This window comes from Xyrauchen texanus, chromosome 20 (assembly GCF_025860055.1).
Source record: "Xyrauchen texanus isolate HMW12.3.18 chromosome 20, RBS_HiC_50CHRs, whole genome shotgun sequence".
NCBI classification, from domain to species: domain Eukaryota; kingdom Metazoa; phylum Chordata; class Actinopteri; order Cypriniformes; family Catostomidae; genus Xyrauchen; species Xyrauchen texanus.
The window spans coordinates 5097470-5385827 of NC_068295.1; the positions used below are offsets into that span (position 1 = coordinate 5097470).

General features: G+C 38.0%; 9 protein-coding genes across 16 annotated transcripts; 2 read left to right on the forward strand and 7 right to left on the reverse strand.

The window, feature by feature from the left end:
- Window positions 1-1739: 1739 nt before the first annotated feature.
- On the reverse strand, window positions 1740-52860 carry LOC127660528 (collagen alpha-6(VI) chain). Of its 4 annotated transcripts, none has more exons than XM_052150830.1 (42): window positions 52838-52860; window positions 50127-50221; window positions 49410-50018; window positions 48092-48664; window positions 45823-46392; window positions 43999-44616; window positions 39638-40207; window positions 38068-38619; window positions 36712-37287; window positions 35976-36563; window positions 34969-35312; window positions 34590-34668; window positions 32948-33084; window positions 31457-31549; window positions 31027-31080; window positions 25696-25767; window positions 24114-24140; window positions 23034-23078; window positions 22880-22933; window positions 22645-22707; window positions 22245-22310; window positions 21524-21577; window positions 21272-21307; window positions 19337-19402; window positions 19138-19200; window positions 18922-18984; window positions 17997-18059; window positions 17538-17588; window positions 17304-17339; window positions 17130-17192; window positions 16861-16923; window positions 16693-16728; window positions 16554-16590; window positions 16135-16146; window positions 15406-15902; window positions 13331-13406; window positions 9839-10498; window positions 8919-9006; window positions 5785-5948; window positions 4579-4749; window positions 3025-3066; window positions 1740-2479 (listed from the first exon to the last, which is right to left on the reverse strand). In XM_052150830.1, the coding sequence occupies exons 2-42, from the start codon at window positions 50200-50202 to the stop codon at window positions 2304-2306; spliced, it is 8283 nt and encodes a 2760-aa protein (XP_052006790.1). In that variant the 5' UTR covers window positions 50203-50221; window positions 52838-52860; the 3' UTR covers window positions 1740-2303. The 4 variants fall into 4 exon arrangements, with proteins under 4 accessions (XP_052006790.1, XP_052006789.1, XP_052006791.1 ...); XM_052150829.1 differs by having other exon boundaries at window positions 5752-5948; XM_052150831.1 differs by lacking the exon at window positions 4579-4749.
- Window positions 52861-65188: 12328 nt separating this feature from the next.
- LOC127660538 (zinc finger protein 253-like) lies at window positions 65189-68974 on the reverse strand. Of its 3 annotated transcripts, none has more exons than XM_052150855.1 (2): window positions 68909-68974; window positions 65189-68233 (listed from the first exon to the last, which is right to left on the reverse strand). In XM_052150855.1, the coding sequence occupies exon 2, from the start codon at window positions 68160-68162 to the stop codon at window positions 67488-67490; it is 675 nt and encodes a 224-aa protein (XP_052006815.1). In that variant the 5' UTR covers window positions 68163-68233; window positions 68909-68974; the 3' UTR covers window positions 65189-67487. The 3 variants fall into 3 exon arrangements, with proteins under 3 accessions (XP_052006815.1, XP_052006814.1, XP_052006813.1); XM_052150854.1 differs by having other exon boundaries at window positions 65189-68325; XM_052150853.1 differs by having other exon boundaries at window positions 65189-68325; window positions 68839-68958.
- Window positions 68975-74415: 5441 nt separating this feature from the next.
- LOC127660537 (low density lipoprotein receptor adapter protein 1-B-like) lies at window positions 74416-126927 on the reverse strand. 2 transcript variants are annotated; one of them, XM_052150852.1, is made up of 10 exons: window positions 126677-126927; window positions 101709-101851; window positions 99769-99881; window positions 94444-94558; window positions 94152-94224; window positions 91227-91322; window positions 88489-88604; window positions 86150-86184; window positions 83170-83201; window positions 74416-75717 (listed from the first exon to the last, which is right to left on the reverse strand). In XM_052150852.1, exons 1-10 carry the CDS (start codon window positions 126759-126761, stop codon window positions 75671-75673), a joined length of 855 nt encoding a protein of 284 aa, XP_052006812.1. In that variant the 5' UTR covers window positions 126762-126927; the 3' UTR covers window positions 74416-75670. The 2 variants fall into 2 exon arrangements, with proteins under 2 accessions (XP_052006812.1, XP_052006811.1); XM_052150851.1 differs by lacking the exon at window positions 83170-83201.
- Window positions 126928-131818: 4891 nt separating this feature from the next.
- Window positions 131819-149278, reverse strand: LOC127660530 (macoilin-2-like). Its single transcript, XM_052150840.1, is given in 12 exon segments — window positions 131819-133743; window positions 133914-134010; window positions 134012-134089; window positions 134208-134328; window positions 135472-135654; window positions 135744-135902; window positions 136235-136805; window positions 136925-137103; window positions 138103-138226; window positions 138905-139031; window positions 139517-139658; window positions 149020-149278. Coding segments are annotated over 12 exon segments (2064 nt in total). The 5' UTR covers window positions 149100-149278; the 3' UTR covers window positions 131819-133540.
- A 5128-nt stretch (window positions 149279-154406) lies between these two features.
- rhd (Rh blood group, D antigen) lies at window positions 154407-166169 on the forward strand. Its single transcript, XM_052150845.1, has 10 exons — window positions 154407-154579; window positions 155034-155226; window positions 155658-155808; window positions 157008-157155; window positions 158869-159041; window positions 159435-159572; window positions 163051-163175; window positions 163357-163436; window positions 165600-165673; window positions 165973-166169. Exons 1-10 carry the CDS (start codon window positions 154417-154419, stop codon window positions 165997-165999), a joined length of 1272 nt encoding a protein of 423 aa, XP_052006805.1. The 5' UTR covers window positions 154407-154416; the 3' UTR covers window positions 166000-166169.
- Window positions 166170-166424: 255 nt separating this feature from the next.
- On the reverse strand, window positions 166425-175573 carry LOC127660543 (transmembrane protein 50A). The gene is made up of 7 exons (XM_052150861.1): window positions 175487-175573; window positions 171973-172088; window positions 171762-171874; window positions 171598-171665; window positions 169080-169172; window positions 168900-168966; window positions 166425-167458 (listed from the first exon to the last, which is right to left on the reverse strand). The coding sequence occupies exons 2-7, from the start codon at window positions 172072-172074 to the stop codon at window positions 167413-167415; spliced, it is 489 nt and encodes a 162-aa protein (XP_052006821.1). The 5' UTR covers window positions 172075-172088; window positions 175487-175573; the 3' UTR covers window positions 166425-167412.
- Window positions 175574-177770: 2197 nt separating this feature from the next.
- On the reverse strand, window positions 177771-180480 carry LOC127660544 (microsomal glutathione S-transferase 3-like). The gene is made up of 4 exons (XM_052150862.1): window positions 180228-180480; window positions 179790-179912; window positions 179391-179463; window positions 177771-178097 (listed from the first exon to the last, which is right to left on the reverse strand). The coding sequence occupies exons 1-4, from the start codon at window positions 180351-180353 to the stop codon at window positions 177997-177999; spliced, it is 423 nt and encodes a 140-aa protein (XP_052006822.1). The 5' UTR covers window positions 180354-180480; the 3' UTR covers window positions 177771-177996.
- Window positions 180481-181084: 604 nt separating this feature from the next.
- rsrp1 (arginine/serine-rich protein 1) lies at window positions 181085-187009 on the forward strand. 2 transcript variants are annotated; one of them, XM_052150850.1, is made up of 5 exons: window positions 181087-181302; window positions 182554-183156; window positions 184355-184530; window positions 186453-186533; window positions 186633-187009. In XM_052150850.1, exons 2-5 carry the CDS (start codon window positions 182562-182564, stop codon window positions 186771-186773), a joined length of 993 nt encoding a protein of 330 aa, XP_052006810.1. In that variant the 5' UTR covers window positions 181087-181302; window positions 182554-182561; the 3' UTR covers window positions 186774-187009. The 2 variants fall into 2 exon arrangements, 1 of the variants encoding a protein (XP_052006810.1); XR_007972656.1 differs by lacking the exons at window positions 186453-186533; window positions 186633-187009 and adding an exon at window positions 185146-185737 and having other exon boundaries at window positions 181085-181302; window positions 184355-184857.
- A 12408-nt stretch (window positions 187010-199417) lies between these two features.
- Window positions 199418-209291, reverse strand: syf2 (SYF2 pre-mRNA-splicing factor). Its single transcript, XM_052150858.1, has 7 exons — window positions 209238-209291; window positions 208756-208854; window positions 207808-207933; window positions 206858-206975; window positions 204349-204439; window positions 202471-202569; window positions 199418-200153 (listed from the first exon to the last, which is right to left on the reverse strand). Exons 1-7 carry the CDS (start codon window positions 209253-209255, stop codon window positions 199988-199990), a joined length of 717 nt encoding a protein of 238 aa, XP_052006818.1. The 5' UTR covers window positions 209256-209291; the 3' UTR covers window positions 199418-199987.
- Between the last annotated feature and the right edge of the window lie 79067 nt (window positions 209292-288358).

Consider the following 288358-nt stretch of genomic DNA (forward strand, 5'->3'; position numbering starts at 1 on the left):
CTTCTCCTGTCTAAGTGGGCGGTTCTTGGCCAATTGAAGCTGCTATAGATCCCACCGTTAAAAAATCGATGTTACAGCAAGGCACATGGAAGTGAATGCTGCCAAATTTGGAGGGTTTAAAGTCAGAAATGTGATGCTTATAATTTTATAAAGCACTTACATTTATTCATAAAGCTCTTGTATTATTTGAGCTGTAAAGTTGATTAAATCAATCACTTTTATGGTCATTTTAGAGTTGACGGCATTGTGTCGTTATGGCAATAAAATGTTAACGTTTTATTTAACTTAACACAGAAAAGTAAGCAATTTTATCATGCTAAAATCATGGTAACATGCATATTGCATATTGTCTTGTGGCTACACTTTTAAAACAGTGAGTATTTTAATGTTTACGGATCGGCCACATTCACGTCCATCGTAAGTGCCTCACTGTAACCCAGATTTGTGCTTATTGAGGGAAAAAATTTATAATATTGAATTTTTGTGGTAATCAACATTATGCCACAATTGCTGTCAAATGAGTTTAACTTGTACTGAACCTGAAGTATTCCTTTAAATGCCTTTACGATGAATCTTAGCCTCCAACGTTCTGGAAGTATAAAAATGTCCTTCTCAGTTGCACAGTGACTGCTCCAATGACCACTAGACCACATTATGACCACTCAGTGCTGTCAATCATGACAACTGGGACCAAAGTCTTGGCTACAATGTGTATAGTACAGTCTGACAAGCAACAATTGTAAAGGACAGTAAAAATTATACAGTGAATACCTGACTTTACTCCCCAACACTGCTAGTTACTTAAATGCTGTTATTGTAGTTTTGATTGGTTGTGCATATTTACTCTCATATAATGTCTATTCTTCAATAAAACTCATAGGGCTGTACAATTTAAACATTCCAATAGTGTTTGTGTAAGTTCTACATAGATTGTCTTAGCGATATGTTGTAAATGTCGCTGGTGAAGGGATTTAATTGTTTTAAAGGTTAAGAATTGTGTGGTTTTCTGAAGTGACATCCACACTAATCCTTTTGAAAGTTTCCAGACGTCATCATTTTCCAAGGTATGCGTTTATGGAGAGTTCTGGTGGGAATGTGAGACGTAACATAGTGAAATTAATGCTTTTCGATCGAAAATGTGATCGCTTGAATGTGAATGTGGCTGAAAAGTTGGAACACTTACTGAATTCTCTGGCTTGACACTCAAATATACAACTTTTATTCTGATATTTCTTTGCAGGACATCCACTTTGCTTTCTCATGGATGTCCATGTCGTCTCTGGGGGAGACTAACCGCCTCTCTAAACAAGGGCTGAACAAGCAATAACACAATGGGTCACGTGACCGGCCTTCATGCATTGCACTTAATTGATGGGACTGTCAATGGCGGTCAATAACTTCAAAATTATGGGAATTAAAGGTCTAAAATCACTGTAACTATGTTCTCAATATACTGTGTCTATTTTCCACACTCTCATGGAACCATTCATTGTCATTAAATCTGATTCATGGAACTGAAAAGTCTTTTGTGCTTTGTTGCACACTTTTAAAAAGTGAATTGTGAAATATCTGCGCTAGCAGTGTCAGCAAACAGAATAGCAAAATTAATCACGTGGGTGTTTAAAATAAAGCTGCTTTCAAACAGGTTTTCTGAACACTCCCTCTCTGTCATCGTGTGGGAAAAGAAATAGTCCAGGAGAATAGGAATACAGTAGAACGAGTCATACGCTAACATAGTCTTCTTTTCATAGTTTGTTTATTCCTTTTAGAGGTTGTCTTGAAGAAAAGGGGTATTAACAATAATAATCCAAGTATTAAAAACGTGATTACAACTAAAATTACATTCAAATTAAAGCTGAAGTGTGTCATTTCTGCACCGCTGAATGGAATTGCAAAAATAAACTTTGCTTTCAAACTTCTTTTGTTCGAATATGCCCCCATCTTCTGTTGATCAAAGAAACAGATAGTCACGCCCCTAACACACACCATTCGTTGAGTCGATGTTGTTGTGTCAGGCTGGACAGGCCACTGAAATATTTATAGTGCCATAGTTTACAGTTTGAGAACAAATAACCTACAAATGGTTTCTTATTGTTGTCTCTGCATAATAAGCCAAGATATGAGACAGCATTTTAACAGTCAAACTTTACACAGTTCAGCTTTAACTGTACAAATTAATTTGGCAAAAATCTCAAGAATGACCAACTGCTCTCTATGGCTGCTATTGGACAGTACAATCTTGAATTAGGAAATTTCCAAGCATAGGTAAGCAGATTCATTGGAGCTTCTTTGGATATCACATGTTAGGAGGAGCTGTTCAGACAGTGAAGCTCGCAGTCGTCTTGAGTGTTGAAACGGTTGTTGTTCCCTCCACAGCCTCCATACCAGAACTGCACACATTGATCACTGTACATGCTGAAATACCATTTTACTGAAAAGTTAGTGCAGGTTCCTGCATCATAGTCAAGCTGGCAAACATCTATGAAGAAAAAAAAGAAAATAGGGTAGCACTGATATCACACAGACTCAGCAACAGTATTTATCCATAGACTCATTGACTGTTATCCTATAGCCCTATTGGTTACATATGAAAAGTCTAAACAAGACAAACTCACAGCTGCACCACTTTAGAGAATTTAGGTCTGTCCAGATGCTACATAAACTGGAATAATGCTGTGGTGTAAATTATTAAATGTCAAGTAATTGTCATATGTTTTTTTTAGTCCCCATTGTAAATTGAGCTAATATTGTGGCCGTGTTTGCATTTAGTTTAAGTGGGTGATAAAACAACACCAACAATGCAAGTAAATAAATAGTGTTATGAGTGCAATAAATTCCCTCCAGAAGTAAATTCCCCCTCAAAATGGATGTAGAGGTGTGTATGTTTGCTTTGCTATATAATTTGGGGACACATTTGTAAGTAAAACATTTGCTAAATCTGACAAAATGTGGTTTTGTGTGTGTGTGTGTGTGTGTGTGTGTGTGTGTGTGTGATTCTATTGGTGTGTCTACTGTATGTTTTACCCTCATCTATTGTGGGGTCATCCCATAGAAGATTTTCAGATTCTGTGGGTGAAATTTGTCAAATGTCAATCTGTACAGGTAAACATAAAAATCCAATATTTATATATCAAATATTTATTATACATATAAAAATCATAAATCACAAATATTTTATTTGTATTTTATTTTTATATAAAAAATATTCAATATATATATATTTCTACACTGGCGGCCAAAAGTTTGGAATACTGAACAGATTTTGCTATTTCAGAATGAAATTGGTACTTTAATTCACCAAAGTGGCATTGAACTGATCACAAAGTATAGTCAGGACATTACTGATGTCAAAAACAGCACCATCACTACTTGATAAAAAGTAATTTTTGATCAAATCTAGACAGACCCCATTTCCAGCAGCCATCAATCCATCACCTTATACTTGAGTAATCTTGATAAATTACCAATCTGGTACTAGAACATCATTAGCCATTATATCAAACACAGTTGAAATGTATTGGTTCGTTATATGAAGCTTAACATTGTCTTTGTGTTTGTTTTTGAGTTGCTACAGTATGCAATAGACTGGCATGTCTTAAGATCAATATTAGGTAAAAAAATTTCAAAAAAAGAAACTCGTCAGTCAATCATTATTTTGAGGAATGAAGGCTATACAATGCTTGAAATTGCCAAAAAAACTGCAGATTTCATCCAAAGGTGTACACTACAGTCTTCAAAGACAAAGGACAACATGCTCTAACAAGGACAGAAAGAGATGTGGAAGACCAGATGTACAACTAAACAAGAGGATAAGTACATCAGAGTCTCTAGTTTGAGAAATAGACACCTCACATGTCCTCCGCTGACAGCTTCATTGAATTCTACCCGCTCAACACCAGTTTCATGTTCAACAGTAAAGAGAAGACTCAGGAGGACTTATGGGAAGAATTGCAAAGAAAAAGACACTTTTGAAACAGAAAAACAAAATAAAAGGTTTGAGTGGGCAAAGAAACACAGACATTGGACAGCAGATAATTGGAAAAGAGTGTTATGGAGCTTTTGTGGGATCAGCTAGACTGTAAGCTGCATGAGAAGTGCCCGACAAGACAGTCACATATGGCAAGTGCTACAGGAAGTGTGGGGTGAAAGGTCACCTGAGTATCTGGACAAACTGACAGCTAGAATGTCAAAGATCTGCAAAGCTGTCATTGCTGCACGTGGAGGATTTTTTTATGTGAAATTTTAAAAGTAATTTAAGAAGTACTTAACATTTTTTTCAAATTATAATCACATTATTAATGTCCTGAATATATCAGTTTAATGCCACTTTGGTGAATAAAAGAAAATAAATTAATTCCACAAAATCTGTACATTATTCCAAACTTTTAGCCGCCAGTGTATATATATATATATATATATATATGTGTGTGTATAACTGAAATTGCCGATTATACATACTATATAATTATAATAATAAGTCATTATTTAATTAATAAAAAACAACAACAACAAAAAACAACATGAATTATCAACAAACTACAGTATGTCCAAAATATCAGGAAGTTGCTGTAAATTTACCTGTCAACCCACACTCATAGAAACACTCTGCCTCTGTCAAGAATCGGTTTTCATTTCCACCACAACCACCGTACCAGAAGTGCATGCATTTTTTAGTTTGCCGGCTGTAGAACCATCTGGGCTCATATGTTCCACACATGAGACCAGGATCACTCTCAAGAAGACATCGTGCTGGAGGGAAATACAGTACAATCCTCTCAATGCCTTGAGCAATGTTTGCATTGAACACTAAACTATATCAGAGAAACTGCATAAGACAACATTTATTTTGCATTTTTAATATGAGAGAGGATGCATGCTCAGTACTGTGCCACTAGCATATGGAACATTGGTCCTGTGTACACCTGGTATTACCATTCATCTCGGTTGGTCCAATCACAAGTGGTCAGGCATATCACCACCTGTGTATGTGATCACTTGTGATCGGATTTTGTTAATGGAAGGGTCTCTGAATTCATATACTGTATACATCACTTACTACATCAGTGTATCACTGCATGATTATAATATAATCATGCAGTGATTACAGTGTACTAAAAGATTACAGTGTAATAAGAGCACTGTAAGTCACTTTGGATAAAAGCGTCTGCTAAATGCATAAATGTAAAGGATTATAAATAAAAAAAATTAAATAAAAAAAGGATGTTAAGAGTCTATAAACAAGTTGTTCTACTTAAATTTTAATTGAACTACAAATGTGATGCTTTGAGCAGAATGCTCATTGCTATTTTATTTAGTACCTGTATTAAATTAATTTAAGATGTGCATGCTTCAGCTTTTATCCAAAGCTAATCATCTGTGTGTAAATTGTATGTTTGGGCTTTTCCAAATTTTTCAACAGGACAGTCATTTATTTTTTAAGCCAGCAAATGTATAACCCTTGTTTTAGCTCAATTGTGGATTGACAGGTGGGCAGGGGGTCCTACAGTGTTGTCAGGACACATTAGCGTTGTCGTTTACACTACAAATACAGTTCAGTCATGTGCTTTCCATTTCTGAATATGGTTTTTGAGTTATCGGATCACAAAATGTTTTGGACCCCATTTATACCTGTATTTAGGATTGTCCGCTAGTAATTGGACCACCTAAAAGGGATTTTAATACCAGGTGTATATGGGAGAGATCAAAGAGCTATGCAGATAGTAAGGAAATTAGAGCAGTTAAATGAGAGACCTGATTGGCCAGGAAGCTGGAATCTGGCTTCACCTTGTTTAGTCTTGGGAGGCTCAGAGTTTTCTTCTATGTGTGCTTCTGTAAGACGGTCAGTGTTCTCATTTTGTTCTGTATATGGTTCTGTGTTTTGCACATCAGAAATATCTTCATATTCCTCCAGAGGTCCATCTGTTGGGGGGACGGTGGGCACGACAGAGCTAAAACACATAGGATTAATTTAATTAAAAAGCACAGACTGTGTACTGTTCAGCTAATTATTGTCCAATATTCCAGCATCTTTTAACATTTCATGCTACAAACAAAACAAAACCATCAACGCAGTTCGCTTCATTAGCCATGTTTTATAGCATAGTTGAAAAGTATTAGAGCAAAAGTCGCTGAAATTATATTGTGATTTGCGTTACAAGAACCACCTTTGTGTATACTGTACAGAAGCTGCAAGCTGCAAAAGATACCAGCTTTTAATAAGTCAATGTAAAGACAATTCTAGGTGGGATTCAATCCTACAACAAAATAACTCACAAACTCACAACTTTACTTGGCACAGTTCTAGGGGTTGGCTTAAGGACCGGATATACCGTTTTTCTTGGTGTGTCTCTACAGTCAGACCTTAGTTTCAGTAGTCATGTCAAAGCAATAACTAAATCAGCATACTATCATCTGAAAAATATTGCAAGAATTAGATGCTTTGTTTCCAGTCAAGACCTAGAGAAACTTGTGCATGCTTTCATCACCAGCAGGGTGGATTATTGTAATGGACTCCTCACTGGCCTTCCCAAAAAGACCATAAGACAGTTGCAGCTCATACAGAACGCTGCTGCCAGGATTCTGAGCAGAACCAGAAAATATGAACATATCACACCAGTCCTCAGGTCTTTACACTGGCTCCCAGTTACATTTAGGATTGATTTTAAAGTATTATTACTGGTATATAAATCACTCAATGGGCTAGGACCTCAATATATTGCAGATATGCTCACTGAATATAAACCCAACAGATCACTCAGATCATTAGGATCACATCAGCTAGAAATACCAAGGGTTCACTCTAAGCAAGGAGAGTCTGCTTTTAGCTATTATGCCAGCCGCAGCTGGAACCAGCTTCCAGAAGAGATCAGATGTGCTCCTACAGTAGTCACATTCAAATCCAGACTCAAAACACATCTGTTTAGCTGTGCATTTACTGAATGAGCACTGTGCCACTGTGTGTCCGACTGTTGTACTGTATTTTATTTTATTTTATATTCTAAACTGTTTCAATTATTCTTATTTTTTTATTCTTATTTTAATCTCTTCTATGTAAAGCACTTTGAATTACCATTGTGTATGAAATGTGCTATATAAATAAACTTGCCTTGCCTTGCCTTGCCTTACACACCCGGTCCCTTATCAGGCTAATTAAGCCTCCGAGAGGGATAAAGGCCGATTGCGGGCGGTGACGCGGGAGAGAGAGATCATTTACGGACATGTCCGTCATGTGTGTGTGTTTGTGTCTTTTGTTTAAGTTTATAATTAAAATATTATTTACATTGCCAAGCCGGTTCTCGCCTCCTCCTTTCCATCTAAATTGCTTTACAGGGTTGTTCACAGCAAAGTCACTTTGATCAGTCTGTGCTGTTTTTCATTTGTTTTTTTTATGTAAACAAGCACTAGATGGACATCTTTGACAGTTGCGCCGCACCTCTGGTTGTTTTTTCCAGTTGTAACTCTAGTTACAAACAGTATTAAGATGTGACTGTATAATGTAAATGAGCAGAAGGTAATTATTTTTTATGAGCAGTAAGACAGCCAATGAAAATATGTTGTACTTGGGAGAACTGACCAATGATATTTGAGAATGGTGTTTAGCGCATTTTCAATTCCTTAATTGAGTTTTTCCTTCTTTTTCACTCGCCGGAACAGAAGAAGAGCAGACGTGTTTCATTACACTCTGAAGAAATTATAAATGTTATTAGTCAAATAGCAATATTTGATTAATATTGAAGTGATATTTTTTTAACATGTGAAATGGAAGATTTAGTGTAAAAAGGGATTTTATTTAGTTGCTTAGATATGACGCGGCTGCTGAGAAGAAGCCTCGTTCACGCATAGCGTGTTACTAACGCATTAAACAGTTGTTGTATGAAGAACGAAAGAGTTTGTAATGAGATTGTAACTTTTATGAGACGTTTGAGCGAAAGACCAACTGAAATCTGACTTCGGAGTTAAAAGGGATTCAAATATTCAAGTTCATCAGCGGCCTTGGTGAGTTGAAACTGTTATTTCATGTACTAATATGTTGTATAAATGTTCATATAACTGAAATATAAAATGAAAGAGTTGCATTTAATTTTGATTAATGGTGAATGTACGATATGAGGCCACAGGTGATGAACACATGCTTCGATGTTCGTATGTAAAATACAACAGCCATTTTGATATCGTTGTGAACTGCGGTAATAGATGTATATATATATATATATATCACACAAAAAAAACATTACTAATGATGTCTCTGTGACCTTGTATTCAAGGTCAGGATGTGTGTGTGTGTGTGTGTGTGTGTGTGTGTGTGTTTCTTTCTGTTTATTTTTTGGATTTGGTTTCATTGCCTCCTGCCTGATGAATGCTGTGTGCTGATGAGCCAATGTTGCATTGAAGTGAAGTTCACCGAAGTTAAGTACTTGGACTTCTAGAATTGTCCAAAATGGGAATCATATGTGAAATTATTTAAATTAATTTGTGGTTTTTTATTTGTATTGTTGGTCATTGAATTTGTTTTATTATTCTATTTGTTTCCATGTTATGCATTCCAGTAATGTGGTATAAATAAGGTTAAATATATATATATATATATTCAGCTGAACCTAATACAGTGTTTGAGTGAGTCATTATTGTTGTGAGCTCCTTATTCTCAGTAGGCAAATCTGATCTTCTGATAGCACTGGTCCATACTCAGACCGATTGTGTATGCAGTAAATTGTGTAAAGGGTTACACAGTGTTTCCTGCATTTTTTTAAATCAACTTCGCCAAAACACTTGAGACACATCCCAAAAAATGTTTTTGCACAAGAATGGTTCGGTCTGAAAGGCCCCTAAGGAAACAAATTAACAAATTCAATATCGTCTCAACATTGTTTCAGCTTTTGTGATTTTATGTTAAAAGCTTGTGGCTGAATTACATTTACCTGACGGTGGATTGTGCAAAATCAACAGGCCTTGGAACAAAACCGGCACACTCAGGAGGTGGTGACGTTGACTGTGGAAAGATATCTCCTGTAAAAAAAAAACAGGATGCTATTAAAGTGAGGTCAAATGATGTAATGATAAAATACAACACAGGAAAAGTATATTTAGAGAATGCAACTTAAGTGCAGTCTACAGCATCTATGGCATTTTTTCCATAACTACAGAAAATAATTCCTAATCATTCCTCAGATAGATACAAACAGTGCTTTACAGGAAGAACTAACCACTGGATTTGCTATGATCTCAGTCTTAAAGGGGTCGTGACATGACTAAATTATTTTAATATTTTCCTTGATGTTCACTTACAATATTAGTAAAGTTTTTGCACAAGAGTCATATTTGTAAAGCATGATAATTCTCCACACTCATTCTGAACATCTGTCAGAAACAAACGCCCACTGTTATGATTACTTGCTGTGGAAGTGATAAGGTAAAGTAGGCATTGATGTGTTGTGGTGGAGGCGGTCTACCTCATTGTGACATCACAATGTGGAGGAAGTAGAAAATGTGTCATTTTGGCAACTTGGTTTCAATAAATGCTCTTTTTGAAGTGAGGAGGAAGTTTTGAGTTCTGAAACTTACAGTATGTGTATATGTCAAAAGATTTAAGAAACTGTTATTCTTCATGTCTTTCACACAACCTTTTCCTGTAAAAGCCACATTATTCATCTTAATTTCTTTTTTATTTCTTTTTTTTTTTGTGTATAATTTATTCTGGGGCTGTTTAATTGCCTCAAAGACTTCCATAGTAAATGAATTACTATACACACTGTTTGTGTTTATTTTTTCAAACAGAGGGATGAGTCAACAGTATTTTCTGTGGTAATTGGAATTACAAAGCGACATTAATATTTCTTACTGTTGAGCATATGCAGGAAGGCGTCAATGAAACGCTTGCCGTATTCTCGATCTCTCTGTTTTGTGGAACCCACAAAAACCAGGCGCTGCTCCAGAGGAGAGTTGGTGAGCACCTCCAACTGGGTCCAGTTGAATTTCTGTCCCGCCATGACGATAAACATAATGACATTCTGGCACTTACACAGTTTAGACACATAATCAAGTTGAACTTTGTTCAAGTGCTCAGAGTCTTTGCCAAAAACAGCTAAAAGCATTTGTTTCTTGCGCGGTGTCTGTGCGTTAATGATAAAATTAGTAACCATCCACTCCAAAGCAAACTCAGGATGGGATGTCCCGCCCACTTGCTGCACCGTGTTATCGATATGCCTCTTCATCACATTACGATCCTTAAATTTAGTGAAGCTAAACTCCTCGTTGATGTAAGAGGTGAAGTAAGTGGAACTCTGCTGGTAGACGGCCACCCTGGTTTTGCCGTCCGCTCTGACAGGGTCATTGCTCACATCGATCTCATCCAACAGAGAAATCACAAGCTCCTTCACTCCTAAATACTGTTGAGTGTTCAGATTATCAGACCCATCAAGTAGGACAGACAGGTCCAAATCCATTTGCAGGGGTTCTGGCTGCAGGATCACACCACACGTTGGGTCTGGGTTACAACGATCTGGAGAAGGAAATAAATGCTGTTGGCTTAAAATGAAGGACAATGGTAGTCAGTTCCAGTAGTCAGCGGCTTGAAAAGGCAGAATTTTAAGGCAACATACTGTAGGTATGCTTCCAAAATTAAGGTAGGAACATTAATTATGCTGTATTTAAGTATTCCTCGTTTTGGCCAAATTCTAAGGCAGCATCATAGAATAAAGGGTTCCCACCCTTTTTGACCAATTAATTTCTATGGCCTTACCAAGACATTTGTGGGCGTTTGTGATTATTCCAATTTTAAAAAATATAGTGCATTCAGAAAGTATTCAGACCCCTTCATTTATTTCACATTTGGTTGTTGCAGCCTTAAGCTACAATGCTTCAAATATTTTATTTTCCACATCAGTCTACACTCCATACCCCATAATGACAAAGCAAAAAACAGATTTTTGATAACTTTGCAAATTTAATAAAAAGAAACAACTGAAATATTACATTTACATAAGTATTCAGACCCTTTACAATGACACTTGAAATTTAGCTCAGGTGCATCGCATTTCTCTGGATCATCTTTGAGATGTTTCCACACTTAGACTGGAGTCCACCTGTGGCAAATTCAATTGATTGTACATGATTTGGAAAGGCACACACCTGTCTTTATAAGGTCTCACAGGTGAAAATGCATATCAGAGCACAAACCAAGCCATGAGGTCAAAGGAACTGCCTGCAGAGTTTAGAGATAGGATTGTGTCATGGCACAGATCTGGGGAAGTCTACAAAAAATGGCTGGATTGAAGGTTCCCAAGAGCACAGTGGCCTCATAATTCTTAAATGGAAGAAGTTTGGAACAACCAGGACTCTTCCTAGACCTGGACACCTGGCAAAACTAAGCAATCGGTGGAGAAGGGCCTTTGTAAAAGAGGTGACCAAGAACCTGATGGTCACTCTGGTTGAGCTCCAGAGATCATGTGTGAAGATGGGAGAAACTTACAGATGGACAACCATCACTGAAACACTCCATTGATCAGGGCTTTATGGCAGAGTGGCCAGACGGAAACCTCTCCTAAGTGCAAGACACATAAAGAAGTACCTAAAGGACTCTCAGACTGCGAGAAATAAGATTCTCTGCTCTGATGAAATGAAGATTGAACTATTTGGCCTAAATTCTAAGCATCATGTCTGAGGAAACCAGGCACCTTTCATCACCTGTGCAATACCATCCCCACGGTCAAGCATGGTGGTAGCATCATGCTGTGGGTATGTTTTTAGCAGCAGGGACTAGAAGACTGGTCAGGATTGAAGGAAAGCTGAATGCAGCAAAATACAGAAGAAACTCCTTCATGAAAACCTGGTCCAGAGTGCTCAGGAACTGGGCCGAAGATTCACATTCCAACCGGACAATGACCCTAAGCACACAGCCGAGACAATGCAAGAGTGGCGTAGGGACAACTCTGTGAATGTCCTTGAGTGGCCCAGCCAGAGCCTGGACTTGAACCCTATTGAACATCTCTGGAGAGACCTGAAAATGACTGTCCATCGACGGTCCCCATCCAACCTGACAGAGCTTGAGAGGATCTGCAGAGAAGAATGGTAGAAAATCCCCAAATCCGGGTGTGCAAAGCTTGTCGCATCATACCCAAAAAGATTTGAGAATGTAATCACTGCCAAAGGTGCTTCAACTAAATACTGAGTTAAGGGTCTGAATACTTAAGTCAGTGTGATATTTCAGTTTTCTCTTTTTAATACATTTGCAAAGTTATCAAAAATCAGTTTTTTGCTTTGTCATTATGGTTTATGGAGTGTAGATTGGTGTGAAAATTAAATAAATTAAAGCATTATAGCCTGCAACATAACAAAATGTGAAAAAAATGAAGGGGTCTGAATACTTTTTGAATGCACTGTAGTTTTGATTGATACTGATAAGATAACAAATCATTTAGGATGATTTGGGAAGCGTTTTGACTCATTAATTGAACAGAAGAACAAATCACTGATAAGATGGGCATTACAATGACTTGCAAGAAAGTTTTATTCTACATGAGATCAATATTTAGCACTTGAAATATTGTATATAAATAAAGCCTAGAAAAAAATCTCAAAATAATTCATACATTACTGATAATGACTTAAAGACTTGTTTTTCTCAAAAAATTTTCACTAAGTGAGTTTATGGAAGAATTTTATTTAAAGCTTATGTACCAATATAGTAACTAGGCCATGTTGCGATTCCTTTCAGTCTATCAGTCTCCAAATTTAAGACCTCTTCAAATTATAATGAATACTTTTTTGTGGCATTTAAGATATTTTAGACTTCTACCAGCCTTAAATTGTGCAAAACTGAATTTTAGACATTTTCAGACTTTATTAAGGACCTGCGGGAACCCTGATGGTTATCACTTGTAAATCATTGCAATTTTGGGAGTAAATCCTGTATTCTGTAGACACTTGGAATGACAATTTAGGGGATACACTCCCGCATTTAAATGCGGTTGTCACTCCCGAAACTTTGTAATGTGTACGTGGCCTATTTACCTAAAATGTGTGCGCTATGTATACTTTTGCACATTAGAGCATTGTGTCATTCTCCTGCATCACCTGTATAGAAATCAGTTATTAAGTTTGTTTATGTGGAAAGTAAAATTGTTGAGTTGTAGAGTGTTCCAAATAAGTTGCTTATGAGATCCATGCCGGTTAGGATGCTGCCTATGAAGAAAGGAGGCAACGAGGCAGCTCACTATGTTTTGAAAGAAAAACATTGTCACTTTCATTCTTTCAGGATTCTGGTTGCTAAAGGTTTGGATGCTGTCTTGTTTAAAGAATCATATTTACTGTATGTGTCTGCAATGGAGCTTACCAAAACAAATGACACACTGTTTAATGCGTTCGACTCCTCTGCCATCAACAATGATGTAGCTTCCTGTATCATCGACCTGAGACAAATGGTAAGGTTAGAGGTGAATTAATATTCAGGTTGTATCGGTCAGTTGGTCAGAAACTAACTAGACAATAATCTGACGTGGTGTGAGCTGCAAGGCATCTGTTACGTGACTGGTATTGGGTCTTTAAATAACTTGTAAAGTGCGAGGAAGGGCAGCCGGTGCCCTTGCAGTTTCTGGTGCCCCCCCTAGTGTAAGATGATGTCCCCCAAGGAAATGGTGCCCTACGCAGAATCCGTAATATGCATATAGTTAGGAGCGGTACTGATTGAGCACATAAGAGAAGCTCGTTCGCAAGAACTTGCAACATTTTTAGTTAGGGCTGTCAATTGAATACAAATCAAATTAATTATATGATATGCCAATTAATTCATTGAATTACTCGCAATAATTGCATATATAAATGTTTGCTAAGAAAGCCCCTAAATAACAATAATGAAATATAATAAATTATTAAATAATTATAAATATTTATTTAAATCATTTTAAATGTAACATATATTGTGAAAAAATATTCTGAAAATTAAAATGCATTACATTTTTATTGCAGACAAAATATAAAAGTAAAAAGTAGTTTTAGAAGGCAATATATTGTTTATTTCCATATTACTGGACAAAAGCCTATCATTGACCTTCAGTCCACAGAAATCCATTTTGCAATTGAATTTGTCGATCCGTCCGAAATAGATTTATTATACAGATTTTTCTAAGGATCAGACGGACACTTTGGTTGCACTGTATCATAAACACAGCATTTTTAGGTCGCTGTGTCAAGTTAAACGTAGTAAGAAACGTACACATCTCGAGATCCCTGCAGTTGGAATTGTGCTCCATCCAGCTGTGTTTGAATGTAAGAACGATTTCTCATCTTTGTGTCAAGCAAGCCTAAGTTTGGATTTTTGTCCGTACAGCAGGAGTTTAGCTTACTGCCCCCTGCTGAAAACAGATGGAACTTCACACTCAAATTGCTCCGATGTTTGGAATATTCCATATATAGGAATAGTTTGGTATAATCATTATTCTGTATAATTCCTTATTTGTGTTCTGCACATGCAACGGTAGCCACTGGTACATGGGTAACACTTTACAATGTGGGTGCATTAATAAGCATTAGTTCATGGTTAACTAATGCAGAGATAATACTGAGATAATGTATGACTCATGATAAACTAAACCATTCATTAATGATTGCCATCATCAGCAACTAATAAAGAGTCTTTCTGATTAATATATTAAGTCACATATGAATTGCTATTAATTAAATGTGTCATTGTGGATTAATTTCCAAGCAATTTATTATATTAACTAATAGTGTTAATGAATGTGTTAATTACCAAATGAGCCGAAGCCATGTATTTCAACTTCCACCCAATATGGGTGCACTAATATGCATAATACATGCTTGCATTATTAATGCAAATTCAAGTGTTAATTCAGCTCATTTTGATAATTAACACTTTAATTAACACTATTAGTTCATATGATAAGTTGTTAGGGAATTAATTCACGATGACACATTTAATTAATAGCAATTCATATATGACTTAATATATTAATCAGACAGACTATTTATTAGTTGCTGATATGGCAATCATTAATGAATGGTTTAGTTTATCATGAGTCATACATTAACTCAGTATTATCTCTGCATTAGTTAACCATGAATTAATGCATATTAGTGCACCCGTATTGTAAAGTGTTACCGGTACATGATAGTTGTGCAGTGTGTAAAACCTCACTCTCCTGGCCTTGAGACGCACTATTGACCAAGTCTAGGGCCATGGCTTTATTGCCTCCTTTATAGCGCCCATGCAGGTGATCGCCGGTTCAAATCCCACTCGGGCTCGGAGTTTGAAACAACATGAGGGTGTGAACAACATGAGAATTTTCATTTTTGGGTAAACTAATCCTTTGATGTATTTTTGTCATCATAGTTCTGAACATCATCACTAAATATATTAGCATTTTCATATTCAATGGTTTTCTCATCTACCTGCATTGCTCTGCGAATTTCATCAGCAGGATTTAAAGCGATCACTCCGAGGCCGATATCTGCCGCCTTGAACTCCAACATGGCCGTATTGATGCCTGATGTACCCCTCGATGGTCCATTTGTAAAGAACACAGCAACCATCCTCATAAGCCTACCCTCTCGTACCCGTTTGAAGACGTTCCGTGCCACAAATCTCATGGCTTGTCCAATGTCCCTGGTCTTTGTGGTTCTCTCCAGAGGAATCCTTTTCACGGCTTCCAGCAGGGGCTTCTTCTGATGGTAGTCTGAGAAGCGGATGAGGTACCTGGACTCATTGTTGTAGGAGATCACAGACACCCGAGCTCCCGAAGGACAGTTTGTCTCAGCAATAGAAATGTTCTCCAATAGAGAGAGAACAGCAGAACGCATCCGCTCGAACACCTGAGAAGTTACGCCAGCAGACATGTCCAGGGCTACCACCAGCTCTGTGGGGTAAACTGGACACTGGGCACTGCTACCTAAAAGTTTTGTGGAACCAGCATAAGAAATAAAGGAATAGTTCATATGGATTTTGAATGACATGAGGGTGAGTAAATGATGACAGAATTATAATTTTTAGGTGAACACTGGACAACATAGTAATTTGTAATGAATAAATGTGTTACTTAAAAATTATAATATAATTATATAACAACGTTAAAAAATATTTTGGCATAGAAATATAGTTACAGTATGAGGCCTGTATCATACCTGCACAGCAAGCTGTTGAGACATAAAATAAAAGAGAGCATTCAGATACATGAAAAGGACATGGAAAAGAGAAGAAAAGAGAATTAAAACACTGTAGTAAGATAAACCCAGTGATTCAAAATTACTAACTGTTGCATTAATAAAGTGTCTAACTTTTGGTGTTAAAATACTTTCTCCTGTCCCAGATAAATACACAAAGACAACAATAACTAAAATATGAATCTGTTAAATTTGTCAAAAATTGTAAACACTTTGTCTCTGTGGAGCTGTAAAAATGGTCTCTGTTTGTTATGTGTTCCAGCACAACAAAACAACACTGAGTCAATCAATGGTATAAGTTGGGGGGTATTTGGAAAGCCGGTAATTTAGTAGTGCAAGTGGTGCCAAAATGATTAAGCTTTAAGAGTTTTTAAACTCACCACAGTTTTTTCGGATGTACTGGATCAGGTCGCATTCCTAAATGTCCACAGGCATAAAAAAAAAGTTACATTTTAAGAACCAAGGAGCAATTCAATGCTGTATGATTAATTATAAGTCATTACAGTAATGTGAACCTACAGCTATTGGACTGGTTCCAGGAGGTCCTTTATTGCCCTAAAAAAAAACCTCTAAAGATGAATAGTTGTAACTTATATCATTAGTGGCAAAGAAAAGATTGCAATATTAACAGTATGAACAGTGGATAGTGTGGTCTGATGATTTAAATGCATTAACAGAATGACTGACCCTGTGTCCATCCATCCCTCTTTCTCCTGGGACACCTGGATAGCCTGAACCACCCGTATTTCCCTGATCACACAATACATGAATATACTTACATACATACGCTCACTGTAATATATATATATATATATATATATATATATATATTATATATATATATATATTATATATTATAAATTATAATATAAGTTAAGTCATAGAATTAAAATGCCATGGTAATTACAATAAAAGGGTAATAAATGAGCATAAAAAGTATATGAAATGAAACGTACTGGTCTTCCTTGATAACCTTTATATCCTTTACTTCCACTTGATCCTTTGACACCATCCTCACCCTAAAGTTATAATTAATATAATTCTTAATAATTATTGAAATATTATTATTGTTATTATTATTTTTTAAAAAGTGATCAAATGCAACAGATATTTAACTATCTGTAACACACCTGTAAACCAGGAAAGCCAATGTATCCAAGGTTTCCCTAAAAACACATTTATTTTTCTTTTAATTGAATAGCCATAAAAATACAGAGTTCAAATAGAAAACAAGTGAAATAGAAATATTATAAGCATACATTTTAAACCAGAGTTTCACAGATGCAAATTCTTGTAGAATTAATAAACAAACAATTATTTAAAAAAAAAAAAATCTGATTTTCCAGTGAATAAATGACAGGTACCTTATATCCTTTGGAACCAACAGGGCCAAATCCATCTCTTCCATCTTGTCCCTGTTTAAAGGCATACATTGAATTGAAAAGCTACACATAGATGCTCTAACAGTTCTGAATATCTAAATAATTATCAGTAACAATTTTATCATAAACTAGCAATTAGAAAATAAAAAAATCAGGACCTTGACAACTTTGATTCAACAAGTATAATAATCAACATGAGATTCAAAGGACTTAATCAAATCCTGTAAACAACATGTAAAGGATGTTTCCATTATTTTAGTTAACTTAAAAAAATATATATATATATATATATATATATATATATATATATATATATATATATATATTATTATTATTATTATTATTATTTGTTTTTCTCCAACAGAAAATTCAAAGTGATTTGATAAAATACTTAATAATACTTAATAATAAAATATATATTTTTTTTATGTGCAGACTGACCGGGGGCCCTTTGATTCCCTCTGGCCCCAGCACTCCTTTGATCCCGATGTCACCTGGTAGACCCTAAACATGTGTAAGAGTGTGAAAGGAATAGTTATCCAAAAATTATATTTCTCTCATCATATACTCACCCTCATGCCATCCCAGATGTGTATGACTTTCTTTCTTCTGCAGAACACAATCAAAGATTTTTAAAAGAATATCTCAGCTTTGTAGGTCCATACAGTGAAAGTGAATGGTGACCAGAACTCAGAAGCTCAAAAAAAGCACACAAAAGCATCATAAATGTAATCCATAAGACTCCATCGACTAATCAATGTCGTCTGATGCAATAATTGATTTTGGGTGAGAACAGACCAAAATATGACCCTTTTTTTTTACAATAAATCATGACATAATAGTCTCCTTGGCGATCATGATTTCAAGCTCAACTACACTTCCTTGTGCCGTCTAGTGCTCTGCCCATGCGATAAGCACTTGGAAGTGTAATTAAGAACCAAGTGGATCATTTCAGAAGACATGGATTAAACCACTGTAGTCTTGTGGATTACTTTTATGCTGCCTTTATGTGCTTTTTGGAGCTTCAAAGTTTTGGCCACCATTCACTTGCATTGTATATTATTGCTGAGCTGAGATATTCTTCTTAAAATATTTCTGTTCTGCAGAAGAAAAAAAAATACACATCTGGGATGGCATGAGGGTGAGTAAATGATGAGAGAATTTGTATTTTTGGGTGACATATCACTTTAATGCATTGTAATGAGACAGATTCGTTGTTGTTGGTTGTCAAGTTGTGTACACTCCCTAATCTCTTTATTAAATCTTATTCTTAATTTGATTTTATTATATTAAAGGAATTCAGGTCCGTTTGTAATATCCATGAGGATTTCAAAAAAGCATGAATGCATCATTCAGTCTTTCACACCCTTGGTCCTCTGGGTCCCGAACTGCCTTTTGACCCTTTAACCCCAGATAGGCCAAATGGACCCTATGAAAACACAAATTATATTAACAAATTATACATACAGTACATTTTTCAAACTATATCCATTTTTAACTCTAGGCTCAATCAATGAAAATGCAACAAGTTTAGACAAGGTATATTAACATTAGGATAAGAAGGCATGCAAGAGTGACACACCTGAATTCCAGGTACACCTGGATCACCTTGTTCGCCTTTGCGCCCTTTTTGGCCAGGTGCTCCCTTATCACGGAAAACACATAAATAACAAGTTATAGAATGTTATAGCAATACCTAAAGAATCGCACACTAACATATGAGAGGACATCTGTTATTGTGTGTTTATTTTTAAAAGAGATTGAAAGTTTCCAGTTCTCACCACTTGTCCAGGGTAACCAGGAGTGCCTGGCTGTCCAGCATCTCCTTTACTATCTGAATCCCCACCCTATAAAAACATGTACACACACACACACATACTGTATACGTTGACCACACATCACCATCAGCAGAATAGAATGGAATTCAGTAGAATAAAAGTCTGTTAGGATGGAATAGAATAGAATAGGTTTAAATACAATAGAGTAGGTTACAGTAGGTTAGAACTGAATAGAGAATATTCGAATAGAATAGGTTAGAAGAGAGTCAGAATAGGTTAGAGTCTGTTAAAATAAAAAGGATTAGAATAGAATAAGTTAAAAAAACAATAGACTAGGTTAGAAAATAATAAGTTAAAACTGAATAGAGTAGTTTAGAGTTTGTTAAACCGAACTGAATTTATAAGAATAGATTAAAATAGAATTGAATAAATTAAAATAGAACAGAGTTAATTAGAATAGAAAAGGTTCAAATAGAATAGAGTAGATTAGAATAGGTTAAAATATAATAGAGTAAGTCTGAGTAGGTTAGAGTAGATTAGAGCAGAATAAGAAAGAATAGAGTATGTTAGAACAGAATAGAGTCAATCAGAACAGAGCAGATTAGAATAGAAAAGGTTCAAATAGAATAGAGTAGGTTATAATTTTATTGGGTCCGTTAGAACAGTGTAAATTAGATTAGAATAAAAAATAAGAGATTAGGTTATAGAATAGAGTAGGTTAGAGTAAAGTAGAGTAGGATAGAGTAAAGTAGAGTATGTTAGAGTAGTTATAATAGAATAACGTTAAGACTAGAAAATAAAGAGAATAGGTTATATAATATAGTCGTTTTGAATATAATAAATTCGATTAAAATAGAGTAGGTCAGATTAGTCTAGAATATAACAAAGTTCAAATAAAATAGAGTAGGATAGAATACAATAGAATAAATTAGAACTAAGTAGATTAGAATAGAATAGGTTAATAAAGAATAGAGTAGGTTACAATAGAGTAGGTTAGAGTTTATTAAATATAATATAGTTTATTAAAATAGGTTAACAGAAAATATGAAGTTAAAATAGAATAGAGTTAGAGTGGCAGGGCAGAGGGTGGGGCCGGGTCGTGATCCTACACACCCGGTCCCGTATTAGGCTAATTATGCCTCAGTGAGGGATAAAGGTCGGCTGCAGGGGATCGGGTGTGTAGGATCACGACCTGGCCCCACCCTCTGCCCTGCCACAGTTAGTTAGCTAGAAAAGTGTAGATTAGAATAGAATATATAATAAGAGAATAGCTTATAGAATAGAGTATAGGTTAGAATAGGTTAGAGAAGTTAGAATAGAATGTTAAGTAAGAGAATAGGTTATAGAAAAGAATTGTTCAGAATAGAGAAGATTATAAGAGAGTAGGTTAGATTATATTAGAATAAAGTTAAAATAAAATAGAGTAGGTTAGAAAACAATAGAATAACTAAGTAGATTAGAATAGAATAGGTTAAAAAAAGAATAGAGTAGGTTAGAGTTTATTAAATAGAATATAGTTTATTAAAATAGGTTAACATAGAAAATATGAAGTTAAAATAGAATAGAGTTAGTTAGCTAGAAAAGTGTAGATTAGAATAGAATATATAATAAGAGAATAGCTTATAGAATAGAGTAGGTTAGAATAGAATAGGTTAGAGAAGTTAGAATAGAATGTTAAGTAAGAGAATAGGTTATAGAAAAGAATTGTTCAGAATAGAGAAGATTATAAGAGAGTAGGTTAGATTATATTAGAATAGAATAAAGTTAAAATAGAACAGAGTAGAATATAATACAATAGGTTCAAATAGAATGCAATATAGTAGGTTAGAGTAGGTTAGAATAGAATAGAATCAGTTAGAAGATTAAAATAGAACAGAGAAGGTTTGAGTAGATTAGAGTGAAATAGAATAGAATATCAACATTTATGTGCTACATTACCGGGAATCCTGGTGGGCCTTTTCTTCCAGAAACACCCTACAAAACAACAATGAGAAAGTATTTGAATTATAACATTTCTATACAAATAAAGCTGTAATTTGAAAATGAAATAAAAATCCTCCCTATGCATGTTTGCCAGAAAACATTTCTTATAATAGAATGTGTAGCAGAGTGATTATCAAAAAATGGCACCAGAAATGAGCTGCACTTCATTTAAAAGCGAGAAGATGAAAGTACAAGAGTATCACTCACAGGATCACCGGCGTCTCCGGGTTTTCCCTGGGGTCCAACAGGCCCCTGGTCACCCTGGCAACACAACACAATCATAACACAATGATGCCGTATTTCCATTTCCAACCAGTTCTGATTATTTACCAATATCTGGCACAGATTGGATCCTGGTGCATGCTCGTAAACAGCTTAAAACTTTAGAGATCATGTTTTGTTTTTTGTTTTCATCTGAAAAACGAGGTTTATCTTTTATCTGGACTACTTTTGTGGTTCCTCATGGTGGTGTTGTGCCCTTATAGGTGCTTAACAGACATGTTCACTGTGAAAAATCCTTGTATGGAAAAGAGTGTAAAGATTCTTCAAATAGTCTCTTTTGTGTCATAATAATAATGACAGGGTTAATCCTTTAAATAAACATAAACAGACAGGACAAGGAAATATCTGAGCATTAGGACTAGCAGTGTAAATGTTGCCCCTTTAAACAATATACAGATGTGAACTGAACTAAATATATAACATGAATGCGATATAAATCCTAGCTTACACAAGTTTGTACCACTCCAGTTTGTACAAAAATGCAACGTTGCATGAGAGGACTTTTCAGTAATATGTTTTCATAATCATATATGAAGAAAACTGCTCTACAGTATCAGTCTTTTCTTCTCACACCGAAACATTCGGACACTTTCATACAAACAAATCATGGTAACATTTTCCAGAAGGAATGAAGAAGGCCCCTCACCGGGAATCCAGCATATCCCCCTTCACCCTTTGGACCAGGAATTCTGTTGTCTCTTCCTGGTGACCCCTGTCATGTAAACAGAGACACACGCAGATCAAGAGTCACAAATGTTTGTTTTCGGTTGTTTGAAAGTTCGAAAACAACTTCTATAAGCTGCTGTTTCTTGAACTATGGGCATGTTTATGTCCCTGGGGTTGACTTATTACAACGAACATTTTTTAATGATTTTCTTAATATGAAGGTCACATTAAAATTCGGGAAATAAAAAAACAAAACTGACAAAAATCTTCTGAGTTGCATGCATATCCACTGTTGGACATTGAACCGAAAAATAAACTAGTCAGATGTGAAAAGTGTGTTTTATTAGAGACTATTTGAGTAACACATGGGAAAGACTCACAGGATCTCCTCTCACACCGCTGTGTCCCTTAGGTCCGGTATTCCCCTTCAAACCTTTTAAACCCTGGAACATAAAAACTCGAGCTACTGTAGTGAGAAAGCCACCTAATCATATCTGGAATGTTTTCATATTGTCTTTCTGATCATATTAATAGTATTAAGTGAGGTGGAAGTGAACAGCTGCATGTGATAAAATAAAACAGATGGATGTGGAGTGTGATGATATGCGTATTTACAGCGCCACCCAGGTCTCCTTTAGGTCCTGGAAGCCCATGAAGGCCAGCATCACCCTACACAGTGAGTAAAGGCTTTCAATCATTTCTAGACATTGTAAAATACTGTTTATGGGCAGTAAGGGTTGAGGAATTAATAATGGAATAAAGATGTGACCTGTTCTCCATTAACACCGTCCACCCCGTTCTCCCCATCTTCTCCCTGTCAGTCAGAGTTCAAAAGGAAAAACACACTTTATTACATGTTTGGGACACAAATCAACACTCCCTAAATGAAATCCCCCAAATATCTTCTGCAGCAAAAAGCAGACCAAAAACTCAAATAAAAAAATTGTAAATCAACCAAAGACCAAAATCATATTCTTCACAATTACCGGTATATTTGACTTGTTTGCCAGTTAAAATTTCTAAGCATCAGTACAACAAGATACATTTAATACATATTTTTTTATTTATTTACACTATTTTATGCATTAAAAAAAATTCAAAAATTGTCAGTGCCAAATGAGTACACAAAATGGCTCGTTTAATACAGTTTTTACATGACAAATGATTTTATTAGCAGAACAATTTGAGCCAAAAGCTGAATAAAAAAAAAAGAAAATTAATTTCAGAATTTCTTTGAATTTGGTAAGTCCACCTTTTGTTTTAATGACAGTTCTCGAGCTGGCATGGACTCCACACGTTTGTGCAAATTTCCAAAGAGCACGAATTTTCCAAAGAGCATCTTGTGTGCTTCAATGGATGAAAGTAAATCTGACCTTTTGTACAAAGGAGTTAACATGGTCAGTGTCACACATTTCTTCTCATTTTACATCATAACATTTCTTCATTTTAAATGGTTAATTCTCTTAATTTCAAGAACGTAATTCGATTTTGAATTACGGATTTTCAATGTGGTCTCAAATGTTTGACCCCCACTTTAAGATAGATTCAAGATAGATTCTCAGAAAACAATTATTCTTTATATGTTTTACAATTTTGCGTCTCAGATAAATGTATGTTGTAAGGATGCTTTGAAATATTGAACTAAAAAGGAATAGGATAAAAATACTCATTATTTTTTATTTATTTTTGTATTAACTGTGTAAAATTGTACTTATGGTGAAAGAAAAATTGCTGAAGAAACAAAAAAGATTTACTTACACCTTCTTTAAGTGCACTTTTTTATCCAAAAAAATAACCATTTAAGTGTGTGCAATAATGGACCGAACAGCCAGAAAACAGCATAACTCACTTTGTTTCCAGTGTAGCCTCGCAGACCCTATTGAACAAAGAATTAAACATATTTCCTTTATTCAGCACAGTAAATATATTTACATTGACTTTATATCAATATATCCCAGCATTTCAGATAAGAAAAGGCTCCACATCCAATAAACCTTAGCCACACTTAAAAATGCATGAATGTCATTGCATTAAATGTCAATTGGTATTACTAGTTAGCTGCGATATAATGTATGGCATATGGCGTCTTTTTCATTGTGAAACTGTGTTTTCTTAATGGCATGAATCGCACTGAAGGCCTAGACTTTAAATGCACAGCCCACAGCTGGAGTATATATATATATATATATTTGGGCTGTCAATCGATTAAAATTTGCAATCAAATTAATTACATGGTGTCCCGATTAATTAATCGTGATTATTAGCATTTAATCGCATATACAAATATTTGCTGAGAAAGCCCTCATATAACAATAATTCAATATATAATGATTAAATAATTATACATAGTTATCTTTAAATATTATATATATATATATATATATATATATATATATATATATATATATATATATATATATATATATATATATATAATAAAACATATTCAGATAATTAAAATGCATTACATTCTTAAGACAGAAGATCATTGATAAGACAAAAAGCGCATTTGGAATACAATGTATTGTTTACTACCATATAATTGATCATAAGTCAATCACTGACACACAGTTCACAGCAATCCATTTCACAAGTGAATCTGTCAATCAGTTGGAGATTTATTATGAGGGCTTGTTTAAGAGCCCGTCAATGTACAGCTGCGTCAGACATGCTTGTGTGCGTTGCGTCATAAACATAAATGTTTTAGGACACTGTGTCAAGTTAAATATAGTTTAATACTTAGAACACATCTTGAGATCTCTTAGTTCGGATTTGCGCTCCATCAAGTGTTTTGAACGCAAGAACGTAACGCATGTTTGTGTTATCTGTCTGCTGAAGTGTTGTTTTCTTCACTGTATAAACTGCACGTTACCACACAGCTGAAGTTTCACTTACTGCCCTCTGGAGTAAACAGGTGGTACTTCAAGCTTTGTTATTATGGTCCGGGGGCATTGCGATTAATTGTATGAATTTTTTAAAGCGTTATTTTTTATCAAATTAATCGCTTTGAATTAATGCGTTAAATCGACAGCCCTAATATATATATATATATATATATGGATATCCATCCTTCATCTAGATAGATAGATAGATAGATAGATAGATAGATAGATAGATAGATAGATGACAGACAGACAGACAGACAGACAGACAGACAGATAGACAGACAGACAGACAGACAGACAGATAGATAGATGACATACAGACAGACAGACAGACAGACATATCATACATCTATCTATCTATCCATCTACCTACAGTACATAACTTTCTACCTAAAAAATAAATAAATCCTTAGTATCAATATAATTACAGTATTGTTTACAAGTGGAGTACCAAGACATTCTAAATTGCTTCTGAAGATAAATGCAGAACATTGAACTGATAGAAACAGGAGATGCGTCACATATAATAACTGCATTTAGCTTTACCTTGATTCCTCGGTTTCCGTGGCAACCATTATGTCCCTGCGTTCCATTCAACCCTGGAGGTCCTCGCTCACCCTGACGGAAACAAAATTATTTATCCATGTGTGGCAAGGCGGGTTAGAACCCACCCTATTATTACGTGTGATTATTAAATGACTGATGGGTGTGACAGCCAATGGGCTGCTGTCCCTGACCTATTTAAGGCGGAGTTCGGGCCACCTGGGTATGCGTCATCGTCAGATTCGCTTTTGCGTGTGCGCGCGCGCAGCTCTGTGGGAGGTGTGTACCTAGATGTTTGGCTAATGTTACTGCTAGTACACACACATACACTATTAAAGTGGTGGTGTATTTGTTGTAGCCAGGTTCTGACCAGGATTGGTGCGACTTTGCTTTTGGGGTGCAGGCTGTCTTTTCTCCGTTCGTGTACGTTCCGATGGAACACCGGTACATTGGCGGTTTTGCTTATGAACGTGAGCTGTGAGTAACCGAATAATCTGTGGCTCTAGCGATCTTCTACCGTGCGTTAATCTGCTCTGGAGTGGTTCGTCACTGTGGACTGCGGGGCAAATGCTTCCTAGACAACCTTTTTAGACTGCATTGTCTGTTCTGCTGCTTTCTATACTACAGTGTGATTATTTGTTTTGTAAACAGCTTTACGCTAATACTGGTGGTCTTGGTGAAGGGTGGCTAGTCTCAGGGCCGTCACTAAGCGTGAGACTTTCCAATGTTGCACCTTAGCCCCACCTTTTGCGATATCGCCACCAACTGTTTGGTTGTTAATTTGTTGTTTTCTTTGGTCTGTGCTTTTCCTAGTTGAATTTTCTAATTACTTTTTGTTTTGTGATTTAATTTGTTTGAAGCATAATTAATTGTCATTTCTATTTTGTATTGTTTGACTTATGATGTTTGTGGGTTATTGTTATTTTTTTTTTTCTTTATAGCAGTTGGCTGCTTCATTGTTTGTTCAGGCCTTACTGGCTATTTAGTGTAAACCTTTCTGGGTTACACCCGTCTGTCGAACTGGTGGCCAGTAATTTGCCAGTTGTTGACCACCTTCAGCGTTGGAATCTGCTTTCCTATAACTGAGTGTCTGTTAATTGTGAAATAAATTGTTTTTGTTTTTTTCAGGAACTGGAGGCCCCCAGTGTAGTGAAGCTAGCTGTCCTTGTCCTTTTTGTGGTGTTTCCTTCACAGAGTGTTTTGCCGTTGGCACTTGCCTTTCTCTCACTTGGCGTGTGTGAGTGTTGGTGTGGTCTTAGGATACTCACTGTGCAGCTAGCCACCCTACTGGTAAGCCTCAGCCTGAAAGTTTTTCCTCTTTATTTTCCATTTTTCTGGTCTGGCGCCCACTGAAGTAGTGAACTCTTACCTGTTTTTATACATTTTAAATTTATTATTGTTGTGAAAATAAAAATAGTTTTGTATTCATATCCACGTCTCTTGTCCTCTGTTTTAGCGAACCTGTGTGTCTTATGAAATTTCCCCGTTCATAGAAACGGGGTGGCGTAGTCTGCTCTTTATCTTGCTTCATTTCGTACATTTAGTGTAATTTTTGTCCAACCACTGCCCCGCCACACATGGTATGTACAATGTACATCCTCTATAAAACATCCAGTCCTCTATATCAGCAGTGACACTATGGATGAGGTCATCAGGCAAAATTGTATATGTGATGCAGAACATTAATATTAGCTATGCATCTGTCATTTTTTTTATCTGAGCTTCTTTAAAGATTTCATTTCATTTATTTATTGTTCAGCCTTGGCTGAAAATTGGTTTTTGGTCTCGCCATACAATCAAAACAATTAACAATACACCGTATACAATCACAAAACGATACACAATATACACATTAAAATATTCACATCTCTTTCCTCTTATTCAAAAGACTTATTGCATTTGGTACAAAAGATTGTTTATATATCACTTTAATCGCTTTTGGTGTTCTATAGCGACTGACGTGATGGCAGTAATTCAAAGACATGATTCAATGGGTGTGTTGTATCTCTTGCTATAATCAAAGCTTTCCTCTGAACAGCAATTTGATATAACTGTGCGACTGATTTTTGTTTAGATCCTACAATTTTTCCTGCAACTCTTGTAATTCTCTCTAACTTTACTTTATTAACAGATGTAACTCGTCCAAACCACACAGTTATATTATACCCTAAAACACTCTCAATTAAACTTATATAAACTCTTTGCAGAACATCCTGACTTACAGAAAATTCTCTCAACTTCCTTAACAGGTATAACCTCTGATTTGCTTTCTTACAAATAAGGTTAATATTATCAGAGAAATTCAATTTACAGTCAATCATGGTTCCCAAATACTTAAAAGTCTTCACAATTTCAACTGTTTGATTACATAACATTAACTCTGTTAGAGGCTCTGAATGATTTAAAATCAACTCTTTTGTTTTACTTACATTTATCAATAAGGAACTTGCCTCACACCATTCTTCTAGTTCCAAAACCTTCTTCTCATACTCATAATGTGCACAATCTTTCCATAAAAGTGCGACAAGTGCCATATCATCTGCATATTTGTATAATTTATAATTCTCATGCTGCACTCTTATACTACTTGTATAAACAGAAAACAAAATAGGTGACAGGACGCATCCTTGTGGTGCCCCCGTATTTAAAAACATAGTATCTGATTTAAACCTCCCAACACAAACTCGCTGAGGTCTATTTGTTAAAGTTCTTTATCCAGTGCACTATTCCTCCATTTACACCTAGAACCAGGAGACGTTCCAGGAGCAAATGTATCTGCATGGTATTAAAAGCAGAGGTATAGTCGATAAAAAGAACACGCACATAAGCCTTTGCTTGTTGTAGATGACTAGCAATTGTATCGACCATGGTAAGCATGGCATCCTCTGTCCCTCTTTTTGATTTGTATGCAAATTGCAGTACATCTAATTGCTCTAATATGTATGGTTTAAGGTGGTAGCTAACTACTCTTTCCATGCTTTTAGCGAGTATTGATGTCAAAGCCACAGGACGAAAGTCCTCTAAATTTTTTGCTGTCACTTTTTTCGGAAGAGGTCGTATAAATGATAAATTCCAAGTATTGGGAACGATCTGTAAGTCTAATAAAAACTGAAATAATTTTGTTAAAGGGTCAGTTAATTCATTTACGCATATCTTTAAAACTTTCCCTCTAAGGCCATCTGGACCTGGTGCTTTATGGGGCTTAATGCATTTAAGGGACCTTCTGGTTTGATCACCGGTCAACCAGATCGGTGGCCCCACTGGAATCCTATCACTTATTTCTTCAATCTTATTGTAATTGTCAGCTACGTCATATCTTCCATAAAACAAATTCAAATCATTTACCCATTTAAAACCATCTGTCCCTATAGGAATATCATTATTTACATCTCTTGTGCCACGCCCCATCATCTTATTCAAGCCTTGCCAAGCACTCCTTGCATCTTGATTCGCTAACTTATCCTCTACCTTGCATTTAAAGTCAATTTTTGCTTTTTGTATCATAGCTCTCAATTCCTTCCTTTTCATTTTAAAACCCTCATAATTATTTTCACTGAAATGCCCAATTCTTTTCATTAATGAGTTTCTTTAAATCTTTAGAGAGCCATGGTTTATTATTTGAGAAGACTTTAACCACTTTAGTATCAATAACTGTTTCTTCACAGAATTGAATATAGGAGGTAATACTGTCAGTAAGTTCGTGAGGGTCTCTGCATGAATCAAAAAAGACATCCCAGTTTGTAGTACAAAAACAATCCTTTAACATATCTTCTTTGTCCTTACTCCAAACCTGAATTCTCTTTTCCACTGGTTTGTCCCTTCTAACACATTGTCTATATGTTGGCAGTAAATGGATAACATTGTGATCCGATCTACCAATTGGTGCTCGACATACTGCCTTGTATGCGTCGGAAATGTTACCATAACACAAATCCAATGTGCGTGAGAAACGTGTTGGACAATCAATATATTGCTGCAAGTGTGGAAGAGTCTCTGTTAATGAAAGTGTATTAAAATCCCCTAGTATGAAGACTGGTTGATCTGCCGACTTTGTTAGGATCCTAGTAAAGCACTCTGCAATATGCTCCGCTGCCTCGTTATTATTAGGTCCTGGTACATACACTAGGAGTATGGTTATTCGACCAAATTCCCGCGGCAGATAAAAAGGTCTAAAAGATACAACCAAAGTCTCATAGTCCGGTGTACAAGTCTGTTCAATTATGGTAGACTGCGATGACCAATTCTTATCAACATACATACAGAGTCCCCCACCAACCGACTTCCGTGATTTTACCTTGTCTCTGTCAGCTCGTATTGTGGTAAATCCCTCGATATCCACACTATGATCTTCATTTAGCCATGTTTCAGTAAAACAGATGAGATTACTGCTCCTAAATTCCTCCTCTTGTTTCACTTCGAGTGCAACCTCATCCATCTTATTATTAAGAGATCTTACGTTAGACAGCGTGATCACTGGAAGGGGATGACGGCTTCCTCGCCTCCGCAATCGATTTCGAATTCCTCCTCTCGACCCTCGTTTCATAGTTCTTGATCTCCTTCTTTTGTGCAGACATATACTTGATGGAATCGTCACATCGACAGCATAGCTATTATATCGTAAAGATAGCAAGAAGTCTCTTGAATAAATCCGGCTCGACACCATAGAAGCCAATTGATCTTCAAAGGCTTTGCCCGCCAACACCAATCCAACCAGCGCCGAGACCACGCTGATCATGAACACATTCATACTGTTTGCAATTTAAAAGAGCAAAAATAAAACGAATAAAACAAAAAAAAAAAAAAAAAAAACAAAATAACAACTTAGATACACAAACAAGACGCCAAGAGACAATAGCGAGACACAGGGTCAGCAGCAGGCCGCGCCCCGGAAAAAAAAAAAAAAAAGATGCTACTCTTGTTTAGATTCCAGCTCTGCACACTCTTTATCATCTCAACTAACTTCATGAAGTGCATCCTGAGATGCTTTTTAAACAGTACTGAAGGAGTTCACATGCATGCTGAACACGTCTGTCCTACACAATTCGACTCTAGCTCATCCATTTCAAAACATTTTTGCAAAGAAATTCATAGAAAAGAAACATTTTAGTTTGTAAATAAATTCATACTGTTGGCACAATTTACTGTATATTTATCAACAAAACTCATTTTACACATTTAAGCATAATCCTTCAAAAAGGTCAAAAGATTAAAGAAACCGGTTCAGTCGGGTGTATCCAAACCTTTGTAAACAATCTTGTGAAATATTAATTATGTGACTTGCCATTACCATCATGTGAAATGAGCAGCAGTGTGTCAAACATTACATTCACTCACCACACTTCCCTCATCTCCAGGAAATCCAGGATGGCCCTTCTGACCTGTGGAGCCCTAAACAATAAATACAAAACAGGGATGCTTACACATTCTCAAAATTGTTTATGAGCCCCTGAATCAATACTGCCTCATTTAACATTTCTAAGTCATAAACGTTTGTTCTACTTCATCACTCCTTACACTGGTTGTAAAGAGACTGGCTACACACTGTAGACACTGCAAAGTGTTGGGAATGACACCCAAATTTAAATGCAGAAATGAATTACGTTGTAGAACGGGCTTGTCTCTCTACAAATAATCAAACTCAAAAATAAATGAATTATGCATTCAAATGAGGAGTGACAACAGTATTCTGCTGTGGTGTGTTCTTGGTCTTTGTGTAAAGCCATGACATTTACTTTCAACACTATCAGTACTGCAGGTGTCTGACCTTTTGACCCGGTTGTCCAGGGGGTCCTCGTGGTCCAGGAAGACCAGTGCATGAACAAGGAACTTCACAGCATTTTTGCAGAGCCACTGTTTGCTGATGGGACAGAGAGAGGTGCATAATGTGTGAAACTGGAAAACCAATGTTTCTACCATCCACTAACAGAGATACATTGGCATTAAAATTTTACAGATCTTTGATGGAGAGATTATGTTGATGACATAAAAGGGCTTGCGTCCATTAAAAATCGGAGGTTCTTTTGCAGCGAATTCAACTGTGTCTTGGTAGAAGCCAGCCTAAATATGGTAAGCAAATATCCACATGGATAGATTGGGAGACACCCAAACCCTCAAAAACCAAGAAGAAGGTGCAACCCAGTTTCAGACCACATTAAATATGGGTCCAATTGCAATGAGAATAAAAGTGGTTTGTGCCAACCACAATGTGTTTTGTGCTGTGAGTTATTGGCTGCCAAGAGTATGAAACCAAGAAAGAAAATTTAGAGGCATTTAACAGTAAATCATATTGGATATGGGATACTTCATATGCCATTGCCTGAACCTTGGAGTTAGGATAGACCTCACCGAATTGACCTGCTGGTTGAACAGCGATGCACCTAACTGATGTCTGTCTGCATCATCTCGGTCTAATGATGGACTTCACTCTTGAAATGGAATACATAGATTATCATTTAATTGCCAACAAAACCCTTCATCAGCCAACTCACAATGACTACTTGCATCAATGTGAACTTCTGCAGTTAATCCAGGATGAACTTCAAAGACATTAGTCATTAATTTTACAGCTCATACAAAGTCTTTGTATAAACACTGACCCTTAACACTTACTTTGTTTACTCATTTTAAACCATGACAAGTAATATTGGCATTATATTCATGATGTTAGTCAGAGGGGAACTGGATTCCACAGTGAGTCTGATTTCTCACAAGGTTATTTTTCTCCATTAACCCATTAACCAACATCTAATGGAGTTTTTGGTTGCTTACCACAGTCACCTTCGGCTTGCTCACTGGGGTTATAAATACAATTACATATTTAATCAAACACAATGATGACTCTTAAGACTTTCTAGATACTACAGTTTAATTTTCTGTAAAAGTATGATTTTTCTGTAACACTGCTATGAAACGATCTCTGATGTGACTGGTGGAATACAAATAAAAATGACTTGACTTGATACTGTTGATGGTAATACAGTTCATGGTAATATTAAAGAAATGTAAATGTTTGATTTTTGTACGTTAAACAATTTTGGCACAGTATCGGGTCACGACTTGATGTATAATCTGGGTTTTGAAGTATAACTTCAAACACTGTCATACAAATATCATGATTATACAAACCATTAAATTAAAATCCAAAGTGGTAAAAGAACCAAAATGGTAGAGTGAAAATAAAAAAGGTAAAAATAATTTTCCAGATTTTGGAGAGATGAGACAAAACAGCTCTTTTAAAAAATGTTTTAATACTTACAATCTGTTTCATAAGCATGTCGCCGATATTCAGCATGTTGATGGACAGTGGCTGCATATAGTCGAAACCTCTGCCAAATTCCAGTTGTTTAACATCCATTATTCCCTCCAAAGACACAATCAACAGTGCGCTGACCCCTAGTTGACACATCAGAAATCCCACATAGCTTTAGTACAGAGTGTCTATAGAGTGATGATCAGTCTTTACACTTGACTTGATTCCTACTTCACTTTGATTTCATTTCACATTCACTTAACTTCAGTTTCATTTCACTTTACTCTTTACTATTTTTTTTTATTTTTTTTATTTAACCTTTATTTAACCAGAAGAGCTCTCTGAGATTAAAAATCTGTTTCACAGGAGTGTCCTGGCCAAAATGTGCAGCAGTACAATCAGTTCCATTACAGATAAACATCACACAGACAGACTAAAAACACTTAAAAGCAATTGCATAATGTTAGATCAGCTTCTATTCGCCGGATAACTGATTTAAAACGGTCTAGAGTCAGCAGATTTTCTAATTTTAATTTAGATTGGAAAAGATTCCAATCAAACGGCGCTGCGTACATAAAAGACTTCTTACCTAACTCAGTTCGAGTAAAAGGAACAGAAAGAGTATAGAAGTTTTGCGAACGAAGAGAATAATTCTTGATAATTTTCTGCTGCATAAAACAACAGAGATAGGAAGACAACAACCCCAAGATAGCTTTGTAAATAATTAAGTACCAGTGCATTTTTCTTCTGGTAGACAGAGAAGGCCAACCTACTCTATGGTACAAGGTGCAATGATGGGTGCAATGATTTCATTTCAATTTTTTACATTTCTGTTGTAATTTCACTCTACTCTGACTTCACTGTAGTTTCATTTAACGTTGACCACTTGTGAGTGGTGGTGGCGTAGTGGGCTAAAGCACATAACTAGTAAACAGAAGGTCTCTGGTTCGATCGATCCCCACGGCCACCACCATTGTGTCACTGAGCAAGGCAGTTTAACTCCAGGTTGCTCTGGGGGGATTGTCCCTGTAATAAGTGCACTGTAAGTCGCTTTGGATAAAAGCATCTGCCAAATACATAAATGTAAATGTAAATGTTGTATAATTTCACTTTACTTTGACTTCAGCTTCATTTCACTTTATGCCGTAATCGCTTCAGTTTTTTTTCACTCTAATTCAACTTCAGTTCAGTTTAATTTCACTGAAGCACAACTATACTTCACTTCCATTTCACTTCGACTTCACTTCAGTTTCATTTCACTCTACTTTGACTTCAGTTCAGTTTCATTTCACTGAAGTACGACAATCACTTTTATTTTACTATGACTTAACTGTTATCAGGCCAAAAGACTCACCACAACATTTGGTGAAAATATTCAAATTAGTTATTTATACTAATCTAATAGGGTAAAATACACAATCATGTTAGGAAGCAATCCACATTGACAATGAAATAAGAAGTCATAAGTCATTACTTAAAAAACATGCAAAAACGAAAAAAAAAAAAAAAAAGAAACTACTGACTTTACATGCTGTATCCATTCTGGTCTGTTAATGTGTTTGAACAAATCACATAAAATAAGTTATTTATATACATCAGAAATGACCCATAGTTTTATGGTTTGAAAATGAAATTAGAAGACACTCACCACTTTGCTTAAGCCTATCTGAACTCGAGATTAAATGCTCAATGCGATCATCCAACCCATCAGTGAAGAGAATAAACACCTACACACAAACAGATCATTAACCATCAGATGATTTAGAACCATTCTGTTTGAATGCCTTCCATTCATATTCTGATTGGGTAACTTATGTATTGTTTATTAGAATTCTGGTTGTCCTAATGACCAAATTACATAAACTGTAGGTGTCCATTCTAATGTTGAATATTATGTTTGGGAAAAATGTCAAAGCTTAAAAATATATAGCTATATTACATATATGCATAATACATAGTAAACTATATATATATATATTATATGGTAATTTCTAATCCCTTTAGTTATGGAGCAAAAGCATTCAAACCTTCACTTTGGCATTGGAAGGTTTAAACTTTTCCCGGAAGGAATCTAACAGAAATGCATTGAAGGCCAGGGGCAACGCAGGTCGCAATGACATCACTTTCCTGAGCACATCCTCTTTGTACTTATCAAAATCTAAATCAGCCTGAACACTCCCATCCTGTCCAGAAACTAGCCTGTAGCCAATCCTAGTTTCAATTTTGTCCACACTGATGCAGCATAGATTCCCCAACATGTTGATCCGCTGAATAGCTGCAGTAACCAATGGTTCCACCTGAGGTCTCAACAGAGGTTGTGCACTTGTTTGTCTGGACACGTCAAACCCAATACCTATGTCAATACTGCAATCTATTCAAACAGGGTATGGACAAAATATTAATATACAATATACAGTTCATGCATATTATTAGCAAAAACTAATAATACATGTTAGTTTCATATAACAGTGATGATTAACAATTCAGATACATGTTATGGATATTATTGTGATGTTTACTTCTTAAAAGTAAAAATACAAACATCGTACCAATATACAACAAACATTTGTAATCAGTATATATTCATCTGTCTGATTTCAGAAAGCTGTAAAAGAATGGAAAAAGTCGATTTTGTAGCCTCAGTAAAATGGATGGTGATGGATGAGGACTGAGGAGGAAGTTTCGAGTTTTTAAACTAACAAAAAGATCAAACGATTCAAAAGATCAAGGAAATGTAGATTTGTTTTTAACTTATGTCCACTTTAAAGTGTGAAATTTCCTTTCCATCTCACTGTTGACTATACATTTGTCACTGCACAGATAAAGCATAATGTATTAGTGTGGCGAGGAGGAGGGCGGGGTGGGGACGTGACGTGACTATGCACTGCTGTCTCCCATTCGGGCTAATCATCCGAGGAGAGGGGTAAATGCAGACGGACACGGCAGTTCCTCTCCTCAGATAGGGGCCGGGGCCCCACCCTCCTCCTCATCACAATTAATAATTAGAAAGAAAAAGGAAAAAAAATGTACTTACCACTTGGATCTATTGATGAGTCAGAGGTGCAGAGAAGGCTTATCACTTTCTTTATGGTTGTCTTTAGTTTAAGGCTTTCGAAAGTCTCTATGAAGAACCGATCAGGAGATCCAGCGATTTCAAGCAGCTCAGATTTCCTTATTTCACTGCCAACTCCAATAACAGTTATTTCAATATTCTTGGCTCGGAGATCAGCCAGCGCATTCATGTCCTTCTCATCATTGGCTTCTCCATCTGTAATCAGCAAAAGATTCTGCGAGACTCTCTCAGCTATTCTGGATCCACGCTCTGGTGTAAAGTAATTGTTAATAGATTTCAAAGCTGCCCAAGTATTTGTGCCCTGTTTTCGTTGTGTAATGTTCAGAATAGCGTTGTCCACTTCTGCTAAACTTCTGTATGTGTCCAGGTTAAAGTGGTCCATGAAGATATCACTGAACTGGGCGACACCCACCCGCCATTTGTCTGGAGCAATATCAAGCTTATTCACGATGCCAGACACTGTTTTTCTGACAATTTCCCAACTTGGTTTCTTGATGGAGTCTGATCCATCAATTAAAAAAACAAGATCTGCCACCTCTTTCTCACAAACTAGAAAGTAAGAAACAAAAAATAAGACATTAGGGCTTGACAAACTACATTCCCTGCTGAAAAAAACAGCCTAAACCCACCAAAGGTAATTTGCTGGTCTGCAAGTCAGACCAGCTGGAAGTGCCAAAAAAAAAGAAATTCTATTCACCTGGTTTGGTTAGATTACAGAGCTCTCTCGTGATCGTTTTTTGAAGTCCATTTAGGTCATTGTAGTTGTCAGCATACAATACCCTTCCTTTGCTTCCCGCCATCCGTCTTAGCTCGACTTCCTGAGCTCCTGCTGTACCAATAGCAAAAAAGTTGATTTCTGAATTTGCCAGCGTTTCAGGCCATTTTGCAAGACCAGCAGGATCTTCAACCAGACCATCTGTAATCAAAAACAGCACTTGAGGAATGTTCCTTGCCCGTCGCCCTCCATGCACATCGCTAAAGTAAGAGAGTGCATATCGCAGGGCCTGGGCCGTGTTTCTGGATCCCCCTGAACACTTGAGGTTTGAGATAGCCTTTTGAACGGCAGTCTTACTGTAGTACTGGTTTAGGAGGAACTCATATTGAGGGATATTGGAGTAGACGATGGTGCCAAAACGCACCCGTCTTTGCCCGACCTCAGATTTGCTCACCAAATTTATCATTAAGCTTTTCATTTCTTGGAAACCATCTTTATTGGATCTACCAGAGGCATCCACAAGAAAGATTACATCCATCAGCTCAGGTCTCTTGCATTCTGGAAAGATAAATAGTCATAATGCGAGGAGTCATTTAGAATACTGTAATTACTTCGACCATAGGAGATCAGCATAAACACATATTTGCAAGCATTTATCCCATTATGTTTACAAACTTTTGTTGTTCAAGTGTTGGAGATACGCAGTCATTGGCTATTAGCTTTATGGCCAGCTATTAGCCTCATATCTGTATGAGATTAGTTATCCAATAAAAATGCTCTCTAGAAAGAGTCTAGAAAATTATCTTAATTGTAAAATGCCATTTGTTTTCATTTTGTCTTATTAAAAGATTAAGATCATTCAGATTAAAAGGTAATAACCTTAAACTAAAAATTGTAAAATAAGATAAATATATAATTACTAGCATGATGCTGTTGCAATATGTATGTTGCTTTAAGGCCAAGACTTTGCTTTGTGTGCGTAGGACACACTGAGCACTTTTTAGGAACACCTTGGTCCTAATAAAGAGCCCAATGTGGTATACTGCTGTTGTAGCCCATCTGCCTCGAGGTTCAACGTGTTGTGCATTCTGAGATGCTATTGTGCTCACTGCAATTGTACAGAGTGGTTATCTGAGTTACTATAGCCTTTCTGTCAGCTCGAATCAGTCTGGCCATTTTCTGTGGACCTCTCTCATCAACAAGGTGTTTTTGTCCACAGAGCTGCCGCATTAATAAGTAAATGTAAAGGGGTACCTAATAAAGTGCTCAGTGAGTGTACATATTTTCTAATGTAGAAGGGATACAATGTGATGTCCTATAAAAATGTTGTTTACTTACCAGTGTTGCAGATCTTGAGAAGGACCTCACTGCCTAAACTATGCAGGGAATCAATGTTTTCATCAACAAACATCCTTTCATGGGATCCAGCAATGTCAAGCAGTTGAGATCTGTCTGAATACGCCATACCAATGGAGAAAATGTTGATGGAATTCTCTCTCAGTTTTTGAGCAGGGAATTGTACATCATCCTTACTCTCTCCATTTGTAAGTACAATCAAAAATTTTAAAGCTTTGGAGCGTCCTCCCTTGTTCACATTGAAAGACTGCAATACTTCTGTGAGAGCTCTTCCAGTGTATGTTTTCCCATATATCTGTCTGATATTTCTAATTTCCTGTAGTAATCTCTTTTTATCATCAAATGCATTTAAGGAAAACTCCTCATTTGAATTGACGCTGTACTGAACAACGCCAACACGCTCCTTGTCTGGACCAATTGCTAAATTTTCCACCATAAACTCCAACAATTCCTTAATCTTGTTAAAGTCCTCAGCATTAACAGCTTCTGAGCCATCGATCAGGAAGACAACATCCGCCAAAAGACCATCACAAGCTAAAAATGAGAAGAAATTATTTATGTGGTTATAAAGTGAACATTTCGTGTGTGAGAAACAATAGGTAAGCATTTGTTCAAGGCATAGATATTCATGTTAGTAATTAACAGCATGTCACACTAATGATATGTGGGAGTCTCATGGGGGAATTCACCAAGATTGAATTGTGCCTGGCCATTGCATTGTTTATTTGAATGTACTCTGTGTTGTGCACCTAATTCAGTAAAGTAATGATAGAATTAGAAAAATAGCACTGACATTTATGAATGAGGAACATTATATAACAAGCCAATTTGACATAGAAAGGAGGCATGATTGCTCTGAAATTAATGACAAATAATACATTTAAATGTCTTGCACATTGTTAAACCAGCGCATATACAGTATAGTGGTGCCTGGTAAAATTGGATTACGGGTGGTTTGTGAATAAGGATTTGACGCTACAATACAGCATGTAGAAGTGCTGCAAACGTTTAGTGAACCTATTTTTTTAAATGTGTTGTAAGCAATTATTTCGTGGAAAGGTATGCCTATTGTTTACTACTCCCTGAAAGATATTAATGAAATAAGTGTCCTGAGATATCTCACCAGTCTCTTTGACCGCTCTATACTCTGTAAACAGAAAACAAAATGTGTCGCTTTCTGCCTGTCAATCATGTTGCGCGTATTGTGGTTGCAGCAAATTATTTAGGAATAATGCCATTTTTATGCCATTTTGCTCATAACAGTTGTCGGTTGAGGTCGCAATTTTGCTGCTGTTGTTTTTGACAACCGTTTCTGCTTGTGACAGCAGAAATAAAGCTCATTTGTTATCTTTGAAGTGTGGCATTTTGGATAAAGGGGCGTGGCTAATCCAACGGCTCAGCTTCTGGAAACTCTAGAATGGCTAAAATATCTTACAACACCTTTAACTTCAGTTGTCCAACAAAAGTAAAGCTAGTTTTTCTAGAAGGAAACCTAATTAAGCTTTGGCTTGGAACCAGAATTTGGCCATGAATACAATCAAATATTTCTCACCTTCAAAGGAACATATTTCCTGAAGGATTTCTTCCTTGATGTTCTTCAAGAAATCATAGTTTTGGACAAAAAATGTTCTTTTTTTGCTCCCCGATATCAATTCCAGCTCCGGCTTTGATGCATTTTTCACACCAATAGAATAAATAGTGACATTCTGTTTCCTCAGCTCCTCAGCAGGTACATCAACTGAAGTGCTTCCAGCTTCTGACTTGCCATCTGTGATTACAATCAGCAGCTCACGAACTTTCTTCCCACGTGTGTTTGCAGCTTCTTTGAACAATGGAATCATTTTGTACAACCCTAGATCGGTCCTTGTGCCACCACCGTACATAATCAGGTCCGCCACAGCCGTTTTAACATCATGTTTTGTGCTGTAAGTGTTTAATTTGAAAACTATAGCTGCCTGGCTTGCAAACTTCACCACACCAATGCGCACATTGTTCGGCCCAATCTCAAACACTTCAAGGAACTCTGAAATGAACTTCTTCATATCATCAAAGTCATCATAGGATATACTTCCAGATTCATCAAGCAAGAAGTAGATGTCAGCTTCTTCCAGTAGCCTGCATCCTACAAGAGTGAAAAAGTTTAAAATGAAGAAAATTGGTTTAGTATTGAGATACGACATTGGTTTTTTGAAATGCACTTTAACAGGATGAGATTTCATCAAGAGATTACGGGGCCCTACATATGTAATTTAAATATATAATGGTTTATATGCTATAATATATTTCATTTATTTTCTGTATATATGTAAATTATGCATGTAATTGTTATAGTTAATGCTATTATTTTTATTGTTGATGGTGTAGTAGTGGTTGTAGTTGATATTTATATTATTACAGAACAATTTATCCTCCCTCCTTATAAAATCCAATTCCAAAAACATTCAATTTATACACTTATAATTTATATACTTTATTAACTGTCTGGGTCTGGCGACTGTTCAAGTGCTCTCGGTTGGCACGTCTTATCGGCATAGACACTACCTGTGCGATTTTTGGTTTGCCTGGCCCCTCCCTTTGCCGAAACTGCCGGCGGCCCCTTCTCTTATTATTATTAATATTATTCTATCTTATTCTCTTATTAACGTGACTGTGTCGGAGTGCTATCTGGGTTGGATGTGATGTCTCTGGCTGGGGAGCTAAATGGTGCACACCACGGTTCCAGCCAAAGATTATAATCGAAAAAGATCAACCAAACAATGATTTCTGGTCATCTGCCAGGTCACAACCAGACCAGGTGAGCTTGATTTGGAGGTGGCTGTCGTGGTGCCCCAGTATCTTTATGGCGGAAGACATAGAATTGGGTTTTGCAGGTAGCGGGGTAGGAGGGGCGGGGGGGATTAGAGTTGGGGTTGGTGTTTGTGTCGGGCGGGTCTGTTGGATGTGCTCGCCGGCGGTGGTGGAGCGGCTCCCAGACCTAGAGAGTTTCGTATATCTGCAATAATTTTATTGACTAGTCTAAAATTTCATAAAGCTGAGATTATATTATTATTACCAATACTACTTCTGCTATTAGTGTTTTTATTATTATTATAATTCAGTGGTGGACGAAGTACACATACCATGTACTTGAGTTAAAGTAAATATACTCAAGGTAAAATATTACTCAAGTAAAAGTAGAAGTGCTGCCTTTAAACATTCACTTGAGTAAAAGTACAAAAGTATTTGCCTTCAAATGTACTTAAGTATCCAAGTACTATGATTTTTTTATGGCCATAATGTCCTATTATAATTTGTCACAAGACTCTTGCTTAACTCAGTCTACATGAAGACTAATGTCAATCTTGGCACACCAGTCTATTAATAAAATGACATGAATTAGTTAGATGTGTATATATATATATTTGAATTGAATACATTTTTTGTGTGTTTAATTTTGGAGGGAAGGGGACTGTTCCCATAAGGTATAATACATTTACAGTATATACTGTATATATTTTTCTTGAGTGTCTATGGTCATAATTATTAACATCCTAATGTTATGATACATTCACATAAACCTGCACAACACCATTAAATATATATATATATATATATATATATATATATATATATATATATATATATATATATATATATATATATATATATATATACACAGACACACACATACATAGAATATATATATATATATATATATATATATATATACATATGTATATATATATATATATATATATATATATATATATTCTATGTTATGGGAGCAGCCAATTTCCCTCCAAAATTAAATACAAAAACGTATTAATGCAGTGTTTCTGCTACTCCCCAGAAAAAAAATGCTATTATATGCAAGTCATTTTAGTGTCAACATAATAAGCAATGTACATTATGCGTCAATATTTACCGATAATTGCTGCAATAATAGCTGCTGCTCTCTGCCCCGCTTAAAATCATTGGCAACGCAATTTGTTTGGAACTATTGAGAGCTACACGAATCACGTGACCGCGCGGCAGCGAGATCACTGTCGCAACCGTCTATGTTCGCAACTCTCATATTTAACGGCTCTGGGGTGCGTTTCCCGTACAACGACGTAACTTGCTGCTCCACTACCGTAGTACGATGCACTGTTGAAGAAATCAACTTGCTAGTCACGACTTTTTCCCGAAACCGTATTGTCTCAAATTGGTTGTTCAACCACGTTGGTTAATGATGTCACACATGTGGTGGAGTAAAAACTACTTTTAATGAATCTGTTTGCGATCGAATTAATGCTAGATGTTTTGCTATAAATTACGGACATGTCATCTGAGGACTATCTCATATTTTTCTCAGTTATTTGCTTTATTTCCAGATTCAATCATAGGCTCGTTCTTACGCACTAGAGCACGTTCACACATGCTTTAAATCTATTGACAAACTAAAAGACATAAAGGACATTTGTATGTCTTCTAAATAAAAGATACTGATTGTACTGAATGTCATCTTGCTTATTTGGCTCAAGATAATAATTTATTAAGCCCACATGTTATAATAACAAGAAACTCTGCTTCTAACCACAGGTCGAGAGCTGTCGTTCCAACCACACAACTCTGCGATGCTGTTTGCGAATGTTCGTTGGAACGATGGTTTCGGGAAACACCGACTCGTTGAACTATGATGATAACGACGGAACTTGCGACCATAGTTGGCTAACGATGCTTTTGGGAAACGCACCCCTGGTTCGCGCTTAGTAGATGCCGCCAAGGCAAGTTCAAAACAAAGCGCGCGTGCTGTACTGTGATTGGTGGCTCGTTTGACCAGTTACATTTTTATCCACTCAAAAATAAAAAGGAACGACTGATTTTGAAAATGTAGTAGAGTAAAAAGTACGATATTTGACTTTGAAATGTAGTGGAGTTAAAGTAAAAGTCTCCCCAAATTTAAATACATCAGTAAAGTACAGATACGCAAAAAAGCTACTTAAGTACAGTAACGAATTACATTTACTTCGTTACTGTCCACCACTGTTATAATTATTATTACTAGTATTATACCACTACTATTATTGTTATTATTATTATAACTGATTGTTCCATATCTATCTATCACTCATCTAGTTTAAATCTATATCTTTCTTTTTCTCTCTCTCCACAACATCACCAGAAGAAAATTAATTACAATGATTACTATTATATGACATTAAATTAACCGAGTCCTTAAACTTATCACAGTACCTGTAGACACTACTATATCTATATACTTATAATTGTGTTTGTTTGTTATATGTGTGTGTGTGTGTGTGTGTGTGTGTGTGTGTGTGTGTCAGCTGCTATGTCTTGTTAATTTGTGTTTTGTTCAATAAAAATTGTATTTCAAAACCAGTGCTATGTAATCCACGATAGATTGCAAATTACTTCTCTAAAAATTGTTATGAGATTGCACTACTCATTATGTCATGGAAAGAGAATTCACATTGCTAATTACTTTATGTTTAACCCTTGTGCCGTGTTTGTTTTGTGCTAACACATTTTGTGTTACAAACATGACCAGCCCACTAAGATTGTTTCTAAATCTCTCATATTTCATATATTATCACAAGATATTGCGATTTAACTTTTTTGGTTATTATGACCTTCTTATTTGAGCATATAAAAAATATAATATATATATATATTGATAGAAGTATTCATTAAGCTCATACCGGGCTACCGGGGGCACTCCCTGCAGAAAACAAAAAATATATAATAATTATAGCACTATATGGTAGCTGCCCACCCTATGCCCCTGTTTAGAAATGTATAACCCAACTGTAATGTCATTGAAAGTCAGTAGCTACCTACAGTACCTAGGCCTACTTACTTTGTAATTACATAACATCCCGAACACTGTTCAAAAGATCCTAACTTTAGGGTGAGTAAAACCATATTACAAACCTTGTTTAACTGCACCGAATCCACTTCGAATCATAGTTCTGTATGCAATATCATTGCACATTTTTTTGGTTAAAATCTTTGCAAGTGAATTGAGTTTATCAAAGCGTTCCACATTGAACACAAACTTATTGTGTGGGTAGGATGCAATCTCTCTCAAATCATTCAATTTGGTGTCTGCTATACCAATCGCGTATACAGTGACGCCAGATCGCCGCAATGTTGCTGCCGCACTTGCTGCATCGTCTGTGGACTTTCCATCAGTGATAACAACAGCTATCTGCTGAACATGTTCATCTCTTCTGCTGCCTCTTGCTTTGGTGAAAACCTGCTCTTTGGCAAACCTGAGAGCAGCTCCGGTGTTTGTTGTACCACGTCCATATGACATACTGCTGATGTAGCGCAGGATATCGGTCTTATCATTGAAGGTGTTCAAGTAAACATCAGCTCGAGGGATGTTGCTGTAGAGAATAACAGCTACCTGTATTTTTCCCTTGCCCATGTCAAGACCGCTGATGGTGTTCTCAAGGAAGTTGCGCACAAGTTGGAAGTTTTTGGATCCGATGCTGCCGGACTGATCAACGATGAACACAATATCAGCCACCGCGTCCAACATGCACTCTGTCAAAAAGATATAAGCACCTTTGTAAGTTTTTGTCTTTCATGCCAATAATAGACAATCATGTTTATTGTCTTGTTCTTTCAGTTGGTCTCATAAGAGGACTATACAAAAACAGGGTCTTTAAAGCTGAAGTGTGTGATTTCTGCACTTCTAACATCACCAATTGCAAAAAAATGTGGAGGGAATTCGCTAAGAATAAGTTGCGCCCGGTAAAAGCACCGGATAATTGCGTGCGCTGTAGGCAATGATTTAGCACACGATTCACTAAAGTAGGCAGATCAGGCAACGGCGCAAACGTGCCCTCTAAATCACTGATTAATGCGTTTTATATTGGAGGATACAGCAGATTACTGGGGTGGCTGTTGCTCCGTTGGTAGAGCGGGTTGGCCACTAATCGTAGGATTGGTGGTTTGAATCCCGGCCCACACGACTCCACATGCCGAAGTGTCCTTGGGCAAGACACTGAACCCCAAGTTGCTCCCAATGGCAGGTTAGCGCCTTACATAGCAGCTCTGCCGCCATTGGTGTATGAATGTGTATGAATGGGTGAATGTGTCACAGTGTAAAGCGCTTTGAATACTGTTAAGGTTACAAAGGCGCTATATAAGTGCAGACCATTTACCTGTGATCTGACACACTCTGCTGGGACTGTGCATCACCTCACAACTGTGAATTAGATACCTGAATCATCTCTTTAAAATTCTCCAAAGATTGACCTACGAATAGCTCACTTATATAAGTAAGAGTAGTCTCTGCTTATTAAGCTGAGATACAATAAAAACAATCCCACTTCAGCTTTAAGGCTGTTTTTACTCTTTGCTTGAGTGCATCATCCAAACCAGAGATTGAATCCACTCTACACCCCCTGCCTCTGCAGATTTCTTTTCATGATTAAATAGCACTGAACTGCAGTAGGCTTGAATAATCAGTATGAGTACTAACAGCTCTTTAGCACTAGGTCAAATTTCAGGAGAAGGCAAAGTTTTGGAAAGCTACTATCTCACCAACAAAATAAACCAAACTCAGATGTCTCAAGTCTGCACCAAATGATCTAGTGTTGTAGTGTAATTATTTTATGTACATAATAATGTCATAATGCTGCTCTTGCTATAGATTATTTTGTCAAGCCAATTTAATTTACTATTTACAATCTACCAAGGACTTACTGTATAAATTCTTGAAAGTTACCTTGATTATGCACTTACCTGTTGTGACTGTAAGGTCTTTCGTTGCTTCAATGGCAGCCTTGATTTTCTGTTGCACTTGCACCGCGTTACCAACTAACTTGTAGCTGTGTGTTTGACTAGAGATGTAATCCATCTCGTCTGCTTCAGCTTTTCCCAAGGCAACCGAAAAGACTGTCACAGGATCATTTTTGATTTTACGGGCTGCTTGGACAACACCATCTGCAGATTCTCCTGCTGCGATGACTAACAGGATCTGCTTAAAGCCTTCGGAGATACGACTTCCCGCATTAGTGTTGAAGAAATTAGTGTGAGCATATTCAATTGCATTGCCAATTCTACGCTGCCCCGTAGGCCTCAACTGGAGGTTGCGAATGGATGTCAGAATCTCAGTCTTGTTCTTATTGGTATTGAAGAGGAATTCCTCCTTGACATTTTCGCTGAACTGAGCCAGGCCAACACGAATGGCATTATTTCCCACCTTCAGCTGGTTGACCAATTTATAGAGAAAATTCTTTAGTGTTTGTGTCTCTGGTCTAGATGCTGAACTATCAACCAGTATGAAGAGATCAGCAAATTTGGGAACAAAAGCTGAAGAGAAAGGAAACAAGATTTATTTTATCTAATCAAAACAAATTATATTATATGACTGTTTCTATGCTACAGTGGATTTGAGTTTGGCATAGGATCAAAGTATGATACGATTAGGGCTGTCAATCGATTACAATTTTTCATCGAATTAATAACATGATGTGCCTATTAATTAACTGAATCAATATTATATAACATTATATCAGTATTTATGCTGAAAGGCCCTGAAATAAAGGTTTTTAGAATATAATTATAAATATTAGATATAATAAATATTATAGTTCAAACACATTACATCATATGCATATATTCCAGTAGGTATAGCTGCAGGCCAGAGACCTCCAAATGGGGCTGAATCCACAAAAGAGGGTGGGGTTAGTCCAGAAGGGGTGGGGTTAGTCCAAAAGGGGTTGCGCCAACTACAAAAGGGGCGGTCACTTCCACTCACAGTTAAGGTAGGGGAAAGGGTTAGGTTAGTGGCTCCAAATAGCTTTACTGCTGGTTTGGATCTCCCGCCATATAAAAAAAGTGTCTTTAAAAGTCAAAATATTGTTTGTTTTATTCCCATATCATTGAACATAACCCTATTATTGGCCAACATCCCTCTGCTCTATTTGTAATTGTTGGTATATGTACTCATGGGTCTGTCAGGAACTTTGAGCATCTCACATGTTATTCCCATGCACTGTGTATTTAGGATGATGTGCCAAGTTAAATGTAGTTTTAAACTTTGAAAAACACTCTCGAGTTCCCTGTTCGGTCCGGCTGTCTTTAAGAGCTAAAGCGCATCTGTGGCAGACTGAGCTTTGAATTGCTCTGATAGTATAATGAAATTTACATAAAGATCAGTGGCATAATTAATTGTGTTAATTTAAAGGCATTAATTTTCATATAATTACCTGCACTAAATCCCTGGATAAGATTCGTAGATTCAACATTTGAGTTGTTCATGTACAGTAAAGTTATTTCTGGTTGTTGTGATTTTGCCAAGACAGACATGTTTCTGCATAAGCATAATTTATTGGTCCTGGAAATGAAAATGTAAGCATAGTTCTAGCAAGAAGCTCTTGGGATTCATTCTACCAGGCATCTCATCCAATCACAACACAGCCTCCGCTTTATAAGGCCTCTCAGGTTTTTCTCATATTTGCTTACTTCCATTGTTTTCACCCCCTCCACCCCATCATCACCAGTTTTGGTCCAAGAATCACTGCTATAAACCATTCGACAGGGCTTACGCCAAAGATATAAGCATTCCTATGTTCTTATTAATCTCAATAATCCTTTTTTTTATATAGTCTTTTCTGATAGAACAAAATTTCTGTCAAAAAAATAAAATTTATTCCTAACCTATCCCTAACCCCATCCCTAACCATGAACTACCATGAAATGTGAGAAAATTGATTCTAGGTTGATAATAATGTTGAACAATCCCCTTACCCCAGCTCAAAACCTGACCCTAATGCAAATCACTTTTCTATCCCAAAAATCTGATAGGTTGATTGGAATGTTGTTCCAGGACCAAAAAGGATGTTGATCCAGGAACATGTCCTACTTGGTCATCATTTGTGAAATCACCATCACAATTTGTATTCAGGGTTGTTATACTGTACTCAACAATCTGTGTAGCACAGAAAATACAAATCAGAGTTCAGACAAAAGTGGATACACCAACATAGAACCAAATCAAATCAATTACCTAGTAATTGGTCATCCATGGTAAAGCATACTTTGTTGCGTAGACTCTCTTCTAAACCTCGTAGTTCTTGATAACTCTTAATACTAAATAAGAACTCCTCATGTGGGATGTTAGCAATGGTGCGCAATTTTTCAAGGTTGCCCTTCCCGACCCTAATGGTAAAGATTTTAACTCCCTGGTTTCGTAGTTTCTGTGCAGGTTCCTCAACATCATCATTTGATTCCCCATCTGTGATGATGATGGCAATATGAGGGACAGTCGTCCTGGCCAGTCTGAAGTATTTTTCACGTATGAAAGTCAGAGCCTGACCAGTTCTGGTTCCTCCATGACGGTAGATGAGATTATCCAACTTCTGGTGCAGGTCTTGCTTATCTGAATATTCACCAAGCAGGAACTCTTGGTATGGTTTGTCACTGAACTGGGCAAGTCCAACTCTCACCTTGCCCGTTTTAAGGTTCAATCTGTCAACAAATGCACGAAGGAACTTCCTCATTTCTTCAAAGTCTTTGTCTCCAATGCTACTAGATGAGTCGACAAGGAGCACAATGTCTGCCTGAGCAGTCTCGTAGCAGCCTAAGACATATGTATTAGTTTTGTGACAAATAGTTACATTTTTAATGACATAGTATTTTTTTTTTTTGGTGAACTATCCATTTAAGAAAATTAAGAATGAAGACCTTTGCTCTCTAATGGGGCTTTTCCACTGCACGGTACAACTCGACTCAACTCGACTCTGCTTGCTTTTTTGGGGTTTTCCACTGTGGATAGTACCTGGTACCTAACTTTTTTGAGTATCACCTCGGTCGAGGTTCCAAGCGAGCCGAGCCGATACAAAATGTGACGTCAAAATCGTGCAGATCACTGATTGGTCATGGAGAATCGTCACTATCAGCGTCACTGGATTTCCAACATGTGACATCAACCCGCTAGTTTTAAAGTTAGCAACAGCGATTACAGTATCATTTGTTCACGCGACTTTCGAATTGTGAAAAAAAGAAATGGCTGTGCACAAAACCATAAAGTCTCTCAGGAAGTGTCTCAGCTGTTGGCCGCACACGGCTAGATAAGATGATGTCACGGCAGTAGAGGCGGCGCAACTATGACGATCAGCCTATAATCCCACCCGCTTTGAGGGGCACTAAACTGCAGTGGAAATGCAAGCTCAGAAAATTAAGGCGAGTCCGTAACGTGTAGTGGAAAAGTGCCATATGCAGGGTTTCTGAGATAATATATATAATTTCTAGCAAAATTGTGCACCAGACAAGCATTGTACTGCTAAATTTCATGACTGACACCTTTTCAATGTATTATATGCTACCTTTTGTTGCCAAGCTGACCACTTTTTGTGCATCCTCTACAATGGTGCATATTTCATGGATAATACTCTGAGAGATTCCCTGCAGAGCTGCGAAGTCTTCTACGCTGTAGACATGCTGATCATACGGCTCGCTTGCAATCTGTCTCAGTAAGGTCTCATCTGCGTCTTTGATTCCTATGGCGTACATTTTGATTCCCCTTTGCTTCAGCTCCTGAGCATGTGCCTCAACTTCATCTTCAGAGTTACCATCTGTGATAACAATGGCAATCTGTGGAATACTGTGCTGAGCTCGACTTCCTGCCTCCTCAACAAAGTGTTGTTTCAGCAAGAACTCCAAACCCTCGCCTGTGTATGTCCCGCCAGTTTTATAATTCAGCTTCTGGATGTTGTTGAGAATGTCCTCTTTGTTCTGATATCTTTTGAGGAAAAACTCAGTACGAGGTGTGTCAGTGTACTGCACCAGACCGATCTGGACTTTATCAGGAGCAACTTCAAAGTTCTGTACTAGCGAGGAGAGGAATTTTTTGATTTGCTGGAAGTTTTTCAAGCCAATGCTTTCAGAGCCGTCCACCAGGAATACAATGTCAGCCATTGCCTCCTGTGTGCAGACTGAAAAATAAGAAAATCAATACTTTTAGTAGACAATATTACCAACTGAATGTAAATGTACTGAATAATATCATCTGTCCGATGTGTGCAAGTAAATGTGGCCCCTACCAAATTTTTGGCAATCGGTGACAAGAAAACATAATGAAAGAAAAAGAAAACCAAGTAAACCCCATTCCTTCTCCATCCTTGGAGCTCTTTGTGCTCTGAAAGAAGTAAACAAAAAGGTTAAAGAAAGACATTTTATATATATTAAGTAGTAAATCTGAAAGTCAAAGAAGACGTTTTGTAAATAATAATATAAAAGATCTTTATACACTAAAAGAGTGTAATTTTTTTCATTTTGTCAGGCTGTGAAATGAGATCCGCTGATTTTGTGTATGTTACTGGGTCTATAAACATGATAAAAATAAGTATCATGTAAATTATTTGTTTATTTTTGGTCACATTAATTAAAATGTCTGAAAAAATTCAACTTTTCTCAGAGCTAACTTTTCGGAGCCATTTTTGAAATTAAAGAAATATTCCGGGTTTAATACCAGTTAAGCTCAATAGACAGCATTTGTGACATATCGTTGATTACATCAAAAAATAATTTTCTTTAAAAAAAATAAAATAAAAAAAAAAACATTTAAAAAATGTTTTAGAGGGTTTAAATGCAGAAATGTGAAGCACTGTCATTTATAAAAGCACTTGCATTAATTCTTCTGTTACAATTTGTGCATTTTGTGAGCTGTAAAGCTGATAGTATCAGCGTTTTTACAGTAATTTTAGGGTTTAAGTGTTTGTTGACTACATCATCATGGCAACAAAGTTGTAAACTTGGCTTTAACTGTACACAGAATGGTTAATAAGTGATTTTATAACACTAAAATCATATAAAACCACATACTGTTTACATTCTGTGACTATACTTTTGAAATAGTGAGTATTTAAACGTTTATAGATTGGCCCCATTCACTTCCATTGCCACACTGTAACCAAGATTTTTTGTTTTTTAGAAAAATAAGGGTAAGTCAAAATAAATGTTTGTGGTAATTAATATTATGCCACAAATGCTGTCAATTGAGCTGAACTTGTACTGAACCCGGATTATTTCTTTAATCTCATTTTTATTGTATAGTGGTTCCCTCATGTTCTCACAGATGTCTTAGCAGAGTAACCACAGGTGTAGCTCATCATATTAGGCCTAACTATGGACATGTTCCACTATTGTTGACATAGCAGAAAGTGTCATAATACATCATTTTAAACAGCATATCTATTGTTTTATCATGCTGAGCAAACTTATTTTTTTAAATGTTTGGCTTGAAAAGTGTGCTTGTGCTGTCTTTGAAATTAAAGCCACTTGGATATATATATATATATATATATATAATGCAAAGACATTCATAAATGTTTACGTTTGGCTAAGGTTGTTTGGTTGGCTGTAAATAGACGGATAACTGCATGAACTTCTGGAATAAATGTATATATAAATATATAAAGTCAATGTATATAAAATGTGATGTCCCTGTATATGAGGGCAGTTAAACCATATTAGCTTATGTGCAAAGCTGTGCTGAATAAAGGATATATTTTTATGTTTTGGTTCATTAGGGTTAGTAAGGCTACACTGGAAACACATTGAGTAACAAGATATATGATGCTGTTTACTGGCCGTTCGGCCAATTATTGCACACACATAAACAGTTTCTGTTTGGACAAAAAAGTGCACCTGAAGAAGGCATAAGATTTATAATTCAGTAATTACGTTATAACTGTGTGACTACAGTGTCCAAATACTTTCTGGACCAATGTATGTATTGTATGTACGTAATGTCTTTCAGGCAAACATAACAAGGTTGAACTAAAACATCTCCATGTGGTATGTTTATATGAGAGTGTATGGGGTTTCTCCTGTTAAGGGCTGATGTCTGTGGACTTCCTTAAGTGTTGGAATTCATCTTAAATCTGACTACAGTTAAGGAAAATATTAGTTTGGGATGAATCTGCAGCCCAGCAGATACTGACCAGATTGGCATCCAGCAGAGCATGGATATATATATATATACTCAAAATTCACATTCATCTCAAGCCAATAACAATAATTGAAAAAAGCAGGCACCTTGGGAGGTTCAGCTCAAATGGGCTTTAAAATTGTGTGCACCAACATGTTTTTAATTTGGTCGGGCCGCAGATCTGAAGTAGCTAATGCACATGAGAGGTTGAAGATCTGAACCCGCAAAAATGGGTTTTAAAATATTAATGACCCTGAAAAAACAATCCGAATAAGTGATGAATGAACTGATGCATAAGATATCAACCATAACATATATTTTCCACTCTATAACAGACACTCAAAAACATATTTTAGCCTATATTTAAGATGTATCCATTTCAATTTAATAACACATTTCCATAAAAATGTAATTGAATAGTCTTGAAGAAAATGCAATTAATACAACGTGCATTTTTTAAAGATTTTTACATTTTATTTTGTTAAAGATTATGCAATTCAATTAGATGGAAATTTGTTATTAAATTGAAATGGATACATCTTAGAAATAGGCTAAAATATGTTTTTGAGTGTAGAATGATGCACTATATTTGCACTTTTCTTTACCAAACAAACATTAAAATAAAATCGTAGGTTATCATTTCTGTAAGCATCCTTAACAACAATTTAAGTCATCTCTACAATCTTGTTTTTTTTATTGGAATTTAGGAGCACTCTGAATCATAGTAATGATCCAGATGGTCTCTTCGAAAAGATTGTGCATGTAGATAGAGGAGATCTGCTCTCAGTATTAGAAATGAACAGAGAAAGGAGGTAAACTTACACACAGCACAGAAGCGACGAGTCCAGCCGGATGATTGAAAAATACAAATCTGAAGCTGTTTAATGAGACTTATGAAGCCACTCCTCAATAGCAGGATCCTCAAGACGTTCATTGTAAAAACTTCCATATTAGGAAAAGAAGACTCCTAAGACTTACACATATACATATACATATACATATACATAAACATACACACACGCATGACAGATTTATCATATGTTTGCCTTCCCCATTGAAAGCTCAAATACAATGTTCATGTTCCACTTGTGCATTATTGCAAATGTTTAAAGCTTTGTGTCTCCAGTTGCTTTTTTCAAGCTATTATTTCACCAATTATATTTTACATTAATGTCAATACATTTAAAATAATGAAATAGGAACCAGTTCACTTAAAAATATATATTATTAGTGGTGCTTGCAAAGCATCACTATTGTAATCTCACATACTTATTATTTTTATTTTTATTTTTATATCTCCGTACAAAAGTTCGGCACCTAACTCGTCCCGCACCGTTTGGCATAGACCCACGAATGAGGTATCAAATCGAACGGCCTATTGAGGACACGTGTGCTATCGGGGGTACGGTATTTGCCCCAGGGGCAAAAAAGCGGCCGCAAAATCCCATAGACTTAACATTGCGAGAAACTTTGACGCATCACAGCTCCGAGCGAGGATTTCGCAGAAACGTGTGATTTGCTACATTTGAAGAGGCTGGCAGGCTCTGTATGGGGTAATATGGGGTAAAAGTTGCAACCTTGGGGGGCAGGAGCAGCCCAAAGTTGCCCCCATTGACTTACAATGGTGTAGGACGGACCATGAAATAGGGATTTTGTATTGAACATAGCTCTGGATCACAGTGTCGTAGAGACAAGGGGGTGGGCTCATTTTACTCAGACGACCAATCAGTCTCTCGGGATCATTGTGAAGCTATCAAGCCACGCCCTAACAACAATTTAAAGCACCTTAGCAACAAGTCCCATAGACTTCTAATGAAAGACATCAAAGGGATATCTCCGGATAGAAGCGTCATAGAAACACAAGGGTGGTCTCGTTTGAGTCGGGGCAGCAAACAGCCAATCATGAATCACCTCAACACTTCCTAGCCCCTCCCTAGCAACCATTGTCGAGCACCTTAGCAACCAAAATCCATAGAGGCATATCTTCGATTCTGAATGTCACAGAGGCATGGGAGTTGGTTTATATCACTCATACTGACAAGCAGCCTTTGAAGTTTCACGATTGGCAGCTGCCAAGCCACTCCCTAGCAACTAAACAGAGTACCCTAGCAACCGTTTAGCTACAACTATATCTCTGCACCAGAAAATCAGAGAGACTTCTGGGTTGATTTATTCCAATCAGGATGGCAAGGACACTTCATAAGTATCACTACGGTATACTTATAGGAGAAGCGATCTATCTACAGGAGTCTGCAGTTGTATGTAAGTGTGTTTATTTCATTGTTTTTAACGTTGTTATAGTGGTATTCATTGCTAGATCAGGTGCTGTTTGTTTACTGTCTTTAACGCTGGTCAGCTTAGGCGTGTGTTTGGTGTGTGTCGCTGCTATATTTGTGTTGACTTGTCCCATAGTATTCAGCTGATAGAATTGCTAAACTTGTTTAAACTTGTCACGTAGGATTCGTTGCTAGATTTGCTTAGACTTCGGGTTGGTTATCCTGTGTGTGTGTGTAAAACTTTTGTCGTTTTAGTGTCTGCAAACAGTGCTTCACTGGTTTCAGAGTATTATTTATTGCTAAGTGCAGCATAATTTATTTGCGCTGTACAGAAGTTGCGTTTGTTCCCGCGCAACCCTGAGTTTCGGTTTCGGGAGACCACGTGACTAGCTTTGTTGTGATAAGTAGCATTAAGGCGTGGCTGCTTTTTTCCACTGAGCGGCTCGTAAAAGTTGTTATTTATTGGACTTAATGCTGGCGCTTGAGCGGCAGCGAAGTGGTGGCCCTCGTGTGAAGCCCTCCTTGGGTAAAGACCAGCGAGTCTACCTGTGCGAGTCCACCGAGCAAGGACACCGACAAGGCTCCACTCACCAAAGCACTTAAGTATTTTTCTATTCTATCTCTTTTATTATTTTACTTATACATACATACTAACATGTCTAGTTCACTAATAACACATGCCTTCAAGCACATCCCTGTTATCTGTTGTAGACCGTTCACAAGATACAGATGCAAGACAAAGCGCAACCCACACAACCCACGGCCGCTTTGCACTTCAACACCTGCTCCACTCTCGTTCTCAGTGGGACTCTGGAACTGCCAGTCTGCTGTGAACAAAGCTGCCTTCATTCCGGCTTTCGCCACGCAGTCCACCCTCAGCATCCTGGCACTGACAGACATGGATACGTCCTGAGGATACAGCAACACCTGCTGCTCTCTCTAACAACTTCTCCTTCTCCCACACCCCTCGACATACTGGTAGGGGTGGGGGAACAGGTTTGCTCATTCATAATAACTGGACTTTTTCACCACATGCTTCACTATGTAACAATACATCTTTTGAATTCCATGCCATTACTACAATGCAACCCACAAAAATACATGTTGTTGTCATCTATCGCCCCCCAGGTCAGCTGACAAGCTTTCTTGAGGAATTGGATGTCCTGCTGTCCTCCTTGCCAGAGGATGGCAGGCCACTTGTGGTTCTTGGTGATTTCAACATACACCAGGAGAAACCCCAGGCCATTGAACTGAATACTCTTCTGGCCTCATTTGACTTGGAAAAACTACACACCACAGCAACTCACAGGTCGGGCAACCAGCTGGACCTCATTTTTACACGTAACTGTACCACCTCTAATATTCTTGTTACACCTTTACATGTTTCTGATCACTACTTTGTTCAATTCAACATGATTCTCCCATCCATTGTAAAACCGACCCCACCTTTGGTTTCCTTTCAGCCGTAACCTCCGTTCCCTCTCACCCTCTCGCCTTTCCACTGATGTCTCTGTCTCTCTTCCCACAATAAATGTATTTTCCATGCTTGATGTGAACACTGCCACAGACACACTTAGCTCTACTTTAACAACCTGTCTAGACAACATCTGTCCTCTCTCCTCTAGACCAGCACGGACTACACCACCCAGCCCCTGGCTGTCTGACATCCTTCGTGAACATCGGACTGTTCTCAGGGCAGCTGAGAGGAGATGGCTGAAATCTAAAGATCCAGCTGATCTAGGTAAATATCAGCTTCTGCTCGCAACATTTTCAAATAACGTTAAAACTGCAAAAACTTCATATTACCAGACCAAAATCAACAGCACCACAGACACTTCGTAGCTTGTTTAGAACATTTAACACACTTCTCTGCCCTCCCCTCCACCACCTGACACATCACTGACAGCAGATATATTCGCCACATTTTTTACTGATAAGGTTACAGCCATCAGCAATACATTCACAGCACCACATCCTGTCAAACACCTGGCTCCTGTATGCAACCCTTCTTTCCCTATGTTCTCTCCTTTAACTGACACTGAGGTCTCTAAACTCCTCCTCTCCAACCACCCCACAACCTGTTCCCTTGACCCCATTCCATCACACCTTCTCCAGGCCATCTCTCCGTCCATCCTACCGGCACTTACACACATAATTAACACATCCCTTCTTGCAGGCACTTTTCCCACTACATTTAAGCAGGCTCGAGTAACCCCACTGCTGAAAAAACCTGCACTTAACCCCACACAGATAGAACACTACAGACCAGTCTCTCTCATCCCATTCATGGCAAAAACACTTGAAAGGGCAGTTTTCAATCAGATCTCCGCCTATCTCTCACAGAACAAGCTGCTGGATGACAATCAGTCGGGCTTCAAAAGTGGACACTCCACTGAGACTGCCCTGCTGTCTGTCATCGAAGTCGCTGAGACTGGCGAGAGCTGAATCGAGATCATCCGTTCTGATTTTGCTGGACCTTTCTGCTGCCTTTGACACAGTCAACCATCAGATCCTACTCTCCACCCTCTCTAAACTGGGTATCACTGGAACTGTGCTTGACTGGTTCAACTCTTATCTCTCAGAAAGGTCCTTTTGAGGTAGCATGGAGGGAAGTATCCAAGCCACACCAGTTACTTACTGGGGTACCTCAGGGATCAGTGCTTGGGCCACTTCTCTTCTCCATATACACAACATCACTGGGACCCATCATCCAGTCACATGGTTTCTCTTACCACTGCTACGCTGATGACATGCAACTCTACTTGTCTTTCCAGCCCAGCGACACCACAGTGACCGTTCGAATCGCTGCCTGTCTGGCAGACATCTCGGCCTGGATGAAGGAACACCACCTTCAACTCAACCCTGCCAAGACAGAACTCCTTGTCTTTCCAGCCAACCCTGCTGTTGAACACAACATCACCGTGCAGCTGGGTCCAACTACAGTTTCGCCTTCCAAAACGGTCAGAAATCTAGGGGTAACCATTGATGATGAGCTAAATTTCACAGACCACATTTCAAAAACTGCAAGATCTTGTAGATTTACACTCTACAATATCAGGAAGATAAGACCCTTCCTCTCTGTACATGCCACACAACTGCTCGTTCAGTCCCTTGTCATAACTAGACTGGACTACTGTAACGCTCTCATTGCAGGCCTTCCTTCATGTGCTATTAGACCTCTCCAAATGATCCAGAATGCAGCAGCACGTCGGTCTTTAATGAACCTAAGAGAGCACACGTTACACCACTCTTTGTCTCTCTCCACTGGCTGCCGGTTCATGCCCGTTTTAAATTCAAGGCCCTGATGCTGGCATATAAAACAGTCACTGGGTCTGCTCCAGCATACCTTAAAACATTTATGCAGAGCTACGTTCCCACCAGAAGCCTGCGGTCGGCTAAGGAACGTCGCCTTGTCGTACCAAAACAAAGAGGCACCAAAACACTTTCCCGCACTTTCAGTTTCATCATACCACGGTGGTGGAATGACCTTCCCAACTCAATCCGGAAGCTAACTCACTCTCTATCTTCAAAAAGCGGCTAAAAACACATCTTTTCCAAAAGCACTTAACCGGTAAAAAAAAAAAAATATATATATATATATATATATATATATATATATATTTACATTTCTTGTTGCACTTAAATCTGTTTTGTATACCATTATGATGATAGTGAAACTTTGTAATATGGCACTTTTTGTACCACTGTCTCCCTAAGATGATTCGCTGATGTTCTTCCTCTTTTGTAAGTCGCTTTGGATAAAAGCGTCTGCCAAATGAATAAATGTAAATGTAAATGTAACTGCCTATCAACCACATGGGGTTACCCTAGCAACAGAGTAACAAATCACATATCTCTGCATCGGAAAAACGTAGAGACTTCCGGGTTGACTTATTTCGCTCGGGATGGAAAGGAGCCGCGTATTGTATTACCTTGGTAACTGCATAGCAACCACACAGCCTTACCCTAGCAACCGAGTAACAAATCACATATTTCTGCACCAGAAAATCGTACAGAATTCCGGGTTGATTTATTTACGACCGTGATTTTTGTTCTTTTCGAGTTACAGCATGCTGTTTGACGAGTTTCGCCACGGCAAGCACCACTCACATTTTCTTCAGGAAATGTACCCATCTAGTTGTTATTTGTTATTACTTTTAGTTTTCTGGAGCCTTTTTTTTTTTTTTAAGTTGTTATTCACTGAAAAACGATTACATGATGTTGAGTTACAACACAAGAATGGGAACCAATGCCGTCAATGATGGTACACATGGCACATCTGGAGTGGTGGTGGTGTAGTGGGCTAAAGCGCTGAACTGGTAATCAGAAGGTTGCTGGTTCGATACCCACAGCCACCACCATTGTGTCCTTGAGCAAGGCACTTAACTCCAGGTTGCTCCGGGGGGATTGTCCCTGTAATAAATGCACTGTAAGTCGCTTTGGATAAAAGAGTCAGCCAAATGCATACATGTAATGTAAATGTAATCTATAGGTGTCATATTTGAATCTGAATGCAACTGAAATTGAATTGAATCTGAAAGTGCAAATGGTCAGTTAATATATCAGTCTATACCTCTGACAAAGTTTATGTATGGAGTCAGATGACTTGGAATATAGCACATGAGTTGTATATAATACATTTATTATGCATTTATTGTGTTTTTTTTCCAGCTTAGACGTCAGACTTTGAGATCGGACTGAATTTTCATTTTTGGGTGAACTATCCTTAAAGCTATAAATAACGCAGATAAAACTATCACAAGTTCGTGGGATGCCTGTGTATGTGGACTCGGTTCCAGACAGCACCTGTAACTGTGGACATTTCCTACAGTCTGCCTGTGGTCCATCAGCAAGCCCACAAGACAGCCTTCTGGCTTCAGATCTCCAATGCTTTTCTAAACAAACTTTTGAAAATGGTCTTGTTTAATGCAGTCTGTATACACAGATCCTGAACAATGCAACATAGTCACATTCCTAGATTGTAATATATGCAAGGAAGATTATAAACAATGATAAGTCTGAAGCATGCATTGGAGCATCATTGTTTATATCTACAGCTTTATTCATCTGTTTTAGTTGACTCAGGTTCAGATGTTTTGACTTGGAAAACAGTGTTTTAGAATGGTCAGTCAGTTCACCATTATCAAAAGTTATTCAGCAAATGCCTTAAGTTACGCAATGTATTTAAGACGCCTAATAAGCCAACAACATGAAAGGTCATGTTAATGCCTTAAACTGCTTTCCTTTATCAGCTCTGCATGTACGCACCTTTATCAACATTCTTACCTGCTTATCCAAAATCTGGCAAAACACAGCACGGTGAAGAAATCAGGGTTGCACTTTATTTGACAGTATACTTTCAGTGTACTTACAGTGCACAAGAAAGTACTGAGTAATATTAGGTAGCTACATGAACTTAATATGGGTTAAGGTTAGGATTAGTACATAGTAATGACTATAGTTGTAGTAGGGTTGGGAAGTCCTATCGGTTCGTTCTGATGGTTCATATACTGTAAATGATTCACCAATTAGCTTATGTAGCATTGAGAAGTCTAATTTATTTGAGAGAATCATTTATTTTACTTAAACACATTTCTTCCTTTAAAAGCTTTATTGGAGTTATGTACTTTTTATTAGTCACTTGTAGTGTAGCTACTTTTTAAAAAGGGCAGACTACTTATGAGTCGTTTGTAGCTTGGGAAGTTTCAATGTAGCTTCCCCAACAATAGTCAAGACATGCACCTCTGTTTTGTGATTTTCAAGCTCAACAATTCGGAAGAGTTGTTAGTGTCCATAGGAGTGTGGCGTCACTACAACTAGTTGTTCAGTTTGGTGCACAATACCTGAATCTAATGAAAATCACACAGAAAGCACATAACTGTTAAGCAGAAGGTTGCTGGTTCGATCCCCACAGCCACCACCATTGGTGGATTTATCCAAAGCGACTTATAGTGCACTTATTACAGGGACAATCCCCCCAGAGCAACCTGGAGTTAAGTGTCTTGCTCAAGGACACAATGGTGGTGGCTGTGGGGATCGAACCGACAACCTTCTGCTTAACAGTTTAGTGCTTTAGCCCACTACGCCACAACCACTCCATAGTATAAAGACTGTGGCCTCTCTGACCTGCTACAGAGCTGACGCTTGTGACACTTTTTAGAGTTTTAGGTGAGCTGTCTTTACATGCGGTTTTTCAGAGGAACCACTGAAGTTCAGTTCAATGTCATGATAGTCACTATCAGCTTCAGTGTGTGAACTGCACACTATCAGAGAGATCGAGTTAACCACAGCTTAGTGTTGAGAAGTCAGCACTTGGATAAATTGGTGTCAAATATAGATTTTAATGAAGGCTACAGATTCAATTATACTTAAAATATGTTAAGTCTCATTTTCTTTAGGCCTTCTATATTAGGACAGGTACAGTATTAGCCACAGTAGAGTTTTAAACTCCAGGAAGTTTGCATTGGATTTATAGTTATATTGGGCACTTGCACACTAGAGGTTTTGGTGTGGACCTCAGTAAGTTTGACGTTGGGCATTTGAGTTCAGTTAATGTGTGAAAGCTTTTGCTGAACTTCTGTGCTTACCAGTGAAGCAAACTTCATTCAGCTTGAAAAGATGGTCTAGTGTGCACTGCAAATTACATTTACAAATTTGGAAGACACTTTTATCCAAAGCAATTTACAGTGCACTTTTAACAGGGACAAGTTTAGCAACCTGGAGTTAAGTGTCTTGCTCAAGGACACAATGGTGGTGGCTGTGGGGATTGATCTGGTAACTTTTGTTTACCAGTTCTGTGCTTTAGCCCACTACACCACCACCACTCCTTACTGCACTGCACTGGCAATATAAATATTAAAATATACATGTATTACAACTTTCAAAAGTTGTCATATGTTCTCAAATCACCCATGCAATTTTTCATCAATTTTATTTTTATTTTTTAAAAAGTCTTCATTACTTTGTCCACAACATAACCCACACGTAAATGTGCTATGCACACGGTTAATGTCAGACTTTGTTGATCAGGAAACATATGATTTCATGTTTTCTTGTTTCACACATGCATATCATGGCAAATTGATCAGACAACCTTTTAAGGAGATGGAGGAGTAGTGATTGGCCCGTTTTGGTGTCATATAGAGAAGGAGAGAGAAGAGGAGAGAGTCACAGTGAGCTGAGACATTTAGAGGCCAGTGGACAGACATTTGGACTGCTGTGATACTGATGCTCCTCTGTTCTGCTAGGCCATTCACCGCAGTGCTGTATATGAAACATGAACAAGAGACACATGACAGATAATATGCTGGATAAATGTTTAATGCTTTAATGGCATATTAAAGGCTGAGAATCTGTAACTCCCCTGCTTAAAAAACAGCTTCGACCATTGATTTTTTTGTTTAAGATTGTACATATTTGTATAGGGGCCCTTATTTTACAGACTACAAGAGTCTAACGTGTGAAGCTAAATCCCCTTTTGTGATGTGCTGTATTCACTGTATCCCTGCCAGCATAAAGGTCTTCATGGTCTACAGGGAATGGTGAGTACTATATTAACATTCAAGTCAAGTCATTTTTATTTGTATTGTGCCTTTCACAACACTCAAAGCAGTGTTAAAGTAAATCATGCATTAACAGAAAATTAAACTGTAATATCTATAATCTCTTAGAGTCATCATTGTGTAATTTGAAGAAACACGATTGTGAACTGTGTTTAAAAATAAGTAATTAAATAATAATTGTATTTATAACCCCAGTGAGCAAGCCGAAGGCTGACTGTGGCAAAGAACACAAAACTCCATTAGATGTTGGTTAATGGAGAAAAATAACCTTGTGAGAAACCAGACTCACTGTGGGGGCCAGTTACTCTCTGGCTAACATCATGAATATAATGTCAATATTATTTATTTATAGTGCAATCATGGTTTAAAATGAGTAAACCAAGTAAGTGTTAAGGGTCAGTGTTTATACAAAGACTGAGCTGTAAGATTAATGACTAATGTCTTTGAAGTTCATCCTGGATTAACTGCAGAAGTTCACATTGATGCAATCGTCATTGTGAGTTGGCTGATGAAGGCTTTAGTTGGCAATTAAATGATAATCTTTGTATTGCATTTCAAAAGTGTAGTCCATCATTAGTCCGAGATGATGCAGACAGACATCAGTTAGGTGCATCGCAGTTCAACTGGCCGGTAATTTCAGTGTGGTCTATCCTAAATCCAAGGTTCAGGCAATGTCATATGAAGTATCCCATGTCTTATGGTTGCAGTTGGCATCAGTTTATCTTCTGAAGTCCATCATAATAGACTGAAGTGAAGTATGGCTGGCACCAGCTGCTATTAGTCATCATACAGCAATACGTAGCAGTGGAGTCCAACACAAAGCAGGAATGGAGCTGGATCCAGCCAGTTCTGGTGACCTAAGTATAGGGGTCCCGAGGTTGACACAGGGATACCAATACAATAATATTAGCATAGATGCCATTCAATTTATTGCAGCATTATAGATCATGATCAATATGTCTGGTTTCTGGTTCTGGCAGACCGAACTATAGCAGACTACTTCATAAGTAGTCTGCCCAATAAAGTTGAAGGATAAAGTAGGTGCATGCCTGGCTAAATAGGTGCATCTTTAGTCTAGATTTAAACTGAGGGAGTGTGTCTGCATCTCGAACAGTGCTAGGGAGACTATTCCATAGTTTAGGAGCCAATTATAAAAATGATCTACCTTCTTTTGTGGAATTTGATATTCTAGGAACTATTAACAGGCCAGAGTTTTGCGATTGTAATGAATGTGATGGACATAGCGTGGTAGAAGGTCACTTAAGTACTGCAGAGCTAGACCACTCAAAGCTTTGTATGCACCAGCTACATTAAGTACTGCAGTGCATCTCCTTATCATGGACTGCACCAGATTTGCCAGTTCTTGCTGTGAGATGTTACCCCACTCTTCCACCAGTCACAGATTTTTTTGGGTATATATGTTTTGGTGTTTTTCAGAGTCAATAGAAAGGTCTCTTTAGTGTCCTAAGTTTTTATAACTGTGACCTTAATTCCCCACCGTCTGTAAGCTGTTAGTGTCTTAACAACTGATCCACAGGTGCATGTTCATTAATTGTTTAAAGTTCATTTAACAAGAATGGAAAACATTGTTTAAACGCTTTACAATAAAGATCTGCAAAGTTATTTGGATTTTTAATAAATTATCTTTGAAGTACAGTGTTCTGAAAAAGGGACGTTTCTTTTTTGATCAGCAACAACATTAAAACCACCAGCCAAATATTGTGAAGGTCCCTCTCGTGCCACCAAAAACAGCGGCAACCCACGACAGAATAACAATCTTGAGATGCTATTTTTCTCACCGAAATTGTACAGAGCGGTTATCTGAGTTACCGTAGACTTTGTCAGTTCGAACCAGTCTGGCCATTCTCTGTTGACCTCTCTCATCAACAAGGCGTTTCCATCCACACATCTGCTGCTCACTGGAAGTTTTTTTTTTTTTTTGGCACCATTCAGAGTAAATTCTAGAGATGGTTATTTGTGAAAATCCCAGGAGATCAGCAGTTACAGAAATACACAAACCAGCCCACCTGGCACCAACAATCATGCAACACTCAAAATCACTAAGATCACATTTTTGCCCAATTCTGATGGTTGATGTGAACATTAATTTTTTACAGGACTGGCTGATTAGATAATCACATGGATAATTGTTGGTGCCAGATGGGCTGGTTTGAGTACAAACTAATTTATGAGGTCTTTTTGTTCATACAGTATATGTCAATGGGGTCAAAACTTTCAAACTTTTTAAACACCTCATGTATTCTTAGAAAGTCACAGGAGTTTAGGACAGCATAAGGGTCAGTAAATGATAAGACAATTTGTAGTTTTGGGTCAACTATCCCTATAGCCTCAGGAGCCAATATTTCACTACACACACACACACACACACACAAAAAGACTTAGCAATTTAAAGTTTTAATATAAAATATCTGAATTATTGTTTGTTTGGAAATGGTTGTATGGGTAGTATTACATAGTGCACGTCTTTGTAAATCTTTAGTTTCTCAATGTTTGGTCTGTCTTTGTTAGTTCAGAGCACAAGATGGCAGCAGCTGCAGTCCATCATGAGAACATAAAGATGATCTCTCTTCAGCAGCACAATGAGGAGGAGCACATCACACTGTGTGGATCATGAACTCACACTGTAAAATGCTTTGTTTAACAAATCAATGTGGTCTCATGAGAATTTGAATGTATTCGAATGTAAAGTTTGGTTCTAGCAAACGTAAATCCTTTTACATTTGCATAGACACCGAAACGTATAATATTGTCAGCATCTAAATGTTATACTTTTACATATTAATGCCTATAGAAATGTACAAATGTTTATGTATACTGTTTGAATTTATTAATATTGAATTCAAAGAATGAATCAGTTAATTTATGGTAAATGGTCTGCACTTATATAGCGCTTTTTTAACCTTAGAGGTTACCAAAGCGCTTTACAATGTGTCCCATTCACACTCACACTCTACTCATACACCAATTATGGCAGAGCTGCCATGCCAGGCACTAGCCTGCCATTGGGAGCAACTTGGGGTTCAGTGTCTTGCCAAATGAGGAGAGTTGTGTGGGACGGGAATCGAACCACCAACCCTGCGATTGGTAGCCAACCTGCTCTACTACCTGAGCCACAGCCGCCAATTTTATAATTTATAATCAATAAGATTAGTTAAATGCCATCATATTTATTAAATGCTGATTTTCATTCAGTTTTGTGTGATTTCTGCTGCCCTATAAAACGCTTTAAAGGATTATATAACTTTAACCAAGACTGCACTTTAAAATGTTAAAATGAATAACATATCTGAAATCGTTTTATCATTTACTAGGCATTTTATTTTACTTTTGTTAGCCATGGGACACAAAATGAGTTTTCACAATATGCCAAAAAGGAAAATAAACCACAAAAAGCACCATAAAACAATAATCAAATGAATCCATAAATTTGTTAGCTATTATCCAATATTAAATATTGTTAGCTTACATATTGTCAATCTCGTTCAACAAGAAAATGGGCCAGATGAATTATGAACAAAAGTGAGTTATGAGCACACATTACAATGACATACATGTGTTATTGAAAATTATAATAATTTTTAGGCTAGTATTGTTGTCCTTTTTTGAATAGCTTGATACAAAGTCGTGCTCAGCAGTTCACAGTATCATAGATATGCTTTGTTGTTTAAAGTCTCTTAGACTTGTTCTGGTTGTGAATGAATGCTTTCGGTTCAGTGCAATTACTTAAAAGATTGTCATTTGGTGCATCTGCAGGTGCAAAGGCGTAACTTCAAGATATTGGGAGTGAACGAATCAATGAACGAATCTGAACGGTGAACAGAATCAAAAGAATCAAGTCACTGATATGAATCAAAATCACCACCACTAGTCTCAAATTAAAGCCTTTTATTCAACTATCTCCGTCTCCATACACCAGTGTTTTGTATTCTAAATTAAAAAAATTGCCACTTCAAGGACAATTACGAGTTTAACGGCAGTGATGTCGCATGCGCAGTGGCTCCAGAGACTATTTAGCAGAGACGGGCCACTTCTATTTAAATGAATGGGAGGAATTGGAATGCCAGAAGTTGTAGCACCCATTGGTCAACGGTCAATGTAGAAATGCAGTTCCACCTTACAGGTAAAAGAGCCAATCAGCTTTTAGGTACAGACATCACCTGTCAATCAATTCAACAATGTACATGCACATTACATTTATGCATTTGGCAGACGCTTTTATCCAAAGCGACTTATAGTGCCCTTATTACAGGGACAATCCCCCCGGAGCAACCTGGAGTTAAGTGTCTTACTCAAGGATACAATAGTGGTGGCTGTGGGGATCGAACCAGCAACCTTCTGATTACCAGTTATGTGCTTTAGCCCACTACGCCACCACCACATTAGCAATACAAGCTGGGAAAAAGCACACAAAAAAAATCGTGATCATAATGATCGTAATCTTGACCAAAAAAAGAGATTTCGGTCTTTCCCTGTTCAAGGTGCTATAAATACTTGTTTTGAGCAGCCTGTTACAACAATATTGACTCAACCAATGGTGTGAGTTGGGGGTAGGATTTAATTATTTGCTTGTTTGTTAGATAATTTTCAGAATGGGGCTTATTTTTTGTTAGACAAGGTATGTTACCGCATTGTGTTTTGATTTTTAATACTACATTTGTTTCATTAACTATTTTACCTTTGCACATGATTTATTTCATGACTTTATCTTGAGATATGAGATTAGCATTTAACGTGACCAGTGCTTTGTACAGGAAACAGAATATGAATCAAATCTGCATGCAAATCAGATCTATTGTGGGTTTTTTTGGTTTACAATTTCTCAACATGTATTAGGAACACATAGTCACATCAACATTGATAGAGATGGGTCAAGATGACATTATTTTTAATATGAACATTGTGACTGAACAGTTTCAATTGTGTAAGAGAAGAGATTCTTTGCGTTTCTGTTCAGAAAAAAATAATCATCTGTTTTGATTTTCATATCTTTAATGGTAGAAATTCAATAACACATGTCAAATTCATTTTTACTAGCAAAAACGAATCTATCACCTATCAGTTGGAAAAAACTTGAACTTTTATGGCAAGCCAATTTAGCATTTAATGCACCTAGCAATACTCTTTATATTTGTAGTTGTACTAATAATATTTTAATTGGAGCACTCTACAACATAAGTTGTGCCTAATGTGAAATACCTAATAAAAAAAAATGTAATACATGATTAAATATTATATTATGAATCATGAAAAAATCTTTGCAAATATGTGAAAGCGTAGTCGTTGGTTTTTTTTCTTTTGTTGTTGGAGCAAACGTGTGGAAAGGGTCCACTGAAATTCTTAATTTGTAATTAAAAATGGGAGTCAATGAAAACATATGACAAGTGAATATAAGTCATATATGACTAGTTAAAATGCAATTATGACAAGTAACACTGGGAACATTATAAGATAATTTGGCCTTCCTTAAACTTCCATTGAACTACTAAATCTGAATCCCACAACTGCCAAATGGATCCACTTATGCAATCTCTCTCTCTCATTATTTACAGAGATTTCGCTGTCAAAGGTACTGTTTTGCATATGGTAAAACGTTGTTAAATTTGGTGCATCACATCAACCATTGCATGCCTGCAGTTTATTATGCAAAAACAGCGTGTACTGATGAGGATAACATTTTCCGCACTGTGAACAGGAGTAAGGTCTCTCTCCAGTGTGAATCAGTGTGTGTTTCTGCAGCGCATGAAGGCGTTTAAAGATGTGTCCACACATGGAGCAAGAGAACCGTCTGCTTTCTGCAGAGTGACATTCGTTTTTGTGCCGTCTAAGAGTGCCCAGACTGTAGAACGTCTTCTCACAGAGCACACAAGGAAGTGGTCTCTCGCCACTGTGTTTCCATATATGACTTTGGAGGGCAGCGGAGCAATCAAACTTCATCCCACACTGATCGCAAACGAAGCGCTTAGGTCTCGGCTGTTTCTTACCCGTGTGGATTTGCATGTGCAATTTAAGCCAGTCTGAACGCCGGAACGCTTTTCCACACAGTTCACAGCTGTACGGAGTCTCTCCTGTGTGTATTCGCATGTGAGACACCAGGTTCCCTTTGCGGCAGTACTTCACGCCACAGAGTTCACAGCTGAATTTTTTACCATGAGTCTCACGGCTGTTCGAGGGGGGAGAGACAGATGGTTCGGTGTTTGTATCAGTATTTAAAAGGGTTTTGTCAGACACCTGAATACTTTTCTTTTTGTAATTCAGCCTACGGCAAAATCGCCCAACTGATCTCCCCATTTGGTTTAGCACCAAAATTTCTACACCCTGGTACACTTTGGTGGGTCTTGGCCTCTTCTTGGTCTTGGACCCTGGAACACCAACAAAAGAGTCACGTTCAAAACCGGGCTGCTTCTTTTTAATCACATGCTTCATATTGTTAGTCAGGATGCTAAGCCATCAGCTAGAGAGAAAAATAAGAGATGTCAGCAGCATTCAGATATACTCCTCAATTTGTGTACTTCATACCAATTCACATAAACTATCCAATTTGGTTTATAGTCAAATAAGCATATCTTGAAGAACATGCTCTCAAGGGTATACTGATAAATAAATATATTTATTGCTTTCATTTGGCCCAATCCAAGATTATGATCATTGTGGCTTTTCTGTTTTTTTTAGGATGTGGTTCAATAAACATGCCCCTCTGGAGTAATTAAGTCAATTCTACTTAGAACTGGGCATTGTAGTCACTAAATATTTGCTTGGATTTGATTGACATGACATCCAATAGTGCATATTACTAAATTATATTCCATATTATTAAGCTTACTTAATAATATCAAACATGTATGTTTTATGATTTCAAATGAACTGAGAGGCTACAAGATTATATATATATATATAAACTTAAAAGTTCAAAACCATGTCTTTACCCAATATTATTATTAAAACTATTACAAATAAATTAACTTACTCAAAGATTGGAAAAAAGTTGCAAACTCGATCCGAAACTAAGTAGCCAACTTTAATTTTAAAACACTTACTTTGATATTTAAAAAGCGCATTTCTATGTCAGAAACGTGTCTCATGCTTTCTTCTACTGCTTTGAGTGGCAGCATGACTAAAGATTGACTGTGCTGCTCCCTTCTGTCTCGGAGAGGAACAGCAGAATCGTTTTATGGTCGTTAAAGGGATAGTTCACCCAAACATTTTAATTCTATAATTTATTCACCCACATACCATCCGTGATTAGTATGACTGTCTTCTGCAGAACAAAAAATCAGAGTTTTAATGTAATATCTCAGCTCTGTAGGTTCTTACAATGCAAGTGAATTTGACCAAAACTTTGAAGCTCAGAAAAAGCACAAAGGCAGCATAAAAGTAATCCAGAAATCTCTAGTGATTTAATCCATGTCTTCTGAAATTATCCAATTGATTTTGGGTGAGAACTGACCAGAATATAACATAACATATAACAGAATAAATTCAGAAGTGTGTAGTATTTTTCTTCTGTCAATGGCCGAAACCAGCAACACTTCCTACATTTATGAGGTGGCCGGCTTCACTCTGCTTTGGAACAGAGATGGTCACATGAGCGACAGCAGTAATAAAATACTTTTGTGTAATGCATAGGATTTTGATGCCGATAAAGAAGCCTGCTAGTGTAGCAGTGATCATGTGACTTCCCTCTCTCTCCACCTCAGCTCCACAAAAATCATACTTTGGGAGTTAGAGAAATACTGGACATGAATTGCAAAGTACAATCCAAGCCAATATTAGCTGATGGTACCGTTTGCAACAATGGCTGGATAGATGCGTGAGAAGCTACATCTATGGCAAGTGCTACAGGAAGTGTGGGGAGAGTTTTTGGACAAACTGACAGCTAGACTGCCAAACTTCCAAACTTTTGGCCAACATTTTATTCAAATATTATATTTTGTGTGTGTGTGTGTGTGTAAAACACACAAAAAATGTAATCTTTAATCTACATGTCTCTTTATGTACTGTATTGTTATAAAATAGCACCATAATTAGCTTAAACAAATGCTGGAGGAATATTGCAATGTGTTCTTTTATGAGACCCTCATAAAAAAAAAAACTGTAGTAACTTACTAACAAATAATTGAATGTTCAAGGAAAAATAAATATAATCACTTTAAACAAACAAAAAAAAAAAAAATCAATTCTTTATCTTTTATTAGCAAATTGGACAAATGTGGCTAACTACTGAAACTGTTGTAGCTGCAAATATAAAGGGAGGAGTTGTGAAAGATTCAGTGCTGGTTGGGGTAAAGATCTGAGAAATACTGATCACGCAAAATTACTACACAAACTATTAGCAGACAACACCTCTATTTACATCTTAGCATTTTACAAGCACGAACACACAAATAGATACTTTTTACACCAGTGGAGTGAAACACACATGGTGATATTACAATCAAAACACACAAAATGTTTACTTCACAGTGAGTCACACAGCAGTGTGAATAAAAAACTCCCACCTTTTTATCTTCAAAATATAGCCAAGATATGAAACGCTTCATATAAGATTTCAAACACTGATAACAAATATATATATATAACAGGGAAAATACATACAGTATTAGAGCACTGGGCACCAGTGGGGAATATCAGGGACTCCGGCAAAGCGTCGATGGGTGAGGTTGTTCTGGTTTTACCACTCACTGAGGGAGAGCAACGGACATCTGGGACGTGATTTTTAATTCCTATAAACACACAAACACACACACACACACACACACACACACACACACACACACACACACACATATATATATATATATATATAACATATACATATATATATATATATAACATATACATATATATATATATATATATATGTATGTATGTATGTATGTATAAGTTAATGTTCACATCAACCATCAGAATGGGGAAAATATGATTTGGACCATGGCATGATCGTAAACTTTCAGATTTCACTCATCAGTGATTGAGTAGTTTAGTGGCAAAGAAGTTCAACACAGAGGTCATTTCACTGCGTGTTGAGAGTAAAAGTTTGGTTTGACTCGTTTTGTGTAATATGTGTCCAAAGACGAGATCCATGCAATCCATTTGTCATTGAATAATGTCATTTTTAACATCCAGTCAGTTGTTAATAAAAAAAAAACAAAAAGAAAAATGTAATTCCAATCACACACAGCAGGGAAGCGGTAAAGACAATGTGCGACTTTATTCTTGTTAATATGCACTCAACCAAAATATTTTTTTTAAAGAGACAGTGCCGTTTTGGCACTTTTCTACATATCAATGAATACTTGTACTGTAAATAGTAAAAAAATATGCAGGTAAAAAATAACATGCAACAAAACATGCATAACCAATATAATATATACAATTCCAAGACTTCATATTTATTGATGTAATACGTGGAATTTGTACATTTTTAAAAAGCTAAATTGTGACCAAAATGATGAAAAACAAACTATAAATATTTTTATAGTAATCATTTTCGTAGTGTACCATGTAAGAAGGTCTGCTTGTTTAATAAACAGCAATTGCTGAGGGAGAATTTATATTATATGTAAGCAAATAGGATAAAGTGATATATCAAAGACTATTTAGCAGAGACAGGCCACTTCTATTAAAAATAATGGGATAAATTGAAATGCCTTACGGTAAACAGATGTAGAAAGGAAGTCCCGCCTTACAGGTAAAAGAGCCAATCACCTTTTAAATTCAGACACTGCCTGTCAATCAACTTGAGAAAAAGCATGCGCATTAGCCATACAGGCCAGGAAAATGGCTTTTTCTTTTTTTTAAGTTAAAGAAGCGCAATTTATGATACCAGTGTTGTCAGATTTTACTGTTTATATTTGATCATAATCTTGACCAACCATTTTATAGATTTCGGTCTTTCCCCATTCAAGCAGATAGGAGCTGCACTATCATGACTATCATTTCCAAAGATGGCCGCCAATGGACTGGCTTGCTAAAAAGACTTATTCGTATAAGATCGAATTGCAAGCTTGTGAATTAGTAATTAGAATTAGAAAAGACTCATAAATACCCAGCCCTAAGTATTTTTTGAAAAATATGCTTATTTTAAAATTACACACAAATGATAAAGCCTCTAGTCATATTAGGGATGGGCGATACCACTTGTTTTCTTTTCGATCCGATACAAAGTACTTTTAGGCCAGTATCGCCTACACCGATACCACTAATAAATGTAATTTTTACAAATTCTTTGGATAAAATTAGTAACGTTAATTATTACTTGTTTTATATATTTATAGGCCTAAGCAGAAAATTATTAGGCTGCTTTGTTTACCTTTTAAAGCTACATATTAAACCACAAAATTAACCATAGATATTATTATATGTTTACTATTACTAAAACCAAGATACCATATGGATACTATGTAGTGAATGCTGTAGTAAAACCATGGTTAATTGAATCAAAACCTTGGTTACTGCCGATTGTAGAGGAAAAGATTGATCTTGGGATTTGAAGAATCGATATTTCGGATCGTTCTGTGAAGATTGCGTTAAAACCAATAAATCAATATTTTCACCAAGCCCTAACAACAACATATCCAAAATAGGGATGCAAATCACCATAAATGGACATTTATGGACTGCTTTTATGGTTCTTTTACAGTATTTTCTATCCTTCACTGTAGGAAAAAAGAGCAGCGAAAAAATTCTGTGTTCCAGAGAAATATTTTGCAACAACATGAGTAAAAAAATTATTTATTTTTTAATGTGGGAGAAGATTGGCAGAAAATGTTGGCATAAGAAACATCTTGTTTTATGCTCATTTAAGTTCAATGTATGAGACAATAAAACAGTAACAATACAACACATAAAAGACAGACTTCAAACCTGCACTTAAAGAGGTTGAGATTTCTCAAAGGTTGTTTCTGCAGCTTCTTCTTCACCCAAAACTGTCACCTCCAAATCCGACATCATCAGTGCACTGAATGACACTCCCTCTTCCCATTTTGTCGAGGCAACAGTCTCCGAGACGACCTTCTCTGGGGGCAAGTTTTGACATTTCGAGTCATGGACTGGGATATGTTTATGCAAGTCCTCCCTAATGTCCCCCTTCCGATTGCCCTCAGAGTCTGTAAAGGGAACAGTAATAGAACTACAAACATCGAAGTTCAAAGACAGGTAAAATAAAGTTCTCTATCCCAGCTTAGACCTGGAATCAGGGAAGGAAGGATCTCCTGTTCCGGTTCCAACTGGTTCAGCAGGCATTAGGACAGAGGGGTTGACACAACTGGGGTCACACGTTGAATGACCTTTGACCGAGGTGGCGTCAAATCCTTTGATCCTCTTAGACACAACCTAAAAACACACTTTTTTTTCCCAATGGCGTCTCATAGGTCTCCTCCAGACATGAATTGTCCCACGGTTTCATACTACATTCCCGATTAGTAATACGAACTTCAATGTTACATGGGCTGCTTTGATTGTACATCTGCTCACAGATCATTTGCGAGTAGGTGCGGAAGTGCTCCTTTTCATCCCTCATTGTTATTTTTGTAGTACACTGTTGTTGTTGTTGTTTTTTACAGAATTAGGAACGGGAGAGGAAGGAGTGTTCTGTCAGTTTTATCCTGGAAGGAGAGAGAAATTAAAGCAAAGTGCATGAACTTGAGAACAAACGGTCATGTTTGTCAATTTACTACTTTTACAGACTCATGAATTTACTTCACGAGCACCATTTTATTTCATGCATTGACCCATTTTCTATTGAAACCGGAAGGGGTAATCTAGGCCATATTTAAAGGGATAGTTCACCAAAAATGAAATTTCTCTCATCATATACTCGCCCTCACTCCATCCCAGATGTGTATGACTTATTTTCTTATGCTGAACACATTTTAGAGGAATATTTCAGCTCTGTAGATCCATAAAACGCAAGTGAAAGGTGGCAAGAACTTTGAAGCTCCAAAAAGCACATAAAGGCAGCACAAATCCAGATGACTCCAATGGTTTAATCCATATCTTCAGAAGTGATATGATAGGTGATAATCAGATCAATATACAAGTCCGTTTTTACTGTATAAATCTCCACTTTTCACATTCTTCATTCATATCGCCACCTACTGATGGGCAAAATCAGGGCAAAATACATGGTCAAAAAGGAATTAAATATTGATCAGTTTCTCACCCACACCTATCATATCACTTTAGAAGTTATGGATTTAACCCCTGGAGTCATTTGGATTACTTTATGTTGCTTTTTTGACCACCATTCACTTGATCTGTATGGATCTAAAAATCTTTTGTGTATGTGTTCAGCAGAAGACAGTATTACACAACTGGGATGGCATGAGCGTGAGTAAATGATGAGAGAATTTCAATTTTTGGGTGAACTATTGAAGTATGTATAATGGGTAAGTAGTATGGAATGTATTTAGACATACTTAAAACATATATACATATATATATATATATATCGATCAGTGGCTGCACCGCATTGGTTTCACCACTAGAGGGCGGGAAAGTCAAAGTTGCACTCGAAAAGAAATCAACACAGCAATTTGTTTTTACAGAGCTTTAATTTAAAATAATACAATGAACACAAAATGAGTAAGACAAGCAGAGAAAAAAGTTAAGGTCCATTGACATATGATGTCTAATAAGGACTAGAATAAAAAAAAGCTAAATACAGGAGCAGACAAACTTCACTGTAAACCACAAAAGAACTGCTTGCATTACTTTGGCCAGCAATTAAATCACAGTCAAAAGTAGAACAGCAGTGTTCAATATCAGTCAATCAGTGTTTCAGTTGATGAGAAAGTTACACATTGTTGTACTTATAGTTATATTTTTGGAATTTATGCAATATAAGAAAGTTCCGTTTACAAAAGTACTGGTATTTCCATAAAAATATACAATGGAAAAAGCATAGTTAAACAATGTTTTATGGATACTACCATTAAGGTTATATGACTGTTTTAATGAAGTATCACAGTACCATGATATTACAATCATTAAACCATAGTACTACCACTGTACTAAAAAATAATTTTTGTATAATTGTGCCCCTGAAATGAAATGAGTGCAAAAAAAAAAAAAAAAAAATTAATAGCAAAATTGTTTTTTTAATATACAAAATTGTCTCGTAAATATTCAGCCATTCGTTTGATCTTTTCTATCATGGTATGTCATCATGTTTCTTGAACTCATTCAATCTGTGTTTTTACTCCCTCTTTTTTTCATGCTTTTAAGAGCGGACAACTGATTTATACAAAAACTTTCCCATCTCAGCATCTAAAGGAAACACAAACCCACTCCTAAAATCTTTAGTGTAAATTGACCGAAGATGTGCTAATCTCAAGAATTATATTATGACATTCCACTGCATTGAATCGTAAAGCCAGCACTACAATGCACTCAAAATAAAAATAATAAATGTAATAATATTATAAGGTTATTGTCATATACATACATAAATACATTTTGTATTCATAGATATACATGTAAAACAGAAAACGTAAATTTCAACATATTAAAAATGTGTTGAAACATCTTTTCTGTATTGCTTTAGACTGTCTCTTGTAGAAGTCATCACGTCAGGTTTGCTAAACCTCTTAATTTAATGCTGGATGCAGTTCCAGCTACAGCCACCAGATTCCGCTATTGAGACAAACGGCGATTCCCTCAGCTCATTCCACTCTCGCCCCTCCCCCTCTTAACCGCCTCTCAGAATCCGAACGCGTCCTCACCGTCCACAGCCTCAGCTTCGGCTTTGTCCCAGTTGTTAGGCGACAAGCACTCTTCGGCATTGTAGTCCTGAGGATTTACCCCAATGTCCAACACCTGGGGGTTAGTGCGAGACTGAGCGAGTCTTTGGGAGAAACAAAGAGAAATGTGTGTTCATGTACATGTCTAACTGAAAGATGCTGAAACCTCCAAGCAAACTTCAAAACATAAAATGATGAGTTCAGATCGCGTGCTACGAGCTGTCGAGACTAGGGATTAGGGAATACATATGCACAACACCACAAACAACACATTAAATATACATGGCTCAAGAGTACTTCATTACATTTTAAAGATCTTGATAAAATAGCGTTGCAACACTGGTTATAATCTTGAATGTCATAAAGAACATGACTATTTGAATAGATAGGACAACAAATGCTTAAAGATGCACTCAGTATTTTTTTTCTTATTTAACAAGTTTTACTTCTAAAAACATACATATCAAGAGCACTGACATAAGATGAAGACTCCAGTCATATCAGTAACCTTATAAAAGCTGTTTTATTCTACATGAAGAGGGTCCTCTCATGGGGGCTGCCATGTAAGAATCACATGACCATGCAAATCCTATTTGCTTAATCTTAGTAACCATCCTGTTATTGGACACTTTCACTCATGGATTAAATTAATCATGGCTAACTGTGTATAGTGAACTTCTATATGTCCTTCTGTAACTAAAACTATTGCGTTTGAATGATGCTGCGTCCACCCCCCAAGGTGTCAATGTAAGTTCAAATTAACTGAGTGCACCTTTAGTGGCATACTTCACCCAAAAATGAACATTTTGTCATCATTTATTCACCCTCATATCAATCTTCTGTGAAAGACAAAGTAGATGAATAATGACCAATGTTTTGGTCTGTTCTTAACATATAACTATCATACAGTTTTGAAATGACTCTAAAAACAGACATGACTCACACTTTTATGTTGTTTTTTGTCTTTTTTGGAGCTTGACAGATGGGTCATTGACAAATAAGTTTGTCCGACGTGATAAAAGTGTAGTTTACAACACATGACAAGTTGATCTTTGTGTCCATGTTGGTCTAACAGTTATTTAAAAATATTTATAGCAGTTTCTACAAAAAATGTAATATATATATATATATATATATATACACACATATATACATATACACACATATACACAGTGCATAAGTATTCACAGCACTTCACTTTTTTCACATTTGTTATGTTACAGCCTTATTCCAAAATTGATTAAATTCATTTTTTTCCCTCACAACTCTACAAACAATGACAGAAGTTTGTTTGAAATCTTTGCAAATTTTTTAAAAATAAAAAAAAATCTCATGTACATAAATATTCACAGCCTATGCCATGACATTCAAAATTGAGCTCAGGTGCATCCTGTTTCCACTGATCATCCTTGAGATGTTTCTACAACTTGATTGGAGTCCACCTGTGGTAAATTCAGTTGATTGGACATGAATTAGAAAGGCACACACCTGTCTATATAAGGTCCCACAGTTAACAGTGCATGTCAGAGCAAACCAAGCCATGAAGTCCAAGGAATTGTCTGTAGACCTCCGAGACAGGATTGTATCAAGAAACAGGTCTGGGGAAGGGTACGGAAACATTTATGCAGCATTGAAGGTCGCAATGAGCACAGTGGCCTCCATCATCCATAAATGGAAGTTTGGAACCACCAGGACTCTTCCTAGAGCTGGCCGCCCGGCAAAACTGAGCAATCGGGGGAAAAGGGCCTTAGTCAGGGAGGTGACCAAGAACCCGATGGTCACTCTGACAGAGCTCCAGTGTTTCTCTGTGGAGAGAGGAGAAACTTCCAGAAGAACCATCTCTGCAGCGCTCCACCAATCAGGCCTGTATGGTAGAGTGGCCAGACGGAAGCCACTCCTCAGTAAAAGGCACATGACAGCCTGCCTGGAGTTTGCCAAAAGGCACTTAGACCTCTCAGACCATGAGAAACAAAAGATTGAACTCTTTGGCCTGAATGGCAAGGGTCAAGTCTGGAGGAAACCAGGCACCGCTCATCACCTGGCCAATACCTTCCCTACAGTGAAGCACTGTGGTGGCATGATGCTGTGGGGATGTTTTTCATTGGAAGGAAATGGGAGACTAGTCGGGATCGAGAGAAAGATTAATGCAGCAATGTACAGAGACATACTTGATGAAACCTGCTCTTGAGCGCTCTGGACCTCCGACTGGGGCAAAGGTTCATCTTCCAACAGCACAACGACCCTAAGCACACAGCCAAGATAACAAAGGTGTGGCTACAGGACAACTCTGTGAATGTCCTTGAGTGGCCCAGCCAGAGCCCAAACTTTAACTCGATTGAACATCTCTGGAGAAATCTGAAAATGGCAGTGCACCGACGCTACCCATCCAACCTGATGGAGCTTGAGAGGTCCTGCAAAGAAGAATGGGAGAAACTGCCCAAAAATAGGTGTGTCAAGCTTGTAGCATCATACACAAAAATACTTGAGGCTGTAATTGGTGCCAAAGGTGCTTCAACAAAGTATTGAACAAAGGCTGTGAATACTTATGTACATGTAATTTATTTATAAATTTGAAAAGATTTCAAACAAACTTCTTTCACTTTGTCATTATGAGGTATTGTTTGTCGAATTTTGAGGAAAATAATTAACAAAATGTGGAAAAAGTAAAGCACTGTGAATACTTGATCACTATATGTATATATATATGTATATACATATATATATATACATATATATATATATATATATATATATATATATATATATATATATATATATATATATATATATATATATATATATATATATATATACACACACACATACACATACACATACACACACTCACCTAAAGGATTATTAGGAACACCTGTTCAATTTCTCATTAATGCAATTATATAATCAACCAATCACATGGCAGTTGCTTCAATGCATTTAGGGGTGTGGTCCTGGTCAAGACAATCTCCTGAACTCCAAACTGAATGTCAGAATGGGAAAGAAAGGTGATTTAAGCAATTTTGAGCGTGCCATGGTTGTTGGTGCCAGACGGGCCGGTCTGAGTATTTCACAATCTGCTCAGTTACTGGGATTTTCACACACAACCATTTCTAGGGTTTACAAAGAATGGTGTGAAAAGGGAAAAACATCCAGTATGCGGCAGTCCTGTGGGCTGAAAATGCCTTGTTGATGCTAGAGGTCAGAGGAGAATGGGCCGACTGATTCAAGCTGATAGAAGAGCAACTTTGCCTGAAATAACCACTCGTTACAACCGAGGTATGCAGCAAAGCATTTGTGAAGCCACAACACGCACAACCTTGAGGCGGATGGGCTACAACAGCAGAAGACCCCACCGGGTACCACTCATCTCCACTACAAATAGGAAAAAGAGGCTACAATTTGCAAGAGCTCACCAAAATTGGACAGTTGAAGACTGGAAAAATGTTGCCTGGTCTGAGGAGTCTCGATTTCTGTGGAGACATTCAGATGGTAGAGTCAGAATTTGGCGTAAACAGAATGAGAACATGGATCCATCATGCCTTGTTACCACTGTGCAGGCTGGTGGTGGTGGTGTAATGGTGTGGGGATGTATTCTTGGCACACTTTAGGCCCCTTAGTGCCAATTGGGCATCGTTTAAATGCCACGGCCTACCTGAGCATTGTTTCTGACCATGTCCATCCCTTTACGGCCACCATGTACCCATCCTCTGATGGCTACTTCCAGCAGGATAATGCACCATGTCACAAAGCTCGAATCATTTCAAATTGGTTTCTTGAACATGACAATGAGTTCACTGTACTAAAATGGCCCCCACAGTCACCAGATCTCAACCCAATAGAGCATCTTTGGGATGTGGTGGAACGGGAGCTTCGTGCCCTGGATGTGCATCCCACAAATCTCCATCAACTGCAAGATGCTATCCTATCAATATGGGCCAACATTTCTAAAGAATGCTTTCAGCACCTTGTTGAATCAATGCCACGTAGAATTAAGGCAGTTCTGAAGGCGAAAGGGGGTCAAACACAGTATTAGTATGGTGTTCCTAATAATCCTTTAGGTGAGTGTATACATACATACATACATACATACATACATACATACATACATACATACATGCACAGGGTTGGGGAGTAATGAAATACATGTAACTGGATTACGTATTTAAAATATAAGTAACTGTATTCCACTACAGTTACAATTTAAATCATTGGTCATTAGAAAACATTAAAAAAAGTATTTTGATTACTGAATAGATTACTTTGCATTTTATTGTCATTTGTTTCATTTAATATTTAGTCCTTTCAGATGGAAAACATTTATACATATAATGATGTGATCCAAAGTGCATTTGAACAACGGTGAAACACTTTCTTATGATGTGTTACATTCATACGAGCAGACAGAGAAGTACGTTTGAAGTTTGGAGCAGAAGAAATAGAAATAAACCTTGTGTAAATTGTCAGCTTTATGCCAAGCTAAAATGCTATTTCTAGCCATTTTATATGCACATGTTACCAGACACAATCATATTTATTATCAAGAAAATTCAAGTTGGAGCAGAATCTTTTCTTTTCTAATAAGACAGTTGATATTAGGGCAAAACCTTATTCTTGATAATAATTTTTGTATTGTTTTCCTGAAAAAAAAATATCTAAAAATCCTTTAAACAAGATCAAGATATTGATCTTGTTTTAGAAACTACACTTCATAACATATTTGGGTTTTTCAGAGAATGTATTTTTAACATGTGTATTTTGTCTTACTGTACTAGCAGAGATTTTATAGTCAAAACAAGTGAACTGTTTTTACCAGTGCTGAAGAAGTAATCCAAAGTATTTATAATGTTAATGACCTTGAGTAATCTAATGGAATACGTTACAAATTACATTTGACAGCATGTAATCTGTAGTGGAATACATTTCAAAAGTAACCCTCCCAACCCTGTGTAAATATACACACACACACACACACAGGCCACTTTATTAGGTACACCTGTACATCTACTTATTCATGCAATTATTTAATCAGCCAATCAACTGGTAGCGGTGCATAAAATCATGCAGATATGGGTCAGGAGCTTCAGTTACATTAACATTTATGCATTTGGCAGACACTTTTATCCAAAGCGACTTACAGTGCACTTATTACAGGAACAATCCCCCAGAGCAACCTGGAGTTAAGTGCCTAGCTCAAGGACACAATGGTGGTGGCTGTGGGGATCGAACCAATGACCTTCTGATTAACAGTTGTGTGCATTAGCCCACTGCACCACCACCACTCCCAGTTAATGTTCACTTCAACCATCAAAATGGGGAAAAAAATGTGATCTCAGTGATTTGGACCATGGCATGATTGTTGGTGCCAGACGGGCTGGTTTGAGTATTTCTGGGATTTTCACACACAACTGTCTCTAGAATTTACTCAGAATGGTGCCAAAAACAAAAAACATCCTTGTTACTGACAGAGCTCAGAGGAGAATGGTCAGACTGGTCCAAGCTGAATGGAAGGTGACAGTAACCCAAATAAGCACACGCTACAACAGTGCTATGCAGAAAAGCATTTCTGAAAGTACAACACATCGAGCATTGAGGCTGATACCCTCCGGATAACACTACTGTCAGCTTAGAACAGGAAACTGAGGCTGCAGTGGGCACAGGATCACCAAAACTGGACAGTAGACAACTGGAAAAACATGGCCTGGTCTGACAAATCTGGATTTCTGATGAGGTACACAAATGGTTGACCCACTGCAGCCTCAGTTTTCTGTTCTTGGCAGACAGAAGTGGAACCCAACGTGGTCTTCTGCTGTTGTTGCCCATCCGCCTCATGGTTCGGCATTTTGTGCATTCTGAGATGATATTCTGCTCACTACAATTGCACAGAGTGGTTATCCGAGTTACCATAGCTTTCTGTCAGTTCTAATCAGTCTGGCCATTCTCCGTTGACCTCTCTCATCAACAAGGCATTACCAACCACAGATCTGCCGCTCACTGGATATTTTTTGTTTTTGGGACCAAAGTAAATTCTAGAAACCAGCCTGCCTGGCACCAACACTGAGATTACGGTTTTCCACATTCTGATGGTTGATGTGAACATTAACTGAAACTCCTGACCCGTATCCGCATGAACCTCTCCACCATTAGCGGTTGCGTGGTGAGCGTACTGGAGCACTATGGCTGCTGACGCATCATCCAAGTGGATGCTGCACTCTGATGAGGAGAGTCCCCTTGTTAACTGTGTAAAGCGCTTTGAGTTTAGTGTCAGAAAAGCGCTATACAAATGTAATGTTCATTCATTCAAACATATGTTTCAAGCTAAACCATTTATTTTTAATTACACATATTATAAATTTTTTGAGTCAAGAATATCAATACATTTTCTCAGGATTACTCCATATGACCTGCACAAAATGTGCCTTTTCAAAAAAGTCAAAATGTTGCTATTTGATTTGATTATAATACTATAGGACAAAATATGTTTTTAAAAGTTAAACATGTTGGTTACAACCAGTGCTGGGTATACTCCAATTACAAAGTAATTATTTACTGTAATCTAATTACTTTTAGGTCAAAAGTAGTGTAATGCATAACATTCTAAATACTTATCGGATTACAGTTTCTGACTTTCCATTATATACAGTAATTAGTTAAGTACATTATAGTGTTATGCTTATTTCTAACATATTATTTATGTAGATTACATGAATTATGGCCCGTAACGAGTCATTGTGAAGGTGCTATGACTTGTGTGTAACAATGTACAAGAAATATAGACATTTAGAATTTGTTGAGTGGAAGTGCTTTAGAATGTAACTTGAAAGTAATGTGATTACTTTTTCAATGACGTAATTAGTAAAGTAATCTGGTTATAATTTTAGAGAATTAAAAAGTAGTTTATAGTGGATTACTATTTTTAAGCAACTTACCCAACACAGGTTACAACACAATATGTTGATTTGGTGGATAAAGGTTAATATTAATCATATTTTAAAACAAAATAGTTTCACAGCTTATTTTTAAGAAAAAAATACAAGATTATTCTGCAATACTCACAGCAACATTTAGTTTTTGAGAATTTACACTTTTAATTAAACTGTTTGTATTTTTACTGTGAGAAGATAACAGCATGCATGTTTGGAATGACATGATGGTGAGTAAATAATGACATTATTTTTATTTTTGGCTGCACCATTCCTGTAAATATGGCATCTAGTCTGAATAAGGTCCACAGTAATACATTTCGCTACAAGACAGTTGTTGGAAACTGACAAGCTGATGACAAGACAAAGAAAAATGTGAAGATGAAACCAATTGATGTTTCTACGTCTCTTGGCAAAGAACCCTGCCACCAAAAACACAAGTCCAGCCAGTACTGGATAAAATCCACTAAAATGGTCACAGAAATGGACAGGGTTCTGAACCATAGTGAGGTAAACACAGAACAGATGGGAGAACTGGACTAATATGCTGTCGTAGACGATCGTGATGCTCTGCAAGAGTGAATTATGATGGATGAAGACTACAGAGATCACTACGGCCCAGGTGAACATCATCTTTACCTGAGTTGGATTCAAAACTATCCAGACTGCGGCTGAAGGGGGAGTGAACAACATTAGTGTGAGAAAACAGAGGAAGCAAAGAGACAACTGACTTCATGTGAACTGCAGTTTGCATGTCTGATACTTCTGCATAGTGCTTCCTTGTTATTTTTAAATGTACTCCAAAACCATTAACCATTTTCCTTAGTCCTAAAGGAGTTTACAGAACGGCCAATAGTTAAGTCAAAGGTTAATGATGGTCTAATGTTGATGAAATTAAGTCAGCGTCTGGAGTTGTTGCTAACTGAACAGGCCAATAGAAGTTGACCTTGTGACTGTAAAGATAAATGGCAAAGTCTGTGGGTTGTTTTAGACTCTTTAGACACTAAGGCAAGCATCATTATTATTATTATTATTATTATTATTGCTCAAACCTAGGGTTAGGAATTTGAATAAACCCCCAAACCAAGTATTAAATTTGAGCGATTTTATCACAATAGAATAATGTAGAACAGACATTTTATAAAAGTAAAATCATGTTAACATGGATAAAGTTGACATCTTCTGAATATACTTCTCAAACAGAGTGTATTTTAATGTTTATAGACTGGCCCCATTCACTTCCATTGTAAGGGCCTTACTGTAACCGTGATTTTTGTTTTTTAGATAAAAGAGAGATGAGTCAAACTTATTTTGTCATAACTACATTGAAAGAAAATGTCCTGGTCTTGTTTTACTCCAATTTAAAAAGAAGCAAATAAGAAATTGTATTTTGCAAATGTAAAATAAAGCCAATTTTAAGAGCAATTAAGATTTTTTACATTGTGACATTATTTTCATGACTGTTACGCACATTTTATCCCCCAATTTTCATTACCAAGATGCGGAAAATAAACCATGGTCATTTTTTTTAAATGTAATTATATTTAATTTAAATAAAATGTATACATCATACTAGTAATGCCTTTTTATTTTTGCTGCTTTTAATGAAAAATATTTCTACAAAACCATTATTTACGTAATACAATTATAAAGATAAAAGAAAAATAAATGCCGCACACTACCGTGTTTTTTTTTACCAACGTTTTTGTTTTTCTGTTTTTGTACCTGACATTGTTTAATTGGTAATTAGTCACGTCATTGTCAACAGCTATTTTGATTGTAAATGATGTATTTTATTATATATATTTATTTTTGGTGTTTTGCAAGCTTTGGTGAAGCGCAGCAATTTTTTATTTATTTATTTATGTGTCTTTATAATATTTTTTGTCTTACGCATCTGCCTAAACTTTTCAGGTGTGTGAAGTTCATTTGATTTTTCGTTTATGTAATACAATAAAAAACACCCTTGTCGAATTAAGAATAATAGTAAAAGTATTTTAATTCAAATTAAATATTGTGTTATGATAATAAAAATTGTGGGGTAAACTGTGCTTAAGTGTCCTGAAAATAATGTCACAATGCAAAAAAAAATAATAAATCTCAATGGTCCTAAATGTGGTCATAATTTTCTTAATAGAAAAATTAATTCTATTTTTTTTTTATTTTTTATTTTTATTGATTAGGGGTTAAATATGACCGAGCCATTTTATTGACAGGTTTCGTGAGAATCAATAAACTAGAAAATCATAAGCGGTTTTTCGATCCATGCATTTTTATGCAAATTTTGGAATATTGCAAAGAAAATGCTGAATGGAAACAAAATAAAATCTCCAAAATGTGAATAAAAACCTACACGCTTATTTGAGGCGGATAAAAAATAAAATAAAAAATCAGATAAGACATAAGCATAAACTACGATGGAAACACATTCTCCGAATACAAGTCATGTGACCTGGTCTCAACAGGCCATGTCATTACATAATTCATCAATTTTAATTGCACAGCATGTTCAATTTTGTTTAGGTTATTCTGAAAAGCCCGTCATCAAAATGATTGTCTAATATTTCCTACCAGAACTGTCTGTGTTTTGTCTGTGCGCTCTAAATCCCAAGTAATTCATTACATTTAATAAAAATAACTTCTATTTCAATTTGTGCCAATTTCCCCAGAAGTGACGTTGTTGTTGTCTTAAACACATGGGATGGAAATGCTCTCAATTAACATTGCTAATTGTTTTTGCAATGTTACTTTTTTGTGCATAAATTAAATTCAAAACTTGGATGGAAACATAACTATAGAGACTTGGGTGTGAGCTCATTTGACTTGGCCAGTAAGCAACCACCCCCTAGAAACAACCCAGAACAGCCTAGAAACCAATTATGAGCACAAAATCTCTCAACCTACAGCTGGAGAATAATGTCAAACCATCATCCAATAGTAGAACAGCTTCAGTTTTTAGCAGATATGTTTGAATGGTATTTAAAGAATATGAAAGAATAAAGAATTATTAAACAGCTGTTTGTTTGGATTGCAGTCAAATTGACTGTTAATCGGTGTCATTATGATGCAATAATAGTCACTTTAAACATGACCTTATTTGATTGAGCATTCCGACCAGGTTGATATAGCAACAATGGCTTAACTAGACTGTTTTCTGAACCTGTCAATACGTAATTCAGGCTTTGCAAAGAATCGAATGGCATTTAAGTTTAAATAATAAACAATTATATCCAATTTATTTAAGAGCAAAACTTTGAGTGCCATTGAAACAAATGTCAACAAGTGAAAGTCTATTAAGGAAAAAGAGTCTGTGAATTTGACAAATTGTTACATACAACTCTGCACCTCTGAGCTCACTCAAAATGTCCTTTTCCTTTCTATGAAACACAAAATGTGAGCGGAGTGTAAAAATAGTCTGCATTACATAAGACCAACCAAAGACTTTATTCTCAGAGCTGAATATATGCCCATCACAAATACCGCTGTGGCCACATATTGAAGTGCCAAGAATTGTCGTACACTATATTTTAAACAGAGTAGTATGCTCTAGTATAGTTCACTGCACAGGGTACTATGGTGTAAAAGCATGGTTGTTTTTCCCAAAAATAATTTTACTAACCTTGAGAAAGCTTCGTCCAGACGATCTTCAAGTTCCTTCAAAAAAACAAACCACAGAGATTACGTTAAAACAGCCTGCAGACACTGTGGGGGGATTTCAATATGAGCACTGTTTATTTGCATTGTTTTAGCGCCCGATTCACTGAAGGAATAACGGAAATCAGATAAAGCAGCAAGCACGCCACGAAATCTGTGCTGAATCGAATTCGCTCAGCGCACTTTCCTAACTTGCGAGTACTGGGTGGTTCGGCCGCGAAACGCACCGAATGATCCGCGATAAGCAACAGTGTGCCGCTGCGATATGCAGAACAGACCACAAAACACTGCCGCGATATGCAAAAAAGAACAGCGAACACCCTTGCAGGGGTTACGGCATTGCGTTGTCATGACAACGAAGTTTTAATATTAAATATAACTTTACACTGATAAGATTAGTAAGCGATTTTATCACACTAAAATCATGTTAACACATATAATGTTTAAGAATTGTGGCTAAACTTCTGAGAGTATTTTCCATTCCAATATTCCTTTGCATTTTAACCTTGTGCGACCCCATGTCCACATGTGTAGACATTGTATTTTGGCTTCACTATACACAACGCATAATTGAAATGAATTTAAACCGACTGGTCTCAGTTCAGGAGACTCTGACGTGCTGTCAGTAAAGGGTAAAACCTTCGACTCAAGTGTCATGTGACAAAACATGGCACTGATCCCAGAGGAGTTTGTGTTTGGTTGAGACATCAACAAAACTACATCTGGTAAGAAACCTCATTAAGGTTTTACAATGGAATCTGTTTAAGTCAAAAGATTAGAGTCTCTAGTTTGACATTTTTTAAATTTGAGCGATTTATCGTGAAACAGCACACTGTTAAACACAAAGACCACATTCGTGGACTGTATGCTTCAGTTAAAATATCCTATATTCACTGTGCATTATCACATTGAGTATCAATGGATGCATCCAAAAACTGTAAAATGTTGCTTCCAGAGACTTTATAAGGAGTTAGGATGAAAATAAGGTGCATTTCGAACTGTTCCGAGACCAGTGCAGACAGACAGCACACTGAAGGTTAAGTCATTCACTAATAGGGAGCATCCTATAGCTTTCTATAGAAGTGCATTCATTCCATACTTTCTATTTAAAGTTCAGTTTCAGATTGCAGATGATGTTTGTACCACTCAACATGTTTGGCAGACATGGGACAATGTTAATCAGTACTTAGATTCAGAATTCATAATGTATCGTTTTATTTTAACATGGTTGGCAGTGATTGGATAATGCTGGCCATTGCTTTGAATCAGAATTATATATGCTAATTTCTGATGTAATGTCTGTAACATCCCATTAATAATCAACACTCTTGGAAACTAAACGATTGTTCCCGTTGCCCCCCGCAGCGTTGGTCTGGTTTCACACTCACTTGATTCTATCGAACCCCGGTCCATTTGCATTCATCTTACATCATCACAAACACGCATGGTGAACGCAACTCTTACTTTTTGTTATTTTGGTGCCATTATGCACAGCAGAGTGAACGACAACTGCGTATATGTGCGGCTTCATGGCGTAACTCATCAGATGTCCAGGGGAAAGCGGCTTGCTGCTGCTCGCAAACGGCGTTTTTTGAGGAGACGGCTGATTGCAAGGAATTTCTTTGCATCTTTGTTTACACTGCACTTACTCACCCTCGTGTCCAAGGTGAAGTTATCTCCAGTGTCATTCTCCTATTATACCCTACATTTATGACCTATAATAGTATTTATATTGTGGTGTCATTACTTTTTGCACTTTTAGGAATGTGTGGATCCTCGTGTGTTGTCGAAAACAAATGTCGCCATTGGCTAAAACGTATGCGCGGGTTACTTTACTTCCTGAACGAGTGCGCACCCGAGTCCGAGTTGCTTTCACAGTCACACGAATCGCGCTACAGTTCTATTGCAACTGAACTCAGACCACCTCCTACAGCTAGTCTCGGGTTCGGTACCTTGGTCCGCACCCCGGTCCGCATGACAGCTTTCACAGTACCAATTTTTCATGCGAACCGTGCTCCGTTTCCAACTAAACGGAGTGGTGGTGGTGTAGTGGTCTAAACCACATGACTGGTAAACTGTTAATCAGAAGGTCGCTGGTTCGATCCCCACAGCCACCACCATTGTGTCCTTGAGCAAGGCACTTAACTCCAGGTTGCTCCGGGGGGATTGTCTCTGTAAGTCGCTTTGGATAAAAGCGTCTGCCAAATGCGTAAATGTAAACACCCTAAGTTGCCAGTTTTTGCACTTAATGTGTATAAAAGTGGCACAACTGTTTATATAATTTGCCCCAGTGTACATTCTTACCCATACGGTGTTATTGTTCTCTGTGCTGAGAATCTGTGCAGGGTGTGTGTTGTCTTGTCCTAAGTGATCCTTTTTTGTTCCAGCCTCAAGGTTCAAAAGATTCCCAGTGGCCACCTCTACACAAACAAACAAACAAACACTAAAATATCACGCATTTATCAACTTAAATGTAATTCTCTTCCTTACACAAATATATATCGCATGGCTTTAATGGACTTATATATGGAATATAAGGCCCTAGACATATTGACTACTGTTTTTGTAATTTTTAAGCTTGACAGACCCAGATATACTGTCATTATATGGAAAAAGATTGCACTTGGGTGAACTATTTCTTTAAATGTCTCCATTCGTACGTGTGTGTGTGTGTTTGTGTAGGCCAAAAGAATCATGTTTCTAATATCTAATGGGTTGCTGACACACTCATACAGTATGTGGTCTCATATGACACACAGATCACTGGTTTATAAGGGTTCATTCATTCAATGAACTCTGCGGTCCAAGATCATTTCTGTAACCTGGGAACCTGAGAATCTCAAAGTCAGCCAGGGTCTTCTTGGCACCCTCACAAAAAAGTACTGTGGCAGTACCATGTATCAGTGATGGTACATACACCTTACAATTTAAGTGATACTGGAAGGTACTTGGAGAAATACCATGGTATTCATTTGGCATCCTTTCTGGACAACTTGAAGCATTTGCAGCTGAGTAGGCTACCATGTTCAACAAAAATTATACTAAAAATAAGAAAGGTTCCTAAAAGTCTGGTTTAGAATATTTAGACTAGAGTCCATTTAGTGTTCTTTCTAATGAACGTTTGTGAGGGTTTTTGAGAGGACATCAGGGTTGATTTCACAGTGCTTGCTCAGCTAGAACCAGCGGATGAAATAAGAGCCTTTGGTGGAGTTGTGTGGTTGAGTTTCAGGTTAAATATGGCAGATTTAGGGGAACAAACATTATGCACATCCTGCAAAACGATCAGTCACTACTGTACTTTCTGTGCTTTATGCCTTAGATGAGTGTATTTTACACTTCATGTTTAAACATTACTCAAAAATATACAAAGTAAATCAATCCTAATTAAAACTAAATTCATATAAAACCCCTATAAAGACACAGTCCCCGTACACACAGCATTTTGAGCATTCCACTGACATGTTGCTAGAATAAACACTTATTTTTAAATCTTGCTTTAAATCCATCATACCCCAACAAGCTCACATATGCACACCCCTACACATGGGCTGCGTTCTAATATGCATACTTACTTTCTTACTATATAGTTTGCGGTATAGAACTGAGAGTCTGACGGCTCTTTTTAAAAGGCGAGTGCTATATTTATACCATGAAACATGTTGCCACTACTCATATATTTGGGGTAACGGGACAATGCCCACTGTTCCATCTGAAGTATGTCCGGGAATGTATTTATACTAGGGCTGTCAATTCATTACAATTTTTTATCAAATTAATTAAAAGGTATGCCGATTAATTTAATCAAATTCATCACATTTATAAATATTAGTGGAGAAACCCTCTCAAATAACAATACTTTAATATATAATTATGAAATCATTATAAGTAGTTCTATTTAAATAATTGCGTGGTGAGATTCCTGCCGCACTATGGCTGTCGTCACATCCTCCAGGTGGATGCTGCACACTAGTCGTGGTTGAGGAGAGTCCCCTATTTACAATGCAAAATGCATTGAGTGTTGTGCCAGAAAAGTGCTATATAAATGTAATGTTTATTCATTCATAGTTTGAAACTTAGAAGAACATGTCTTGAGATCCCTGCGTTCGAATTTGCGCTCCAAGTATTTGAATGCAAGAATGTGTTCTCATCTTGTGCTGTCTACTATCAGTGGATGTTGTTTGTTCTCTGTATAAGCGGAGCATTGCCAATACAGCTGGAGTGATGCTTACTGCCCCCTGGAGAAAACAGGTGGTACTTCATGCTTAAATTGCGCTAAATTTTTTTATATAATTAATCACACTGAATTCAAACGTTAAATCGACAGCCCCAATTTATACTAATTACCTGCATACCTGAAGTATGTACATAATGTATTTAAATAAATGTATTTATTAACTGACGATAGTTCGTTCTTCATCAAATGCAGTACATTCTCTTGAGTACATGAATTTGGACACAGCCATGGCCACTGGAACCTGAGATTGTTCTTAATAGAGAATATTAATCTGATTATTTATAGAATGCAGTATGTACAATGTGCAAAGAATTGAAATGTTCTAAATGCATGGAATGCACGGATGACCTGCTACATTTGATAAAATGTGCATTATACAACATTCTATCAGCGCAAGTCACAGCAAGATTGTTTTTTTTTTGTTATTTTTTTTTACTTTGATCATTTTTAACTTTGAAATTAAATCCTACAACAAAAAACACACATAGCACACCAAAGAAAATGTGTGTGTGTGTGTGTGTGTTTGGGTGGTGTGATATTTATTTTAGGTTACAAACTGGTAATTACAAGGGTATTATGCTATAAATGTGGTTTATGAGGACATTTCTAGTGTTCCCCTAATTCAAAACAATGTTTGTTTTTTTTTTTTTGTTTTTTTTTATGTAAAAATGCAGAACGTTTTTTTTGCGAGGGATAGGTTTAGGAGTATGGGATAGAATCTATAGTGCATACAGTATAAAAATCATTATGTCTTTGGAGAGTCCTCATAAGGATAGCCACACCAACATGTGTGCGTGTGTGTGTTCACCTCCTCCTTTCACACTGCCCAGACTGGCTGAACTGTCTGATTGCGAGCTGCTCGCCGGCTCTCCCTCTGATCCGCACTTCACCTGCTTTTCTTTCTCTGAGACAGACAGACAGACATTATGTTACATTCTCCAGTACAGAGTTATTCATCGAAGTGAGCTTCTGTCAATCACATTGTGCATTGATTTTAATATTTATAGTATCTATAGTAGCATATCATCATTTAATCTCCAAAAAAATTAATTCAATTAAATTTAATCTTCCTATAACACCATCAAAGCCTTATCTATTTATCACTCAGTTCATGATGCACACACAGCACACATGCTTTACTAGAACCATAAAATAAAAAGGCAATATGACATTGTGTCATTTGTGTATATAATATATTAACTCAGCAAAAAAAGAAACGTCCCTTTTTCGGGACACTTTTTTAAAGATAATTTTGTCAAAATCCAAATAGCTTTACAGAACTTTATTGTAAAGGGTTTAAACAATGTTTTCCATTCTTGTCCAATGAACCATAAACAATTAATGAACATGCACTTGAGGAACGGTTGTTAAGACACTAACAGCTTACAGAAGGTGGGGAATTACGGTCACAGTTATAAAAACTTAGGACACTAAAGAGACCTTTCTACTGACTCTGAAAAACACCAAAAGAAAGATACCCAGGGTCCCTGCTCATCTGCATGAACGTGCATTAGGCATGCTGCATGGAGGCATGAGGACTGCAGATGTGGCCAGGGCAATAAACTGCAATGTCTGTACTGTGAGACGCCAAAGACAGCGCTATAGGGAGACAGGAAGGACAGCTGATCATCCTCACAGCGGCAGACCACGTATAACAGCACCTGCACAGGATCAGTACATCCGAATATCACACCTGCGGGACAGGTACAGTATGGCAACAACTGCCTGAGTTACATCAGGAATGCACATTCCCTCCATCAGTGCTCAGACTGTCCACAATAGGCTGAGAGAGGATGGACTGAGGGCTTGTAGGACTGTTGTATGGCAGGTCCTTACCAGACATCACCAGCAACAACGTCGACTATGAGCACAAACCCACCTTCGCTGGACCAGACAGGACTGGCAAAAAGTGCTCTTCAGTCATGGATTTTGTCTCACCTGGGGTGATGGTCAGACTCACGTTTATCATTGAAGGAATGAGTGTTACACCAAGGCCTGTCATCTGGATCGGGATTGATTTGGAGGTGGAGGGTCCGTCATGGTCTGGGGTGGTGTGCCACAGCATCATCGGACTGAGCTTGTTGTCATTGCAGGCAATCTCAACGCTGTGCATTACAGGGAAGACATCCTCCTCCCTCATGTGGTACCCTTCCTGCAGGCTCATCCTGAGATGACCCTCTCCAGCATGACGATGCCACCAGCCACACTGCTCATTCTGTGCATGATTTCCTGCAAGACAGGAATGTCAGTGTTCTGCCACGTCCAGCGAAGAGCCCAGATCTCAATCCCATTGAGAAAGTCTGGGACCTGTTGGATCGGAGGGTGACGGCTAGTGCCATTCATCCCAGACATGTCCGGAACTGGCAAGTGACTTGGTGGAAGAGTGGGGTAACATCTCACAGCAAGAACTGGCTGAACTCCCTTTGTTCAGGGATACACATTGTTCCAATTCTGTTAGTCACATGTCTGTGAAACTTGTTCAGTTTATGTCTTAGTTGTTAAATCTTCTTATATTCATACAAATATTTACATTTTAAGTTTGCTGAAAATAAAAGCATGTTTCTTTTTTTGCTGAATTTATATATATATATTGGACCCTTTAGGGTCTTCGTAGCAGGTTTGATTTCTGCTGGATGAATAGTTTCTGCAGGAAACAGTCAAGTACAGAGAGATAAAATTAATAAATGTCTACAAGCCTCAAGACAAACACGCACTCACAGGCACGGCATGTTCAAGCATGCAGTGAATTTCATACATGTTCTGCTGAGCTATACAGCTGGAGCTGACTTTCACCAGAGCTTTACACACACACACACACACACACACACACACACACACACACACACACACACACACACACACACACACACACACACACACACACACACACACACACACACACACACACACACACACACACACACACACACACACACACACACACACACACACACACACACACACACACACACACACACACACACACACACCTACACTAAAATAATTTTTCTTTCCCTCCCCTTATATGAAATGTATATATACTCTATATATAATACATTTCCTTAAAAAGGAATATTCCGGGCTCAATACATGTTCATCTCAATCGACATCATTTGTGGCATAATGCTGATTTCCACAAAAGATTTATTTAGACTCGTCCCTCCTATTCTTTAAAAAAAAAAAGCAAAAATCAGGGCCTGGGAAACTCAGTGAGTATTGAAGCTGACTCCCACCCCTGGAGTCATGAGTTTGAATCAAGGGTGTGCGGAGTGACTCCAGCCAGGTCTCCTAAGCAACCAAATTGGCCCAGTTGCTAGGGAGGGTAGAGTCACATGGGGTAACCTCATGGTCGCAGTTAGAGGTTCTCGCTCTCAATGGGGTGTGTGGTAAGTTGTGCGTGGATCGCGGCGGGTAGCATGAGCCTCCACATGCTGCGAGTCTCCGCGGTGTCATGCACATCGAGTCACGTGATAAGATGCGCGGATTGACAGTCTCAGAAGCGGAGGCAACTGAGACTTGTCTTCCGCCACCCATACTGAGGTGAGTAACCGTGCCACTATGAGGAACTACTAAGTAGTGGGAATTGGGCATTACAAATTGGGAGAAGAAAAAAAAGGTTACAGTGAGACACTTACAATGGAAGTGAATGGGTCAATTAGTAAAAACTAGGAAAACTAGACTTATGCTGGGAAGGGTAAAGCGTTGTGGTTGAGGGCAACCAGGCACAGCGTACCTTCTTTAGCTGCCTGCCAAAACTCAAACGCCACGCAAAATGCCTGAGCCACTGTTAACGTCACCGCCTGAGCCTGAGACACAGAGAGAGACAGGGGAAAAGAATAGAAGCTTTAATGTGGCATCACTTGTCATAGAGAGAAAGACAGCACAGAGGAATCAGTCTCTCTTTCTCTCGGAGGAAATGCAGTTTCAACATATACTGCTAAATTTATAAGAGGAAGGAAAAACAGGGAGTGTCTCTCTCTTTATACACATGTATATGAAAACACACACAGACACTGAACACTCACCACTTTCCTCTTGGTGCAGAGGTACGCATGACACTCCAGCGTCTCATTGCGTTGACTCTGAACAATGTAGGCGAAAACTTTATCATGCATTTTATCAGCCGTACAGTACGAGATCCTGCAGACAGAGATGAGATCACTTACCTTTATGTGAAACGTTTTAATAGTGCACACTTTTAAAAGAATATTCCACGTTCAATTCAAGTTAAGCTCAATTGACAGCATTTGTGGCAAAATGTTGAATACCACAAAAAATTATTTAGACTTGTCCCTACTTTTCATTTAATAAGGCAGAAATCGAGGTTACAGTGAGGCACTTACAATGGCAGTGAATGGGGCCAATTTTGGGGAAGTTTAAAAGACAGAAAAGGGAAGCTTATACAAGCACTTACATTAATTCAACTTGTGTTTTATTTTAGCATTTATTTTAGAAACTTTCCATGGTAAATTAAGCTGGGGAATTTTGGAAATATTGGAAAAAAACTTTGGGCACTATGCTGCTGCATCTTTGTGGCATTCTTAACATACAGTTGGAGACTAAATTATTAGCCCCTATGAAATGTTTAGTTCTTTTTTTAGTGTACAAATAGAAACAAAATCATAACCAAGAATAAAGAAAATCTACAGGTCAAAATTATTAGCCCTCTGATGTTAATAGTCAATAGTGTATCCCTTTTGCTTGAGAACAGCCTTTAGTCGTTTGTTGTAGTTCTCAAGTTTTAGGCATTTCTCCCTAGGAGTCACAGCCCATTCCTCCTCAGCAAATCTCTCAAGCTCCTCCAGATTTGTTGGTCTCCTGGCATGGACTCAAGTCTTCAGTGTGGCCCACAGATTTTCTATGGGATTCAAGTCTGGGCTTTGTGCAGGCCAGTCAAGGATGTTCACTTTGCTCGTTTGGAGGCAGTTCTTCACCAGAAGTGAGGTATGCTTTGGGTCATCGTGCTGGAAGACGAAATGTCGACCCAAACCAAGTTTTGTTGCAGATTGTTTTGTTGCAGAGGTCTTTCAAAATCTTCTCGTAGTCTTCCTTTTTCATGATTCCTTCGACCCTGATGAGATTCCCAGTTCCAGACGCACTGGACGGTGTTCTTTGGGTTGAGCGCCTCTCCTTTCTTTCTCCAAACATAGGCAACATCTCTATGGCCAAAGAGCTCTAGTTTTGTCTCATCTGACCAAAGGACACATTTTCAGTATGAATCATTTTTCTCTAGGTTGTCCTTGGCAAACTTCAGTCTAGCTTGGAGGTGTCTCTTCTTCAGAAGTGGAGTATTTCTTGGTCTGCAACCTCGCAGTCCTGTGCAGGACTCTAGTGACTGTCTTCGTTGAGACATCCATCCCAGACTTGGCTAAATCATTCTCTAGTGTCTTGGCAGTTGTTCTTGGGTCTTTAGAAACCTCTCTCACCAGTTTTCTTTCCAAGGTTTTTGAAATCTTTCGCTTCCTGCCTCTGCCAGTCTTGTTCTCCACTGTGTGGGTCTCTTCAAACTTCTTGATAATACTTCGCACGGTAGTTCTTGACACCTGAAAACGCTTTGATAAACGTGTATATCCTTCTCCTGCTTTGTGAGCATTAACAATAATTTTTCTCAAGTCTAAACAAATTTATTTTGTCTTTGCCATGATGACAGTTTTACTGTATATTACTTCACTATTTGTTTTGCAAGATACTAATCCTCAGTTTGAAGTGCAACTTAAATAATATTTTAATGATTAACTTAAACAAAAGACAAACACACAGACACGACGGACATGTCCGTAAACGATCTCTCTCTCCGGCACCACCTCCCGCAATCAGCCATTATCCCTCTTGGAGGCTTAATTAGCCTGATAAGGGACCGGGTGTATAATCACGACACGTGACCCGTGACACGACATGACTCCGCCCTGCTACAGGGAGTAATTAGGTTAATTAGGCAAGTCATTGGATAACAGTGGTTGGTTCCATAGCTAATCAAACAGATCATTCCTTAAGGGGCTAATAATATTGACCTTAGCATTTTTTTTTATAATTATTAAATTCTAGGCAAATTTAAATAAATAAGGCTTTCTCCAGAGTAAAAATATAATAAGAAATACTGTGTTAAAATCACCTTGCTTTGTTTAACATCACTCTGGAAATATTTGAAAAAGAATTGAAATTTCATAGGGGGGATAATAATTTTGTCTTCAACTGTAGGTGTGCAAAGACACACAGTCTTTCCTTCTACATTGGCTGAGGTGAAATGTATCCACACGTCAGATGGCGCACGTGTCATTGTTCTGTAGAATGAGATTAGAAAAAACACTATTGCAATGCCATGCACGGATATATAAATAGTTAGCTAAACAATTGGAATATTCTGGAACAGTAAAAATATTTTACAATTGAAGCTGGACAAATGAATAGAAATAGGCCAGATGAATAGATGACCACTCCTCAATCAGCATGCTAAATCAAACTATAACCTACGTCCTTGTATGATAAAAGAAAACTGGCTAGCATTAGAAACAGCATCACAGTTGAGGTAGCTAGCACTATGATAGCTAGCCTCTTAAATTGTCAATGAAATGGTGTTAGCTAGCTTAAATTTAGCATATCTGATTTAATGTCTAGCTAGCTACTGTAAAAACATATTTTGATTTAGTATGTGCTTGTTAAACTTTAATACCATAGATCAAATATATTTAGCCTAGTAATATCATCAAAACTTACTTGACTGGATGTAGTCCTTGGGCTCAAATGCAGTAGTGTGTCTTCAATAGACCTGCTGTAGTAACTAGCCTGTAGTAAGTAGTGTTCAGTGTGCATGTGATTGAGGAATGTTCAGGTTTAGATACTCAACTGAATTTGCATTAAATCTGGTTGTTTTAACCAAGATTATGCTGCAAGATGTTTTTTTTCAACTGCAAACAATTTTCCAGTTTATTCCCATTAATTCCCGTTAATTCCCAAATATTCCCATTAATTCCCATGGAAATTTTCCAACTTTGAAAATTCCCGGAATTTTGCAATTCTAGTTGCATGTAGAAGACAATGGCATCACCTCTTCAGATAATTAAAAGCTTAAAGGTGCTGTAAGTATTCTAACTTCCACGAGACTGAGCCGTTGATTTAGCCATGCCTCCTCTTTCCAAAACCTGTACCGACACCACTGAAACCAACATAAAGCATGTTCCGGTTGTCAAACACAACAGCTATAGCAACAACAACAAAAAAGCTATAGCAAAATAGCATCCTCAACTGACAAATTCTAAATTAGAATATGGAATTAATCCTCAATAATTCGCTGCAACAACAAAACTAAGAACACGTAAAATGATTGACAGGCAGAAAGCATCAGAGACCACAGCCAGCGGACACATTATTGTTTGCTGTTGACAAAATCTAGAGCGGTCACAGAGACCGGTGATATCTCAGGACACTTATTTCAGTGATATCTTTCAGGGAGTAGGAACATTTTTGCAGACCTTTCCATGAAAAAAAAAAATCTGTTACAGCACCTTTAAGTACAAGCTGTGCTGGATTCTGCATTCTCAACAATCCATCAACCCAACATAAAGCTGATTCACCAAACAATAACACACAAACAAGTGTGATCATTTTTCTATGTCAGCATCATCTATGGTTTCCCCTCGATGCCTTTTTATAATGTAAAATGACTTGTGATTTCCTCTTGGCGCTGAGTGACAGCTGGCTCAGCCTGTCAGGGGAAAGCCTCACAGCAGCAGGGCGGGACTAATGATTGATGACAGCCATCTGCCCCGTTCCTCACTTAAAGTCCCCATTAAATAAATATTTTTCTTTTGTGCTTTTTTTAGTCCATGTCTTCTAACTTTGAGGCCATCTTTGCGCTAGTGTACTCCTAAAACTTGAGTGGTGGTGGCGTAGTGGGCTAAAGCACATAACTTGTAATCAGAAGGTCGCCGGTTTGATCCCCACAGCCACCACCATTGTGTCCTTGAGTAAGGCACTTAACTCCAGGTTGCTCCGGGGGGATTGTCCCTGTAATAAGTGCACTGTAAATCGCTTTGGATAAAAGCATCTGCCAAATGCATAAATGTAAAACTTGACAAATAATACACACACACAGAATATACAGTCTCTGGGGAAAAAGACCTTAAATACTGATGACTCATTCTGCACTCAGGGGCATAAACAAATGTAGGTCCAATCAATTGCGCTCCAGAATGAGAATGGCCCTTCCCCTAATAGAGTACAACAGTGCCCGTCCACTTTTCCAGCCATCTTGGCTCCAGAAGTATTTTTCCCCATTCATTTTTTTCCTTAGTTATTTCATTAAATACTTTATAAAAGAGTTCTAATCCATGAATCAATAATATTTTAATGATATTGATTCACGCAATTCTCTGATTGGTGCATTTTCTCCCTCGGGATCATGGGTAGTGCAGTTCTTCACCAGGAATTACACTATTAAACATGTTTTTTTTGTTGTTGTTGTAGTTGTTTATAAATGAAGATGACATAATGCAGACTTGAAGCATATACTGCACCACCGATTAACCACCTTGGAGCTCATGGTAGGTCTGTCTTTAAAGGTTTATAAGTTATCGTTAATAATCAATTCCCCTTTGGAAAAATGAAAGTGATTTTAACTTTTAGAGCCGGATTGTTGTGTCCTGTTTCATCAAGCCATTAAGTGGGGTTCTTAAATAATTCAGAGAATCTAATCGGAGTCACCATTGAGAACAATAGGTATTACAAAACCCAAAACGTAACATCTGGATGAATTACAGTGAAGAGAATCTAATTTTTTTTAGCATCAGGGTAATAAGAATACAGGGAGGAAAATGTGCTTATTTGTCACAAAAATGTCAATCTAAAATGATCCTAAAAATAGAAATTTTTAATTTTGATTTTGGGGTAATGTGACCTGAACATGATTTGTAAGATTCAACCACATAAACAGAGTATTCCCGAAGTAAGTGGTGTGGAGTCAGTATTCCTCAGTGAGTGACAGGGAGGGAAACACCCCCCTCATGTTTATTCATTAGACACACCACGGACACTGCCAGACCGCACTGAGTGTGTCTGTGTCTGTGTGTGATCCCAATAATAGCTGAGGCCCCAAGTGAGGGTCAGAGTGAGTCTGTCTGCAATAACCGGGACACTAAAGCAGATCGATAGAATGCACAGACACACACATACACATTATTTCTCTCACAATATATGAAAACACGGAAGATCTTCAGGTTGTACTGCTATATATGATGGATGGCAGAATTTCAGGAGCCAATAACAACTCTTTTCTTTTTATTGCTATCGAGAGAGAGCGAGTGCACAGATAGTGTCAGAATTTTAAACTTGACAAATGGCAGCAGCTGACTCACCTGTATATAGATATATTCTCTATCAGCTGGTTTGAAACGGCATCATACAGGATGATCCCTCGAGGAGAAACCTTAAGCGTCACCTTCTGAAGCTTCTTACCACCTGCTTTTGCCTGACAGAAGAAAAAAAAAAAAGAAGAAGAAAACTACTGTATCAAGCTGTTTTTCAACTAGAAGGACATCTCGGTTTATGTGGTTCCCTGAGATGAAGGGAATGAGTCACTGAGTCACTAAACTGACGCTATGGAAGCGTCCTTCTACACGACCTAGTTGAAGTCCTTCTACAATAATGCCGGGCATAGATGTGCCACAACCGCCTCTTCCCCGTGGTCCACTTTAGTGAGCAGAGTGGAATCGCTGTGTGAGCAAGCTGAACAGGGTGCACGCCAGGATTTTGTCAGTTCGTTATGAACCTCTGGGAAGAATGGGGCAGATCTGCAGAAAGCACGTCCGGACAGCAAGAACCACTCATCGAGGTGAGATTTTTCCGGTTCCTCTAGAGGAAACCACTCGAGAGAACTCGGACCGCCCTTGAAAGGACATGAAGCAAACAGATATACTCTAAACAGCCCATCTGGCACCAACAATCATGCCACGTACCATATCACTGAGATCACAATTCCCCTGTTTTCTGATGGTAGATATGAACATTAACAGAAGCACTTGACCCATATCTGCATGATTTTATGCACTGCTGCCACACGATTGGCTGATTAGTTAATCGCATGGATGATTGTTGGTGCACGTGGGCTGGTTTGAGTATTTCTGTAACTGCTGATCTCCTGGGATTTTCTCACACACAACAGTCTCTTGAATTTAATCCTAATGGTGCCAAAAACATCCGGTGAGCAGCAGATGTGTGGATGGACGCCTTGTTGATGAAAGAGGTCAACAGAGAATGGCCAGACTGACAAAGTCTACGGTAACTCTGATAACCACTCCGTACAATCGTGGCGAGAAGAATATCATCTCAGAATGCTATACTGAGATGCGGGTTGGCGCCGTTTTTATGTTGTGGCTGATCGGTATCACAGGCACGCACGCACGTTTCTTTGCCCACTCTAACCTTTTTAGTTTTTCTGTTTCAAAAGCGCCTTTTTCTTTGCAATTCTTCCCATAAGGCTGCACACCTGAGTCTTCTCTTTACTGTTGTACATGAAACTGGTGTTGAGCGGGTAGAATTCAATGAAGCTGTCAGCGGAGGATATGTGAGGTGTCTATTTCTCAAACTAGAGACTCTGATGTACTTATCTGTAGGACAACTGGCTCTATCAAGGACAGAAAGGGATGTGGACGACCAGATGTGCAACTAAACAAGAGGATAAGTACATCAGAGTCTCTAGTTTGAGAAATAGACGCCTCACATGTCCTCCGCTGACAGCTTCATTGAATTCTACCCGCTCACACCAGTTTCATGTACAACAGTAAAGAGAAGACAAAACAACATTACATCATGACACACAACCACACCCCCAGAGACACCCACACACACACACACACACACACACACACACAACCACACCCAGAAACCCCCAGAGAGACACACACACACACACACACACACACACACACACACACACACACACACAAAACTTACAAACCATAGAGCAGAATAGAGCTGTGAATTACTTGGAAGTCATATTCAACACTTGAAGCATTTATGTTTTTCCTTCAGTGCATATGCCTATATTATGTACAATGCACCAAAACGGTCATAATTATGGCTGCATTTTGCACACTTTAAAGACTAATGCACAGTTCCAATATTTGTATGCATACCTGATCAGATCATAACTAAAAAAGAAAATATATGTGGCACTTGCCCACTTATATTTAAAGTGAACATTACATTTGATGTGTTATTCAGAGTAATCTCTCATTGGCTGGTGCGGCAGAAGTTTATACAGTAGAGACGGTGGGGTCGTGTACGTGTGTCTTACTGTAGCAACGATTCTCTTGACAGCTGCGGCTGAGAGCTCTTCTCCTTTAGGTTCCTCCACCAGCGTCATGCCCAGATACTTCAGCTGAAAAACCATCCCCTCCAGCAGTGTCTCACGCGTGTCTGTCCAGTTCTCTGGAAGCTCTTCAAACACAAAAACACAAAGGGTTAACACACATGCATGAATGCCAATACAAAGAAACATGTAACACATGGCTGCCCGCACAGACACACCTGCATGCAAATGGATGAATCTCATGAAAACATGTCCTGGTCACATTTCACCCCAAAATGAGAACCACCATTGAGAATAATAGAAATAAATAAAAAAAACATGCAGATGCATTTTATAAATGTGGTTGACTGTCTTGAAAATAAATGTCATAATAGCACTGAAAATAGGCTGATTTATTTTTTCCAAGGGAAATTTTTATTATTTCTTTTGATTTGGGGGTGCAATATTTCCTCAAATACACAGACGAAATAAAACACACACACACACACGCTCATTTTGTGATCAAATAAATCTACTAAGCAACAAAATCTACATATAAAAAAACTTAGATAAAAACATCTACATATGAAACGCATCACACAATCCTTCATTAAAACATACACGGTCCTCAATCAGGTCTTTTCATCCACAGAGGTGTAAACCAGCTCTTTGATCGACATCTGCACAGCACAGAATCAATGCCACTGAACACACACACACACACACACACACACACACACACACACACACACACACCCTCACCTCAGACACAGCAGTGACCTCCATGTGAGTGTCATTAACCCTGCATCAGTGCTGGACCGTGACTGAGGTCAAGCTCAGGGTCAAGGACACACATCTTATAGGCAGCTATCCATTTCTCTCCAGTATCTCTCCATTACAATACAACCTCACATGCTTAATGCATCTCTGCACACTAAATTATCATAATCTCATTTATAGTGATCCACAATGGCAGACTGACACACACACACACACACACACACACACACATTACAGAACTCATAACAACAGCTTAGCAAGAAAAAAGCAAGAACGAAGAAACAAAAGAATGAACAAATTTCACCAAATGCTTTTACATATTCGGGTCTTTAGAGGCCCGGCATGTATATCTTTCAAAAATTGATCTACAAACTGCCCAGATATTGTTACATTTTCAAAATATTTTCAAGACAATTAGAAAATAATTGAATAAAATAAATTTTGTTTTATTTTTTATATATCAAAGAGAAAATGAAACTGATCTAGAAAGGGATTCATTACAACTAAATTTCACGAGATGCAACTGGCTGTCAAAAATATATTGAGCAACACAGCACATAAGATACACATATTGTAAGCTACACATAAGTCAGACATACACTGATCAGCCACAACATTAAAACCACTGACAGCTGAAGTGAATAACATTTATATTCTCTTTACACTGGCATCTGTCAAGGGGTGGGATATATTAGGCAGCAAGTGAACAGTCAGTTCTTGAATTTCATGTGTTGGAAGCAGGTAAATGGGCAAGCGTAAGGATCTGAGCGACTTTGACAAGAGCCAAATTGTGAAGGCTTGACGACTGGGTCAGAGCATCTTCAAAACAGCAGGTCTTGTGGGGTGTTCCCTGTATGCAGTGGTTAGTACCTACCAAAAGTGGTCCAAGGTAGAAAAACTTGTGAACCGGCGACAGGGTCATGGCCCAAGGCTCATTGATGCGAGTGGGAAGTGAACCCACAGAAGAGCAACTGTAGCACAAATTACTGAAAAACGTAATGCTGGCCATGATAGAAAGGTGTCAGAACACACAGTGTATCGCAGTTTGATGCGTATGGGGCTACGTAGCCGCAGACCGGTCAGAATGCCCATGCTGACCCCTGTCCACTGGCAAAAGTGCCTACAATGGGCATGTGAGAGTCAGAACTGGACCATGGAGCAATGGAAGGTGAATAATATCCTAGTAACTTTACATAGATATTAAATAATCATAATAAATATAATTTATAGGATTAAAAAAAACTATACGATTGCATACATAGGGTCTCTAATGACACCACACACTTTTGTTACATCGAACCATTATAAAAAAAAATTATTTGGCAAATTTTTATTTTTGTGTGTGTGTGATGTGTAAACAAATCAAAAGAATGAAAAAGAATAAAAATAAAATAATTAACAGTAATGAAAATGAATGAACAAATATACTAATGAAACTAAAAACCAATGATAAAACATGGATGAAATAAAGAAACAAACAAAAAAAAATACAAGAAAGAATAAAAACAAACATACTATAAGAAAGAAAGGAGAGGTGTCTTCATTCATTTTGCTTGAAAACACTTTGTTTTTGTATTTTAATTGAATCTGGTTCATATTTCAGAATCCATCAGTAGTGTGAACACTTGCCTCTAGTCAAGGACATGCATGAAACGGATGCAATAATGCATAAACAGACACTTGGATGAAATGCAAATGTATATTGATTATTCTTGATTTGATGAATGATTCTTAGATCATGGAGAGACAGGTGGTTTAAGAAACCCCAATCAGAGATCACATTCGTAATCGTTCTTCCCAACTGCGAAACGTTCTGTAAATTGTGTGAAATCGTCTAAAATGAACCTTTTCATTTGTAAACCCTGTCCTATTAACAGGTGACATCATCAGCTGTGGGGGGGTCATTAAGGGTGTTTGTGGAAGTTTCTCTCACACAGCTGACAATCAATGTGTTACAGCAGTATTCCCTTAACCCTCAATTAACCTTCATTCAGAAATATAATTGTGCCACGTTCCTTGCGCTGATGGTATTTCATGCCTCATTGAGACACAATCGCAGCATGTTAGGCCTCAGACTATGGAAACTATGTTACCAATTAAAAAAAAGAATGAAGAAATAAATGATCAATCTATTAATTTGCAAATAAAACGTGGGTAAACTAATTTATAAATGGACAAATAAATAAACACATTTAAATTTATTTATTTAATTCCCATTTAAAAATATAATTGTATATATAACAATTAAATTGTGCATAAGTTGTGTTTTAAATTCATGTTTAAAAATGCAGTTATGTGTAACAATAAATTAGCACATTAATAAGTCATTTTTAAATGCACCTTTTAATTTGCGTTTTAGAAAAGCATTTGGCAATTGCTTTGCTTAATTCATATGGCTGGTTGCTTTTCATTGTCTATTTGCAAATGGCTTTTCTTTTTCATTTTACTTTGGCTTTTTTAATTCATTACATTTACATTTATGCATTTTGCAGACGCTTTTATCCAAAGCGACTTACAGTGCACTTATTACAGGGACAACCCCTCCCCCGGAGCAACCTGGAGTTAAGTGCTTTGCTCAAGGACACAATGGTGGTGGCTGTAGGGATCGAACCAGCGACCTTCTGATTACCCGTTATGTGCTTAGGCCCACTACGCCACCACCACTCCGACAATTTGGCAATCAAGTTTAAAAATGCCACTGGACAGTTGACACGGAGCAACCAATGAACTTTCGACACCCCCTCTCCCACGTCCCACTCGGAGGAGATGCAAGATGGTCTGTCATTGGATGGCTGTTGATGGAAGTTTACAGTCTAAGAAGCCCACGTAAAAGAAACATCAGGGGTCAATGGTAACTTGTCGCTGCTGTTAAATGCCGAGTGTGGCCCTCCCCGAACATACACGGTGGTACATGTCCAGGAAGGGAGCCGGTAATTTAGATGCCGTCAACAGAACCAATCCGCGGCACTGACAGAAAGCACGTGGCCCATGCTCGCGCTCCACCAATGTACCGAGCAGCTGGAGAAAGACGCCGGACCACCGGGCACTAGATCCTACCTGATGCCAACATTTCTCTGTGTACCCAGACCATCCCTCATCCACTCCTATCAAGTGGTGACACCACATCTACTTCATAAAGATGTTTATTGACAATAAAAGTAGCTCTACCCACATTAAACGCACTGTATATTGGCATTAAAGTGCTTTGTGAAGTATTGCTACTTTTATCACATACCTCTCTTGCGACTGTAGTCTGGGTGTTATGGATTTAACATGAATTAATTTACAGTTTAATTGTATCAGACTCGATTTGTGTTGGAAAATCTATATTTTTACCAGTCCTAATCCATAACAAAACAGTATTACTCTTTGTTATGTTTGTGAGATAATTAGTGCTAATTACTTTTACTAGATCACAAAGTCTAAACACATTTTTTTTCTGTACAAAAGTTTTAAATGACTAACGCTCCATATTTTGACTGTGTTCCAACCACAGCAGTCTATTATTGTGGCATAATATATTTCAGATAAACCACCCCCTAAATTACACAGAAAAACAAAGCAAACTGTGGTTGGCCATTTTACATGTCAGTCAGACGGTCTCTTCCCGTCTAAGTGGGCGGTTCTTGGATGGAGCAAACTGCAATCTGTACCAGACTTTATGCCAATATCAAACTAGTTCTGAATAATGTAATCATAAACAGGCAACTGATTTGTTTCACATCATATTCATTCATGTCAGAGTCTACAGCGGTCCATACAACCGGTGTGTAAATCAGAGTGCTCCGAAACATTCTGGGATGCGTCTGTAATCGGAGGACACACAGCATGCTATGCATTAGTTACGTGTACATACACACACACACACTGACACTTACACACAGCACACACGTGTATACGTACATACACACACACACACACACACACACACACACACACACACACACACACACACACACACACACACACCTAGCAGAGACAGAGAGATGACAAACCACAGGTGTGTGTGTTTGTGTGTTGGGCTCATTAGCACACACCTGATCATAACACACAAACATGTGCCATGGTCAGATCAAAAGATGCCAGATCAATAACAAACTTTAAACAGCAGCATCCAAACAAAGAGAGGTAGCAATGGGGTGAATCTCACGATAACTTTCAAGAACATGTCCAGGCTATAATGTACCCCAAAACATTTTTTTTTTTACGTAAATCTAGTTTAAGACCATTAAGGTAATGATGAGAACAGAAACTATCAAATTATTAATAAGAAAGAGGAGAAGAAGAGAGAGCCAGAAATCGAGAGATGGAGAGAGATGTTAGAAGTTGAGAAGAGAGGAAACGCAAGTGAGATTAAAGAAATCATGTCTCGAGTAAACTTGTAAACAACCTTCAAAGTGAATATTGGAGGATGATCTGAGCTCCCGGAGCGCACGTTCGTGTTTACAGTTTAATGCATTTGAAACAATAACTAACTAATATTTTATAAACTATCGCGAGTATGAGAGAGTTTGCAATTTAGAGTTCAGTTACTTTCATTTGATTAATTTCAGTGAATCAGTTCAAACTGTCCATTTCAATAAATCAATTAAAATCTCTGGTTTATCCATTTGTTTGGGTCATCACCCTAAAATGTTCACGGAAGTCTCTGTGTGTTAAAATGTTATAAGTAAAACAAATATGTAGGAACATGCACCTGTGGATCAGTTGTTAAGACACTAACAGCTTACAGACGTTGGGCAATTAAGGTCACAGTTATAAAAACTTGGGACACTAAAGAGACCTTTCTATTGACTCCGAAAAACACCAAAAGAAAGATACCCAGGGTCCCTGCTCATCTGTGTGAACGTGCCTTATGTTGCGTTCACACTGCCAGCGATACGCAGTGACAAAATGACCTAATCTCATTCATTTTCAGTGAGAGCTGGCGACATCCGGCAACATGGGCGACGGCCAATACGAGAGAAGATGGTAAAGCTCACATGATCCTAATATTTTAATAATAATATTAATTGTAAAGAAACTGCTGTTTAGACTCTCCATACACACCACTAGCAACCTAACTGCCAGCCACTGGCGACATACAGCGACAAAGTAGCTGGCAGTGTGAACACAGCTTTAGGCATGCTGAATGGAGGCATGAGGACTGCAGATGTGGCCAGGGCAATAAACTGCAATGTCTGTACTGTGAGATGCCCAAGACAACATACATAATGGCAGAGAGAGTGGACTACATTATGGTCAAAGCTGCTGCGAAGATGGAGAATCTAGCAGCTGAGCAGGCACGGTCTGCAGAGGTCTCCAGCTGAAGAGTTTATATCTTCTGCAAATATTGTTTATAAATGTATGTTGTTTGATATAAATGTATTCTTACAGTAAGGTGGATCTAAAACCTATTTATGTGTTTTCTGTTTACTTTGGCTATGTTCATCAACTTCTAAATAAAAGAGAATGTAATCAAAGTACTTTTTACATTTATTTACATTTATTAAGTATTTAATTTACTAACTGGTTTATGCAAAACTAGGCACTACCACGTGGTTTAATATTTTTAAATATTAATGTTCATTTTAAAAAGTAAAAAAAAAAAAAAAAAAAAAAACCTATATCATGATATACAGCATTTCGTTATTGTACAATTTACTCGTATATGATTTTGGTCATATCGCCCACCCCTAGTTGGGGCAGTAAAAAAAAAAAAAAAACACCTTGCAACCACCCACAACATCCTAACAACCGCATAGCAAGAACCACTCAGAACACCTTAGCAACCGCATAGCAATGCCCTAGCAACCACATTTTCACGTGCAAGCACCAATCTATAATTGACTTCAGAAAATGTCAAATTCAAGTTGTTGCTGTGCTAGAAAAATGCTCATATTTTATAAACAAAAGCATGTAGTGTTGTTAGCAATTTAGTAATTACTTTTTCAAAAGAGTAGCTTGACTGCAGCTTCTATTAAGCTGTATGCAGCTTGACAAGATACAGTTTTAAAGTATCCTTCCCCAGCAATCTCAAACAGCAAAAGATCAGAGGCAGATATGGTTATATGTAGGATGTAAATACTGGTGTAAATGTGGGTCAGTGTTAGATAACATCTACAGAAGAGCTACACTCCCATCCTGAAACCAGCAGCTCATAATAAACGCTGAAATACTGAGAGTGGCATTGAGTGCTGCTGAGAGACACATGAAAAATTGAATTCATTTACAGCCTTCTTCACGTGCTATAACAAAATAGCCTAGATTGTTAAAAATAGCCCAATAAAAATCTACTTGTCATTTAGTTTGGGTATTTTCAAACTTTTCGATGTATAGAGCCCCCATCTACTTTATGATGATCCCCTTGCGAGGAACCCACATTCCTAAAATACGAGGAAGCAAAGCAAATACTCTTTAAAATTTTATAGACAGCCACCGTGAAAGATTTATAAAAATACTGAAAAATAACTTTGTGTAAAAAGTTTATTTTATACTTCTAAATACATTTTTGCACTTCTGTTTTGCAGTTCAAAACAATAAAACTCACATTTTACACGTTTGTACTAGAGTTAATAGAACATCACAAATTCATTTTATACAATTAAAAATACCATCTGAAATTATGACACGTTATTTGCTCTTGCTGCTTTTTGAACGGTTTGCATCTGACAGAATGAAGCCACTCTGCAGGATGTGAGTGAACCTCCATTCAGCAGGAACTCACGGATGAATCTAGCAGAGCTAGTCTGAGCGAATCACACAGTAATCAGAGTCTCTTCTCATATCAGACGGTCACAGAGACCCTGGAGCAGTTCTGTCCCGTTGCACTGCTTCAGCTCAGGATCTCTCTCCAAAATTCTTAATTTGTCCGGTTTGCCTGATCAGTTGGGATTGAACATGCAAATATCTAAATGAAGGGTTTTTGGGTGTTTGTTGTTAGTATGGTAGTGTGAGCCTCAAAAAATGTTGCTGGGAAAGTCACATTTATAAGATTCCAGGCTGCTAAAATGAATTAGCAAAAGTTTGCAAAATTAACAATGCACATTAATAACATTATTAGGAAGTTGTTGATGTGTAAGTTCTGCACTTAAAAGAATAAACTGTTTGAGATCATATATTTCTGAATAATTTCCCAGCACACTCTTGAATGCAAAGAGTCATCATCTCATTCAAGGACTGTTTACATAAACGAGTTTCCCATGAGCATGTCAGATGAGCACTGACTTGTAATCATGTTCCCTAGAGAGTGTCAATCACAGACACAGAGCTGCTGAATCAACATCCTGACTGTCTGCTTGTGGGTTTGCTCTGATTACAGCTCTCACAGTTTGTGAGGTCAGCTTTTACCCAAACACTGTGCTCAGATCTGCTGTATTCTAAATGAGAGCTGAAAATAGATGGTGAGACACTCCAGGCATTGAAAACGCCATGAAATGGCTTAACAAGCACGATTTTCACATTTCTCTCCTGTGCTGATGCATTTCCTTTTGAAACAGGCGTTTAAGGCATGACATATCAAAGGGCTCATTTTTTTCACATTTCATAGAAGGTCGCTGGTTCGATCCCCACAGCCACCACCATTGTGTCCTTGAGCAAGGCACTTAACTCCAGGTTACTCCGGGGGATTGTCCCTGTCATAAGTGCACTGTAAGTCGCTTTGGATAAAAGCGTCTGCTAAATGCATAAATGTAAATGCATAAATGTCATATAGGGATCCAATACTTGGATCTACATAGACTCCGTACTGACATTTTTAATACCTAGTTTACACTACATGACTCATCTCCTTTGAAGTTTTGAGAGGGCGACTGGTCTGCGAGATTTCAAGACGAACGGTCCTGTAGTGTGCACACTTATGCGACAAGCCCAGACAAGTCGCAGATGCCACAACAGATTTCAAACCAGCTTGATATCTAGACGTCTTGTCATCAGGTGTGCGCACTGTCCTGAGGAGCGAGAGACTGACAATGAGCCAAAGCAGATTAAATGGAGCGAGCGCTAGACGAGAGCAATGTATTGGGAAGCAGGAGACAACACAAATAATTAGAAACATCTCCCTACCCGCTGTCTTTATTATTTTCAGCTGTTTTTCTTTTTCCCTTTTGCAAATAAGTGCAAAAATGGGCATGAGCCATTCTTTCATGTTTGTTGACATGTTATCAAGAATAAACTGCGAGAGCCTGTTATCATAATTTTAAGATGCATTTTGGGCAACCAGTTTGAAATGAGACTAAGCTAAAGACAGCCGTCACGGACGGTTTTTTTTGCAGGTTACGTGCGGATTTAAAGGGAAATAACCGTAACATTTTAAAAAGCAAATGCATTAACATGCACAATACCTTTATGAAATTCTTGTCATATCAACATGCAGGGACACATATATTAGAAGCACGCATACACATTTGAAGCTCAGTTACTTCACTAAAAGAACTGACTTCTGCTCTAAACGTCATGTTTGCATTTATAAGAGAAACTGTGCGTAATGATTGACATATGTCCTTGTGAAATCATAAACTCTCCCCTCGAAATATAAACACAAGTGGTCAAAAGAGACAACCAGGTGTAACGATGATGTGTCTCGCTTGTACACTTGTGATTGGACGAAATCACATTACTTGTGATAGCATATACCTTCACTTAAATCTTTAACTTTCTTAAAAGGTTAATATGTTTCCGTATGTAATCAAAATCTGAATGTACAATTGAATGGGATTTTTGCTTCCAGAACCCTACAGTTCTGCTCTACTGAAAGACACACACACACACACACACACACACACACACACACACACACACACACACACACACACACACACACACACACACACACACACACACACACACACACACACACACACACACACACACACACACACACACACACCTTGGATAACTCTGTACAGATCATGCCATCTGAGGTTGGGGAGACATCTGAATAGTAAAATAGGAGGCATTGTTCAGTCTGGAGATAAAACAAGGGATGATGGAGGAGCAGAGGAGATGAGAGATCGCACCCTGGCACAGTCTGATAAATGGAGTCATACACACAGGCGCACACACACACACACACACACACACACACACACACACACACACACACACACACACACAATTGGGTATTTGTTTTGATTGACTTATCATTCATCAAAAAAGCCAATTATAATGATGCAAAATTAATCAACTGAAAGTTATCTATGTAATTGCAGTTCACTTGAATAATTGCGTATTTAATATAAAACATCATAAAGTACTTATTTTTTTTTGAAATATTGCAATTGGGTTTTAACCATTTAAGCTCTGAGGTTTTTTTTTTGTAAAGATTTCCTGTTTCAGTGGCATACCCAAAATTAAAGGTCGAATAACTCAACAAAACACTGGTCTCTCTGCCCAAATATGGATGATTTTCTGCACTGATCAGTGATGATGGCTCTGTGTGACATCACAGCCACGCTATACAGAACATGCCGGCTATTTGGACTGTCTATATTTACCCATACTTCTTTCATATACTGTTAATGTTCTCTGTTACCTGGTCGGTTTACTGCTAATTCGTGTCAGTTTGGTCCAAGTTCCCCTCAAAAACCACTGTTATATCAATGTACTCTCATTTCAATGGAGTTGTTGTTTGTGTATGCTCATTGATAGGTGCACATATCTGTGAGTATCCAAACTCACTACATCCCATTCATTCATGCCACTATTCATGTTAACAATTCCCCATTAATCACACAGAGACATGTCTGGTTACATATACTTAAACATTTATTCATTTAAACCGCCATTTAATCAGTTGCAACGTGTTTCTCTCACCTCTTCCTGCTTCCACAGACTCCTCTGGGGTGTCCTAGGGAACCTCTTTTTCTTGGCAAAGGGGGAGTCCATTTTACCAGTAGGGGGATGCATTGCTTATCTTTTGAGTTCTGAGATGTGGTTTAAATGTATGTTTTTGTTTGGGTATTGCTTTTCATTTCGATAATGTTTGTTTATCAGTTAATTTGACCCAGTTATGTATGCTTTGCATATTTAAGGGTTTAATTTACCTTCTCCGTTTCCCCCTTGAATGGTTTAGACCCTCATTTGAGGTGGGAAAATGTGCCTATTTAAGCCAGTCTGTCTTAGACTATGGGAGAGAGAGAGGAGGGGAAAACACGGTCCGAGTGGCTTATGTGAGGTTTTGTTGATCGGATAATTTTTCTGTCAACAATGTAAAACACTGAATCTTAGTGTTTGTATATATAATTTCTTTGTGTGTATTTTATTTATATATGTATGTTATATAGGAGCACCCTTTACCACGGATCACAATAAACGCACCTTTTGGGATTATTCCTGCATATCCTGTGCCTATAGAGAGAGCCCCCATGACAGAAGCCTGACCACCCCATACCGTTCTTGTATCTATTCAAGTCATAAGCGAAAACGTAGGATATGAGCAACACCTATTCACATTAAACGTAAATGTCAAAAGACATATACTTAGCTATTACACGCTATATTTTTGTCTGTGTGTCAACCAAATAGGCTGGTTATATTATACTCGTTTCGCGGCCGATCCACCAGACCCGGTGAACCCCCTCGGTTCTCCCGATGGCCATTCCTCCCCTGCTCGGCCCAAAAGTGCGTCGGCCCACCGGGGAAATGCCCGGTATGCCAGATTACCAGTCCAGCCCTGGTTACATGTCTAGTTTAGGAGTTTGATGTTTTTACCGATTACAATTTGTACTGTGTAAAATTTGTCATAAATTAATTTCTGATTTGTCTGCAAATTTCAAAGCACTCGTCCAGTTTTGGTCATAATACCTACATGCATTGTAAAGCAAGCAATACCGATTTTGTGTTATTCAAGACTGTGGTTATTAATATTGATAATAATTTGACTTTCCTCACGGGCTTGCCATCAGAGCATAAAGGGTTAAACTGTGATAATAACGGTGTTATTATATTCAAAGTTATGATAATCATGCCAGTTTTGGATATTTCAGTCTTTACCCTTTCAAGTAGATGGTTCCTTTCATCCGACCCTGTATTATGGAAGTTAAAGGGGTTGTGAGTATCGTTTCAAGTTGACTTTAAAGATATGGTCATGTTGATGAGGATTAAGCCAAGAGGATCTTCAGAGAGGTGTGTGTGTTATTATGTCCCATAAATAACATCAAGCTTTAAAGAGATTTGAAGGGCTTGGAGCTGCTGTATTTAGCCCGAGGTTGCACAGACACACACCGGTTGCAAAAGGACACAATCAACAGGCTCTCAAAGGATTGTGAAAGCCTTGCTGTGTTCATTTTAGGAACCGCAGATAAGCAAATACACTCATGACTCCCAAGACACAGTGCTGACGAAGCTCACACACAGAGCTGGGCAATATAGCTTAAACATCTGTATTTCAATATTTCAAAGCCTTTTGAAAATATTTGATATTTTTCACAATTTATGTATTTGCTGTGAAATGGCTTAAAAGGGGTTTCATTAAATAAACACAAAAGAGACTAACAGTTAATCATCTCTCTCTTAATTGATTCATTGAAAAAGCTTGCTCCATTAAAAAATGTCTTAAAGGTGCACTCAGTATTTTTGTTTACGTGGTCTTGGACTTACCCTGACACTTAGGGTATCATTTTCAGTTACCAATTCCATTGAAACATTCATAACAGCCAGCCGTGATCGATTTAATCCACGAGTGAAAGTGTTACTGAGATGAATCTGGTTGTATTTGGCAAGTCATGTGATCCTAACATGGCAGCCCCAATGAGGGGACCCTCTCCATGTATAATAAAACAGCTTTTATAAGGTTACTAATATGACGAGTCTTACTCTGATCATGAGCACTCACATAACTTCACAAAACAAGAAGTTAGCAAACATAAAAACAAAATCAACAAGTGTAATCGATTTGAAAACAGTTATTAAATAAAGCCCATGCATGCTGGGAACACCAGCTTCGAAAGCGTAAGTAAAGTTTACTTATTTGATTTACCTGTGAAATGGACTACTTTAGGACTGATGTGTGATAATGCATTGTAAAGATGCGATCATAAATAATATTTATTTATAAGCTATTGAGCATACATTTTTACTTGTGTGAATGGAGTATAAATGTAGAACTTACTTAATAATTTCAAATTCACGCTTAAACTAACTTTTTCAATGTAGCAAGTACTTAATTTCTTCTGCTATATTTACTTCACCACAAACAAAACTTCAGTGTATCGCCAGCAAAAACATGGTTATATAATATATAAATATAACCAAAGACATCAAAACTCCCATGTGACGTTTAAATGTCCGGCCATGTTTAAGCACTGTATCAAACACAAACCTTCTTCCTTAAAAAAACACTTCCTTAATCTCTTACTGACCCTGATCTGCTTCAATCTCCAGATGTACACGCTGAAAGCGTGTGTGTGTGTGTGTGTGTGCTGTGATTACAGATGTCTGTGAGGTGGTAAATCTGCCTTGTAAAAGTGTTCTGATGGAAGCAATCTCCATTACACACTCGTAGCCTTTCTCAGATCTCCTGCATGGCTTTGGACACATTTCCCTGTTGCACATCCCACCAGGAGCGCCAAACCCTCCCAGCTGAACGATGGGAATAGCAGACCCAATATTTTCAATCAGAGTATGCATTACCAGATTTATCCCCAGTGTTCAAGTATTTGAGAGCTGCTGAGTTAACATGAGCAGACTGTTAACATGGAAACGTCCCAAACAAATATAATATTCAAATTTAGTCAAGGAATATCATTTTAGTATTTCAGGACCACAGAGTTCTAGACGCCACTCAATTATGTAACCCAATCCATTATTAAAACTCCTCTTTTGCTGCACAGTCAGATTTGCAAACAAATGACTGAACCAATTCTTTATAATGACTCACGAATCAGTCTCGAACTCACCAGTTAGTTTGGTTTAAACCTCCCTACCCTAAATGTAATCGATAGTGCCATAAAAAGCAAATTGCTGAAGCAACCACGTCATTTTGTGGTGCATCTATGACAGTTTTGGCTCACTTGTCGGCTAATGTGTTCCTCAAGATTAGTAACCCGGCTCTATCAGAGCTACCATATTGATAAAACTTAAACAAGCTTGTAAATGTAGCAGCAAAAGGAGAACCAACTCCTCATTGTTGTTTTGAAATTAAATGTTCAGCAAAAACATATGGGTGGTGTTCATATGGGTTTGTGCCAACACAAGCTCCTGACAACATTAACTGCAGAAAAGGGGAAGGATTTTCAGGCAATTAAGAAAACACAGTTTCAGAATAAGACAGCCCGTGCCTTTGGGCATCATACATTATGGTCGCAGCTAACTAGTAATACCAATTGACATTTTAAAAACACGTCCACTTACGAAAGCCCGAACTTGAAACGACACAATGCTCAAGCAAGCCTAATTTTAAATGCAGCATGACTGTATTGTGAAATGAAAGTCTCCCGAACAGTATGAATTTTTCATGAGTCTACCAAGCAGGTCTATAATACCTGGAAAAATCGATCTAATAATATTTGCGATTTAAATGTTGCTTGCAATAAATTTCATTTTGTCAGTGTACACGGTTATGCTGAGTTGCATTCAAGTTGGATGTGGGATATTCCTACTTGATATCTCAAACCATAAATGCATTCCGCTCCCAAATATTCGGAAGATAACGTTTAAGGAAACAAAACTGCAACGCTCCCATAATATTAGCATTGATTTGACTCATTAGCAACCTAACTGCTAAACAATGCTGCAGCGCTAGCATTTGTGCTACAGGTGTACGATTATCAAAAGAGATTATAATATTTATACACCTGTTTCTGCAGGCGTTTGTCAAACAAGCTTTATTATCATGTAATGTGGAAACAAACTCATTTATCGATATTAGTTAATAAAGTGAATGTTTAAATCACTTTGTATATCTCCCCGAGTGTCCACATGTTTGTGTGACATCATGCACCTGCATCTCAGCGAAGTGTTCACACTTTGCTTTTAAGCATCAAGGAATAAATTCTGACTGGATGACCATTTGTTTGTAGATTAATGAAGAGTGGAAAGTGATTAAATATAGGCAAAAAGGTGACTGAGAATGAAAGGATGAAAATATTTATTTATTTATTTCGCATGCTAGGCCAGCAAAAGGCTTGCTAGCCCTGAGAAATAGTCACTGCATAAATATGGGCTGCCACAGCATATTGCGGCTCCTTTTTATTTTTTTTTACACTTTTCATGAGGACAGTGGTGTTGTGCAAGGCCACTCTTGCTTATTGTTTTTGTAACCCAGTCTAATAGAATCACTTTACTTAATCAAAGCTTTCTTTCTTCTGCTGAAGATATTTAGAAGAATATCTCAGCTCTGTAGGTCCAAACCATGCAAGTGAATGGTGGTCAAATCTTTGAAGGTCCAAAAGCAGCATAAGAGTCATCCATATGACCCCAGTAATTAATCCATATCTTCAGAAGTGATACGATGAATGTGAATGTGAAAGAGAAAGTGGAGATTTATAGTAAAAAAGGACTTCAATATTGATCTTTGTCTCAACCACACCTATCATAACACTTCTGAAGACATGGATTAAACCACTGGAGTCATATGGATTACTTTTATGCTGCCTTTATGTGCTTTTTGGATCTGGCCACCATTCACTTGCATTGTATGGACCAACAGAGCGGAGATATTTTTCAAAAGAAATCTTAATTTGTGTTCAGCAGAAGAAAAGAAAGTCACACATCTGGGATGGCATGAGGGTGAGTAAATGATTACAGTGTTCAGTTTTGGGTTAACTATCCCTTTTTAATTACTATATTCTAGAACTTATGATTAGAAATCTTTAATTCAAGTTCTGGGTGCCAAATGTAGGCACACAATCTCAAGATTCAGAACTAAACAGTCCACCACCTTGACTGAAAATGAATCATGACTAGATGAGTTAAGTGTAACAGTGAGGGTGACTTTCAGACATCACGCTCTGTGAGACTGCGGTGGTGTGACATTTCCTGTTATGACAGGCCCAAACATGTCAAAAATAACAGTTACTGCCTGATGCTCACACAGCTCAAATCGAATGTTGTAAAGAATGTTTATAAAGGAATGTGTCAGTCCTTTGGTGGTTGGATATGGATATTGATAATTAATAACGGAGTGTGACCCTGTCAACCATGTTCAATGTCACCATGGATACCAAGAGAACAAGTCTCAGGAATTAGTCATTGTTTGTGTATTATATGTTTCACTTCAAAACAGTCCCTTGGCAGGCAACCGTTCAATGCAAACAGACATGGTTTCCCTATGGTCACAAGCAGGGGCAGGACTGAATGGGGCAAAAATGCCCCCAAAATTCATAATGTATAATGAGTTCTTCTGTTTTATTTGTAAAACATGATATACTCCTACATATTCTATTCCAGGCCTTGGTAAACAAATTGTTGCAGAAAACATACGATATCATTATTTAGAGAGTATTTATGTAAGTTTTTGACATACTTTATGATAAGAAAACATATGCCTTCATAACATTTATAAAACACCCTGAAAAACAAAACCTAAGAGCAAATGCCCCTTAATTGAAAATTACAAATTAATGCAGAAAACAACTGATAGTAAACAATAGATCTTCACAAAAATTGAAATTTTGACCTATACCGTTTGCTAGGGATTGGTATTGAGACTTATAAAATTTCACTGGTATTGGAAATATGACGAGTAAAATTGTTGCGTCATGGCAACCCTACTAACGCAGAATTTTATTTTTTATAAGAATGCCAATAATTGATATGATGGCCAATATGATTTTTCCATTGGCCAATACAAGAACTACAGAGGATGGTAGCCGCAAGTCGTTATATAATGCAGAAATATAATAAATACTGTACATACACATCAGTGTTGGGTGTAAGCTGATTACAAAGTAATTAGTTCCTGTAATATAATTCCTTTCATTGCTCAGGGGAGTTTGAACGCTGGATTCTAAATTTGTGTTTAAACTTGCGTTCGCGCGAGAAACGCGAACCCGCGAATATTCCCCCTTCTCTTCCGGAAAAGGACAAGCAAAAATAGTTTCTTTCGCGTATTCGAGGCACGTCATTCTCACCGCCCGGCGCGAATTCATGCCTATTCGCATCTATTCACAATGACTTTGCGTAATCGCGCCGCGCGAAATGCTCACTTCACGTTGTAAGTGAACGCATCATAACGGAGAAATGTGTGGTGCTGAACGTATGGCTTGTGTATGACAATGAACAAGGAGGAAATAAAGACATTATTTGGAATTTGTTGAATGGAAAAACAAAAAAACATTTTTTGTGTAAAGTGTTTCAGAAAATATCTTAAATCGAAAGTAATTAGTAATGTGATTACATTTAATTCAGTAAAGTAATAGGATTAACATTTTTTACAAATGAAGTCCATTGACTAAACCTGGAATAGTCTTTAATCTAATTATATACATTTATGAAATGTAAAAATATACGTTGAAATTCAGAAAATTTCAATGTATACAACTTTTGCTTGAAATACACAAAAAACATTTGAACTGAAATTGTGCATTATTTATTGACTACACTCACCTAAAGGATTATTAGGGACACCATACTAATACTGTGTTTGACCCCCTTTCGCCTTCAGAACTGCCTTAATTCTACGTGGCATTGATTCAACAAGGTGCTGAAAGCATTCTTTAGAAATGTTGGCCCATATTGATAGGATAGCATCTTGCAGTTGATGGAGATTTGTGGGATGCACATCCAGGGCACGAAGCTCCCGTTCCACCACATCCCAAAGATGCTCTATTGGGTTGAGATCTGGTGACTGTGGAGGCCATTTTAGTACAGTGAACTCATTGTCATGTTCAAGAAACCAATTTGAAATGATTCAAGCTTTGTGACATGGTGCATTATCCTGCTGGAAGTAGCCATCAGAGGATGGGTACATGGTGGCCGTAAAGGGATGGACATGGTCAGAAACAATGCTCAGGTAGGCCGTGGCATTTAAACGATGCCCAATTGGCACTAAGGGGCCTAAAGTGTGCCAAGAAAACATCCCCCACACCATTACACCACCACCACCAGCCTGCACAGTGGTAACAAGGCATGATGGATCCATGTTCTCATTCTGTTTACGCCAAATTCTGACTCTATCATCTGAATGTCTCCACAGAAATCGAGACTCATCAGACCAGGCAACATTTTTCTAGTCTTCAACTGTCCAATTTTGGTGAGCTCTTGCAAATTGTAGCCTCTTTTTCCTATTTGTAGTGGAGATGAGTGGTACCGGTGGGGTCTTCTGCTGTTGTAGCCCATCCGCCTCAAGGTTGTGCATGTTGTGGCTTCACAAATGCTTTGCTGCATACCTCGGTTGTAACGAGTGGTTATTTCAGGCAAAGTTGCTCTTCTATCAGCTTGAATCAGTCTGCCCATTCTCCTCTGACCTCTAGCATCAACAAGGCATTTTCAGCCCACAGGACTGCCGCATACTGGATGTTTTTCCTTTTCACACCATTCTTTGTAAACCCTAGAAATGGTTGTGCGTGAAAATCCCAGTAACTGAGCAGATTGTGAAATACTCAGACCGCCCGCCTGGCACCAACAACCATGCCACGCTCAAAATTGCTTAAATCACCTTTCTTTCCCATTCTGACATTCAGTTTGGAGTTCAGGAGATTGTCTTGACCAGGACCACACCCCTAAATGCATTGAAGCAACTGCCATGTGATTGGTTGATTAGATCATTGCATTAATGAGAAATTGAACAGGTGTTCCTAATAATCCTTTAGGTGAGTGTATTTCTGCACACAAGGGGAGAGCAATGCCAAGATGGTACAATTATCATCTGATGCCGATAATCTAAAAAATTATTATCATTAACCAACATTGTAAATCTACACAATCGTGCTTCGCTAGATCCCAAACATCACAGTGTGGTGACATCAGTCTAACAGAGAAGCATGTTTGTGGAGGGGTTCCCCAGCGAAACCAACAAAAAGTTCACCCAGCCAGCACTTAAGCTTGTTTTTGTGCAGCAGATGGACTGAACTCCACTTGAATGACTGCTGTCTGCGGGACTCACACACTGCGCCTGAGATCAAGGACTACACTGGATCCAGTGGGACACGAGCAGCTGAGACCAGCAGCATTACTCAGAGGCATTCACTGCATGTGTTGTCTCAGTAGTTATACATTAATGCATGCCAACACATAGCTTCAATAACTGAGAATGTAAGGGTGTGTTTTATTGGGGCTGAGACAACACTGCTATGAAAACTAACCTTGACTTCAATAAGTGTTCATTGACAAAGAAAGAAAAAAAAAAGTCTTAATTTGCCTATTTGACCATTTTTCTTAAAAGGATAGCTAAACTGCAATCAAAGAAACAGTTGGCAAATTAAAAAGGGATAGTTAACCCAAAACTGAACACTGTAATCATTTACTCACCCTCATGCCATCCCAGATGTGCATGACTTTCTTTCTTCTGCAGAACACAAATTAAGATGTTTAGAAGAATATATCAGTTCTGTAGGTCCATACAATGCAAGTGAATGGTGACCAGAACTTTGAAGCTCTAAAAAGTACATACAAGAAGCATAAGTAATCCAAACGACTCCAGTGGTTAAATCCACATCTTCAGAAGCAATATAATATGTGAGGGTGAGAAACAGATCAATATTTAAGTCTATTTGTTTTGTTTTTACTTTTTTAGATTTAGAGTAAAAAATGACTTAAATATTGATATTGACCCACACCTATTATATTGCTTCTGAGGATATGGATTTAACGACCGGAGTCATTCGGATTATTTGTATGTTTCATTTATGTGATTTTTGGCACTACAAATGGTCTGATAACCATTCACTTGCATTGTATGGACCTACAGAGCTGAGATATTCTTCCAAAAATCTTTGTTTGTGTTCAGCAGAAGAAAGAAATTCAAACACATCTGGGATGGCATGAGGGTGAGTAAATGATGAGACAGTTTTAATTTTTTAGTGAACTATCCCTTTAAGAAGTATGTTAACAATCACCATTCACTTACATTGCATCTTTTTACAATGAAGGTGAATGGTGACTGAGGCTGTCATTCTGTCTAACATCTCCTTATGTGTTCTACTTCAAAAAGAAAGTCATATGGGTTTGGAACAACATAAAGTTGAGCACATGATGACAGAATATTATTTCCCCTTTAAAATGATTACGTTACAAGTTCCCTACTCCAGAGACTGCCTTCTTTCAGTGTCTCTCTCTCTTTTTCCAAATAATGCAAGTCGATGTCATATTACACCAAAAAAGCATTGCCTAGCAACACTGGGTTGCCAAGATCAGCTCTATTCTACTGCCATCCTCTTTAAGCAATAAGTACACGTTTCCTACAAGTGTGATGAAAGCAAATCTCACCCATGAACTTCAAGATTACAGAAGAGACAAGCCTGGTTGAAGCGGCGGCTCTGACCGCACCGAGAATGACAGTTTTGTAGTTTGTGCTTATTTACATGGCACGCTCCCGTATTATTTGAAGCTTAATTAAGGATGAAATAAAGATATATCGCCAAGCTGTGATCTGTGTTTCTATCAGACACTCGAGCTGCAGCGCTCCTCTCGTCTCGCGTGTCATCATTATAGACTGGTCATCTATTTATTAGCCGTGTAGAAAATGGGCAAACAGCTCTCAGAGAGAATGGGCTGTCACATCCACACATGCACTTATTTATTGAATAAAATCGCAGCATTTTGCCAGCATATAAATCGCACAGGCTGACATCGCGATTGCGATATGATTAATCGTGCAGCACTACTGTTAACATGATTTTGGTGTGATAAAATAATGTACTAACTATATCTATGTAAAGTTTAACCTTTTAAACTCGCAATTTTTCACACTCAAAATTAAAAAGCTCACAATTCACACATACTGTGGACTAATTGCAAAAAGTTGGTCTCAGAGAACCGCCCAAATAAAAAAAAAATACCCCAATTATTCATAAATATTATTGCATGCTTATGATAAACTGAATATTTTTTTGAAGAAAATATATATATAATTTTTTTAAATGTAACTCTGGTTCTGTTACATTTATTCTGGTTGTCTCTCACTTTGAAAAGTCTCATTTTATTCCACTAGGTTGCAGAAAGCTTTAGAACATTCCATCACAATGTACAGATCTGAAATGCTCAAACACATTTTAGCCCTCACAGATGTGCTTGTCCATAGACATTCAGTCTAATTTTCAGTTCAAGCACCACCACCCTTGTTGTGTCATAGAATATCTTAACATCTGAGTGGACTAGAAGCTTAATCTATATGTCATTAGAAAGCTGCGATCCTTCCCTTTGCGATGATATAAAGCGTTTTATCATCAGTAGTCGAAAACATATTTTCTGATGATTTGTTTAGCATGCTTTTCCTTCTGGATGGCATATTGTGTTCTGGACAACTAAGATATAACATTAGATTATTCGGCCAAGCAAGCTCACAGACATGTGAACAATGGCTGATAAGGTAAAAGCAGATATAAAGTCTTACAGCAGTTATCGGAGCCTAAAATGACTTAGGCTCTTAAAATGAATATTTCAAACTGTGGTATCTGCCTTGAGACGTCACACAGGTCTTATAAACTACAACACATATAGACTGTATCACCTAGATATCACAGAGACAGTGTCTTTTCCCCGAACTACCAAACACAAAAACTCTCACTAAATCGTACAGAAAGAATTTGATTAAGGTTAGAATTGAACAAAACAAAAGATAAACATCATATGAAGGTAGGGATAATAAACATTAGATCTCTTTCTACCAAATCACTAATTGTAAATTAAATGATTACAGATCATAGTTTGGATGCACTCTGTTTGACTGAAACCTGGCTTAAACCGGATGAATATATTAGTTTAAATGAATCTACTCCCTCAGGTTATTGTTATAAACATGAGCCTTGTCTGAAGGGTCGAGGAGGAGGTGTTGCCACAATTTACAGTGAGGTTTTTGGGGTTACTCAGAGGACAGGATATAGTCTTCTGAATTAATTATGTGTAATGTGACAGTCAGATATAAATAAAAAAACTCTGTTGTCTTTTACCCTTGCTACAGTATATAGATCACCTGGGCCTTATTCTGATATCCTTGGTGAATTTGCAATTTGTTTATCAGCTCTTGTAGTTACTGTAGATAGAGCTTTAATTAATGGTGACTTAAACATTCACATAGATAATGAAAATGACACATTAGGATTAGCATTTATTGATATTATCATCTCTCTTGGAGTCAGACAAAATGTAACAGGACCAACTCATCGCCATAATCATACGCTAGATTTAATTCTGTCATATGGAGTTTATGTTGGTACAATAGAACCATAGAGCGATGACATCATTACCTCGTCTCTTGTATACAGCGATCAGCTAATGTTACTCAATCTACACCATGCTATCGTTCAGGTAGGACTATTCTTTCGACCACTAAAGATAGCTTCACTAATAATCTTCCAGATCTATCTTATACACTCAGTAAACCCCAAAGCCCAGAAGAACTTGATGAAATAACAGAAAATGTAAATACAGTCATCTCTAGCACTATTGATAGTGTTGCCCACCTTCGATGAATGAAAATGTATGAACAAATAAATAAAAAAGCCTGCCACCATGGTACAATGATCACACTCACGCTCTCAAGGGAGCAGCTCGGAAAATGGAGCGCAAGTGGAAGAATACAAAATAAAGTGTTATTTTGTGCATGGAAGGATAGTGTCTGTAGCTACAGACAGGCACTAAAAGTTGCCAGGTCAGCATATTTCAGTAAACTCATAGAAAATAACCACAACAATCCTAGGTGTTTATTCAGTACTGTGGCTAAATTGATTAGGAACAAAGCATCGACTGAACCAGATATTACGTCACAGCTCAAGAGTAATGACTTCATGAATTTCTTTACTGATAAAATTGAAATAATCAGAAATAAAATTGGAATTATGCAATCATCTGTCACAGCACCTCAGAACACAGTGTCTAATTGTCCTCACGTGCAACTTCAATCCTTCACTGTCATAGGTCATGGAGAGCTAACAAATTGTATCGAAATATCAAAAGCCACAACATGTATGTTAGATCCAATACCAACCAAGCCTTAAGACGTATTCCCTGTAATCTCAGAACCTATTCTTAAAATTATTAACTCCTCACTATCCTTAGAACATGTCCCAAGAAACTTTAAATGGCATTTATCAAACCTCTTATTAAGAAGCCACAACTTGATCCTGGAGAACTGGCTAATTATAGACCGATTTCAAATCTCCTGTTGAAAATACTAGAAAATGTAGTGTCCTCCCAAATATGTTCATTTCTACAGAGAAATAGTATATATGAACAATTTCAGTCAGGATTTAGGCCTCATCACAGTACAGAGACTGCACTTATCAGAGTTACAAATGACTTGCTCTTATCATCTGATTGCGGCTGCATTTCACTTCTAGTGCTTTTAGATCTTATTGCTGCATTTGACACGATAGATCACAACATTCTCTTGAATAGGTTGGAGAATTATGTTGGCATTTGGGGAGTTGCATTAGGAGTTGCATAACCTTGGACTTAGAATAGACATCACCGAAATTACCGGCCAGGTTGAACTGTGATGCACATAACTGATGTCTGCCTGCATCATCTAGGACTAATGATGGACTTCACTCTTGAAATGGAATACATAGATTATCAATTAATTGCCAACAAAACCCTTCATCAGCCAACTCACAATGACTATTGCATCAATGTGAACTTCTGCAGTTAATCCAGGATGAACTTCAAAGACATTAGTCATTAATTTTACAGCTCATACAAAATCTATGTTTAATCACTGACCCTTAACACTTACTTAGTTTAACAATTTGAAACCATGACTTGCACTATAAATAAGTAATATTGACATTATATTCATGATGTTAGCCAGAGGGGAACTGGCCCCCACAGTGAGTCTAGTAAGGTTATTTTTCTCCCATTAACCAACATCTAATGGAGTTTTGTGTTCCTTGCCACGGTCGCCTTCAGCTTGCTCACTGGGGTTATAAATACAATTATGATTTAATGATTTATTTTTATACACAATTAGTAATCATATTTAATCAAACTACACAATAATTGCTATAAGACTTTATAGATATCACAGTTTAATTTTCTGTTAATGCATGATCTTCTGTAAAGCTGTGTCTTGTGAAAGGCACTATAAAAAAATAAAAACTTGACATGACTTTGTATTAGGGCAACACAATTTACTGTTAAGTCACATTCCTGAGAGCGAGAGCTTTCATTTGATATATGACTTGTCCATTTATCTGCTATGTGAAGGACTTTTATTTTTATATAAATATTTCCACCCCATTACCTCTGAGGGGCGCTAATTTTAAACGCAAATGTTTTGAGGACTTTTTTTTTAAGTAACGAATGCAGAAGTGAAAAGTTTAGATGCTAAGCTTTCAATAATACCCCATATGCCTGACTTATGTATACAGAGAGTTTAACATTTTAATCGTAAACTTTTTTGCGATATAGCGCTACTCTTTGGACCCGCCGGCGTGTCCGCTGAGTGTAAGAGTTCGAAGACAGCGATTACTGGGTTTACGGTACAACGTGACAGTGAAGTTGTTATATTGGTTATAATTTTACACAGATAAAGTTTATAAGCGACTATATCATACTAAAATCACGTCAACAGGTAAAATGTTTGTGTCTTGTGGCTATACTTACGGAACAATGTATATTTTAGTGTTTATGAGCTGGTCCATTTCACTTCCATTGTAGGTCCCTGACAGTAAACGTGGTTTTTGCCTTTTACACAGACACAGGTTTGTAAGTGTTTTTTTTAATTAAATTATTTAAATTATTTTAGGGGGTAATTATGTCACAAATGTTGTCAATTGAGCCGAGCTTTTATTGAACCTGGAACCTTAAGGCTTTATGTCAAATCTATACACAATCTATAGACGCACAGTCATGGCAAGGACATTTCCTGAACATTTCAGTTTAACTTGCACTAAAGATGGTGTCGATTGACAGTTAGCAGACTTTGAAAAATAGCAACGAATGATTTGTTATAAAATGTAATGTGAATACTTGTCCATTCCTGTTGTAACAAGCCATGTGTTGCAAACAACTTTGAGGCTGAACTTCATGACAGATCAACAGACATAAACAAAAACTTTAATGTTAGGAGGTACATTCTGGTAAAATAATAGCAGTACAATAATAGCAGTAAAACTCACTTTTGTGTTTCCCAGAGCTCCAGGACTGTTTTGCTAGACTGGGACTGCGAATGATCGCGCGCCCGGCTGATTTAAGCGCGTCCATAATGCTAAATAATAATATATGACGATAATGTCCAATCCTGAGAGCGCGATTCTGAGGCTGTCCTCGGTCCGATCGAGCCCGATCCTCTCCCCGCTGAAAAACTTTTCTGGCAGCCTGTGGTTTTCTTCCTTTTCAGTTGATGATCCCGGGTGGATGTACGAACACGCTCGCCATGGAGGGCGGGGTTGAATATGATAATTAACTGGATAATGTTCTGTCATGATCATGACGCTCCCGCGAGTGGGCGGGGTGTCGTATGCATGCGTATATAAACAGAACGATGCGTGACGTATGTGATTGAAACTAATTACTACAGTTTATTATTCGGTAGAAAAGCTCGTGTAGAAAAAAAAACAATGCATTGCCATGACACAAATGGAAAACAACAAGTATTTATACACAAGCCACATTTAAAAATATCTGAATGTCTTTACACTAGAAACAAAATATTAAACCAAAGTTGAATTTATTTTCAAGCAAAACATAAAAAAAATAAGTTTGTTGTGTTTTAAATGATAAAATAATTGAAATATATTTCAAAATAAAGACAAAGTATTTGGACACTTGGTTGTCTGGGTTTTCAAATAGGGGTCTGCAGATCTCTGGGGGCCCATGAACACTATGTGTAGTGAGTTAACTTAAATTTGATCTGTTCAAATTACTCTATTGAACCTTGCAGCTTGTTGCTAGCTATAGCAACACATCATATTAGATTATATATATTTTTTACTATATAATAAGTATGGTGCTGCTGAAAGCTCCTCTGTACATTCAGGTTGTATGTTGCCGCCCTAAACTGACAAGAGGCCAAATGACAAACAAAATGAGCTCTTCCTTGGAGGAACACTCTTGAATGCCTGTTCTTTCAACTTACACATTCTTTATTTCCATTTTTCCTTCTCTTTTCTCATGTGGTGAAAAGCGGTCACTTAGACAGATATATTAGACAGTGCATTTCAAAGCAGGCGGCTCAGCTCCTTATGCAGTCAATTATTTTTTTCACATTTTTCATATTGCATTACAGTTTGGACATCATACAATGTCACTTTTCAATCAGGTTTTAAAAATGATGGACAATAAACCAAATAATGTGTATAAATGTATCCACAATAAAGCCCCACAGGTATGTAAATCACTAGACAGGATGGTAGTAAAACAACAACAAGGAGCACAGCGAATGTTAACTGTAGGGTTGACTATCGTAGAACAACTCAGGGCTTTTCTATGAAGGGTTCCCAACTCTGGAACATGCTACCATCTGAAATAAAATCAATAACAGACATAAAATCTTTCATAATATTGGTTAAAGAGCTAGTTTAATAGAAACCAGAGCTATACTCATTTTTAATTCATAATGCATTTTTTATCAAATTTTTTATACTATATGTCACCAGGGTTGGGAGCAACCTTAATACATATTTAGCCATTTATTAATATTTGTATATGATTATATTATATTGCTTGGTTTATATAGTTTTTAATGCAAAAAGCCTATCTAGGAACCTGAGATGCAAATTAGCATGTGTATAAACTGAATATACTCTTTTATTTTTAAGTTTCTGTGCTTAAATTATGTTTTTGTACTATTCCTGTACAAATAAACCAATAAATAAATTAATGTAGCACATTTAGAAATATATGGAATATATAGTATTTTACCTTTACTGAAATCTGCCAGTGCACTTAAAATCAACTTAATACATTTATGTTTGAGATGTGAACATCATTATATTGCATTAAGTTTAACTGATATTCAACATAGTCCTCAAAATTGATATGATCACATTGCTATGAAATGTTCAAATGGATTCAGACTTCTAATGGATGGTGTTTCCTCAACATTTCAGTTAACTTATTTAAAATGAGCTAATGCAACACAATTTCATTGTGTACAATGCATCTATTTTACTTAATCCAAAGGTGTTGGGCTACATGAATAATATTTGTTGCACCAATGTATTGCTGAAACTGGGCAGGGGATTATCAGTTCCCAGCATACTTTAGGTATTTTAAAATGAAGTGTTATTTTAATGCATTTCAGAGCTAAATGAAACAAATAGGAGACTTGTTTGAGTTTAATGTTCTGTTAGTTTGGGATTTAGAGGATATTCTATCATGTGTAATGTTTTGGAGGATAGCATTGTATAGCATTGAATGGTTCAGTTGAGGTTGGGTACATACTGAATAATCAGCATGTGTTGCCTTTCACATGAAGCACATGCTATCATCAGATCATCAAGTAAAAAGACTAAATAAAGACTGATTGATTGGAAAAAGGACCACTTCTGTGACCCAACAAAGCCTGTTTTCTGGGTTCACACACAGCAAATACAATTGACCATCCATCTTACTTCCTATTTAGCATAGAAGGCCTCATATTTGCACACAAAATGTAGAAATGGCTTAAAGAGACTGGGATATCAGGTTCTTCTGACTTCCACAGTGACCTCATGGCTGCTGAAATGTGACTGAGTGCTGCCTTTGCAATGTTAAATCTACTATTTCAAACATATCAAAATGCAGTGATCATCAACCTATTTAAACTTGATAATACAGCAGGCAATAATTTGTATTATAAGAGGAGAGACAGAACTAGTTGTCACACAGGGAAGTTGACACAAGGGCTATATCTCAGTAATGTTGTGAGTCATAAATCAAATATGTGTTTTTTCTAGCAGTGGTTTTGTATGTGGGTTTCAAATACCTAGTTTAAATTAAATTAGGATAACTTCTGTGAATTTTATCCACCAGACTAAAATTCCAATAACATCATATTTTTGTAATAGCTCTTGGGTGAACACAATACAATCGCACTGGCATAAATTCACTTCAGATGATTAGTGCAGACAAAATCCCAACCTTCAGCATTCCTGAGCAAGTATGTGGTGAATGTGACACATAGATGTTGTATGTGAAGGGAAGAGGCCTGTTTCACAACATCTGTGAAGGTGCACCCACACACAAACATATCAAAAACAGAAGAGAATCATTCAACATTGAACCTGAGAACAATCAGACGTGAATTCCAAAAGGATCAAGACTGAATCCCCAACCTTTGTCTCTAAATCCTGAAGACTCACAGTGAAACCAGTCGCTGTGCACAGATCGGTAATGAGATCAGAATTGGATGGATGGATGGATGGATGGATGGATGGATGGATGAACGCTTGGACGGACGGATGAACACATGGATGGATGGATGATGAACAAATGGATGGCTGAATGGATAAACAAATGGATAATGAACACATGGATGAACGGATGATGAACAAATAGATGGATGGATGGATAAAGGCATGGATGAATAAATGGATGGATGGAGAGATCGATAATTGGATGGACGATCAATGGATGAATGATGAACAAATGGATGGATGGATAAATGATGGTTGATGAACAAATGGATGACTGGATAGATGGAGGATTAAATGAATGGAAGGATGCAAGTCAAGTGGCTTTTATTGTCATTTTAACCATATATAGTTAGTACAGTACACAGTGAAACGAAACAACGTTCCTCCAGTACCATGGTGCTACATTAAACAACATAAAACAAACAAAGAACTACATAAGACTAGTTGTTTGTTTTATGTAGCACCATAGTCCTGGAGAAACATCGTTTCAGTTCTTTGTGTACTGTACAAAGATGGATGGATTAAAAAATAATGTAAGGATGGATGATGAGCAAATGGGTGAATGAGCAAATAAATGATGGATGAATAGATAGATTGAAAAAGTATTGTGTTATGGATGTGTAGATAGATAGAATATAAAGAGTATACATATGACAAAATGCATTAAATTAGAGACTGGTTCACTTAAGTGAAATTGTATATGAGGTGATATTTAATTTAGCATTAGATGTCAAATATTCATGTGTTCCCAGTGGATGAGGTTCTTGAGGGAGGCTCAGTGTTAAACTGTACATCCATAAAGTCTTTGGAAATAATTCATTATCCCAGTTCATCCTGCTCTACTGGAACTGGATGCATGAGGAACGTGGGTGTCATACTAAACACAGCTCCTTTACATTATTAATGCATCCATATGTGATTAGAGCAACAGTCTGGATGTGAGGAACTCAACAACTGATCTTATATTAATGCAGAATTTGTTTGCGTTTACTAGTGAATGACACTTGTGCATGGTCCTCTTCTCTTCAAATCTTTTCAGCACTAATTGTATATCTGACAGTATAGTTTACATAGCTGTTTTTTATTTTTGTGCATACTGTTCCTTTAAGTTCATAAGGACAGTAATGCTAAGAAAATGCTGGTTATGATAAAATAATTAATTAAAATAGCCCAATAATCTCAAAGCTCGTTCTTGTGCCAGTATTTGCATGTCAATTTAGCAATGTATGCATTGAAGAAAGACTTGGACTAGTTGCTGTCATCACAAAGTTCATGGAAAACAGACTTCAGATTCACCTCATGCAAGGTTAATTGTGTGTAGCATGGTTATAAAAAGAGATGTTTAAGAGATGCACGTAATGAATTCTTATGCTTAAGAGTTCACACAAGATGCTTTTAGATCGCTTTAAGAATCTGAAGGCATGAAATGGAGAAACTGTTCGCTGCAAATATGTACAGTGCAGTAGTGCCTTGAAAGAGTATTTCAATATTTAACCAATTTACTCATTTGTCTGTAGACGTTTTTAGGAGATGGTGGCCTACATGTTAAGTTTATTCCCAGGGCTTGTAAATGCTTGCTAGCATTTACTCACAACAATCAACGGACAAACACAAGGAAATCTCAAATGCCAGAAAAAAAAAAAAAAAAACTTTATTACTTGAAACCTCACAGAGACTGAGTGCAGCCGAGGCTTGGCTGAAAAACAGATAGAAAGAGAGCAGTGACCGTGGGCAAAGAAAATGAAATATCTTTCTCTTTTTGCCTCTTTCATTTAAACCACATTGACATCGTAAACTTTCCCACTTTTCCTCCATCACATCATAGTCAAAAAACACAAGACATCTAAAACAACAACCATCTCGGAGCACTACAATACCACATAGGACTGACTCTGGCTACCCCACCCCTCCCTCCCACCCATCATAAATCAAATGGAAAACTTAACACAGTAACCTTATCCTCTTCTGAATCGACCCGCACCAGAACTGTACCACTAATCCGACTAGTTGGGAAATGCTTGATACAGCTGTGGTGCTCATATTTGTGAGGAAAATTACTTAAATGCTGAAGTGATTCCTTTAATTGGCAAAATCTGTACTGACACAAACCTGAAGATTTTAAGGAAGGGTATGCTGATAAAAGTGGGTTGGCATTGGGCATTCTCCCTTCAGCCTAGTAATACTCAATGTTTACTAGACATTGATGAAGTCTAGCTCTGTATTAAAAGAGTTATGATCCACTGAAAACACTTCCAAGTCATGGACAACTACAGCCTTACAGCTTTAGAGTGTGAAGTTGCAATACTTTCTGAACGCAATAGCGACATCAAGTGGCACAACAAAGTATGTATACAAGCAAACCCAAATAAAATGATATAATAACAGGCTCCTCCAGCTTCAATAATTGGACCAGCCAGTCACCAGATGGGTCCAAAACACTTTTTTTCATTCAACCAAATTACATCCCCACTATGTAGTTGGCACTGGACTACACTAGCTTTTCATCTGATACTGAAAGATGGTGAATACAATATGAAACAGGGAGGGTATTCTGTGTTTATATACTTAACATATTCCCTTAAAGCTTGTTGAAGTCAATAAGCAACAGTGCAATGTTATATAAATAAATAAATGTAAACAAATGACCGAATTTAAAAGCCCGGTTTGTAAGAGGACATAAACAGGAGCGGAGTTGTCACACAAATGGCTGGTGATCTGTTTGCAAAAGGTTGTCCAAATGGGAAATTGTTTGAAGCATGGCATGACGGGGGAAGAGACCTTTCAATTCCACCAATGAGGTCCCGTATAAAGGCACTGATTATGTTAATTGTGAATAACGCTGTTGGGACTTGTTAAGAGCCATCTGAAAGTTTGTGGTGCATCTGCAAGAACTGAACACATTGCAATCCACATTGAAGATGAAGCTTCGATCTGTCATACAAGTCACAAAAACCAGGAGGTGTCCGATTCTGAGAAACTAAACAAAAATGTTATAATTTGGTCGTATTTTGCCGTTTGTTTCTGGGACATTTGGAACAGACATTAGTTTTGTTTTTTCTAGACATGTTCAACACGTTACATTCTTGTCATCTTAGATGGTGACATTCTTGAGTAAAAATCGTCTTGACCTTTGATATAGGGTAGAGAACCTGGGACGACAGATCTCACTCTTGCCCTGCTTTCAATGCCCCCTGCCCCTGGAAAAGTAAATCAAGGCCGATATCCAAAACAGAGGAACCAAAATGTGAGTCAACTGGTCTCTGAATTGACGGGAAGATACTCACCGACTTCTGTGAGGTTTCTAGACAGTTACAAGAGTAAAGAAACAGCAGTTTCCTACTCGACATGTGATGTCACTTAAAAGTCTTCTTTTTTTGTCTTTTGTTGTTTTTGTTTTTTACTACAACAAATACAGTCACACGATACAACATCCTTCTGACCAGGCAAGAAGCTGTGGTATTAGAAGACGTAAAACCCAGAAAAAAAAAAAAGGAATCTGAGCCACAGACATGCCAAAAGATGAACTTAATCTGGGCCTATGGAGGAAAAATAAAACAACCAGGGAGGACCGTGACAGTGTGTGTGTGTGTGTGTGTGTGTGTGTGTGTATATGAGTGGAGGTCTGTTGTGGTGAGAAATAATCATTCATTTTTTTAGGGGCTGGTAAACGGATGCGTTTGGATCCAGGCCTGATGGACTGGTGTCCATGAACTTGGAGGAGTAATGGGGCGTGACTGGGGTCATGCTGCCTGTATCTGCTGAATACACCACGCTGGGCATGACGGCCATCACTTCTGCGATCTTCTGTTTCAGGTCTTTTATTTCTTGGTCTTTCTGCAGGATTTGACCTGAAAAGAACAACAAGAGGTTATATTGTGACAGAAATTTCATTTTTGGGTGAACTATCTTTTTAAAACAGCAGTGCACCTAATATTTTAAGCTACTTATTATGCAAGTCATGCTCAATGACAAAAGCTACACTTGTGGGTAATTCGGACAGCAGGTCATGATGTTAGACCTTGTGCGATCTCCAGCTGTCTCTTAGCATCTCCTAGGGCAGAGAAGAGGTCCAGCTTGATTCGGGTCTCAGCACTAAGGCTGTTCTCCAGGTGTTGTGGTTTTATCCTGCATCGCTGCTAGGGCTGACATCAGAACCTCTGTGTCCTTCTCATTCTCCTTATACTTATGCAACTCCTACAGAGACATGACAGGCAGAGGACTCAGAATTTTCTTTTTAATCTACAGTACTTTTTCTCCATTTACAGAAGAAACAGGAGATCCTGAGTGAATGTTCACATGAACAGCTCCTGACCTGGACTTTGAGCTCCAGCTCTCTGATTTGATCCTCCTTCACCTTGATGTCCAGTGTAAGCTTCTTACACTCCGTCTCCAGCTCAGAAATCCGCCTCCTTAGAGACTCTGTGCATTCACCTCTGACAGACACACACAAACACACACATTAGTTCATATGCAGCAACATTTAATGAAGTTGAACAAGTAGTCCTGCGGTTGTATGAAACTGAAATCATGCAAAGCCAACAGAAATGAACAGGAAAAGAGAAGAATTATAAAAAACAGTCAGAAATAATCTGAAAAAAAAAAAAAAACAGTCAGAGAAAGAATGGAATATATGTGCATGGAATACAATGTAAAGAATGGTTGAGGTGGGAATGCACAATATGGAAAAGAAGAGAAGAGAATGCAATTAAATAAATGGAAGATGATGGAATGGAATGCATGTTATGGAATAGAATAAGTTGATGGAATGAAATGCAAATTATGGAATAGAATAGAAGTAGATGAAATGCATGTTATATAATAGAATGGAATGAATGTTATGGAATAGAAGAGAATGGAATGGAATACAATGCATGTTGTAGAATAGAACGCATGTTATTGAATAGAATCGAGCAGAATAAATTGATGGAATTAATTAATGTTACAGAATAGAATAGAATGGAATGTGTAATATGCAATGGAATACAAGTTGATGAAATTAAATGCCTTTTTTTTGTTTGTTTTTAGTGCAGTTTTAGAACAGAAGTTGATGGAATACAATGTTATAGAATGGAATGCATGTTAGAATAGAACAGAAGTTGATGATGGAATGGAATGCATGTTATGGAATAGAATAAGTTGATGGAATGAAATGCAAATAATGGAATAGAATAGAAGTAGATGAAATGCATGTTATATAATAGAATGGAATGCGTGTTGTGGAATAGAATAGAAACAAAGTTGTTAATAGAATGGTATGTATGTTTTAGAATAGAATAAAATGGAATAAATTGATGGGATGAAATTAAACTTATGAAACAGAATAGAGGTTGATGGAATGGAACGTATGTCGTGAAATAAATTACATGGTATAGAATGGAATAGAATGGAATGCGAGATACACAATGGAATACCATGCAAAGGCTAAATGCAATAACTACACATTTTGTCAAAACTGAGTCATGATAGAAATCGGGCTTTTAAGATCTGTTCTGTGACAGACAGGTTTGGCTCAACTATGCTCCAATTTGCCTTCGTAGGCAGAATGGAATATAGCTGCTTAGGGCCATCATGCGCACCTGGTTGCTGCTGCGAGAGCAACTGCACGGGCCGCTGTGGCCTCCTCTAGTTTCTTGCGTTTCTTTTCCTCTGCTAACAGTTTCTCTGCTGCAGCACGAGCCTCCTGTTCAGCTTTCAGTCGCTTCTCCAGCTGCCCCACTGTCTGCTTATCTTTCTGCTTCGTCTGAACAGCGTTATGAAGTCTGAAAACACAGACAAATACAGTATATATAAATACAGATACACTCCTCTGCGCTCTCTTATGGAGCAGTCAGAAGAAGGGATGTCTCACTTGTTTTGCAGTAGTTCGTTCTCCTGTCGCAACTGTCCCAGCTCAGAGCGTATGCTGCGTTCAGAGCTGCCCAGCGAACCCAGCTGACTACGCAGATCTTGTTCTGTTTGTCTGCTCGCCTGCAGGTCTGCCTTCAACTTCTTAACATCCTGCTCCAGCCTGAAACACACACAAACACCATCAACATGCAGTAGCACATTGGCGTATCGTGTGATGTATGTGGTCACAAACACCCTCCACTTGAAATCCTATCACAAGCAGGTCACAGGAGACACATGTCATGTAAAAGGTGATCTGTCTCACCTTACCGCTTGTGAATGAATCACCTGAGCCAGATATTAATACCGGTTTTAAACAGGCTCAACTGGACAAAAGTGAATCAGAAAACATAGTGAACTGCCAACTTAAGTCACCATTTTTGGCCAAAAACAGCAACAAGCCAGGCAGCTCACTAGGTTTTGAGACAGAACAGTGTTGTTTGTGAGTCTAACCTGACGAGTGCCTCGGGTTTGCTCAGCTGATTGTTGGGAATGCAATTCTCCACGGGGTCTTTGTGCGATGCAGAGTTCTTTCCTCCTCCACACTTCTGTTTCCTGTCTCCTTTATTTGAGGAAGAAGAGGACGTTAAAGGCCCAGAGGAGGACGGCACGCTGCCATTGGCCGTTCCATGCCCCCGGGGCGAGGAGCTCCCTCCCCCTCCACTGGCATTTTTGTAATTTTTGTTGGAGTTGGAAGAGGAAGAGGAGGAGGATGATGAAGAGTGTTCATCTTTCAGCAGGTTCTCAGTGCTGCCCAGCAGATCTGAGCTACTCAGTCTCTTACTGTTCACATTGTTCTCCATGTACTCCACCTCAAGAGATTTACTGTCCACTGAGGGTAAGATGTTGCTGGTGCTGCTGTGATGGTTCTGGTTGTGTTGTTTTTTGGATTCGTTTTTGCCTCGTTCTTTCTCTTTGTATTCCAACTCTGGTAATGTGTTGGGTGAAGGTTTTTTACCGCCTGCCGAGCCATTTTGCACCACAGCTGGAGAGTCGACATCTTGGATGCCTTTAGATGCTGCTGCTTAAGCATGAGAGAGAGAGAGAGAGAGAGAGAGAGAGAGAAGAGAGAGAGAGAGATTCTGTCATTTATTCAACCTCATGTCCTTCTAAACCTCCACCAAAACCTCCCTCTATCCTTACCTTCCTCGGCTTCTCTCTCTTGTCTCTGTATGAGCTGTTGTTCTGGAGGTAACGCCTGCTGCAGAAGCTGCATGTAAAACTCATTTTCTTTCTGCACTTCCTTCTGTTTCCTCAGACGCATCTTATAACTTACATAACTCTTAAAACCAAAGCCTAGCGTCACCACTGGATATCCGATACTGCAAACAATCAAACACAAACAAATCTATAAAAATAGGATGTAATTGGATTAGCGTTGATATACACATATAATTAAATAATAGGTTCACACTAATTTGGCAATATTACAGCTAGATTAGAAATGACAAACAATACAAATATTCTGCTCACAAGTGATTTTTACCTTGAATATTCTTTGTTTTCAAACATCTCTTGACTCATATTTCATCTCAAGCATACTCTTCACAGACACTTTATTTTTAAAATTTGGCACAAACTTTTGAAAACATATTTAAATGGTTTGTTTATTTCACTCTTTGTTTAGATTATCACAGTATTAAACATGTAATTATCTGTATTTTTAACTGGATTTTTATAGTTTAATATTGAAAGTCTGGGTCCAGCATTAACAAAGATTAATAAACGCTATAAATAAATATACTGTTCATTGTCAGTTCATGATATCTAACGCATTAACTAATGTTAACGAATGGGATAAACCTAAATAAACCCACACTGATTCAGGCACGCTCTCTATAGTAAATCTAACTAAATCTGCTGAGAGCATGTTCAGGTCATATTTCCTCTCAAAATCTCACAGTCTGATTTCTGTCCTTTATGATTGTTGCTTGTCAGATTGTATGATATTTCAAAACAAAAACAAAAAACTCAAAAGTAAGCGGTTTAGGTTGCATTATGGAAATAAGACTTTGTGGAGAAAATGTCCTTAGTTGTCATGAAAAACGAATAAAACACTAAATGTTTATCATTATTTCCAAATCATTATATTATAACAGGTATGCTTGGGTGGACCAGCTGTTAATCTGGGTGGATCAGTGCCAGCCTGGCCACTTATGTGGGTGTGCCCCTGCACTTCAGGCCCTGCCTGTATTTCACTGGGGAGACGCCCAACCAGCTCCTTTAAACATGCTCAATAGATGTTTTGTAGTAATGTATTTTATCATCTATGCCAGCATGCGATTTGACAGTGTGAAGGAAGATTGTGGGAAACAACGTACCAGTGTGCTGCAAACGGACGACACAAGTCCACATGAAAGTGTTTCAAATCTTTAAATCTGATAGCTGCCTCGATATAAACAAAAAGTATCCAGAGCGACACAGTGGGGAGGCAGACTCCTCTTTCTGTAGAAATGAGAGGAGAATGGAAAGTTAGTATGCGCTCGCACTATTGCAGACAACAAAAGCAGTACAACAATGAGTCAATGTAACAATGATACATGACAGCTGTTTACTTACATTAGCACAAATATATCTGTAATACTTTGCAATAACAATAAAAAATATATATATTTCTTTTGATTTTGGTGTAAAACCTGACTTGACATGTTTTTGTACTGTTCACAGCTCTGAATAAGAGTGTGAATGAGTCATTTGAGGAAAATCCTTTTGTTTACATCAAGATCCAATGCTGCTCTGTCACACCAGCAGAAATAGCCATGCTTGCAGCTGCAAGGTCACAATCGGCATGCGTTATTAAGAGAGAATATACCTTGCCATGACAATAAAAGCTCACAACAGCATGAAAGTCATCCTCTCATAAAGTCTGTCAATGCAGGAAAAATGCTGTAGAAGTCCAAGCTGAAGTGTGTAATTTATACATCACCAAACGGAATTGTTCACTGGATAGCTGTTTCCAAATATATTGCCGAAAACTCCCCAAACTTTCCCTAGTTTAACAAACAGATAGTCCTGCCCCAAACTCACATTACTGATTGAGCCAATGTTGCTTTGTCAGGCTGGATGGTCCGCTCAAACAAACTGAACACAGAAAGAAAGTGTAAAATGAACAGGTGAACTTACCCGTGTGCCAGACGTACTGTACCCACACGTATGTACTGGCTGCGAAGAACAACCACTGCACTGGTATGAACAGCAGACATACAATATCTGATGTGAATGCCACACACACAAAGAACACTGAGAAAGCCTGAAATACAGAGAGAGATGCATCAGTGCTCATCATCACATAGATGATATGAACCTTAGTGTACATTTTAAAAGGGTGAATTGAGAATGCTATTATGCTGTCTAGGTGGGCAGGTAGGCAAGTTTGGGAATTGAGCTAACGATAGGAACATCTGCACCCAGTTTATTGACCATGGCGTGGTTTTGCGCACAGCCATTTCTTTTTACAATTCGAAAGTCGCGTGAACAAATGATACTGCTATCGCTGAAACCAACTTTAAAACTAGCGGGTTGTCCCGTGTCGAAAATCCATTGATGCTGGTAGTGACGATTCTCTCTGACCAATTAGTGATCTGCAGGGTTTTGACATCACATTTAGACTCAGCTCGCTTGGAATCTCGACCGAGGTGGTACTAAAAAAAGTACCAGGTACTATCCACAGTGGAAAACCCCCATAAGAGGGCAAACTTTGCTGTGCAAGGCAGTATTGCTGATTCTCACACTCACCAGGCCCTGGTATCTGAAGGAGTCGTAAACACTGCGAATGAAAAGCCAAAAAGGCCAGAGGTACTCGAAGCGGAACTCCAACACAAAGTCTGCCAGCAGCACCAGTGCCCAGACCACAAGAAACTTCAGGTACAGGAACGTACTGAGAAAAAGAAAGAGAAATTATCATCATTTATCCATTTCATTTAAACATTTGTACCCTGCAACTCTGTGAATGAGACCAAACAAATGGCCCTGAGCATCTGCAGAGTTAGCTAAAACTACAGTCAAATCTATCTGTGTTTTTCCCCCCAATACATAGCATGTTGTTTACGCATACACACACATAAATATACACACACTGATTAGGAACACTATGGTTCTTATAAAGTGCATGACATGGCCTTCTGCTGCTGTAGCCCATCTGTATTCTGAGATGCTATTCTGCTCAATACAATTGTACAGAGTGGTTATAAGAGTTACCACAGTCTTTCTATCAGCTTGAATCAGTATGGCCATTCTCTGTTGACCTTTCTCATTAAGGCATTTCCGTCCACAGAACTGCCGCTCACTAGAGGTTTTTGTTTTTGGCACCATTCTGAGTAAATTCTAGAGACTGAGAAAATGGTGATCAACAGTTGAAAATCCCAGGAGATCAACAGTTACAGAAATACATAAACCAGCATGTCTGGCACCAACAATCATGCCATGGTCAAAATCACTGAGATAAAAAATTTTTCCCCCATTCTGATGGTTGATATGAACATTAACTGAAGCTACTGATCCATATATGCTTGATGTTATGCACTGCATTGCTGCCACAAGATTGGCTGATTAGATAATCGCATGAATATGTAGGTGTACAGGTGTTCATAATAAAGTGTTTAGTGAGAATATTGTCAAAAGAAAGAAAAATATCAACAATCATGAGTATAAATTATGTTTAAAGAAAAACTTTCTCAACATGTGGCATGTTACAGCTCTTCTGTTTAAAATTATTTGCATCCATCTAACCACTTCTACATATTTCTTCAGAACAGGTGACGTGCTGCTCATACAGGCATTGAAGATGCTATTAATAGCATTTTGATGACAATGATTATTGTTTGTAAATCGGAAAACAAACACAAGTTGATAGGTGTTACAGAAGTAACTTTACAGATGACATAATCAATGGACTGTTGAATCAAAAACAAAGATCTAATATCGCAGCTCAGTATTACACATGCAAAAGGGAGAAAGAGATTTAAATAATTAAAAATAATGATGATGTATTCACATTTAAAAACAATGCCACAAAAACCTGAACTGCTGCTTTGATGCTCCCTGCCTTTCATTTCTTTACAATGGCTTTACAAACATGATCATTCATAAGATATTAGTTCTATTGTTCTGCCAATGTAACATCCATTAGAATAACAGAAGTAACGATATCTTCTTAAACTGAAAGCGAAACAACCTTGCATTTTGCTACATGAACAAACATATGGTTCTATGTTCCACTTTTGAAAGATTAGTTCCACACCTTTTGATTAATTTCTAACACTTTCCTTGTCTTATGTGATTACAAGATAAGCATTTTTTTAAATATATTTTTTAAATATTTTAAATCATACATTGCACAAACTAAAGTAAGACAGCGTCTTAGTGCCACGTTTGGAAAAAACAATTTCGAGAATAAAGTCAGAATATCTATTTTTAGAATAAATGTAAAAATTACGAGAATAAAGTCAGAATATCTATTCTTAGAATAAAGTCAAAATTACGAGAATTATAAGATTAAAGTCATAATAATTTTAGAATAGTAAAAATTACGAGAACAAAGTCGTAGAATTATAAGATTAAAGTAATAATATTTTTTGAATAAAGTTAAAATTACAAGAATAAAGTCGTAGAATTATGACATTAAAATCGTAATATTTTGAGAATAGTCAAAATTACAAGAATAAAGTGGTAGCATTATGAGAATTATATTGGGTGAATAATTCACAATATTACTAGAAGCGCATCATCACAACAATAAAAAACCGAGCCAGCAGCTTCATCAATGGAAGACACGGATGTGTAGGATTTAGTTAAATCATACTTTAGGATAGGATTTAGCAATAAAGAAATCCTTGGTCTTCTGGTGCATCAGCATGGAGTTATTATTAGTATCCGGACACTGCAGTGTTATGTAGGAAAAATACTTTTTGACATGGCTCTGAAACAGAGTGGTACTAAAGAGCCATTTCCAGTCATTGAAATATTTTAGAGCCGAGCATAACTAATACAAAAATATATTAACAATATATGACATTCCCTAAGATTTTATTCATATGTCTTACTTTCCAAGGTTCATAACTATAAAATGAACTGATATTTCCAGGTTTTTCATAACAATGTCAATACCTGTCGGATCGGTTTTGTGTAATTTTTTTATCATTCGTAGTGCAGGATGGGTTGTTACGTAAGGAGTTGCAATAAGACATCATTCCAAACTGCATAAATGATGTCTTCTTAGGGCACTTCAAAGGGAAAGCAATAGTGATAGCAAGCCACCACAACGCAAAGTGTTGAATGTCTCTTTCTTAACTGTAGTACCTGCAGTGACAGCAACAACAAACATTCCCGTTTTTACACCATTATCTGTGATGCACGTTTTATATTTGGAGAATGCCCTCATGAAAAACATATTCAATGGAAGAGCATCCATTGCTAAACTCTCATGCATGGTGAACCAATGCAAGTTTGCATCGTTACTAGGGTTGCAGCGGTATACCGGTTTCACGGTATACCACGGTTTGAAAATTGACGGTTATCATACCATGTACATTTCCTTATCTACGGTATTGAGAAAAAAAATGCAACCGGCCGGAGATTGTCACATGCACGTGTGCATCTCCTTTCCTTCTCGACTGTCTGTCAGACTCGTCAACTTGCGCCACACACACACACACATGCAGCAGATGTCAGAGAGAAGCGAGGCGAGAGGGTCTGACATGAGTGTGTGTGTGAGTTAAAGCAGTGTTTCTCAACTGGTCTATTCGGACTGGGTCGCGGACAGCAGGGAAATAACAATGCCATGGTAACTTCTCCCATTGAAGATATTTCAGCGGCCGCCCAAATGATCGAGTATTTACCTGCCGAGGCAGATTTAATGATAATCTCGCAAACAGCTTAAGACTTCTCATCTGCACTTTTGCGAGAGTAACGAGCTCGCACTAATGATATGCTCTTCTCTCTGGTGCACGCGTTCAACAACTGGGCTTCCCTCGATATTGCGGAGCGCAGACGTCAAAACTGTGACCAATTTCAATTCTAGGGAGACTTTTCTAGTTTAAAGTGTTACGGAGATTGTCAATTCAAACAGCACTGAGGAAAATAGCAACACTGTGCTATGCGCCAAAAAAAACCCCATCACCATCACCTTTACAAATTTGTTTCAGGATTTTACATGAGTAAAAGTAACTGTTATATTTTGACAAAATGTTATAGTTTCATATGAAATAATCTGAAAGGTAGAATCTATTAGACCTCGTTTTATATCAACAGTGGCAGTTGTAGTTAAAGTTTCAAGATGTGTTTCAGCTAGTATTTATTTTTAATAAATACATTATTATTATTAATATTAATATTATTTAAGACTAGCACACTGACCTAACCATGGTAATGAGGAGCCTTTCCTTCTGTGTAATATGTGTATAAATTCTGATCGCCTAAGCGATTGTGGTGTTCTGTTCTTCGGTGTAATAATGAACACAGCAGTCATTTTGATGTTCCTAAATCTGAACTGCTGAAGACGCAGTGGCTGAGTTTTGTTTACGATGGGAATATTCCCCACGAGCAACGTCAATGCGTTCATGTTTGCGCGAATCATTTTTCACCAGACTGCTTTATAAACGAGGGTCAGTATAAAGCTGGTTTTGCTAAGAAGCTACTGCTGAAAAAAGATTCGGTACCAACTATTTATATTCCCTCTGCACCTCCAGAAGAAGTGTAACGTTTTATTAACCTTTATATTAATCTTTGCAAATCGCTTGCACGTTTCACAATGAATGTGGCTAATGTTTACGGAGGGGCGGGGTGACCAAAGCTCATTATCATTTAAAGTCATATGCTCTGAAACGGCGTGATGAAAACAGAGCTGTTTTTGAGCAGGTAAAATTAGTGTTTTCTTAAAATACTAATGAGAATTTTTAATAAAAGTATATTACAAAGTTTTCATTTAGACCCTAAAGATTCATATTAACTTGTACAAAAATGGCATTATATGACCCCTTTAACTGTTAATAATCATAGGACATTACTTTAAAAGCTCACACAGCTGATGTTATTTTTCATTTAGTAGTTAATTTAACATGCTATGCTAACATGCTTTATTTATATAACATGTTATAGTTACATGCATTTTTTTTTATCATGTTTATAATTCAGTTTATTATAATTCTGTTAGCTTTCTTATTTTTTCCATTTATTTTATTTTCAAAAGGGAGACATTTTTTTACACATACTTCAATAAAATAAATGGTTTCAAGTTTCAATTATAATAAAGTGTTTGCTCAAAAATAAATAGATAAATAAAATAACCCTTCTGTTTTCACTGATAATAGTAATTGTGTAATACCGTGATACCGTGATATTTTCTGAGACGGTTATCATACCGTGAAAATCTCATACCGTTGCAACCCTAATCGTTACTATGACAAGTAATCTGGACGTGCTAGCAAAACAACTGCAGTCATAACAGTCAGTCTCGCTTACATTATTTTTCCTGCAGTGCAAACAAAAGCCTAAAAGGGGGTCATACACTGGACTCATCTGACGGATGACATGCGTGTTTGAAAATTTAAAACAAATGTTTTCAATGAAGGTGCGCACACTGCTGCCGCCACTCGCCGTCTGATGCCGGTGCCCAGCTACGACTCTGGAGGCTGCTCAAATTTCTGCTGCACCATGGAGCGCAACTTGCATATATTCTATTAAATTCGACTCAAATGATTATCGAAGGACATTGATAATTTACTTTAGCATTCTTGGAGAATGGAAAAACCTTGGTAACTTTTGTGCGTAATGTCTGCAACCTGAAGCGCATCAACGTGCCCGGCGTTTGATACCTGTGCCATGTCCTAGCCGCGACACTTCTCGTCCAGTGTGCAACCGCCTTAAGAGCGTTTTTTTAGAGATGTATTAATAAGTCTCTAATTTAAAGTCAACATAAAATGGGATTCACAACCCATTTGATTTCTGTAATCTGACAAATAAGACTAATTTGTCAGATTACAGAATCTATCTGTATGAATAATCAACAAGAAAAAGTATAGGGTTTGACTTTTTCCATCTGAAATGAATTGGATTGTGAAAAAAAAGGTTTTACATACCAGAATGGAGCCATTTCAAAACAAGTAAATAGGGATACATGTTGAGTATCATCAAATGGGTGAAAGATATTAGGGCTCTGTATCGCTACAGACTTCCCAATTTGATTAGATTCTGATTGACAAGATACTGATTGATTGATTTCACTCGATTTGGACTCATTTGGTATATTTAAGTTATAATGTCCATTTTGCTTGCATATGAAATAAATTCTCTCTCAGCTAATTAAACATATAAAGAAACTTCGAACTTGGTAAATCACAGAAATATACATTTTAAAAATTAACAATGGAGACCAAAATATGCAGTTCAGTTGCTACTTATTTAAAAGTACCAAAAGTAAACTTTATAGTAAAAGTAAATCTAGAATAAAAAATAGAAAGACAATCTTGGAATTTTAAGAATTCATATCGGGATTGTTTAGATGAAGGTTAATATTTTTAACTAGTCCTTAAAATATCAAGATAGCTGCATAATTTTTTTAAGCTATATCGTGATAAGTGTAACCAATCCACATCCAGCAGTTACCACTACACTTATTAAATGTTGTTTCACTACACCGAATGCAGAACTGAAATTCTAATGACAAAACCCATAACCTCCACAGACAGTAGTGACTGGTTTAATAAAATCTGAAATAATAAACTGCAAATTTGTTGCCACCATCTTGCAGATTATCAGTACCTAAGCATTAATTCATTATTACCAACAACATTTCATCAACCTTGATACACACATGAGCAATCCATGTCAAGGCTTCATCCAGAGGGGTGAGCTAATCAGCTAACAAATGTGAACTGGATTTTACTGATGTCACCTCTAAACACACAATAGACCTGCTGAACAGACCCAAACAATGGCAAATAAAGACCACAGGTCAACACCATGATTAAACAGCCCATACACTAAACTTAAAGTTCCTTTATGAGGGCTTATTCTAAAAGCAAATACAAGAAACATGCAATAGAGCTGTGTAGTCCAAAAACACGGAAGAGAATTCGCCCATGGGTTCCCTCTGGACTTTCCTATGGGTTTTTGAAGTTCTGAAAAAACTAAGGCCTGTGGTAAACATTACTTGACGATACGTGAACATCTTGTTATAAATATCACACAGTCATACCACAAACAGTAAGCCGTATTGAATTACATACCTTTTTTCAAAAATGCATGTCAGCATCCAAATTCATGTTTGAGTTATGACTATGTAATTTATGTTGTAGAACAAAACATCCATGTATCGTCAAGTAATTTTTACACAGACATTATTTTGCACACAAGTTCAAAAAAACATTATAAAAACCCATAGGAAAACCCAAGAGAACCCATGGCGAATTAGACTTCCTGGTTCACCTACAAATTGACGTCACATCCGAACAGCTCTATACTGTGGAGTAGAAACCCCATATGGAATAACAAAGACATATTATTAAAAAAAGAAAAAATAATTGTTCTATCATTCTCGGTTTAATGAAGGGATTTGTTTTTTTGGTTAGTCAGCTAATAATAAAATGGTTATTTGTTGTCATATACGAAGTTTCTAGGAAAATTTCAATTACCAGTTTGCCATTGTCAACAATTTGCCATCGTTCTTGATGCAATTCCAAAAAGTAGAGTATTACTTTAATGAAATTCCGGTTCAGTGGAAGTCAACATCAATGATATTTGTGAACATCTTTATGTTGAAAATGTTGATGTTTTAAAACATCAGTGTAGTAATAAGGTAATAAGTCATTCTCTTTGCTCTCTTTTGTTTCGTGCAGCAAGATTTTTTGGTCTTCTTTATCTAGGAGTATATCTTGGGACAAAGCATGGAAAATACAGAATAAATGCTATTTGAATAGGATTTTTCCAGCTAATCAAGTCTTGGAAAGATTTAAATTGATCATAAATTGATTGAATTTTGTGAAATGAAGAAAGAAAAAATTATTCATTTGTTTTATCATTGTACTTATTCAAGATTTTTTTGGAAGGATTTAGAAACCTATAGCAGAGAAAACTAGGATGCATGATGAATTAGTGTATTTGATGTGTTTTATTTTGAAGATGATCCTTTGGAATGTAAAGAACATTACAGCTCTGAAAATAAATAAATAAGTGACCACTGCAACATTTTTGTTTTATTCTATAAAGTACTGACAACATTTCTTCCAAATTCCAAATAAAAATATTGTCATTTAGAGTATTTATTTGCAGAAAATTACAACTGGTCAAAATAGCAAAAAAGATGCAGTGTTTACAGACCTTGAATAATGCAAAGAAAACAAGTTAATATTCATTTATAAACAAAACATTACAAATATTTTAACTTAGGAAGAGTTCATAAAACAATATTTGGTGGAATAACCCTGATTTTCAATCACAGCTTTCATGCGTCTTGGCATGCTCACTACCATTCTTTCATATTGCTGTTGTTGGGTGACTTTATTTCACTCCTGGCACAACAATTCAAGCAGCTCGGCTTTGTTTGATGGATTGTTGCCATCCATCTTCCTCTTGATCACATTCCAGAGGTTTGCAATGGGGTTCAGGTCTAGAGATTGGACTAGCCATGACACGGTCTTGATCTGGTGGTCCTCCTTCAACACCTAGATTAACCTGGCTGTGTGGCATGGAGCATTGTACTGCTGGAAAAAACAATCCTCAGAGTTCAGGAACATTGTCAGAGCAGAAGAAGCAAGTTTTCTTCCAGGATAACCAGATTCGTGGCTTGCTTCATGTGTCCTTCACAAAGACGAATCTGTCCAATTCCAGCCTTGCTGAATCACCCCTAGTTCATCACCGATCCTCCACCTGGTCGTCTAAAGGTAAGAGGAGACCCGAGAGGCCTTCAAGCCACAGTGTCTCGCACCTACTGTGAAATTTTGTGGAGTATCTGTGATGATCTGAGGGTACTTCAGCAAGGTTGGAATCGGGCAGATTCGTTTAGAGACCTGAGCCCAATCGAAAACCTCTGAAATGTGATCAAGAAGAAGATGGGTGGCCACAAGCCATCAAACAAAGCTGAGCTGGCTTGAATTTTTGCACCAGGAGTGGCATAAAATCACCCAACAACAGCAATGTGAAAGACTGGTAGTGAGCAGTCTTTTCACTTTTAAGCTTTTCCAGAGCCAATCGGTACAGCTGATTATTTTATTGGGGAAATACCACATACACAACAAAAAATGGGTATGAGTAGAAACTCCATAACTTTTGATTGACAGATACAGATATCTGATTAAGATAATCCAAAAGGCACAAACACAGAGACAAACAAACTGGCTCTGACTACATAATGACTACAATCAGTCAATTAGCCAACCATTATACTGAATTGGACACTACCTTCATGGTAATATCACTGTGTTATTGAAGTACCCAGTATATAACATGGTATGTAGTTATTAATCAAACAGTGCTATGGTATTAGGATCTTATACCATCCCTGTGCCATGGTAGGCTACTACCGCTGTATTTTTGAGATGGTAAATTAGGTAAAGATTATTTAAATGACCAATAATTAATTCTGTGGAAAATCATAGAGATTTCTATCTAACATCTACAAGAAAACAGGCTGAATTATATAGTACTTCTGAGTAAATACTGGGCAAACTTTTGTTATTTGAGGCATCTACACAGTCCTTCTGGTGTATAAAAAACACTATTTGACTAAACCTCTCGCTGTCTGTCACTATTTTACATAAGATTTGCTAATTAAATTACTCTAATTTCCATTCTTGAAAATCTGGTCTTGTGAGGCGAAGACAAAACATAATCAAATGATCCTTTCAGATCTGTTACTGACAGACTAACGGTCATGTCACGTCAACCATTCTGATAATTGACAGTTAATGGCTCTAACGATACGGTCACGTCAATCATTCTATTGCCAGACAGTTACTGGCTCTAACGGTCGTGTCTCGAGCCCACACCGCAATGTTTCGCGGGTTTCATTCTTTTAAAACGAATCAATGTACAATGCTCCCGGTGAGGCCTACAGTAGCTCATTCATTTTTGCGGAGACGGCTGTCTACCTCAAGTCAGCTCTGTTGACGTTAGCTTAGCTCGGCTATATGATTTACGACCTCTAATGAGATTCTGATTACCTTAGACATTAAAGAAAGTAAAATCGTTTTTTTTTTTTTTTTTAGTTAGTTTTGGAAATTTGAACGGGGGTGTCTGAGTCGTACCTGCCGTAGATCCCCTCGGTGATTCGGTTCCGTTTTAAGGGCCGTCGGAGCTTGCTGCAGTCCGCATTGCGCCGCTTCATCCTCGCCCCCTTAAATCGGGCTTTTTAATACCTACAGCAGTATGGTCCAGGGTTCTGTCTTTATTCGGACGGGAAACATTGGCAGTCCCGCAGAGGAATACTCCGCTGCGGTTATTTTTTTCTGCTGGAAACAAAGAAATAAATAAAAAGACAGAGTGGAAGACCCGCCCCTCCTTCTCTCGGCGCAGACGCACAGTGACACGCACTGGTTGACAGTGTTGCCAGATCCCGGAAGAGAACCAAGCAACTACAACTACATGGCAAACAAAATCATAAATCACTCAGCAATTGTTTATTGTACACTGGCGGCCAAAGGTTTGGAATAATGTACAGATTTGAGAAAGAAATTGGTACTTTTATTCATCAAAGTGGCATTCATCTGATCACAATGTATAGCCAGGACATTAATTAAGTGAAAAATTACCATTACGTTTTATAAAAGAAATTCAGAACTTCTGAAATTACTTCAAAGAGTTCTCATCCAAAAATCCTCCACGTGCAGCAATGACAGCTTTGCAGATCCTTGTTATTCCAGCTGTCAGTTTGTCCAGATACTCAGGTGACATCCCTTATGCAAAGAAAATATATTTCCTTATATTCAGGCTCAATATATTAAAAAGTTTTCAGTATATTCATAATTATATAGAACGATACATTGTGTTAATATATTACAATATACTGAGTAATACATAAGGAATTGCTGCTTTTCATATATTGGGAAATATTTTGTAAAGTATGTCATTTTATATTCAGTAATAGACTTCATAATATATAGATGTGCATGTGATGAAAAATGGTAGTGTGTGCTTAAATATATCCTAACATATATGTTTTCCATACTGTTACATTTATATATAAATATGTATGAGCAATATATGTACACAATTCTGAGGAAATATATAGTGTAATATATATCCATTTATATAGTTACAAATATATCTATATTATGTATACACATTTGAACATATATATAATAACAATAATTCCTTACATTTATATAGCGCTTCTCTAGGCACTCAAAGCACTTTACATAGCATAGGGATGAAGCGACGGCAGCCATAGTGCACCTGCTATTGGTGGGGAGGAGAGAGTAGAGTGATGTAGCCAATTCAGGGGTGGAGATTAATACGAGGCCATGATAGATAGGGGCGGGGGGATTTGGCCAGGACACCAGGGTTACACCCCTACACTTTACAAGAAGTGTGCTGGGATTTTTAATGACCACAGAGAGTCAGGGCCTCAGTTTAACAATTCATCCGAAGGACGGTGCCTTTTTACAGTATAGTGTCCCTGTCACTATACTGGGGACTTAGGACCCACACAGGCTGTAATACCAAAAGCCACCCTTATACCATTTCCAGCAGCAACCTTGGTTTTCCCCAGGAGGTCTCCCATCTAGGTACTGGCCAGGCTCAACCCTGCTTAGCTTTAGTGGGCAACCAGGCAAGAGCTGCAGGGTGATATGGCTGCCGGCCAATATGGGAACATGTTAAATATATATATATATACACAAATCTGAGAGAAATATATTCTTTAATATATATACATATATATATATATAGCAGAATATTGAAAAATATAAGCACTAGATTCCCATATATGAAAATGTGTTATTTAATATATCACATTATATTTTCCAATATATTCACATATATATATTTTTTTTTCATGAGGGATTTCACCCCACGCTTCCTGTAGCACTTACCATAATTGTGGCTTGTCGGGCACTTCTCACGCACCTTACCGTCTAGCTGATCCCACAAAAGCTCAATGGGGTTAAGATCCATAACACTCTTTTCCAATTATCTGTTGTCCAATGTCTGTGTTTCTTTGCCCACTCAAACCTTTTCTTTTTGTTTTTCTGTTTCAAAAGTGCCTTTTTCTTTGCAATTCTTCCAATAAGGCCTGCAAACCTGAGTCTTCTCTTTACTGTTGTACATGCAACTTTCTAGTACCAAATTAGTAATTTAGCATGATTACTCAAGGATAAGGTGTTGGAGTGATGGCTGCTGGAAATGGGGCCTGTCTAGATTTGATCAAAAATGCCTTTTTTTATTTATTTTTATTGAAGAAAATATCAAAACAAACAATACAAATACAATACAACATTTCAAATGCTAGGGGAGGTATAAATAATATTATAAGAATACTTTAAAAAGTGTACATGCATGTCAAATTCAAATAGCTTTTTGTTTCTTCGAGGGCAATATTGACTCAATATAATGCTTCACTTCATCTTTAAATACTATAAAAAGTATATATACATTTACATTTATGAATGTGAAATTTAGCCATTAAAATAAAAACAATTTATAAAATAAGTGTGGGTTTGTTTATCTTTGGAGTTTGCACTAATATCTAAAAGAACATCTTTCCACTGTAATGTAACATTTTCATCAACATTTCCAACAATAAAATCATTAAAGTACATTTTGCCAAAAGAATAACTCATAAGGGCATTGACAAAATAAATGCACAGCTGTCTCTGGCTTCTGCTGGCAAAAGCTACAACTTTCATCTATATCTTTTTAAACTTGGTTAAATAATGTTTAACAGGGTATATTCTGTGAAGGAGTTTAAAAGACACATCTTGTCTTTTAAGATGTGTCTCTCGTCTTTTCTAGCGATTGGGCAGAAGCCAGACTTTTTTCCAGTCAACATCACTCACAAACTGACTCCAATATGCAATTACATTTGGTCTCGAAACAACATCCTGCTGGAAAAGGGCTCTTATCGATCTGTTATAATTATTGTAACGACAGGAGAAACATATTTTACCAACAAGGGAGTTATTTGGTGAGAGGGGTGGGAGTTGCTGGTAATCTAATCTTTTTTGCTGTTTAAACAACATGCATATTTTAGAAGAAATCGCACCGAAGATAGTTGCGAATTCCCTTGGTGGTATGGGAGTATTATATTTTGCCATGAATTCCTTATAAGTAAAAAGAAGGCCATCTGTGTTAAATAATTGGTCCACCAAAACAATATTATTTCGAAACCAGTTTTCAAATAAAATAGACTTTTCTTTAAAAAGAATGTCCTTATTATTCCAGATAAAGTATTGGTGAGGTGAAAAGTTGTTTGTTAATTAAACTTCACGCTAGAAAAGCTTGACGATGAAATGCAGAACGTTTCACAGGTATTTTGTTCTTATCAAAATTGCAAACAAGGCAGAAATTTATGCCACCTAAACTAGATAAAATATGGAGGGGAATAATATTCCAAATAGATACTGGATACTTAACTATTTGTTTAATCCAGTTGATTTTAAATGTATTGTTTAAAGTAGCAAAGTTCAGGAAATTAAGACCACCATTTTCAAATGAGTTCATTGTGATCGTTTTTCTTATGTATCCTATTTTTCCAAACAAAATCAAAGAGTATCTTATCAATCTCCTTCAATATCTTATCATCAACCTGAAGAGCCATAGCTGTATAAGTTAACCGGGATATACCTTCTGCTTTAGAAAACAAAACTTCAAAACTTTCCCTCTTAATGACAAGTCACACTTCTTTACATTGAAATAAACACCAGATGCTTTAGAAAACTCTTCTATTACTTTAATTGCGATGGGTATTTGGTTATCATTTTGGAGAAAGAGGGTGGTGTCATCTGCTAATTGTGTTATAACTAGTTCTCTATCAGCAATAGTACCTTTAATCGTACTGGCTGTAATATGATTAGCAAGGACTTGACTTATTATCAAAAATAAATATGGAGAGACAGGGCAACCCTGTCTAATCCCTCTAGATACATTAAACCTACTAGATGTGCCAAATAACAATTTATGCATTTAACATTGTTGCCGCTCTTATAAAGGGTTTTAATTGCCCTAGTGAAGAAATTTCCAAAACCAAATTTTGCAAGTGACTCAAAAATAAACGGATGCTCTACGGAGTCAAAGGCCTTACAAAAATCAAGATGAAGAATCAACCCATTATCTACATTAAATTCAGGATAATCCAAAATATCTAACACTAATCTTATGTTGTCTGTAATATGCCTATTCCTCATAAAGCCAGATTGTGTTTCTTCAATAACTGAATCTAAAACAGCGTTGAGTCTTTTAGCGAATATCAGGGCAAATACTCTATAATCATTGTTCAGTAAACTAATTGGACACCAATTATCGAGAATAAGTCAATCCTTTTTTGGTTTGGGTATTAATGTGATTAACTCTTGATTCAAGGTAGGTGGAAGGCATTGATTACTAATACTTTCATCAAACATCTTAAGCAAAAAAGGGGCCAAATCTTTAGTAAATTGCTTATAAAATTCTGTGGTCAAACCGTCTGTGCCTGGCAATTTATTACTTTTTAAATGATTAATTGCCTTTCTCACTTCCTCAACAGAAATTGGTATATCAATTGGGTATAAACATTTTTGCTTGGATGGGGCTGTCTCGTTTTCCACAAGCAGAAATCTGATCACCCTAATTTCACGTCAATAATAAAGTAAAACAAAGTTTCATTAAAAATGCATGGGATGTATCCAGGCCAAGTCCACACTAATCAGTTTAAGTTTGAAACCTCCATCATTATCTGATGATGGATAAGTGAAGTGCTATATTTTTCATCTATTATGATAATCGTTACACATTTTTAGTATTTTAGCCGCGGACTTGGCAACATGCATGTTTGCGCGAGGCAGGAATGACTGACAGACGTATGAACCAATTGGAATCGTTTCGGTCGACTGTCATTTTCATTGACAAGACAAATAGCCAATCCGCAGCGCCCTGATTTATCGTGTTACAAAAGAAATGGAAAAGCGCCGAATCTGACAAGTTTTCCTAGCCCGACCAATAGCCGTCTTTGTGGACAAATTAGGTAGTACTCACTGGCCAATAGGATGAATTTGGGCGGGACTACTTTCGAGATGCCTATTTTAGTTCAAACTGACGTTGTAATTTCGCGAATCGCGATGTCACAACCATGCATTAACAGAAACGCTACAATGAAATAAATGCTTTTTGTCCCACAGACAAATCACATGTTTAATTTATTATCGATATTTTATTTTATTTATTTTTGGAAAAATGCGCAACTCTCCTAATGATTAAAAAAAAATCATCAAAATGTGTAATAATCAGATCACTTCTTTAAGCTATTTTAAGTTTAGTCTTTAATTTGTACATAACTACTGATTACATTGACATGATATTAGACACAGATGACATGATGATTAGTTTGCAAGTTACATTTTTCTTTTTTGGGAAACACCTCCATGCCTCTTACACGTGATCTTACACTATTCTGAGGGCTCTCAGCTCTGTTTTTTATTGATTACAGACATTGAGAGTTTCTCACAGAAATAATGCCTCCTCAGTACTCCCCTAGTCTCCGCTTGAGGCTTCCACTTTTGGCCTTCCTGCTTGAAACAATCTTTATCCTACTGTTTGTATTTTTTGTGAAAATAGATCACCATGAACAGGTTCACACAAAGTTTGACAGAAAGACTTTCATGCGCTCATATGCAGGTAAGTGTGCTTTACAATATGGATGGTGTTGAACCTTCAGGGTTCAAACTTGCATTAATTGTTTAACCTGTATACTGATAACTTTGGCAAGCCTGCCATATTCAGTACATATTTTTGATGCTTTTTACTATGACAACAAATGTTAGATGACAGTAGCATATTCAGCTCTAAAATTTATTTCTGGACTTTTGTAGTAACTATTTATGCAGTTACTAAAAAAAATTGAAAACCATCTGCAATGAATGTGGAATTTAGGACTTGAAATGTTCAATATGATGTTGCACTTTGCATTATTTGTAAATTTGTGGCATTTTGCCGTTGGGGTGTGGAGCCACAGCATCTCTGGTTTGGGGTGATAAGAGGAGTTTCTCTATCACCAACTTGAATAAAATGACTGACCATCATCAAAGTGTAAATTTTGTTGATCCTTTTGTGCTTTTTCATATTTCTACAGAATTCCAAGATGTCCATGTGATGATATTTATGGGATTTGGATTCTTGGCCACTTTCCTTGTAAGATATGGTTTTAGTGGATCAGGTTTTAACATGTTGGTGGCAGCAATGTCCATCCAGTGGGCCATCTTAATGAATGGCTTTCTGCTGCCACAACGTCACTACAGCAGAGAGATCTACGTCAATTTGAAGAGGTAAATGCTTTACTGTTCTTAGCAGGTATGTTGTAATTGACAGCTGAATAACCTATTAAATGTATTTCTGCAAGGTACTGGCAACCTGCTTACTGGCACATGTTAAAATTAATTGCACACATGTTTTTAGCTCAAACACTGCAGGACAAGTTATATGGCAAAGTAGGATTAGGAGTTTGTTCAAATCTCTGGATATCTTGAGCAAGCACCACTACAAATACATTAGCTGAGTTTATTTGTATTTATTATAGTGGGAGTTACTCATAGAGCAACATATACATTCAAACTGAGAGATTAAAATGAATTCGTTCACAATAACCATGGCCAGTACATCTTACTTTACTGTGTTTTCATACTTTTTTAAAGATGCTTACTGGGACAGGTTTGACTGCGTCACACTACATCAAACATTATCTGTGCCCTTTATCCAGCTTGATTGAGGCAGAGCTCTGTGCAGCTTCTGCCCTGGTTGCGATGGGAGCGGTCCATGGGAAGACAAATCCGGTCCAGCTTCAGCTTCTGGCCATGGTGGAGGTCACAGGGTTTGTGGTCAGTCAGTGGATCCTGAGAACTCTGCTCCATGTAAGAGAACTGTTACTTTCCCAGATATAAAAATTCACCACTGTGATTTCAGGGGAATATCTTAGAATAGTTTATCTGCTATACTTGGCAGATTCAGACACTGTTGTAGTTGAGACCAGTTCATCTCAGTCCAAGTCCAGTCCGGGACCAGAGTAGGTCGAGTACGAGTCAAGACTAAGACCGGAGAGGGCCAAGTCTTGACTTGTAGAGACCAGTTAAGACTGAGTCTCTAATTTTAGTTATTGTACAGTTATTCTGTACAATAACTAAAATGGGCCTACAAACCAAACAATATTGTATTAAATATGACAATGTTTATTCAGAAAGTGATATAAACATTTACATTCAATTTGTTAACAATTTCCTCAATTGCACTACTATATTTCATTCATTGATTCATACTAAGTCTAGTAATAATTTCTGCTTACTTTTGCCTGCAAGATTTTATTTCGGGGTATGCACAGAAACCATTTTTGTTTGACAGACAAGTCTCTAGTCTAGAGAAAGATGTTTTGTTGTTGTTTCTTTTTTGCCATTTTTACCTAATATTGACCTTAAGACATGCCAGTCTATTGCATACTGTGTCAAGTCAAAAACAAACACAAAGACAATGTTAAGCTTCATTTAATGAACCAAATCACTTTCAACTGTGTTTGATATAATGGCAAGTGATTTTCTAGTACCAAATTAGCAATTTAGCATGATTACTCAAGGATAAGGTGTTGGAGTGATGACTGCTGGAAATTGGGTCTAGATTTGATCAAAAATGACTTTTTTCAAATAGTAGATATTCTATTTGATTAATAGACCCTTTAAAAATAATTGTTTATAGTCAAAATTAGGTAAAGAATGTCTGCCAGTGCTGAAGATGTAATCCAAAGTATTTAGATGAAGTTCACAAGTGAATTTGTCAATCAGTTGGAGATTTATTCTCTGTTTTTCTCTGTTGTGTTTTTTCTTTGAATCTGTAAAACATTTTAATTTCAAAAATAAATCAGGAAAGTTCTGACTCCTGGGTTGATTAGTGGAGTTGGATTAGGCTTAGTATAAAGCGATATCACATAAAAATTATTTATAAATACAAGTATCACAGAAATGAACATTTCAGTTTAGGATTTGTAAGCCTGATTTAAAGTCTGAATCATTTTGCCAAGTTTTGCTCCTATTGAGATTGCATATGTTTATTGCGTGTGTATCAGGCAGATCCACTGTACAGCATCATGCTCCTGCACATCTTCGGGGCTCTTTTTGGTGTGATGGTGTCATGGGTACTGCACAGAGAGGGCATCAAACCACAGCACGAAAAAGAGAAAACTGACCGTAGGAGTGGCTTATTCTCCATGTTGGGTGAGTTCATCCTCCAGTAATCAATCAAATTGACTACTCTAATTAGAAATGTGGATGGCAAATTAAATATGTAGTTCTTTTAAAATAAAATGTGTAAAATGAAACATGCTGTAAGTGAATTGTGCTTTTCTGACTCAAAAGGCAATTTTGTTAAAGCTGAATTTTTGTATTAACAGTTATACACAAAAAAATCAAGCTGTTTAGCTTAAATGTGTCAAGGTATATGAACTGTTGTCACAAAGAGGGTAGAATATATCTATTTTCTCTGCCAGTTAAAAGGGATCATTTGTGGTATTTAAAAAATAAATCACTTCTAGAACCTAGTCAAACTCGTAGCCAAAATATAGTGCTCAGTGGCTTACTACATTTGATTAAATTGGGATTGGAGTTTGGCAATTATTCACATCCCCGTTAAATGTATTGAACGTTTAGAACATTACTTGAAATCTCAGGAGTACTTCAATTAAATAATTTAAACCAGCAAAAAAGTTAGGGAGTCCCTGATCCTGGCCTTTGTACTACTGGGCCACTCTAATAGTCCATACAATGGTTTTTTACATTAACATTACATTAGCTAGTTACTGTAAACACCTGATTATAAGCTATACTGAAATTGTTGTGTACAGTCATTTACTGATTACTGTAATTGGTAGCTGAGGTATATTTCTGTAAAAAATATAAATTGTACAGTAACTAGCTGTAAATATCTCATAATTTATTATTTTATTAAATGGTCTGCACTTATATAGCTCCTTTTTAACCTTAACGGTATTCAAAGCGCTTTACAGTGTGAATCATTCACCCATTCACACACACATTCACGGCAGAGCTGCCATGTAAGGCGCTAGCCTGCCATTGGGGGCAACTTGGGGTTCAGTGTCTTGCCCAAGGACTCTTCGGCATGAGGAGTTGTGTGGGCCAGGATTCAAACCACCAATCCTAATCCTGCGATTAGTGGCCGACCCGCTCTACCATCTGAGCCACAGCCGTGGCTATATTATTATTATATACAATTTATTAGAAGTTTGATTCACCAAAAAGCACATAAAGGCAACATAAAAGTAATTCATATGGCTCCAGTGGTGAAATCTACATCTTCAGAAGCGATATAAGTGTGGATGAGAAACAGATCAATATTTAAGTCCTTTTTTACTATCAATCTCCACCTTTGACCAGCCCAAACCAGTATGTTAGCAGAAGAAGAATAATGTGGAAGTGAAAGCAGAGATTTGTTGTAAAAAATGACTTAAATATGTATCTGATTCTCACCCACACCTATCATATCGTTTCTGAAGACATGGATTAAACCACTGGAGTCGTATGAATTACTTTTATGCTGACAAATGTGCTTTTTGGACAGATTTAGATTAATAATCATAAAATATATAACAAATGAAACCTGTCCTTGTGAAAACCTGTGATCCTGAAATAATCCCATCAAAGAGTACAAAGTGTTAGCTAGTATTAGCTTTAACTTTTTAGAAGTTATGGTGTTGTTAATCATTTTAGGGACTGTTATTAATTTTCTCTATTTTAGACCATTCACACAGCTCAAGTTTAATATAGTAATTTATTTGGTCCTTTTACAGTTATTTACCCTATAAACTACAGTAAGGATTAACAGTGCATGTACCTCTTTGTTAGTTTAAGTGTTATTATTTCTATATTTTTATTGAAGTTGTGAACAAGGAACTCTCTGTCTCTTTTTCACAGGAATGCTTTTCCTGTGGATGTTCTGGCCTAGTTTTAACTCGGCACTGGTGTATCACTGGGACAGAGGGCTTAAGCTTACTGTCATATATGGGACGTATCTGTCTTTGGCCGTCAGCGTTGTCATTGCGATGTCCATCTCTATGCTGTTCAGTTCCAAAGGAAAAATTAACATGGCAAGTGGCTGTAGAAACAAGTTTCCCATAAAGCACTCCCTTTCAGAGTCAACATTTAAAAAGAAGGATAAATACTGGATAGATACATAAATGAGAAACAACTCTGTGCCTCACATAGACGGACTGTTGTAAACATAATAGTAAAAGTTGTCTAAGAAGGAAGTGCATGGTTGTTGCTACAAACCAGTAAAGTCAACATCAAATCCAAATTGACACTTCTTAGTTTCCTAATACACATTCCTTGTTTTTATTCTGCATGATTCAGCAATGCACGTTATCCTAAATGACAGAAAGGATTGTCTTTGTAATCGTTAAAAAAACTTGCTCCACTTCTGAAATGACTTTCCTTTTTCGCTAACATCACAAATCCTTTGTTGCACTTCCTCCAACCAGGTGCATGTTCAGAGCTCCGCCCTGTCTGGTGGTGTTGCCATTGGAGTTGCCATGACAGCAGTCCACGCTCCATGGGTTGCCATGATGATTGGCTTCTGTGCCGCTTTATTATCAACTCTGGGATTTCGATATATGAAGGTAAAGTCCTTCCTCCCATTGAAGCACACAAGATGCTCTTTGGAGAGTTCTCAAATCAAGCTAGATAACATAGCAAACTTGTACAGTCCATAGAAGAGATTAGAAGTAGGGGGAGGCCACCCAAAGCCCCAAGGACGGTATCCAATGGCATGGCTGAAGGTTTCCTGCACGTCTTATCGTGCAAATTAAGTTTACGTTATAGAGTGGTGGTGGCGTAGTGGCTAAAGCACAGGGCTGTTAATCAGAAGGTTGTTGGTTTGAACCCCACGGCCACCACCATTGTGTCCTTGAGCAAGGCACTTCCAACTTCCAGGTTGCTCCGGGGGGATTGTCCCTGTAATAATTGCACTGTAAGTCGGTTTGGATAAAAGCATCTTCCAAATACATAAATGTTATTTCCTTCAGATTAAATAACTATATTATTTTATTTTATGATCCCCGATTATTTTATCTAACTCCAATTATAAAAGTTTCCAAGGATATATTAATGTTCCTATCTTAATTATTATTATTACATTTGATTTAACGTTTGATCATTGTATTTAACTCTTTATTATATATTGTAATCACTTAGAGAGTCTCGTGCCCGCCATGTACGCAGATCTCACTATCACAAACAAGCCAGTCTCGGTCATTAGACAGAGGTAATTATCTAAATACTATTTAGATGGCTGCTCATGCTTGCTCTTTTGTCTATAAGTATTTTGTTTTGTCCCCATAGATAGTAGACACTTAATTAGAGTACATTTATGCATTTGGCAGAGGCTTTTATCCAAAGCGACTTACAATGCACTTATTACAGGGACAATCCCCCCGGAGCAACCTGGAGTTAAGGGCCTTGCTCAAGGACACAATGGTGGTGGCCGTTGGGATCGAACCAGTGACCTTCTGAGTAACATTAACATTATTTCTACTCTGAGGTCATGACCACTAAACTTTACAAAGATAGACCAACATTACCTACAATAAAAATAGCTTTATATAATCATGCAAGAGTTTCCTATGTAGGCTTAGCTAGAAAATATTGTTCACCCTATTGTGAAGGTAGGTTGGTCAATCAACTTCATGTTGTCCTAAACAGAAATTCCCTATCGAGCCTGTACACTCAAAGTACACTTGAACTAATGCCAATTTGTTAGCTGGAGCTCTAAAGTCTCAGTCGGTGTGCCCCATGCACCACTAAGAACTGAGCTTTAGTCCGCTACTAACCTGGTCGTAGATTTGCGGAAACATGGACTTAACGTAATCTACAAAAGACAATTATTTCAAGAGTAAATCAGAATAAACTCAAATGTAACAATTTATTTACAAGGTAACATAGTACATTCATCAATTCCTATTAGACAATAATAAGTCAAATTCAAATATTTATCAAAACAAAAGAAATAAGAATTGCATACCTGGTAGAGAAAACTACACCGTGAGATCTGACTACAGATTCCTGTCTTCTTTGCCATCTCTCCTTAAGTACCAAACTATTCTATTGTTATTTCAGATGTGTTTGTTTGTTGTTATTTAGGATTTGGTTTACAATTTAGGGGGTTGTAAGTAGCCCTTTGAAACTTGTAATTGAGTAGTTCATTTGATGTTTACAAAGAATGCACCTAATCTGCATACAGCATATGGTTCCTGTGAGGGACCTGGGAGGGGCATGCCCCTGATAGAATACAGTATTTTACTAAGTTCTTAAATCTTACTTGTGATTTGACTTTGGTAAAACAGTCTCATTCCCTTTCAGCAGTTGCACTGAGACCTCTTGAACGATACCAAACATGTATGATCAGAAAACCTTTTACATTATAGAACAGGATAAGTCAAAACTTAGTTTTTGGTGACTCTAAAGTGACCTGAGGTGAGGTATGGAAGGGAGGGAGCAGATGTGAGTGAGATTTGCATTTTATGGCCCTTACTCAGTAGGGTGTGTTGTCTCAGGTAGAGATGCTCTTCTGTGTGAGAGTTTTATGACTCTTTGATTTTTACATCCTGGTGCCAGCCTTACAGAAGTCCACCGATAGTGGAGAGTGACGATCCCGATAACTCCGGATATGGAAAAGGCAGATAACGATTAATCAACCAATAGTTTTTAAATTCAGTTTATAGAATGTTACAAAGTTTTCTCAGTCTTTCCTTACTCAGAAGGGCACAGACATAAAGGTTATTTTAAATTCCATATGCAGTTTATTGTTTAACCAAAATCCCAATAATAACCAGAAAATAATTCAGATTTGGTGCATAAAATGCAACTTTTAACTATAAACAAGCCTGAAACACACCAGGGGCTCTTATTTTGAAATGATGGTGACTGGACTTCATTACAATGCTCTATTTTTAAATGTTTACCAAATTTATAGGCATTTTTAGCCGATATATATAAACCAGATTAAGGGTTTTGTCTGTACATTTTAAACAGATGAGGTTTAATGAGGAATATGGTTTATTAATATTCACAAGATATGAAGTTAGAGACACGATGCATGTGCTGATGGAGCACGTTTCCATATAGTTGCAATTTCTTTGCATGCCCTCGCAGCATCTGAAAACCCTTGACTATCTAATCGGAATAACAAAATATGCATTGAAGTGAGGAATAAAATATGGATGAATATTGTCAATGATGTAAGATTTAGATACAGCAAATCTCCACATGATTTTTTCCCCCTTCATTTTTAGAGTGGTCTGTTGTTATACTGTAGAACAAGCTATTTTAACTGTAGAATCCTCCAGAGCCGGCCACAGAGGAATTATTTAAAAAAAACGATCAGCAACATTCCGCATAGAGTTTTGCCGATAACCGAAAGTTCCAAAAAGCAACTATCAGCCCCGATATAAAACCAATATATCGGTCAACTTGTAGCAGAGACTGTTTAGGCAGAAACTAAACACTTAAAATAAATGGGAGAAATTGAAACGCCCAATATGACTGCAGGTAGCGCCCTCTGCCATGTTGAAAGTTTAGGACTCCTCCTATCTCTGCAACTTTGGAATCATCTGGAATTCTGAGTTTCCCACATGAACTTCCGACTTAGCTGGGGCACAAGAACTTGAGAATGCATACAATGTATGTGCACTATCTGGACCAGCCTGAAAAATAGTTCTTTAGCAAGATCTGAGCTAAAGAAGCACAATGTATTATATCATTGTTGTCAGATTTTACTGCTGAATTGAAATAAAACCTTTGATTGTAATCTTTTTGGTGATTTCAGCCTTTCCCCATTCAAGAAGATAGGAGCTGTAATTTTATGCTTATAAAAATATGCTTATGCAGCATTACAAAGATGGCCGCTGAGTGGACCGACTTGCCTTGAAAGGGAGTTCTGTCCATAGTAGCTAATTTTCGAAAAATTCTAAATAAAAGCATTTTCACTAGTGGTCCTTTCATTTATATCCATTCACATTCATAACCATTGAATGTTTAAATCTGTAGCATGATTTCACATACTGTCTTCCTCATGATCTATGTTTCTGTCATGTCATTCAGAGTCACATGCTGTTTGCTTTTGAGTGTCATGACACCTGCGGCGTACTTAATGTGCACGCCATACCAGGAATTCTTGGATGGCTTGCTCATCTACTTCTACAGCTGACCAGTACTGAAAGCACAATGTAAACTATTTCTCAATTTCATTCTATCACATTGTGTGAAAAGTGTGTATCCATAAAACAGCATTAAGAAAACTATTGCATACGTGTAAAAATTCTTCTGATTAGCCAAAGCATTGATCACAGCAACTTTAGATATGTTTATGATATGTTAATGTTGACTGTGTTGCATTCTGGTTCTCAGAGCTGTGCAGTTTGCAGTACATCACATCTTTGTCCTCCTCATAACTGTGTGCATGAGTATGGTGATGGGCACGGCCACAGGTACAAAATCTCTGATGCATTTGATGAATCTCTGATTCCGCAAATGGGTAGTTGTCCTTCCACATGACCTAGGTGAAACCTCTCTACAATAACGTCAGTATTTTAATATTGGCTATGGTTTTTGAACCCCGCCCTTTTAGGCACTAAACTGTCCGGTATAAAAGCAGGTGCACAAACACCAGTCCTCATAATTTTCTTTCTTCAAGACAGCGATTCATCTCTTGTCTAGAAGCCCTCTAATGCTTCGCCGTCGACTACACAAGTCAGCGGGCAGAATCTTCACGGCAACGAGAAGACTCTCCACTCTCCTGCAGTGTTCCGGTGAACATCACTCCACCTTGCCGCTTGCTGCTTTGCTGGTGAATAGGCCACTTCAACATCCATGATTTTTTCCCCTCCCATTTGGAATGCCCAATTCCCACAACCTACTACTAGTAGGTCTTCATGGTGGTGCGGTTACTTACCTCAATCCGGGTGGTGGAGGACAAGTCTCAGTTGCCTCCGCTTCCAAGATAGTCAATCCACGCATCTTATCATGTGGCTCGCTGTGCATGACAACTTACCACATGCCCCATTGAGAGTGAGAACCACAAATCGTAACCACGAGGAGGTTATCCCATGTGACTCTACCCTCCCTAGCAACTGGGACGTTTTAGTTGCTTAGGAGACCTGGCTGTGTTCGGGTGTTTTTAAAGATGTCGTTCCGTAAGTGTTCCTTGTGCGAGAGGCACATCCCGCCATCAGATCAGCATAAGATCTGCATTTTCTGTCTGGGCCGTGCCCACACATTGTCAGCTCTCATGGAGACAGACTGCCCTCACTGTGAGGGCATGAGTCTCAAGACGCTGCGTTAGTGAATCGCCCTCGTTCTGAAGGATGACTCAGCCTTATGTGCCCTCCCACCTACCTCTTCTGTGATACCCGAGGGGTCACACGAGGAGGCTAGTGGGGCCGCAAGATCGAGCAGGATGAATTTGAGGTGGACCTGCGTGCCAGCACATGCCCCGCGAGCACTTCAATCTCCATGCAACATGTCTATGCCGATACATTATGTGTGTGACAAGCTCCAGCCCTCTGCCTCATCTCGTTCGGTAGCTCTGACGCTGGGGATGATGACAATGTCATGTCTCTCGCTGCATCAGGTGAGTGGTCAGTGGATGATGGAGTGTATACGTGCCACAGAGAAGGAAATTCTTTGTGTCGTTTCAAGGGTGGTCGAAGAGCTCAATATCGAGTGGTCTCCACCAGAGGAACCGACACAATCTGGCCTTGATGAATGGTTCCTGCAGTCTGGACGCCGTCAAGTGACCGTGTCTCGTAGATCTGCTCTGTTCTTCCCTGAAGTGTATACCGAACTGCTTAAATCATGGCATGTGCCCTTTTCAGCTTGCCCGTGCTGCTCACCCCGAAGAGGCGGTAGCGGCACATTTCTGCCCGGCGAAGCAGGGTATGGAACTCGCACCCTATTCTGCTTTCTAAGCCGCGTCGACTAACGTCCACACTGGCTGCAAGAGCATTCTCAGCTGTGGGTCAAACTGGATCAGCACTCCACGTGATGACGGTGCTCCAAGTTTTCCAAGCTAGGGTCGTGTTCCTAGGTCGTGTGGAAGGACAATTCAACATATGCGTTAGCACGCATTGTCTCGTTCCCTTCGTCTCAGGGAACTGAGACATATGTTGATATACTTTCATCTCTGATGTGATTTATACTAGATTGGTTCAGATTCTTCTTTAAGGGATAGTTCACCAAAAAGTGAAAATTCTCTCATGCCATCCCAGATGTGTATGACTTTCTTCTGCTGAACACAAACAACGATTTTTTAGAAGAATATATCATCTCTGTAGGTCCATAAAAAAATAGTCGTGTGGATTACTTTTATGCTGCCTTTGTTATTTGTGGCGCTTGAAAGGTCTAGTCACAATTCACTTGCATTGAAAGGAGCTGACAAATTCTCCTAAAAATCTTTGTTTGTGTTCGGCAGAAGAAAGTCATACACATCTGAGATGGCATGAGGGAGAGTAAATGATGAGATCATTTACATTTTTGGGTGAACAATCCCTTTAAAAGATTTCAATGTTTTGCAGTATGCCAATCAGTTAGTTAAGCATCATGGTTGTTAATGCCCTGATGATTACATTTTTAACCAATGTGAATATTTGCAGGCCTTTTCCTTAAATGGAGCTTCTGGAGATCTCAGCAGGACAGGAAGTGCTTTGATGACCAGGCATTCTGGGAGGTGAATGTTTTTTTTCTTGGGACCTAAGTCAAGGTAGACGACATATTTAATTTGACATGAATGAAAATGTGAGGGATAGACATAGTCCATTCAGTAGCGGGTGTAACTTTCAGAATCCATGTATTTTTTATATTTCGTCAGCTTAATGATCAACACTAAATCACACCCATTGAATGGCATGCACGTCAATCACAGCCTTGTTTTCATTTGTGTCAAATTAAATATAGCATCTATCCCAAATAAGCACCAGTCCTCAATCTTGCAGCAATTTTAAGTGTATCAATCCATTTGTTTTACAGTTTCCAAATTTGGTGGAACAAAAGTGAAGCACAGCAACAGAGGACTCAGGACATAAAAATCACAAATGCAATAAATACAAAGTGTACGTGTGTGAGAGGTTGCCTAAATAAACATATTTCTATTTTAAATGTCTTGGAATGGAAAACAATATATTTTCTAAGAGATAAGTCATCCTAAACAAGGCCAAGTACATTTCCAAGCCTCAGGAAATTGATGCAGATTGAATTACTTCAGTTGAAGCAGCAAACACAGAGAAGAGTTTGTTTCAGTCCATGGCAAACTTATAAAAGACACCATAAACTAATGCAATATATAAAACTAACCTCATGGCACAGCAGATTGACTACTCCACAAACTTGTGTTATTACATTTTGTTTGATGTGAATATCACAAATAAAGATTTTCAGAAGAAAGAATTGAACTTCTGGAAATAAAACACCAGCTCTGTACATATTTACAACAATTTTATTTGTTTTAAGCCCACAGTTGGATAAAGTTTAGCTACATTTTGTCGAAAATATAGACATGGATTACAATAAAATGTTACATTCTTTAAATATGTAGAAATCATGAAACCTCTAATTTATTAGCACTGACAGACAAGTCTACTTCTCTGACTGATGTTACTTTATTCTCCCATAACCAATGAAATAATAAGAAATTGTGCTTTTTTGAACATTGACATTTCCAAATTTCCACATGCCCAAACTTAAAACTCCAAAACACAAAATATATCACCACAGTTCCCACAAACATGGCCAACCTGGAAAATATCACGAAATTTTAAAGGTGACGAATGTAATTTCTGCAGCATCAAACACAACGGCAAAAAAGTTTCAAACATTTCCCCTGTCTGACATAGGCTGGCAAAACTGGTAGTCCCGTATCAAACTCATGCCATTGAATGAGCCAATGTAGTTGTGCCCTACCCTATTGGGCCGCTCATCTAAGCAGATTACAATTTTGATTGGTTATACTAATTGTACAGAAACACTTCACCTTTAAAACTGTGATTTCCAGGCCTGGGAAAGATGGAAAACAATAAAAAGTGGGATGTACAACAAACTTAGTGCCGCTCTGTGGTGATGTCAGTTTAACAAAGATTGAAACATTTGGCAAATTTGACAGGAGTGCTTTCTCAAATCTGCACATTGATACATGAATGAAAGCCTAAACTTAAAGATACAGATACAAATTTGGTAGTTTAGTAAAAAAAAACTAAACAAAAAAAACTCCCATGCATTAAAATAGCAACACTGAAAAATTGAAGAAAAAAAAACAAACATTTAGCATATTTAAGAACGGGTTTCAACTGAGACCTATAAAAAGGAGAGTCTGATAGAGAAAGAGAATGAGAGAGAGTGCAAATAAGCAGCATTAAGTCAGAGAACAGAGGAGTTGGGTGTGGACTGTGGGATGTGATTGGATGAAGTGGATCTTCACTGCCAGAGATCCTCAGTGCGGCCAAACTTAAACACCAGACCACTGCAAGAGAGACGACATGAATCAGAGGCTAATTAAAATATCATTGTCATTCATCATGTATACAGCATTAATAGCGTAAACTATTACTATAATATATATTGCATAAAAATACAATTAAATAGAAGGGGCAGTTATTTAGTAATGGATCATATATTGGATATTTATTATTATAACAAAGGGATAGGTCACCCAAAAATGAAAATTCTCTCATCATTTACTCACACTCATGCAGTCCCAGATGTGTATGACTTAATACTGCTGAACACAAATCAAGGTTTTTAGAAGAATATTTCAGCTCTGTAGGTCCACATGATGCAAGTAAATGGTGGCCAGATCACTGAAGCTCCAAAAGCACATAAAGGCAGCATAAAAGTAATCCAATGGTGAGAGACAGATCAATATATAGATCCTTTTTTACTATATATTGTCCTCCCTGCCCAGTAGGAGATGAATGTGAAAGTGTAAGTGGAGATTGACTGTAAAAAGGACTTTATTGATCTGTTTCTCACCCACACCTTTCATATCGCATCTGAAAATATGGATTCAACAACTTGAGTCTTATGGATTACATTTATGATGCCTTTATATGATTTTTAGACCTTCAAAGATCTGTTCACCATTCACTTGCATTGAAAGGACCTACAGAGCTTAAATATTCTGCTAAAAATCTTTGTGTTCAGCAGAAGAAAAAGTCATACACATCTGGGATGGCATGAGGGTGAGTTTTGAGAATTAATTTGCTGGTGAAATAAAATTAAGCAACATTGTGTATATTGCAATGACTTTAATGTGTTAATTGTGTATATGAGAGCATTAAGACAGATGTTTTAATAGCATCCCTGATTTCAATTTCAGTCCCAAAAAATGGCATTAGAATTGGTGAGTTTGAAATATTTTCGTGAATCATATCAAGCCACCCATTTAAGTTGTTTGCGTCATCACTAAAAAATGATCAGGTAACATGTGGAACTTTACTTTAAAATATTATAGTAAATAGTAAAACTTCATTTCAGTTCATTTTTTGAAAAACAATGTGAAAATCATGCTTTGATTATTTGGTAAATGGTCTGCACTTATATAGAGCCTTTTCAACCTTAACGGTATTCAAAGCGCTTTACACTGTGACCCATTCACCCATTCACCCACACTCATACACCAATTATGGCAGAGCTGCTATGTAAGGTGCTAGCCTGCCATTGGGAACAACTTGGGGTTCAGTGTCTTGCCCAAGGACACTTCGGCATGTGGAGACATGTGGGCCGGGATTCAAACCACCAACCCTGCGATTAGTGGCCGACCCGCTCTACCAACTGAGCCACAGCTGCCCCAAAATTTTAACATTTACATTTTTTTAATTCATGCATGGCAACAATTGCCATTTGGTTTAAATGATGGTTTCATTTCTTCTATATTAATTTTAGTGATATATTTTCAATCTTACCCAAAAAAGATGAATGCATTTTGAAAGAAAACAGCAATACCAGGATACACTGGAAGCTCCTTTTGGTCTGTTTGACACATTCATAACAAATAAACCATTATTACATTATTAGTAGTATAGCATAGAATATAAGTCAGTGTTTCCCCATCTTGAGTTTCCACAAAGACAAAGCAATCTTACCAGACACAACAAACCCTCCAAACAAAATCCACATAGAGGCGATTAGAGACCCGAACGCCAACATGAACCCAATAAAGAGCCAAACTCTGGCACCTACACAAAAAACATGCATAAGACAGCTTTAACACTTTTCACAGTCGTATTGCATTGCAAGAACTACAAAGAACACATAACTGACCAGGGGTGCATTTTGACTGCCTGAGTGCTCGATAGTTAAGGGCACGACACCTTAAGGACCTTAAAGGAATATTCTGGGTTCAATTCAAATTAAACTCAACCAGCAGCATTTGTGGCATAATTTCATCATCAATAATCCCTCCTTTTCTATGAAAAAGGCAAAAGTGGAGGTTACAGAGGCACTTGCAATGGAAGTGAATGGAGTTGATTTTTGGAGGGTTTAAAGACAGAACTTTGGAGGTATGCTTGGGGTCATTGTTCATTTGAAAGACCCATTTGCGACTGAGCTTTAACTTCCTGTCTGATGTCTTGAGATGTTGCTTCAATATATACGCATAATTTTCCTTCCTCATGATGCCATCTATTTTGTGAAGTGCTCCAGTCCGTCCTGCAGCAAAGCACCCCCACAACATGATGCTGCCACCCCCCCATGCTTCACGGTTGGTTGGGATGGTGTTCTTCAGCTTGCAAGCCTCACCCTTTTTCCTCCAAATATAATAATGTCGTTATGACCAAAAAGTTACATTTTTGTTTCATCAGACCAGAGGAAATTTCTCCAAAAAGTTAGATCTTTGTCCCCATGTGCACTTTCAAACTGTAGTCTGGCTTTTTATGGCAGTTGTGGAGCAGTAGCTTCTTCCTTGCTGAGCAGCATTTCAGGTTATGTCAATATAGGACTCGATTTGCTGTGGATATAGATACTTGTCAACATGTTTCCTCCAGCATCTTCACAAGTCCCTTTACTGTTGTTCTGGGATTGATTTGCACTTTTCCCACCAACCTATGTTCATCTCTAGGAGACCTGAGAGGTATGATGGCTGTGTGGTCCCATGGTGTTTATACTTGCGTACTATTGTTTGTACAGATGAATGTGGTACCTTCAGGTGTTGATGCCAAAAATGATTTGCCAAAACTACAGTTTGCTAATATTAAATCTGTGGAGTGGTTAAAAAATTAGTTTCAATGACTTCAACCAAAGTGTATGTAAAATTCTGACTTCAACTGTAAATATATTTCAAGCAATTACATTTCTCTGGGCCGATTTGAGTTATTATTATTACAATTTCACTTTCATGTTTAATGGAGGTGGGTGGAAAAGTAAAATTTTTTATAATATACTGTTAATTTGAATTTTCATTGACATAATTACACTGGGTGTTACTCATGTTGTTGAAGCAAATGTACCGCTGTTCGGACAGTCACAAAAGTACAATGTATAAAGAGGAGGGGGATTAAAATCGAACTCAGGTTTGGAATAAGTAATCAAACAAAGTGTGAAAAAGCCTATGCTATTTAAAAATTTTGGTCAGTTTACATATGCAGTTGCATATAGCTTTTTCTTCAGCATCTCCGGTCTCATCATGAGTGCCACAATAAAAATAAAAATAGTGTTAAAAATTGTTTTTGGACACCCTGCTGTTCCAACTCTAATCAATAGAGCGCAACAGTGACCGCCCACTTTTTCAGCCATCTGGGTTCTGGAAATATTTTCCACATTTATTTCTTCCATAGACTTCTTATAAACTACTTCATAAAATAGTTGTAAGCCATGTACCAAACCAACCAGCTCGGAGGAAAATCAAAACATCAAAAACTTTGTTTTGAGGCAAAAAATTATTTGAAAAGACAAAAAAGGTACAAGACTGTGCACTTACCATCTTTCTAAAGGGCACAACTACAATCCCATGGAGCATTGTGAATGATGTCATTGAATAATAATGATGAGAATATATAAAACCATTGATTTTAAGTTGTTGATTATAAGTATAGAAACAATATATTTTGTGTTTATTGAAAATGTACACATATACAAGTAGTTTAAGGGTGAATGGAGACTGACTCGATTACGTCATTCACAGTGCATCATGGGACGTCATCATGGGACGTGCATCATAGGCACGTTTCGCGGGTTTCATTGGCCGCAATTGTCTGAATGAAGGATCTTTCTCTGCTGTTCCATGGGCAATAAATTCTGCCATCAAATACGATTTTTAAACAATGAAGTTGAAATAACGCAGACAGATGGCTTCAAAGGGAGCATATATCATTGATGAACAACCTTGTAGCTCACATTAGGTCTATTTTAAAGGTTTATAAGGGACAAATAAATGGGATTTTTACTTCCGGAACCAGACTGTTGGCCCCTTAAGGTACCACCCAATATAACAACTGCCAATCACAAATTTAAAAATGAAACCGTTTTAAAGTTTAAAAAAAAGTCAAGCAATTATTGCGTTTTCATGATGAACATCCTGAAACTGTAAAAGCGTTGAAGAGAAGTCAACACCACCTCTTACGTAAAAGATGTGTAAAATATACACAACATATTGTAAACACATACCTGTCTGGCCTAAGCAACCCTCGCTGTAGCTGTCTCCCCTCACCTGCCCATTCGACACTGCATTGATCCTGCAAACAAATCCAGTTATTTAAACTCAGCTGAAAACAAAAATGCCATTTAAGGAAGCTCTAGCTATGGGGAGAATCAATAAAAGTGCAACTTACATGAGGAAGGCTATAGTTGCTATAACTCCGCAGGTATGGTATGCGTGATGGAACTGTTCCTCTTTAGGGTACATAATCGCTGCATCGATGATGATCCACCAGCCGGTGAAAAACTGCACAAGAGCACACAACAATGACAATCAATTAGGGTATTGATCTGATTGATTTCTTAGATATACAGGATTTATTTCACGGCATCATGAGGACATACCAGAACTCCAGCTGCGATGGAGGCGATGGTGTTTCTCTTCTCACCCCAGTCCACGTTACACTCACAATCACCACATCTGATCCCGTCCAGAAACCCCGACATCCTTCTGATCTCACCTTAACATTCAAATACAGACAATTACAGACTTCATGTCACCTGTTCTGCACAATTTCCTAACAAAGCAACTTGTTTAATCATGATTAGTCCCATACATGTGAAGGACTTAATGTGTTATTTAGCCAAAAATAGCTATTTCAATTAAGGGCACTTTTGACTCATTTAATGATTGGGCTGGGTATTGATACAGATTCGATTCCGATTCACAAGCTCTTGATTCGATTCGATTTTGATTTGATATCGATTCATATTTCTGATACAATGCCCATTTTGCTTACACATAAAATAAATCCTCTCTCAGCTAATGCTCTTAGTAATATAAAAGAACCTTCTAGACACAATTCGAAAATATAAATTTTACAAATTATATTTTACCATTGGTTTGTTATCAAATTTGTCACATTGTAGCTTTTAATTTGTATTCAAATTCAGTCTATTCCATCAATTAATCTCTTGAAATAGCATTTATTATGGTTCATATATATTTTTGTTAAACTGTTTTATAGTTTACTTGCATAATTTGTACTATTTACAAGTATTTTCATTGATATGTAGAACATGCGCTTAATCGGTACTGTCTCTTTAAGACTAGCGGCATCAGCCAGTAAGAGCATTAATTTACTGTTAAATTAATGAAAATAATAATGAATGGACTGTTCCAAAATTTAAATTCTTAAATAATTACAGATTTGATAATGACACCTAGAAAAAAGAATCTTCTCTTAGATCATGATGTCAAAATCTTAAAATTAATTACATAAATTTTCATATACAAACTGCCACTTTTCATTTCCATGATTAACAAATAAAAAGTTTTTTGGAGAAGTTGTTTTCTTAAATGCTTGGCTTGATGGTAATGACAGAAGCATTGGGGACAACTCTAGTAAAAAAATTTTTAAAATATTAACATATACACATGATACCAAAAGAATTGATAATATATATTTTAGAAAGCTCTTAGGAAAAAGTGCAAAGTAGGTCTGTTTTAATTTAACACTTTATATTATATTATATTACTTTATTATAGAGGGGGAAGTTAAAAAATATTTTAGATGGGCACAAAACAAAGACATTCTGGCTAATTTTCATATCAACACTTAATAATGAGGAAAAGTAGGGTAACTTGACACAAAAATGTTATTATAATCTACTCTTTAAAATCGGCATGATGGATTTTAAAGAATTTTAATCAGCGCATATGACCCTTTTAATTTTATCTATAGTGACTTACTATGCATTTATTACTGGGACAATTCTCGAGGAGTAACATATGGTTAAATGTCTTGATCAAGAAGGTTATGATAATTGTTTATGGATCAACCATTGATTACTAACCCAGATTTCTAATCTCAAAACTACACCACACCAACATATCTGCCAAGCAAAATTCCACTAGGCTACAATGTAAGGGAATTTGTAACTACAAATATGGGTGTTAATTTGCTAATTTTAGTAGCGAACATAATAAATATAAGTATGTTTTTTAAAGTGGAATAAAGCAGATCACTGACTGCGTAAGTGCGTCACAACATCACTCTGACTGAGTAAATACGACCCACAGCACTCTGACTGTGTAAATATGACGCCACAGCCCTCTGACTGCGTAATTTTTTTTTACTTCCCCCTCTATAATAATGTAATAGAATTCTGACTGGGTTAATGCGGCGCAACATCACTCTGACTGCGTAAATGCGGCGCAACATCACTCTGACTGCGTAATTTTTTTTTACTTCCCCCTCTATAATAATGTAATATAATTCTGACTGGGTTAATGCGGCGCAACATCATTCTGACTGCGTAAATGTGACCCCACAGCACTCTGAATGTGTAAATGCGAAGCCGCAGCACTCTGACTGCGTAAATGCGATGCCGCAGCACTCTGACTGCGTAAATGCGATGCCGCATCACTCTGACTGCGTAAATGCGACGCCACAGCACTCTGACTGCGTAAATGCGACCCCGCAGCATTCTGACTGCGTAAATGCGACGCCGCATCACTCTGACTGCGTGAATGCGACCCCACAGCACTCTGACTGCGTGAATGCGACGCCACAGCACTCTGACTGCGTGAATGCGACGCCACAGCACTCTGACTGCGTGAATGCGACGCCACAGCACTCTGACTGCGTGAATGCGACGCCACAGCACTCTGACTGCGTGAATGCGATGCCACAGCACTCTGACTGAGTAAATACGACGCCCCAGCACTCGGACTGCCTAACATCACTCTGACTGCATACATTATTTTTTACTTCCCCCTCTATAATAATGTAATATCATTCTAACTGGGTTAATGCGGCCCCACAGCAATCTGACTGTGTAACTGCGACGGCGCAGCACTCTGACTGCGTAAATGCGATGCCGCAGCACTAACTGCGTAAATGCGACGCCACGGCACTCTGACTGCCTAAACTGTCCCCACAAAACTCGGACTGCCTAAATGCGACCCCACAGCACTCTGACTGCGCAAATGCGACACCACAGCACTCTGACTGTGCAAATGCGACACCACAGCACTCTGACTGCGCAAATGCGACGCCACAGCACTCTGACTGCGTAAATGTGACGCCACAGCACTCGGACTGCCTAAATGCGACCCCACAGCACTCGGACTGCCTACATGCGACCCCACAGCACTCGGACTGCGTAAATGCGACGCCACAGCACTCGGACTGCGTAAATGTGACGCCACAGCACTCTGACTGTGTAAATGCAACCCCACAACACTCTGACTGCGTAAATGCGACCCCACAGCACTCTGACTGCGCAAATGCGACGCCACAGCACTCTGACTGCGTAAATGTGACGCCACAGCACTCGGACTGCCTAAATGCGACCCCACAGCACTCGGACTGCCTAAATGCGACCCCACAGCACTCGGACTGCCTAAATGCGACCACACAGCACTCGGACTGCGTAAATGTGACGCCACAGCACTCAGACTGTGTAAATGCAACCCCACAGCACTCTGACTGCGTAAATGCGACGCTACAGCACTCTGACTGCGTAAATGCGACGCCACAGCACTCTGACTGCGTAAATGCGACGCCACAGCACTTGGACTGCGTAAATGCGGCGCAACATCACTCTGACTGCGTAATTACGACGCAATTATGATCGCCCTGAAACCAACACAAATAACACACAAAGGGATTTTCATCTGCCATGTTTACGACAAACATCTGAAAACAAACACCTGCGATATATAACATAACAGTCTCAAGACTACATTTAAGCTCAAAATCGGGCGAAAGTGTCGAGTGTTAAAGCTGGTTTCGTTTCTGATCCATTTCTGCTTTATCACTCCTCTATTAAACAAAACGGATAACTGAACACACATAACATATCTCATGGGTGAACATTTTGAGTTTTGCGCTATAGTCCCCTGGTTTCTTACCGGCCTTTTTCTTAAGTTGTTCTTAAGGTTCGCAGAAAGTGGAGAGACACTGCTGCCTTCCGTCTCAAACAGTGGCTCTGAGCCGCGCATGCGCAGTGTGCTCTAGATCAGTCACCAGAGACATCAAATGAGGTCCTTATTTTAACAAACCCAGAGTGCGAATTACCCCACCATAATTGGGGGGTACTGCTCCTTCACTTCTTCTATGACCATCATGGTCCACTACCATATCAATCCCCACCGTGATCGCCAAGTGCAACATGTGTTGTGCAACACACATACAAGGTCTAAACATGCGACAAACTGATAATCAGTAGGCTACAGAATATCTCATTGTTATTATATATCCAAAAGAGAACTGTTTTGATCAACTCCCAAAAGTTAGAAGTTAAGTGCACTGAAATACCATTCTAATTACTAGTAAAAGTAATACCTTTACAAGAAGCCTATTGCCTATTTCATGAAATATTGATTTGGTTTATTTTTAGATTTCATAAGACCTGGAGGTAAGACTCAACCCTCTCATATACTGTGTAAACAGAAACCAATTTTCCATTATAGTCTATGGTAGTCAGTGTCAAATCAACACAATTACTTGAAGATATGTGAAACCTGAGCAATCTTTAATGTGATTAAGGAGCATACTATGAAAAACCATACTACCACAGAAGAACTACATAGCGGTAACACACAAGAATTAAATTTGAAACGATAATACTAACCGTCAGTACATTTTATAGTGGTTTATAGTGAAACCGGTAATCGTCCCATCCCTACAGGTAAGTAGCCGGTAATTCAATGTATGAAGACGTGACATGAGCTATGAAAGAACAAAACACGTTAATAAATGAAGGTTGTAAAATCAACAAGCTAGATGTCAGCTAGCAACTTACATTTATCCATGCACGTCAGCAGCAAACCGTTCTCTATCTCCATTACTTCTAGCCGCCACGGTGGTTAAAAATGGTACAGTCCACAATAGGGGTGTCTGAAATCGCTTTACATTAAAATGTTCCTACAGTGAAAATAGGAGTTGACTTGTATTGTAACCGTAAATATATTTTTTCACAATATCAGAAAAATTATCTGACCCCCCCAAAACTGAAATTTCTGTCCCTTTGGGGGGTACTGGATCTTCATTGGGGGGTATAGTACCCCCCAGTACCCCCTGTAATTCGAACTATGAACAAACCATTTCCAATAGTTCAAAGCTCGTTATTTAGAAGGACAAAGAATTTGGACACATTTTATTTCTAACCAAATGAAAGATTGCAATGAAGGAAATTACAATCATCATCAGATAGATTCAGGCAAATATATTTGTGATAAATGTATTCAGTACTAACACAAATTATGTATATAGAAATGTATAATTTATATTATAATACAAATGTAGCCTATTATTTTATCTGCTTTTATATTAGTTATAGCAACAAAATGAATGATACCAAAATACATTTAGAACTGTATGTTGTCTTGCCATGTCTTATAATTGTTAAATGTGAAGTTCATGTTAAGCCTTTTAATTATAATATGTATTTATATGTATGCTTAATCATTATGAAAATAATTTAACAATGCACAAAATTGTTTTTTTTATATATATTAATAAAACATGCATTAAATGTATTATTCCATATAAATGTATTATTATATTATTATAAATATATTTTTTCAATAATTATTTATTATTTTATCCAACTTCCTTAAACTTGTAAAGACTAGTTAAAGCTTTTTAAATGAATATAAATGCATTATAATTTTTTTTGGTTATATCACTATTACCGGTGCTCATATTTTTGGATACCTCAAACCGTGCAGCTTGTTGAGAAGAGGTGTACTGTATCTGTTAAGTAACCCAACAAGTTTCACCATGCAAACAAACAAACAAAAAAAAGGAGAGACCTAAGATTATTAGAAATATGGACCATAATAATTGAGACTAGCAACCACACAATAACATGCTTAAAACCACTCAGAATACCAAACAACTTCACAACACTCTTGCAAACGTACACTACCCTATCATAATGGCATTGCTCTAGGCTGTAACTAATTTAACCCCATGGTTGTCCTAAAGGTCTGTCATATGCTGCTTTCAAAAACATAATCTTTGTGCTGAGAATCATGTGAATAATTTAATTCACATGTCCAAGACCCGTGAATTTTGTAATCCCCTTTGAAGGAATCTCAGACACTCCAAACGAAGCATGCTCCACAGCTATAGAGAATGTGTATGAAACATACAGGATCATCAACGATTCTCTGTTTAAGGCAAACAATATTCATTTAATTATTAATATGTCTGAATTTATTCATATTTCAAAATGGTCCAAGAAATACAGCACAGAATATGTATATAAAGGTCTACAAACAGCTAATTAAAAATGTGATTCCATATTCAACTATATGTCAAAGTACACAACAGAACAAATGTAATTAAAAAAAGAAAGTACAATTTTTTTAATGAAAAGGAAAGTTTAAAGGCTGCATTATGTGTCAGGTTTCCCTTAAAGGACTCCAAGCAGCTTGAGAGCCACAGAGATGGAGAGCAGAATGACTCCAAACAGTCCGATGTATCCATATGCACCCTGCATCCTCTTTTTAGGATCTGAAAGAGAGAAACACAACACTGTTGAGTTGATGAGGCCTCAAACTTACACATCAGCTTGGAAAATACAACATGAACATCGATCTTGCTCAAATGAGGGGCTGTTCGATAGTCTCAATTTAAAGGGATAGTTCACCCAAAAATGAAAATTCTCTCATCATGTACTCATCCTCATGCCATCCTAGATGTGTGACTTTCTTTCTTATTCTGGATCTAGATAAAGATTTAGAATAATATTTTAGACCTGTAGGTCCATACGATGCAAGTGAACTTTTGGCCAGAACCTTTAAGGTCCAAAAAGCACATAAAGGCAGCATAAAAGTAATCCATACGACTCCAGTGGTTTAATCCATGCCTTCAGAAGTGATATGACAGGTGTGGTGAGAAACAGATCAATATTTAAGTGTTTTTTTTACTATAAATCTCCACTTTCACTTCCATATTCTTTTGTTTATGGTGATTCATATTCTTTGAACATTTTTCCACCTACTGGGCAGGGAGGAGAATTTATAGTAAAAAATGACTTAAATATTGATCTGTTTCTTACCCACACCTATCATATCACTTCTGAAGACCTGGATTAAACCACTGGAGGTGCATGGATTACTTTTATGCTACCTTTATGTGCTTTTTGGACCTTAAAAGTTCTGGCCATAATTCACTTGCATTTTATGGACCAAAAGAACAGAGAACAAAGAACTTCTACAAATCTTTGTGTTCAGCAGAAGAAGAAAGTCAAGAGTAAATTATGAAAATTTTCATTTTTGGGGTGAACTATTCCTTTAACACGTATCATGTTTTAATAACAACATGCCTCTTTTGTTCACAAACAACAATTCTCATTCAGTGCCACTCAGAGTCAAATTAGGACACAAACCACTGACTCATTCAGATCTTCAATTCAGTAAAATGCCCCTTCACAGGTTGCCTTTGAAGGCCAGAAAAAGCCACAAAAGCACAAACATGCAAAGGACTTAGAATCAGTGCGTGGAAGTATGTGAGAACTATTAAGTCACTCAAAGGATTCATTCAAAAACAGTCATTCCGACTGTTATTCCGACTGGCCATAATTCTAGAAACTCTCTCTATAAAAAATGCAGGTGTGTGTCTTTGATAGATTGGATAGCTTCTAGTTCTGTCAGCACCCTGTGGGATGCCATTAAACATCATGTGTGCATGCAAATGTGTGACTCACTTTACATATATTCAGCCCCTTGTTTAAAGGTTAGGCAAGATTTCATAAACGGTTTACTTTGATTCATTTGAGCATTGATGTGTCCATTTAAAACTTACCGCCAGTGGAGTAACCCCAGGCATAAGAGAGTCTACTTGTCACCCAGATAACCCCTAACACAGAGGCAGCAATCTGACATGGGAGATAAATGTATATGGTAAACACAGGTGATATGATTGAGAGGAGAGTGAAAGAAAGCACATGTAAATGGAAAAAGGGAAGATTTCTGGTGCATTTTAGCACAGCTGTAATGCTACTTTGGGACATTTGTTTTTGTGACAAATCCTGTGATATTCAGCTGGTACTTTTATCCCAAGCAACTTACAGTACACTTATTACAGGGGAAATTCTCCTTGATCCTTGCACAATGAAGATTTGTCAAACAAGTTATGGATATCGCTAAATGTGGTGGAATAGGGTGCAAATTAAAGTAATGTATTTTGCACAGGTATACTCACAGGATACTCTAATGCAGCAATGGTCTGGAAGACCAGCCATTGTGGATACACCTCCAGTGTGTTCTGATGGGCTCTCTGGATACAGTTGAACACTGGCTCCTTATCGCTGTACATGGTGGGATACTACAAATAAAATAGTGCAGAAAATGTATTAAACCATAAAGAATATGCCGTAAAATAGGCTTTGGTTAAAAGATTTTGGTTTTCATTGTCAAAATCAAATAGAACAGGACTAACAATTTTCTTAATCTAATTTTGTGAGCTACGGAAGAAAAGAAAACAATATGCACAACACAAGGGTGAGTAAATGCATGCAAATGTGCAAGTATGCATTTATGTGTGCAATATATACACTATACAGTACAATGTCAAATAATGCGCAACATAAACAAGAGAAATGGCGATCTACTGTTCATTGCATAAGAAACTTTACTGTACCATTATGTTATACGTCTTCCTTGCACCACCAACTTTGATCGCGAGATACGACAACATGCCAAAACTGTACAGATATGTAAAGATCGCATAGCCAAAGTTGGCCGGGAGCACGTTCTCAATCGCCATTTTCAAATGTAATTGACAGGACCAGCTCTCTATCCCAGTAGGTGACTTTCTTCTTTTATTTGGAGGGGCAAAAAATGCACAGTCATATAACCTGTGACTTTATTTGTGTTAAAGGGGCGTTAACTGAAGAACAATATGTAAACTCGCGATAAAACACGGTTTCTCGAGAGCCAGTTTGTGTTGCATAACACCGATAAAGCGTCAAAATGGTTAAAATAAACATTGGTGGCTAGACAGTCACTACAAGTGACAGTGACAACAGGGACACTTAATCTACACTGAAACAGATCGCCATTTTGTAAAACAATCGATTAAATGTCTTCAAAGCATTAAGGATTTGAAAAGGCGCGCATGCGTAGTCTCTGTGGCGTATTGCAAAGTAAACGAAATGTTATAGTTCCGGTTATAATAATTAACTTTTTATTATTAGTAGTATTATTATTAGTATTATTATTATTATTAAAAAGGAAAATAAATTAAGTAAACAAAATGAATAATCATTTCCATTTCCTAATGTTCAATCATTTAACATTTATTTATCTTATAAATATTTGATCTCTGTTTTTTTTATTTATTATTTATTCATTTAAAAAGACTCAGTGAACAAATAAAAATGTTTATAAAAATATTGAAACGTGTTTTAGATTTAGTTCTGCCAAATTTTCTTTTCGGCCGTCGAAGAACATTCTAGATGCTTTGGTGACGTCAGCGAGTTTCGTTGGATGGACGTGAGAAAACTGTCTCTGCGTACGAGCTACTTGCCACTTCACGCTGAACCACTCGTGTTGTATCGACGATTTTGCTCCAGGTCGCAACTGACTAGCCGAACAAGCCTTTTTATTTCTAGAAATAATCCCTACACATAAAACTATTTACATCATTTTGAGCAAGTAAACTACATTTTTCGACGGGATTGTTGACGGGCGTTTGTTTGAAAGCATATTTGACGGTAAGTCTTAGTTCAAATGTTTTTATGACCAATGTTGTTATTAAAATGCCGTTTAGACGAAGTGTTTTATTGTTAACTTGTATTCTCTGTCGCTGCTGTATTCGTCTTAAAGTAACACTTAGTATTTTTATTTCAACGACACATTTTTTAAGATTAGATATTTGACATTATGGACTGTGTAATATTGTATCTTTTACTGTGATATTAGGATAACAATGAGTAGTTTTTAGGACAGTCGCTTTAGCACAGAATGTTCCAGAATTGTTGTGCAACGTGTTTAACTGGAGAGGGCGGAGTCTGTTACACAACAGCGGTTGACCTACTTTCGGTTCCAGAACATTCTCCCCTCAAAAGCTCTCATTACTACCCACTTTATTATTGTTGTCGGTGTGTATAAGTATTTTGTTTAAATTATGATTTGAGAATCAACGATCAAAAAATACACAAGATGTGTTATATATATATATATATATATATATATATATATATATATATATATATATATATATAACACACATCTTATGTATTTTTTTTATCGCATGGGATAAGAATCTATGCAAATATAGGCATTGAGTGATGAATAACTGAATTTTATTTTTTACAGATTTTTTTTGTCAGGTAGATGACGAAAGACAGACCGATTATGACAGATAGATAAATGATAGACAGACAGACAGATAGATAATGACAACAGATAGATAGATGACGACAGACACTGATAGATAGATAGATAGATAGATGGATGACAACATACAGATGATGACAGATGACCATAGACCGATAGATGACAATAGACAGACAGATAGATGACAACAGACTGGCAGATGACCACAGACAGAGATGGATAGATAGATAGATGACAGACAGATGATGACCAAAAGTTAGATGACAATAGATAGATAGATAGATGAAAAACAGACAGACAGATGACGACAGATAGATAGATGAAAACAGACAGACAGATGACGACAGATAGATAGATGAAGACAGACAGACAGGCAGATGACGACAGATAGATAGATGAAAACAGGCAGATGACGATAGATAGATGAAAACAGACAGATCGTTAAATGACGACAAATAGATAGATGAAAACAGACAGACAGTTAAATGACAACAGACAAAGGATGACAGAGATGGATAAATGATGAATGATAGATAAATGACAACAGACAGACAAAGATGATGACAGAGAAATAGACATTTGCTGCATTAATTAATCTTTGAAGTATGATATGTCTGTTTGTATAGGATTAATCATGAAGACAGAGGCCACCCCTGGGCATCTCGGTGAGGGTGTGAAGGTCATCTTTGACCAGGAAGCTCCATCCAGTCGTGGCTCCGCTCGCTCCCGCAGCAGCAGCAGCAGCAGTGACAGCTCATATTCAAGCAGCAGAGGAAGCCACTCGTCCCGTGGGTCATCACGACACCGACGCAGATCCCGCTCCTCCTCGTCCTCTGACAGTAGCTCTTCCTCTCGGTCTCGTTCCCGCTCTCATCCACGCTGCCACAGGGCCTCAGGCCACTCGCGCTGTCACCACAGACACCATTCTCCTCCACGCCATTACCGTGCTCGCTCCCGCTCTTTTAGCCCATCCCCTGAGCGTTCCTCCCGCACCAGACGCTACCATCGTCACTCTCGCAGTCGCAGTCGCTCTCCATCTCCCTACAGGTACTCCAGACGCTACAGGCGTTCTCCATCCCGCTCTCGCACCCGCTCTCCCGTGTACTGGAGGGGTAGCAGGTTTGTGGGGAGGTACCGATGCCGCTTTTCTACATCACCCAGAAACTCCAGACCTCACAGAAGTCGGTCCCGAAGCCGTGAACGTGGTGCAATCCGCCTCAGTCAAGAGGGTAAGGTGAACTTTAATTAAAGCTATTTTGTAAGTAGCTTTAATTAAAGTAATTTAAGTTAATCACTCGAAAATTTAAATTGTCATTATTTACCCTTATATCGTTCCAAACCCATATTTTTATAATTTTTTTTATGTAACACCAAGGAGAATTTTAAAGATTCTCTATCCACGTCTTTTCCCTGCAAAGACAGTTCATAGGGACTATGACTGAAATGACCAGAAAACGCCATTAAAGTAGTCTATACAACTTGTGATATTGAATGTGGTTTGGAAAATATAATTTGTGAGCTCCTGTGGTGCAAGTCACATTTAACCCAAATTCAATCAATATATAGATAGATGGCTAGATATCGATACTTCTGCAACAAATGAATAGCACAGAAAATAACTGGTTTAACAGAACTGCATAAAGTCTTGCAGTTGCAATTTCGAAATATTTCTGGATTCCATGCAGCACCAGAGGAGTTTTATAAAGTTTTTATTGATGTTTGTCTTTTATCATTAGACAAGTCAATTAAAATTGACAGGGAACTGTTGAGAAGAGGCTGATAGAATACATGCTTTAGAGGTAAATAAATGAGAGCTCCACAGGATGCTGGATCTGCTCAAGTTGTGTGAGGTTGGTTTATTAAATATGTTTAAACAAGATATGTGCATATTTTCTGACGGTATATGATATTAGTTTGATATTTGCCTTTTTATCATGAGATAAGACAATTAAAAGTTACAGGGAACTGTTGGGAGAGAGAGGGAGAATGAAACAAGCGAGCACTTAAATAATAGGAACTCAAATGTGTCTGCCTCTGCTCATTTATGCGGATCAACGTAGGAGACTGTGTTGTCAATTATTGTAGTAACATGATGGCATGTAACAACAAAACAAACCATGACTGATCGTTTACATGTCTCAGTCGCTTCACATGCAAGCAGTCAATTTTCAGCACCCTCAAGAAACAAATTGTCCAAACTGAAAAATGTATCGGCCAATACCGATAATTACAAAATTCTGAATATCGTCCGATTTATCGCCTCAGTGAAATATCGTTAGACCACTAGACAAAAGCTGTGTAAAGATTCTTCAAAAATTCTCCTAACAGCTTTAAGATTTGAAATGATGTTTTGTTGAGTAAATAATGACAACATTTTTAATTTTAGCAATTCATCCTTTAACCTGCATCTTGAAATCTTCTCCACAGAAAAGAAGTATCTATTGAACATTGCCAAATCTAATGCCACCAAGATTCTGGGAGTACAGAACTTAGAGTTGCCAGCTAGCTTGAAGGAGCTGGATGAGGAAGAGAAGAGGAGGTCTTCATCCGTTAAAGAAGAAATGGTGAGGACTGACCCAGTACCACAGAAGACACCAGCACAGGTGAGTTTCACACAGAACACACAATTAAAGATGTATTATGAGCACACACTCACCCATCATCATTATTCAGAACTTTTTCAGAATGCTTGGCATATTTATTAAACGTAGCTTGAATGGAGTAATCTCCTGCTTATGTGAAATTCTAATTAATTCTTTTAAGTGGGAATTTGTTTGGATTTATTTTTTATTTTGGTACGTTTACTTATCAAAATGTAATTGCGCGATGTACTTCCCCAACCTGGGTCACCATGTAATCTGTCTCCTCAGACATGAATGGTTTTGCCTGATGGATTTAATGGAATGATGAACAGCTCATGTCCGGATTAGGTAACAGTACACTCTAAAGAGTATGTACTACTGACTGACTGAGTGTGTGTGAGTGAGTGTGTGTGAGTGAGTGTGTGTGAGTGAGTGTGTGTGAGTGAGTGTGTGTGTGTGAGTGAGTGTGTGTGAGTGAGTGTGTGTGAGTGTGTGTGTGTGAGTGAGTGTGTGAGTGAGTGTGTGAGTGAGTGTGTGTGTGTGAGTGTGCACATGGCTATTAATCCTATCACCGTGTTTAGGAGCGATATTTAGCTTCATTTGTTTTGTATTTTTGTATCGTTTCTGTTCCTGTAGAGCTGAACTCCTCCACCCTTCGGACAAAGAGGGAGAGGGGGGAGGTCACATGACTTGAATGACACCAACTATAAGTCTTAAATGCACAACTGCAAAGGTTAAGTAAATGCGTATGATGTCACCTGCAGCCTTGTGTTGAAAAACAGATCAAATGCACCAACTGCATATAAGGGCAATTCTTCAATTTAGGACAGTGGTTCTCAAACAGATGGCCTCAACAAACTTCCAGGTGGGCCTGTAGATGATTTAAAATAAGTTTAGTTATAATTTATAAATATATAACTTGCAAAAAAATTATATATATATATATATATATATATAATTTCTTATATAAATTCAATAAGTCCCTTTAACAACAGTTTTTGTTGAACAGTTCTTAGAACCTCTGGAATCAGAACATTAATAGTAATTCATTTTATCCATTGATCCATTTATCCATTGATGTTTCCTAGTTTCTATTAATTACATTTGAAAACAAGAAGCTTTGTCATTACAGCAGGATTCCAGAGGAAATGCTGTATTGTTGAGAACCATTGATTTAGGAAACATTTCTGTTTCCTAGGGTGACTTGAACTATTTTCTTTTTTTTTTTTAATAAAATCCCTTTGATTACTTTTTCCAAATTGAATTTAAGTATCTCAATATATCACTAGTTTGACTTTTAACTTCCCCCTCTATAGTAAACGTATGTGTTAAGATCAAGGAAATCGTACTTTGCATTAAAAAATCCAACAAAATGTTTTCATAGAGATACATTTTTTTATATAATGTTAAACTTTGGGGGATTTCTAGTAAAAAGTGCCCTTGATTGAAGAATTTCACCTCACATATAGCTGGTCTTCTGAGAAACTTCTACACAGTAAGACATACTGTACAGCTACTCAAATTACAGGGAATTAAGTTTGTTTGATGATGGTTGAACTGAGATGCATTGTCATTTACCAGAATCCAGTGTGTTGAAGACCAGAGAAACTCGCTCTACTCATGACGGATGGGGGTTTGGACAAATATACTGTATACTATCTCATCATTCTCTTTAGCCAAGTGTTTTGTTCATTTTTAATTTTAAAAGCATACTTTTTGGAATACACCAGATGTAAATAAATGGTTAGTTTTGATGTAGTACCAGACTCATTAGAAGGTCAGCACTGTCATTACAAAGTCCCTTAAATTGGCCTCCTTTTGCATGAATGGGGCCCAAGATGAGGGCACCTTTAATTAGAACTGAAAATCATGATATTCTGTTGTGAGCTTGAAAGCCAAAGGACTCTGTTGTTAAAATCATTTTCTCTTTTCTCTGTCTGTAGGTAAACGGTGTTCCCAATGATGATAAGGCTGGAACTTCTGTGACTTCACCAAAGAGGAAGCCAATTTCCTTTAGCGTCAGTGTAAGTTCATGAAACCTAAGTGAAATATGAAGGATATCAATTCCATACCATGTGCATTCACGGTGTACTTAAGTATATTTTACCTTTTTGTATTCACAGAATGCTGTGGCCAAACCTTCAAACAACCCAACACTCAACGAGAGTAAGGTAACGTCAAGAGCCGACAGCATAGCAGACAGAAAGCCATATGGACACTGGGTCTCCATCAGAAAATCCTCTCCAAAAAATAACAAACACTGAGATTCACTATAACAGTGGTGTAAAATGACTGTAAATAATGTAATTAGTTTGTGCTTACATTGGTGGGTGGGGGGATAAGGAGCAGCTGAATTCATCGTAAATGTTTTCTTTCAGATATAAAGTGGGTTATGTTGGAAGAAGGCAAGAGGATGTCAAAGAGGTGGGACATAATCTGTACATTTTGTTGTTCTTGTGCTGTCTAGTGTGATATTTCTAAATAAAGAGCATTGAAAACATTCATGTGTAACACTTGATTGCTTGTCCTTCAGAAATTGTTATTTCGTATAGAGTATATGAAGTTATGAATACATTTCCCAATTTGGCAGCAATTCAGTCCTGAAGCAAATATGAAGTCACATTAACATTTTGTTATCAAATACAAATTCAGTATTAAAAATAGGTTAAAATATTTTTTGTGTACACAGAATTTCTAGAATTGCTCACAAAGAGGTACACCTAGAGGAAGATTTTCTTTCTTTTCAAACAATAAATCATAACCTTTTGTATTTGTGCCTACTATTAGTCATGAAATTACTTTTTTCATAGGTCCTACTTCACCCCTAAACTGAAACAAGTCATTTTTTGATACAAAGAAAAACGAACTGTAAATAAATATCAACAGGGGATTTGTCCATTGTTTGGTCTCTCCATTTTTTTAATGAAAATTCATCATTAACTTAAGTTAGGACGTCAATCATTAATGATTATTTGAATGGCTTTGAAATGTAATGCATCAAATGTAAATGCACATAAGTGTGCAAATTATTGGCTTGGCCAGGCCAGTGCAACGATTATAATGCAACTGTGTCATTTTAATTCCATTCACTTAGGTAAAATATATGCTGATATTTTCAAGTGTTACTCAAGTAAATATGTTTTTCTTATAATCTTGTCAACAGTGGGAGCTTCAAGAAAATACAATTAACCCATAGTGTCTTCTATAGTCTGAACGCTGGGGGGCGCTGCTGCTCTATGTATATTTATTGTTGAAAATGAGCATGGCATACATAAAACCATCACAAGCTTTTGTTCCAAGGGGCATATTTTACAGAGGTTATAACAAACCCAAAAAACATTCCATAACTTCTTTTTTTTTAAAAGAAAGGAGAACACCCACTCCGAAGAAATTGGTCAGCAGACAAAGTTGTATCTCTGTAAGTGTTGATCTATTTAGGCTCATCAGGAAATGTGCTCACTGACAATGACAGCTAACAAGAAGTTTCTTCTACATTGACCCTGAATAGGGTTAAATTGCTGTATACATTGTTATTAGCATACAGGGTGCACAGAAAATGCAGTTTACATAAAATATTGCACAGATGCAGCATAAAACTTTGCAATTTACAAATCCAGGCTTGTTTGTGTTAGGACAACTAACAGATATTAGGTTAGTCATAATTACACAATTATTTAAACAATAATGATATATCATAAATGACACATCAAGTCAGTCAATCAAAGTGTCAGCTGTTGGGATGGAGTGTGCGCTTTTTAAAAGTTCTACCGCTTGGTGTGATGTGCTGACATGTTGTTTTAAGACCAAAAAATATTCCTTCTCATCATGCTTAATGAGTTGGAATGTTCTTCATTGGGTTCCCTCAGGTATTTTGTGGTTTTAATGAATGATTTTACTCTGATAAACAGTGGTGCAATCAGACCTCTGTACATGATCCAGTAGTTGCGTTCAGCTTGCTGTGTTAGAAGGTTGGTTTGGCACACAACGTCTTTGTTTCTCACCCCACTGTCTACATGTGTGTGTTTTTAGCCCACATTCTGAGATCTTGAGCCAAAACGACTGTTGTTGTGCTGCAATTTTCAACATGTTAAGTCTTGACTCCACCAGACATCACCACTGAAGAACAAATTATGATTTTTGTGGAATTAGCTTGAAAGAGTATGGGAGGTTTGAAGACGCCAGACACCTTTTATCACGTGCCTAAATACTGCAGATACATGAACAACAATGTGTTAGATTAGTAATAATTATTTTCTGAAGAAAATTTCAGTGGTATTTGCCCATTCAAAACTCGCCACCATGATGCTAAGATGATATGGGTGGTTACAAGGAACCCACCCCCAAGTCTATTTGACATGGCTCGGGTCCTTCCTTCAGTGCATCTCAATTAGATTTTTTTTGAGGGCTTAATTATCTGCAAATCAATAAATCATAAGTGTGATTGCTTAGTAAGGACCCATGGTTCTTTATTTTAAGTCTAAAACGTCACATTCTGACACTTTACATTAAAATGCTGCTCTTTATTGCTCAAAAATGCATTATGTAACTGGACCAAGGATAACCCCCTTTCAGTTGGTTGAGGATATGAGATTTTCCAAATGCATCCATTTGAGAGAATTAGTGCTACACTAAAAAGTAATGTGGATATCGACATATTTGGCCTCCTTTTTGTCCAATTTATCATTTATTTACATCTAAAACAAATAATTTTAACGGAATAGTTCACCCAAAAATTATAATGCATCATTTACTCACCCTCATGCCATCCCAGATGTGTGACTTTCTTTTTTCTTCTCAAGACAAACACAGATTTTTAGAAGAATATCTCAAGTCTGTAGGTCCATACAATGCAAGTGAATGGTGACAAAAAATTTGAAGCTCCAAAAAGCATATAAAGGCAGCATAAAAGTAATCCATATGACAGTGGTTTAATCCATGTCTTCAGAAGTGAAATAATTTGGGTGAGAACAGACCAAAATATAACAGATTTTTCACTGTACATCTTGCCATTACAGTCTCTAGGCACGATCATGATTTCAAGATTGATTACACTTCCTAGTGCTTGATGCATACGCGGAGCGCTAGAAGGGACTAGGAAGTGTAATTGATCTTGAAATCACGATCGCCATGGAGCCTGCAGATGTCAATATGTTTTTGTTCTGTTCTCACCCAAAACCGATTAGATCGCCTCAGAAGACATGGATTAAATCACTGGAGTCATATGGATTACTTTTATGCTGCCTTTATGTACTTTTGGAGCTTCAAATTTTTGGAGACCATTCACCTGCATTGTATGGACCTACAGAGAAGAAATAAAGTCATACACATCTGATTCAGATTTGCGAATCAATTAGCAAAATGAATTGGTCTGTCCACGTTTTGCACCGATTCTAGCACAAGGTTTATTTATGCACTGTCTGCTGTGTGCGTTCACAAACTGACAAAATTTACAGCTGTTCCTGATCACTGATCAGATGACTCGGCCTCAGGGTTGACCATGTTTATTATGGATGAAGTAACAATTGGAATCTGGATCACTTGATAAGAGAAATGCTAATATTAAAGGTGCATAATCACACAGATGAATGTGCATGCCTGTCTCTTCCATTCATACAATTTCAGCTGTTCCAGATTCCATCCTTATGTGCCCCTGAAGTTTGCCAAAGGGAGACACCATGGGCCCAGAGTCTGGAAGGCCCTGGCACAGCCACAGAGAAATCCTAATGAAGAGGAGAAATACACAGTAAAAAAAAAAGTGTGTGTCAAGATGCAGATAAAGACATCCATTGTTTTCCACACACAAGATGCTTTTTCATTGCAGCTTGAGAAAAATAGTACATGTAACCCCTCGCAGGCAAACTCTATTTAATGTTTAATTTGGTGTCTGTAATGCCATGGATGCCAAGCAGTTATTTGCGCTCATCACATGACATTAATCTCAGTTACAGTGGCGCCTACACCCAGAACCTCTTCAAAACATCCATCACTATAACAGAACTTACCAATTTAAACTTATTCAAGATCCATCAATCTCCAGCAAACAGACAGAATGGAAAAATTAGGAAATAATAATATTCGTCTTCATTTCACTCTGGAGACTCATTTGATTGATTGACCCCCAAAATGAGTAGCTCTAAGAATGAATTCTTATTTTAGGAATAAAAACTGTTCTTTTGCATTTTGTGTAAATATTTCTTTTGGCAGTCCAGTCAACTATTGAGTCAAGAAAGAAATGTTAAAAACGCACCCTTCTGAAATCACTTGCAGAACATGATTTATAGATATTTTTACTAGTTAAAATGCTAATACCTGGTATCAGTAATTACATTTGCACTAGTAAAAATGCTAATAAATTTTATTTTGTGAAATGGCCATTCCGGATGAATTACAGATGAGATGAAGGACCCAATCGCAGAAATGGAGGCAAAAGGCATTAACAGAAAGACAAAATACAAAAAAAAATTCACAATGTTATGGTGTCCTGGGTAGCTCATTGAGAATTGACGGCGACTACCACTCCTGGAGTCATGCGTTCGAATCCAGGGCGTGCTGAGTGACTCCTAAGCAACCAAATTGGCCTGGTTGCTAGGAAGGGTAGAGTCACATGGGATAACCTCCTCATGGTCACAATTATGTGGTTCTCACTCTCAGTGGGGTGCGTGGTAAGTTGTGCGTGGATCGCAGAGTTTAGCATGAGCCTCCACATGCTGTGAGTCTCTGCGGTGTCATGCACTGTGAGCCATGTAATAAGATATAAGCATTGACGGTCTCAGAAGCGGAGGCAACTGAGACTTGGAGGACCGCCACCTGGATTGAGGTGAGTAACCATGCCACCACGAGGACCTACTAAAGAAGTGGGAATTGGGCAGGCTGGACAAACTGGTGGGAAGACTGTGTGGCAGACTGAGTGCCAGATGTTGGGGGCTGGGCGTATGGAGCGCCGGATGCTGGGAACTGTAGGAGATTAGGCAGGGCGGTGGTCACTTGGGACTGGACAGACTGGACGTCAGCCGCTGGGAACTGTAGGAGATTAGGCAGGGCGGTGGCCACTTGGGACTGGACAGACTGGGTGACGGCCACTGGACAGAGGTCAGAAGACTGGGTGGAGGCTGCTGGACATGGGTCAACAGATGGACAGATGGAGCAACAGATTGGTAGCTTGTGTCTGACAGGTGCTTCGTTATTGGGCTGAAGAGCAAAAGGCCGTTTGATGGCTGCTGGGGAATGGACAGGATTGTCGACGGTCACAGGGGATTGGACAGACTTCTCGACAGCCACAGGGAACAGGACAGACTCGTCGCTGGCCACCATGGTCAGTGAAAAGGTCTCCATGGCCGTGAGCACAAGCAGCAACCGGGGAACAGCCTCCATGGCTGGGAGGAACTGGACAGGCGGCGGTCACCAGCGAGCTCCTCCGCCTCCTGGCGGTCAGCCCTAGTGGGCTCGGCCGATGGTCTGGCCTTCTTCCTTCTTCTCCTCCTCCTCTTCTGAGGTGCGGAGGCAGTGGCCGAGTAATCCACATCCTCAAATTAGGATGCAAGTCTTCCGAGGCACAGGATGTGATGAACTCATCCCATTTTATAGCCAGCCTGATCATCTCAAGAAGACTCCCACCCTCACCCCAGACTGGGACACATAATTGAATGGGCTCAGTCAGACCTCAATAAGGCAGGTCTGATTGTATAACAGACCCGAGGATAACACCAAAAACTCTAAGGCATACCCCCACATGGACTTGTCCTCCTGCCGTACTGACGAGCAGGAGAACCAGATTTTCTTGTAAAAAAATCCATCTCTGCTTGGTCAGTCGGTGGCTTGTTTGTTATGTCACAATCACAGTTGAGATGAAGTACTCAATCGCAGAGATGGAAGCAAAACATTTTATTTAACAGAAAAACTAAATACAAACAAAATCTCTCACAATGGAGACAAAATACAAAGCAAAACCAAATCAGTACCAACTAGTAAATAGTAACAGGCCGAGGGCTATGAATGCCAAACCAACAGACTGGACAAGGAAACACAAACTCACAAAACAAACAAGCAGAGAACATGAGACAGAAGAGAGTTTAAATAGAGGTGAAATAAGGGGACAGAGGTGATGCAGATCTGTTAACAAGCTATGCAACCAGATTGCTGCTGAGCAGCACATGTGAGAAATGAGAGGAAAACACAGAGGAAGGGGGGAAACATCATGCCCAGTCTGTGACAATTCCAACAGAATATCAACTAGTAAAAATGCAAATGTTTGATATCTGAAATTCTGTCTTTACATTTGGTTTTCACAAGTGGCAACGTTAATGTTAGATATCTTTAATGCTATTGTAACTAGTAGGAAGCCTTGCAAGTTATCTTTAATTACTCTTCAATTGATTGACATGTGGAAACCATTTCAAGAAATTCCAATCTAACATACATGTTGAAATACAATTTACAGACATAAAAAGCATTTTTACTAGTTTAAATTAATTGTTGATATCAGGAATGAACACTTTTAAAAATATTGATATAAATTTTATTTTATTTTTAGTAAGTACATTGCCGATATGAGTCATTTTGAACTGGAGTGAATGACAGATCAATGTGAAATCTCACTAGTAAAAATGCAGTTATATACAGTGAGGAAAATAAGTATTTGAACACCCTGCTCTTTTGCAAGTTCTCCCACTTGGAAATCATGGAGGGGTCTGAAATTGTCATCGTAGGTGCATGTCCACTGTGAGAGACATAATCTAAAAAAAAAAATCCAGAAATCACAATATATGATTTTTTAACTATTTATTTGTATGATACAGCTGCAAATAAGTATTTGAACACCTGTCTATCAGCTAGAATTCTGACCCTCAAAGACCTGTTAGTCTGCCTTTAAAATGTCCACCTCCACTCCATTTATTATCCTAAATTAGATGCACCTGTTTGAGGTCGTTAGCTGCATAAAGACACCTGTCCACCCCATACAATCAGTAAGAATCCAACTACTAACATGGCCAAGACCAAAGAGCTGTCCAAAGACACTAGAGACAAAATTGTACACCTCCACAAGGCTGGAAAGAGCTACAGGGAAATTGCCAAGCAGCTTGGTGAAAAAAGGTCCACTGTTGGAGCAATCATTAGAAAATGGAAGAAGCTAAACATGACTGTCAATCTCCCTCGGACTGGGGCTCCATGCAAGATCTCACCTCGTGGGGTCTCAATGATCCTAAGAAAGATGAGAAATCAGCCCAGAACTACAGGGGAGGAGCTGGTCTATGACCTGAAAAGAGCTGGGACCACCGTTTCCAAGGTTACTGTTGGTAATACACTAAGACGTCATGGTTTGAAATCATGCATGGCACGGAAGGTTCCCCTGCTTAAACCAGCACATGTCAAGGCCCGTCTTAAGTTTGCCAATGACCATTTGGATGATCCAGAGGAGTCATGGGAGAAAGTCATGTGGTCAGATGAGACCAAAATAGAACTTTTTGGTCATAATTCCACTAACCGTGTTTGGAGGAAGAAGAATGATGAGTACCATCCCAAGAACACCATCCCTACTGTGAAGCATGGGGGTGGTAGCATCATGCTTTGGGGGTGTTTTTCTGCACATGGGACAGGGTGACTGCACAATTTTGGGGAACAACCTCCTTCCCTCAGTTAGAGCTTTGAAGATGGGTTGAGGCTGGGTCTTCCAACATGACAATGACCCGAAGCACACAGCCAGGATAACCAAGGAGTGGCTCTGTAAGAAGCATATCAAGGTTCTGGCGTGGCCTAGCCAGTCTCCAGACCTATACCCAATAGAGAATCTTTGGAGGGAGCTCAACCTCCGTGTTTCTCTGCGACAGCCCAGAAACCTGACTGATCTAGAGAAGATCTGTGTGGAGGAGTGGGCCAAAATCCCTCCTGCAGTGTGTGCAAACCTGGTGAAAAACTACAGGAAACGTTTGACCTCTGTAATTGCAAACAAAGGCTACTGTACCAAATATTAACATTGATTTTCTCAGGTGTTCAAATACTTATTTGCAGCTGTATCATACAAATAAATAGTTAAAAAATCATACATTGTGATTTCTGGATTTTTTTTTTTAGATTATGTCTCTCACAGTGGACATGCACCTACGATGACAATTTCAGACCCCTCCATGATTTCTAAGTGGGAGAACTTGCAAAATAGCAGGGTGTTCAAATACTTATTTTCCTCACTGTATATCAAAAATAAAAAATGTTGAAATGACATTTTGAAATCAAGAATAAACGTTTTTTAATTACTGACATCAAATTTTTTTTACATTTTTACTGGCTAATGTCATTGCTGATATCAAGAATGAGCATTTCAACTAGTGACAATTGAAAAGCATGTATCTATAATTCATGTAAAAAAAAAGCTCATGATCTATTCAGTGCAGTGTGCAAAAGTAGTGCCATGCATACAGAACATTTTCACACTGTTACGTACTACAGTATATACTGATAAAATAGTAAGAGTAGTACGGTAGCATGCTTTTCCAAACTTGTAATTCTGAGATAACTAGTAAAAAATCCCCCAGCATATCTTCATTCATGATTGTGGCTGTGGTGGATTTGTGGAAAAATCGCTGAATTACATTCTTCCCGAGACAGGATCAGCTCTCAATGGAAGCCTTATTTAGTGCTTTTGACTGGCTCTATATAATGAAATGACACACGACATTCCTGAAAGAACTAATTTCTGTAAATCTAGATTTTCTCAGTAACGCTATAACTTTCATTTAAGGTAATGTAAGGGATTTTTTCTGGGATGGCTCACAGAAATTGTCCCCGTTACCTGACAGATATCACTTAATCTTTCAGCTGTTTTTTTTTTTTCCTATTCGCTTTTTCCATAGAGAGTTCATTAAGTAAAAAATTAAAGCATTCTTGGCCAAGATATTAAAATTACAAGCTTTGATTTCAAGCAAAACAAGTATTACAAAATCAGACAAAAGGTTTGCCATGGGGTGGCATGGTAGCTAACTGGCTTGCATTGTCACCTCAAAGCAAGAAAGTCCCCAGTTTGAGTCCCAGCTCACCCAGGGCCTTTCAGTGTGGAGTTTGCATATTCGTGTGGGTTTCCTCCGGAGCCTACGGTTTCCTCCGCAGTCCAAAAACATTCACTCATCAAGTGAATTGGAAACTAAATTGCCCATAGGTGTGAGAGAGAGTGAGAGTTTCAATGTGTATATCTGTGTGTGTTTGGCCTGTGATGGACTGTCCAGGGTGTTTCCCTGCCTTCAGCCTGAGACAGATGGGATAGGCTCCAGCACTACCTATAGAAGATGGATGGATGGTTTGGCTGTTTGTATGCTGTGATTCTCTGATTGGTGGATCTTACTCTATAGGGTTCACAGATAGTGTAGTTCTGCACAAATTCCATTATTAAACATGATAATGTGCTGCTGCTCTTCTAATCCATTTCTAAAAATACAGCCCTTAAATGCACAACAGGAACTTTGTAGCCAGGGGTTTTGGAAAGCAGAGGCGTGTCTAATTGATTGACAAAATCTGGTGGAAGTTCCTAAATTAAATATAGCTGCAAGCAGCAACAAGCATGGCTAAGGGCAAAAGGGCAAAAATTGGCCTAAACTAAGCATAAACCAAAAAAACAACAACAGAGTGAATATGACATACGTTGCAAATCCATTATGAATTTTGAATTGTCCCAAGCAGGGCTCAAATCAGTAGTCAGCCCACAATCCACTGGACCACTCTGCCACATGGTTGAAAGTGACAAACCAAGCAGAGATTCAGTCATGATCAACTTCGTATTGATGACAGTTCAACAGTTATATGCAACAAGTGAATTTCTGAACTGGTTATGGAGCTATGGAGTTTGGCTAAGACACCTCAAAACTGATCTGGAGGCTATTCATAAGAACCATCAGTGTGCCAAATATTATAATTGTCCTGTGTACGGTTCATAGTGCTGCCTTAAACTCCCATTGGGGAGAGAAAGGAAGAACAATAAAACTACCAGCAAGAAGCAGAAATGATCAGAGATGAGCCCTGCAACTATTCAGTAAGCACAACAAAAAGACCAACAGGACAACACAAATTAAACTGTAACACTGTTCTAGGTGGGGCCGAACACACAAACTTTGGAACTAAAGCCCAGAACTCTACAGAACGTGCCACAGAGTTGACACAGCTCGACCATTGCAAAGAGACATCCCAAGTTTAGATTAAGCATGCAAGTATTGGTCATCTTTTGAACTATAGGTGGCGCTCTCTCCAAACTGCTCAGGTCACCTCATTTAGTTTTAAATCCAACAAAGCATTCAAAAGATATACACGTTTGTAATATATTTCAATATGGCGGAGAGGTAGTATGGCCGATATGGGAAAAATTTATATTGATGAAATACTCATAACTAAAAAAAATCTATAGACACCAAGCTCATGATTTTAGGACACCCGGTTCAAAAGTTACTGGCAAAAATAGCCATTTTTTACATTTCTTGACCCTCCGCATGTACCCTCAGATCATGGTCCTGATGAATCCTACCAAGTTTAATTTCGATAGGACAAAGTGTTTCTGAGATATAGCCTCAAATCCTGTTTCACAGCCACCTTGTTTACTATGTGTTTAAAATAAATAGGTTTAATACAATCTGTGACTATTTTGAGGTATATTTTGTGCAAATCAGGCAAAGTTTGAAGGAGCAGTAGTGAAAAAACAATAAATGTCATAATCCAAGATGGTGGCCACTGTAATGATAGAGCTTCAATGTAAGGGATACATTTTAATCATTAGGAGGAGAGTAATCAGACACAAACATTTTGTTTCTAGGCCAAATGGTTCAAAATATTCAGACAAAAGAAACCCTATCAGTGTGCCAAATTTGATAATTTTCCTATATATGGTTCATAGGGCTGCCATGGGGAAGGAATGATAATAATAATAATCCTAACGGATACAATGGGGCTATGTCCCCTTCTGGGCTTGCAGAATCTTTAGGGACATTAACTCATAATTACATTATATAATACTTATCGGCTCTTTAGTTAATATTCTTTCAAATTATGAGAAAGAAACCTCTAGACACCTTTCACACAGCCCCCTGCCATACCTTCACCAGAGATGAAAAAACCCTTTAAAACGATCCGATCTCTTGGAATCACATTCGACACTCCTTTTCTTGCCCCACGAGCAGCTCAGATATCAAAGCGTTTGATTTGTGTGGCCCCCTCCATCTAATCACCCACAGCCAAAACTGCCACTGAGAACAAAAGAAGGAAACCATAAACACGGCATGGCTCTAATTCTCAACACACGACTTAGAAAGCAGCCGCCTAAAGCCAATTACCCCCCCCCCGTCCATGGGGATAATTCATAACATATTCATTTATTTGCAGATTTTGTAGATATTTGATACAAATGTAGTCCTATACAGTCTTTCAAGGATGAATGTAACTGTTTATCACTTGTGGAATGTTCTGGAAACGGGCATACAAAGCCTTAAAATGTACTTCATCTTTGTGCAGCGTTTGATGTTTCATATGACAGGAATTACAAATTAACCTTCCATGCATCCATCCATCCATCTGGGGCAGCACATATCAAAGGGTTTGTAATTTTTAGGAGACAAAAGCCTTAGTTTATGTCATAAAAATTAGGATTTGCTAGTTGGTGGCAGGTGGTATTAGGGGGAAGGGACACTCTCATTTTAAAAAGCATTTTCTTTAACAAAAATGTAAAAATGTGACTGCAATTATAATTTTCTAGGTATATTTTCCAGCAAGAGAAATGCTATTTGAAATTTGCATATCTGAATAACTATTTTGTCATCGTTTAGCAGAACACTAGCATACAGATAGCTAAAAAAACATGGACGAAAAGCCACAAAAGTCCAATTATGATTTCATAGGCCTTTAAGGATTTGAAATGCTCCTCACTCTTCATCACACTAGAAAGCAGCATGTACTCACAGTAATGCATGAATTAAAGTGATCTGGGAAAAGCCCTCGTTTACTTTGAAGTCAGTATAGGTCACATCCCGGTGCTTGATGACAACAAGACCTGAGGACAGATGATTGATATAGCCTAATGGAATAATTGAATTGTTTGAAAAGTTGTTTTCAATTCTTTCCTGAGGCCATGGCTATTCATGCAACTTTAGTTCACGATCAAATGACAAACAATCACATCGGATTCCCACAAAAAATTGTTTTTTTTCAATCTCACATATGTTAAGAATAACTGACTCTAAATAATACAGTCAAGCTGGCCAACAATGTGTTCCGGGCTTTCCAATTAAATAAAACAACAAGGGCTGTTGATTTAAAGTGTAAATTCAGTGCGATTCATTATAAGGAATTAATCCCGGCTCCAGCTCTATATGTAAGGTGAGTAAAGGGACCCTCCATGTGGGCTGAACAGTTGGAGATGTGGGTGTGGTTGTCAAGGTGGGCCAGGTCCACCCAGGCCCCCCCTGTGGAGCCGGGCCAGGAAGGAACATTCCTACCATCAGAGCAATTCAAGCTTTAAATACCACTTATTTTCAGCAGGGGACAGTAAGCAAAACTCCAGCTGTAAGTAACCGAAATCAGGCTTGCTTGACTATAGCAACAGCACAAGACGAGAATGTGTATTGTGTTCAAATACAGCTGGACAGAGCACAATTGCAAAAGCAGGGATCTCAAGATGTTTGAGAAACTATGGTTAACTTGAGACAGCGACCTAAGAACAATGTTTTTGTCAAAATTACCAAAATGAGATGCTCCAAAAGCATGTCTGATGCACGTGTACATTGACACGTCCTTAGAAAAGCCCCTTATATTTAATCTGACTTAGATTGACAAATTCATTGTGAAATGGATTGCTGTGAACTGTAGGCCAATGATAGGCTTATATTCAATAATGTGGAAATAAACATCATGTCTGCCACAATAACAATGCATTTTAATGATCGGAATTGTTTTATTCATAATATACGTTTATTATGTATAAAACTAGAATAATCAACTGGACGGTATTTTATGGTACAGAGACAATGAATCGAAAATAGCTGAATGCCGCGTTTGGTTAAAATCAAGTAGTCCAGAAAGCGGGGTAATAAAGACAATTAACGCCTTGGAACATCTGACAACCAATCACAATTAAGAATTAAAAATGTCCATGTTATAACTCAATAATGTTACATGACGTCAACACCATTAATTCATAAACTGCATATCATAGTTAAATGTCTTTATTCAAATAAACGTCCACTGTTGTGGAAACAGATTTAATTTACACACACCAAAGCAAAAACACTGACAGGTAGACCCCCACTCTATCACTGCAGGTAAAACCATTTTGCCAAAATCAAAGTAGGATAAAAAAGAAAAAACAAACAAACAAATATTAATTTACAAGACCACCGTAGAAGAATAAAACATCCTCAGAAGAGAGTTAATGACTTCACATGAGGGTTAAATATTAGCGAATGACGTCTGTATGGTTGCTTGGCAGATGGAGAGGTGCCATTTATAGTCTCCATGGTTACACGGCTGTTCCTCTCTCCAGGTTCTGTTTGATCTCGGCTGTGTATTTGCCATAGAAACGTTCAGCCTTCTTGTTGAACTTGGCGTTCCTCTCGTTAATATAATCGATGTCTGCGTCATCGTTGTAGGCCCTGCGGCGGCTGTATTTGGAACGCTTTTCAATCCTGAAGACACAACAACACATTTAAGGAGATTTAATACACACAGGGTAAATTTAACTAAATATACTCAATATAGAGTACATCTCAATATTTTTGTATTTGCGCTTACATGTCCTACAAGGGTGAATTTTTTCAATCAAAGGACTATTATTTCAACTGGTGACACATACGATTAAAAATGTTTATTTCAAGAAGTAAAATATAGTATAAAATAATCAAGACACGTCAATGGTAAATGGTCTGCACTTATATAGCGCCTTTTTAACCTTAACGGTATTCAAAGCGCTTTACACTGTGACACATTCACCCATTCACACACACATTCATACACCAATGGCGGCAGAGCTGCTATGTAAGGTGCTAGCCTGCCATTGGGTGCCAAGGACACTTCGGCATGTGGAGTCGTGTGGGCCGGGATTTGAACCGCCAACCCTGCGATTAGTGGCCGACCCGCTCTACCAACTGAGCCACAGCCGCCCCCAAGCCATGTGAAAAGAAATGAAAAGAATATTTAACCATTTCAACGAAATGGTCGACCAATAGTTGATTTTGCACACACGAAAACAAAACGTGGTGGAAAAGGCTGATAACCGACTAATCTGCCAATCGTTTTTCAAATTGATTGATAGAATGTAGAAAATATATAAAATTGACTTTCTTTACTATGACAGGCACAAACACAGGGGCTACAAAAGTCCATTGGCTCGAGACTTGGCTTGTTAACAATGCTCTATTTATGAGTATTTACCAAATTAAGCTGTTATAGCCTATATATTCACCAGATGAAGGATTTTGTGTGTAAATACTGTCCAGATGAGGTTCAATGAGGAATACGTTTTTTTGTTTATTTAAATAATGACACTATGTCTGTGCTGACGGGGCATGTTTCCATATACTTCTTAATTTATCTAATTCGAAGTGAGTATGTGGAGCGGAGGGGGGCGGGGCCGGGTCGGAATATCGTGCGCCCGGTCCCCAATCGGCCTGATGAGGCGCGCGAGGGTTAAAGGCCGGTGACGATGGTTCGAGAGAGAGAGAATTACGGGCATGTCCGTCATGTGTGTTTATGTTTGTGCTTTTGGTTTAATTAAATTATCATTTATGTTGACAAGCCAGTTCTCGCCTCCTCCTTGCCCATCCTTTAACTGTTTTACAGTGTAAAAATATGGATGAATATTGTTAATGATGCAAATTCCAACAAAGTGTCAGGGATTGTTTTTATTTCACCTCTAGAGGCACTATCACAAACTATCGGCAACTTTTGGCCTAGATTTGTGCTGATGAAAGCAACTATCGGCACCGATAAATCGGTAAAACCAAAATATCTACTTGTCTACTTTTAATTTCAACTTATATGAACTAATATAAATACATAGTAAGCAACAGTGTTCTTTATTTTCACTTATATATCTTAATAAATGAATAACGGTACATAGGGGCTTCTTCAGTGAACCGTTTTGGGCAAAAACGCAAACAAATCATTGAATTGAGTTTTAAATCAATTCATAGAAATGCAGTTTGAACTTACCAACTCCAACACTGTTATTAAATCAGGGACACTATCAAAACATCTTATGCTCACAAGTAAAGGAATGATTGCAAAATTGTCTAATGAGACACTCTTTAGGAAACTAAATGTTAAAACCATTCTGATATTCACGATGTGGCTAACTTTATATGTTATAGTCACATGAATATTCAATCTATCTCCGGCCCTACTCTTTAGCCATTCATCTCTAAACGTTTCACACTGTTATAGACTATGTCAGTTTTCAAACTCCATCAAAGAGGCTCTTGCTTCCTCTCACACACCCCCCACCCCACACACAGACGGTTCTTGAAACATCTTCAAAGCGTGTTTGTGCGTCATAATCTGGCAGCCGTAGCCCTGTCTAACGTCTCTCAGAAGCTAAAAGCAGGATAAAGAATGCCGTCTCACACATAAACAAACCCTCTTCAACACACACCCATGCGCTAAAGACACGCAACTACACAAACACATCTGGACTGAGGACAAATACACACAAACGAGCCTCCCAAAGCAGACTAAAATTGGTTTCAACATCATTTGCCACAATGAAAAGAGCCAATCTGTTGAAAGCATTTTCTGCTGATGGAGAAAGGTCGAAATGTGTGATAGAAATGGTGTATAAACATGGCGAATCCATTAGGAAGTGATCTGTTGACCAGGTGTCTCCACAGCTTATGAGATCCCTCTAGTGAACTTGTAAGCTAAGAAGTTCTCCAAGTCATATTTTATACTGTACGCAGGTTGATTCGTTTTTTCTGTTTAACGCTACAAACACACAGAGATCCTTACTGTTTCTCCACGTCCTCCACCATTCGGTTGATGCTCTCTTTAGAGGGGACGTGAGTCCCGTGAATCAGACTGTTGGAGGTGGGGTGGAAATCTTCACCACTAAGTGGAGACAAGAGAGACAAAAATCATTAAAGACAAACTGACAATCGAAATCGAACCAAAATTGAAAGGATACTTCTAAAGGGATACTAAATTCTGTCACCATTCACTCATTTTGTGTCCTCAGGAAAAAGTTATACTTGTTTGGATTTTCATTTTTTGGCTTCACCAGAAACATCATATACAGGCTATATAGTGGCAAGAAAAAGTATGTGAACCCTTTGGAATATTCTGCATTTAGGTATAAATTTGTCTCAAAATCTGGTTTGATCTTCATCTACAAAAATGAACAAAAGCAATCTGTTTTAACTAATGACACATAAATTATTGTGTTGTTCTTGTACATATGGAATGCATTATTCAAACATTGATATGTAGGTTGGAAAAAGTATGTGAGCCCCTAGACTAATGACGTCAACTAAGCTAAAGTCAGGAATTTGCAAACCTGACATCCAATTAATGAAATAAGATTAGAGGTGTGAGTTAGAGCTACTTTGACTTATAAAAAGCACTCAAACATTTTGAGTTTGCCATTCACAAGTAGAATTAAACAGGTATGGTGTCCATGGCAGGACACCATGAAGGAAGCCTCTGCTTTCCCACAGAAACATTGCTGCGTGCCTATAGTTTGCCAAGGACCACATTGAAATACCAAAACGCTACTGGGAAATTTTTTTTGTGGACTGATGAAACTAAGGTTGAAATGTTAGGGAAGAACACGCAGAATTATATAAAACATCGTCCCAAGGGCTAAGTACAGTGGAGGGAGCATCATGATTACAAAAAAATTAAAATAATTCGCTTTTAGATTGTTATTGTACTGAAGCCAAAAGAAATTATGAAAATATTATCTATAGGGATGCAACAATGTTTCGGCCACTTTATTTACCATCTGTCGGGATGCGCCGTATTTATCGGCCAATTATTGACCCAATTAAAACCATCGGCTATAACCATCGACATAAACCGGCAATTTCAAACATCCATTTTTCACAAGGCCGTTTTCTTGCTAATGTTCGCATAAGGTTGAAAACGCTGTTCTGAAAAACCAATGGCTCATTTACAATTCATTACTTAAATTTATTGTGCAAATTAAGTTTATATAATTTTTTCCATGTGTAATATAAAGAAACAACAATCAAAATACTATAAATGAAATCTAAAAAAGTATTGCATGTTGAATATAAAAATTCATAATATGAACAGTAAATGTGAGTTCTAATGTTTAGAACCAAAAAACAAAAACTTTTCCCACATAAATCAACTTGTTACAGATGTATATATATATTTTAATAATTTTATCTTGTATTCATCTTTCATTGTAACTCTCTTAAAATTGTGTTATTTGTTCAACAGATCCAATTCATACTCAATGGATATTATTGCTTGTTAGAGTGATCTGATGACAAAATATGTAAACAAAATATCAGTATCAGCCTCTAGTTTATTTTTTAAATCAATTTTGTATAAGCCTGAAATGTAAATATCGGTGCATCCCTAATCATCTGGAAAATATTTAGCATACTTTGTAGTATGGTGACAGCATATATTTTATCAACCTAATTATTGAGTAATGTTAAATGTATATACCATGGCAATAATAGCAAATCGGTAAAAATAACTTTTTTTTTTTTTACATTTATTTCTATGGACCCCCTCGCTGGCCCCAGACCACAGTTTGAAAATCCCTGGATTAAATCATTTAAAATGTAATAATAAAAAAGTTGACTGATTTAAATATATATGTGTATAGTTAAGTGAGTATAACTGAGGTCTCACCACTCCTCTCTCTGTCTCTCGTAGTTTTCCATATCAGGCTTGATCTGCCTTGTCAGTCTCTGGTACTGTCTCAACTGGGCCTCAGCGTACCCTACACACACACACACACACAAACAAACAAACACACACACACACACACGTTAGTGCGGCTATCCTTATGAGGACTCTCAATAGACATAATGATTTTTATACTGTATAAATTATAGATTCTATCCCCTAAACCGAACACTCACCAAAAACATTCTGCATTTTTACATTTTCAAAAACACATAATTTAGTATGTTTTGAAGCTATTTGAATTGAGGACACTAGAAATGTCATCAGAAACCACATTTATAGCAAAATACCCTTGTAATTACCAGTTTGTAACCTAAAAAATGTCCTCGTCAACCACCCAAACCCGCCACACACACACACACACACACACACACACACACACACACACACACACACACACACACACACACACACGGGGGTCTGGGAAGGCAACAGTTCATTTAGAGGAAGGAGCAGACAGAAAATTTAAATAATTACCAGAGCCAATGATAAACAGACATGAAACGCAAGCACTGCATGTTTTTTATATACACATCTTTAATGTCACAAATGGCAGCCATAATCCCCCCAATCATCACCTCTCGCTCTCTACCAATAGAAAGCAGCCAATCAATCAGGCTGCTCTTTAACATCTATAATAGGGATGGGCATTTTGTCATTTTGTCTCCTCGAGATTACTCGAGAGGCAATGATAGTGACGGTCTGAACCGTCTATTTTCAAATCGCTTTGTTTTGAAGAAGCTGCATTCTGTTCCATTTAGCTGCGCTCTGTCTAGCTGTTTGAAACACTCGCCTGCTGTATCTGCGTTGCTTCAGCATGTTGAGTCCACTGCCACATGTGTGTGTGTGTGTGTGTGTGTGTGTGTCCAAGTGTTCACTTCCGTGGGAAAGACGCAATGCTCCGTCTTGTTGTTCCTTTGATAATTCATGAAGCGTTCCATTCAATTCGGAGAGTCTAAATTTCCACCTTTAAACTGGGGATAGTGCAACGGAAGCGACAATTTATGTCGGACTTCTAACTTGCTGCGGAAAAACTGGTGCGGAAATCAACTCACATTTCGTCGAGATGCAGGTGTGTGTAACGTCACGCAGGGCGGTTTAGTTAACATTATAAAAGTTAACATTCACTTTTATTGAATAATATCCATTAATGAGTCAAAGTTCTTACATTAAAATATAGTAAAACATGTTTAGCATATATTTAGCAGAGAAAGGTGTTCAAAACACGGTTAATTAAACTCTCTTTTGATGATCATAATGATAGAATTTCAGCGTTGCATATCAGTTTAGTTGCTATGAGACATCTCTGACAATCAATGTACCCCTCAAAACCAAAACGTAAACAATATCACAATTAAAAATAAGCTCTCTCTTTGACACATTTGTGTTTAGTTGTCAGGTAATAGTCACTGAATTTCCAATTCAAGTCACATCATGCGTGATCACCATCGATCATCGTTTTCATGATCGATCATTGCTGCCACGTCCAAGTACCCGAGTACTCGTGCCATCCCTAATCTATAAAGTAATAAGATGAGTATTTATACTAGAGTATAGGCAGTGAAAGTGTTAGTGCCTATTTTGAATAATTCAATAGGAATGTTAAGGTATTTCATCTCCTTTTTCCTCCTCTTATGATGTGGTTAATGTACTTGAACTTGATGGACTCAAACAAAAAGATGCATCCTAAGTCTAGCATCAGTGCAAAACCAGCTTCACATCATGTAACAATTAAGTTGAAAACTAACACTCAAAGCAGTACAACTAACCTTATCAAATGGATAGAGGATCATTCTGATTGGATGGACTATGTTCGAAGTGGTTGCATAATAAGTGACATTCTCACTTTGGCTGTGAAAGGAAATCAAAACCGTTGCACTTAATTTAATTTTAATTTTAATTTAATTTAATTTAATTTAATTTGACCAATTGTCACACATTATACATACATTTCTGCATATACATGGTGAAATTATTTATTTTTCACATATCCCAGCTAAGCTGGGGTCAGAGTGCAGGGTCAGCCATGATACGGCGCCCCTGGAGCAGATAGGTTCAAGGGCCTTGCTCAAGGGCCCAACAGTGGTGTCTTGGTGGTGTTGGGGCTTGAACCCACGACCTTCTGATCAGTAACCCAGAGCCTTAACCGCTGAGCCACCACTGCCCTACTTGGTGCCAAAATCAAAAAATATCCAGTGCACTGCACACTTGCGACTTTGCTCAATAACTGTGCTTTGCGTTACATCCTAAAATAATAATAATTTCTTGCTTTTCTTCAAGTTTTAGGGACATGTCTCAGTCTGTGTTTTGTCATTACTCATAAATGTCAACAACATGTAGCATTTACCACAGTATAAACGTTATCAGCAAAATCTCTAGTGGTTGACACATTTCTACTGTTGCACTGTATATACTCTCATAACATACATCACGTCATGAGAGTATTTCATACCGGAGAATCCTGGATCAGGGTTTTTTTTCTTTTTCTTCCTCTCCCATCTCTCTGCATCTTCAGCGCTGACATCCAGGAGCTTCACACGGGCATAGTCCTCCCCGCGCTCTGCACATTCCTGGCACAGAGAAACATCAGCTTTACACACTCCTTCTCATAGACTAGACACTCAATATGGGTTTTTAAATGGCCGATGCCAGTATTAATATCTAGAGAGCAGGAAGGCCAATATACACACACTGAGCACTTTATTATGTACACCTGTACACCTACTTATTCATGCAATTATATAATCAGCCAATCATGTGGCAACAGTGCAATTAATACAATAATTCAGATACAGGTCAGGACCATCAATTAATGTTCACATCAACCATCAGAATGGTGGAAAAATTTGATCTCAGTCATTTCGACCGTGGCATGATTGCTGGTGCCAGACAGGCTGATTTGAGTATTTCTGTAACTGCTGATCTCCTGGTATTTTCATGCACAACATTCTCTAGACTTTACTCAGAATGGTGCCAAAATCAAAAAATATCCAGTGAGCGGCAGCTCTGCAGACAGAAATGCCTTGTTGATGAGAGAGGTCAACAGAGAATGGCCAGACTGGTTCGAGCTGACAGAAAGGCTGTGGTAACTCAGGTAACCACTCTGTACAATTGTAGTGAACAGAATAGCATCTCAGAATATACAACACATTGAACCTTGAGGTGGATGGGCTAAAAAAGCAAAAGATCATGCTGTGCTCTTTATTAGGACCATTGTGTTCCTAATAAAGTGCTCAGTGAGTGTATATTAAACAAATAAAAATAAATAATTGAAAACAGAAAATGCTTAAAAACCATTAACAACGCTGTTGGTAAAGTTTGAAGTTAATTCGTCATTATTTTTGCAACTCTGTTTGGTGAAGTAGTAATGACAGACTGCAACTTCAAACTCAGTTGCTGTACCTTCTTCCTCTGGTCCACCATGAGCTCATACTCCAGACGAGCTTTCTTGGCCTCCCAGTTAGATGGCAACTTCAGTCTCTTGTCTTCTTCCACCACCTCCTGATGATTCAGCTTACGAGCCTCATTCTACAAAAACAACACAATCACATTTCATATAGATGATATTACAGAATATTAGTTAGTGCTGTGACAATAAAGAGCAATGCCAATACAGAGTTTGCTACTAATTACACTAAAGGCCCCTTTACGTGACTTACATCAGAGCTTTTAAAGCGCCACTAAAACACTACATGGCTGCTACATTGTAAGAAAGCAGGAAAACTTATTTTTCTGGTGATGGTTTTAATATTTCACAGCAAGAAATAAAGGAATTTTGTAAAGTGGGTTCACAAAACTTACTGAGTAAGTATTGAGACTCCAGTTTCATTTAATTCATTTTTAAAATTATAACGACATAATATACAAATGTTGACAATATCAAGTTACAGAGAGTGCAGCACAAAAAGCAAAAGTACATAAAGGCAGCATAATAGTAATCCATACGAATCCAGTGGTTAAATCCACCTCTTCAGTAGTGATATGATAGGTGTGGGTGAGAAACGGTGGAGTCTTATGCTTTTATACTTTTATGCTTCCTTTATGTGGTTTTTAGCTTCAAAGCTTTGAACCCAGTTAACTTGAGATATTCTTAAAAAAAAAATTGTGTTCAGCAGAAGTAAATAAGTCACACACATCTGGGATGGGGGTGAGTAAATGATGATAATTTTTGGGTGAACTATCCCTTCAAAAAATTTTAGGGATTGGTGATGTCAGACAAAAAAGAAAGTCTCTTCAGAAGTGGATAATTTTTATTTTCTATAATGTGATCACTGATGAGGCATGCACAACAAGACCATGAAAGTTTATAAAGAAAGCAATTATGAAATGAGGTACATTGTTGAGTTTTACCCTTTTGAAATGAAGTTCTCTGAACTTTCTCAGTCTCTCCTCTCTCTTCTGTCCTGATGGAGTCTCTGTGCTCTCCTCTTCACAGCTCGGAGCAACAATCTGCACAGTGATCAAATCAAAGTGTCACATCACCATTTCATCAATATTACCGTAGTACACACTTTATCACCGCTGAAATCTAACATTCAGCCCTCCAGATCGGGAGTCATCCTGAACAATAGGTTTTAATAAGATTTGAATTATTCGGTTGAATGACACTAAACTCTTTTGATTCTTAGATTTGTTTACATTCACATTTCAAAAGCTGCTGATTAGCACTATTAGCAACGACAATAAGAATATCGCTTTAAAACGGACACGCTTAATTTTCACAATTAAATTGACAGTTTTAGATATTAATTATTTTTATTCAAGCAGACGAATGAATAAAGACCACGGTTAGGTTCATATTTAAAATATTTTGTCTTTCGTGATTTGTTTACCTCTGTGCCAGAAGCCATGCTGTCTCTCTTTAACAGGAAGTGCGTCACAGCACACAGTCCGGATGTATTCAAATAGACTAATTTGTAGTTCCGCTTTCAAACGTCTTTGGTTCCTGGCCATATAAGTAAAATACTGTATAATCACAACAGATTAGGACACTAAAATGCAATTTTTATTATTATTATTATTATTATTATTATTATAATTATTATATTTGTATATTTACCTTACTCCTTTTCTGGATCACAGTGCCAAAAACGCTTGTGTAATTCTCAGTTTCTCTTTTGGCCTTAGTTCATTTTCTTAAAAACATTTTACTTCGTTTTAATATATTTAGACTTGTTAATTTTATTGACAAATTTAGAACAGTATAAAATGTATAGGTTCAGTAAACCGCTTAATAGCATACAAATTGAACAATGTAAAGTTACATTCACTGTTATTGATGATGAAGAATAGCTACTAATAGTACATAATGTGGTGTGGTGGCATGTTATTTGCTAAGGCCATTATTAAAAATCACAAACCCTCAAGATTCAACCCAAAACATTTAGAACACATCAGGGTTGGCACAAAACACGTTTTAAAAGAGAAATATAATGAGTTATAAACTGATGTTGTTGTTCTTTTGTTTTTGTTTTTCAGTTATAATGTGTGGCATATTTCAAGGCATATTGAAACTGCTAAATTTACTCCAAACTTACTGTGATAAGGTTGAAATAGTGCAGCTCTTTATGATTTGACTTAGGGTTAGAAAGGATAAATAATTTTGCAAGGCAGTAACCACATATTTTGAATTGGGGGGTTCGACTTGCTGACCACCACTAATGCAAGTTAATTTTCTTTAGTTTTTAAGCTCAACCCCCAAAAAAATACTGGCTATGTTTAAAATGGAATACTAGCTTACAATTGACCAAATACCATCCAGTATACATTGTAAACTGTATAAATGGAAAAAAATTTAAGTATGTTTAATTGTTGCAACATGACCCCATCACGTAGCATGTGTGTGGCATCCATCTGTTTAAAACAGATATGGTTATTTTGCCATTTTAATTCAACTTTGTGGAAAAATATCTATAACTCTTGCCAGTCTAATCAAAAATAGAATCAAAATATAGCTGTTAAACTCATCACACTGGGCATGGAAAGTCATGTTATATAGTATAAACTGCTATTTTGCTATTACAGTCTTTTACAAACAACAAAATACTCTATATTGATCTGTTCATACAACAAATCATGTTTGAGATGAAAAGTGGAAGTGAAACAAATAAACTGAACATTTTGATTGGTTGATGACTACTAGAATGAATTAAGTCGCAGTAGTTCAATCACAATGGCTCTTCTGCAATGTGCCATTAAAAGGAACTCACTCCTCTAGTCTGATTATGTATAATTAAGTTCTCTTAAAGAGGATGTAATTAATTTGAGTTTACAGTTTTAGATTAAAGCAATCTCCAGATCAGAAGCCACGATAATTAACTGATATGCTTGTTCTGCAAACCAGATGGAAAAAAACAAACCACTCACAAACACTCAAGATTTAACAGCTGAACTGAGAAGAAGAGGTAGCTTTTTATACTATTTCATGTTTGCCAATTCAGGAAATTAATTTAAAGCTTAATTCTGTATAAAGTATCTCCAAAAAGTATTTGGACATATAGGCCACAATTAAAACAGTTTGAATGTCTTTGCATTTGATTACAAAATGCCAAACCAAGTGGCATTTGCAAACAAATACAGCTAAAGCTTTTCTCAATAAGGGCAGCTGTGGTTGCCAGATATTTACCGTAAATAATACGGTAACCATGTTTCAGGCGTATGGGATGTAATTTTGATTCCTGTATATTTCATGATTCACTACCGTTTGTTATTAAATTATATAAACGTGATATTTTAACCTTCTGAAATGATAAAAGTCTGCTTTTGCCTTTAAAATGTATTGATAATCACCATAGTAACTACAAAAGGCCACATGATGACTTAAAGTTCTTCAAGAGTGACTCATCCAGGAGCAATAATTAATACACATGTAGAGACACAAACAAAAAACACCATCAGGGTAACTCACAGTACTAGGTATAGTAATGGATTACATGTAATCTATATTACGTAATAAGATTATTAAAACAAATCCCTTGTAATTAGATTAAGTTACATTTTAAAATACTATAAATTGGATTGGTCAGTCTTTGATTGTTTTCAAATTGGGGTGAAATTGCACACACAGACCTGATTTTAGCCACTTGAATATGGGGCTGTAATAAATGGCAAACTGATTGCATTAGCGTAGTAAATTTGGTTTTAGTTTCGCAAATAGCGTTTGTACTCGGCTTCAAATATTTACATTAATGTGCTTTGTGACATTTTTTTTATAACATTGATATTCAAATGTCTAACCTGTTAACACCACATTTTCAGAGTAAGAACATTACCAAAAGTAATCCAAAATCAATCAGATTAGATTACTTTAAAAATGTAATCCAAGAGTTTTTAATCAGATTACAATAAAAGTAATCTACCCAGCACTGGTATCACACCACAAAATTAATGTAATAAACATTAACTAAAAAATAAAATATAACACAGAACACACCAATTTACAGTGCTGGCCAAACATATTAGCACGCTTGGTAAATATGAGCAAAGAAGGCTGTGAAAAAAACTGCATTGTTTATCCTTTTGATCTTTCATTAAAAAATTCACAAAAATCGAACCTTTAATTTAAGTTGAACAATTGAAACAGGGGAAATATCTCATTGGCCATAATTATTGGCAACCTTTTATTCAATACCTTTTGCAAGAGCAGCTCTTCTCCTATAATGCCTAATGAGGTTGGAGAACACGTGGCAAGTGATCTGAGACCATTCCTCCATACAGAACCACTCCAGATCCTTCAAATAACTGAGGTCCACATGGTGGACTCTGCTCTTCAGTTCACTCCACAGATTTTATATAGGTCAGGGGACTGGGATGGCCATGACAGAACCTTGATTTTGTGGACTGTGAACCATTTTTTTGTTGATTTTGATATTTGATTTGGATCATTGTCCTGCTGGAAGATCCAACAAGGGCCCATTTTAAGCTTTCTGGCTGAGGCAGTCAGGTTTAGATTTTGTATCTGTTGGTATATGATAGAGTCCATGATGCCATGTATCTGAATAAGATGTCCAGGACCTCTGGCAGGAAACAGTCTAACAACGTTAAAGATCCACCACCATATTTAACCGTGGGCATTGGGTACTTCATCATCTCTGTGTGCATTAAACCCATCTCTGGTGTTTACTGCCAAAAAGCTATTTTGTTTTGTTTTATCTGACCACAGAACCCGGTCCCATTTGTAGTTCCAGTAGTGTCTGGCAAACTGAAGACGCTTGAGTTTGTTGTTGGATGAGAGCAGAGGCTTTTTTTCTTGAAAACCTCCCAAATAACTTGTAGTGATGTGGGTGACATCTGATTGTAGTTTTGGAGACTTTCTGACCCCAAGACACAACAAATTTCTGCAATTCTCCAGCTATGATCCTTGGAGAATGTTTGGCCACTCGTACCATCCTCCTCACCGTGAGTTGAGGCAGTATAGACACGTGTCCTCTTCCAGGCCGATTCTTAAGATCTCCATTTGATTGGAACTTGTTAATTATTGCCCTGATGGTGGAAATGGGTATTTTAATGCTTTAGCAATTTTCTTTTAGCCATTTTCCATTTTGTGAAGCTCAACAACCTTTTACTGCACATCATAACTATATTCTTTAGTCTAACACACTGTGATGGATGATTAAGGGAATTTGGCCTGTGTGTTACCTCATATTTATACCCCTTTGAAACAGGAAGTCATAGCTGAACAATGTCATGTTCCTAGTCACCCAGGTGCACAACAAAATGTTAAATATGACTGGGAATATACTTCAGATATATTTTACTCATAAGCATTTCTAGGGGTGCCAATAATTGTGCCAACATGTTTTGGAGAAAAATATTTATTTAATAATGAGATATTTCCCTGCTTTCAATTGTTCATCTTAAATTAAAAGTTACATTTTTGTGATTTATTTGCTCATATTTACCAAGGGTGCCAATATTTTTGGCCACCATTGTACATAAATGATATTAGGAGTGGTGGTGGTGTAGTGGCTAAAGCACAGGGCTGTTAATCAGAAGGTCGCTGGTTTGATCCCCACAGTCACCACCATTGTGTCCTTGAGTAAGGCACTTAACTCCAGGTTGCTCCGGGGGGATTGTCCCTGAAATAAGAGCACTGTAAGTCGCTTTGGATAAAAGCGTCTGCCAAATGCATAAATGTAAATGTAAATATTAAAAATAAGAAGAAACATAACTATTCCCATAAAATATAAGTAGATGCAAGGACTTCTGGGAATGCCTGATTGTTGTTTTTTACTGTAATTATAACAATAGTTCACCGTAAAAAACAAACAAACATGTATTCTGTTGTTAAACACAATCAACATTTTTGTTAATTATACAATAAAACAACACTTTTTACATGACAAATTAGTGTATATATATATATATATTTATTTATTTATTTATTTATATTTGGACTTAAGTGTCCAAATACCTGGTGCATTTTTGTTTTGTAATGGTAGGAAGTCATTCAGCTGAACTCCATCATCAAATGTATCGTCATCATGCACAACATTTATAAACTTTTGTGTTCTTTGATTTATGGCTGCATAGTACTTTTTGATTCATGACTAGTCTGAAACACACTGTTCAGAAAAACACTCCCAATGTGTTCAGCTGCCAGACATCTGGGCAGTAACTGGTAAAAAAACATTTTTAAACCATTTCCCTAATTACTATTTCTTTCATTTCCACTGCCAATGAGCAAGACCTTGAATGGGCCAAACCAAACAAAGCACTCGATGCACCAGCCTCTGTCAGCTCAGTTCCTCAACGTGGGAGTGTCCAAACAAACACATTAGTGTTAGCTGTCCTTCTTATCAAGCACCAAACACATGTTTAATGAACCATTTGTGCATGTTTTAAAGGTATTGTTCACCCAGATATTAAAATTCTGTCGTCATTTAGGCTGCTAAATTTCTTTGTACAGAGAAAAATTATAATGAAAGTGAACCTGATACTGAACTTTCTGTCTAACATCTCAGTTTGTGTTCCACAGTGGAGAGAAACTCAGGTTTGGAACAACGTGAGGGTGAGTAAATGATGACAGAATGTTTTCATTTTTGTATCCCTTTAAGAAATGTAATAGTGACTGTAAAAAAAAGAAAAAAAGAAAAAGAAAAGAAAATATACAAGATAAAAAACAAAGGTAGAAGACTGTGTACTTAATATGTGGGAATTAATTAATCCTATCAAGCATTGTCAATGAATTAAACAAATAAAAAACAACTGTACAATATCTGAATATACTGTATATAAAACAACAACTTGATGTTTTTCCTTGACATTTTTTATGCTACAGTAATGCTAAACAGTCTTAAATCCAGATAAATTTACATGAGAAGCAAAATGACACAGAAATAACTTAATTCAAAAGCAAATAGCTTTTTTCTTCTTTTAAGAATATCATGTTTGTTAATTTCTCTGAAAACTATATTTTCCCCCCAAAATTAAATGCCATCCCAGATATGAATGACTTTCTTTTTGCAGAACACAAATAAAGTTTTTTAGAAGAATATCTCTGCTTTGTAGGTCCATACAATGCAAGTGAATGGTGACCAAAACTTTGAAGCTCGAAAAAGCACATAAAGGCAGCATAAAAGTAACCCATAAGACTCCAGTGTCTTTAGAAGCAATCCAATGGGTTTGGGGTGAAAACAGACCAAAATATAACTCCTTTTTCACTGTACATCTGGCCATTGCAGTCTCTAGGCATGATCATGATTTCAAGATCGATTACACTTCCTAGTGCTTGAAGCAGGGACAGAGTGCTAGATGACGCTATAGGAAGTGTAATCGAGCTTGAAATTATGATCACCAAGGAAACTGCTGAAGTCAAGATTTAGAGTGAAAAAGAAGATATATTTTGGTCTGTTTTCACCCAAAACCAATTGGATCGCTTCAGAAGTCATGGATTAAACCATTGGAGCCTTAAACACAGGCGCCGATCCCGTGGGTGCTCGGGCGCTCGAGCAGCCAAAGGAATGGTTGAGCACGCACGGAAAAGCAAGAGATATTGCCCATTAATTTTCTCTAGGCATTTTAAAAACATTTTTGATAAATATTTCTCAGCCTTGACTCAAACCAGACAGATCTATTATTATTTAACAACATTAAAACATTTGATTTAAAGCAAATCATTTGAAAAAAATCAGAAAAAGCTATTAGTTATTGGGAACTTCTCTGATTGGTGGATCTCACTTAGGGATCGGTGTGATGGCTAGACGACAGGGTCAGAGCATCTCCAAAACGGCAGGTCTTGTGGAGAACTAATGGAGTGTTCCCAATATGCAGTGGTTAGTATCAACCAAAAGTGGTCAAAGGAAGGACAACCGGTGAACTGGCCACAAGGTTATGGGCGCCCAAGGCTCATTAGTGCGAGTGGGGAGTGAAGGCTAGCCCGTCTGGTCCGATCTCACAGAAAAACTTAATGCTGGCCATGATAGAAATGTGTCAGAACACACAGTGTATCGCAGCTTGCTGCGCATGGGGCTGCATAGCCGCAGACCGGTCAGAGTGCTGACCCCTGTCTACCGGCAAATGTGCCTACATGGGTACGTGAGCGTCAGAACTGGACCATGGAGCAATGGAAGAAGGTGGCCTGGTCTGATGAATCACATTTTCTTTTAGATCATGTGGACAGCTTGATGTGTGTTCATCATTTACCTTGGGACGAGATGGCAGCAAGATGCTCAATGGAAAGAAGGCAGGCCGGCGGAGGGTGTGTAGTGTTCTGGGCAAAACTCTGCTGGGAAACCTTGGGTCCTGGCATTCATGTGGATGTTACTTTGACACGTACCACCTACCGAAAGATTGTTGCCGACCAGGTACACCCCTTCATGGCAACGGTATTCCCTGATGGCAGTGGCTCTCTTTCAGCAGGATAATGCGCCCTGCCACACTGCAAAAATTGTTCAGGAATGGTTCAAGGACCATAACAAAGAGTTCAAGGTGTTGACTTGGCCTCCAAGTTCCCCAGATCTCAATCCGATTGAGCATCTATGGGATGTCCTGGAACAATAAGTCCGATCCATGGAGGCCCCAACCAATAGTATCCATCCGCAGAGCCGCAGAGTCATACGTCAATACGTGAGGGTACACCACAGTCGGCTTTTGTCGCCGCTAGATCTTTGATGTCGGTTTGGTGTGTCCGGTCCTTTATGGATTACTTTTATGCTGCCTTTATGTGCTTTTTGGGGCTTTGACGTTTTGACCACCATTCACTTGCATTGTATGGAACTACAGAGCTGAATGTTTTTTTCCAAAAATCTTTGTTTGTGTTCTGCAGAGGAAAGAAATTAATGAACGGGGATGGTATGAGGATGAGTAAATGAGGAGAGCATTTTCATTTTTGGGTGAACTATTCCTTTAATATCTTGTTTATATAAGTAATTATTGTTGTTTTGAAGATATGTAGACATCAGTGCACAATCAGAATCATATGCACATCTCATGTCAAAAATGTGGTAATTGAAGGCCACACTGAGTATCAATAATAATATGCAACTTATCCGATCTGAGATAATTCTTCGGCCTGATTTTATGCCTCATAAGTAAACTGTCAATGGCCATTTCCCTGCGGCACTCATAAGAGGAGCAGGCTTATGGTACTTTTATAAAAGTATCATTGTAAAACGTGTACGTTACGGACAGTGTTGTCAAGCCTGTTACATGGAATTTTTCCACCGTCAAGTTTCATTTCCAAAGACCTTCATATAAAGATAGATGAGTGTTCACTGACAACAAGAGTTCCGATTGAAAGCCAATAAGTATTTCCATAAGCACAGATACCTAGAGCATTGTCAGAAACAATGATTTTCTGTTTGTGTCTCCCAAAGAAACACTGACAGAACTAACTTTACTGATGGACTGAAAGGGATAGTTCACCCAAAATGGACAATTCTCTCATCATTTACTCACCCTCATGCCATCCCAGATGTGTATGACTTTCTTTATTCTGCTGAACACAAACAAGATTTTAGAAGAATATTTCAGCTCTGTAGATCCATACAATGCAAGTGAATGGTGACCAGAACTTTAAAGGTCGAAAAAGCATATACTGTAAAGGCAGCGTAAAAGTAACCTATATAACTCCGGTGGTTTAATCCATGTCTTCAGAAGCAATATGATAGCTGTGGGTGATAAACAGATCAATATTTAAGTCCTTTTTTTACTATAATGTTGCGTCAGATTATCCTCACTTCCCAACTATTCAGTATGCCAAACACAGTATGCCAGTGGAGTAGTATGTCCGAATCCACAGTATTCATGATACCCAAATTACCTACTATTTCCAGCAAGATTTTGAAGTGTGGATCGGCTGGTCACTTAACAATCCCATAATCCCTCTGGAGCTGAGGCGACGTCACGTTCAAAACACTGTACTTAAAGGAACCCCGGTGAATCTCAACTGTAAGTGTTACTGTATATTTATCAAGATAATTGTTCCTTGTGGTTAAATGGTGCTTGTTTAACAAAACCAGACGAGATTGTTTTTATGTCATATATTCGGTCACGAGACAAAGCCTACATGCCCGGATGAAGTACGTCCAAAACCCATTCATATTACTTGCATGCATACCATTACAAACGTACCGTTTTGCCAGCAGATAAGTGTGTCCTTCATCAAATGCAGTACATACTGTGATGGTACATATTTCGGACACCAATTTCACTTCCACATTGGTCATCTTTTGTTTTTGGCAATACACATTCTTCATTCATATCACCACCTACTGGGCATTGAGGATAAATTATAGTTAAATATTGACTTAAATATTGATCTGTTTCTCACACACATCTATTATATTGCTTCTAAAGATATGTTTTTAACCACTGCAGTCAGATGGATTACTTTTATGCTGCCTTTATGTGCTTTTTGGGCCTTCAAAGTTCTGGCCACCATTACCTCTTTTTTGTTTTCTGCAGAAGAAATAAAGTCATACTCATGTGGGATGGCATGAGGGTGAGTAAATGATGAGAGAATCTTCATTTTTGGGTGAACTGTACCTTTAAATTATTTTAGCATGTTTTCCCAATAAAGACATCTAAATGTCATAAGTTTACTTGAGAAACTAAATTGAAGACTTGTTTTCAGAGAAGTATATATTTTGTGTATCAAAGAGATGTGGTTGTCAATAGGGGGCGCAATGTAACATTAATTTCAGCACTGCACTGAAACCATGCAAGAATGTTGAGGTAGTTTTAGATATATGGTATGCATGATTGTGTGTGTTTTACTGCTGTAGTATCATCTGATGGACAGTTGAAGGCATCTCTGCAGGTTTTGATTTCAGCCTGTTCCTTTCAGCTCGGTTCATCAGCTGGTTGTATTTACATTCTCAGATTTAACGAAAGAGGCATGAGCTCTGTGTTAGATTTCAACACAATACAGAAAAGAAAAGAAAGAACATTTAATTGTCAACTTCTTAACTAACTTCAGATTAGGGCTTGCAACACTTTGCTAGGTCCTAAAAGCACATTTATGGGTGATTCTTCAATTATAATAATTTTTTTGTCACCTAGATTTTTTTAAGGTTACAAATGCTTTTAAAGAAATCATTCTAGTGATAGATTTTAATAGGCTTAAACTGCAAAATAGTGTCTCTCTACACTACAAATGTGAGTTAACGCAGAATTGTTACCTTAAACATCTATTTCTGCCGTATCTTACCCTAAATATGAGTTTTGTTGGTGTAACCTAATCTATTCAGGTTGCTTCAGTGATGTTAAATAATATTTTTGACCTGTATAAAATCAGTTCATTTAGATGTTACCACATGAAGCAATTTTTTTTTAATGTGTCTTATTTGTTGAACGGTTACATTTGCTATAATTTCTCTATTTTAATAAAATAAAAAAAATTGCATTTGAAAAGTGGCAGTATGAGGATCAGAAATGTCATACATTTCAATTTTTTTTTTCATCTATAGGTGTCATTACTAAATCAGCTTTTATTTAAGAATTTTAAGCTTGTTCTGCTTTTTCTCTAAAAAGTAAACGTCATATCAAAATCCACTTGATGGGTGATCAAGGCCATGCTCAGATCTTTATTCCTGGACATGTGATAAACGTTTTACCATAGATGAAACATAGTTTGAAGAATTATAGTTTAAGATGGTCTAGTCGGTCTCTCAGCCTGGCCAAAGCTTTGTTTAGCTGGCTAACCTGCTGGTCTCCCAGCCTGACCAGCTTACAAATACCCCAAACCACTCTAAAAACCAGCAAACACACCAGGCTGGGAGACAAGCAAACCAGTGTAGACTGGTTTAAGCAGCATGTACACAAACTTCAACACCATTCTTTTACGTTCTTCTCCAAAAGCTTCAAAGATTCACTTTTCGGAATCTTGACCATGTGCTCCTCAATTCCCAAGATCTTCTTTATTTGTTTCTGCCCGTCTAACTGTACTTTGATGCTTTTCTTACACTGTGGGACAATACGTTGTTGTGGAGGCTCAGACAGTGCCAACAGCCCCTGGTCATAAAACAGACCAGTCCATCAAACCATCATTTTGCTTGGAGAATCAATCACAGCTCAGATCAATTGAAACAGAGTGTGAAATAGCAAGAAAGAAATAACGTGCCGTTATCGAAGCTAATTCTTGATTTTATACTGAAAACGCACATTCTTAAATGTTCTCATGGCATCAGTCATGTCAGGTTAGGAGTTCAAAAGTGAAACTAAGAGACTAGATTTCAGCCAAGGAGGTGTATAATAGCTGGAAAGAGCTACATATAATATAATATAATATCTCTATAGAAAATTTATTTCTTGTCAAAATGCATTTATTTCCATCTTAGGAAAGAAAAAAAAACAATATGTAACAATGCTTTATTAACATTTTACAAACAATGCCTTCCACAGTATAAAGATAGAAATGCACTAAAATAGCACCAATTCAAGTAATATTAAACATTTCCAAAAGTTTAAGTGGGAGGTTGACTAAATAAAAAATATTAGTCCTCACATAGGTTGCATATACATTGCAATGGGCATTACATATCTTAAATTCAAAACTCTGATCCTCCACAGACTGTGGGTATCCGCTTAGTTACAGCAATTGTGGAGCTGGATTCAAGATTCGCGTCATGGCGTCAATGCCAGCGTTAAGGTCTGCTTTGATTTTAACATGAAAAGTTCTGTAGGCAATGTCTCATTCTGCGTTTTGGTGATAATAATCACCGAAAGTGAGGAGACCCTATTGTTCTTCCAATGATTATTATTATTAGGGCCCAAGCACATGCCCTAACCCCCTTGCTTTTGGCTCTGTAGCACCCCCATTTTCACCTACAGTCACCAAAATTGGTACATACACTGGCGGCCAAAAGTTTGGAATAATAGGAATGAAGAATTTTGGAAGGAAATTGGAACTTTAATTCACCAAAGTGGCATCCAGCTGATCACAAAGTATATTCCGGATGTTACTGATGTAAAAAACAGCACCATCATTTGATCAAATCATTTCCAGCAGCCAGAAATCCAACACCTTATCCTTGAGTAATCTTGCTAAATTGCTAATTTGGTATTAGAAAATCACTTGCCATTACATCAAACACAGTTGAAAGCTATTTGGTTCATTAAATGAAGCTTATGATTGTCTTTGTGTTTGTTTTTGAGTTGCCACAGTATGCAATAGACTGGCATGTCTTGAGGTCAATATTAGGTAAAAAATGGCAAAAAAAGAAACCGCTTTCTCTAGATGCTTGTCAGTAAATCATTGTTTTGAGGAATGAAGGCGATACAATGCTTGAAATTGCCAAAAAACTGAAGATTTCATCCAAAGGTGAACACTACAGTCTTAAAAGACAAAGCACAACTGTCTCTGACAAGGACAGAAAGAGATGTGGAAGACCAGATGTACAACTAAACAAGAGGATAAGTACATCAGAGTCTCTAGTTTGAGAAATAGACGCCTCACATGTCCTCCGCTGACAGCTTCATTGAATTCTACCCGCTCAACACCAGTTTCATGTTCAACAGTAAAGAGAAGACTCAGGAGGCCTTATGGGAAGAATTGCAAAGAAAAAGACACTTTTGAAACAGAAAAGGTTCGAGTGGGCAAAAAAACACAGACATTTATACAACAGATAATTGGAAAAGAGTGTTATGGATCTTAACTCCATTGAGCTTTTGTGGGCTCAATGTAAGCTAGACTGTAAGGTGTGTGAGAAGTGCCCGACAAGACAGCCACATCTATGGCAAGTGCTACAGGAAGTGTGGGGTTAAGTGTCACATGAGTATCTGGACAAACTGACAGCTAGAATGTCAAAGATTTGCAAAGCTGTCATTGCTGCACATGGAGGATTTTTGATGAGAAATATTTGAAGTAGTTTAAGAAGTTCGGAACATTTCTTCAAATTGTAATGTTTCACGTTATTTTTATCCTGACTATACATTGTGATCAGCTGAATGCCACTTTGGTGAAATAAAGTACCAATTTCTTTCCATAAGAGCAAAATCTGTACATTATTCCAAACTTTTGGCTGCCAGTGTATATAGATCTTATCAAGCCAAACAACTTTCATACTCACAGTCATTATCTCCACCCAACTTGTATTTACATGCATTGCTTCGAAATTCTTTAGAATAATGTCAAGACACTACTGATGTAAAATTGTAAAAATCTTTGACATTTTTATCCCCCTTTCTACCAATTTGGAATGCCCAAATCCCACTACTTCGTAGGTCCTCATGGTGGCATGGTTACTCACCTCAATTTGGGTGGTAGTGGACAAGTCTCAGTTGCCTCCGCTTCTGAGACATCAATCGGCTCATCTTAACAGGTGGCTCGTTGAGCATGACACCGCAGAGACTCTGTGGCTCATGCTATTCTCTGCGATCCACGCCCAACTTACCACTCGCCCCATTGAGAGCGAAAACCACTAATCACAACTACAAGGAGGTTACCCCTTGTGACTTTACCCTCCCTAGCAACCGGGCCAATTTGGTCACTTAACACACCTTGGATTCGAACTCGTGACTCCAGGGGTGGTAGTCAACGTCAATACTCGCTCAGCACTGAAAAGGCATTTGATATGTAGAATTAGAATATCTTTTTAACATTTTGGAAATATATGGGTTCGGGAAGACTTTTATTGTATGGATTAAGTTACTTTATAGACACCCGGTAGCGGCGGTACAAACAAATGGATTAATTTCGGATTATTTTACTCTGGACAAGGGCACCCGGCAGGAAATTTCTCTTTAAATTAAGTTTATTTTGCTTACCCCATTGGCAGATTTGTTTTTCTTGTTTTGAGTGTAAGTTTACTAAATTTAGTCAGATTTATCTTAAAACAAGACTTAATATCTTATCCCATTTTGCTTGACAAGTAAACAAATCATGTTTTAAGAAAGTTTAGATAATTTGACAGGAAAACAAGACAAAAATACTTGTCTAGAAAATAATTTTTTGTAGTGTGAGAGAGCCCCTCCTTTGTTTGTTATTGACAGGAAGTTCTTGCTCCTATTTTGCCATTGCAAAGCCTGTTGCACCCCCTTTAAAATGAGCGTGTAAGACAGCCTCTGTTGCAGCACCATTTTCAACTATAATCACCAAAATTGGTGGAGATATAGTTCTCATCAAGCAGTTCTTCATCAATCATAATTATAGTTATTAGCTCCACCAAACAGGAGGTTGGCCATTTTTTTTTCTTTTTAACATTGCAGTCTCTGAACATTTAAATACTCCTCCTAGGGGATTCACGAGACACCATATTTACATATATCGAATGGTGTTGCCATGGCGAGGCATTAAAGTAAAGGAAGGGTCTTATATTTTCTGTGTGCAATGTGTGATTTAGATAAAAATTGAGATGTATGTTTAGTCTTGGGGGATAATCACATGAATGTGAAAATTTTGGGTCATGGTCAAAGCGCCACCACCTGGCAGCAGGAAGAGTGGCTCATTCCAATAAATTTAAAATAGTCCTTTTATATTTACCCAAATTGCTTCTAAATTGTTTAGAATAATGCAAAATGCCAAATGCATGTTTCCACCTTGCATTGTTTTCCAAAAATCCACTGGGTGGAAATGGACCCATGGTGTTTGGGCCTGTCATCACTGCTTGAAGATATATTTAAGACTTGATGCGCTTCTGTGGTAATTCAATTTTGCCTTACAGAAAATGCGTTTATCGTTATTAAGAAAAATTAACACGTTAAACTTTTTTAATAAATCACAAGTGTTAACACGTTAATATTGACAGCTCTAAATAGAATAGAATAAAATATTTTCATTTGTTTGTAAAGTCTGTCTACTTTTACACATAGTTCTTCCCCAGTTGTTGCTTGTTTACAATGAATCTGTTGCACCAAATACATTTTTATACCCTAGTAGTTAAAAACATTTATACTGTAATAGATATCTTCTCTTTAAAACAAAGAAAGCATTTATGTTTATGCTGCATTTATGTTACAGCAGTTCTTTGGATGTTTTTATGTATGACAATTATACAACGGTGGGGCCCATTTTAATGATCTTGCCTAGGGCACCATAACACACTGGCCCCTTATAGTCCATCTTTTATGGATCCAGTTTATAATTTCAAAATATATGATACAGACTCTGGCTGGAAAACAAGGTAATACCAGATGGCTGTGACAAATACACTTAAAGTCAACATTTTGTTTGTAAAATTAAATAATTTGCTTTTATTGTCAGTTTTTATCGTCCTGTCACTCTGTCAGTCTGGGTTTTTGTCTGACAGGACCGTGGCATCATCATCCCGTGTCTGTCTTGTGTTTCGTTGTCTGTCTTTGTGTGAGCGCACAGTTTCGGTTGTATTCCCTACCGTGTGCTCTTCGGTCTGTCTTGTTTCATATCTGGAGTATGGTTTCTGGGTCCTAACTTCCTGTCTGTTTCATTTTCGGTCTGTGTCGGGATCCAGACACTCATGCTTCACATATGTTTGTTAATGACGTGGGTGCATCGCGCTTATGTCATCTTGGCAGCATGCACTCACATCAATAGTTTGTCTGTCTCTCGTGAACACGGGTGAGCCTCGCGTTGCGCTCGCTTGTGTCTTCATGTTGTGATGTGGTTCAGTCACTTCGGCCTAATGTGTCAGTTGTCCTGTCATTTTGCCGCTTGTTGCGAATGCATGGCATCGCATTGTTTGGACTTGCTAAGCATTCTCTCATCTTGTTTGTCAGTTGGCATGAGCGTATATTGCCTTATTGTCTTGGCGATGTACACTCATGCCATTTGGGTGTTTTGTTGTCTTGTGAGAGCGCATGGCTTTGTTTTGTTTCTGTATTGCCGTGTGTCTCTCTGTCTTACGTCGTACCCCGCATTCTTGTTTGCCCATTATTAGTTTATTAGTCACACCTGCCCTGTCTTGTCAACCCGTTTGATTTCTCTCCCGAATTTAGTCTCCTCATGTTTGCTGTCCAGTGCCAGTTCATCTTGTTTCCAGTTGCGTGTTTGTTCTCCCATATTGGTCCTGTCTGTCAGTTCTGTTTCATCCCTGTTCCCGTAGTACGGTTGTGTTGGCCCTGTGCTAATTTCTTCTCCAGCCTGGATTATATTATTCCCCTACGGGGTAGTTTATGTTTGTTTTTCCCCCGGGTGGGAGTTTTATGTTGGTTACTGTTTTTTGTTTTTTTTTAACTCTGCTTATTCCTGTCTCTGCATGCCATGACAGAACGAACTGGCCAAGAGAGGATCCAGCAGAGATGGGCATCTTTCTCCACCCAGCTCCCAGCCAGAAGGAGCGGGTCTCTCATGGTACTCTCATTTATATTGTCATTGTTTAAGGCTAAAAGAAATTATTAAAATATAGTCCCCCCCCCCCACTATTAGAGTAATATTACATTTATTACAACCCTCAGTGAAAACGCTAAAGGTGACATGCCAAAGAAAATCCCTAGAAAGATAAATCACAAATACAAACTATTCCAGTAAAGCAGTTCACCGGAAAGGAGGAGGCGAGAACCGGCCTGGCGATATAAACAATATTTTAATGATTAACTTAAACAAAAGACACAAACACACCCCCATCCGCAATCTTTATCCCTCTCGGAGGCTTAATTAGCCTGATAAGTGGGTGTTGGTGTGTATAATCACGACCCAGCCCCGCCCTCCGCCCTGTCACAGCCACAAAGAAGAGTATATATAATACTAAATGCATTTTTTAAAATAAGTCTTAATGTTAAAATCTTTAGCTTTCAATCTGTCTGTAGAATAAAATAATCATGAGAACGAAACACTAATAATGTCAAATCAGACTAGCTGACCAGGGAAACCAGTTGCATATAGCTTTGCCAGGCTGGAAACGAGCTAAACCACTTTTTTCCCCCCCAAATCAAGCAGTGAGGTTTGGAATAGCTTTATTATTTATTGTCCAACAAACTGACACAAACTTGACCTCTTAACGACCTTAAACTCTCAGCTGACAGTGTGCATAATATTCATGACATTTGCCCTGCTCTGATGAGGTCAGATTTATGGGAACGAGTTGTAGTGTAGTTTCACCTGCTCTCTGCCAGAAAGGAGCTCAGCATGTCAGTGAATCATGTGCCTGTTTATTGTAACACCAACTTTTCCTTTCTTTCTCTTCTCTCCCTTTGTCTGCGTGTGATCACAGAATATCCCACCACCACGTGCTGGAAATGGTTATATCATCTCTGCTAGCACTCACACTCTTTCATCTGTGTGGAAACAGCTTGAATCAGCCCGACTGCAAGGACGAACTGGCAGGGAAATTCTAGCTTACGAAAGTCTTGCCATTTGTGAATCAGAGCTCTCTGGAGTTGGATCAGAGCATTAAACCACAGTAAGTAAGCAGCCGTAACTGATAGAGACGGGAGTTTTTAAAGGGCTACGCGCAAGCTGAAGGGTTTCTGGGATACATTAAGAGCCGTTTTGGTTCGCCGAAGGACTCTGCTCCGCCCACCGTGTTTAACAGGCCCACATGTGTGTGGCGAGGGGGATTTGTATACCCTCCCGTGCCGCGCTGTGCCGTGCCAAGCCATGGCTTATGATCTCACTTCCCCTGCTCGGTCATAGTGGTTTAAGATTGGCCGGACTGGATGCTGTGGACAATTTGTGGCCCAATAGGAAGCCAGCGAGTATGAAGGCCTCTCTTTTTAATGGAGCGATGGTTTAAACACTGTCTGATCATTGAGCCAGACGCCTGCCTGCGGTTAGAGTCCTCTCCATCTTCTATCCTTCTTTCTTTTTCTTCTTTAACGGAGGGGATGTTGGAGTACAGTCCCAAACTCACACAAACACTTGTGTCACGGAAAGCATTTTAAGTAATTTGGTAAAAGTGTTTCGGTGGTCCAATGTGGTCTACCAGCCCTTAACTCTAACAGCTGACAAAGATGGTCTACTGGCTTTACCAGTTTTCAATGTGCTGGTCAACCTCCTAAACCAGCATTGAGCTTTTTTTATTCAATTGGTATGTGGTAAAAATAATCTTGGAAACTCAATTCTCGCCTGATTTTTTGAAGAATTAAAAAAAATACAAATAATGTGCTCTAGTGAAACATCTACTATATATGCCTAATTTTTTGGGATTGATCGCATTCTTCATTTGAATGTTCTCAAAAATTTGAGATGGTGGCAATTTAAGACCAATAACAATTCGACGAGTTGAAATAACAAGGTGATGTGAAACAGGAGATGTTAAACAGGTGAGGCAATTGTGTCAGTATATAGGGAGCCACAAAAAACCTACTTGTCCTTCAAGAGCAAGGACAATTCAAAGTGTTCAAGTCATTCAAGTGATTCCATCCCAGGTCTTTTAGTCAGATGCTTCAGCAAAAAATCCAGCACTTTGAGATCAATGTTCCCCAAAGACAAATTAAAAGGATTTTGGGCATTTCACCCTCTACAGTGCACAAAATAGTTAAAAGATTCAAGGAATCTGGTCAAATCTTGGTGCGTAAAGGGCAAGACGAAAACCACTTATGAATGCGCATGATCTCTGACACCTCAGACGTCACTGTCTTAAAAAACGTCATCCATCTGTAATGGATATCATGAACATGGGTTTGGGTTAACTTTAGTTAACCTTTGTTTGTAAACACCACTTGCCGCTACATCCATAGAAGCAGAAGCCATACATCAACACTGTCCAGAAGCGATGCCGACTTCTCTGGGGTTGGTCTCATCTTAGATGGATAGCAGAACAGTGGAACAGTGTTTTTTGGTCCTAAGAGTCCAAATTTCTAAAGTTTTTGAAAAACACAGCTGTCGTGTAATCCGGGCCAAAGAGGAAAAGGACCGTCCAAGCTGTTAGTAGCGTCAGGTCAAAAAGCCAGTGTCTGTATGGGCCCATTTCAGTGCCCATGGCATGGGTAACTCGCACATCTGTGAGGGCACCATTAATGCAGAATAATACGTACACATTTTGGAGCAGCATATACTGCCATCCAGCACCATCTTTTCCAGGGACGTCCCTGCATTTTCCAGCAGGACAACATCAAACCACATACTGACTGGATTACAAGTGCATGGCTGTGAAAGCAGAGATTGCGGGTGCTTGTTTGGCCTGCCTGTCCTAACCTAACTCCAACTGAGAATGTGTGGGGCATTATTAAGCACACCATATGGCAATGAAGACCCCGTATAATTGTGCAGCTAAAGACCTACATAATGGTTGAATGGGGGAAAAATCCACTTTCTTTCTTTCAGTGCTCAAATGCTTAATAAGTGTTATTAGAAGAAACGGTGGTGTTTCACAGTGGTAAACACTCGACTGCCCCAACTTTGTTGGAGCGTGTTGCAATCATCTGATTTGAGATGACTGTACATTTATAAAAAATAAATAAATGAAATTCACAAGGTAAAAATCATATAATGTGTAGTACAAATCAATCATTTTTGTTTTTATTAGCATTTTTCATACTGTACAACAAAATCTTAAACATCACGTTTTATTTCCTCATTTTGGTTCCCACGCACTGTTTGACAGACTGACAAGCGGCTTCTGTGTGTGTGCGCTTTTTGTACACATGTTCTCTGAGAGCACTTGCAGAGTTGCAGTAATGTGGATATGTGCCAAATGTTAATATACACTTAAAAATGATATAAAAATACCTGTCTTGGTGAGGTTTTAACCCCTTAAACTCTGGTGCATTTTTGGGCAGCTGCCTGCAATTTTTGACACTCAAATTTAAAAGCTCACTATTTACGCATACTGTGGACTAATTGCAACAAAAATTGGTCTAACGTTTTTTAGAAACCTCCCAATAAAAAAAAGTCTCCAGTTATTCATATTGCTTATGTGTTAACAATCTTATGATGAACAGAAGTCTTTTTTTTCTAACTTTGTGAGCATGTAATTCTGGTTTTCCCTGCAAAAAGTCTGATTTCATTTGACTAGATGGCAGCAAGTACTAGGAAAAATATTATTTTACTATCAACTTTAAAATATGCAGGTCTGAAATTTAAGTGGTGCTCTTTAACATTTTAGCACTCACAGGTGTGCTTGTCCATAGACATTCAGTCTAATCTTCAGTTCATGCACCACTCACATTGTTGCACTGAATATCTCGGCCTCTGAGTGGACTAGAAGCTCAATCAAGGTGTCATTAGAAAGCTGAGATCCTTCCCTTTACAATATCATCAATAGTTGATCAAATTAATTTTTCCAAGGATTTGTTTAGCACGCTTTTCCTGCTGGACTACATATTTTGTTCTGGACATCTAAGATATAACACTGGATTGATATAACATTATGGCTAATTTTGTAGAAAACTGCCTATGGTAAGAGCAGACATACAGTTTGTGGCTACTTGGGGCTTACAGCAGCAGCGATCAGCATATAAAAGAGACGTTTTAATTTAATGTCATACAGAAATCATATTTCAATTTGTGATTTTTTTAATCTTTCTAACTGTGGTATAATGGCAAACTATACAGCTGCATTACTGAGAATGAGAGCTTTCATTTGATATATGACTTGTCTTTTTATGTGAAATATCTTTATATTCATATGAATATTTCTACCACTTTACCTCTAGGTGTTGCTTATTTGCGACACAGATGGTTTCAGGCCTTCTTTGGTTGTTTTATGTAACATAAATGCATAAGTGATGGTGTTCTGAGAAAAGTTCAGATTCTAGCTTTCAAATGATATCTGATATGCCTAAATGATGTATCAGGGGACTTTTATATTTATATATTTATTTTTTATTTGGAATGCCCAATTCCCACTACTTAGTAGGTCCTCATGGTGGCACGGTTACTCACCTCAATTTGGGTGGCGGAGGACAAGTCTCAGTTGCCTCCGCTTCTGAGACCGTTAATCTGTGCATCTAATCACGTGGCTTGTTGTGCATGACACCGCGGAGACTCACAGCATGTGGAGGCTCATGCTACTCTCCGCGATCCACGCACAACTTACCACGCGCCCCTTTGAGAGGGAGAACCACTAATCACGACCACGAGGAGGTTACCCTATGTGACTCTACCCTCCATAGCAACCGGGCCAATTTGGTTGCCTTGGAGACCTGGCTGGAGTCACTCAGCATACCCTGGATTCAAACTTGTGACTCCAGGGGTGCAAGTCGTATAAGGGGACTTTAACGTTTTAAGCATAAAAAAGGCTTGAAAAAAAAAAAAAAAATTTAAGAGTGTAGCACAAGTGTAAATACAGCCTAAAATATCTGTTGCTCTCTATTATGTCATGAATGGTAATCAAACAATAATACAGCGAAAATTAGAAAACCACCCACTGCTATTGACTGGATAACTTTAGCAGCTTTAAAAAGTACTAATGTATTATAATCATAGAGTGAAGACCAATAATTTAAGTAGGTTTAATATATTTACTTGAATACTTGATTCTGCTGTTAAAATACATAAAGCACTGTTTTCTTAGGCCATGTCCATGCTAATACGTTTTCATTTGTTACTTTGTAGTTACTTTATTACTGACTGTCTGTTTACTTGTCTAATTGATATCTTCAGAACTTAAAACATTTACTCAAATTATTATTTTGTTGCGGTATTGAAATTGGTATTGAGAATCGTCAAACTGTTTACATATGTAAGCATATTGGACAGTAGAACAGAAATACCCCAAAATTAATCAGAAATGAATCAAATCTAATCAAAATTGGAATCTAATTGAAAGCTTGTGAATCAGAAACTAATAAAATCTGAAAATCTGTATCGATACCCGGCCCTGATCTCATGAAAATTATGTGACTGTGTCAACATTTTGCTAAATAAAAATACGTGGTTTTGTACACGTATGGCTTCAGTTTCGAGGTGACATGTCCACTAAGGGGCGCTAAAAGTACATTGATTTTTTTCCCCCAAAAATGTGTTTTTTAACGTTAATGCTCTATGGATTTTTAAATTAATAAAACTTCCCTTACTTACCTAAACATTTAACCAAAACCTAACCAAGAGTGTAATAAAAGCACATGTGAGGTGAGCAAAACAGACATACTTACCCTAACCTTACTGAAAGTGTCATAAATCCAAATGTGAGATGAAAAACGCAACAGCTGAAGCAACCATGTAATTTCATGTCTTCCACGTTTCAAATCTAACAATCTATTAGTTGTAATAGATTGTGTGCAAGTTAGTCACACCTGAATGAGCTTGTGTGTTTTTGTAAAAGTGTTTAGATGTCATAAATTGACGAAAAGTGTTTTTGAAGAGTTAATCTGCCATTTTACTCATGATATGTGTGGAAGTGAATCAAATTAATTGTTGTAGTGCCTCTAGTGTTTATAACTCCAGAAAGCTGCTGCGATACGTAGATGAGGCATCAAAACAAATTTTTGCAAAAATGTTGTTACAGCAAAGTTTCTTACCATGAGACCATGATGCATGATATAAATGTTTTTAAAAATTTTTTATTGATATGCTACTTGCACACATTTTTTAAGAAGTCAGAACACACTGGAACTTTTTAAGTGCTTAATGGAATAGTTACGGCATTTATCAATAAGGGCAAAGTTGACTACAGTATGCCAAAGTAGGCAAAGCACTGACTATACCATTTCCATGGCCTATGCGCACACACATGTATGCCCACAGCACCTTTTTGGTTCTGAGTGTGTGTGTGTGTCTGTATTTGCATGTATTATTTTGTGTGTGTGCTGGTTAATGATTGACAGGAGAGGATGTCGTGGTGGGGGGTTGGCAGTCAAATTTAGAAATGTGTGAGTGGTGCCAGAAAAGTTTTGTCTGGCTCACACACACACCTGCTAACCAAAGCAGCTCTCATCTCTCATCTGCAGCCAACATTAACACTGAGTGTGTGTGTATGTGTGTGTGTGTGTGTGTGTGTGTGTGTGTGTGCATGCCCTGTGCTGTGTTTGTGTGTGTGTTCTGTTCAGTATTATGGGATTTTGACAGTGCCCTTTGATTTAGAGGCAATGAAATGTATATTCAATCTCACATCAGATTGATTCCATCTCCAATCTATACAGGTCCCATTTCCAGCAGCCATCACTCCAACAACCTTATCCTTGAGTAATCATGTTAAATTACTAATTTGGTACTAGAAAATAATTTACCATTATATCAAACACAGTTGAAAGCTATTTGGTTTGTTAAATTAAGCTTATGATTGTCTTTGTGTTTGTTTTTGAGTTGCAACAGTATGCAATAGACTGGCATGTCTTAAGGTCAATATTAGGTCAAAAATGGCAAAAAAGACAACTGTCTCTAACAAGGACAGAAAGAGATGTAGAAGGTCAGATGTACAACTTAACAAGAGGATAAGTACATCAGAGTCTCTAGTTTGAGAAATAGACGCCTCACATGTCCTCCGCTGACAGCTTCATTGAATTCTACCCGCTCAACACCAGTTTCATGTTCAACAGTAAAGAGAAGACTCAGGAGGCCTTATGGGAAAAATTGCAAATAAAAAGGCACTTTTAAACCAGAAAAACTAAAATAAAAGGTTAGAGTGGGCAAAGAAACACACACATTGGACAGCAGATAATTGGAAATGAGTGTTATGGATCTTAACCCCATTGAGCTTTTGTGGGATCATCTAGACTGTGAGGTGTGTGAGATTTGCCCGACAAGACAGTCACATCTATGGCAAGTGCTACAGGAAGTGTGGGGTTAAGTGTCACATGAGTATCTGGACAAACTGACAGCTGGAATGCTAGAATCTTTAAATTGTAATAGTAAGTTTTCACATTATTAATGTCCTGACTATACTTTGTGATCAGTTGAATGCCACTTTGGTGAATAAAAGTACCAATTTCTTTCCATAAGAGCAAAATCTGTACAATATTCCAAAATTTAGGCCACCAGTGTGTGTGTGTGTGTGTATATATATATACACACACACACTGGAGAGATTTAAATGCTGGTTATATATATATAATATGTAATATATATGTATACACTGCACCATTCAGAGTAAATTCTAGAGACTGTTGTGTGTGAAAATCCCAGGAGATCAGCAGTTAAAGAAATACTCAAACCAGCCCACCTGCACCAACATTCATGCCACTGTCTAAATCACTGAGATAATATTTTTCTCCACTCTGATGGTTGATATGAACATTAACTGAAGCTCCTGACCCATATCTACATGATTTTATGCACTGCTGCCACACAATTGGCTGATTTGATCCATTCGCATGGATGATTGTTGGTGCCTGTGATTTTCAAATGTGGTGAAATAAATATAGCAGAAAAGATTAAGTACTTTCTACATTCAATAAGTAATAGCCTGAACTTGAAAATAATAAGTAAATTCTAAATTTGTACTCAATTGAAGCAGTGAAGAGTAAATATTATTTATGATTGTTTGTTATCTTTACAATGTGTCATCATGTATCAGTCCTGAAGTAGGAAACCTTATATTTATTTGCTTATTTGAGTCAATTTCACTGGTAAATAAAATAAGCCAGTTTTACTTAACCTTTCAAAGTTGGTGTTCCCAGCATGCACCAGTCTTGCATGGTTTCAGTGTTTGCAAAATTGTTCACACCCTTCAAATTCCTTCCAAATCCACTAACGCAATGATCCGATCCAGAAATGCTGCTCAGTCTTTTCCTGTTCTTTTCAACCTGTTCCAGATAAATCTAGACCAGGGACAAACTCATTACTTTTTATTTAGTCTCTTTCATTGAGATAATGTAGATGATGGTCAAAAAACAGTTTGATGTTTTTTACTTCATAAACTTGACAACTAAACCGACATTTAAATCTCTCCAAAAACTCCCCTTTAGAATAAGTTTAGAAAGTTCCCATTTTAAAAGTTCCTGTTACTCCTTTTCTCTTATTGACAAAGATCACTTTTGTAGTGCTAATAGAACAAATCGAAGAGCATTGGGTATGTTTATCTCTGCATTTTATCATAGCACGCCTATTTCAGTGATATACAGTATGTCAGGTAGTAGGGACATTTTCTGTGTGCTATTCCATTGGTTGCAACACATTTAAACATCAAAGATGATCCATTCATAAACCTGGTCCCTATCTGATCCTGACCTCATACCCACTTGAAACCTTCCCATTGAGATCCATACTGTGGCCTTCCCCTCTGGGCCTTCTGTCATGTCTCATCAAGTTATTTTAATGCTGTGACCGTGGGAACTTTTGGTTTGTGTAGTTGTATTTTACTGCCCAGATACGATGAGCACAGCTCTCTCCAGACCAGATGGGTAAAATAACCACTGCTGTGGCCACTGAGTTTGAAACAAAAGCCAATGAGGTGGTGTAAGTGAGAGTAAACCTCTTCACACACCACATGCAAACACACAGGAAAAGAAAGTGACTTTCATACATTTAGGAAAAGCTTATCTGTCATGTTCATCGAAGACTAAACATAAATATAGTACTTTACATTTGATGAATGCACTATTGTTATCTATAAAACACAAATGGAATTATTTCATGGAGTGTGCGATTCAAATCTAACGATCTAACAATTAGACAACAAACATTAACTGTCTTAAAAGGAATATTCTGAGCATTTGTAGCATAATGTTGAATTCCACAAAAATTAACTTCAACTTGCCAAAAAGCAAAAATCTGGGTTAAAGTTGTCATAGTTCTGGTGGGTTCACTGTGTTTTTTCCTGTGTGTCTGCATGGTGATTGTTTCCTTGTGTGTTTTCCCTGCCTCATGAGTGGTGTGAATGATGTTTCCATGGGAACGCTCATTCACGCTGATCACAAGTCATAATTGTCACCTGCATCTTGTTAACCCTGTCCATAAATACCCTCTTGTTTCACGTGTTCAGAGCCAGATTGTTTGTGGTGTTTGTCGCTGCAGTCGCAACCTTCTAATCGGTCTAGTCTTGTGTTTTTCCTTTGTTTGGTTTTCTGTCCAGTGCACTCCGTTTATCCTGCCCTCATCACCTGTTTGGATTACCGCTCTGTGGGTTTATTTATTGGAACTCTTACCTGGATTATCTACCTGTCAATATATCTTCCGCTTCTCACCCGGGTGTCACCACATTGATCATCACTTACATCATACCACTAGCGCTGTCATCATCTCCAACCACCTGCATCTGCTGCCATACATTTCCATTACTTTAGTTTGTTTCATTATTTTTAATAAACTGTATTTTGTGTTTTCTGCATCCCTGGATCCTCCATTATTAACCGTGACCGAACCATCTGGCCAAGAATGGACCCAGCGGAAGACACTTCACTTCATGCCACCCTCAGCCAATAAGGGGCGCTCCTCGGAGCAGGATCATCTCAAAACCACCAATCATGCCATTAAACAGATGGCGGGAAGGATAGCTGAAATAACATCTATGCTTCAGAACTTGCAAGCCTCTCCCAGCGCCGATCTCACCACCACTGCCCCGATTGAACCTGCCAGCTGTCTACTCCAGTGAGCCCAAGAATTGCAGATCATTCCTTTCACAATGTTTCTTGGTTTTCAGCTCTCCAGCCATCTTCATTTCCACTGAGAATTCCAAGGTGGCTTACATTATCACCCTCCTCTCCGGTTAGGCTCGGGAGTAGAGAACGGTGGTGTAGGACCATCAACACCCGCGCTGTTCGTCCTTCCACACTTTCTCCGATGAACACTGCAAGATGTTTGATCGTTCTGCCATGGGAACAGAGGCAGCAAGGTTGCTGTCCAAACTCTGTCTAGGTGAAGGATCGGTCTCTAAATATTTGATTGAGTTTCGGACCCTTGCTACCTCATACAGATGAAATGAGCAGGCACTGTGGGATTGGTTCCTAAATGGGCACTCCAACCAAATCAAGGATGAGATCTATGCACTGGGCCTTCCTAAGAGCCTCGATGACCTAGTTGATTTGGCCCTCAGAGTGGATGACCACCTTACCATTCGACACTGGTAGCGTAGAGCTGTTCCACCTAGGGAGGTTCTGGTTGCTTATGCCGTGTCTCCACCATTGACGGCCCATCTGATCCCATGCTGGAGGATGAGCCCATGCAAGTTGGGAGTGCTTGGCTGTCCTCCAAGGAACGTTACTATTTCCTTGTCAGTGGTTTATGCTTGTACTATAGAGGACTGGGGGACACAGCCATATCATGTCCGTTAAAAGACCAAGCTCACCAGTAGGACAGGGGTTACTGGTGAGCAACACTCCTTTGCTAAAATCCCCCCAGTAAAAAGACATTTCTACCAGCTAGATTACATCAGTCCAAATCTGTGTTTTCCATCACTACTCTGGTGGACTCTAGAGCTGAGGATAACTTTCTGGACTCTGAATTAATCTCCAAATGGTCTATAACCCATCACCTCTCAAGGAACCCATCCCAGACAGATCTCTCTGTTGAACACCTCTAAACATGGTTACTCTGTCACGACACATCTCACAATTCTCATTTCAGGCAACCATATTGAAAAGAAGATTGTCATACGGTCACCCTCAGCTCCAGTGGTCTTTGGACACCCGTGGTTGGTAACCCATAACCCTCATGTCAGTTCTTTCTGTTTGCTTCATTGTCTTGTTTCTGCTATCTCCCTAGTCTTGTCTTATTCTATCAGGAGGAATGTGGTGGACGTCACTAGGGTACACAAGGTTTACCATGACACAATGGATCTTACAATGGATGTGAATGGGCCAATCTGTAAACAATAAAATACTCACTATTTCAAAAGTATATCCATAAGGCATAAAAATATGCATGCTAACATGATTTTATTGTGATACAATGTCTTACTAACATTTCTGTGTACATTTATAGCCAATTTTACAACTTTGTTGCTTTAACAATGTGACACCATAAAGCCCTAAAATCACAGTAAATAACTTGACAGCTCAAGTAAAACACAGGTTTTTAAAGAATACTTAATTTAAGTGCTTTTATACAAATATAAGCTTCACATTTCTGTTTTGGTCTATGAAAGGAGTGATATAACCCCCCTCCCCCCACATCATGCATCTGTCCTTGTTTATATATATATATATATATATATATATATATATATATATATATATATATATATATCAACGCTGAAGATAATTTAGTATAAGATACCTTGCAATTATGTGAATGTCAGTATGTCACTAAGTCCTCCCTTCATTGTACGAGTTGTTATCACCACACTAGTGTGTACTACTTGTTTATTATTACTGGATGAGGATTTTTTCAAATGCTAAGGGGGATTTCCGTTCACACAGAAATGTCTCCAATAAGATATAAAACATTCTGAGAATTAAAAGCAGATGCACGGAGGATTTGGTTTTCAGAGAATCAAGCGCTCCCTACATGAATAAAACTTTATGTTTTACAACTCACAGTCAGCGGCTGACAACATGTACAATTTCAGTCTGTAGATCTGTTACCCACACAAACCTTTCTTATGAATTTAGAAAACATGAAATATATCACAAGAGTCATATGTGGAGTCAGTGAAGGTGTCCCCCCCCCCTCCTTCTCTTGCTATGGTTACTAGAAGTTATATTTGAGAGCGTCTTTTTGGAGCTTGATTAAAATATACAGTACATGTGGACTAACTTCTGATCTAAATTTGTGGTTAAATGTTCCTAATGTAATATGTAGAATTAGATGTGGTTAGTAGCCTATATGTACTTTTGTTGTGACAACTTTTGGCAGACATTCGATTTGGGATAGTTGCTGTAATTCACACCATGATACATTTTTTCAAAACCTTCTTGACTCTAAATTTGGTTGCATAGCTGTAGGTCTGTGTGTGGGGATGTTATATATTTGTGGTGGATTGGTGCAGTATAATCAGGCCCATTTCTTGCTGTCTTGGCTCTGGCTTCATGCTTTCACAGTTGAATGGCACTGCTTTACAGCGCCATGACATCCAGCCCCTGCCAGTCACTGCGGTTACAATAAAAACTAATCATTTCAGTCTTTATATCTTATTACAGTCAGTCACTTTAATGTCAGCTCTCTGTAGAGATGCCAACCTTATGAATGACTCCAGGAACGGAAAAGAGAGGCACAGAAAATGAAAAATATTAAAGTGTGAGAGGAGGGGAAAGATAATTGCTCTAGCTCTAAACAAGAACAAGGAGACTTGAGAGAGAAAACTAGCTCTCAATTCTTTGCAGGTGATTCTGAATGTTAAATTTGAAAGCGTTATATTTTGCAGGATTTTAACATGAGAGTATAACAATTCTGTCATAATTTACTGACCCTCATCTCATTCCATAGCCATAGGAACACAGGATAAATGTTCTTATAACGTGAATGGGGACTGGTGTTGTCAAGCTTTTAAATGACCAAAAAGCACCCTAAGACTAAGGTACAATGGGGCTAAAGGAAACCTAAAGAAAATGTACTTTTTTCTGGTCACAAAGTGTCTCAAGTTTGAGAAAATACATTTATTTTGATTGAATATTGATGAAGCAACATTATTTGTGTGAAAATGTTTAAAGGTGGTGAGTAAAAGGTCTCCAGGGGAATTATAGTGATATCATGTGAATATATGGACAACCGTTAAAGGGTATATACTTGTCAATTTAGGCATATCTTTTTTAGACAGGAAGATGCTTTTTAAATAACAAAGGAAGAAAACGCTTATTAATAATAGCCACTTCAGAAAAGGATTAACCATTTTTTGTTAATTTCAGAATATCTCAAGTATTCTATAAACAAATTAATCTCCATTGTGAATGGATAAGTCAATGTGAGCCCACATGTTTTTTATTACCTCAAATGTTATTTTTCTACAAAAAAAAGATATTTATTAGTATTTTGTTTAGTATTTTAAATAAATGTGATCATTTCAGGTATTCTCATTAGATTAAAAATTTGTAACATTTTAAAAATGATTACATTTTGATCAAATAAAAATCTAACTTTAGACATGGCAGGTAATAATCTCATGGATCAGGAGTATTTAGCAGTGTAGAGTGACAAATAGGTGTTCAGGAAAATATGTGTTGCTGTTCAGTGTTTTAGGAGAAAATAAAATAAAAAAGTGCCTTTTACTTTAGGAACTTTAGCCCCCTTTCATAAAAGTTGTCAGTATAACTTGTGAACTACAGTATATTCTAGTAAAACAGACTGACATTTAAATCGTTATTCACTGAAAATCATGCGCTCTGCTCGAGCTTTCAAAAACAATTATGGCACATTTATGGCATATAGTTTAATGTCAGATTTAATGAAGTTTGAAATCTCCTAGGCCACATCCACAATAGGTTTTTGATTGAAAACTCAGTTTACTAATGTCAGTGCGGTACTAGAGAGCGTTTTCAAAATCTCCATATTCAGTGGAGGAAAACGGATTTCCAGTGTGAATGAGAGATGTAGCAAAATGTGTGAGTTTTCAATCCACGTAGAGTGGATGTGGCCCAAGACAGCAATAGCATTACATGAAGAGCAAATTGAGATAATTCTTGTATTTCCAGCTTCTCAGATGTTTCTCCTGAGAAATATACCCCAGAATACTCACATGTCTCCTCTACAGTTTCTGAACTGATCTCAAAGATACCAAAGTCTGCAATCAAAAGTCTGAGTTTTCAAAAATAACTGATTCACATTCTTCCAAGACCAAATCATCTGAGCTATGCCATCCACATTTATTGATCTATTTACATACTTTACATCAACAAAAGTCTTATTTATGTTCAAATTATATTAGCCATTTATTTGTTTTGATTGCCACTGAGTCTCGAGAGCTCTGTAAGAGCGACTTCTAGACAATAACATGGCTCATGAAGTGAATTTTGTAAGCAGATGTACCTGACACAGCACAGAAAGACTGAGTACTTTGGATTTGTGTGACTGTGGTCAGCTGCATTACTGTAGAAGCTGGAAGTGGCTTTGTGGCTTTCCTTCTGTTTACTGCCATCAATGCTTTTGTGATTGTTTGTACTTAGGGAAGGGTGGAGTGTACGGTAAATGCCTCCTGTTGGGTAGCCACACGGCAGGGAGCGCTGGCCACAGAAGCCCTGGAGATGTGCAAGTATAGATGAGGTGTATTTTATTTGGTTTTAGTGAGAGACAAAGAGAATGCATTTGCGAACATGTTTGTGTTATACTCTTCACTTATAATATAAGTCAATATACAAGTTTTTTGTGTCATCATTTAGTTTTACATGACCATTTTCTACTCTCTCTCTCTCCCCATTGTTTTTACAGAAATGGTCCACCCAAAATATTAACACGCCTGCTGTTATTTCTTCTGTGGAACACACAAGTATCTTTATGCCTCTTCAAGCACCAAAAAATGACAACAAAACACAATAAAAGTACCATAAAAGAATCTGTAATGCAGTTCAATGGAAAGGAGGAGGCGAGAACCGGCTTGATAATCTAAATAATATTTTAATGAGAAACTTAAACCAAAGACAAACACACACATGACGGACATGTCCGTAAACGATCTCTCTCTCCCGCACCATCCTCCGCAGTTGTCCTTTATCCCTCTCGGAATCTTGATTAGACTGATAAGGGACCTGTTGTGTAGAATCACGACCCAGCCCCGCCCTCCGCCCTGCCACATTCCTCCCTCGTTCTCTCAGGCTGGGGAGCCCCCGGCATGACGTACACCCCCTTTCCCTGAGGAGGGACGTGCCTTTCACCCTGTCTGCTGGCATGTCATCCCTGTCTACCTGGATGAGGGAGGGGACAAGGGGAGGGAAACAGAAATAATGAAATAGGGGGGTACTTCCTGTAACAGTGTAGTACCCCCCAAAGAAACACTGTAAACTTTAAACAAGAGGGAAAAGGCCAATGTGGAGTGGCAGTTAGAGAGAGAGATGAAAAGAAAAAAAACGTACTCACCGGTTCTCTGATACACCGTCGCATGGTCCTCGATCACTCCTCGACCCTCTCAGGCAGACGACAGCCACTCCTCCCCGGGCGGACCGGAGTCAGACCCACGACCCCCGGCGGAAAGAACGCCCCTCTGCATTCACGGCGACTCCTGGGGACACTAGTGGCCCTACCGCTCCAGGCGGTCGGGAAGTCCAGTCCCAACTCGCCTCGCGGACGGAGGACGTTCACCGCGTCTGGACGGTCGGGCTACTCCGTCCCCCAGTGGATGGCAGTGGAGCTCCCCCGGGTGGACAGCAGTGTCGAGGACTCCACGACGGGTATCCCTCCTCCTTCCCGGATTTCGGCACCAGTGTAAAGCGATATAAACGGGCAAGGAAGAGGCGAGAACCGGCTTGGCAATATAAATAATAGTTTTAATGATAACTTAAACAAAAGACAAACACACACACATGACGGACATCTCCGTAAACAATCTCTCTCTCCCACACCATCCTCCGCAGTCGCCTCCACCTTGCCACAAAATCATTTAAGTAGCCCGTTTGACTCTTGGCTACATTTCAAGTTTTCTAAAGCTTCAGCTGGCACACAGCCACCCTGACATTATCCTAATTTGTCCCTCGATGATGGCAAGCAGTACAGGCCCTGAAGCAGCAAAACAGCCCAAAATTATTTACCTTACTTTACCATTGTGATGATGTTTTCATGTTGGTATGCTTCCCTTTTTATGCCATACATAGTGCTGCATGTTGTTCCCAAAAAATAAAGTACACAAAACAATTTCCCAGTTGTGTTGTGGAGAGTCAAGGTGGCCTTTGGCAAATTTCAGGCATGCAGCAATGTTTTTTGTTGGAAAGCAGCTGCTTCCTTCATGGTGTCCTACCATGGACACCATGCCTGTTTAATGTATTCCATACTGTAGACTCATGAACAGAGATGTTAACCAGTTCCAATGATCCTTCAAGTCTTTAGCTGTCACTCTAGGGTTCTTTTTAACATCACTGAGCATTCTGCGGTGTGCCCTTTGAGTCATCTTGGACAGCCACTTTTAGGCAGAGCAGCCACAGTACTAAATTATCTCCATTTATAGACAATTTGTCTAACAGTGGAGAGATGCATTTCTAAGCTCTTCCTGATAACTTTGCGACCCTTTCAGCTTTATGCAAAGCAAATATTCTTTTGATCGTAGGTCTTCTTAATCTCTTTTTTGCGAGGCAAAAAATATGTGAAATTTTTAGTGCTTTTTATAAGTGAAAGTAGCTCTAACCCACACCTCCAATCTAGTTTCATTAATTCAATGCCAGGTTAACCAACTCCTGAATCTAATTAGCTTTTGTTGATGTCATTAGCCTAAGGGATCATATACATTTTCCAACCTACACTGTGAATGTTTGAACGATGTATTCAATATGTACAAGAACAATACAATAATATGTGTGTTATTGGTTAAAATATATTGTGTTTGTTCATTATTGTATCTTAGATGATCAAACCAGATTTTAAGTCAAATTTATACATAAATGCAGGCGATTACAAAGGGTTCACATTGTTTTTCTTGCCACTTTATGTATACACATCACAAAACCGATTCTAATGTAACATTGTATAGGGGTGTTTCTTCAACTTTTGTCTTTTTGTTACATGAAGGTCACATAAAAACTGACTTTTTACCATGCCTTTATCATTTATTTGAAGTAACTGTCGATGTATAACACCTTTATGTCTAAAATGTATTGTTCAGCCTTGTCCCAGACCCATGCTCTAAAAATGAAAATCCATTGTAAATATGCAAATTATGACATGTTTAAAACTATTATAATCTAAACAGAGTGAAATATACATAAAACATTTCAATATTTATTGTGTGGAATTGATATTAAAATGACGACTGTCCCACAGTTATGGCATCATTTCCACCGCACCAAACATATATACCCCTAATAAAGTTTTTTCAAAACTTAGTGTACTTGTAAACCAAGTTGACTAAAGCATCAGTGAAGAGCATGCTTGAGATGAAATAGATGACAAGAAGAAAACAACATAATTAAAGGTAAATATCACCTGTGAGCAGAATATCCAATCAATCTGTAATTTTGACATAAAATGCAAAAAGTGTGAAAAATGACATACATTTCCTGTAACTGTAAGTAGAAAAATTAAACAAACTAGTGAGAGTGTAGTTAGGAAGACCTTACCTTATTAAAGTCCCCAGTGCTAAAAGTGCCCGAAATTAAGAAACCATGAATCACTCTAAACACAAGAAATATCTGCATCATAATCTCTGCAGCATAATGGACAGCTTTCATTTTCCTTTCCTCTATGATCATTTTTAGATTTACACAGAATTTCAATCCCTCAGTGTGGACATATAATCATTGGCCAGGAGGAGAGGGGGTACCTGGATAATGTGTTTAACGGCAATGATTCTGTTTAACTGCAGCCTCTGTTTGAACATGAGAAACTGCCTGATGGTCCGAATCAATTTCCTTACAGCCAAATTACTCCCACATCGGCTTAGAGTTTCACCTAAATGGCCAAACCTTAAAACACTAATACTATTGCTATTAAATTAGAGCCTTAATCATATAGTTCAAGTTATGCTTAATGCTGTTTGCTTTATTTATTGATGCACTGAGAGAGGCGGCGAGACTCAACGGGCTTTCCGTGTCCATGAGTGTTTTGTAGTCCAAGAATAGATGTGAATGTGTGTGTATATGAGGGGTCCTTATCTGATGAATAGATAAGTGTAAATGTGTTACTAGGTGTGTGTTTATGTACTGGAAATCCAGTTTGGTATTATTGCTGAAAATTAGGCTGGCTGATACAGCAAAAAAAAAAAATCTCAATATTTTTCAGCCTTTTGTCGATATTCAGTATTTATGTATTCTGAAATAGCTTAAAAGTATGTTTTATTTACAATAAAAGGGATTCAACCAGACAACCATTGTTGCAAAGTAGATTCAAAATGTTTAATGCGGAGTGGTGGTGGCGTAGTGGGCTAAAGCACATAACTGGCAATCAGAAGGTTGCTGGTTCGATCCCCACAGCTGCCACCATTGTGTCCTTGAGCAAGGCACTTAACTCCAGGTTGCTCCGGGGGGATTGTCCCTGTAACAAGTGCTCTGTAAGTCGCTTTGGATAAAAGCATCTGCCAAATGCATAAATGTAAATGTAATGCAAGTACTAAAAACAGCTAGTTCTTTTGACATTTTGTTGGTCACTTGGTTTTGATTGTAGCATTATTATGCTGGTAGCCCCACCCAAAGTGAAACCTCATTGGTCCAAAATACTGCTCCACATGACTGTATATTAAACATCAACTATGTCTGTGTGCATCTTGAGGCTCTCTCTCTCTCTCTCTCTCTCTCTCTCTCTCTCTCTCTCTCTCTCTATATATATATATATTTATAACAGTTTGAATGGTGTCTTAAGCGGTTCGGATTTAATTAATTGCAGATGTTTAATTTTTAGGTTTCATGGTTAGAACAAACCCTAACCAGACGGTTTCAGGAATATCGATTCAGTGCTGCCTTCCGATTGTAATTGACCAGATCCCAAATACCCCAGTGTTTCTGGCCCAGTAATGAGGTGAGTACGGTTAAACTGGTGGTTATCATCAGGGATCAGCAGCAGTAAACCAGGCTGTTGAGGGGTGATTCTGCACTGGGAGAGAGGGTATAGATCTGTGGCAAATGTGGGCACTCGGTAGACCATCTGACCAGGCCACACATCAACAACACACAGGCTTGCCACCGACTCACTGACAGAGAAACAGAGAGGATGTATGTTATTTATTCTCTCTATGGCTGGCTTGTTTTTCCACATATATGTTTTTTATATTATATATGAGGGTTTCTTCAACTTCAGGCACTTTTAGCTCTGTGGATTTCTAGAAAATCTCATAAATTTTTTTTTCAAACTCTTAATATTTTTTTTATTTGTCTACCAACAATATCCAAAAGTATACTGTACCTTATGTACATGCATCAGAACAGAGGAAATGATATATGAATATATTTGTGTACAGAATGAGGTGAACTGTGTTTTTGGGGCCCATGTTTTTTACTTTGTTCTGATCACATCAGCGATATCTCGTGTTCTCACTGCGAGAGCCACTGGGTCACTGTAATAACCTCTGACAGCTCGTCAGGCGTTAAGAGGGTGTAGAGTATCCACAGGGGCCGGAACACACCCCAGATTCCCGCTCCTGCCCTCTTGCTCACACACACTCACAGCACGTGTGGTGGGAGGGGCCCCCAGCGCTAAAATGACATTAATGGGGCCTTGCTGACACAACAAGGCGAGCGTGGGGACCACTTTTCCGCTTCTTCATCGGTGAACTGTCGCCTCGAGTTTCATCGTGCCATCTATATCCCAGCAGCATGCCATGGGCCAGCCCGATTAGGCTCAGGATTAGGGTTTCGTCTCTGGGAAGCGGTCATGTGATTTACTGTTGCTCCTGTGCTGTGCTACAGGTGGCTGGTATAAAATGACTATGGAACAATGAGTGGTTCAACCGCACCTCAGATCTTAGAATGGGCCAGAAAAATCTCTTCTGTGACAGGACTGTAGTGTGCGGCTATCCTTATGAAGACTCTCCATAGACATAATGATTTTTATACTGTATGAAATATAGATTCTATAGAGCCTATAGACTCTATCCCCAAACCCTTCCCCTAAACCTAACCCTCACAAAAAAGTTTCTGCATTTTTACATAAAAAAAAGTATGTTTTTTAAGCAATTTGAATTATGGGGATACTAGAAATATCCTTGTAATAACCAGTTTGTAACCTAAAAAAATGTCCTCGTAAACCAACCGCCTGCCCACACACACACACACACACACACACACACACACACACACACACACACACACACACATACATACATACATACATACAATAAAAGGTGATTAATAATTAATGGAAAATTAGAGCTTGAAAACTGTGTCCTTATTCTACAGAAAACGTAAATTGCCACAATCAGTGAATCTGAAAAAATATTTTAGGATTTTTAATAAGATTTTTTGAAAAATCATCATCGCAGATCCTGATACAGTCAAAATCAAATCAAAATGAACCTTATATACATTCTTAATCAGTGTTGGGAGTAACCCAGTAATAAAGTAATTAGTTACTGTAATCTAATTACTTTTTAGTAAAAAAAAAGGAATGTAATGCATTGTATTTTAAATCCTTGTAATCAGATTACAATTACAGAACAGGGTGAAAAGTACGTGTTTTGACGATCCTCTGACTCGGTCAGTCTGGCATTTTGTGTGACAGGGTCGTGACATCATTGTTCTGTGTCTGTTTTTTGTTTTGTCTTCTGTCTTTGTGTGAGCGCACGGCTTCGGTTGTGGTTTTCCTGCCGGCCGGTCTCGTGTCTCATATCTGGAGCATGGTGTCTGGATCCTGACTCCCCTGTCAGGTTTGAATTTGGTGTCGGGGTCCAGACACTCATGTTCCATGTCTTGTCTTGTGTTGGCTTGAGTGCGTTGTGCTTATGTCACCTTGGCGGGATGCACTCGCAACAATGATCTGTGTCTGTCTCTAGAGACCGCGGATGCGCACTGCGCTCGCTTTGTGCTGTGCACCTAGGTCATAAGCTGTCTTCACATTGTGCTGAGGTTCAGTCACTTCGGCCTGAGGTGTCGGGTTTGTGTGGGGCCGAACTCTCGCACAGGTGTCCTGTCTCGTTTTGTCGCCTGTTGCGTGCATTGCATGGTGTTTGCCTCGTGATGTACACTCAGGCATTGTCTAGTGTGCGAATGCATGGCATTGCTTTGTTAAAATTGCCTTGCATTCTCTTGTCATATCTGTCGATTGGGATGAGCTCATGTTGCCTAGCGTCTTGGTGATATGCGCTCGTGCCTTTCGGGTGTCTGCGTTCTTGTGAGAGCACGTGGCTTTGTTTTGTTTCTGTTTTGCCTCGTGTCTCTCTGTCTTGCACCATACCCCGCCTCCTAGTTTGCTTATCATTAGTTCATTAGTCACACCTGCCCTGCTTGTGAACCTGTTTGATTTCTCTCCCTATTTTTGTCTCCTCGTGTGTGCTGTCCAGTGCCAGTTCATCTTGTTTGTTGGTCTTGTTCGAGTCAGTCCTGTTCCCCGTCCTGTCGGTCCTGCGTGATTTTTCTCTTTTTCCTCCAGCCCATATTTGAACTTATGACAGTAACTAAGACATTCCCTATCTGTCACTCACTCGACGTTGTGTATATGTAGTGACACTAGGGTTCCCTACATGAAATGTCACAACCAGCTGAACTGTTACATGGAATGGAGGTGCAGGTGAAGGCAGACCACTGTGTGCCTCATTGTAAGTGTACACGGCCCCCACATAACCTTCCCCAAGCCCCGCGAGTGTCATACGGCCCAGAGACAAGACAAACTCATAGCGGGAGCAGGCCTCTTCTCTTCTTTTTTTTCTCACAAAAATGGAAAATAATTCAGCTAAGGCCATATTCCACGTCGGGGGTGGGGGGGGGGCAAATGAGTGTACTGGGGAATGGGAGGTCCGTGGGGGATTACCCGGCAGAACCACTCCAATTGGAGTCTCCAAATTGCCCCCAGCTCTAACCGTCACATCCTCGTACCTGTAGGTAGAAGGACCGGGGTGGGAAGGGGCTGGAGTGGCTTCCCCCCTAAAGAAGGAAAGCTAAGACTGCAACGTTGCCATGGTCATGCTCTCGCAGTGAAAGCATGAGCCATCCACAAACGCTGTCTCAGCGTGACTGTAGCCCAAACAGGTGAGACAACGATCTTGGCCGTCAGAGGTGGAGAGGTAACGACCGCAATCAGGAACAATACAAAATGAAAAGGCATATTTAAAAAGACGCTCTCTGTCAGTGCCACTCTTTTAGAGGAAAAAACTTTTTTAGAATATACTTTCTCTTTTTAGCTGTCTAAGCACCCAGGGGAGTTCTCTACACTTATCCGTGCACGAGGGGGAGAAACTGCTGAAATGCGGCATATATCCAACAGCATACACAGAGGTGAATGGAACGGCAGTGGAATTCAATGAATGAACACCACTCTGCTCCAAAGAAAAAATCTGAATGAGTGGTTGTGAGCCAGCTCCTTTCATAACCGTATGTCCGGGGGAGTGGCATGCAAATTCCCCATGCCAATTCCCATTGGCCTTTTCTCAAAGATCAGAGGTGTATGGGGCTGTAAGTCATTGTTGACAAGTTTAAAAATAGGTTTCATGTTGATATTCAACATTTAACTTTAAACTATTAACAGTTTAAATGTTTTTTTGTGGGGAAAGAGTTTTAACTATAGTTGATAGAGAGTATTCTGAAGAAAAAAAAAATTCAAACAATAAATGTATTTATTTACACAGAAGTATTTCAAAGAGTTTGTGTGCATATGGTCAAGTATGACTGTGTCTATGTGTAGTTCTAGAATTATCTCATGCATTGATGGCAAAATTGTAAAAGAGTGTGTGTTCGTAGGTACAGTATGTCAACATCAGATGTGTGCTCGCAGGGATCCTGTCTGTGGTCGCTGGGTGGCCAGTGGCTCTGCCCTAACAAGGGCATTTATTGTCTATGGTTATGTATACCAACACTCTGGTCTGAGTTTAACACAATTCAGCCCGAGCCAATTAAACTATCATGCCACATCTCAAACGAGCCTTTCATTTCTGGCCTTGCTTTGGTTTGAGACTGCAATAACAAACCTGATGTGAGACCATGGTTAACCTAAAGCATGGAAGGATATGCAGGGGGAAAATTCAACTCCACCACATCTTCATGTTTAGGTTCATTATGGTCACAGCGGCCGTTGCATGTTTGGATTTGTGCTGTGCTTTAATGTAGGATGCAAAGAAACTATATGCTTGAAAGTGGATCTTACCTCATGAGGAACCATCTTTTTCCATGAAATGAAAGTGAATGGTGACTAAGCCCCAGTCACATTGTCAGCAAATCGTCACACATTGTTGCTGGAGGTTGCTAGTCTCTGTGTCGCTAGTAGGCGTTTCAATTGCTGGGCCCTCTAACACAGAGGTGCCCAACTTTTTCCTAAGAAGGGCCAAAAATCTAATTTGATTGAGGGCCATGGGCCGAAAGTAAATATTGCATGATATCAAACTGTATTATTATATTAAATTGTATTAAAAGATAAAGTTCTATCAATCTATCAATTATGAATCCAACATACTCAGAATCCCAAAAATGTCTGACACAGTTTTTCCATGTATGTGGTCACAGACAAAAGACATAGAAGAGTGAAATCAATTACAATATTTATTTCTCCTCTATCTTGCCTGCACTCGACTTGAGATTCTTAAAGGAGATGGATGAAGCTTCCCCGTCTTCACTCCAATTGGTTGTTGCTGTGCGATATCGCTGTTCATTTGCATAAAGTTAAACTTTTCTCAAATTTGATGCATCTCTTAATACATCCGGTCGCCAATTGTCACCGTCGCTCATGTCATTGGAAGTCGCCAGCTCTCATTGAAAATTAAAGGTCTCCTGTTGCTTTGTGGCTGCGAAACACTCTAAATGTTTATGAGGTTTGAGGTTGTCATTAGCTCAATTTCCACTATCAGGCCAAATGAGGGCATGCTAGTGCATGCCAGGGCCAGTTGCGTTCCCACTGTCACTTCAGGGGCTTCATCGTGCAAGCTGTGGGCTTTCTCAGGGCCAATGGCCATCCTTGGGCCAAACAAGGCCAACTGGGGATTGAGAACTAGCCAGGTTGTGTATCCAGCACACAACGGTACAGGTTTGGGAAACAGTACAAATACGTTAAAGCGCAGAATGGACAAAGTGCCGCTCAAAGAAAGAACTTTCCATGGTTCGAGATCATGGATGGTGTTCGGGGACATAGTCCTGCTGTTAGTGGAGAGACCACTCGGAACACTATGGCAGTTACAGTCAATGAGTTGTCAACGCTAACTTATCTTGCTAGCTAGCTAATGTTTACAAATGATAAACTGGATATTCTAGATAACTAGATTACATGATACCTCAGCTTGAGCTTCCATCTTAATTATGATATGGTTATGAATACAAAGTTTCAAATTGCTCAGAGAAGTACATATACAGTAGGAAGGAAGGTGAGAAACATTGGTGAACAAATGGAGTGAGAAGACAGTTGGTGAAGTGTTACGAAAGGGATGTGTCTTTAGATGTTTCATGAAAATAGTTAGAGAATCAGCTGCTTGGTTGGAGTTCTGAAGGTCGTTCAACCTGCAAGGAACGGTGGTGGAAGTTATAGTCTGAGAAAACAATTTTGTGCCTCTGTGAGATGGCACCACGAAACACTGTTTTCCCACCATTTGCAAGCTTTTTAAGGGTACATAGAATTAAAGTTGTGAGTGTAGATAGGTGGGTGCAGAGCCAGTGGTTGTTCTGTAAGTAAGCATCAATACTTTGAACTTGACGTGAGAAACCATTGGCAGCCAGTGCAGTTCGATGAACAGTGTCATGATGACATGAACTCATTGAAAACCAAATGCACTGCCTTGTTTTGGATTAATTGCAAGGTTTAACTGTACAAGTCTTTCCAGAAGAGCATTGCAGTAGTTAAGTCAAGATATGACAAGAACCTGGACAAGAATTTGTGTAGTATGCTCAGAAACGAAGGGTGTTATCTTTCTAATTTTTTACTGTGCAAATCTTTGTGGTGGGTCAGTGAAGTTCAACTGATTGTCAAACACAATTCTATGATTTCTCGCTGTCCTGGATGGTGTAATTGTTGATGAGTCTAGCTGAATGGGGAAGCTATGTTGTATAAATGGGTTTGCTGGAACAATGAGCAGTTCTGTCTTTGCTTGAGGTTGAGTACCATTAATGCATATAAAATTAATCATATGGTGTTCGAAGATTTTGGCTATATCTCCCACACTAAATGAGCATTTATTTAACACAATCTGTTCAGCGGTCATCAAACATGCACATGCATGTAAATACAGTCCACTATACTCACATGAATACATGTATATTGGAGCATGCAGACAAAAGTTTCTCTGAAATCTCAAAAATAAGTGTTTGAGTTGAAAATGAAGACTTCTCATTCATGGAAAAGGTCAAACTCCCAACCCCCCCCCTGCCAGTGCTTTTCTCCTTTATTTATCTCTCCTGTATTCCCATTTCTCCTGCACTCCTTCACATTGATCCTAAATGGATTCATTTCAGATTCCTGTTACAATACATCTCATTGATCTGCACATCTCCCCTAATTAGCCGTTTGAATTTAACACTTGTATAGTGACAGCTCAGTCATTGAGTAATCCATCCTCTGAGAGAGAGAGAGAGAGAGAGAGAGAGAGTTTGTTCATATTCACAATATATCTGTATATAACTGCATTACAATACATAATCAAGCGATGATTTTGCTGGAATAAAAATCAAGCAAAATGTAGAAAATTGTGATTCATTCTATTAAGCCATTACATTTTCCTAAGTGTGCATCGTTATATTCATTTAATTGGGATCAAATAAAACAGATTTCAGTAGAGCCGTACTGAAAAATACTTAAGCAATGCATATAAGGAAGCATGCATTTCTTTTCATTTATTATTTACATTGAAACTTAACATTAAATAAGCTAAAAAAGTATGTTCAAAGCACATTACCATATAAGCATATGCTATTTTTGCTGTGGGATTGAAATTGGTATCGAGAACTGTGAAAAATCTGTGTATCATTCATTCATTTTCATATTCAATTAGGAATTAAAAATCGGAAAAACAAAAAACGACTTTTTGGTTTACAAAACCAATATTAAAAAACAAATAATTACTTATTTTTCATCATTTCGATTTTCGTATTGGGAAATTTCACTGACTATTGAAAATTGGGTATCGTTACTTGAGTTGCATGAGTGGCGCGCTGCAAATGTGAGCGCTTGTGAATGTGTGGAGACAGTTGCACGTACCATTGAAATCTCCCCCATGGCTCATACAAGGAACACCGTCATGAGCATCACTTTGTTTGTTGCAGATGACAGCGAACAAAACACATATTCACTTTGTAGTGCGAGGCACATACTGAGTACATATTTCTTTATTTAAATAGCAGCCTTTTGTGGTTTAATAATCACTTTAAGTCATATAGCTTTAAGTGGGAAGCTTGTCATGTTAGAGCTCATTAGTCATAACAACACAGAAACATTTCAAAATAAAAGCTCCACCAAAATAAAAGCTACATTTAAATAAAAAAGTATGACAGAAATGAAATATTCATTGTTATACTACTACTACTACTACTACTACTATTACTAATACTACTACTACTACTGCAGCTAATAATAATAATAATTAATTACTAATAATAGTAATTGTATTATATTTAAGCAATATCTTACATCTGTGCTGCTCTGTTATGCAGCACTTCATTTGATAAAAATAATACAATATCATGTTGAAAAATAAATGTCATAATTTCATTTGATTAAAGTTTTAATGAATGTATTTATTTCAACACCAATTTAATGATAAAATGAAATTAACTGTTGATATGCAGGTCAGAATAAAAAAAGAAAGAAAGAAAACAGGTATCGGTGAGTACCAAAAATAAAGTATTGGTACTTGTACTCGGTCTCAAAATAAATTGTACTGGGGCATCCCTAATATACAGTATGTATGTATATACTGAATATAGTACCATTACCGGCCAGGACACAACACATAGATGCCGACTGTGTCACACCCACATTGGCTTTATTAGCCACAGTTGATGCTTTTCTCATGCAGTGAGACCACCAGCTTCATATCCAACCCAAAGAGACCTAATAGTTACACTCTAAGGGTCCTCCAGGGTCTCTTCCCACACTTTTCAGGTTTGGGCTTTTATAAATTGTGATTGCAGCTCTCCCTGAAATTATTGTTTGTTTGCCAGACCTTAAAGACCCAAATCAATGACAGCAGAACCACATGGACTGAATGACGTAATGCCTGACACACACACACACACACACACACACACACACACACACACACACAAACACAAACACAAACACAAACACAAACACAAACACAAACACACACACAAACACACACACACACACATGTTGGTCTACCTATCATCATGAGGACTTTCCATAGACATAATGATTTTTAATACCCTTGTAATTACCAGTTTGTAACCTAAACAAGTGTCCTCGTAAACCACATAAACATGCCCACACACACACACACACACACACACACACACACACACACACACACACACACACACACACACACACACACACACACACACACACACACACACACACTTCATTAACTTCATTAAAGTTCAGGAGGAGCAGGTTCATTTAATCCAACCTATCACACTGCTAGAGCAAGTGTATATAAATAGCTGCTTACCTCTACATGGCATCAAACCTTCTGGCGTTTGGCCCTGCCCATTTTCCCGCTAACAGACCTGGGCGAGAGACTCGGATCATCGGATGCTACTTCGCTGCAGAACAGCTTTTTTTCGTCTATATAATCTTGTTATTCAACAGGAGCTGCCACAGCAGCTCATTTGTTTTTTGTAGCATTGACTGCCACCACTTTAAGTGCTATGTTTACTCTATCTTTTATTTATAATTTCTATTCAAGAAAGCAGAGCATAGCATGAAGTTGCTTCTGCAAACTGGCTGCTTCGGTGCTGAATATATGTCAAACAGCTCCCTGTTTTGGTTTCCGCGAACGGGCGCGGCTCCGTCTTCATGCCACTTGAGCTCTATTACAGCTTTAATTGAACGTGAGGGAAACTAAAGTTTAACTATTTAATTCAATTATATTTCCATCGCTCCCCAGAGTTTCAATCTGGTTCTCCTGCACAGGTGATTCTTGTCAGCCTGATTTATTGCTTTTAGAACACAGGGGCAATTATGCAACAAGCAAACTTCCTTTCAAATAACTGCTACTCTAATTACAAACATCTTTCCAAATCAGAGCATCCTCTCTGACCGTGCTACAGCCCACTACATCTATATACAGCTTCTGTCCGAACAGACACGAGCTGAATTCGGCACTGCGAGAGGTGGGTCGCACACCACATTCATGAATCATTCTGCAAATGTGTCTCACCTTCTCGCAGCATTCAAGCTCGCCGTGCAGCCCCAATAACCATGAAGCAAACGCTTCTACAAACTTCTACTCATCTCTAGACTATAATATCTCTAGACTTTCCTTCACAAAGCAGCACAAACATGCTGTCCAGGTGCCACAACTGCAGCGTCTTTCAGGCCATGTGACTAAACCTCCCACTACACTGCAAACAGTGCAAACGCGCCGTCCAAGCAGAGCAACTGTGGCGCCTTCCATGCAATGTGTCAAATTCCCACTACACTGCCAAACAGCGTAACACGCCAGCAACGTGTAGCATCCGCGGCATGTCTTTCAGGCTATGCATCGAAGCATCCATAGCCCCGTAACCCATATTATGTCACTAATTTCAAACAAACCATTTCCCATCTATGATCGACAACAATCGGGTTGTTTTGAGTCTTCCCTAAAGAGAATCTTTCAATTCATTCAAACATAGCCTACTATATGCCCCCATATCGAATGCCGTGCTCATCGACTCAACCTATTTTTAATCGCAGAATGTGTTCTTGTTAACATGCCATGGACTCTCCCATTCGAATTGCCACGAGGGGTCAGATGTATATCTTAGCTACATCCGAACCAACCATCTACACATCAGAAAGGCACAACAAGCCCTCATCAGCTAATCACGAAATGTTAAAAATTAGGGTCAGGGGGATGCTTGCTTCATCCTCGTCAGTTCACTAGAACGGTCCCACCGTTTTGACGCTGTAAGGGCCCGCCATAAGCACTCATGTGCTCTCATCTTTGAATTGCAGTGGGTGTTCTCCCATCCAAATGTAGTGTGAGCTTTCAAACCAACTGCATCTGATGGGGGGCTTAAGGTCAGGTCTGGGCTGCTTGGATTCATTCCTCCGCCGGGGCTACCCTGCCCGACTGTGGGGGCGGCTCCCAAGTTCAGACATAACAATCCCTCCAGCGCATATCAGCTCCCGTAAGAGCTCATTTCCATGCGGCCATAACCGCCACTGTCGCTTCAGTGCTTCAGCCTGTTTTCATTCTTCATTGTCTACCTATCCTGCACCTCCCAGTTTCCTATCCCCCAAGCGAACCCTATCGTGAGGCTGCCTTTGCTAGCAGCTCCACTCGTCCTATCAACTTTGGCAACTTTGCCCATCTCACACAGGGCTTAGCAAGTGCCTTTCTTTCTTCTGCTGAACACAAACAAAGATTTTTAGAAACATATCTCAGCTCTGCAGGTCCATACAATGCAAATAAATGGTGGCCAGAAATTTGATGGTTATCTAAAAGCACATAAAGGCAGCATAAAAGTAATCCATATTACTCCAGTGGTTAAATCCATATCTTCAGATGTGATAAGTGTGTTTGAGAAACTGATCAATATTTATGTCCTTTTTCTACTATAAATCTCCAATTTCACTTACACATTCTTCTTCTTTGTTTTTGGAGATTTGTATTCTTCATGCACATCGCCACCTGCTGGGCAGGAACGAGAACTTATAGTAAAAAGGATCTAAGTAATCTAAGTAATCTGTTTCCTACCCATACCAATCACATAACTTATGAAGATATAGATTTAACTACTTACTTACATTTATGCTGCTTTTATGTGTTTTAAGTTTTGGACTCTGTTGACTTGCATTGTATGGACCTACAGAGCTGAAATATTCTTCTAAAAATATTTGTAAATGATGAGAGAATTTCCATTTTTGGGTGAACTATTCCTTTAAATGTATTTTTGTTCACCACACAAAGTGAACAAATGATTTCAGAAGACATTGAAAATTGTGCATGAGTCATATTGACTACTTTTAATGTGATTTTATGATGTTTTGTTTTTTTGAGCTTGACAGACCAGGGTCACTATTCACTTTCTTTATATGCACACAGATATGAAGATTTAAAAAATTCTAATTTTGTATTCCACAGAAGAAAACAAATCATACAGGTATTCTCGAGTCAGAATTTGTGGGTAAACTATCCCTTTAAGCACCATCCATGCATTCAGATTGTGGCATGGGAGGCATGGTCACGTGTCGGTCTGCGGGAGAGGGAGAGCGGTAAGGCTCGTCACCTGGGTCGTAATGATCTCTACCACCTGTCTCTCATTATAGCGATGGCCTGAAAAGGCTCTCCAGAGTGTCAGAGAGAGGAGAGAGGGGCCGGAAAGCATGGCACCCCAAACAGAGAGAGTGTGCAGCGAGTGTCTATTGTTTCATTTATTTGCTTATTCCTGATTGTGTGAAAGAAAGCCAAAATCAAAGGAATGACATTGAACCTGGTTTGACTCCTGTCTCCTCCATTGGCCACGAACCAAGATCTTTCGACACAAATATTTGAATATACTTATATTTATGTAAGTTTTATAATAATAATAATATTAATAGTAATTTGTATTTAGAGAATTCAAGAGGTGAGAAGAAGACCTGCCACCCATAGAAGACAACCTGAACTTAGGGATGGTGAGAAGAGTAGCTCCAGAGGTCCGTAGAGTACGAGAGGGTGAGTTTTGTGTATATTTGTTGCCATTTCCTTTTGTTGGTTTAAACTAGGGTCAGAAAGGAACTCTGGCTTGGTGCAAAAACACCACTGAAGATAACCATGTTGGTCTACTATTGTAGTCGCTACTATTTTGGGAGGAGCAGTGTCTGGGGAGCGGGCGGAGCCACGGGAGGAATAGTCACTATTATTTTATAATAGTCTATAATACTATTGTAGTCGCTACTATTTTAGCTAAATCTGACCAAAGACAGCACGTAAAACCAAAACAAACAATGATTGGTAAATTCTCAAGTCAGTCAGATGGTCTTTTCTTGTATTAATTGCTAGTTCTTGGCCATAATAAGAGGCAAAGTGGACCAGAGTGTTAAAAATCTGGCTGTATGAGACTGCTTAAACTTTGAAGTGAAAGTAATTCTTGATTGAAAACTGCTGCCTGCATGAACAGTTTTCATTGAAAACAGAAAGAAAACTTTCCACTTTCTAAAAATGACATGAATGTTAATTTTCAAGCAAGTCTGTTGACGAAACCTCAGAATATACGTACACATTCAAACTGAGATTGTGGGCAATATGTCAGGACTGGTTTTGGGGGCGCCACCATGATGAGAACGGTCTGTAGCTGTGAATAGTGGCCCACTCAGATTCTCTCTATGGGTGGTCTACACAGCCTGGATGTGAGAAATTAATTGAGAGCAGACAAACACAAACACAACACAGAAATAGATATCCAGATTCTAAATCGGCTGAGACACACACGGTGTTGATATTTATTTCTCTCTGATGCAGGGGTCAATCACGGTTACAGTAGAGACACTGGGCGGCTTTAGAGACCTGGAGAAACCTCAGATATGTTCAGCCTAAATTTCTCGCCTCAGTTTTTTCCTCACAGAAGCAGACAACAGGCTAAACAGGGATGTGGACAAGTTTCCCAATTTTCAATAAAAAAATAAATAAAAAATGACATTATATGTTTTCTGAGATTTGTCACAACAACCACAAATCTCGCAGATAAAAGAGGTAAAACATACTGTGATACTGGAAGCACAAAAATAACAAAAACCTTTTAAGGTCACACCATGTCCTACATTTTAAAGATGAAAATAGTCTTACAGAAGCAACTCGCAAGAAAGTGTATATATGGTTTTATTATCAAAGAGTGGGAAAATGGCGTTTAGTATTTGTCTTTGCTAATGCAAGCTTCATTACTTTTGTTCATACTCCACTTAGGGTTAGTGTGACGAGACGAAAGTGCAGCTTTAATGAAACAAAAGATAAACAAGGTAACTCAGAATATAATAAAATGCAGGAAACCAGGCACAGAGCAGGACAACACATGTGAGAACTGACAAACTAACCGGGGGAAACAAGGGCTTAAATATACAAGGGAACAAACAAGAGAACGAGGAACACCTGTGGAAACAATCAGGGGAAAACCAATTTTAAAATGAAACTACAAACAGGAACTAAACAAGAATTTCAACATAAAAGCACAAAAACAAAAGAAAACAGGGAATGTGACAGAGCCTCGCCTTTAAGGGGCGGATTCCATACCTAGGAGGCGGCCACAGGACAGGCACTGGGTCAGGCGATGGAGCCGCTGTAGGAGGAGCCTCTGGGGGATCGGGCAGAGCCACGTGAGGAATAGCATCTAAGGGAGCGGGCGGAACCGTAAGAGGAGCGGTCTCTGGGGGAGCAGCGGTGGAAATAGACTCTGGGGGAGCGGGCGGAGCTGCGGGAGGAATAGTCACTGGGGCGGAGACGTGGAAGACTGAGCCATGGAAGAGAGTACAGGCAGAAACTGGGGAACAGAAGCCCTCGACAGTCGAAGTTGGCAACGCTGGCTCTGGGACGCACGGACGAGGCTGGCAACGCTGGCTCTAGGACGGACGAGACTTTCAGCTCGTTGGCCGTGGCAGGCGTGGGCGTGGGCTCGTTGGCCGTGGCAAGCGTGGGCGTGGGCTCGTTGGCCGTGGCAAGCGTGGGCGTGGGCTCGTTGGCCGTGGCAGGCGTGGCGGGACGAGCCATTGAAGAATGGGGCGACCACTGTGGGAGGTGATTTAAAGCCCTCTTCCTCTACACCCACAGTGAAAAGCGATCTGCTAACTCGCAGAGCCTCCTCCACGAGCTCGAGGAGCATCCAGTAAGGATCCGCTGGAGGCAATAGCTCCTTTAGTGCACTACTGAGACCCGCCCTGAAGAAAACCACCAAAGAGTATTCTGCATAGTGCACTAAATTCGCCAGCTCTAAAATCTCACGGACGTGATCTTCAACTGGACGGTTCTCAGAGAATTCTGATGGCTGCTAGATCCATCTTGGGTCAGTTCTCCTGTGACAAGGCAGGCAAAGAATGAGGATCAAAGTGCAGCTTTAATGAAACAAAAGATAAACAAGGTAACTAAGATTATAATAAAATGCAGAAAACCAGGCACAACACATGTGAGAACTGACAAACTAACCGGGGGAAACAAGGGCTTAAATATACTTTATTCCTTATAAAGGGAACAAACAAGGGAACGAGGAACACCTGTGGAAACAATCAGGGGAAAACCAATCATAAAATGAAACTACAAAGGACTACAAAAACAAGAATTTCAACATAAAAGCACAAAAACAAAAGACAACAGGGAATATGTGACAGTTTGTGGTTCGAACATATCCCTAACTTAAAAGTTGAAATGTGTAATTTCTAGTTTTGGGGACTAATTAACTTAAAGTAGTAATGCTATTAACTACATTTTTCAGTAGCTTGAAAGTAGCTTAGCTATTTTCACAATAGTGCAGCTTTTCAAGTAACACGCTACTACGAGTAGTGCTCTAGAGTCACAAAACGCCACTTTCGTCACATTATGTCACAACTTATATGACAAATTGCTCCTCATTTGGATAAAACCATCTGCTAACCCTAATAGCACACGTACATCACCCAGATGTCTGTTTGATGTGTGTGTTTTCATCTGAAAGACGTTTGCTCATCTGCAATACATCTACAATACGTATGTCAATAAGTGTGTCTTGGATGTTAATAAGACATTCATTTCCAGTCTTTGATATGTTTATGATTCAGAATGTTTGTAATTCTGATATTTTTAAGATGTTTAACAGATTTTACTTATATTGTGATGCTTTCCAGATGAAAAGACCTAAAACAGACATCTCGGAGATGTACATGTGCTTTCTGGGAAATGACTGATTTTAGATCTTTCCATCTGGAAAGCATCACAATCTAATGAACATTCTGAATCATAAATGTCTCAAAGACATCTGCTGAAGGTCTTATGGAGATCCGAGACATACTTATAGACATACGTATTATAGAAGTATTGCTGATGAACAAACAACATTAAAAATACGTCTTCCAGATGTAAACACACACATCAAATAGATGTCTAGGTGATGTATATGTGCTATCAGGGGGAGTAATCAGACATGCTCACCTAAACCGTCCTCTCTCAGTCATTTGTAGTGCTGGTAAATCCAAATCATTTAAGTGAAACGGTTCTTTTGGACAAACCGATGCAGGAAAATGATGGAGTGCGTACTCCGGGTAGGGAAGGAGGTATTGCCCCAAGAGAAGGAGTTCAAGTACCTTGGGGTCTTGTTCACGAGTGAGGGGACAATGGAGCGGGAGGTTGGCCGGAGAATCGGGGCAGCGGGGGCGGTACTGCACTCGCTCTATCGCACCGTTGTTACAAAAAGAGAGCTGAGCTGGAAGGCAAAGCTCTCGATCTACCAGTCAATTTTTGTTCCTACCCTCACCTCTGGTCATGAAGGCTGGGTCATGACCAAAAGAACTAGGTCGCGAGTACAAGCTGAAATGGGCTTCCTCAGAAGGGTGGCGGGCTTCTCCCTTAGAGATAGGGTGAGGAGCTCAGTCATCCGTGAGGAGCTCCGAGTCGAGCCGCTGCTCCTTTGCATCAAAGGAACCAGTTGAGGTGGTTTGGGCAGCTGGTAAGGATGCCCCCTGGGCGCCTCCCTAGGGAGGTGTTTCAGACACATCCTGCTGGGCGGAGGCCTCAGGGAAGACCCAGGACTAGGTGGAGAGATTATATCTCCACACTGGCCTGGGAACGCCTCGGGGTCCCCCAGTCAGAGCTGGTTAATGTGGCTCGGGATAGGGAAGTTTGGGGCCCCCTGCTGGATTTGCTGCCCCCGACGACCTGACATTGGATATGCGGTTGAAGATGGATGGATGGTTCTTTTGGACAGTTCATGTTTAATGAATGGGTTTAAATAAATCATTCTTTTACATTTTGCATAGGGAACTCCGATTCATTTTTGTGTTTTCAGATTCCAGGACTCCCAACCCTGTCTACCATTGGTTAAACAAACAGATCAAACAGTTAGTACCAAATAGTTTACCCAATTACATTTTTAATTCTGTCCTCATTCATTTATCCAAAATTGAGAGTTTTAAAAGGATAGTTCACCCTTATGTTGTTCCAAACCCATATAACTTTTTTTCATGGAACACAAAAGGAGCCTCAGTCACCATTCACTTCAATCACATATTTTTTCCCCATTCATTAAAAAGCGAACATGACTGAGGCAAACATTCTGCCTTTACATCTCATTTTGTGTTCCACTGAAAAAAGGTTTGGAACAACATGAGGGTGAGTTAATAATGACAGATGTTTCATTTTTGGGTGAACTATTAATCGAAAGCTCACAATTTTGATGGTAAACAGATGCTAAAATACCTTTTTTTGGAGACCTCTGACTAAACGGTCTATTGATCACCAACTGAGCTAGAAAGAGCCACTGCAGAGCATTGCGGGTAACCATTGCCATCACCAACCACTCCTGTGCGATTATTACAGATGCTCAGGTCCAGAGTGAACTCTCTCCTAATACACACAAACGCACATCAAACACTCAGCTGTGGTTTACTCGGGCACTTAGTTGTCCTGTGAGCTCCTCTGAGCAGTCATAACTGGCCAACCTGATCCAGTTCTCCATTCCTTATCTCTCGTTTACAGACTTCCTGTGATCATCAATCAAGAAAACCAAAGAGAAGTGAGTGGGAATCATGGCCAGAGACCTTAACCTCAAAGATACAGTAATGCAGAAAGGCTCCTTGCTAGAAGTCTCAATTACCAATGGCACTCCTGTATAAAATGCAATGGCATCAATAATTAAGCACTGATTAGGTTTAATATTTAATGTTGGCGACATGTAATTTACACATGCAAACCAGAAATCCGGAGCTGCCGACTGAATGACACGACTCTAATTCTATATGTACTGTATGAAGGTGAGAGAGGTGACCTGAAACCTTTCTGATTGTCCACATAGCTGATTAACTGTTTGATTAATCTATCAAGATCAAGTTGCTGGTATCTTTATGATTATAGTCTGCAAACTGCTTTGTTGCATTCAAATTTGTCATGCTAAAACTTGACTCCTTTTCCACTTTAATCTCTCCTCATTATTTATGTCAGAAGTGTTACAATGCCACTCATAACATGATGCTGTATTTAACTAAACATGTTGAAAAAGGTTGAGTTGCTCCTTTAAATAATAAATGATGAGATTTTATTGACACAGTGGAAAAAGTGTTCCTGGTATATGCGGAAGAATGCAGTAACAGCCTCTAATTATCACAAGATGGCCTCAAATATCAAAACCTTTCTTAGATTTCTATAAAACTCTTGTAACAAATGCATCCATTTCTTTCATTTGCATGACATTTCAGAATTATAAATTGAATGTTTCTTACATTTGAATGCTTTTTATAATTTGAATTACTTCTGCATAATCAGATAAAATCAAACAATTTAATTCAAAACAGCAATTAATTCAGTTTAGTCTGACAGAGAAAGGAAAATCATGTACATACAGCATATGCACAAAAATACATCAAAATCTAATTAAAAATCAAACTGGGTCATACCTGTTATGCAGATCCTTTTGAACTATAAAAAAAGAGATTTTTTTGCATTGTTAAATTATTATCAGGACACTTTTTAGCCCTCAGTACTCATTACCGTAACACAGTCGTTTTTTCAATGTATTACAGTAAAAAAGATGCTGTAGTACAAACTTACATTTGTGACAGTGAGATGAAGTACCAAAGGAGATCTACAATCATTTATAAATACTTTACGATTTAAATAATATATATATTTTTTTGCATTGTGGTAATGAGAATTTGTAATGAAAATAATGTCACAATGAAAAATTCTTAATGGCCCTATTAATAGGCTTAATTTTCCATATACAAAAAACTATTTCTTAGTGAGTTTGGAGTAAAATAGGACCAGGACATGTTCTTAACATGTTAATTAAAATGAACATTTTAATATTTAATCATTTAAATGTATTTTTGATATTTTTGAAAAAAATGTGTACATTATCATACTGATTTCTGTAGTTTTATCCAACAGAATACATTTTTTTAGATTGACAAAAAACAACTAAAAAATTTATTATTATTATTATTATTATAAAAATAAATAAACATGCCAAATAAATCACAAAATCCATTGCTAACTTACTGATGTTGGTGCTGTATCACCAAAATGATGTCACTTTCTGGAGGATGATTTTATTGACCTGGGGACATGGCAAAAAAATAAATAAAAAAAAGAGTAGTTAAATAATTTAAAATTCACCAGTTTTTGTGTTTACGTAACCCTGAAATGCATAACATGGTATTTAGTGACCCGGGACCTCATTTCACCCCCTGTACCTAATCTATTTTTTGTAGTTGTGCCCACACCTCTTTAGTATACCTCAATATTTCTCTTATAAATATTGTAACACCCAAAAAATGCCAAAATTGCCAAAATTTTGCACTTCCATAAATTATATTTTTATGATTATTTCATATCTATATAAGTTTACTGTCACATATCTATTTATTTGTTTATTACAAGAGAAATTAGTACTAAATTCATACAAATAAACTATATCACGTTGATTTCCTTTGCAACGATGAACTATCACCTATGGACCCTTTGCACAGACCTGTAATTACGTGTTTCCACCTTCTTTAACAATGTAACTGCAGCAAAATTATTAATATTTTCAATTAAAAAAATTACATTGTATATTTTATTATATTACCCTGGAATAAGTTAAAAAAAATTCAGTTTCCATAGCTGCGATGAGGCTTTTAAGACAGCTGCTGAGGGAGTGACAGGAATATGGCCTTTTCTCTCTTCTGACTGCTGTTATCCAGCGCTGTATATATTTATCTTCTTTTGCAAAGCTGTGAAAGTGTAATAGTTGATTTATTTGACTGTTGGAGCAAACAGGCAAGAAAAGTAGTCCCTCATTCACCACCATTCAAGTTTAGCCAACTATGACGACTTCTGCTTCGCGAACGCGGACGTGTGAAAAAGGTCCATTGTGAATTATCAGTATCCATATGCATGTAAACATACATATTTTACATGCTATTTCATACTCAAGGTGGCGCTGTTATTTCAGCGAATGAATTGATTTACATTTGACTTTGCTATTTGATGAAGAAACAACATGGAAGTAAACTATAGCAAGTGTAACACATGAACAGAATTATTTGGCTATTGTCATTTGAGTGTACTACTGAAATGATGTAAGTTGTGCATCTATTTAGACTCAATAAATGCCTTATGTAGATTATGTGTAATGTGTAGCTCAATATATGTTTGACAGCCAGTTATGTCTCATGAAATTTCAGTGTGAAAGTAATGAATCCTGTTCTAGATGTGTCCTGATCAAAATGTATCAAAATATGTTTTATTCTATTATTTTCAAATATTCTTGAAATAATTTAGAAAATTTTATTTTCATTTGTGATGGATATAAGTGCTGTGTCTCTAAAGAACCGAATATTTAAAAATGTTTGGTGAAATTCCCATGCATATTAAGGTTAATTGTAATAAAAGAAACCCAATGATTTCCATCTTTAAAAATTGTGAGTTTAATATTTCATTCAATATATTAACAGATATATGATGGGTACATGAAAATGTACAGCAAAGTTGCAATGACCCTATTATTTTTCACCTGATCAGAACAGCACTCCTCCAGTCTGACACTCCAGTGGGTGATTGTGTTTGACAGGCAGACACTAGGGGGCGCTATTGAGTCTGACTTAATAATGGTGTCAGTGTATTTCTGTAACTACAGTATGAAACCACTCTGAATGTCCTGGAAGAACTGTGGAGCGCTAAATACCACCAACAAAGGCCCTGAGGTTACTTCATAGCATTATGTAAGGGCTGGTGTGCCTTTATTAGTTCAGTCATAGATGATTTCCTTACACTATCCGGCACATTTCAACATGCTATTTTCCAGCAAGGTTTCCCACCTCTTAATCTGTAGGAAAAGAGACAAAAAAGGCCAATGTAGAGAACTCAAAACTGTTAGATGTGTATGCAGCAGCCAATGCAGTGAGGCAGCTCACTAGGTTTGGGAGCAGACCTATAGAGAGCTTGTGGCTTTATCGGTGATGGGCATTGCTTCAAGTTTCTCTTTACTCCACCCCAAAAGCCACTTTTATGGAGCTGTTTACTAGTTGAAGCTTCCAGAGATCTTTATCGCAAAGTCTTTCATTTCTCCCACAGTCCATATGCTGCTGGATCGGAGCACCAGACCACCAGAGACTAGAAACCAATATGACTGGGCAGTACAACACTTCACTTCTCTCTTTCTGCCTTCAGATTTGATGACATATGCATGGATATGATCTACAGGCAAGGAATGGATTGCCTGAAGATTACCTGAACTCTCAGTTAGAGTTGGAATTTGCTGAAAAACTACTAAAACAAATTATACATGAATAATGTGTACTGTTGCATTTCAAAAGAACACAGGAACAGTTGTTGGGACAGCTATAAGGCCTACACCAACACACACAATAATGGGTCACCTATAGAAAAACCCAGACTCTATGTCTACATTTCTACACAACATCAACAATTATTTCATTTGCAAAACAGGAAATAAACCACAGAGAAGCCAGAAAACAAACCCAGAGGTAGATCTCGTCCCACTTCCACCTGTTAAATGGCTACAATATAATTAAGACTTCCTCGACTTCAAGCCAAGCAAGAGCATCAATGTGTCCTCCACAGCTGCAAAAATGAACAAAGAACTATAAGAATTAATCTTTCCCATCCAAGCTCTCTCTCAGTAAATCAGTGCTAGGACTGACCACAGTGATCCTCTAATTACATTGTGTTCGGTGAATGTATGAACCACTGCTGGGTTTCAACTATTGTTCGTCAAACCATTGTGACCATTGAGGTGGGTGAGGAACAATAGCAACAGCACTCATGCCCATAAAGAAATGAAGAGAGCCAAACCAATCTGGCACTTCAGTCAACACTTACTATGTACTGTCACAGGACAAGGATCAGCCGGAAGTCAGGTCTTCAGAGGCAACAACGTGATCCATTAGGCCCCTCCTACCATTAAGGGGTATAAAAATGTGTATTTGAAAACATTTGACAAATACAATTTGTCACGAATTCATGTACGTAGAGTGTGGATTTCTAGAGAGGTTTTTATTTAACAGCCCGTAATAGAACTTACACACACAATAACATTTTCACACACACGACACATCCCGTGACGTATCATACCAGGAAGCATTATGGGTATTGTAGTTAGAAGCACATCTCAACACATCTCAACACATCTCCCCACCTAGAAGGGTTACCCTTTTGACAACATGTGTCACATAGCTAACAGGTGAGGAGTGCTCCAATGTGCTCTGTGTCAGTGGTATTTGTATGAAATGGTCAGTGACAGTTTGTGTACCCCCTGTGTGTCCAGTGGAAAACACAGGCTGTAGGTGACGCCTATTACGCCTGAGTTTGGCTCCATTTTATGTCTGAACCAGGTAAGACCGTGGTTCCTTTGTGAGCAGGGCTGGACTGGTAATCTGGCCGGTAGGTCGGCCGCTAAATGGGCAGAATAAGCTAAAATGAGCCACTGCGTTATGCAGAACGGACCACAAAAAGGCGCCGCGATATGCAGAAAAGGATAGCAGAAACCCCCCTCACCCCGCTAAACCACTTTGGGGACAGTTTTATGTAAAATCCCGGGCCTATTTCTCTTCCCAGTCTAGCCCTGTTTGTAGGTCTCACAAATGCACCTGATGTGCTCCAGGTTTTCTCCACATCCAACTTTAAGAGAACTTGTTCACCTGGGTGTAAGTGAGGGAGAGGAAGAACTGAATGTCTTTTATCAAAGAAGCGCTTGTAAGCTGCTTTTGGTTTTTTGTCCTTTGCAGCCACTTGCTGTTGACTGATGAAATATGGTCGTAAGTATTTCTCCAGGATGGGTAGTGTAGTGTGGATCTGACGACCTGTCATTAACTGAACGGTGCTTACTCCAGTAGCAGCAATTGGTGTGGCTCTGTAGCTAAAGAGCGCCAAGTGAGGGTCAGGCTGAGTGTAGGTATTGGGGCTTCTGGTAATGTGTTGAATGAACTGGATGCCGTTATCCGAGTGGAGTTCTCGTGGAATCCCCCATCTCAATCCACCAGTGTCAAGTTTCAACATATACAAGAAATATATAAGATATTAAAATGAAAAAATATCTATTTTTCCAGCCTCTTGCATTAGTATTTATTTATCACCCCTTATTTATTTTAGATACAGTTCCTATTTAATGTTATTTGCACAGGGCGAATATACTATATATCAAATGTAGCTACTTTTATTACGTATCATATTTTATTGGGGATATAATTTATTACAGCTGACATTTATGCCTCCTAGACACTTCACGACCTTCAAAGAAGTCAGATTGTGGTACCATTCATATTACACATCTGTCTGTCTTGTCATGGAAGTTGTAGAGTTTTCAAATTACACGAGGAATCGGCAACAGGGGTGAACACATTACAAAATGGTGAAAATATGATTGAGAATGAAAGGAGGAAAAATATGTATTTATTTGATAGCAGAGAAGGCTTTGCTGGCCCTGAGAATTCGCCACTGATAGGGAGTCATTTGCTGCATTTCCACCATCGGGCCAGTGGGTGCCAGGGATATGAACTGGTCATCTGTGGCCAATCACCTCAGATCTTGAGCCATGAGATCAAAATCAATCTGCATTTCCACCATTGGGCCAGTGTGAGCCAGGGATATTAACTGGTCATCTGGGGCCAATCACCTCAGATCTTGAGCCATGAGATCAAAATCAATCTGCATTCCCACCATCGGGCCAATAGCCCTGCAGCGTTGCCCTAAAACCCGCCCTTAATACGCCTCCCTTATGCTAATGTCACACACCCCACCCATTTCACAAGCAATAGGGAAGCTCAAGCTGAGATATCAGACTCTGGAGACTAGCTAGCCCTAAAAATGACCATGGTGGAGACTGAAGGTGCCATTTATTTGCTTATTTATGTCTATGCTTAGTGGAACGCGAGACCAGACTCAGCAAAACTCCGCCTTTGTCATTGACCCGCCTCAATCCCCAGTTGGCATTCTTTGACCCAAGGGTTAGGAAGGCCCAGAGGAAGTCCTGAGGAGGCACGATGAAGCTCCGGAAGTGACAGTAGGAATGCAACTGGCCCTGGCAAGCACTGGCATGGCCTCCTTTGGCCCGATAGTGGAAATGTGGCTATTGGTCCCTATCCCTGAAGGTCACACATACATCTATGGCCAAACATAACAATACTAGTTAAGAGAAACCAGAACTTGAGTGCCCATGAGGTGACGGAATATGACAGCTCTCTCCTGGCTGTAGACCTCCTTGCAATATCTGTCCCATCAACAGATTGAACTTTAGAAAAAAAAGCATAGAATTTTAGGTTTTCTGAGGATATGGCTTTGGTTTGAATGATAGGGTTTCCAGAAGATTATAGGCTTGGATTGGATTTGAGTCTATATTGTCTTAAAGACTCTTTGCCTAGAGCTTTCTTTGACATAAATGGTTTGTGGACAGGAGAGGTAAAAACCAAGTGACAAGGAATGCGAAGAGAGGAAATGGAATAGAACCGAGAACTTGTAATTCCTGTTGGGTTTCATGCGGTCCAAACTTCCAAACGTGTGCCCATCGGAGACAAAGGTGGTCTGTGGAAGACTGTTCTATGACCCCGCCAGTTAAGATAATTTACATAATGGTGTTGACATTTGGAAGAAAGGTGAAATTTCAGACTTCCATTATAACACAAATAATGAAACCAAGCCTAGTAATTATTGCCTTCTCCACCCATCTAGTACTGTATAGTTGAAGATAAAAACATGTTTCTTTAAGATGTAAAAGCTCTCTTTAGCTGCTGATTTTCCTACTCTGCTTAGGCGGGTGAGAAACCTCACATACTGTGTTTACACTGTAAGTTTACACGCATGTAAAGCACCAGGGGTTGTGTTGAGACATTAGAGGCATAAACTAGAAGATCTGCGGTTTACCTCTCTCCCTTTCTTTGTTTATGTTTCTCCTTCTCCTTCATGTTCTATTACTCTCAGTTTTTCTGTGCCGTTTCTTTCTACAGTATGTCATATTTTCCCTAATTTTGGTAGCCACATTTTTGACTTGCGGCATTAAGCCTGGTCCACTTTGCAGCTTATTCCGCACAGGAAGAAATGGTCTGCCTGACCTATAAAGCAATAAATAAAGCTTGTTTTGTTTTTAACCTGCCGTTTAAGCGATGATATATTGTATGCTGTAATAATATTAAGGCTTGGAATAAACTCAAATTATAGCAAACAGTCTGAGAACGAGATTTCTTTGTTTGGTTTAAGGTCTCAGCCGAGGATGGTTGACATTTGACAGATCACAGTTTGCTCTTAAGATCTCTTGATTGACATCAGGAGCTCCTGAGATTTTACGACTACATATGAAGCTTAGAGGTCGTGCCCAGATATCAAAGGTCAAGTGTTTTTATGCTACTGTATGTGACAGATGGTTATACAAACTACCTAGTTAGTGTCGGCATTACAGTGCACACAGTTTTCATATTCTGGTTGTGGTCCCAAACTGTGCTGGTAGTTTACATGTCGGATTACATGTCATCTGGATTAAGTAATCAGATCAAGTACTTTAAAAATCCTCAGCATAATTTACAGCATTTATTTCTGCCATCTTTTCCAAAACTGGCAAGTAAAACACACACACAAGACAAGGATTCCCCATTTAGCCTTAACAGACTGTAGGGCCAAGTGCTGTTAGCAAGCACCTATGAATGCCAGAATGGTGTACAAGGGGGTGGGTGGCCAGCACCACACCCAACCACCTTTGTCTCCCCAGTGGCAATGTTTTACACACCAGGTACTCATTTTAGGCTGAGTCAACCTAGGAGAGGCCCAGGACCAGTTCAGATAATCATCACTGGTGTTGGCCATGAGCGGGAATTTAACTCAGGTCACCAGGTTCGTAGCACAGCGCGCTAACCGCTACACTACCGCTCCACACCCACCCACACCCACACCCACACCCACACCCACACACACACACACACACACACACACACACACACACACACACACACACACACACACACACACACACACACACAGTTGTGTTTCCATGTTTTATGGGGACTTTCCATAGACATAATGGTTTTTATACTGTACAAACTTTATATTCTATCCCCTAAACCTAACCCTACCCCTAAACCTAACCCTCACAGAAAACTTTCTGCATTTTTACATTTTCAAAAAACATAATTTAGGATGATTTATAAGCTGTTTTCCTCATGGGGACCGACAAAATGTCCCCACAAGGTGAAACATTTCGGGTTTTACTATCCTTATGGGTACATTTGGTCCCCACAAAGTGATAAATACACGCTCACACACACACACACACACACACACACACACACACACACACACACACACACGTACGTAGTGTTTCCATGTTTTATGGGGACTTTCCATAGACATAATGGATTTTATACTGTCAAACTTTATATTCTATCCCCTAAACCTAACCCTACCCCTAAACCTAACCCTCACAGAAAACTTTCTGCATTTTTACATTTTCAAAAAACATAATTTAGTATGATTTATAAGCTGTTTTCCTCATGGGGACCGACAAAATGTCCCCACAAGGTCAAAAGGTTCGGGTTTTACTATCCTTATGGGGACATTTGGTCCCCACAAAGTGATAAATACACGCTCACACACACACACACACACACACACACACACACACACACACACACACACACACACACACACACACAAAATTATATCATATTTTGATTAATTTTATATATATGTTTAAATGCATTTAAGCAACATTATTTCAGAATAGCAAATGTAATCCTACTCAAATGCATGTGACATCAAATAAAGAGTTAGGTGATAAGAAATCCAAAAATAATCATATCAGATTTCCTAAATATAGAATCCAAGAGATTACATTACTGATTGCAATATAGTCGTGCAATTTGTAATCAGTTTTGGATTGCAATTCTGAAGTAATCTACCCAGTACGGGTCCCAAGTATGACAGGGAAACATATATTAAAGTGGTCATGAGGTATTTATTTTTTAAAATAATTGTATTATCTTCCCAGAGGTCCAATGATAATGTTATAAAAGTTGTTTTGCACCAAAACAGTCACAATTTAGTAATATATGATCATTTTCCACCCTGTTTTTTGCTCTCTGTCTGAACTGCTCAGTTGTAGCCTAAGCGCCTCATTAAAACTTCAACGTAAAGGCCCACTGTTATGATTGGCTGTTATGCAGCCTCTCAAATTCGGCAAACTCAATCGGAAGAGAATGTGCAAGACATTCAACCTTCTAAATCAAAATGGCAGGGTTTACACAATGCACATCCAACACATTGCATCCGAATATATTAAAATGTTCATCTCAAGCACAATGAGTGTTATCACTCAGCACAAACAGTCATGCCATTTGAAATATTTATGAATCAATTTACTTTAGTTTTTGATAGGATCCAAGTGTTTCTAACTGCCCCATCCTTCAATAAAAGTTTCTTTGCAAAGCTTGAATCGTATTATGAGTGGTTCACAAGCAATCCATGGTGACATAAGCCGAAAGAAAGGAACACACATAGTCCAGAGCGGTGAAACTAGACACAAACACATATAATATCATCCTGCACTGAGGCACACATCACTGGAAACATATCAAAATGATCAAAGACTTCCATCTTTGTACATGTTTACATACACCATCAATACAAATATAGCGCAGATGTGCGTAAGAATGCGTTGTGCTCAAAACAACGAGAGGCAGCCGGGGAATGGAAAAGAATTGCTTCTCCCTTTCAGAGTTGTAACTTGACACCGCGTCTTTTAAAAGCGGCGCGATACATGGCAGCGGTCAAAGAGTCTGTGTATGTTTATATACAAAATTATTAAAAATAGTCCAGATGGGTCCCCTTTGGTGTTATGTTAGAAACATTTAGGCACACAAGGCCTGCCCTCTTGTCTTGAACTGTGCACCAGTGGGCGGGGCCAAGGGTGTGATGACACATATTGTGGGATGTGTAAATACAAATGATCATTGTTTCGAGATGTCTCACACACAGCAGGGTGGCAACTATAAAGGCTCTTTTTAGACTTTGGAGGAAGTTTTGAATTCTGAAATTTACAGTATGTTTTTATCACATGGTGAAGAATCCAGTTCCTCTTATATGTCTAAATATCAAGGAGAATTTGATTCTCCGTTTCATGACCCTTTAAATATTCACAGAATATTTGTCAGGGTTTTGCTGTATGTAATGCAATTCAGGGCTTGACATTAATGCTTGTCCGCTTGTCCGGGACAAGTGCCATTTTGAATGGGCAAGTTAAAGAGAATTTTACTTGCCCGACCTGATAAGTAGCCTGATTAAAACCTCAATAACGAAAATGATCTCAAAAGCACGGGATTGAGCAAAATTTCAATCATTCCTGTATGTTTCACATTCATAATGAGGGGCTTTCCTTCTTTCGCATCTCTCTCTCTTCCTCTCTCCTTCTGTCGTGCAGCGTTCTGTTCACAGTGGTGAAGTGCTTATTTACTGAACTTTAGATGTTACATATATATAAACGGGTATAAATCGGTTAATTGGACATGCAAATGGTGATGTCTCTGTAAGCGAGCAATGCGATTAAAACTATCGCTCCTGTTTATAATCAAGTGCACAACGTTGGAGCGATAATTTTGTCTCGTTACATCGTGGCACTCCCTCATAATATAGCAAGAAAGGCAGAAACGGAAAAAACACTTATGCGTCATCCTGAAGACCTGTTACACATCTAAAGCTCCATCTGATATATGCATCTGAGCGGTTTTCTCTGCCACGTGAATCAGTTTGTTTTAATAAGTGTACCAATAAACATAAATAATTATATTATAATAATATTAATACTTTAAAATGATTAAAATTCATAAAATGAAAATATATAATCTTTTTTTAATATACATGTCTGTTTTCAATATGCATCATAAATAATTTAGCAGCAAGGTTCTATCAGGATTATATCTGTTAACACTTTCAATGCATTTTGTCAATATTAAAGAGCCATTTTTAATGCAACTGGTGAGAACTGACTTGTACTCTTAAAGATAATTTACCCCAAAATGAAAATTTGGTAACACTTTACAATAAGGTTCAATTTGTTTACGTTAGTTAACTACATTAATGTGAACAGCGTACAATGCTTTTACATCATTTATTAATCTTAATGTTATTTCCAACATATATTGATCAGTTTTTAAATTAAAAGTTGTTTATGTTAACATTAGTTAATGCACTATGAACTAACAATGAACAATTGCATTTTTTTAGTAAATAACATTGAAAAAGATTTTTCTTTCTTGTGTCATGAGCACATGACGATGCTTAATGTCGAGCCCTGCAATTATTTTAATTCAACTTTCATTTGAATTCATGTTTCCTAAAGAGCATGCCGGTACATTTGTTTCACGACCCTTACTTGTCTCGGGACTTCCACATATGAGAGCGTTAAGATATTTTATGTGTCTCTGACTGAAACTTCAGTAGCAAAAATGCAATTGAGATGGTAGGTTCGGTTCATTTCTGCAGTTCAAACTGTCATTTTTAATGAATCAATTCTCTACACTTCTATAAAGCAAGAATAACGCACCACTGTGAAAGACCAGACATAAAACTGAACCATTTTATAATTCCTCAAAGTCTCTCTCTCCCTCTTTCCACATACATATGCCTAAACTAACACGCACGCACACACACTCACACAAACATCTGGAGAGAATTGCTCCGTTTGCTCTCCTCTGTTCTGTTATTGGCAGAGATCTGACATAATCTTGACCGGAGTGTGCTCTCATATTCCCAGTGTAACACTTTAGAATGGAAATATTTAACTTACAATCCACACTGTATAAACAGCTCTCTCTCCCTCTCCAGAATATACAGCCCCCACCGGACAGCACGCGTGATATTGCTGTCAGATCATGGTGGTCTGCTCCAATCTAGGAACAGGAATATTTGATGCATGAACACTGACGTGAACTCACCCATTGTTTGTATGTTGGGCTTGATGCAAGTAAGTAGCTTACAAGTCATTGACAACCATGCTGAAAAGACCAGCTTAGACCAGCATGAATTTCCAAGATGGTTTATACTGGTTTGTGCTGGTCTGGTGCTAGTTGACCAGCATAGCAATGCTGTATCAGCTTAAAAGTGCCTTACTATAACTCTGATGTCTGCATTAAAAAAAAAAAAAAACAACAACGAGGAAGTGTCAATAGCAATAATTAGGGGTGGGTGACATGGCAAAACAATAAAATCTACATTTTTTTACTTTTGAATGTACTCAAGTAAAAAGTAACTTCCGCATGATTTTAATAACATGTTCTTTTTTAGAATAACTAAAAAATGACCCCTTCCCAAATGTTGGCTATTGATGCGGTACTCTTGAAACATGTCCCAGATGAAAGCAATAATTCGCGATTTATCTGATTATCATGGTAAAAGAAGGAGAGGTAGATGTTTGATTCTCCCATTTACAGCCTATCTACATGATTTGAAATGAAGTGCCCATAACGGTCAACTACATTTTTATTATGGGTATTTAAAGAAAGGAGACACATTTTGTTAATCAACATGCACAACACACAGGCCAGTTATGGTCTGATTATGCCGGTGTTTACATGTATGATGGATAAAGTCGAAATACTGAAATACTACCGGCTTTTTAATCATTCTCCTTGTTAACTTTTGACACGTTCAGTTGGAGCATAAAGATTGGTGGTGGCATCAAGCCAGATATTTTTTTTCTCTTCCTTATTCAGCCTTTGGCGGATCGACAGTGTATAGAAATAGTGTTTGCTAATATTTTTATGCAAAAACTTGATTCTTTTTGGCATTGTGTGTACTCAACCACCCTATAATGATACAAATCCACCCAGTCCTTTTTTTTTAATCCTCATTAATAATAAGCACTGTTTCAGAACAAGCCGTTTGCAGATTTTGTACAAAGTGACATCACTGTGTACAGGCCCCGCCCATGACTGCTGCCAGACACTGCAGACGGACATGTTTGTTTGTGTGTGTTGTTTCGTTATAGCACATAGCAAACGTTGTAACAGTATCTGTGTGTGTGTGTATTGCTCATCCGTCGTTGTTGAAAACTGCTGAAAAACTCTACAACAAATAAATAAATGTATCAAATAATCATTCGGAAACTTCCTGGTTCATTCTCAAAGTTGTTACTTCTGACGGAGTCTCTCCCTCATCAGTGTCTGACTCCGGTTCAAACATATAGAGCTGAACACCTCTATTTTCACTGTCAGTCATATTACTTATGATGTCTAGTTATCGGAAGCAGAGATGTCAAAACTCCGCCCTATTCTGGATACGGGGTGGGGAGCACCAGCTCATTTGCATTTAAAGAGACACGCACAAAAACAGCTTGTTTTTATTCCCACCCAAATATTGGCATTTTCAACATGGTATAATAAATTATCTGTTGGGTATTTTGAGCTGAAACTTCATAGACACATTCTGGGACACCAAAGATTTAATTTGAAAAGGGCCATAATATGTGCCCTTTAAATTCGAATGAACCATCGAAACAAAATCGCCCAGCCCTATAATCAACATTATGCCACAAATGTTGTTGATCAAGAATAACTTTTTTTGTCTGTAACATAACAAGAAGCCTGGTGGAAACACCAGATCACCAGGGAAGGCACAAAAATAACACTTTCTATTCAGTAAATCTGACTTAATCCAGATTTAAGCAGTTTGTAGTTTACAATTTGGGGGGTTAGAAATTCTGCAGTGGAGTTTTAACCATGGTCTATTATACTCAATTTGTGATAAACCACCTCTAAACAGCACATAAAATCAAACTGAACTGTGGTTGGTCAATTTAAATGTCAATCAGACAGTCTCTTCCTGACTAAGTGGACATTTCTGACCAGAAATAAGCTGCTATGGGCACCAGACTTGCCAAAAGTCTGGCTCTGTAAGACAAATATACTGTAATTGTTTGTCGATCTTTTGGACAGCTATCATGGCTTCCACTAAAAGGCTTTATTGTTTTCTGAACATTATAGACCAGTGGACAGTATCTTGACCTCCTCATATGGCTACCAGGCTTTTTCTCCATGACATAAACTCTCTTTTTTACCCTCTCTTTGACCTTTGTGCACTATTTTCAAACGATGGGTTTCTCTTTTGTGCTCCTGTGTCTCTTATTTCTCTGGCAGCTTTGCAGAGCCCTCTGTCTGACCACAGGACCATAAGGAAACCGCCACTCACCAATACAAGCATAAAGGCTGGGGTCGCGACTGGTCAACCGTCCAGACGGACTTGACGTCTAGCTCATATGCATCCCACATCCCTGCACAGCTGGGTCCATTTCCCTGGAAGCTTGACCTTCGACCCCCGACCTTGAACTTGAGCCTGGCCTCATTTTCTGTTCGCGGTCTGACCGCTGTGTGATCCCATAGATGACCCTCTCCGGGTTTAGGAAAGAATGTAATGGTAATGGCATTGATTAGGAGGAACTGGTGCCAATATATTTTCTCTCTGAAGCCGTGATGATAGATGCGGACTCAGAGAAATGGACGCTTTAGATGAGATCTGAATGAAGAGGCAGGTGTGAGCTGAAGTTAATGTTTCTAAAGTGATATGGATGTGCTACTGTTTGACCTCGGGGTCATCCTCCTCCCCTCAGATTTTTCGCCCTTTCTGAATCCTCCCATGAAGCAGTCGTCTCTTGTGTTTTGCAGTGGGGCTTATAAAAACAAAAACAAATAGCTATGATTTTATCCTTTAGTGTTAGGCCACTTCTTACAGCTCAAAAATATTTAAAGGGATAGTTAATCCAAATATAAAAATTCTGTCATTTTCTCACCCTCATATCGTTTCAACAAGGTGAACTTGAAAAGTATATCCTGGCCACACTTTTACATTTACTGAAAGTGAATAGGGATGGGTGCTGTCAAGCTCCAAAATGACAAAAAAGCACCATAAATTTGTCATGAAGCTGGTCCATGTTCCAAGCCACACGATATCTTTTTGTGAGGAACAGACTGAAATTTAAAAATCAAACATGTTGCCTTTAGAAGCATCAAATACTTTTTTCCCCCTCAATAATTTGCAAGAAAATTGAAAGTTAATATTTAAAAATAATGCATAAAAGCACAAATAATCATGCTCCTGACCAGTACGTAAATTCCATAATAAGAAATGTTCTTACCATTAGAGCAGTTCAAGCTGGACGTACCACATTAATGACTTTATGAATATGTGGCAGTAGGGGGTAGTCGAAGCTCCAGGTATACAGGCATCTGTCTGATGCATGATTACATAGACCAATTAAAAATAGCGCTGAGGGAAGTATGGGCAGGTTATGTTCAATGATACGGAAATAAACTATATTTTGACTTTAAAAGCCACTTTTTGCATTGTATAAATGCTTTTAAATTATTTGCATTATAATATTTATAATATATATAATTATATTTATGATTATTTAAATTCTTATATACTTTGGGGGCCTTTCTCAGTAAATATTGATATGCAATTAATTCTGATTAATTATTCACATATCATTTAATCAATTAAAAATTAAAAGCGATTGACCTCACAAATTGTTTCACTTATAGCACTGGGATTGCTGGAACCCCAAACACGAAGAAGCATCATTAATCTGCGGATGTTTGCAAAATTACTGAAATCAATTACACCACATTTAATATGAATGCGATGACAGGCTTATTATTTATTTATTTATTTATTTATGTGTCAAAGTTAATTTACACACAGTCAGCTTGAGAAGTATTCATAAAGATACAAACAGCATTCAGCTATTTTTTATTAGGATGTCTTCAGGGACAACAGGGGAAAAATAAATCCTTCTGTCTGTTTAGGCGTCGCACTAAACGACAGGCTATAATGGAGAATGAAGTGTTCAGAGAGTGCTTACACGATGGGGCCCTGCATTAATATTTCAAAGAGCACATAAACACACACAAGCATATATATTTTCACACAAAGGGTTGTTTGCGGATTATGAGGAAAGACAATGATCTGTGATCTGTTCATGGAGAGTCTCTGTCCTGTAGAGTTTAGTTCCAAGCCTGCATTTACACACCCTTTTGTAATTTAAGTAATCCTGAACACCTTGATTTTCTGGTTCAGTTGTGTTTTATTCAGGACAGTGGCCATAAAAGAACGGAAAGAAATGGGCCAGGTCTATCTGGAACTTACTAAAGACCTTGGTTAATTGAATAATTCTCTCCTCAGTTTGTCTGTTCTCTTTTTATCTTGTCTTGTCTTCTCTTCTTTTCTCTTTTTTCCTTTTCTTTTTTCTCTACTTGTCTCTTCTCATCTTTTCTCTTCGTTTCTTCTCTCGTTTTGTCTGTTCTTTTTTCGTTTTGTCTGTTTTTGTTTTGTATATTTTTGTTTTGCCTGTTTTTGTTTCGCCTGTTCTCAAAGATCTTAAATTGTCTGTTCTCATTTCTCTTCTCGTTTAGTCTGTTTTCGTTCATTCTGTTCTCGTTTCTCTTCTGTTTTCGTCTCTTTTCATTTCGTCTGTTCTCGTTTCTCTTCATGTTTCATCTGTTATCATTTTGTCTGTTTTCTTCTCTTATGTTCTTTTCGGTTGTTTTTGCCTGTTCTGGTTTCTCTTCTCATTCTGTCTGTCCTCGTTTCTTTTTTGTTCTCATTTCCTCTGTTCTTGTTTCTCTTCTCATTTTGTCTGTTCTTGTTTCATTTAGTCTGTTTTTGTTTTGTCTGTTCTCAATTATCTTAATTTGTCTGTTCTCATTTCTCTTCTTGTTTTGTCTGTTTTTGTTTCGTCTGTTCTTGTTTCTCTTCATTTCATGTGCTCTCATTTTTTTGGTTCTCGTTCTCTTTTTGTGTCCTTTTTGTTTTGTCTGTTCTAGTTTGTTATTCTTTCTGTTCTCTTTCTCTTCTCATATTGTCTGTCCTCGTTTCTCTTTTGTTCTTATTTCTGTTCTCATTTCCTCTGTTCTCATTTCTCTTTGCTTTTCCTCTGTTCTTGTTTCTCTTTTGTCTGTTCTTGTTTCGTTTAGTCTGTTCTCGATTATCTTAATTTGTCTGTTCTCATTTCTCTTCTTGGTTTGTCTGTTTTCATTCCTTCTGTTCTCGTTTCTCTTCTGTTTTCGTCTCTTCTCTTTTCATCTTTTCTCGTTTCTCTTCATTTCATGTGCTCTCATTTTGTTTGTTCTCGTTCTCTTTTTGTGTCCTTTTTGTTTTGTCTGTTCTTGTTTCTCTTCATGTTTCATCTGTTATTATTTTGTCTGATCTCATTTATGTTCTTTTCTGTTGTTTTGCCTGTTCTTGTTTCTCTTCTCGTTTTGTCTGTTCTAGTTTGTTTTTCTGTTCTCATTTTGTCTGTTCTTGTTTTTCTAATTTTGTCTGTTCTTTGCTCATTGTGTTCCTGTTTCTCTTCTATTCTTGTTTTCGTCTGCTCTGATTTTGTCCATTCTCATTACTCTTCTTTTCTCATTTAGTCTGTTTTTGTTAGTCTTTTCATCTTTTCTTATTTTTGTCTCATTTCTTCTCTCGTTAAGAGACAGTAACATGAAAGTTTCAGATTTGGCTAGAACATCACGAGTTTGGACCGAGATGTAGTGTCTCACTTTGGCATTTGCACTTGTGCAGTGTGTGAAATCTTCATGAGTCCTTCATTATTTTTGGATTTTCCACTCTTTTCACTGCGCTCCAGACATCTTTGACAGGGAATAGATTGATTTCTGATACTTTGAGTGAATGGTGCAGTCTCGTACCATAATCAGGTCTCTGCCAGCACCGCAGCTGGTTCGGATTGAAGGTCTAATCGTCTCCAGGCTGTTTTACTCAAGATTTAACAGCTCAAAAGTATTTTTCACATCATTGACATGTATGCCCTTACCAACCAGAATAAAATTTACAACACATGCCTCTCAGTGAAGATGATGGTTCTGTGTGTTTTATCTCTGTGCTGTTTTGATCAGTCCAGGCCTTGTCTAAAATCTCTTTGAGTTGCTGTTGTGCTCCAGAGGTTTCAAAAAGATGAGTTGCATGTTCTTGTGTGTGCGCCAAGGTTATCATTATTATTCTTTTTCAAATAATTAAAATGTTATCACTATTGTAAATGTAACTTGAAATTTCAGTTTAGTTTTAGTTTCCTTCAGTGTAGTTTTTATTTCATGGACACATTTATATGTTGTTTTTAGATATTTAAATTTTGAGTCAGTGTGTTTGAATCCGTACGATTCGTTAATGAATCATTCAGACCAGTTTTATGAAATGGATCAACCGGTCCATTAAAAAGATCTGACCCAAAAGAATGACAAACGACATTGCATATTCAAGAGAGTTCACAACAGAAGTAGCAGTGTATATCATCTTACGTTTTCGAAGTTCCTCACATAATCATTATTTTGTGGCTTCAAAAGACTCCGAATTTAGCGCATGAGTCGGATGGACCACATGTATGATACTTTTTTGGGGTTTTAGTTTCATTTTATAAATTTACTTTGTATCAATTATTTTATTTCCATTTTCAAAGATGTTTTTAAATTAATAGCTTTCGTCTTTAGATTTAGTATAGAATAATTGCCCTGCTGTGTGCTGTGGGTTTGTTCCAAAGACTTGCGGTGAGCTGTACACCAGAAACAGGCCTTTCTGAATCTTTTTATTGTGTCTGTCTTTCTCAGTGACAGAAGACGGATGAGCAACAGACTCACAGATCATTCATCTCAGACACTGAGAAGACTCAACTAGGGATGGACATTTTGGTCATTTTGTCTACTCAAGTATGCGCCGAGTACTCAAGGGGCAATTACATGTTCATAACTGTAGATATAATAACATGTCTGACAAATGTCTATGGCTGCTGCGTTGCGTCTTGTTGTTCCAGTGTATCATCTATTTATTTATATAGGCTGTTATAAAATAGTATGTTACAAAATGTACAAAAGATTGCATAGTTAAAATACAATGCATCATATTTTGTCATTATGTGAAGATTCGCTGCCCAACTCGAAAGAATGTGCACAACACGTGTCTGTGTGTTCTTCCTTCAGGTTACCGTAGCAATCTTAGTATGTGCACAGCGGTTTTTTAGTGACTGTCTTAACAGTATATTTTCAAATAACAGGAGATGCCATAACCATATCCAAGAAGTCTCTGATAATCAATGTACTCTAAAATTTTTTAATAAGCTCCCACTTTGACACGTTTGTGTTTAGTTGTTAAATAATTGTCACTATATTGTGAATTAAGTGAAAAGTGACATCATGCGTGATGACTGTCAATCATCCTATTCGTGATCGATCATTGCTGCCACGTCCGAGTACCCGAATCCTTGAGTACTGGTGCCCATATTTAGACACATGGACACACTAAGCGGCTATGGACAATATTTAAGCCACATATCTCTCTCTCTCTCTTGTTCTGTTGCAGCTTTTATTTCATCTGCTGCACAAACTGATCCATATTGATAGATTTCTGCTAAAGGGTTTGTACCAACAAGATGGTGTCATGCTGAAAAAGCTCCCCTGCCTGCATAAGAAATGCAATCAATGCTTCATATCAATCTCATTGCTTAGATGGGCTAAATTAACCGTTGGCATTTTGGAGGATGGCGCTCCCAATCAAGACCCAAACCAGTTACTAACAAAGCACAACCACTAGTAAAATAATCTGCAATCAACAGAAAAAACCCAAAGCTCTGTTTGCATCAGGGAAGACTAGAGAACAATAGCTGTAATGAAGCCAGAGATCTTGTGTCTTCAAATTCAGGTCCAGTGGTCCTGAACTTTTTCAAGAGTTCTTCAATAATAGATCTGCTTTTTAAAGGATAAGTGATGATAGTGATAGAATTTGATTTATCCTAGGCATCAATGTTTCTTGAGTTTGGCTGAGTTTGAAAATCTCATGATTCACTCGGGTTGACCCAAAGCTGCAGAACGTAAAATGCATCATCTTTCCTTGTCTCTTGTCTTTTAGTCACTTCTTGTCTTTTCTTGCTTTGTTTAATCTATTCTCATTTGTCATGCCTCTTCTGTTTTTGTCTCTGTTCATCCGGTCTCATCTATTCTCTGCTTACCTAAATTCTTCTATTCTTGTCTCTTCTCCTTTCATCACTTGTCTCTTCTCGTCTCATCTTGTCTGTTCTCACTTATTCTTCACCCGTCTTCTCATCTTTTCTCATCTGTTGTCTTCTGTTCATCTATTCTTCTATTGTCTCATTTTCATCTTTTTTCTCCTTCTCATCTGGTCTGGTCTCGTTTCACATACTCTTTTGTCATTCTCATCTCATTAGGGGTACAAGCACAAAGTTCTGAAACCCTGTTGTGATTGTAGGGCTTCACTTATTATTCACTACTAAAATGGATCGTGGAGTCCAAACTGTATGGCCTAAACTTGAAACTTTGTGGGATGGTGGTAATATTACAACTGCTCGCTTCTCAGGTGCATGGACTCAACCTGATCGGTCAATGAGGAGTGCTGTAACAAAGGCAAATGTGTTTTGGGCCATAACTCCTGAACTGTGTGTCACAGACTCCAGTGCCTTATACCACTGACTTCCTTGGATCAAGAGAACAAACATAAAACCTACTTTTGCGAACTAGTCCTAGGTTTTTCATTTTATATCAACAAAACATGTACAGGAAGAATCTGTGGACAGCCTAAGGCTGCATATCCCAAAAGTATCATAAGCATAAGTAGATCATAGAAACCACTGGCACCAATTGTCTCTACACTGTAAAACATGTCCTGTAGAACTTACAGTAACTTAATGGCAGCAGTTTTCCAGTAACTTACTGTAATTGGCTTACAGTAATATAATTGTAAATGCATTTACAATACCATCCATCTTACTGCAAATTGTAGTTACAGCAATATACTGTTGTGACTTCAATATGTATGAGACTTCAATAACATTTATTGTGTAAAGATCTTCAAATCATCAGTTATTTCATTGTATTTTGAATTGACTACATTCTCATTTCACTTTGTGGGAGCCTGGAAGCTCAGCAAGTAAATACGCTGACTACCACACTTGGAGTTTGCTAGTTTGAATCCCACGGCGTGCTGTGGGACTCCAATCAGGTCTCCTAAGCAACCAAATTGTCCCGGCTGCTATGGTGGGTAGAGTCACGTTGGGTTAACCTCCTCGTGGTTGCTATAATGTGTGGTTCTCGCTCTCAGTGGGGTGCGTGGATGCCACGAAGAATAGCTTGAGCCTCCACATGCGCTAGGTCTCTGCAGTAACACGCTAAACAAGCCACGGTATAAAATACACAGATTGACGGTCTCAGACGCGGAGGCAACTTGGAGCACATTCAGAATTGGACATTCCAGAAAAGGGGAGATAATCCAGAAAAAAAACTGAATATAATATATTAGTCAACTAATATAAAAAGCTTTTTAACAGATTTAAATATTATGGAATATTTACAAGATGTGTTTATCTTTGACTTTGCTTTCAATAGACAGCATTCATTTATTCACTGGGCAGAACAGAGTCCCTGAAAAAGAAAAAAATATTTTATTTTAATCTTTCGAAAGTGTTGTCGTTAGCTATGTGTAAATGTGGGAGCTTTTCTCATAATGGTTATTTCACCCAAAAATGAAAATTCTGCCATCATTTACTCACCTAACATCATTCCATCACCATAGCCAACCCCTTTCTCTCTTTTCCATACAGTGCACGCATAGTCACCAGGATCGGTGACGTTCAGGAAAGGACAAAACAAAAATTTGTCTAAATGACTTAAACACTGTTTATTGCAAGTGTTCTGAATCCATATGATCCCAAATTTGTAATTAACACACACACACACACACACACACACACACACACACACACACACACACACACACACACACACACACACACACATGTTGTGTTTCCATGTTTTATGGGGACTTTCCATAGACATAATGGTTTTTATACTGTACAAACTTTATATTCTATCCCCTAAACCTAACCCTACCCCTAAACCTAACCCTCACAGAAAACATTCTGCATTTTTACATTTTCAAAAAACATAATTTAGTATGATTTATAAGCTTTTTTTTTGTCGGTCCCCATTAAGTTTTCCTCATGGGGACCGACAAAATGTCCCCACAAGGTCAAAAATTTCGGGTTTTACTATCCTTATGGGGACAATTGGTCCCCACAAAGTGATAAATACACGCTCACACATACACACACACACACACACACACACACACACACACACACACACACACACACACACACACACACACACACACACACACACTTTGTTTGTAGTAGACATATCTTCTAACTGTTAAGTTAGTTATATCATGGATTGTCACTTTTTTAAATGATAAGTACTCAAATGGTATCTGGAAATACAGTGAAAAGCTCAAAAATAAATATTTTTACAGTTACTATTTAGACGTCTATCTCTCTCTCTCTCTCTCTCTCTCTCTGGAGAGCATATATGATTTTAATAGGATGCAAACTTCAGGTTTTCATGTATCGTCTGAATGCCAGTGCACATTCAGATATTAATTATGTCACAAATGTACCGAAACACAGAAAGCCCATAAAATTAGACCATGTCCACAATAAGACATTTGCATTTAGAAAACGATTTTCATAATCGCATAATTTGGAAAAATGATAGTGCCTGCATTTGAAAGTTTTGGGCAACCGACTCGCTGCCTAATCAGCTAATGGTTTAACCGACAGCGTGTTTTAAATGAAGGGGACTCTCAAGGAAAATGGTCTCAGAACAGTTTTAAAAGTCCCTTATTTTCATCCTACCTTCGCATACAGCATCAGAAGGTCAAATATCCACTAGCTAACTATCTAGAAACTAATCTTACGGTGAAGTTTACACGAGGGGGAAAACACATAAAACTACAAACCCAGAAAAAATATAGATTTCACAAGAACCAGCTTGGAGTCCTTGCTGTTAATTTAACACAAAAACTGGTTGACAAACATTTTCAATTTCATTTTCAAAGTTTAGAGAGATGAAGTTTAAGTTGAAAATACGATCCGCTCTCTGGTGGCCACACAACGAAGCCTGAGGCAAATGGGAAACCTAACGCATTGTGAGAACTACTTAAACATCGATTATAATATTCGATTATTTAAAGATTTTGTAAAGAACTAGAAATAAAGGGGAGGAAAAAATATATAAGAGAATTAAAAATCAGAAATATATCAGCAAACTCCCATTACGTTCTTTTTTACGCTCTCTCTGCCTTTTCAACGTGAAAAAGTCTCCTGTCATTTTCGTGCTCAATTTTCTGTATTTTGATTTACAGTAATAAACTTCATAATACAGTAAAATACTCCCCGATTTACAGAAATTGCTAACAGTGTACTATCAACTTCAGCTTAAGATGCTTTTGGGAAATGCAGCCTAGATCAGTAATTATAAAAACAAATACAAAATGAAATATTTAGCATGGCTATATCAGGGTCTTTTAAAAATATGGACATGACCTAGCTTACCCAAAACTCCTAAAATCAGATTTTCATTAAATGTAGTACATGTGTGTGACATGTAATTCTGAAGAAGTATGCAGAATTAGACGGAGATCTGAGAATATTTGGCGCTATATCAGTCAGGGATGTTAAAAAGGCCATATCTCTGTGTTCCTCAACCCAAAATTATGGCACTTTATTTTTATTTCTGTCTTATGAACGCTTAATATCTTTTACCTATGTGCTTAAGCCCTTCAATGCTTGAATCCCGTTAATTGCTGCTATATTCTTTTCTCATTCTCTCCTCATCTCATCTCATCTCCTCTCATCTCCTCTCATCTCCTCTCATCTCCTCTCATCTCCTCTCGTGTCTTCTCTTTTTGCATTCTCATTCTTTTCTCATTCCCATCTCTTTTCCCATTCCTATTGCTGTTCTCTCTTTTCTTTTCTCGTCCCTACTCTAGAATTCTAATATTAGCAGATATATATACGTAACTACACTTTATCACCAGCACTAAGAGAGAGACACACATAGACAGTGAGACAGAGAGAGACAGTAGTGCCGGATCTTCATTTGCCATCAGTTGCATTGATTTATTAATGTTAGCGAGGCCTGCTACGCTAATAGGGTTTAGATCCAGGAAGTGAGTTAATGTAGCTGACAGCGATACAGGAATTTAATCTCTCGAGTGCACAGAATTATGACTGCTCCCTATCAGAGCCGTCAGCGAGGGGGAGAGGAAATCAATGGCGCTGAACGCACCTCACTCAGCGCAGTTTAACAGAGGTACGGGGCCGATCACGCCGTACAGTCTCCTGCTAGCAGAACGGGCAGCAATATATGTTCATTACATGCAAACCAATGCTTTGCTTCATGATTATTAATCATTTGTATCATTGTGAACCATCATATTCATGTCCTACTGAGTGCTTGTATTGGATTAACTCTAAAATACTGTAATCTACAAGTATGATATACTTAATAAATTACTAAAAGATTAATTATATAGAATTATATATTTACATGAGTTATATGTTTTATGAGATTTTTGTAGTTCAAGAAGGATGATAAATGTGGCGATGGGGGCGTGGCAGAGTGGCGTCTGGGCAGAGTGAGGCCGGAGGAGATGAGTGGTGAATGATTTCCACCTGTGCTTCACACCTCTCTTATGTTCCAGTGAGGAGGGACAGCGGCAGACGGGGAGAGAGACACATGTAGCCGAGTGTGTGTGTGTGTGTGTGTGTGTGTGTGTGTGTGTCAGCAGGCTGAAAAGCAATGCTGTTGTGTATGTGTTTAGGTATTGTGCTTAAAAGCCGACCATGTTTGTAATGCTGAAATGTGGGATTAAAAGTGTCTTGCGTTGGATTGTTCACCCGGCTCCCGCTTCCTCCTTCCCAACCGAGCAAGGAAGAGATTTGTCACAATAAATGCATATAAAAACATGACATTCTGTAATAGCAGAAGCATTGTCACCATATTTTTACCTGCCGGTTTTTCACTGTAAATTCAACACGATTTTTAATTTTACCGTGTAGAAATATTTTATGGGCAGGTGATCTCAGGTCTTATGTGTAATGAAATGCCACAGAAAGAAAACAAGGCAGAAAATGACCGCATGAAAAAGTGTTGCTGAAGCTTGACAGTCACCATCCACTTACATTGTATTAAAAGAGTGGCCAGGATATTCTTAATAAATCCACCTTTTGTGTCCACCGAAAGAGGAAAGCTGGAAAATGATATAGATGTTATAAAACTACACAACGATTGTGAATGTTGACACAAAGGATTCCTGTCAATTATTCGTATTAATTATTATTATTATTATGTAAACATGTAACATATACTTGAAGCAATATACAATTTCTCTTTTCCATTGAATTTAAAAGCATTATAACAGCACATTTTTTAAATGAATAAGTCTTTTTCAATCTTCATTTTCCTGACTGCCATAACCTCAAATGACCACGCAGCCAAGAAAGGCAACTTAAATGCAAGTGATCATCAGTGATTCGAAGATTTGCCAGGACTGACCGAGTCTGTGCTGAGCGTACAGATATGTAAAACTAAAAGTAGCACACAGCCAGTGGTTTGTCTGTATGTCTACACTGACACTAGCGTTAATTGGCTTTTGGTTTAGTAGGTGAGGTGGTGTTGAAACGCTGGTGCCAGGGGGGAGATCTCTTCTAATGTCCAACAGCCTGCCCAAAACCACACAACAACACACTCGGCATTCAGTCCACATGCGGCCGCCCAGATAGACGAGGTGTGTGGGCCTGTGTGTCTTCTTTCTCTCTCTGTCTGTAGCTCCGTTTCAAAACGTATTAAGATGTCTACAGAGACAGAATTGAAAGCATCATATGCGTGCTATTCCAAAAGGGAGGCATCTTAATTACGCTGCCTCTTAAGATAACACGTTTTGACCAAACTGCTGTTTTATTAATTAACACTACACTTCACGCTTCATTCACTCCCATTCAAAAACATGAAACTCAAACTCATGCAAAGACAGTTTACAAATTTCTCTTTCAAGAAAATAGGAGTGGATGTTGAGGAAATATAGAGAGTAAGAACACGTCCAGATTCACTTGCAGTTTCTAAGGAAAGTGTAAAATAGAGGGAGTGTTTCTCTTTTTAGTTTAAATATCAAAAAGCAGATTTTTACACACACTTAATATTCTTGATCTGTGAATTTTTTAAAGGGCTCATTTTATGGAAAACATAATAAAGGAATTTCCCTTGATTTTTTTAAATAACAGAGGGTCATTCCGAGTGAACTTTAGCAGATGTCCCTGCACAAGGTTATTGTGGCAGGGCGGAGGGCGGGGCTGGGTCGTGATTCTACACACCCGGTCCCTTATCAGGCTAATCAAGCCTCCGAGAGGGATAAAGGCTGACTGCGGAAAATGGTGCGGGAGAGAGAGATCGTTTACTGACATGTCCGTCATGTGTGTGTTTGTCTTTTGTTTAAGCTGATCATCAAAATATTATTTATGTCGTCATGCCTCCTTTCCATTGAACTCCTTTACACTGGTGCCGAATTCCGGGAAGGAGGAGGGATGCCCGTCGCGGAGTCCTCGACACTGCCGTCCACCCGGGGGAGCGCCACTGCATCCGCCGGGGGATGGAGTAGCCCGACCACCCGGACGCGGTGAACAGCCGTCCACGAGGTGAGTGGGGACTGGACTCCCGACTGCCTGGAGCGATGGAGCCGCTGCCAGGGGCGGGGGAGAGTCCTGCCATCCCCCAGAAATGCGGAGGGGTCAAAAGAAGACCGCTGTCCACGAGGGGATGAGGGAAGTGACTCCCAGACCGCCTGGAGCAGTAGGGCTGCTGCCAGGGGTGGAGGAGTGTCCCCACGAGTCGCCAGGAACGCGGAGGGGCTTTCTGTCTGCCGGCGGTCGTGGGTCTGACTCTGGTCACTGGGGAGGAGCGGCTGTCGTCCACCTGAGAGGGTGTAGGAGTGATTGAGGACCATGGAATGGTGTATCA

What these genes read in the sequence shown, in the direction of transcription:
- LOC127660528 (XM_052150829.1), bottom strand. Translation starts at nt 50,202, where the DNA reads ATGGAGAAGGAATGGGGTTTACTTGGTTTTCTTTTTCTTTCATTATGT. An exon ending in GGAAATATGTTCCTTTGAAG is followed by an intron (nt 38,620 to 39,637) that starts GTGAGAAATATT and finishes TCTCATTTTTAG; the next exon opens with CTTGTGATGGTCTTTTGGCG. An exon ending in CTGGACAACCGGGTCAAAAG is followed by an intron (nt 31,081 to 31,456) that starts GTCAGACACCTG and finishes TTTATTGTTTAG; the next exon opens with GGCTCCACAGGTCAGAAGGG.
- LOC127660538 (XM_052150854.1), bottom strand. Translation starts at nt 68,297, where the DNA reads ATGAAGCATGTGATTAAAAAGAAGCAGCCCGGTTTTGAACGTGACTCT.
- LOC127660537 (XM_052150851.1), bottom strand. Translation starts at nt 126,761, where the DNA reads ATGGACGCGCTTAAATCAGCCGGGCGCGCGATCATTCGCAGTCCCAGT. An exon ending in TCTGCACCAAGAGGAAAGTG is followed by an intron (nt 94,225 to 94,443) that starts GTGAGTGTTCAG and finishes TCTGTGTCTCAG; the next exon opens with GCTCAGGCGGTGACGTTAAC. An exon ending in AGAACAATAACACCGTATGG is followed by an intron (nt 86,185 to 88,488) that starts GTAAGAATGTAC and finishes GTTTTTTTGAAG; the next exon opens with GAACTTGAAGATCGTCTGGA.
- rhd (XM_052150845.1), top strand. Translation starts at nt 154,417, where the DNA reads ATGCCTCCTCAGTACTCCCCTAGTCTCCGCTTGAGGCTTCCACTTTTG. An exon ending in TCCTGAGAACTCTGCTCCAT is followed by an intron (nt 155,809 to 157,007) that starts GTAAGAGAACTG and finishes CGTGTGTATCAG; the next exon opens with GCAGATCCACTGTACAGCAT. An exon ending in ATGACCAGGCATTCTGGGAG is followed by an intron (nt 165,674 to 165,972) that starts GTGAATGTTTTT and finishes TTTGTTTTACAG; the next exon opens with TTTCCAAATTTGGTGGAACA.
- LOC127660543 (XM_052150861.1), bottom strand. Translation starts at nt 172,074, where the DNA reads ATGTCGGGGTTTCTGGACGGGATCAGATGTGGTGATTGTGAGTGTAAC. An exon ending in GCAACTATAGCCTTCCTCAT is followed by an intron (nt 171,666 to 171,761) that starts GTAAGTTGCACT and finishes ATTTGTTTGCAG; the next exon opens with GATCAATGCAGTGTCGAATG. An exon ending in AATGCATTCATCTTTTTTGG is followed by an intron (nt 167,459 to 168,899) that starts GTAAGATTGAAA and finishes TCTCTCTTGCAG; the next exon opens with TGGTCTGGTGTTTAAGTTTG.
- LOC127660544 (XM_052150862.1), bottom strand. Translation starts at nt 180,353, where the DNA reads ATGGCGATTGAGAACGTGCTCCCGGCCAACTTTGGCTATGCGATCTTT. An exon ending in TTGCTGCATTAGAGTATCCT is followed by an intron (nt 179,464 to 179,789) that starts GTGAGTATACCT and finishes CTCCCATGTCAG; the next exon opens with ATTGCTGCCTCTGTGTTAGG. An exon ending in CTGGGGTTACTCCACTGGCG is followed by an intron (nt 178,098 to 179,390) that starts GTAAGTTTTAAA and finishes TCTCTCTTTCAG; the next exon opens with ATCCTAAAAAGAGGATGCAG.
- rsrp1 (XM_052150850.1), top strand. Translation starts at nt 182,562, where the DNA reads ATGAAGACAGAGGCCACCCCTGGGCATCTCGGTGAGGGTGTGAAGGTC. An exon ending in AATCCGCCTCAGTCAAGAGG is followed by an intron (nt 183,157 to 184,354) that starts GTAAGGTGAACT and finishes TCTTCTCCACAG; the next exon opens with AAAAGAAGTATCTATTGAAC. An exon ending in CACAGAAGACACCAGCACAG is followed by an intron (nt 184,531 to 186,452) that starts GTGAGTTTCACA and finishes CTCTGTCTGTAG; the next exon opens with GTAAACGGTGTTCCCAATGA.
- syf2 (XM_052150858.1), bottom strand. An exon ending in TGGTGGACCAGAGGAAGAAG is followed by an intron (nt 206,976 to 207,807) that starts GTACAGCAACTG and finishes TCTCTGTGCCAG; the next exon opens with GAATGTGCAGAGCGCGGGGA. An exon ending in GTGGAGGACGTGGAGAAACA is followed by an intron (nt 200,154 to 202,470) that starts GTAAGGATCTCT and finishes TTGTGTCTTCAG; the next exon opens with GATTGAAAAGCGTTCCAAAT.